Genomic DNA, 213,903 nt, shown 5'->3' on the forward strand with positions numbered 1-213,903 from the left:
GCAGGAACTTAAGCTGGGGTTTTCTCACACCAAGGCTAGTGATCTTTCTATCAAACCTTTCTCAGCCCTATTAGTCCTGACTCCTTTGACTATAGAGAGATTTACTACTAGCCTAATTCCAAGGGTTGGGTTGCAATGGAATCAATGAAGCAATAAGCATTATGAAGTACCTTCTGTGCACCAGGTACTGTGCTAGGTACTGGAGAAACAAAGTTAAAAATAAAATAACCCCCATCCTCCATATATTAGTTTACAGTCTAGTCTGGGGACACAACTTGTACATAGGTATATACAAAATTGATACGAGATTATTTGGGGGGAAGTCGCTGAAAACTGGAGGGATCAGGAAAGACTTTGTATGAAAGAATGTCAGACTGGAAGCCAGCCAGCAACAAATGGCCAAAATCATTCCAGACTTCAGCCTCAACCAGGTTAAAATGATATTGGGAAGTGTTTAACAAAATAAGTGAAAATACAACATAATGTTCATCTGTGGTTTTCTAAGTCCCTACGTGACCCACAGGGATCCCTTTCTATTTGAGTTGGACAACACTGATGTGGAAGATGGATCTTAAGCTGTTTCTGACAGGAAAATTAGGGATTCTAGGTGAGAGGGGTGAGGAAAGAGGACTTTCTAGGCATGAGAGACACAAGACAGGAGACCAAGCACCATGTATGAGACACGATAAGAAGACCACTCTTGCTAGGCCATACAGAGATAATGAGACTGGAGAGATAAATTGGGCCAGATTTGGCAGCTGATGAGAATATATGCCTGATGTCTTTCAAGCTTCTTCAGAAAAGGGCAAAGCTGAATGATCTTATTTTCAGATAGTGTCGTTTTTTTGAGGTAAGATTTGTCCTGTTGCCTTAAATAAAAAACAAAAACCATAAACCATAAAAAACTTAAGATCCTCAGCTTACTCCAGACAAGCCCAACATGACACATGAGATGTCTCAATGTTTCAGAACTAGGTTCAGACTGGGGAAAGTTTTGCAGGACTTGGTTGTCTTCTTCAGTCCACACCTCCTCTGCTCATCTAATTTTCCTTTACTTGGCTCTTCAGACTCACACCACATACCTCACCTAAACCTTGTTTTAAGCTTTCAATGTGTTGGCAAAACAAGGGATTTAATGGCTCTATTATCCTCCGAGCAAGGCAGATTAAAAACCCAGCATATTGGGTTCACTTTTGGGCACCACATTTTAAAAAGATAATGGCCACATTGAAGCATTCCAGAAGTGTGTTACCATGGACAGAAGGACTGGAGATCATAGTATACAAGGATTATTTGAAGGATCTTGGAATGGTCAGCCTGGAAATGAGAAGATAGTGGTGGACATGACAGCTATCTTCAAAGATTTAAAGAACTGTCATGTAGAATATGATTGAGACTTAAGATCCTAGGATATTAGAATATAGAGCTGAAGGGGAACTTTGAAATAATTTACAGCCAACTCCCAGAGAATAGAAAGGAAAGGAAAGACTTATATGAACTGATGCTGAGTGAAGTGAGCAGAGCCAGGAGAATACTATACACAGTAACAGCCACAGTGAGCGAGGACTTTTTCTGATAGACTTAGCCCTTCACAGCAATGCAAGGACCTAAAACATTCCCAATGGACTCTTAAGGCAAAATGCCATCCACATCCAGAGAAAGAACTATGGAATTGGAACACAGAATGAAGCAGAATATTTTCTCCTGGGTTATGTTTTGTTTTGTTTTGGTTTTTGTCATAGTTTCTCCCATTCATTTCAATGCTTTCTTGCAAAATGACTAATGTGAAAATGTGTTTAATAAGAATGTATGTGTAGAACACATATAAGATTGCAAGTCATCTTGGGGAGGGAGAAAAGAGGAAGAGGGAGAAAATTTAAGACTTAGGGAAGTGAATGTAGAAAACTGAAAAAAAATAAATTAATAATAACAATAGTAATAATGAAGGAAAAATAAAAAGAAAAATAGTAGTAATTTTAAAAAAGACTAGAGAGGAAATGCTAAAACAATAATCAAAAAATGAACGAAAATTCAATGTATTTCATAGCAAAAACAACTGACCTAGAAAACAGATCAAGAAGAAAACTTTAAGAATCATTGGACTATCTAAGTTCCATGACCTGAAAAAAGAGCCTAGACAACATATTTCAAGAAATTTTATAAGGGAAGTACCAAAGTCTTTTAGAACCAAAGAGCAGAAATAAAAAGAATCCACCCACCACCTCCTGAAAGGAATCCCAAAAATTAAAACCCCAGGAAAGTTATAGCCAAAATCCAGAGCTTCCACAGAAAAGAAAAGATAGTACAAGCAATTCAAGTACTGAGGAGATAGAGTCAGGATCACACAAGATTTAATAGCCATCACCATAAAGGAACAGAGAACTTGGAATATAATATTAGAGATATGAACTTGGAATGCAGATTGAGATTTTTTTTTTGGACATTACCAATGCAGGAATTCATTTTGCTGAACTACACATTTGTAATAGGAGTTTTATTTTTTCTTTCTATCTCAGTTGAGGGAGGGGGGGAAAGGGAAGGAAAATTTTAATTAAAAAAAATTCAGTGAGATAGTTATATGAAAAGGGCAATGAATATGTGATCAGAAGACTTGAGTCTGAATTCCCACTCTGGTACCTACTAACTGAGTGACACTGAGCAAGTCTCTCAAGCAATCAGGTCTTTAGTTTCCTTACTTGTAAAATGGGGATAATATTAACCCAAGCCCCAGAACCAGGCCAGGCCAGAAAAAGTATAAATAAATCTAAAACAATGGGCTTTATTGAATGGAAGGCTAGAGCTTTTAGTGGTCATTCAATAAAAGCATGCAATGATTTGGGTTAAAAGTTGTACTCAAGTAATTTTATAAAAAGAAAAGGAAGTCAAGTATATCTCAATGTTAGTTATTATTAAGGAAATGAGGAAACCAAGACTCGGAGAGGTCAAAGGATGCACCAAAGACCACAGAGCAAACTGGTCTCAGAACCAGGACCCAGGTCTGATCTCTTAATTTAGTGTGAATAAGGAAAACTTGGAAAAGTCTCACTGAAAGGCTGCCCAGGTCTGGCCTACATTAAATTGACATTAACCATGAACCCCAAAGGAAGGGGGTAAAGACTCCAGAATGAACTTTGGAAGCTGGTATGGCTCATTCTGACTCTGTTTACAAGGAAAGGTTCCAGAGTGGGCACTGAGGGTGTGCCTCAACTTTGGGCCTTAGCCTGAGGAAGAAGCTGGGCAATCTGTGATCCAGGAGAGCTCCTTGGAGCTGTCTCTGGAACCGTGAGCCTTTGCTATTCTTAAGACCAGACCCTGATTTCTGGATTTCAAAGGCATGTGGTGTCATCCTCAACTGTGGGGCAATGTGTTGGGAAAGGGCTTAATTTCCAAAAAGTTGCAGGCATGTGGCCTAATTGAATGTACTAATCAAGTCGGATGGGACCAACTCTTCCTTCTCTATCCTCATTCCACAACCTGAGATCAAAAGGGACTTGTATCAGAGGCAGGGACAGAGGCAGAGGCAGACAGACAGACAGAAAGAGAGACAGGGAGACAAACAGACAGAAAGAGAACATGAGAAACTCTCAGACTACACTAATTAGCAGTAATCCCACAGGTGGCTCCACCTGCAAGCTCTGTACTGAAACCTGGAAGGTGCCCTTCTGCCCCGAAATCCTCTGATAAGATGGGGCCTGAAATTTCAGCATTAGATCCTCATTCCTTTAGCATAAGGTTATTTCTCCTGTTAACACACTTCCCCATAAGGGGCTGCCCACCAAACCATGATCAACCATCAACGTCTCAATGTAATTATGTTTCTCAGGTCCTTTCCTGAAAGCAGAGCTTGATTGGGAGAAAAAACAGAAGATGACTGTGGAGATGAGGAGGTAGAGGGAGAAAGGGGTAGAAAAGGAGAGGAGTCCTACCCTTTACTTGGGGGAAAAGTCTTAGAGAAGGTAGGTTGAAATGACAAACTTTGCCAAATTCTTCTTTTAGCTGAAGCTAATGCAAGTGGGAACTGCGTGGCCCATTTCTGGTGCTTTACATAAATTATCTCATTGGATATTATTATCCCCATTTTACAGATGAGGAAACTGAGACCGAGATGGTGAGTGCCTTACCAGGGGACCCGCAGCTAACATCTGTGGACAGAACTGGAACTCGGGTCTCCCTGGTTCCAAGTGTGGTATTCTATCCATTTTGCCACCTAGTTGCCTGATGTGAGCCTTTCCTTTGCCATTTCCATGGCTGGGGTGGGGTTCCAGACTGAAATCTGTAGGCCTTAACAGGTGCCTGTTGATAAGAAGGGTTTGCCTAAAGGAGTCTTGAAGCACTACAACACTGTTGTGTTAGAGATTTAGCTTTGGCTGTGCCCTTTCAAATGTTCCCACACACCTGGGTGGCATCCTATAGAAGCTGGATAGCCTGGTTTGGATAACTGGCTCCAGGCACTCCTTTGTGCAGAGGAGCCTGGTCTCCAAGAGCCTGGTATACTCTATCCTTACAATAGCTTCAGTGGCCACAGCAAGGGGCCAGACTTCACTCAGCCTGTGCTGGAAACAGAGGTCAGGGCCCCAGTCCTAATCCCTGTCCCAAAAGATGAATCCACAAGAGCTTACCTAAGGATTACAGCTGGGGAGTGGTGAAGGGAGGAGAATCTCTGTCAGGGACCCAATGATCTGTTTTCCTAGAAGACTTAACATGGTCTTCAGACACAGAGGACTCTGAGGAAGAGGAAATTAAAGCAATGCTAAATTAAAAATATCTCAGAACATAAGGTGATTGGGTATCATGGTTTGGTGTCAAGAGTACCTGGGATGGAATCCATGTTTTCCCTTTTGCAAGAAAGTCGCCTGACCTCTCTGGGCCTCAGTTTCCTCATCTGTACAATTAGAGGTTTAAGCTAGAGAATCTTTCCAGCCTTAAATACTATGACCCTATGATGATTTCACAAAGGGCTCAGTGGCCCAGGATACATTAAAGGCAGCACAGCACAGAGAGGTACTAGGGCTCCAACCACTCTTTGGGAGTGATCCTAGCTGGTGCTTCCTGCTGCAGATAGGCACCGGCCTGATTACGCTCCATGGTTCTAACTGAGCTCATGGACTGTATCTTTGTCCTCATCCCTAGCACCAAACATAACTAGAAAGGAGATTCTTGGTTAACTAAAATTTACACCAGATTGTCCCTGAGGTCCCTTCCAATCCAGCTTCTCTGAAATCTCAGCTCACACCTTAGCAAAGTAAGGACATGGGCAAAGTCTCTCTTGAATGGCCCAGCCTCCCCTAAGTCCACTTCTCTTCCCCCTCATCCCTGATTTCTCCTTCTTTTTTTTCCTCCCCACCCTGCATCATTGCCTTGAGTTTTTGTTCCTATCCAATTACTCCAATTGAATTCCAGTTAGGAAACAAAATTCACTTACTGAGGCCTCAGTAGCTGATCACTTCATCTGGCACTCTTTTCAGGGAGATGAACATTAACAAGGGACAAAGCCTTAAGCCAGGGATCTTTAAAGTTGAGGGGTCTGGGAATAGATTTCAGGGAGCCTGTGAATTTGGATAGAAAAAAAATTCTTTATTTTCACTACCTGTTAATTGAAATTAAAATTTTCAATTATTTAAAAATATGATTCTGGAAAGGTTCCAAAGATTTCACCCAACTGTCAAAGGGGTCCATGACACAAGAGAAGTCAAGAACTCCTGCTGTAAGCTAAAAGCGTGAAGGTACAATGTTGGTATGTCAGGTACCAGTTTACAGTGACAGGAGATTGAGCCGTGGGCAAGAGGTAACTTTCCTCATCTCTCAGTGTCAGCTTTGTCAGGAATCACTGGCAGTGGGAGAAGCAGAATAGCCTAACGTAGCAGGACTTGGAGTCAGGAAGACTGGGTTCTGTCACTACTGTGTGAGCCTGGAAAAGTCAGAGGCTTAGCTTCCTCATCTACAAAATGGGTATAACGTCATCTCCAGTACCTATCTCACAGGGTTGTGACAAGGCTCAAATGAAATCACATATGCAAATTACTTCACAAAATTTAGAGTTCTATATCAACAGAATTCATCACCATTAACATAATTAGCAATATTATTACCGCAGCCACCTGCAGAAGTAAGACTGTTGGTCAGCCTCTCCCCTGACATCCTTTATCCTCCAGATGTGGAGAATAAGTGGATGGAGAAAGAAATGGCCACATCTGCCTGGATTGGGACATTAAGTTGAGTCATAGATATGTGCAATTCTTTAAGGAACCCACTCGGGAAATAAAGACATAGGCAAACACGTTGCCCCAGAATTTAGGCTGAGGTTATGTGCCCCAGGGGGCAGGAAATCAGCTCCACTCCCTGACATGAGGAAGATCCATAGGGTTAGAGTCAATCCTTAGGGATTCCACCTATTGATGGAGCCCAGTTCAGTCCAGGACTCATAGCTAAAGATCAGAAACAATTTCTAGAATCAGAGATTAAAGGTCTAGAAGGGAACCTAGAACTCCCCTGGTCCAGCCTCCTCATTTACAGAGTTGGAAACAGCCTCAATGAGGTTAATGATCTGCCTGATTCGCAAAGACAGAACCCAGAAACAACTTCAGCCTTGGTCTTCTCCCTTCAAATCCACTGATATTTCTACTATTACACCTTGGCCACCAAAATCAAGGGACTGGCAATTCTTCCATGTTTTCATTTACTTTTTCCTTTGCTGATATGGGGTGGTGTGTGTGTGTGTGTGTGTGTGTGTGTGTGTGTGTGTGTGTGTGTTCGTCCTTCGTTGCCAAAGAAGACCAAAGAGAAACGATGACATGACTTGCATTTGACTTTGTTTTGAGTGAGGGAGGGCTGTGCAGGTCACCAGCCTCACTTCTCCTCCAGAGCCATCTGAATCCAGTGACCAGATATTCATCAGGATGACTGGAGATGACTCAGGATGAGGCAATTGGGGTTAAGTGACTTGCCCAAGGTCACACAGCTAGTGAGTGTCAAGTGTCTGAGATGAGATTTGAACTCAGGTCCTCCTGACTTCTGCACTGGTGCTCTATCCACTGTACCACCTAGCTGCCCCTGATATGGGGTATTGTTAAGGGAGGCATATCATGAGGCAGAGACCTGAGTCTTAGCCCTGTGACCAGCTTACTGTATGACAACGGACAAGTCACTTAACCCACCTTGCCTATAATCTATTAGTCCTCCTAGTAAAATGTTAATAATGATTATTATAACAGATTGCAATTAATGCATAATAGTATATTATATATAATTATAATTAATAATATATCATAATATAATGTTATAGTATAAATAATATAATTAATGATTATTATAATAATTGTAATTCATATTTCTTAGAACAAGGATCAGAAAACTATATCCTGTGAGCCATATATAGCCAGTGTCCTATTTTGATATGGCCCTTGGGCTAAGAACAGTGTTTATAAACAAAGTTCTATTGTATTTGGAAATGTAAAACCCATTCTTAGGTTGAAGGCCATACAAAAACAGGCTGCAAGTATAGTTTGCTAACTTTGGCCATAAGAAGTTTATGGTCACAAAGTGCTTTCCATCTATCCTTTTATCTTCCCTCCAGCAGGGATTAGTTGATGGGCAGCTGAAAGTAAGAACTAGACACAGGAGAGGCAGTTGGCTTGAGGGAGCTCCCAGTGGGAGGGAGGGAAGACAGAGAGGCTAGTTGGGGAGGTAGTTGGGAAAATGGGAGTGTGCTCGTGACTAAGAGAGGTTTCGTTTACTTCAGAGTTTCCCCTGGTCTTGTCAATCAGAATCTTCTTAGGCACCATGTTGGTGCCTGATGTAAATGGTCAGCTCCAGGGGTAAGGCTGAGACACAGCAATGAACATCCAGCTTCAATGAAGAAACCTTTCTGAAACATCCTTCTCTGTCTAATGAACTCTACAGGCTCTCAGCATCTCCATTCCCCATTCTTCCTTTGGAATTAGGTCAACGGGAAATCTTTTTATAATCAGAGGCAGCCCCAATAATGGTTAGGCAACTGTAAGATGATTTTTAAAAAGTTTTAGAATCAGAATGAATGAGAAAGCATTTATTAAATGCTAACTCTATGCCAGGAGTTGTGCTAAACATGGAGAATACAAATTGAAGGGAGAGACCGTCTCTGCCCTCCAGGAGCTTCTGTTCTAATGGGAGAGATGACACACAGAGGAGCGCTGGCCATGGAATGATGAAGCTTCAGAAGAGGCTGGTGGGACTTTTCCAGAAGTAATGGTTGTATGGATTGGATTGCTGTTTTGGGAGCAAAAGGTGTGAAGAAGGGAGAGAAGAGGAAGCATGGTGGAGGGGAGCTGTCATGGTGGCTGACACGGCTGGCACTAGCTAGGTGTAGTGAGCTCTCACCAGTCAGCACAGTCCCAGGGAAGGAACTGGCAGTGTAATGGGGAGTGTGAATGGCAGAGAGCAGGAGTGTTATGGCAGTGTAGACATGAGTTCAGGACCAATCTGTGACACTCCTTAGCTATGTACAAGTTAATTGATTTCCCTGAATCTTAGTTTCTTCCTCTGTAAATAATAATAATAATAATAATATTTTCAACAACCAACAATTATTAGCTTCAGACGCTTAACAGCTAAGTGAGATCTGGAGTCAAAAGACCTGATTCCAAATTCTGTTTCTGCTGCTATGAGCTATATGAACTTGGGCAATCAACCGATCAATCAAAAAGTTTTTATTGAGCCAGATGGAGAAGCTATATGGCAGAGTGGATAGAGCATTGGTCCTGGATTCAGAAAGACTCCCCTTTGTGAGTTCAAATCCACCCTCAGACACCTGCTAGCTATGTAACCCCGAGGAAGTCACTTAACATAAGTCATTTGCTTCAGTTTCCTCAGCTGTAAAATGAACTGGAAAAGAAAAGAGGATCTTTGCCAAGTAAAATGTCAGATGGGGTCATGAAGGATAGGTCATGACTGAACAACAAAAATGTGTCAGACGTAGGGATGTTAAGATAAGATATTAAGATACAAAATGAAAACAGTCTCTACCATCAAGGAGCTTATATTCTAGCTGGAGAGATAACATGTGCATCTAAAACTGTATTCAGAAAAAATTCAAAAGGAATACAAGGGCACTAACAGTCAGAGGGATCAGGAACGGTTTGATGTAAAAGGTGGTTTGTGAACTGAGACTTGAAGGCAGTAAAGGATGGACAGAAACAGAAGATGGAACATTGTGCTTGAGTGAGGGAAGGGAAGTGATATATAATGAGGAGGAAAAAATGTAGAATGAGGTCAGGTTGTAAAGAACTTTAAAAGCTGAAACTAAGGAGTTTTTATTGTATCCTAGAGACGGTAGAGATCCAGTAGGACTTATTGGCTAAGGAGGTGACTTGGTTAGACCTGCACTTAAGGAAAATCACTTTGGCAGCTGTTTGAAGAACAGGTTGGAGTGGGGAAAGACTTGAGGCCCAGAAAACTTTACTCCTTACACTCAGCAAAGTGGCAATGATGACCAAAGATCAGAATAGTCAAATTTGAAGATGGGCACATTAATGCATTGTTAGTGGAACTGTGATTAGAATGATGTGACAAGGGGGACTTAAATGTCTATATCCTTTGACACAGAGATGATCCCATGGCTAGATAAGTGCTCCAAGGAGGAGACTGATAAAAAGAAATGTCTCATATATGCCAAAAATTTTTGCAGCAGAACTTTTTGTAGGAGCAAAGAATTAGGGGAGGAAGACAGTTGATCATCACTTGAGGGAATGACTAAACCAATTATGATACACAGATATAATGAAATATGCTACATATGAGGAATACAGCAGAGAAACATGGGAAGAATTATGTGAGCTGATGTAGAATGAAGCAAGTTAAACCAAGAAAACAACACATGCGATGACTACAACAATAATAAAAGAATTGAAACCAGATGCGATAAAATTATGACCAAGCCTGTCCCCAAAGAAGAAATATGTTAAAACCATCTCTTTGCTCTTTTTTCCAGACTTGGGAGTTTAAAGGTGTGGAACATTGCATGAAACATCAGAATTTTGATACCTTGCTTACTTCTGATGAGCTCCTCACACACACACTTCTAAATTATTATAAGTAGTGACCCTCTGGGGGAGATTCAAAGGGAATCATAGGGTACATAGAAATAAAAGATACCAATCCAATGTATCTCCAATAATATCAATAATAACATTGCTGAGGCTGTGAACCTAGGAGACAGGAAGTGTGCAGGTGCCTTCAACAGAAACAGGGAGGTTTGGAAGAGGGATGGATTTGGAGAAAAGATGATTTTATTTAACCACGTGAAGAAGTCACTTAACCACTCTGTCAATTTCCTCTTGTGTAGAATGAGAAGATTAGACTTGCTGATTTCTGATGTCTCTTCCATCTAAATCTGTGAGCCCATCTTAGGATCCTAAATCACTTAAACTCTCTGAGATGCAATTTCTTCATATGCAAAATGGAGATAACGATACCAGATGTGTGAGGATTAAATCAGATAAAATTTTATATAAATTTCTACTAACCTCCCAGAATTATTGTAAGGAAAGTACCGTGTAACTCTTAGAGTCCTATTAAAATGTGAATGAGTTTTCTCAACTCATCAATTAGCAAGCTTTTAGGGAATGACTACTCTGAAGTCATCTCTTAGACCAGTGGTTTCCATTTAGGATCTTGCAAAGGTAGTCTAGAGGTTTGTGCTCAAAATTCTTTAATGGTAAATAACTGCACTGTTATGTTACAAATATATTTTCCCTCTTTGACAAGTATGTGCATATTTGAAACACACTATAGGTCTGTTTCTTCAGCATTTCAAAACCTACATGCTCGCAATAATTTCAGTGTTCTTGCAACAGTTACAGCAAACTCTGACCACTCCTAATTAAGTGAAATGTGTTATCAAATTGTTTCCAAACTGTGATACATGTAACTTTACTTCAGGTACATTTTTTATTTAACACAGGAGGCAAGGAAAGAGGGGAAAGTTAGGAAAAGGGAACAAAGGATCTAGTAGAAAGCAGATTCCCAATGGATGATTAGTGTTTGATGATTTATGGTTTTTATACCACACTAGAGTAGCGCCTCCATTCTCCTTTGTGGTTCTCCTGTAATTATACGTCATCAGCTGGGCAATACGTTATCAAGATGTTATGAATGTTTTCATTCTTGTAACGTCAGGCTACCTAAAAACCATGCTCACTGAACATTACATTACTGTTGTTCAGTTGTGTCTGACTTTTCATGACCCCATTTGGGGTTTCGTAGGCAAAGATACTGGAGCGATTTTTCATTTCCTTCTCCAGCTTCTTTTACAGATGAAGAAACTGAGGCAAAAAGGGTTAAGTGACTTGCCCAGGATCACACAGCTAGTAAGTGTCTGAGGCCAGATTTGAATCCAGGAACAAGAGTCTTTCTAACTTCAAGACCAGCACCACCTAGCCGCCTGACGTGCATTATAAGTTATCTTAAAATCATCATGGACCATCACAAATGTTCCATAAAAGCAAACCTTACGTTGCCTCTCATTAAAGTATTAGGACTATTTTCCATTTAGACTTATCCTGCCCTTGTGTTACTATTCTCCTATCTAGCATGTTTTCAAATAAACTGGTTGCCAACACTGGTCATCCAATGAGTACAAAAACATTCTTTGAGAGTAGCCAGTGTGGCTGTGGTAGAAGAGAAGAAATTCACTTCTGGAGAGATTATTTTTTTTTTTACAAAGGTTAGCTTATTCATAAACATTGTTTAAAAAAACTAAAGCAATCTATGCAATTTAACTTTAGGTACACTTTTAATTTAACACAGTGATTGAATTAGCCAGTAGGGAAGGGAAGAGGGGGAAAGGGAGGAAAGGGAACAAGCTTTTGCATAGCATCTTCTGTGTGCTGGGCACTGTGCTGAACATTTTTACAAATGTGATTTCCTTTGATCTTCACAACAACCCAATGAGGTAGGTACTATTATTATCCCCATTTTACAGTTGAGGAAACTGAGACAAACAAGGGTTCAGTGAGCAAATGGTCAGGATCACATAGCTAGGAAGTATTTGAACTCAAGTTTTCCTGATTCCAGTCCCAACACCCTATCCACTGTGCCACCAGGTTCCTAGTAAAACTTTCAGTTAAACAACAAAATTTTAATTAAACAATAAAATATAAATATTTTATAGCATAAAAACTGTTCATTTTCATTATTTAATTAGGTAACTATATCTTCCAGAGTTCAAGTACATTGGCAACATCAATATTTATCTTCAGGAAAGGGTCCTAACGTCTGTCGGTTTTTAACAAAGTTGCTTAGGGAAAAACACATTTGCAATAATTGTATTGATACAGCATGGACACACCACAGCACACACGTACGACTTTGGGCATCACAACCATGCCACAACAATTTAAAGGCACATCATGTGATACTGTCAAAAGAGTTCATTTTTTTCAAAACAAAGGCCTTACTCTTGATTACTTACTATTTTATGCAGAAAGATGGGCAACAAGCATGCTTCCTTTAGTGGCTTTCCTGCGGCAACTATTACTATTAAGAGAAGAGTTCACTGTCTTCTTCCCTGACCTTTTCACCTAAGTGAATGTGCAAATGATATGATGTGGCTGCTAAGATTATTATGTTTAGCAGACATCTTTTCAAAAATTAAGACTCAACACATCATTACCAGGTACAAATGAAAACATATTGGCTGTTCAAGACAAAGCATAAAGTATGGTTAAGAAACTAAAATTTGGCACTGCAAAACTGAGAATAGTCCTGGAACGTTCCAAAATTTATTGGAGATTTTTCATAATTTCTTATTAGAAAATGAACTATATTTGCATCCAACTGTGAAGAAAGATGTAAATGATCATCTCAAAACCTTAGAACTGACTTTCAATGAATATTTTCTTGAAATTTCCAATAAACTAAATTGTATTCGTAAAACTACTTCATATGCCTTTTATATCTCTGGTTGATGAATTGACAAAGGATGAAAAGAGAAAACATAATTGACATATCGAAGGATTGTGGACATTCAAAAATGACAGATTTAACTTTTCTTACTTAAAAATGAAAAATGAATGTCCATCAAGAGAGTTTGTAAAATTCCCCTACCATTATCTACCATATATTTTGGGGTCCTGACTTGTGAGAGTGATTTTGTGCAGCTCTACCTCACTCAAATCCAATTCATCTGTAAGTCAAGACATCCCCCTCTTCATGTCACTGGTCTTCCTTAAAAAATGAAGGATGAACAATTGATAAGAGAAAGCATTTTCATTTTATTCTTGCTGGCAATCAAAATACAGACATCAAATTTAAAATTGTATTTGTCTGGGATAGAGCACACAGTGCAAACCGCCTCTGTTTAAATGAACCAGCCCAACATCAAAAGTAAATGTATATATCACTGCTACATTCTGTTAAATATCCTCCAACCTGTAATTCATTTCATTAAAACTGCTACTTATGTTTGACAAATGCTGCATGATAAAGAAATTCAGTATGAAATATTGCAAAAAACAGGAAGCATTTGAGATTTTGCTGGATTACTGTAAAATCTTACAGAATGATCCCTCTCAGATATTCAAAATTATTGTATAATTAGAGTTTTATAACTTTATGTTTAAAATTGTCATAAACATCAAAGAACAAAACTTCACATTTTATAAGTATACTTGTATAATATAAATTTTAATTTGGAGCTTTAAGGGGCAAAAGTTATTATTGCAATTATTAGAAGCACTTAATGGATAAATCTAAAAGAACATTATTAGTATACTAAATTACCCTGAAGGTTCACAACACATTGTTGTTGCTTTTGGAAGGTGTTCGAAGAACAAAAAATATTGGGTACCATGCTGTAGAGTATTATCTCTATTTGACCAGGAAAGGTGCCCAGAGAATGGGAGTGAATGTCAGATAGTCAGTGGCAGAACCAGGAAAACAACCCACAGGCGTTTCCTGACTTCAAGCTCCATGCTTTTGGTCCATATGATATGACCCTTGCCCCCCAATTATGTGGAGAGAGAAAAGTCAGTTTGTTGAACATCTTGGTGAGAAGAAGAGAAGCCAGAGATCTTCAAAATGACCTTCAAGGTGACATCCCACCGAGTACATTCACACGTACAAGTTGGATCCCCAGTGATCCTCCTGATTCTAGGATAACCTGTAGATTCTAAAACTATGGCAGACTTCATTGCTTGGGGACTCTCTGAAACATAGCATTATCTCCTCAGATTTCAAGTCTTTGCTCAGCTTCCAGCCAGAGAGGATAAATAAACTTTTCTGCCCCTTTCTCAACCTCTCTGCAGCCCCTGGGACTCCATGAAGGTGAGAGGGCTTGAGCCACTGAGATTTTCGCAAAACGTACCTCCTTCCTCTTGGCCAAGAGATTAGGCAATGTGTTATGGAGAAAGAAGTCACAGATTAAAACATCTAGCCTGCCCCCCTCTACTCTTCAGGGGCTTTAAAAGAACATCTTGGAGGGAGGGATAGATGTGGATCCCCAGCCAAGGCAAGAAAAGATGGGGACCCTGGGGAGAAGCCTTCTGCTGCTATGTGTGGCCATGACCATTGCAACACTTTCTGCTCATCGAACAAAGAGACTGAGCAACCAAGAGGCTTTATCCCTGTTACTAGCTACCTACAACAGAGAGTCCAACGATAATTTCATCTATGGGCTCCTTCAAGCCAAACCTTTCCCTCACCAGGTGAGTCCCCTCCCCATTTGTCTCCCTCTTCCCAAGCACAGAACTTTAGGTTATAGACTCCAAGCAAAGGTGCATGTTTTCATGAGGGGAGGATTAAGGTCCATCCCTAGGGTTTAACTTCATTACTAAGCCATGACTGAGCATCCTCTGGGTGTCTTTGAGGGAGGTTCACTTAGGAGTAGTTACGGTCATTGGAACAGCTGCAAGTCACACACACACACACACACACACACACACACACACACACACACACACGGCTGAGAACCTTAGGCAGATTAAGGTAGTTCTGGACTTCCCTAGAAAAGCCTCCTGAGAGAGGCAAATCCTAAGCTATGGTGGTTGTTGCTTGTTTGTTGATAGCTTTGGTTTTATATTAGACTAATTCCCCAAAATATTTCCCTCATCCCTCTCCACCCACTGACCCTTGCCTTAACAGTTAAGCAAAACCAATTGCTGGCAGCCCTGTCTGCTGCTGTATGCAGAACTCTGTGTCCATACCTCTGCAGCGAAAGGAGAGAAATGCATTTCCTCATGCCCTTTCCAAGGCCAGGATTGGCCATCACTGTTGTACTGTATCATGCTTCACTTTGTGACTATTTTCAATTCAAAATTATTATCATTGTGGATACTGTTCTCCTGGACCTGCTCATTTTATTCATCAAACAATTATCCTTATGTTTCCCTGAATTTCTTGGAGTTGTGCTTTGAAGGAGAGGAGAAACATGATTTCATTTAAGGTCACAGGACTGGGGAATAGGGTGAGGAATCTACTTTTCAAAGGGAATGGCGGGTGGCAAGGTGCGGAGTATGTGCAAAAGAGAGAGCAAGGATTACTGTGCAAGGTAAAGAGCTCATTCTAGCTTGGGAAAGCAAGATAGTCTAATTAATGCTGGGGAAATGGAGTATTCCTGGACTACCACTGCCCACAGGAATAGGTCCTCCCCAGAGGCAGAGCAAATGGCTGCTCATATGGGATATCAAAATTCCCTGCCCCCCAAATGTTCCCCACCAACTTCCTGTGATATCTGCAATTTCCATTTGAATCATTCTTCTTAGTGGAGATGGGGTCCCCAGAGGGCTCCTACTGAAACACACCTATGTCACATATTACCTCAATTGTACCTGTTGCCCCATTGGAGAGAAGGAATGGAAGGGTTTTCATCTTTTCTAGCAGGGGACTGTTAGAGGATGAATGGCTTTGATGGAGGAGCAGAGAAGCCTGAACAGTGGGTGCAACGACACACAAAAATTAAGTGGAAAAACTGGATTTGAAACCCAGCTCTTCTTACTCTAAAATCTCTTGCATCACACTACCTCTCAATAGGAGAATACTGGGTCCTGGAAGCTGGGGGAGGGCAAAAAAAAAAGGGCAAAAATCTGCATCCTAGGGGCGTCTTCAAAGACAGACTTTGTCTATGTCACATTGCCCAGGACAATCCTCCCTCCTCTCACCCCTGCCCTTCATGCTTCCTTCACTTGTTTCCTTCCCAGGGTGACAGACAGATCCGGAGTTTCACCATCCAGGAAACCAAGTGCCTGAAGTCAGAGAACCAGAACCCTGACCAGTGTGAATTCAAAGAAGGTGGGGTAAGTACTCCTTACTCAGCCTGGGATACCCCACCATATTACCCCCAGCCCACAAATAAAAACAATGTCAACACTCAAGGATTCAGGAGCAACTTTTTACCCAGCCTTGCAAATAGGCTGCTAACCTCAAGCCCAAAGATCTGTCTAGGCTTGAGCAGATAACAAGGTACTTTACTAATCCTTCTGCTTTGGGAAGGGAAGAGAATGCTGTCAGGCAGTCAGGCTGCTAACAATATGCTGCCCATGACAGGATCTGATACACACTGTCTTTTCACATCCTGTTTTCTAAAGTGAGTTGATTTTGAAGGCAATTTACCAAGGGAAACCTCCGCCTTGCCTTCCATCTCAGGGTTCTTGCTCTTATAACCTCAACAGAAACTCATGAAAATGTAATCTGACTGATGAGAATGCCAGGACTCAGGGCCAGAGGGCAGTTTACTATCAAGACCATGGTTATTGTCCATCATATGGTTAGAAACCAAGCAGGCTATTACTATAGTAGCAATAATTCACAATCATTTAGCAATTTCTTCCCAACAAGCCTATGAGGAAGGTGGCGCAAACATGATTGTCTCCATTAAAAAATTCTTTCCATTTTACAGATGAGGAAACTAAGGGCCACAGAGGAGAAATAACTTACCCAAAGTCACATAACTTATAAATATCACAGATAGGGTGTGAACTCTGCAGGGTCTTCTGACTCCAAGACTACATTTCCTACACTGCCCTCTTGTGCCCAACTACAGCACAAGCGTGACATTTGGTTTTTGGCTCAGCTTGTTGTGCAGGGAGAGATCAGTCACATGAGTTAAGATCTGATCAAGAGGATGAGAAAAACAGAATATAACTCCTAAATAGAATAACTCAGAATATAATGTAAAATGATAACTACGTATAATAAATAAAATAACTCAGGACATAATGGCTAAATAAATTATTACGGGGTACTCTGCTTCAATCACTCAATCAATCAACATTTGTTAGGCGCCTACTAAGTATAATGAGATGCTAATACTGTACTATCTATGTTCCAGGGTTGTGATGCTTTAAGCTTTACACAGTGCTATAAAATATTACATCACCGTATCCTTACAGAAACCCTGGAAGGTAGATGCTCTCATTATTCCCATTTTTCAGATGAAGAGACCTGAGGCTAAATGGCTAAGTGACTTGCCCAGGATCACACAGCTCATTAGTGTCTGAGGCACTTCTGATAAGTCTTCCTGGGTTTCACATCTGAGAAAATCTTACAACCCAAGCAGTGATTTGGCCTAAGGATATTCCCAAGCAGGCCAGGCAGCACAAGTCAAGAGCATCTGACTCCTGAGGGAACAGAGCCACTGATGCCTCAAGTATCACCTTTTTGTGCTCTGTCTTTATAGCTGGTGAGAGACTGCTCAGGAGAGATTTCCTCTGAGCGACATTCCCCGGTGGTTCTAATCTCTTGTGACACTGTGGTTGCACAGGTGAGTTTTTACAACCACATGCTTTGGGATAGAAAGGAAAAGTGTGGTCCTGACCTCTACCCTTTCACCTTCAGTCACCAAAGAGTCTTAGGGAAGAGTGTGCAGCTCTAACTTCCTAGGATATGTTACCACTACTCCCTACCAAGTCCTACCAAGCACCAAAGAGATCAAGCTCCTTGCCCTTGGCCTCAGGGGTCTAGAAATAGAAGCAATGGGTCAAAGATTCCAGGAATCAGCTTCCAACGCTGAGATTCTCTCTAATGAATTTTCACTACAGAAAAAAAAAAAAAGCAGGGGTGGAGGATGGGGGAGAATCATCTGACCTTGGTGAGCACAAGAGAAGAGATTCTGTAAGTTGATGGGACCTTTGGAAATTCTATCTCATAAGTGTCCACCTGTTCTGCCTGAGCTTAAGGCCAGGCCTTCCCACTCAAGGCAAGGCTAGGACAAAAAAAGACAGGCAAGTTAACCAAAAGACCCAGCCCCTAACTTATTCTCTTATTCTTCTGCCAGTTCCCATCCATTGTCATATGATCAAGTCCCTTTCTGGGGAGGAAAGAAAGCTATATTTTGGACCTTCTTGGCATATAACAGTCAGTGAAATTCATTGTTCACTTGAAGGTACTCAAGGTTTCTCCTCATCCTTAGGTGATCAGAGGGCTTCTTCCTGACAACTGGAAACTCCTCCCCTCTTCTTGACTGTCCTAGGTTGGTTCTGCCTCAGGTGGTCCCTAAGGTCCTTCCTGGCTATGGGCTACCACGCTGAGACTTTGCCTGAAGGACTTGGAGTACATACCCCAATCTACTCTTTCAGGGTCATTTTCACTACTTCCTAGGACCCCTCTCCCTTGACAGCAAGTCCCACAGTCTCACTCCTTCCCCTAACCCTATCATTCATTCAACAAGCATTTCAAAGCATATTACAACCCTACTCTCAGAAAAGAGTCTGTGGGCAGCCTTCATCAGTCTCCAAGCTGCTCATTTGGGGCTTTTGGCTTCCTCTCCTGGTCATTGGCCTTGCTAACCTGAGCTCCTGCTGGAGGGTGAAGAATGTGTCCCTGAAAGGATCCCAAGACCTCTCAGAGCAGAGGAATTTTTAAGGGGGGATTCTTTGGGGGAAAGCCTTCCTGAAATTATACCTCCTTGGTCTAGGTAGCTTACTTGTTCTGCCCATGAGTAAGGAGAGCCCTGGACACTCGGGATAGTAGGCCTAGCTCCAGTCATACACTGATACTCCTCAGGAATTCCAGCAAGGTCTCCAAGACATCCTAATAGTCCTGCATACTTGCCTACCTGGGAGGTCTCCCACCCTCATGAAGACACAGCCACTGACTGTGTACTTCTTTCTTCCACAGGAGGCTCAAGCCCAGGAAGTGTCAGATGCTGATCCATTACCGGTCCATCTCCGAGGCGGTCGCGGTGGTCGAGGTGGTGGCCGTGGTCCCCGTGGCCCCCGCGGCCCTCGAGGTCCTCCCAATGGAAGACGAAGGAGGGGGCGACGTGAGCTAGAGAGGGAACCAATAGATATCTTTCCAGTCAGACAAAGTCTTCCTTTAGAAGAGCCTACTAGGCGCTTCCCCTTCCCCGGTGGTCCGCCCGTCAGACCCTTCCCTCGTCCTGGCCCCTTCCCTCGTCCTGGACCCTTCTTCCCTCGTCCTAGACCCTTCCCCCGTCCACGTCCTCAGCCCTTCCCCCCCTTCCGCCGTCCTCAGCCTGGCCCCAATCAGCCTGGCCCCAATCAGCCTGGCCCCAATCAGCCTGGCCCCAATCTGCCTGGTCCCAATCTTCCAGGCCCCAATCTGCCTGGTCCCAATCTGCCTGGTCCCAATCTTCCAGGCCCCAATCAGCCTGGCCCCAATCTGCCTGGCCCCAATCAGCCTGGTCCCAATCTGCCTGGTCCCAATCTTCCAGGCCCCAATCAGCCTAGCCCCGATCAGCCTGACTTGGACATACCTTGACTCCCCTTGACCACAACCTGGCCCTGATTTTCCTGGGCTTGACTTTTAACCTAGGTTCCTCTTTGGCTAAGCTCCCCATTTAGATTTTGTCTCCTGCCTAGAGTTCCTTCCTTAGCCCACACCCATCAAACTCACTTCTTCAAAGAATTCTAAGATTTGAACCCACAGATCCCATGTATAAGTAGGGACCAAATGCAATGAGACGTCCAAGAATCCAAAGAAGAGACTAGACTGTGGACTGACAAAGGGCAGGGACTGTCAAACCTTTAATGCAGTGTCCCAAGCAGACAGCCATCAAATAAAGGCTTGGGGAGAGCAGTGATCCTTCCAATGCTCTCTAACCTTCTGATCTTCTTGTCTCCTGTCTCCTCCTGTGTCCAATCTATCCTAACTACCCACACAAAACAATTTCCCTAAAGTGGAAGGAGGGAAGGAGAGAGGGAAGAAATAAGCGTAGCACTTACTATATGTCAGGCACTTTACAAAAGTTAGCTGATTTCATCCTTCAACAATCCTGGGAGGTAAGTGCCGTTATTATCCCCATTTTACAGCTCGGGAAACTGAAGCAAACAGAGGTTAAGTGACTTGTCTAGGGTGGCACATCTAGTTACATCTCTGAAGCTGGATTTAAACACTTGCTTCCAGACTCCACGCCCAGCATTCAATCCACTGCTGCACCATAGAAACAATGGGATTGGACTTGAAATCAAAAGATCTGGATTCTAATCCTAACTCTGCCCTTCTATAACCTTAGGCAAGTCAATTAACCTTTGAGCCCTTAGTTTTCTAAAGCCTACGTTTTCTTCGAAAAATCAGAAAGTTTATCTCTAAATTCTCTTCCAGATAAAAACCTGTGAACATAAAGATCTGACGTGTCCTTTCCCTGCTCAAACACCTCTATTGACAAGGCTATGTAAACCCAAAGCCTTTGTCCTGGATTGAAGACCCTTCTCATTTTATCTCTCAGTATACTTTTCCATGTTTACACATGAATTATCTCCCTGAATGAAATGTAAGGTCCTTGAGGATAGAGCCTATCTAAGGTTTTGTCTTGCTCTCCCTAATGCCTAGCATTGTGCCTGGCATGTTGTAGACACTTAAAAGGACGATGGAGGATGGATTGGAGAGTCAGAAAAACTCATTCAGAGGTTATTCCAGAAGTCCAGGCTAGAACACATGACTTCGGAGAAAGATGTAGATATGAGAGATGCGATCGACAAGAGATGACAACTGACTGGTTACATAGCAGAAGGCAGAGGAAGAATCCAAGCTTTCAAATCAGAGTGACTAGAAAGATGGCAATACTCTTAAGAGAAATAATGAAGAACCCAGGACATAGCCTTGAGGGACATCCATATCTACAGGGCAGGATGTATGATGATCCAGCTCAGATGGAGCAGTTAGGCAGGCAGGAGAAGAAGCCAGAGAGATGCATGTCATGAAAATAGAGAGGAGAGAGTCTCTAAGAGGAGGGTTGTCACAATGTCAAATTCTGCAGAGAAGTCAAAAAGGAGGAGAATTGGGGAAAGATCACTAGGGAAGCAGTGTAGTGTATTGGAAAGAACGATGACTCTAGATTCAGGGAACTGGGGTTAAATCCAGTCCCTGACACTCACTTGTGTAACCTTAATCAAGTCACTTAATAGTCAAGGGCTTCAGTTTTCCCATATGTCAGAGGAGGGAATTGGACTAGGTGGCTTCTGAGGTCCCTTCCAGCCCTACATCTATGATCTTATGGTCAATTGTCATCTGATATATAGGGAATTGATAGAAATTTTTAAGACAAGGAGTCATTCCTCAGTGCATAAGTAATCAAAGTATATGAAGAAATAATTCTCAAAAGAAGAACTACAACTACTAATGGACATACAAAAGATTGCTGGATATCATTAATATAATAGAAATGCAAATCAAAAGCAACCCCATGGTTCACCCCAAGAAAACTGGAAAAATATGACATAAGACAGTAATAGTCAATGCTAGAGGGACTGTGGAAAGCCAGGTACGCTAATATGCTATTGGTGAAATTGTGAATTGGGCCAACCATTCTGAAACACAATTTGTAATTATGCTAATGAAGTGACTAAGATGTCCATGAACTTTGACCCAATGACCCCACTTCTGGGGTATATACCACAAAGGATGTCAATGTTAGAAAGAAAAGTCTCATATACATCAAAATATTCTTATCAGGTTATCAAAGAACAGCAAATCAAGTAGATGCCCATCCATTGGGGAATGGTGAAACAAACTTAGGCAGGTAGGTGGCACAGTGGCCTGAAGTCAGAAAGATTCATCTTCCTGAGTTCAAATATGATCTCAGATATGGACTAGCTGTGTGGCCCTGGGAAAGTCACTTAATCTTGTTTGCCTCAGTTCCTCATCTGTAAAAACGATCTGGAGAAGGAAAAGGCAAACTACTGCAGTATCTTTGCCAAGAAAACCTCGAATGCGGTCACAAAGAGTCTGAAACAACCAAACAACAACATCTAAAGATAATGGAATATTGTTGACCTGTAAAAAGCGATGAATATGAAGTATTCAAAAAAGCATGAAAAACTTACATGAATTGATGCAGAGTGAAGTAAGCAGAACCAAGAAAACAATATACATAATGACCACAATAGCGTAAATGGAAAGAACAAAAAGAAGAAGAAAAAGAAAGTGAACGCTACGTAATTATAATGAGCATGATTGGTCCTGGAGAAAAACTGGAAAACATATCTCCTCCCCTTCTTTGAAGAGGTGGGGGACTATGGAAAGGATGTGAAATGTTACATACACAGCAGGAATCTACTAACGTGTTTGTTGGCTTAGCTAAACTATCTCTTCTATTCATTATTGCAAGGGATAATTAAACTGATAGGGGAGGAAGAAGGAATATATTCAGAAATGAAAGTGATTTTTAGGGGCACTGACCGCCACACCATCTGGGACGCCACGCTGATGGACATCAGGTAAACTGAGTCCGGTGCAGGGAAGGGTGAACAAGATGGCACTAGAAGGGACCGCCCCACCCCTGGTTTGTTGTTGTCACTATAGTTCCAGCTTGTGTTCATTTCTATAGTTTCGGGTTTGTTTAGGTGTGTTACCATGGTTCACTGGGCTAGCTGGCAAAGACTATATATTCAGAGTGCTTGCTTGAATAAATCGGAGTTGCTTCACTGACCCGCTCTCCCGCCTCATTCTCTTACTCGCGAGTTCCACAGGAGGACGAGCAGCCTGCTGGCCAGGCATAAGACTTGCTCCTCTCAGTAAGCTATGCCGTAACCATAGCAAGTGATGATCTCAGTAGATATATGGTCAAAGGTTAGGAAAAGACAATTTTCAAAGTAAGACTTCCAAATGATCAATGGTCATATAAAAAAATATTGCAAGTCACTAATAATTAGAAAACTGCACATTAAAACAACTCTGAGGTTCCACTTTATAACTATCAAATTGGCAAAGTTGTCTAAAATAGAAAGTGACAAATGTTGGAGTGGTTGTGGGAAGATGGGCACATTAGTATATTATAGGCAGAGTTGTAGCATGCTCCAGACATTCATTCTGGAAAGAAATTTGGAACTATGCCTCTAAAGTCATTAAACAGTATATATCCTCTGAGCCAGGCAGCTAGATGGCACAATGGATAAAGTACTCGTCCTGGAAGTAGGAAGACTCATCTTTTTTAGTGCAAATGTGGCCTCAGGCACTTACTAGCTGTGTTACTTAACCACCTTTGCCTCAGTGATGGCTAGTGAAAACTTCTCAAGAACTTAAATCTGAAGTAGATCAGACTCTAGACGTGAGTTTCAATTTCTCAGAAATCATATGATATGGGGAAACTTGAAGTTGTGAAACCACCTGTCGCCCCTCTCCCCAGATTTGTTTAACCCATTTCCTACCTTTTGCCAAATAGGGGAGATGTTTATTCAGGTTCTTCCTCAATTCTTTGTGTCTGGGGCAAATTTCTGAAAATAAAGTGCTTGCTCAGGCTCTTGACTAAATTGGTAAGAGGGGTGGGTTTGTGGTTTTTAGCTGTATAACCATGTTCTGCTTCTGTACTGTGCCTCCCTTCTCTAGACTGACTAGTGAAGGTGATGCCCACTTCTCACCAGAACTGAAAAGAGAACTTTCTGTTTTTTATCTTGAGATGACTCCAAGTAGTCCATTTCAGTAGGGGTCTCACCATCCCACACAGTTCCTCATCAGTAAAATGAACTGAAGAAGGAAATAGCAAACTAGTATCCTTGCCAAGAAAACCCCAGATGGGGTCACAAAGTGCTGGACATGACTGAAAAACGACTGAACAATAATTCTTTGACCCAGTGATGCCACTTGTAGGCCTATTCCCCAAGGAGATTAAAGAAAGAGAGAAAGGGGCCAAATATACCAAAGTATTTAAATAAATCTTTTTGTTGTAGCTAAGAACTAGAAACAAATGAGTTGGGGAAAGGCTGGACACATTATGGCATATGAGCAGAAAGGAACTGCTTCTACTCATATACCATAGTACACAAAACATATATACTGTATCATATGATATGCATGTACCATAGCACATACACTACAGTATTCCGTTACAACCATGTGGTATATGAATGTGATGGAAAACTATGGGACCATAAGGAATAATAGAAAGAATCATTTCAGAGAAACCTAAGAAGAAGTACATGAAGTAATGCATTGTGAAATGACCCAAACCAGGAAAACAATCTATATAAGAACAATTTAAAGAGAAAAAGAACTTTGAACTTTGAATATATTGAATAATATAATAATATTTTGAATCCTCTCATGTTCTTCTGTGCACTTGACATGGTTTTTTAATTTTATATTTTTTAAAATTTAAGTTTATAATATTTTTTTGCATTATATATTTAAGTTTTAGTATTTAGGCCTAAAATTTTAAAAACCTAAGGAAAGAAATAAACTTTAATTAGACCCTCACTTATATTTCATTTGAAAGAATGAGATGATTGGAGTCATGATGCTGCTGAGGGTGTAGATCCCAAAGTTTTAAATCTGCTCTTTTTAACCAAAAAGCATAAGGAGAACTGGAGAGATTACAAGGGAAAGTCTCTCCTACAAGAAGACCCAGTTGTCTATGGGTCTCAGTAATCTATGAGAGTTTCAGCTCCATCCCTGATTTGGTTGAGAGGGAAAAGTATAGTTCCCCTTGTTCTCTACAGTGACATCTGGTATCATACCTACATTCTTATGTGCATTTTACAAAGGAGAAAACTGAGTTTCAGATGGGTTACATAATTTAATCATATCACATATGTATCTACTAAGGATCAGGCAGGATGTGGATCCAGATTTCCCTTATTCTTTTCTGTTTCTTCCTGTCCTCCTATGGTTTCTCTGCAGAGATCCTTGCCTCATACTTCACTGGAAAAAATGGAAACCATTTTCCAAGGCCCTTCTCCCCTTCCTCATTTTACATCTTTCAGACATCTTAATCCACTGACTCTATCTCTATCTGGTCTCAGATGAAGAAGTAGCCTTTCTCTTGACCAGGTCAAAGTCCTTCACTTGAAGCTAAGATCTCATCCTCTCCTGTTACTCTAAGGAATAACAAAAATTACAATTTAAATCTTGAGTGTGGCTTGATAGGTGAATCTCCCGATATTTTATATATGTGCAGTTATTTTCAATGTAATTTCTATTTCTTCCTGCTGGGTGTTTTGGTAACATACTGAAAGGCTAATAACTTTGGGGGTTTTGTGATTTTATATTTTGTAGCTTATCCATTGGTTCAATTAATTTTAATCAATTCTCTAAGTAAACCATCGAAGTATATACAAATAGTGAAAATGTTTCTTTTTCTCAACATATATTTTTTCAGTTTCTTATTGTTGCCTTACTGAATAGCTAACTTTTAGGGAGCTATATAAAACAATAATGGTGATGATGGATATACTTGCTTTACCCCGATCTCACTGGAAAGGCTTCTGAAGTTTCTCCATATCAGGTAGTTTTACTTAGCTACTTTACTTTGTCTCAAAGGAGAATGTGCTGGGAGAGAGGGAGAGGGAGAAAGAGAGAGAGAGAGAGAGAGAGAGAGAGAGAGAGACAGAGAGAGAGAGAGACAGAGAGAGAGACAGAGAGAGAGAGAGACAGAGAGACAGAGAGAGAGAGAGAGAGAGAGAGAGAGAGAGACATATATCCAGACAACAACACTGTAAAAACAAGAGGTATCAATAAAACTTAACATACCTTAGATCCCGGGAACCCCCAAATCCTCAGTCAGACATACTGGATCGATCTCAGGGACTGACTGAAATGATTATTATTTTCTTTGGTTCATATACTCCATCATTACCCAGAGTTTATTCTGGAAAATCTGCAAATACATTTGCAACTAATTTTCATAAATGTGAATGTTCAGTCCTCAGCGCTGTATGAATACTGAAGGTAACACATGAAGATTGCTTTTATTTCACTCCACAAAAAAATGCAGAAGATTCAAAGAACTCCCAGGTACCCGTAAAGAGACACTAGATTCCCATCAATCATTCAGAGAAATTCATAATCCCTCCTGCAGCTTCCCTCCCAGCTACACTCTGACATTCTGGTAAGACATCTCTCTGCCATCAGGTTTTACACAGTCAAGGCTTATGGTGCCACCCTGTGGTTTGTCTTCCTCCTCAGAAGAGACAAACATCCTTTGCATTTCCCTGAAAATCAACTGTCTTCCAACCAGACCCAGACTGTGGGGGGGGGGGGGGGGGAGAGCAAAAGTCCCAATCTCTTTTTTAAGTGCTGTTTATTTTTAAATGACCAATAAAACTCATAAAGCAATAGCTAATGTGATTTTTAAAAGAAAAGAAAAATTTTTAAAGATAAAATTAAGTGTAATGTAAAAGGAAGGAAGGAAACAAGAATTGATTGAATGCCTATTATATAGCAGGTACCATGCTAAGCACTTTATAATAATTATTTCATTTGATCTTCACAATAGCCCTGGGAGGTGGGTACTATTATTCTTTTTTTCTTAAATGCCAAGAATTTTTTATTTGATGTTACTCTAAAACACACATTTATAGCATTCAAAAGGGGCTGCTTTATAAAATCCTAAAGTTTATTTAGACAAAAAGATAAACCCTAGTCTTACAATACAGCCCTTAAGATAATTTTAATGTTAAGCACAGTTCTATTAAGAATTATTTATAGATTCTGAATGCATAGCTTTGCTTAAGAGGAAATGCAATGAAATTATACATTCTAATGAACATGAATGTCAAAGCAGAATGTCATCTGGGTCCTAAGTAACCTTGAAGGAATTCCCACTCAGTGGAAGAGCTCCAGTTTTTGCACAATAATAAAAATGAGGACAACCATATTGAGAGCCTGATCACCAAGTCCCCAGAGTGGGAGGTTATGTTGTGACATGACCACAAACCTCACACTAATGTTTGTGATAGCATGGCAACAGGACACAAAGGAATGTCTCTTATTTCAGAAACAATGGTGAGTCTTGAGGAGCAGCCCTTTCTATGCGGTTTAGAGAGGCTGCTCACTGGTGCTCCAGAAGAATTCCGCACCTTCCAACTTGGGCAGTATTACAGGACTCACAGCTCTTACACTTCATTCCTAATACGTAGAACTGGACCGTGGAGCGGGCACTGCGATCGCTGCAGGGAATTTCCACAGTCATATTCTGATATTCTCTTGCCATTGGAGTTCGTGCTACTTCATCATCCAACGGGCGCCAGTAAGGAGTCAGATCTAGAGCAGAGCGCATACCTAATGGACACCTGGAGCCTCCTTTTAACATTTCTTCATAACATGCTCTGTGTAGAAGATGGCCACAGGGCAAGACATGGACAACTACAGGGGACGTATGAATGTCCTCTAAACATATGGGACAATTCTGCCTGGAGACCTTCTCAATGCACTTGTGATGACCTTGGAGACTCAAGGATAAGCAGAGGTTACATTCCAAACAGTGAAAACGTTCTTCCTTCGGACCAATCCTACAAACTCCACACTTCTCCCCATGGCACTGCTTCTAGTGTTTGGCATATGTCGCAATAATACCCTCCAGACCCAGCGCTACGTTCTTCACAAGTGTGTTGAGCGCTCCGAACTTGCCCCACACTGCACACAATACACTTTCACTTTAAACCGATCCAGAGGACGACCTTTGTCATCTTGGCATAAGTGGCAGATGTAAAGTTTACCTGTGCCGGTAGTGTTGGCAGCCCCGGCGCGCTCGTCCCCCTCTGCCGCCGCCTCTTCGCTGTCCACGGCCACCTCTGCCAACGCCATCCCCTACTCCTCCTCCAGCCCAGCCGCAGATCCGAGTCCGCGCTGGAGCCGGAGCTGGAGCCACAGATCGCCCGGGCTGTAGAAGCTCGATCGCACCTGGCCGAGGGGCCGCTGGGCACTGATCCCTCCCCGAACAGCCGGACTTCCCCTTCTTATCCCCATTTTACAGTTGAGGAAATTGAGATAGCAGAGGTTAAGTGACTTGGCCAGGGTCACACAGGCAGTAAGCAGTCTGTCTGAGATCACACTTGAATTCGGGTCTTCCTGACTCCAAATTGAGTTCTCAATCCACTGTACCACTTAGCTGGCTCTAAGGGAAATAGATAAAATGATAAGAAATTTACTGTAGCTGATTTTAAGGCAATAAAACTAAACTTTTAAAGGAAATACATGACCCTAAAAAAATAAACTCCCCAAAAGAACAAAATAGGAAAGAGATAAACTAATGATAATTTAATCTCAGGAAGCAAAATTAAGTAAATCATAAAAGAATTCACATGATTTAAAAAAAAAAAAGCCTTCCAGATCCAAATAAATGTGCAAATGAATTTATCTAACATGTAAAAAACAAGAATTTTTTTAAAAATACCAAACTCTTTGTTTTAGATAAACATGATTCTGCTTTCCAAACCAGAGAGGAATATAATAGAAAAAAAAGAACTAGACACCAATATCACTAACATATACAGATTTTTTAAATATTGAATCACATGCTAGTCAAAAGAATATAATATCAATAAATTATTCATTATAACTAGTTATAACCCAAGAGGTGGCTGAGAAGGACTTTCTCCCACTCCCTTGGGTGAAACGGCTTCTCTCCAGCACCACTAAATGGGGCTGACTCACAGCATGATCTTCCTTGGAAGTCTTCACCTCTACACCCCCTCCCAACCTCTTTTGTAGAGAGGGGAGAAAAACAAAAGGTTACTTGTGCAGAGTGACTTGTCTACTTGGAGATAACAAAATTAATTCATAAGAGTATTAGCTCATGAGGGGGTTAGCCTATGACAAAGACACTGGTTCTATGTTGCTTCTTATGTCTGTAAAGATAGAAAGGTTAAAAATACAGATCATTAATAGAATTTATAAATACCATCATTCCCAGGCTATCCAAAGAGCTCCGAGCTAGAAATGAAGCAACACAGTTCAACTGTGTATAGTCAACTATCTACTTGCTTTCCCTCTTACTCATGATCTCTATACAGCAAAGATCTTAATTCATGATACATTTCTAATTGCCTAACTTTCATCTTGAAAAGAATTACAAAAAGAACGAGTAAACAAATTTAGAAAAGCAGAGAAATGCTTGAACAAGAACGACTACATCTAGGCAATAATAAAACAAATGAGTTGTCCTAAATGGATTCCTTCTACAGAGAAAGGAGTAAATTAACCATTGTTCTGGCAGCAGCACAGGGTAGGTATAGTTCAGTAGCTTTATTTGAAATATCATCCTAATAAGCACATCAGTGAGGAAGGAAGAAAGGCTCTAGTCACTTCAATGCTTAGAGTCTTAATTGCTACTGTGTAGCTGCTGCCATTCTCCCTCTGCCCTCTTCATAGTATTAGTTTAACAACTTCCTAGGATGGCATAAGTTTTACCTTCTACAAAATAGACTGCACAACAATTCCATCTTTTCCTGGGCTAAGAAAAGATTATAAATCTAAGGGTATTTATACTCTCCCTTGCAAAGAAAGCAGTCTACACAAGTAATGAAATGATGGTTCAACATTAGGAAAATAACTGCCATAGCCAATAACATTTTATAACAAAACAACATTATTATATCAATAAACACTGGAAAAAAGGCTTTGTTAAAAATAAAACACTCATTTGTATTTTTTTAAAAAGCCATTAAAAAGCATAGGAATGAAATACCATTCCTTAATATGCTGACAATCACTCATCTAAAATCAAGAGGTAACATTCTTTGTAAAGGAAAAATGCTGGAAGCTTCCCCAGTAAGCTCAAAAGTAAAGCAATGATGCCCATTGTCACTTTCTTATTTTAAATGTTACTAGAACATATAGCTAATATGGCAATAACAAAAGGAACAGGAACTTGCCATATGACTTAATTTGGTATAGAGAATTCCCACACTCCCCTTGCCAATGCAGGTCACTACTTTCTCTTCAAGATTTAAACCTAAGTCTTCCTGGCTCCAAAGCCAGTTTTCCACCCTCTATGCCAAGCTAACATTTAATTCAATAGCAATTAGATAAGCTCTAATAAACAATTAGACATGAAAAAAGAAATTAAGGAAATAAACACTGGCCAAAAAGGAGGCAAAAGTGTTTCCATTTTAATATGATTTGATGGTTTGCTTCAAAATAATCAACAAAAAAGAAATCAAGGCAATTAATTATTTAAGCAAGTAACAAGATACAAACCAGCCCTCAAATCATCATCATTTCTGCACATTATTAATAAAAGCAGGAAGATAGAAATAAGAGACCAATAACATCCACAGACACACCTACCAAAACAGACAAGAGGAATAATATAATTAAAATGAAAAAATAATTTTCATAGAAATAAAGGAAGACCTAGACAAATGAAGAAATGAAATCTGAACCATGACAATATCATAACTAAACCATGACAATAAGTTATGAAAAATACTACCTATATTAATACCAAATTGATCTACATATTAATGTTTTGTGAATTAAATTAGCAAAGAAATACTTTATAGAATTAAAGTAATCAGAAAATTAACCTGAAGGAATAAAAGATCAACAATACCTTGGCAAATAGCAGGAAAAATAGAAATGAAGAGTGGTTGGTATTGCTAAATCCTAAATTATATTATAAAGAAAAACTACCAGAATTCTTTGGGTTAGATGAAAAATAGAAAAGTAGACCAATGGAATTGATTAGGCAAATGATACTCCTAAAGAAAAACATGTAATGAACAATACTCTTAAATAAATCTAAAGGCTCAAATTACTGGGTAAAGAATTCCTTATTCAACAAGAGGTGCTAGAAAAACTGGAAAACTTTGTCAGAGAGTAGGTTTAAGCCAGTACTTTACACTATATATGTAGCAAAAACAGAATATGCGTAAATGTGTGTGGTTTCCCTCATAAAAATTGGTTTAGAACAGGTTGTAGTTATCTCCTTTTTTAAATTTATTCTATCAAGTAAACACAATGCTTTCATTATATAAAAAATTTTTTAAATTAAAAGCTTTTGCGTAAATAAAGCAAATGCAGAGGGACTAAGAAAAATAGATATAGACTGGGTAGAAATCATTGCATTAAACATCTTTGATAAAAGTCATATACCTCTAATGAACTGACACAGGTCTTTTTGATTAAGAGTCATTCCCTAGCATGTAAGTTGTCAAATGATATAAACCAAAGAGAAATGCAAATGATCAAAAAAGCATTTTAAAAGAACTTGAAATTGATCATCATCAGAGAAATACAAATGAAAACAACTCAGAGGTGTCAACTCATCCTGATCAAATGGGCCATCGTAGAAAAATTCATTGTTGGCAGAGATGTGGAAAAAGCAGGCACACTAAACCACTGATGGTGCACTTGGAATTAATCCAACAGTGGTGGGAAAATATATAAAATTGTGGAAGGTAAAAAATTGCTACTGGCCTTTGATTCAATGATCCTACCATTGAGTGTATTCTGCAGGGAAGATTTTGATAATAAGAAAAGAACTTTATGAAAAATACTCATAGAAACACAATTTTTAATAGCAAAAGGTTAGAAAAAAATCATGTGTGAAATGAGTGAGTGACTGTTAAACAAACTGTGGTATAGGGAAGCAATGGAATGTTACCATGCCACAAGGAATTATGATTATTAAAAATTCAAATAAATGTAGGAAGACACATGACCTGGATAACAAAACAGGATCAAAACAACAACATACAGAATTGCTACAAAAATACAAAGAAGGAAATGAAAATGTAGAGAAACATGAAATATGAAGAGAAAAACAAAACCTTTCATCCAATTTCAGTAAATTAGACTTTTCCAAGATTCCTCATAAGATAAAGGGTTTTGAAAATGATTGCAGCTTAATTATCTATTATTGCATGGTGTTAAAATGATGGTAATTAAGGAGAGAGATAGATAATTAGAATTAAGTTGGAATAAAATACCATTTAAAATACTAGCAACAGTTATAGATGACAATAGGTTTCCCCACACCATGGAGTATAATATTACAACACAGTGGAATTAGACTTTCTAATCTCAAATCAACAAGCATGTATTAAATACTTACATTGTGCCTGTCACTAAGCTAAACTCTGGGGATATAATGGGACAGTTAAATTAAAATCTAACTGAAACCTTGCAACATTGAAAAGTATCTTAAGTGGAGAAAAGAGGGTGATTTTTTAGAAAATATTGAAGGGAAAACTGTAACAAGGGTCTGGCAGATGCACAAAATATCTCTAATACTCACCACATGGAATGAACAGACTGGGGAGTCTGCTTCTGCTAGGGCTGTGATGACATTTGTGATGACATATAATGCAAGTGCCTTGGAGACACATGTTTTGATATTATACCAATCTTCTGGGCAGCCAGAATAGCTAGTACCTAGAAATGGCACTAACAGCTAGATACCCAGTTATGTTCTTTGCCTGCTTTCTTGGTTTAACTCCTTTGAACTCTAACAGGTAGGAAATACACTCTGGTTCAATATTCCAGAGCCAGGCCTGCTACATCTCCCCCTCAAGGTTCTTAGGGTATCATTGCTCCAATGTGTGTTTTCATCCTTTGTTGCAGAAGAAGACCATGCCAGCAGAGAAATAATGACATGACTTGCACTTGACTTTGTTTTGAGTGAGGAAGGGCTGTGCAGGTCACCAGCCTCACTTCTCCTCCAGATCCATCTGAATCCAGTGACCAGATATTCATTAGGATGACTAGAGATGACCCAGGATGAGGCAATTGGGGTTAAGTGACTTGCCCAAGGTCACACAGCTAGTGAGTGTCAAGTGTGTAAGGTAAGATTTGAACTCAGGTCCTTCTGACTCCTGCACTGGTGCTCTATCCACTGTAACACTTCACTGCTCCCGTTGCTCTAATGCCATCAGCTTGAACTACCACAAATTGTGTTCCCCTCTCTGTTAGCTAATAGTCTCTCCTAGTTCCATTTAATGACTTAACATCAATTAGTTTCTAGAAAGGACCATAAATTAGAAGATATGACAAAAAGAACTCCTACATTCAAAGCCCCCAAGAAAAATGTGGAAGAGCTCAAAAATGATTTTAAAAATCAAGTAAGAGAGATAGACGAGGAAAAACTGGAAAGAGAAATGAGAGTCATGCAAGAAAATCATGAAAAAAGAGTCAACAGTTTGGTAAAGAAGACACAAAAAATACTGAAGAAAATAATACCTTAAAAAAGAGACTAGACCAAATGGCAAAAGAGATTCAAAAAACCAATGAAGAGAAGAATGCCTTAAAAATCAGAATTGGCCAAATGGAGAAGGAGGTCCAAAATCTCTCTGACAAAAATAATTCCTTTAAAATGAGAATAGAGCAAATGGAAGCTAATGACTTTATGATAAATCAAGACATTATAAAACAGAACCAAAAGATTGAAAAAATAGAAGACAATGTGAAATATCTCACTGGAAAAACCATTGACCTGGAAAATAGATCCAGGAGAGATAATTTAAAAATTATTGGACTACCTGAATGCCATGATGAAAAAAATAGCCTAGACATCATCTTTCAAGAAATTATCAAGGAAAACTGCCTTGCTATTCTAGAACTAGAGGGTAAAATAGAAATTGAAAGAATCCATTGATCACCCCTTGAAAGAGATGCCAAAATGAAAACCCCCAGGAGTACTGTAGTCAAATTCCAGAGCTCCTAGGTCAAGGAAAAAATATTGCAAACAGCTAGAAAGAAACACTTCAAGTACTGTGGTGCCAGAGTCAGGACAACACAAGACTTAGTAGTTTCTATATTAAAGGATCAAAGGGCTGAGAATATGATTTTCTGGAGGGCAAAGGAGCTAGGATTAAAAACCAGTCCAGCAAAACTGAGTATAATCTCCTTCATGAGAAGCAATAGAAATTTAATGAAATAGAGAATTTTCAAGCATTCATGATGAAATGATCAGAGCAAATGGAAAATTTGACTGTCAAATACAAGATTCAAGAGAAGTATAAAAAGGTAAACAAGAAAGGGAAATCATAAAGGACTTAATAAGGTTAAACTTTTTACATTCCTAAGATGATGATACTTGTAGCTCTTAAGAACTTTCTCATTATTTAGGCAGTTAGAAGGAGCTTATCTAGACAGAGGGCACATGTACAAGTTGAATATGAAGGGATGAGGTCTAAAAAATAAAATTAAGTGATGAGAGAGAGGAATGTACTGGGAAAAAGGGAAAAGGAGAGATAGAATGGGGTAAATGATCTCACATAAAAGGGACAAGAAAAAGCTTTTACAGTGGAAGGGAAAAGGAGAAGTAAATGAACCTAATTATCATCAGAATTGGCTCAATTGGGTATAGAAATCCATCTTACTCTACAGGAAAGTAGGAGGTGAAGGGAATGAGAGAGAGGGACAGTGATAGAAGAGAGGGAAGACTGGGGAAGCTGGTATTCATAAACAAAGCACTTTTGAGGAGGGACGGGGTGAAAGGAGAGAGAGAAGAGAACAGAGTGGGGGGAAATGAGATAGAGGGAAATACAATTAGAAGTAGTAACTGTGAAAAAAATTTTGAGGCATGTTTCTCTGATAAAGGCTTCATTTCTCAAACATATGGAGAACTGAGTCAAATTTATAAAAGAGCCATGCCCTACCTGGTAAATGATCAAAAGATATTAGGCTTTCAAGATGAAGTAATCAGAGCTATCTATAGTCATATGAAAAAAATGTTCTAACTCTACTGGTTGGAGAAATGCAAATTAAAACAATTCTGAGGTACTGACAAATACTTATTAGATTGCCTAATAGGATAGAAAAGAAAAATGACCAGTGTTGGAGGGGATGTAGGAAAAATGAGATATTAATGCATTGTTGGTGGAGTTGTGAACTCATTCAACCATTCTGTAGAGCAATTTAGAAATATACGCAAGGGGCTATAAAACCATGCATACCCTTTGCCCTAGCAATACCACTGTTAGTTCTGTATCCCCAAAGAGATTAAAAAAAACACAATTCTTTAATAGTAATTACTTAATTTGTACCAAATGCAACTAACATTTTACTCTATATACTAAAACATTTGTTATTATTGAAAAGTATTCTTTTATTGTTTATAAAATGTTGGTATAGATATGATTCTATATAATGTTCTTCATAAACTGAATACACATACATATAGAAGTGATGTGCACTGTTATGCTTGCATATATAAGATTTTAATTAGGCATCTGGTTTCCTTTATGCTACAGAATTGTGTGTATAGTCATGAACAACACTGGTTATTGTTGCTGATATAATTGTGTGTATATGATTGTTATGAAGAAGAGTGTTTGCCTGTATGATGATATGTATTGATTATATTGAATGGGAAAATAGTTTATAGTGACAAAGAAGCTGGCAGAGAAGTGGGTTTAGATTGTACAGACTGCTCCTGAAGGAACCAAGGACTTCAAGGTCTGCAAGATCTGCAGTTGTGATTTGCCCCAAATGTGGTTGTAAGCTGACCTAGATGAGGATCTGAGTCAAACAAGGTTAAGTGACTTGCCCAAGGTCACACTGCTAGTAAGAGTCTGAAGCCATTTTTGAACTCAAAAAAAAATGAATCTTCCTGACTCCAGGCCTGGCCCTGTATCTACTGCACCATCTCGCTGCTCATGCATATAAGCTTGTTTCTAATGGTTTGCTCACTATTTCCCACATTAGATTGTGAGGTCCTTAAGGACAGGGATGCTGCTTCGCCTTTCCTTATATCCTCAGCAGCTAGGATGGTGCCTGGTACATAGTAGGTGCTCAATAAATCCTTATTGACTGACTGTTGAATAAAATGCTAGCAATGCTTGTCTCCTTAGCTCAAAATGTCAGTCCGAGGATCCTTGATGGTCACTGAATGAAAGAAATGTCAATATATTCTTTTTGCTAAAAGAATATAAACACATCTTCAACCACCTATTAAGGGTAGATATGATCTAAACAAGTTTGTCTCTGTTTCAGCAACTTGAGAACAGAGGAAGAGTGATTCTGCTTAGCAGGACCACTAGTGAGGACCAAAAGGAGAGCAGCTAGCTGAGAAGGCAGCTAGGTTGCACAGTGGATAGAGCATCTTCCTGAGTTCAAATCTGGCTTCAGACACTTACTAGACAAGTCACCTAACCCTCTTCGCTTCAGTTCCTCATCTGTAAAATGAGTCAGAGAAGCAAATGACAAATCACTCCAGTATCTTTGCCAAGGAAACCCAAAAGAGGGGTCACAAAGAGTCAGGCACAACTGAAACAACCGAACAAACAAGCTGGCAGAAAAGTGGGCTTAGGTGGTACAGATTGTTCCTGGAGGGACCAAGGATTTTAAGATCTGCATTTGAAAGGTGCCCCAGGAACATGACTTTTCCCATATTTGTGAGAGTATGGGACCATCCTCTCACAGTTTATAGGTGGACTATGACAATTAGAATATTCTCTTTTTTTTTTTTTTGCTTTCTTTTGAGTTAACTGACATTTGATAATAACGACTTTTACCTTTTTTGGATAAATGTTATGACTATTATTGTTTTGCTTCATCATTTAGTAAATGTTTTCTATTTAAGAGTATATGAGCAGGAAGAGGTAGTAAGTACCTATAAGCTGCCTGAATCCCTGTTACTGGGGAAGGTCAAGCTGGTAGATCATTTATCTGGGCTTATGAATTCTGAGCTTCACTAAGGCTAAAGCCAATCAGGTTTCTATACTAAATCTGACACTAATAAGGTAAGGGAGAGGAAGGTTATCAGGCTATGTAAAGAGCACAAACTGGTCCAGCCTGAAAAAATGAAACAAGTTAGAGCTTCCATGCTGATCAGTTTTGGAATCAGGTCCATGATTGACTACTGCACTTATAGTGTGGGACAGATTAGGAAGACCCAGGCTCAGAAATAGAAACAACAACAAGTCAATGATGTCACAATGACTATTTTGTACAAATGGAGAGCACTCTGGTAGGGGCTCAGGAGCTATAGTAGTGTATTTACTTGCACACCACAGTTAACTCTAGGAGACAGGGTCGGAGGGGGTGAAGGAGGAAAGAGGCAGGTGGGGAGAGAGAAAGGGAGGGAAGGGGGGAAAGAAAGAGAGAGAATGAGAGAGAGAGAGAGAGAGAGAGAGAGAGAGAGAAGGGAGGGGTACAGCACATTAGAGTAAGGTAGGTATACTTGTGTTCAAAATACAGCCTCAGATACTTTGCAAGCTTTCTGACTTCTAATTGTCTCAGTCTCCTTGATTGTAAAATGGGAATAAAAACAGCACCTACACCTTAAGGTTGTTGTGAAGATCAAATGCCTGGCATATAGTAGGTACCATATAATCACTAGCTATTGTTATTATTGTTATGGGCATAAATGTATCATGCCCACGGTCTACATAAAGTTGCAGTAACAGCTGTTCTTTCATACTGATAAAATATATGGTAGGAGATTTGATAATGAATATTATGGGGTACTTGAGGTAATGAAACAAAATTTATCCATAAAATTAAATAAAATCGGCATGACATTTTAATTAAATTTAATTAACAAATTAAATAAAATGGGCATAACAAAGCTTGTTAGGAGGTTCAAATGAGATAATGTGTATAGTACCTACAGCAGCCCACTAAAAGCTCAGGGTACTCTGTAGATCCTTATCCCCATAAAACCAAAGTTCATGAACCTCCACCAACGTGTTTACTATTACTAGTCAGTCTTCAATATCAGTAAAATGACTGAAAGAAAAGCATTTATTAAGCTCCTAGTATATTATAAACACTGTGTTAAGTGCTAGGATTACAAATACAAAAGTGATAGAGTCCTTGGCCTCAAGAAGTTTATATTCTAGTAGAGGGAGACAAAGTAAATGGAGGAGCTGTGATTAGGGAAAGGTTTTGGATCTGGGTAATCTTAGGCATGTTGAGTGGATCTACAGGGGAGCTGATTGCTTCGCTTTTGCCAGAAGTAATTGCAACATTTATCTGATTATGGTTCCCAGAGCAAGCGATAAAAATTGGCTTGGAAGGGGGACTTTGGGGAGGGAGGTACACGTGTAGTCTAGGGCAAATGACCAGTATTTGAACAAGGAGAAGGGATAGTGGGACTGGATGGAAAGTGAAACATGTTTTGCTTGGATCTGGAGCTGCCTAAATATGGTAGGTTATGTGATTTTGTTTTTACTCACCAATCAAGACACAGCTTCAGGACAAGAGTTCCAAAGTTGAATGAAATCCTTAGGCTACGAACTTTGGAGGTTAGGTGGTTGGGAGGGTGGGAAGGCGTAGATAGAAAACAGATAGAGCAGACAGAAAGGCGATGGCTAAAGAGGACAACTGAATGGAATGCGAAACTTATTTACCTCTCAATATTTTTTCACCTTTCCTTCTTTCCTTCTTACTCTTTCATTCATTACTTGAGTGCTTACTATGAGGAAGGCACTTTGAGAGGGACTATGAGAAATGCCATGAAGAACAAGTCAATGTCATTTAAATAAATTCAATAAATATTCATTAACAGTCTCCTGGGTGCAGAGGGTAGAAGCTGGTGGGAATGGGGTTTAAAAAAGTTCATATAAGGCATGGTCCTTCTGCCATAGAGCTTAAAGTCTAACAAATACATATTATCTAATAAGAAGTTGAAAATTAAATAATATGGGTGATCTTATCCAAGCTATCCTTCTCTTTAGGTGTCTGTTTCTTCATCAATAAAATAATAGGGCTGGAGGCAACTAGGTGGTACAGTGGATAGAGCACTGGCCTTGGAGTCAAGAGGACCTGAGTTCAAATTTGACCTTATTAGCTGACCCTGTGTGACTCTAGGCAAGTCACTTAACCTTGAGTGCCTCTTAAAAAATAAACATATAAACAAAAGAGTGAATGAGTAAATCAATTAAATAATATGGTTGGTTCGCATAATCTCTAAGGTCCTTGCCAGTTCTATTTCTTAAGATTCCTGTGATTTCACCTGAATAAGATATTGGAATATGAAAGAAGGGAGCCACATAGTTCAATTTACCCTGGCCCTATATAAAAAGGTGTCCAGCAGTGGATACGTGGAGAAAGGCAAGTCGAGGATCACATCCATTGCTTAGACAAGAAAAGGTTAATTCAATTCACCCAACAGTTTTTAAGTGTATATGGCCCTGTTTTAGGAATTAGGTATACAAAGAGGCAACACTGTGATGTAACAAGATTACTAGCAGTGTGACTCAGGGCAAATCACTTCACTCAACTTCTCTCCATGGATTTATCTATAAAATAAAATAATTAGATTAGATGAACTCTAAAATTCCTTCTATCTCTGATAGTCTCTTAGGCTATAAAAAATGACAAAGTCCCTGCTCTATAGGAGTTCAAAATGATGAGGAGGAGGAGGATTATAATGAGGATGATGATGAAGATGTATTCACATAATGCCTTAAAGTTTACAGAACATTTCACATACACCTGAGCCTCACATAACCACTGTGAGAAAGGTACACCATTCCATTTCCCATTTTCATGCCTTTGCATGAGTGAATCTCCATTGTTTAGGAGAATGGGGTTTAGTGCATACCCAGATCTCCTAAGATGGCATCACTCACACAGAAGATACATAAAGAGATCTGATTCTGGGAGACTGGAGGACTGGCACATTTGTGGACATTCTATTTTGGCTTCCTGATGAGGGCTGGAGAGATAAAGGTACAGAAACTCCAAGATTGGAGTTCCCTGTGTGTGGGTGGTCTGGAAAGAATTCACAGACTCACACACTGTTGAGGTTCAAGGTAAAGATTTATTACACTTTTCAGTGGGCAAGAGTTCTTAGGGAACCTGTGATTTGAATAGGGTACAGGTAAAGTTTATAAAGGATATTCTGTAGTAAAACATGTGCCAAATATGCTAACTAGGTGATTCAGGGTGGGATTAGGGAGTGGTTAGTTCTTAAAGAAACATGCACTTTTAGTGTCTACTGCGCAGGTATTTTACCCAGACTTCATTGAGAAATAACCCAAGGTGGGGCTCCCTGGAGGTGTGGTTTTAGTCCTGAAATATCACTAAGTCAACTAGTGGTCAGGACTGACTAAGGAATACCAGGCTGCTCTCATCAGCGTCTTGTTAGACAAGATAAACGTGAGGGCGTATGTGTATGTCTAAGTAGAGGACGTATATGATTGGTCAGTGAATACTAAACGTGATGACCCAGTACATAGCCAGTTCATCCAGCACACAGCTGGTTCAGACTAATAAATTCTATGGGTGCAGCTGGCTACTATATCAAGAAGGGAGATAATGGTTGTTGCGGTGGCAGGCTGTGTCCTTGGGCTGGGGAGAAACTGCCTGAGACAGTGTTTTGAGGCTAGAGAGAAATGTGATTATAGAATTGGGGATCAAGCACATGCACCCAAGCACCCCATCACTACCACCTGGTTAATTGTAGCCCTTTCCCACTGGCTGTGTAGCTGGAATTGGCCCAAGGTGCCTGATAGTCTCATTTTCCCCACCTGCACTGATGAGCTCAAATGCTCTTTTATTCAAAGTGAGAGCATATAGTTAAAGGGAAAGGTTCTAAAGCTTCTCTTCTTTCTCCAGCTTTTCCCCGCTTTTAGTGGTGTGGTCTCAGGAAATAGGCTTATGGCATTGGTCTTTTCCATTCTAAGTATGGGGAGTGTAGTCTCTAACCAGCTGGATCAAGCCACAGGAACCTGGGAGTCCAGGAAGCCAGACAGGTGTTTGAGCAGCCCGGCAGGGAACTCATGAGGGACAAAGGTCTGGGGATGCTAATCCAGGACCCACATCTGGTGGCACAGGAAGTAAACTTATCCCCAGGGACCTAGGTGGTGCGATGGGCAGTTATGCTTTTGAAATGCTGGGGGGCAACACCTTTAGGTTTGCCTCTGCTATAAGTCTGGAGCCAATAACTCTTTGTAAAGCGGCTCCCAAGTTAAGTGCCTAAAAATGGAAATGAGGTTTTGGTCCTTGGCCCTAAAACTGGGCAGATGCAGTCCCTGGGGGTTCAGACCAATAGCAGAGAAAGGAGACTCTCCACATCCCCTGGAGGATGGGGGGGTACACATGTGGCACACCTGGCCTGAGACACGGGGGCCCTCCAGACCAGGCCACGCTGAAGCGCACCCCCTCCGCACCGTTGGCGCCCGCACTGCCCCCCTCACCCGGATCAGAGCCACCCTCCTGGAGAGGAAGGACAAACAGACACTCGGAGCACCTCCAGTTTCCTCCCGGAGCGCAGCTCGGGGTCACCTTCTCGCTGACCCTCCTACTGTGAGGGGAGGACAACCCTCTCGGCGCTCTCCTCCGTCAGGCCATGCCCAGTGCCCGGCGCCCCGCACCCCAGTTCTGGGTCACCGCTCACACTGCCCACCGGGCACTCTGACGGGCATCCAGGGCAGGGCCACCAGGCGCGTGAAGGGCACGAGGCGCCCAGGTCCGATGAAGGCTGTTCAGTGGGCATTCCAGTGAAATCAATTCAACCTATTTATAAAAATGACGCGGCAAGTTAAGACTGGCACCTTCGGGCGCTGTCGGGCACGGCGCGGGCACAAAGCGAGGCCTCGAAGCGGACGCACCCAAAGCCAGCCACATGTTCCGGATAAACAGGGCACGGTTACAGAAGGGAAGCCCCGGACTTACGGGGGGCTGGGGAAGGCTTCCCGGAGGAGGCGGAAGTTTTGTTCGGAAGCCAGGGAAGTCAGTGGTCAGGCGCGAAGGAGGGAGGACACGCGAGCGTGAGGGCGCGGCCGGCGGCCAGGCCGGAGCATGCGCTCTGCGAAGGCACCGGCGGAAGCCGGCGGGGACTACATGTCCCAGCGGGCACCGCGAGCGCTCCTTCCTCTCCTTTTCCGCGTGACTTCCGGCGTGGCGTGGAGGGGTGGGGAGTGGTGCGGCTGGCTTCGGCTGGGCTGAGCGCCTAGGGGCTGGCCTCGAGGCTGAGGCGGGCGGTGGGCTCTGCGGGTCCGTGACTGGTACCTCCCGGTCCGCTCCCCGGTCCGCACCCCGCCCCCGACATGGAGGCCGTGCCTCGCATGCCCATGATCTGGCTGGACCTGAAGGAGGCCGGAGACTTCAACTTCCAGCCGGCCGTGAGGAAGGTGAGAGGCCGAGGCCGCGCCCCCTCCCCCTCTCCCGCCCGTGGGTCGCCACGAGCCCGGAAGGCCCGCTTCCTGCCCCGCGCGGGGCACCGGGGGGGTCGGGCTCTCCGGGGGGCCGCCGACCTCCCCTTGGCAGCCCGAGAGGCGCCAGAGGCCGACCCGCCCCTTTGACAGTCGGGGAAACCGAGGCTCGGAAGTGGAGCGGCCTGGGCAGCGCCGGCCTCAGCAGGGTGCCGCCTTTGGGGGTCCGGCGTCGGAACCCCCGCCCTCCCTGGGGGTCCTGGGCCGGAGCCCCTCCGCCCAGGCACCGGCGCCCCCCAGCTGTGCCAGGGTTCTGGGCGCTCCTCGAACTTCCCCCGTGGAAGTGGGCGCCGCTGCCCTCCTCGGGGACCCCCCCGACCCCCCACTTAGGACCTCTCCTGCCTCCTTTCCTGGGGGGCCGAAAGAGACCAGGGTCCTAGCTGAGGATTAATAACGTAGCGCTTTACCTGTACCTGGTTGTGCGGGGCTCGGAGGGGCTGTCCGCACCCCCAAGGTTGGAGGGGAGCCCTCGAGGCCAGCCAGGGTCCGGGGCAGAATCCGGACTCCCGTCTCTGACTCCACCGTCTGTCTGATTTTTGTGCGATCAGCACTTAGTAAGCGCCTACGGTTTGCCAGGCACTGGGAACACCGAGAGAAGCCTCCAGGAGCTGGCAGCCTGATGGAAACATGGAAATAAATCCGTAAAAAGCAAGTTGTCAACACGATCCGTGGGAGGTCATTAACGGTGCTGAGGCCCTGGGATTAAGGGGGATGGGGGAAGGCTTCCTGTAGAAGGGGGGATGTTGGCTGGGACTTAAAGGGAGCCAGGGAAGTAAAGGAGGGGAAGGGTTCCAGCATGGGGGACAGCCCTAGAGAAGGAAGGGTCTCCTTGGAACAGCCAGGATCCAAGTGTGGGGGAGAGTCAGGTGTGAGAAGATTGGAAAGGTTGGAACTTTGAATGACATTGATTCTGATAGGAAACCCCTGGAGTTTATGGAATAGAGAGGAGTCACATGATCAGATGTGTACTTGAGAAAACTCCCTAGAGGCTGAACGAAGGATGGATTGGAGTGGGGAGACAGTGGAAGCAGGCAGATCCGTCGGAGGCTTATTACAGTCCCCTTTGACAGAGGGATATGGACCTCTTAGAATGATGTTTTTACATGTGTAAAGTAAAGTAGAATTGCAGAGGAAACCAATCCTATTGAAATAGTTATCAGAATAATTTTTTAAAATGTTCTTAGGCTAAGAACTCCTGGTGCTTCCATTTTACAGCTAAAACTGAGCCTGGACAGGTAGAGTTAACTTCCTCCACCTTTCATAGGGAGCCATTAGGAGAGTTATAATTTGAATGTAGGCCTCTTTCCAAATCCACTCTTCTTTCTGCTGTAACATGCTACTTTTAGTACTGAGTGAGAGAGAGAAATCATTGTGGTCTACATTTTTTAATGTAAAACAAAAACTTGCCCTAACACAGTACTTTAAGGTATGCAAGGAAGATGTGCATTTATTGTATTAATTTTTTTTGAAAGCAAAGAAATCCATTTATCTAAATCATAGTAAAACAGAAATCAGAGAAGGATACATAGGGGAATATATACCAGATAATACTGGGTGAGGGAGCTTTCCCCTTGGGAGTGAGATAACTCAGCTTAACCAAGAGAGAGTCCTGAGTCTTACTCAAGGGAAAGAAAGTTCCCCTAACTCTCTAGTGTAGCTGTCTGGGAATAGGGACATGACAGGAACTGGTCATTCCACTCATGTCTTCCCAGAGTCTGCCGGTAAATTTTTAGATAGTGTATTATTACCATTCTATAAGGGAGAAAGCAGTCTCAGAGTGGTGGGATGCCTCCTGAGATCTATCAGATGGCAGGTAGCAGGACCAGCATTCTAATCCAGGCCTTTTCTCCTATATCTAGCGTAGTCTCCTTTACATCAGTCACTTCCTCCTTCTGTAGGAAATGGGTTGGCTGTGATGCTCTATGTGGAATGAGATGCATCGCCATCTACAAGTGTGTGGGGGAGGTGGCGGTGGATCACGTGATCTCTGGAGAACTTTACGGAGCTGCTTGATATCAGTGTTTTGAGTGCTTTACAGCTGGGGAGTGGGAAGGGGGTAAGGCGATATCAGCCATTCCCCAAAACAGCTCCTTCCGTATTTAGAGAGTGCTTATTAGTAGGAAGTTTTTCCTTATACATTTATATTTGCAGCTCCTGTTTCTCTTTTATGGTGCCCTTCAGGTGCTTAAATAACAGCTATCACGTCTCTCCTGTTCTTTTCTCCAGGATAGAGAAATCCCAACTAATCCTCGTGTGACATAAATATTTATAACACATTAAAAGAATATGTCAAGAATCTGTGATTTCAGTGGTGTGAATGCTTTCTCCACAGATTGCAATCTCTCCAAAAAAGATGGTCTTTTTTTTTTCCCCAGTTGCTATGGTCAAAAATTCACCAATCTTCTAACAGTATGCCTTTCTGAATAGACCGTAGGGGAACACACAATATCACTGGGTCTGCCTTTCTCTCCTAGGCGGACTTGCCAGAGCTTGTTTCTACTGGTAGCTTTGTAGATCTCAGGATGACCCGTACACCCTGGAGTATTAGAGAAGGGTTTCAGTGGAGGAAAGTTAGTTGTATTTCATTCAAATTGTTGAGCCTGCCAATGCTCCTAGCCCTGTCACTTTACAAGTGCTCAAGGGATCTAACATAGACATGTTTGGGTCTTGAAGATTCCTTTACCTGCTTCCTTCACAAACTGAGAATCAAAGAGAAACAAGTCTTTGTTTAGCAGTACCTTTTGAAATATCATTATTTAAAGAAAAAAATTATTTTATTTTCAGTTCCAGATTCTCTTCCTCCTGCCTCTTCCCGAAGTGATGCAAAACATTTCCACAAGAGCTACGTTCTGAAAAAAATTTTTTAAAAATAATACTTGTCTGTACTCCAAGACCATCAGTTTTCTGTATGGAGAGGGAGAACATTTTTTATCATGAGTTCTTTGGAATTTTAGTGAATCACTGTATTGATTAGAATTACTAAGTCTTTCACAGTTGATTTATTCTTTCTAATAGGAGATGCCATGACATAATATAAAGAACACTGGATTTGGAGCTAAGAGACCTGGGTTTGAATTTGTGACCTTGGACAAGTCACTTAACCTTTCTGGGTCTCAGATCATTTACCTTGCAAAGTTGTTGTATCAGATGAAATCATGTATCTAGAGTCTCGTTCAGACCTTAAAGCACTATACAGATGTGAGTTGTTGTTTTAATAAACATTGAGTGAACTGCAGTGACGGCGCAACTATCCCACAGTCCCACTTCTGAGTCTGATAGGTTTGCAACAACACCCCACAGAAAGGCGGGTTAGATGCTGTAAGGAGGAGAGTGCCTTCCACGTTGCACAGATGTCAGTGATATGAGGGATGGTGAATTCGGGTTTTGTCCCTCTCGGAGAGGTTAGGGTGCCCAGGAGCAGCGGAAGGAACTAAAGAACCAATGAGGAGAGGTTGTTATGGGTGGAAAAACCCGTAATATTGACCTGCAGTGACTCCCAGCTTTGTACTCACTTTAAAAGGCTCTTAGGAAAAAAGAAATTTTAGTATGAAAGAGTATTGAAAGTTGATCAGTCACAGTTCTGGTGAGGTGTGTAGCGTTAACATAGAGATGTCAAATCCAGTCACTGTGACAGAGACCTGTGAAATTGTAGAGCGTAACACGGCCCCCTGCGGAAACCACAAAAGGATAAACTTTAAACTTTTGTCATTTTCTGGTATACAAGTGAAGTATGATTTTTCTAACTCTGGCTCAGCTGGAAACTCCTGGGGCAGAGACTGAGCCTTGATAAAAAACAAATTACTTATTAATTGTTTAAATTGATGGTATATGAGGCTTTATAAGGATCAGAGGCTATTTTTTCTGGCTAACCTTTTTCTTTGTTTCAGTTATTTATTGTTTCAGTATTTATTAAGTACTCACTAGTTGCAAGACTTTGTGTTGGATATTGGGTTTCTAAAGTCCCTGCCTTCACTGACCTCCTGTTTTCTTTTATGTGGGAACCCTGAGGGTCTTCCCACTCCCAGTTTGATTTTTTTTTTTTATTAAAGGGGCCATCCCTTGAGTAACTTAAAGAAGCCTACTCATTGAATGGGCGTGTCTCACTCAAATTAAGATTGTGATGAGACCTTAGCCTGAAAGAGTCAGGGTCTCACATTGTATCCTGGGGCATCTCCAGCCATCCTGAGGAATATCAGGCCACTGGACCTAGATAGCTCAGGAGAAGAAAGTGAAGGTGGTGGCCTTGCATAGTCCTCCCTCACTCAAATCAGTCAGCTGCAAGTCATGTCATCACCTTGATGTCATGGTCCTCTTTGAGAAGGAAGGACAAACACAATTGTACTGGGAAAGACACAGTCTGTGCACAAATGGGTAAATACAAAGTGTATGCAAAGTAATCTCAAGAGAAGAAAGGGCTGGTTGTGTGGGAGGTAAGGCCTAAGTGGTGCTTTTAAAGGAAAATAGAATTCTTTCCTAAGAGGTGAAGAAGGGAGTGGACATCAGACCAGACTAGTGGACCGCTTGTGGAAAGACATGTAGGCAGAAGATGGAATACCTTGTAAGAGAAACAGGCTGGTTTGTCTGGAATGAGAATGGGTACAGGAGAGCAATATGAATTAACACCAGAAAGATAGTAAGGGACCAGATGGGAGGACTTTAAATGCCAGGCTGAGAAATTTCCTTCTTATTCTCGAGTAGGGCTTCTTAATCTTTTCCCACTTGTGACCCATTCAGCCCTTCTTAAACTATGGGTAATAGGGTTGCCATCCCAGTTAAAGAATTTCTGTGATGTTGTTGGTAGCCAGGAAAAGATTGATACTTTAGGATTCAAATTTTCATGATTTAAGTTTTTGTTTTATATGGAGATGGAAAAGTTAACTGCTGTAGAGTTTGAAATGTGCTATTTATAAAATTCATTCAAAATAAGCAGCAGTGTGTAGATTGACATTTCCCAAGTTCAGTTTGCCTAATTTACCTACTTATTTTATGTATGAAGAACCAGTACAGCCAGTTGCAAGTGCTTTCAGAATTTCTTTTTCTTTCCTTTAACCTTTGTAACTGAAGAATGGAGGAATTGAGGGGATTAGGACAACCAGTGGTTAATTGTGTGAATTGAGTGAACCATACTGACTCCATCTTGTGACTCAGTTCTAGTTCCCTTTCTGTTCAGTTATAGGTCTAGGTCACTTTCTGTCTTGTGAGAAAACTTTATTCAATTGTGGGAATTGGGAGAAAACCATATTGTATTGTTTGAACCTAGGCCTGTGTGTCTGGGAGGCTGGATCACCTCTGCTTGTAGCTTAGCACCTAGGTTATGCTAACCAGAAACCTGGTCAGATTGAAAAACTGATGCAAAGAGTTTTCTCACAGTTGTATGTCTCAGGTAACCCATATGTCTTATCTTAAAACTGGCCCCATACTGATCCATCAGTTTTGGTTTCATGTTCCTCTGATTGTTTACAGACACTTGGGGGGGAGTGGGATGCCCCTTTTTTTCTGAATTCAGGGAATTTCACCTGTTCTCTTGCCCCTTCCCAACTTGGAAAGTCCCAGATCTTTCATCCAGTTAAATATCAGATTACCTAATGTATTGCTTCCCTTTTAATTAATTGGCCTTATTTGATTAATTATTTTTAATGTATAAAAGTCTGTATCCCCCTATATTCCAGACCTGAGCTGAGGAGGTCTGGTCATAGTTTGTTGGGCATGCATTGCTTAATAAATTGATATCTTCAGAAGATCAAACGTTCATTTCCTCAGCCATTTCATCTTTCACCAGCCCCAAGAGCTCTGTTGACAAAGATGCTTTCTGTACCCTTCACACCCCAACCTTGATTTCTCCTGTTTTCTTCATCTCCCTAGCCTATATCTCTCCCTTGAGCCTAAGATCTTTTCTTTATGTATAATGGAAGGAATACTGTATTTAGAGTAAAAAACATCTGAATTCTCCTCCTGTCTCCGATGTTTTCTGTATGTGATCTGAGACAAGGTGCCTTTTGTACTCTATGCCTCAGTTTCCTCATCTGTAAAATAAAGCTGTTGCTCACTAGGACTGTTATAAGGAAAAGCCTTTGTAAATGTTAAAGCACCATATAAGTGAATTTTTGTTATCTCTTCCTCCACCTCAACTCATGGAACCTTGTTTCTGTCCCTTATTTCTCTCCTTTCCTCTTGGACTTTGAAGTTACCACTTGTAGTTCGGTGCTCAGGGAGCCCCTTTTCTTTTTTGCTGGGTGGATGCATCAGGAAAATATTTGTTCTTTGCATTCCAAGTTGCAGTTCTTAGCGCATTCCCCTTAGAAATGATGTTACAGTTCATCTCACCAAATATTTATTCATGTCTTCTGGGTACAGGGAACTGTTAGGAAAGGAAAGAAGAATAAAAATGTAGCTCCTGACTTCAAGAATCAGAGTTCAGCAGACGTCTAGTCCGACCCGTTCCTGAAGCAGAAAGAAGGGAATGGAAGAAAGCGTTTACTGAGTGCCTGTTCTGTGCCGGCGCTGGGCTAAGCATTGTACCGGTGTCTCCTTTGATAGTATTACCCAGTTTAACAGTTGGTGCAGTCACCTTCCAGGAGAAGGCCCAGAGCACTTTTCTACTGAAAGAGAAGCCAAATGATTGGCTGTGATTTTATGTTGAGTCCTTATGGAACTGCCCCCAAAAGATAAATGCTCTTATCAGTGGTGCTCAACTCATGATGACACAGTTTTGTTTTTCCCCTCTTGTCCTACTTGGTATTCCAAAGAAGTTAGAACTGAAGGAGTTACCAAAGGATAGTAAATAGTAGAGAGGTGAAGAACAGTTATATACCTTTTTAAACCTTGCAATAAGTCTAACATGTTTTTGTTACTCAGTTGTGTCCAACTCTCTGTGACCTCTTTTGGGGTTTCCTTGGCAAAGATACTGGAGCAGTTTGCCATTTCCTTCTCCAACACATTTTCCAGATGCCCAGGGTTACATAGTTAGTAAGTATCTGAAGCACTCAGGAAAATATGTCTTCCCGACTCCAGGCCTGGCACTACCCATTGAGCCATCTAGCTGCCCCAACTATAAAATGTATCCAGGTACTAATTAATTTTTCCATTTTCCTTTTCTGTAACTCTCTTTCTCTCAAGGATATCATGAAAAAAAGTAGAATCCAAAAATCACAATCATCTGGTTGTACCTCTTGGGTAAGGAGGTAAATGGGTTAAGTGACTTTCCCAGGTTATACAGCCTAGATGAGTCTGGGTTTGGATTTTAACTCATGTCTTTAAAAAATTTTTTAACATATTTTGTAGCACTTAAAAAATTTTGTGTTCCAACTTCTGTCCCTCCACCCCCTTCCCAGTCATCGAGGAGGCAGGTATATGGTATCATATTTGTGAAATCATGCAAAACGTATTTCTACCATAGCCATGTCACACACAAAAAGGAAGAAAGATACAGGGAAAAAAATTAAGCTTCAATTTTCACTTAGTTCGTCAGTTCTCTCTCCGCAGGTGGATTTTATTGTGAGTCCTTAGTAATCACCTTGAATGGTTGTATTGTCAGAGCAGCTGTGTCTCTCACAATTGAACATCTTTGCAATGTTGCTGTTCACTTTATGCACTGATCTCTTCTGCTCACGTCACTCTGTTTCAGTTCATATAGGTCTTCGCAGATTTTCCTGAAATTATCTGCTCATCATTTCTTATAAAGCAAAATAGTATTCCACCTCAGTCAAACATCACAGCTTGTTCAGCCATTCCACAACTGATGAGCATCCTCTCAATTTCCAGTTTTTTGTCACCACAAAAAGAGCTGCTATAAATATATTTGTATGCATAGGTCTGATTCCTTTTTCTCTGATCCCTTTGGGCACGCACAGTGTTATAGCTCTTTCGGTATCGTTTCAAATCGTGCTCCAGAATTCTTGGACCAGTTCACGACTTCATCAGCAGTGCATTAGTGTCCCCGTTTTGCCACACTCCCCACCATCACTTTTCTTTTTCCTTTTTTCTCATGTTAGCCAGTCTGATGGGTGTGAGCGAAGTAATACTTCAGAGTTGTTTTAATTTTCGTTTCTCTAATCAGAAGTCAGAGAGTTTTTTCATGTGACCATTGGCTATTTTTCATGTGATTGTCAGGAGCTCTGATTTCTTCTTCTGAAAACTGTCTGTTCGTACTCTTTGACCATTTGTCATTTGGGGAATGATCTTTTTTAATATATATGTATATATATATATAAATTTGACTCAACTGAGTGTGGATCAAAGCACACTGTTTTCATTTTTTTATTTTTTTCTTCTTGTGGTTTTTCCTTTTTGCTCTGATTCTTCTTTCCTAACAGGACTAATGTGGAAATATTAACCTGTATCAGATTGCTTGCTCTCTTGGGGAGGGAGGGAGAAAAATTTGGAACTCAAAATCTTACAAAAATCAATGTTGAAAATCATCTTGACACGTAATTAGAAAAAAAGCAAAATATTAAGTGTGAAAAAAATTCACTAAGGCAAAAAAATTTTTGACTCAATTTCCCTATATATTTGAGAAATGAGGCCTTTATCAGAAAAACTTGCTGAAAGAGTTTTTGACATTATTTCATTGCCTATGGTACCATTTAGCAAAATGTAATTTCTCTAATTATCTCTTTTAATTCTTTTTTTAAAAAAAAATTACTTTGTTTTTAATTTCTGGAATAAAACAAGCACTTCTGTAACTTAGTATAATAAAAAAAGATAATTGCACACAAAACTGCAAATCTGTTATGTATAACTTGCTATTCCTTTTGAATATATAATAAAGTTATTGTGTAAATTTCTTTTTTTTCTCCCCTCCATGTCCTAGAGATGGCTACCATAAACACAGATATGTATATATGTGTAGAATCATTCTATACATACTTCACTTTGTCACTTCTTTCTCTGAGTCCCAATAGCATCTTCCTTCATATGTTCTTTGTAGTTAATTTGGGTATTTATAATAGTCCAGATGACTTATTCACTCAAAGTTATTCTGAACTAAGTCTTAATTTTGCTTTTGTTCTGTCTGAATTCGTGGTTACTACCCCTACTTTATTTTTAACCTCAGGTAAATCATAATAGATTCTGCTCCAGCACCCCTGCCCTTTTTTTAAACCTCTGGGTATATCTTTCTATTTCAAGTTATGTTTTTTGTAAATAATATATTGTTGGATTTTGGTTTCTAATTCATTCTGCTATTTGCGCCTATTTTATGAGTGAGTTCATCCTATTTACATTTATAATTATGATTACTGTAAATTTTCCTCCAACCTATTTTCTCCTGTTTATCCTTCTCTTTTTTTACCCTGTCCCTCTTCAAAAGGCTGTTCTTCTGATCACTATCTCCTTTAATCTGTCCTCCCTTCTCTTTCTCTTTTCTCCTTCCTTTTGTTACAAACACTCTTGACACTAAAAAGGTATCAGGGAAAATTTATTACGGCAGAGTTCAGAGGAATTGAACACTTTGACCAAAGCAGAGCCCCACCTCTTTTCAGGAGGAAGGAGCACTGAATACAGAAGCAAGATGAGCTATGTACTCTTAGTTCAAGACAGGTCTTCCCACCAGAGATGGATTGGCCCATTCATCATAGGTCACCATCTTCTCTACATACCCATTACATAACCACCTTTATTGTGATTCCCCCCTCTCAAACATGCTCCAACATAGGGACCCATGATCAGAAAATAGAGAGATACTTTTATGTGGGGTGTGTCTGCTTACATGCATGAGGTTCATTAAGCAAGCGCAGTGAAGAAAAGCCTTCCCCAGGTAACTCTAGGTCATTTTCCCTGGCTAATTCCAGCTACCTGTAGATTTGGTTCCTTTATCAAAAACTTTGTAATTTTCTGAAGGCCACTGTCTGTCTCCTGATTGGTTGAGTTCACCTGCAGTCTGCTGGCCTTCTTATTTATTATCTGACTTATTCTCAATGACTTCATCAATTAACAGTAACTTACTGTGGAAACTTAACTTTTGCTGTCTCACACTTTCCTCCTTTCCTTTTGGGTAAGATAGATTTCTGTATCCACCTGAGTGTGTTGTATACATATATATTCTTCCCTCTGTTATCCAGTTCTGATAAGGGTGAGGTTCAAGACTTGCCCACAAACCTCCCCCCCCCATTTTTCCCTTCACTGTAAAAACTCTACCTTGCGCACCTCTTTATGTAAGATAGTTTCCCCCCATTCTTCCTCTCCCTTCCCCCAGTGCATTCCTTTTTCCTTTTTTTTGAGATCTTCCCAATATAATTGACTCACACCTGTTCCCTTTGTCAGTGTAGGTTCCTTCCAACTTCCATAATAATGCTAAAGTTCTTAGGAGTTATGTGCATCATCTTCCATGTAGAGATGTAAACAGTTTAACCTTATTGTGTCCCTTATTATTTCTCTTTGATGTTTACGTTTTTATGCATCTGTTGAGTCTTGTGTTTTTGAATATGAAATTTTCTGTTCAGCTCTGGTCTTTTCATGAGGAATACTTGAAAATCCTCTAATTCATTAAATGTCCATCTTTTCCTTGGAAGAATTACACTGTTTTTCTGGGTAGATTATTCTTGATTGTTATCCTTTGCCTTCCAGAATATCATATTCCTAGCTGCTGTGCCCCCTCCCCTTTAATGTGGAATCTGCTAAATCTTGTGTGACCCTGATTGTGGCTACATGAAATTTCAGTTGTTTCTTTCTGGATATTTTTCATATTTTCTCCTTGACCTGGAAGCTCTGAAATTTGGCTAAAACAAAACTGGAAGTTTTCATTCTGGAATCTCTTTCAGGAAGGGAATGGTGAATTCTTTCAGTTTCTGTTTTACCTGCTGTATCTAAGATATTGAGGCAGTTTTCCTTTATAATTTCTTGAAATATGTCTAGGCTCATTTTTTCAGGTAGTCCAGTAATTCTTAAATTATCTCTTCTTGATCTCTTTTCCAGGTCAGTCATTTGTCAGATAGGATATTTCTCATTTTCCTCTAGTTTTTCTTTCTTTTGACTTTGTTTTTATCATTTCTTGATGTCTGATGGAGTCATTAGCTTTCACTTGTCTAATTCTAATTTTTGAGAAATTCTTTTCTTGAGTAAGCTTTTGTACTTCTTTCCATTTGGCCAATTCTGGTTTTTAAGGTGTTATTTTCTTCAATATTTTTTGCATCTCTTTCACCAAGCTGTTAATTTTCTTTTCATAGTTTTCTTGCATTATACTTTTCTTTTCCCAGTTTTTCCTCTACCACTCTTATCTCTTTCTTTAGTTCTTCCAGGAATTCTTGTTGGGCTTGTGTTCAATTTGTATTTTTTCCTTTGAGGCTTTGACTGTAGCTATTTTCATATCGTTGTCTTCTAAGTTTGTATCTTGGTCTTCTCTGCTACCATAGCAGCTTTTTATGGCCAGGTCCTTTTTTTTGTTGCTTGCTCATTGTTTCAGCCTGTTTCTTGACTTTGAACTTTATGTTAAAGATGGGCTTTGCTCATTTGGGAGTGAGAAGGTGCTTTGCCAAGCTTCAGGCTTTTTCACTCTACTGTTTTCAGACTAGTTCTGGGGGTATATAAGTTTTCAGTGCTTCCAAGGTGGTGTGATCCAGAGAGAGGCAGGATCACCTTGCTCTGGTCTTTACCTTTACTCCCCTGTAGCCACAAGCCATGGTACTCCTCTTGGCCCTGGAACTGTGGCCAGGTCCCCCTGCTCCCTTGTAGGAATAAGCAGTAGTGTTCCTCTCTGCCTTGGAGAGGCCCTCTACCAGGGCCCCTGATCCCACATGACTAACCATAAGCGCTCCTCTCTGCCTTGAATTGCAACACAGAACTGCTTATGAGCAAGACTTGCCAATCCATGGCAGCTACATCCAGTGCCAGCAGAGGGTCCCCTGAAACATCTTTCTGACCAGTTGTCCAATTCCTTTACTGCCTCTGGGTTGAGAGTTCCCAAAGCTGCTACTGCTGCTGCTGCTCAAGGTGCCTTCAAGATGCCTTCAAGGTCCACTGCTCGTGTGGCCTCCACATGCACTCCAGGCTCACTCCCACACAGACCTCTCTTGCCAACCTCCTAAGTTATCTTAGGTGGGAAAAATATCTCACCTTGACCTTTTATTGGCTCTGCCACTTCAGAATTCAGTTTTATATGCTGTTTTGAAAGTGGTTTGGAGAGGAATGTTGAGACAGTTCATCAGTGTTGCTGCCTCCACTCTGCCAGCTTTTAGCCTCAGACCCAGTACTCTATCCACTGTGCCACTGGGCTGCCCAGGTGGAAAAAAAAAGACTCACCACTACAACACACCCAGTAAGAGGCCACATAGGCTTTGCTTAAAGACCTCCAATAAGAAAGGGACCTGTCATCTTCCTTTTTATATAGCATTGATTGTTAGGAAGTTCTTCCTCAAAGCAAGCCTCATTTTGCCTCTGCCACTTTCAGCTTTAGCTCCTAGTTAGGCTTTCTGGAGCTAAACAGAACATGTTTAATTCCTCTTCCACCTGAAAGCCCCTTAAGTCCTTGAAAATTATCTGTTTGAAAGAGTTGAGACCAAACAAATGCACAAACGAGCCAGGTATGAGGCAAAATGTGATAAGTGAGGGAGGCGGTACCAAGAGCTCTGTGGATTCAGGGAGTGTAACCATGAAGGGCAGAAGACATGATTTGGGAAGACCATGCTCCTGAGGTGGGCTTTTACAGGGAAAGCTGGGGAAATCCATTGGGAAACGTTTGCTGGTACTCAGGTTGTTGTGTCACTGGACAGAAATGAAGAGAGAGATGAGTAATGGAGTGACTTCACTAGTGATTAAGCGGGCTGGACGTCTTAAGGGTTAGTGTTCACTTTTCTTCATGCCTCCTTTTCCCATTACCAGCAATATCCATTCAATCTGAAGGTGACCTCAATTTTCACCTCCATCCTCAACTGAAAATTGTCATTTTGGGGGTCTGGAACAAATTTAGGCATGTTTCAGCCCTATGTCCCAGGCTCTAGTCTGCCTATGTCAGTCTATCAGGCACAGTGCTGCCTGATTCTTTAATCTCTCTGGGCTTCAGGACACTTATCTGTAATATGAGAATACTGGACTGTATCGTCTCTAAAATCCCTTCTAGCTCTGACATTCTGTGATTTTAACCTAACAACTGTCATTGTTATCCAGTGGTTCCCGTGGTCTTCAAGATAAAAGTCCAAAATATCTTAGTCTGACAATTGCCTCAACTTACCTTTCTGGCCTTTCCTCCTCCTCCTCCTCTCTTACTTAACCTTTGCTTTAGCCAGACTTTCCATCGTGTACGCCTTGTATGTTTTTGGCTCCATGCTTTTTCTCACATTATTCCTTTTTCCTTTCCTCTCATCTGTGGTTATCCAGATCCTATCTGGTCCTTTTAGATGCAGTTCAAATCCCATTTCTGTATGATGTATTTTTGGCCCCCAGCCCACAGAAATCTCTTTCCTTCCAGTGAATTCTTGTAGGTATTTGTTATCTGAACTGTTCATTTGGTGCTTGTACCTTGCCCTATAAAGTTATCTTTTTATTTATGTTTTATCCCCATTTAGATCATATGGTTCCTTTAAGGACCATAGTTCTTTGTACTCTTTCCAATGAAATCTGCCCTTTCCCTTCTCTTCTTTTTTATCTCTTTGGGTTCAGACTCTGGATCATCTCTGAGTAAACCCACTTTAGATTATAATTAGTTATATTAACTGTGACTGACAGTATACAAAATATTCCATAGTCCACCACTTTTGCAAAAAGGGGAGAGAGAGATTGCACGATAAGTTAGTGGTAAAGTCAAAACTTAAACCCATGTGTCTTGACTCTCAGGTCAGGTCAGTCCTTGTCTCCATCTTTCTATGATAAAGAGATGCTTTACCTTTCATCTCACTCTGGGGCAGGGAAGGGTGTGATCAGTGCTAATAACAGGTAGATCTGTAATGGTGAAGAGAGCCAGATTCACTAGGAATTCAGCTCTGAGTCTTATGAATTTATGAATGCTAAAAGCCCCCAGAGAAGGGATTGTAGACACTCTGGTGGCCCCATGGTTAGTCACATTGGAATGCTTGTCACTATTAACAGCTATTTGAGTGCCTGTTACGTACAGGACGCAGTGTTAAATACTGGAGATACAAAGATGTGTAAGAAGCCTTTGTTCCATGGTAAACATGCCTTTGCGCCTTAGCTCATGTGTTTCCTCTTGCCTGGAATGCCCTTGCCCCTAACTTCCACTTGTCTTACTAGTTTGACTGGAGCAAAAAGTATACATCAGGAAAGAGTTGAAGGTAAAGTTAAAGAGATACGTAAGGCCCTGATTTTACAATGAATTGGAACAGAGAGAGACTGGAAGCTGGCAGACAAAGGAAAAAACTATTGGAATACAGTAGTGTTGCTCATATTGATATGATTAGGTTCTAAAGTCAGCATTCTTAGATGATGATCATTTTAGTTAAGATTATCCTTGAAAATCTCTTATCTGTAAGTAGTTATAACTGGAAAAGAGTTTCTTTAAAAGAAGGCAGTCTGTGTCCTGACACTGATGTTTCTTAGATGGTTGCTATGGAATTCATTGAATATTTTATTTTTATTTATACCCAACTAAGCTATTCATTAAAAGAGAGTTGGAATCTACATCTACTCAAATAGAAGGGAATAAAAGCAGGTAAAGTTTATCTAAAAGGAAAACTCTTTATTCAGGGAATTTTTTTTTTTTTTTGCCCAACCAAACCCAGATACCATTTATTACTCTGTGCAGGAAGGATTGGGAAGGCAAGAAAATGTGGTTGGTCATTTAGTCTTTGAGCTGGGCAGTACTCAGTACTGTAGTGGTGAGGTTTGAAGGGGCCCTCTCTGAGGAGGCCCAGATACTGGGACTTTTTCCATCAGCTTGGTTAGCTTCACATTCAGTTTGCCAAGGTGGGCCTCAGCCACAGCTTCATCTAGCTTCTTGGGAAGGAAGTGTACTCCCACAGGGTCCTTGTCCGAGTGGGTCCACAGCTCAATCTGGGCCAGTACCTGGTTGCTGAAGGAATTGCTTATCATAAAGCTGGGATGGCCCATAGCACAGTCCAGGTTGACTAGGTAGCCTTCTGCCAGCAGGATGATCCACCACCCATTCTTCAGCTTATAAAAGTCCACCTGAGGCTTCACATTCACCTTCTCCACAGAATTTTGATTCAGCCACTTTACATCTATTTCCTCATCAAAGTGGCCATTGTTACATACTACGGCATCATCCTTCATCTGTTCAAAGTGCCTGCCCAAGATGATGTCCATGCATCCTGTGGTGGTGACAAAGATGTTTCCCTCTTTGCAGGCCTCATCCATGGTAGTCACCTCATAGCCCTCCATAGAGGCCTGCAGTGCATTGATGGGGTCTATCTCTGTGATGATTGGGCACCAAAGCCCCGAAGGGCTTGAGCACAGCCCTTACCAGCATCACCATAGCCTGCCGCCACAGCCACCTTGTCTGCAGTCATCACATCTGTGGCTCATTTGATGCTCTCAATGAGGGACTCACGGCAGCCATACAGGTTGTCAGACTTGCTCTTGGTAACAGAATCGTTCACATTGATGGCTGGCACTTTCAGAACTCCGTTGAGTTTCATCTTGTATAGATTATGGATATACCTGTGGTGGTTTCCTCTGAGATGCCTCTGATACCCTTTAGGGGCTCAGGGTATTTGGTGTGAATGAGGTTGGTGAGGTCCCCACCATCCTCCAGGATCATGTTGAGGGGCTGCCCATCCTTGAAATCGAGGGTCTCCTCGATGCACAAGAGATATTCCTCATCAGTCTCCCCCTTCCAGGCGTACACAGGAATATCAGTTTTGGCAGTGGCAGCTACTGCCTGGGCCTGGGTGGAGAAAATATTGCAGCTGGACAGCTGGACCACTGGACCACTGGACCTCATTTCCCAGGGCCACCAGTGTCTCAATAAGAACAGCTGTTTCCATGACCATGTGAAGGCAGCCAGCAGTCCAGGCACTCTTCAGTGGCTTGGAGGCTGAGTACATCTCTCAAAGTTTCATCAGGCCAGGCATCTCATTCTCTATTATGTCCAGGGCCTTGCGTCCCCAGGCAGCAGGTTGATGTCAGCGACTTTGTAGGACAATTTGTCAAACATGTTGTGGCCTCATTTGCAGTTACTTAATGACTTAGCAAAGACCACTATGCAGAGACTTCAGGGATGGGGGTGATGGGGCCTCAAAAAGGCTGAGGCAGGGCAGCACCAGGAGGGCAAAAAATAATTTTTAAAGGACTTCATACAAGTCTGATTATGTTAGAAGAGATTCCTAACTATCAGCATGTGAACTTTTGAAATAAATACTTTTTGATAACTGCATTTCAACATAATCGGTTTCCTTTGTAATCCTATTTATTTAAACACATTCTGAGAAAGGATTCATGGGCTTTATCCAGCTGCCACAGGGCTGCACAACACATCATCACATTTCTCTTCAGTATTTCACCGTGACACAAGAGAGGAAGCAGAAAAGTTAAAAGTAACACAGCAGGAGCCTTCTAGTAGACAAGGAATCCTAGAAACAGCTAGTGAGGCTGGTGCTTTTATTAGCTTTACTGTCCTAAGCAGGATGACTAGACTGTGGTTATGATGAAGAGGGAAATCTAGAAATGCAGTCAGTGAGGCAAGATGTTCAAACTGAGAGGTATACAGGAAATGAGATTAAGGGAACATCTCTCATCTTATGCTTCCACCAGAAATTCATTGAGTGAATTAATAGAGTGGAATCCCAAAACTACTTAAAGTATTCATTGTCTCAGTTTCTCTGTCTCTTCTGTAGCTGAATGTGGTAAGTTAAAAGCACATACAACTCCAGTTCATTATAGTTCGATCTGGCTGTAAACTAATGATGGCCTAGCCAAGGGTGATAGCAGAAGGAATGGAAAAATCAAAATGGCTGTGAGAGTTAATATAAGGGAGAAACCAGGATTTGATAACTGACTAGATATGAGAGGTGAGGGTTGAGTATGATCCGTGTTTTGGGAGGGAGTGTTTGGGAGAAGAGGAATTGACAGAGTAGGAAAGACCTAAGGGAGGCTTTGGTGGGAAAAGTGATGGGTACAGTTTTAGGTGTTTGGAGAGCTGATGGGTATATCCAGATTGAAATGGCAACTAAGTGTATGTTTACCTTTGTGTATGGAAGTGTATCTCTGAGGCTTGAGATCTGTCTGGGATGACATTCACCAGGCAGAAAATGGAAAGTGAAAAGAGGAAAGGTAGAGGACAAGTATGCTTAAGAGTCTCAGAATTGAAAAGGAACTCAGATACCTTCTAGGCCAACCCAGTTACAACCTAGGATCCCTTCTGCAGCATGCTTGATAATTGACCACCCAGCTTTTGCATGAAGACTTGAAATGTCCACTTCCCAGGGCAGGCTGTTTTACTTTTGGACAGCTCTAATTGTTGGGAAGTTCCGTCTTAAGTTAAAGTTATTTCTTTGTGCCTTCTCCCCATTGTTCTTAGTTCTCTGCTTTGCAGCCAGGCAGAACAAGTCTAATCCCTCATCTGCGAGCCAGCCTTTCAAATACTGAAAGCTGTTATATCCCTCCAGTCTTCTCCAGGTTAAACAGCCCAAATTTCTTCACCTGATTCTCACATGGCATGAACAGGAGGTCCTTTCCCATTCTAGTTGTCCTGCTCTGGATGCCCTTCAGCTTATCAATAGCATTCCTTAAAATGTGGCTTATAGAATTGAACTTTGGTGTGTTGTGTAGCAGAGTGTGGGAGGACTGTTATGTCCTTGTTCTTGGACACCTCTCTTAACAACACCTTAGTTTGCATTAGCTTTTGTGGCTGCTACACCACGTTGTTGACTCATTGAGCTTATAGTCTGCTAAATTCCTCAAGTTTTTTTTTTCAGCTAAATTGCCACCTAGCTATGTCTTCTCCATTTTATATGGTGCTTATGAAATGGAGTTTTTCAGCTTGACTTTTGTCTTTGTTCCATTTCATCTTAATTGATTCAACCAAGAATTCTAGACTGTCAAGGTCTTTTTGAATCCTACCTATCATCCAGTGTGTTAATTATCCCTTACAGTTTTGTGCCATCTGAAAATTTAATAAGTATAAATTACTGATAAATGTTAAATAGCTAAAATTAAAAACCTAAATTATATCCCATTGTTGATTGCCTTCCAGACTGACATGGAACCATTACTGACTACTTTTGGGTTTTGCCATTGAATCAATTCCAAATCACCAAGATGTCCTGCCTTCTAGTCTTTACCTCACTATCTTTTATGCTTTGCTAAAGTCCAGGAAAACTGCTATATAACATTCCTGAGATTTACCCTTTCAAAAAGTAAATTAAATTACTCTGGCACAGTCTATTCTTGGTGAAGTCTGTTAGCCTCATATTCTGGAAGACTAGGCCACTCCTTTTTCTAGATGTTCACTAACCATCTCTTCTAGTAATATGTTCTAGAATTTTGCCAGGCATTGAAGTTAAGCTCACTTGCCTGTAGTGCATAGGATCCATTCTCTTCCTTTTTATGAAAATGAGGACATTGCCATCCTGAAGTCCTGTGATACCTCTCCTTTTCTCCAGAATCTTTTCAGGTATCACTGACAGTAATTCTTTAGTCACATATGCCAGTTCTTCACCAGTGCTCAAGGATGTAGGTCATGTGAATTCCTCTGAGGCAGCCAAATATTCTCTTTTCAGATTAATAGGGAGGTAGTATTTGGTCCAGGGTACATACCAGATTTTGTCAAATCTTCCAGGATTTTTGACACTATCTTACCTAATTTCTTGCTAGTGGGGACTTTGACACAGTAACTTTTATTAAGATAGTGTCTTCAAAAAAAAATGTCGGAGATCGTTCTAAACTGGCAACTATTGAGTTCTCTTGCCCTGGGTGGGGGTCTCTGGGCTTCTCAGCAAATATCCCCTGAAATCTGGGCCCAGAGTGAACAGAAGGCAGTGCTTAGTATACTGACAGCTTAAGAAGAAATTGTCCTCTCTAATCGACTGATACTCCTTGAGTACCTTTTATGTTATAAGCTCTGTGCCAGGTTCTGTGGTAGTAGTATCAGATCGGGCCTTCAAGAAATTTATAAGCTAATTGGGAAAAAATAGGTTAATAATCTCAAAAGTTAAAGAGCAGTAAGTAGGAACTGAGCATTAGATGAGTAGTACAAAAGTACAGAGAAGGAAAATATTATTATGAGCTAGAAAAGTCTGGAAATCCCAGCTTCACAGAGAAGGTAGAAATTGTAGATTATATAAGGGGACTTTAATTCAGTTCTCAAATATTTTTTCCATATTTGCCATGTTCCTAAAGAAAATGCAGATTAAAACAAACAAATGAGAAGAATAAAGTTTAAAAATTTCTTCTTAAATCTGTAGTTAGAATGGGTCTGTTTTCTCTGAAATTGGATAATATTTTAATTGTGGGTCCTTTGGAATTGTCTTGGATCGTGATCTTGATGAGAGTAGCTAAGTCTTTCACTATTGATTATCATTATAATATTGCCATTTCTGTGTGTATGTTTTCCTGGCTTTTCTCATTTGACTTTTCATGACTTCATGTAAGTCTTCCAGGTTTTTCTGAAATTATCTCTGTTGTCCTTTCTTACAGCACAATAGTATTCCATTCCAGTCATATACCGCAGTTTGTTTAGCCATTCCACAACTGATGCACTTCCCCTTGATTTCCAATTCTTTGCTACCACAAAAAAAGCTGCTATAAATCTTCTTGTTCAAATAGGTCCTTTTCCCTTTTGTTTCATCTCTTTGGGATATAAACCTAGTATGGTATTTCTGAGTCAAAGGGTATGCATAACTTTATAGCCCTTTGGGTAGAGTTCCAAATTGTTCTCCAGAATGGTTGAATCAGTTTGCGATTCCACTGACCAGTGCCTTAGTATCCAATTTTCCCACACTCTGTGTCACTTTCCTTTTCTGCCATGTTAGCCAGTCTCATAGGTGTGAAGTGGTATCACAAGAGTTTTAATTTACATTTTTCTAATCAGTAGTGATTTAGAGCATTTTTTTCATGTGACTATTAATTGATAGCTTTGCTTTCTTCTAAAAACTGCCTGTTCATATACTTTTGTCAGTGAGGGAATAGCTGTCATTTTTATGAATTTGGCTCAGTTCCCTACATGTTTTCCAATCCTCAAATTTTACCGGAGACAGGAAACAACTGAGACCTGCTTAGAGAGCTATCAGATAAGTGGAACCTGTTTAGATTTCACTCTATACTACTGGAGTAACAAGTTTCACAAATTTCTATCCACTGTGTAAGTAAAGGCTTCTCCTCCCTTCCTCTCCCTCCCCAGTTTCTCTTTCAAATATGTCAACCTCTCATCCCAATATACTGGAATTTGCTGAGCAAATCATTATTTATTCTTTTACTTCCTTTGGTGTGCCACCTAAAGCCCCTGAGATTATCTCATCGATAAAAGGCCAGATTTTGGACTCGGTGGTGCCAAAGAACTGTGATTCCTGCCTTAATGCCTCATTATGGTATGGAGGTGACCTTAGCTTCTTGAAGGCTGTGCTAGTGTAGCACAAACTGTCTAGTTGGGTCAACCATAATAGAAAGGTTCTGTGAATAGTGCTAACTACAGGCTATTTCTTAACTGGTCTTGTTTAATATGGAATGATCCATCATCATTAGACTGACCATCTGGTATTGAATTCTTTGCCCATGGCAACCCGTGAAAAAAGAAAAATACAAAATGAACCTCAGTCTTCTGCAGTTAGTCTCCTTCTTGTGGTGGCATAGGGTAAAAAGAATCAGTTTTTAGGCAGTCTGCAAACATATGGACCTCTAAATGTGACATATTTATCCAGTGACCCAATGAGTAGTCCTAATACTTGGAGAGACCTGGAAAGACTAAATAATTTTTCCCATTCTTGTCATAAAACCAAAGTAGAATAGGAAATTGCTGCCCAAATGTAATAGCTCAGAGGCTCATCCTAGAATTGCAAATAAATAACAGACAATATTTTGGTTTAAAACTGATTTTATCCTTCATCTAAAGATAAAAAGAAATTTCATATCATGGGTCATTTAATTATCTCATTCTCCTAACAAGCATTCCCAAAGAATCACTATTAAAATAATCGCATGCAATTGTGAGTTCCAAATTGATCACAAAACAAATGAAATTACTTATATTTTGGTAGACCAGAAACAAATTTCTATGGCAGGACTGTGAAGGAAATGGTCCCGGAGGGTGCTGAGGAAAACCAGATTAGGAAGGGCAAGTGAAGGACAATCAAAAGTCTGGACGGGAGACTTGTGCTAGTAGAGGCACAATTTTGAAGATATCAGTTTGTTTTTAAGCCTTTTACCAAAGTCTGGGGGGAGGGGAGAGAAACAATGTTTAACCTTAATACCCCCCCCAAAAAAAAGAATCCCTAAGAAATTGACAATTACCAGCTATACATCTTTTTTTGAATCTCTGTAAAATTGCTATGAAAATAATATACATAAAACTGAGGATGTAGAAATGACACCAAAGAAGACCAGATACATAGAGGACACTCATGCTGGAAGGGACGCTGTTTTAAGGACAATGAGTCCTTTTTTTTAACCTACGAGCACTTTAATATTTTATTATATCCACGTAAAAACATTTTTAAAAAAAAGTTTGAGTTCTAAATTCTCTCCCTTCTTCCCTTCCCCCGCCTTGAAAAGGCAGTTTTTTATGTTATACATGTGCAGTCATGCAAAATATACTTCCATATTAGCCCTGTTGTAAAGAGAAAACAGACCAAAAAACCCAAAACAAAACCAAGAAAAGTAAAGAAAATTTAAAACAAAAAGTATGCTTCAGTCTGTGTTTAGATTACATCAGTTCTTTCTCTGGAGGTGGATAGCATCTTTTGTCAGAAGTCATCATATTGCTGGGAGTAGCTAAGTCATGTACAGTCGATAATCATATGGTATTGCTGTCACTGTACGTGTAATGTTAAGGGGATGTGAAGATCTTCCCTGCCCTTTAATTGGCCCATGTGACCTACTTTGAGCTTTGACCCAGTCCATAGCCTGAGTCACAGGAAGTTCATGGTGGAGGAGCTTGCAGAATGGAGCAGGAAGGGTGAAGTAGGAAGAGAGAAGGAGGTGGAGCTGAGAGGGGCAGCAGGCATCACAAAAAGAGCTGCTATAAATAGGTCCTTTCATTTTTGTTTTGGGATACAGACCTAGTAGTGGTATTTCTGGAACAAAGTCTATGTACAGTTTTATAGCCTTTTGGTCGTAGTTCCAAATTGCTCTCCAGAATGGTTGGATTAGTTCAGAACTCACCAATAGTGCATTAGTGTCCAATTTTCCCACCTCCCCTCCAGTATTTGTCATTTTTCTTTTTTGTCATGTTAGCCAGTCAGATAGGTGTGAAGTGATATCCCAGAGTTGTTTTAATTTGCATTTCTCTAATCAGTAGTGATTTGGAGCACTTTTTCATATGACTGTAGAGAGCTTTGATTTCTTCATCTAAAAACTTCCTGTTCCTATCCTTTGACCATTTGTCTATTGAGGGGTTATAAATTTGACTCCGTTTTCTGTATGTTTGAGAAATGAAGCCTTTAGCAGAGAAACTTGTGTTAGTGTTTTCCTTCCAGTTTTCTGCTTTCCTTCTAATCTTGGCTGCATTGGTTTAGTTTGTAAAAAAAAAAAAAAAAGCCTTTTAAACTTCAAAATGATCCATTTCACATCCCATGGTGTTCTCTATCTCTTCTTGGTCATACATTCCTCAAGTAAACCATTCCATGTTCCCCTAATTAGCTTATAAGTATCATAGTGGATTTTGATTTCTAAGGTACCTGTAAAAGGGTAGGATACCAGAGTCTTGGGAGAAAAAAAGTTGTAGACTTTAGTATTGTTCCAAATGCAGCTGATGGCCAGGGAAGGGAATGTTTGGGAGCCACACTGGTGGTGAGTTGATTCATAGGGTAATAACTTGGCCTCGTCTTTCTAGGAACAGGATGACAATATTGATTTTAATACTAAGCCCAGAGGAAGAGGTGGAGAATATAGGGAGCATATAAGGGCAGCAGGATGAAAGGCAAGATACCTGGGGTAGACAGCTAGATGAATTGTGAAAACATGATCTGATCTGGGCCTGAGGCTGCCTTAATATAGTGAACTAGTTGAAGTTTTGCTCACCAATCAAGGCAGCCCACGGCAGGAGTTCTAAAACTGAATGGATTAGCTCCTCTGGGGATTCTGTTTGTAGAGAATGAAAGGAGGCACAGAGAGGCCGACGCAGCTTAGTAAGTACAAGCAGACTTTTTTGTTGTCCTTCACTTAATTGTGCTTCACAGCTATTAAGTTTTTTAAAGGTTTGTGGCAGCCTTGTGTTGAGCAAGTCTCTTGGTGCCATTTTCCTACAGCATGTGCTCACATCATGTCTCTGTCACATTTTGGTGATTCTTGCGATATTTCAGACTTTCTAATTATCACCATACCTGTTCTGGTGATCTGTGATCAGTGATCTTTGATACTGCCATTATTATTTTTTGAAGTGCCACAAATTACATCCATAGGATCATGAACTTAACAAATGTTGTGTGTTCTGATTACTTCACCTGCCTGCCAATCCCATTTCTCTCTCTGTCTTCAGGCCTCCCAGTTTTCCTGAGAATACAACAATATTGCTATCAGGTCAGTTAATAACTCTTAACATGGCCTCTTCCATTTGGTGAACTTCATCATTGTCTTATTTTTAAGAAATTGCCACAACCGCACCACAGCCTTCAGTGGCCACCACTCATCACTTTGTTGAAACTGTACTTTCCAAAGGCATTAATGACCTTTGTTATCATCAAGTCACGTGGCCTTTGTTTAGTCCTCATCCTTGCTAACTTTTCCTGCTGCAGTATCTGATGCAGTTGAGCCATTATCAGTCTTTGCAATAATTGGTCTTGGCTTCTATGACCCTGTGATCTCCTGCTTTGAAGGAATTAATTTAAAAGCATTAAGTGAGGAAACAAGCATTTATTAAGCACCCACTATATAGCAGGCACTCTATACTATGCACTTTTAAATGATCTGACTTGCCCTTCACCATAACCCTGTGAGGTAGGTGCTATGATTCCCATTTTGTAGTTGAGGAAACAGAGGCAGAGTTTAGGTGATTTTTACCTTGGTCTCACAGCTAGCGTCTCAGCCTGGATTTGAATTCAGTGTGTGTATGTATGTGTGTGTGTCCAAATCTCGTGCACTGTGGTGCCACCAAGTGGCCTCAGTACATAGTGCTTACTATGCACCAAGTTCTGGGGATACAAATAGAAAAGCAAGACATGTTCTACTCTCAAAGAACTCCCTTCCAGTGGTGGGAGATAATGCATATAGGAGGGTTTAATTGCAGGGCAAAACGAAGGGCTTGTTGGGCCTAAGGGGTTATCTGTTGGGTGTCTGCACCAGAGTAAGCAATTAATAGATGCTTGTTGACTTCACTTGAGCTTTGATGATAAGGCCCCAGAGTCAGTTCCTAAGTGTTTGGGAATTTATGGAGTGATAGAGCAGAAGGAAAAGTCCAGTGCCTCCTGCAGTGGGCTGTAGTTGGTGACTCCTTGCTCAATCAAGGGCCATGAATGGAGGAAGTGAGGTAAAGAGGGTTGGAGATGAGCAGGGACTCAGGATTCCCTCCAGCAACATAGGGAATGGGACCTATGTTTTCTCTCCAGTCCTCAGTCTCCTTTTCTCAACCTCTTATAGTAGGCATCTTCCAAGTTTTGGGCCTGATTTCTTCTCTTATTTTCCCCTTAGCAATCTAATTCACTCCCACAACTTTAGTTTTGTGAAGCTCTATGTGAATGGGTTCCCCATCACCTGTCCTCTCTACGAAGCTCCAGATTGGCCAGCTGGGTAACTGAATGTTCCACCAGTACCACAAATCCAACATATCATAACCCAAGCTATCCTCCCCACCCTCAAATCACCTCATTTTACTTACTGTCATCTGATTACAGGTTCTTGAAACTGCAGTGTTATCTTTGGCTCTTCCTCATTTGTCCAATCTGATCATTTGCCAATTTATTGCTGTCATTAGGATTATTACAGTAGGCACCTAACTGCTGGTCTTCCTGGCTTTAATTTCCCCATCCCCATCCATTCTTCATACTGCTGCCAGATTAACCTTGTTATACTCACATCTGATAATGTTACTTCACACGTAGTTTTCCCTTCTTTCCCCTACCAACTTCCATGGCCTATGGAAGCAGCATAATGTATTGGAAAGAACTGAATGTAAAAGTCCGGGATCTAGATCTGAGTTCCAGTTCTGATACTTAGGTTTGTGTGGCCATGAACAAGTCATTCTCAGGCCATTTCCTTATGTGTATAATGGGGGTGTTGATGCCTTGACTTCTGTGATAGGGTCAGTGTGAATAAATATAAAGGTGAATTGTGTTCTCACTTTTGTACGTTCTACTTGTCACTATTCCTCATTTTCATCTGACCCTTTCAAAGTCCATTTTAGGTGGCACCTCATGTGTGAAGTCTTCTGTGATCCTTCACCCCACATCCCAGCTGAAAGTCATCTTTCTTCAGGTTTCTGAGAGCATATCAACATTTTAATTCAGCAGACATTTGACATATGTGTGTGAAACTGAGAGAAGGAACTTTTTCAAATTTATTTTTATACCCTTATATGTAGCACAATGCCTGGCACACAATAAGTAGGTGTTTAATAAATGCTTGTTGACTTAGTGTGTGTGTGTGTGTGTGTGTGTGTGTGTGTGTGTGTGTGTAGCATAGATAATCAGATGGGAATAACTAGATGAAAGGTGGAGGCCATTAACTAAGAAGGAAAAGGAATAAATATTTTTGAGGAAAGTTAAGCTTGGTTTAGAACGTGCTGGATTTGAGGTACTGGATGGACAGTCCAGATGGAAATAGTTAGTAGGCTGGTTGGAATCATCTAAATATGGTCATAAATGTTTGTTGAATTGAGTGTCACTTTGTTTGGACCTCTCCTTTGTGTAGGTGTCATGTTCTGTTTTATATCAAAGTTATTTGTGTACATGTTTATTCCACCTATTAGAGTTGATATCCCTGAGAGCAAGGGCTGTGTCACATATTTTTTAAGTTCCTGTGCCTTAAATACATGCTAAAGGGGGTTTAACGCGAGGCCTTCCACAATCTGGGCCCAATCTGTTTCCAGCTTTTTGGTTAAAACCTATGAGTTAATTGATCTAGGGAACTCACCATGAGGAAATTTTCTTTTTCAGTGCAAATTAGCATCTGTCTTGTCACTTAACAGTCTTCACTGATGGGTGAAGTGACTTGACATGGGCTGCAGGTATTATGTGTCATGGACAGGGCTGGAACCCATATATTCCTCCGTCCAAGGCTGGTTCTCTTATCTACTGTTCTGTGCTGCTGTTCTAGCTTTATCTCTTACTGCTCATCCTCAGGTCTCTATTTTCCATTCAGACTTGACTGCTGGCCATCTCCCAGATGTTGCCTGAGGTTTCCTGCCTCCATACTTTTGTTCACATCAGCTTCTAACCTGGAGTGCCCTCCCTGTCATTGCCTGTTGAAATCTTATTTATCTTCAAAACCCAGACAGTTTCTCCTGATAATTATCTACCCCACTCCTTTCCTCTAGAAGAAGATGATGATGATGGTAACATTGTTTATATAGCACTTACCATGTGCCAGGTACTGTGCTAAGTGCTTTACAAATATCTCATTTGATCCTCACAGCAACCCTGGGAGGGTTATCATCCCTGTTTTACAGATGAGGAGACCGAGACAGACAGAGATTAAGTGACTTGCCTAGGTTCAAACAGCTGGTTAGTATCTGGAGCTGGATTTGATCTCAGACCTTCCTGACTCAGAGCCCAATACTTTGTGTTCCCTTGCCCCCATGGAGTTCATACTCTAGTGCACATAGAGTACAGAAGTGGATAGGAGTAAGTACGTAGGAAGAGTGCAAAGTACTGTGCAAAGTCCAAGGAAGAAGCTTCCTGGAGGAGTTTGCATTTGAGCTGTGTCTCAAAGGATAGACAGGATCTTGTCTTTGAGTATACAGAAATTTCCTTTAGTGTTCTGCTTTTATTTTCTCTGATTTTCCTCACACACACATCACTGTTGTATTTGAAGAGAACACTAGAGTGATGAGTTGTTTTTCTAGCAAAGATTTATTTTTCAGATTCTGTTTACACACAAACACACATCATAGTCATCATTAAATAGCAAGTGAGCTGCTGGACCAAAGACCTGAGGACCAGTCACATCCACTGGCCCCATAGTGGCCCCTTCTGCCCACCCCATCCCAATGAGGGGCAGCAGAAAAACAGACCAGCAACACCTGTTGCCGCTTTCCCAACCAGCTCTTATTGCCCAAATGCAAGTTCCCATTTGTCACAGGATATCCACTGTCAGCTGGCTGTTGAACCCTAATACCGACCTTTGTTGAAGATATCCCAGAGCCCCCCTCGAATCTAGTCCCAAAATCTTGGCCTTGCCACTACTCTGCTACTCTCTCTGCCTAAGGACTACCTGGCTTTTCCATGTGTTGTGAACTGAACATAAACATGAACGTCCTTTAAGTGTTCACTGCCCTATAGAGCATGAGCTCCTTGAACAAGGACTTGGTAGTCCTTGCACTTAGCACAGTGCTGGGCATGTAGTAAATACTTAAGGAATGTTTCTTCCATTTCATTCTATTGGAACTTGACAAAAACTAATTGGCACATACAGAGATTGAACCTCTGATCCTGGCTTCATTAGCACCTCATTATAGCCCGTTGAGCTCTATGACTGCAGACGTTGCTGCGTCCAGTCCTCCCATCGCAGGAAGCTTTAGCTGATGCAGTAGTATTTCCAGAGAGCCAGAGTAGTGTTACCCAACCTTCTCTTTTACTCTGGACACTAAAAGGATGATCTTCCTTCTTGTTAACTCTGGGGATTCCTGCCAATTTCCAGGTTTTCTGAATTACCCTGATACTTCGCTAATCTTGGACTAATCTTTTGAATTATCTGGGAATATGGGATTGTAGAATATTATATCTGGGAACACAGGTTTGCTTGTTATATCAAATGTGGACCTTTCCTGGTGGTATTCAACTTACTTGTACATTTATATCCCTTTTTACTGTTACCCTGTTGAACAGGTAATGCTTTTTTCTCCATTCTTTCTTCAGCACTGGAGAGTATTTAAGATACAGTCCTCTAGTAAAGGAGAAAACAGTGTTCTTTTTCAGATGATGCAAGGATTGAGAGAATGGGGATGAATTATTTGAACCTCAAGCCAAGTGCTAGAGGGAATGGTTGGGGACTGGGCAGGGGAAGAGTTCAGCAGGCAGAAACTGGGGACTTAAGGACTTCACTCACTCCCTGCCTTTCCTTTTTAGTTCGTCCTAAAGAATTACGGTGAGAACCCAGAGACCTACAATGAGGAACTGAAGAAGCTGGAGCTGCTTAGACAGGTAGGGGCATCAGCATCACCAGAGAGTACATGTGAGTGAGTGATGCTCTGACAGTGCAGGAAAGGGGCAGGGAACCGGGATAGTCTTCAGCTGTATTCTTTGACGCATTGTAAGGTTTGGGGTGCCCTTAACCCATTGACTGTACTTAATGCAAGTTTGAATTTTCTGTGCTATACCCTGTGGCAAATTTGGAGAATCTTGAGAGGAGGCACTGCAGATTATGGCAGCTAAATGAATTCTCTGTCTGGAGGTTTATAACTATAGAGCACACCTGCATGAAGTCCTGGAGAAAAAGATCCTTGCTTTATTAGAGTCACTATTACAGGCCCCTTTGGGGGGTGAGAGTGGGATTTACATGCATGTTCCAGTTTTCTGAGAGAGAACTGCCTCAGAATGAAGCCTTTGTGGAAACAGGATGTCTGGCTTTGCATTTTCCGGTGAGGACGGTGGGTTAGGGTTGAGAAGGAATCAGTGACTGAACTCCTAAGTCTGGAGGAAGGAGGAGGCAGGAAGGAGTTATTTTCCCTTTCAGACTTGTCACTACTGGTCATGTAAGACAAGACAAGGGAGGGAAATTATTTAGAGTTTTTGTCGAATGAATGTCATATATTGAACTGGAACCATGAGTAAAGTGAATGTATTCAGTCCCCTCTGGACCATCATTAAAAAAACAATTCTTCAACTTGCTAGTCGAAGCACTTGCACACTCTCATTTTGATTCTTATCCCAGACTTAAGGGTAGACAGACAGACCACATTTTACTGATGAGGAAACTGAGGAATAAACTGGAGAAATGATTTGCCCAAGCCTCACATGACACGTTAGTGACAACCAGGATTCTAATCCATATCTTTTAGGTAATAACCCATCGTATCTTCCAGAATTCCCAAACAGGTTGAGAACTTTTTCTGTCCATATGCTGTCCTTATGGTGTGTAGGAATTTAGGGTTTGGAAGGCTGTTCACTGATTTGTAGTGGTATAGGGATATTTGGAGGAAGGCACATGGTTTGAGGACACGATGAGGAGAATAATCCAAGGTTTCCCTTACCTATGTGCTGAGGCAAGATTCTCCTACCTTGGTAGAATCCCAGGTTGTGAATTTTTAAAATTTAATTTTTTTTAGATTAACAAAATTCTATTTTCTTTTCTCAACTCTTTCCTTATTAAAAAAAAAAAAAAGCTAGAAGAAAACCTGTAACAAATATGCAGTCAAACACGACTGATTCCTGCATTGCCCATGTCAAAAAAAAAATCTGTCTCTTGAGTCTTTCATCAGGTTGTGAATTCTGATTCTATTTCTACAAAGAAGGGTGCTCTGTAGCAGAGGTTCAGGTCAATTTGTAGCTATTGGAGAAGACAGTGGGCAAGCAAGCTTGGTCCAGAGAAACTGCCTCCAGTGACGAAAAAAGGTGGTATCTTAAAGCAGATGGAACCTCTTCACGTCCTCAGATATCAGCATCTAAGAGAAATAAACTTCTTCCATATTACTGTTTTGTTTTTGTTTAGTTATTAGCACTGTCTTCTTTTTGTTTACCTATAGAACCTTGGGCTAGTCGCTTAACTGTTCTGGGTCTCATTGTCCTCTAGCTTACAGTGCACTGGACTGGATTGACCTGGTCTTTGCCATCTCCTGGTCTGTGACCCAGAATTAAGGGGGCCAGAGGTTTGGGTTGGAATTGAAAGAGCTCTGAAGGTAGAATCAGAAGAGACTGATTTGGCCTCAGTCCTTATGAGTGATGGGACCCTGAACAAGCCACTTCATCTCTGAATGTCCTCTGTACTGTCTCTCACAGGACTGTGGGGAAGTGGACTGCAACTTTTGGGACATATTGTAGGCTGACTGTACCTGCCTATTCTGCCCTCCAGTATTCCTAAAATCAGAGGATCATAGATTTAGAGTTGGAAGGGTCCTCCAACCAGTCCAACCCCTTCATTGTATGGAGGAAGAAAAGGAACCCAAGGAGGGCTTGCTCAAGGTCACCACAGGTAGTATCAGAAGCAGAATTAAGAGCAGAGTCATTGACAATCACTCTTCCTCTCTCCCCTCCCCCTGGCTCCCAGAATGCAATCAGGGTTCCTCGGGACTTTGAGGGCTGTAGCATCCTACGGAAGTACCTGGGCCAGCTCCATTACCTGCAGAGCCGAATCCCTATGGGTTTGGAGAATGAGGCAGCTGTCCCCATCACCTGGTAAGAACAACAGGAGAGGGAGGTGGGTATGGTGGGGCTGTTTGCTCTGTCATCTTTTCCTTTCTAAGCCCAGGTCAGAATCCTTACTTCTCTGATAGGCCAGCTCAAAGTAAGGACTCTTTAGATAAAAGGAAGTATTAGCTCAGCTATCAGGACATGTGTATTTGGTGTGAACACAATAAGCCCCTCCCTGGCCTCTTCCTTTTTCTGTAAAATGGGAGTATCTTCTGTTTCACTTTACTCTGGGTATTTTTTTTTGCCTGCTGTTCAGAACAGAGTGCCCTGGCTTTATGGCCTAGAGCTTTCCTTCCCTAATAACATGGGGCTGATGTGTTTGTAGGACAGAGATCTTTTCTGGAAAGTCGGTGACCCACGAGGACATCAAGTATGAGCAGGCCTGCATCCTCTACAACCTAGGTGAGCGGCCCCTTCTCCATGCCATCCCCAGGCGCTGTAGGATTTGTCTGCTCCCTTCCCTTTTGAAGCCTTTTGTTGCCTTGGCAGCCCAGGGGAGGAAAAACACTGGCTTTTTTCAGGAATCCCAAAGTATTGTGTACCCCAGTTTAGGTCTAGTCCATTTTTCTCTGCCAGGCCTCAGTTTTCTTATGATGCACCTGGAACGCTAACTCCAGTCCCCTTAAAATGTAAAGTTGGGTGGCTTGGTGCCGACCAGGGAATCCCTTCCACAGGCATCCTGCAAGGGTGCTGACGTCTTTTTTCCTCTGTTTTCTAAAGGGGCTCTTCACTCCATGTTGGGCGCTATGGACAAGAGGGTGTCTGAGGAGGTGAGAAACGGCCTGCCTGCTTTGGAGCCCAGGTGGCAGGGGACGGGTGGACAAGGACCAGGGGCTTTGGCCTCCTCTGCCATGAACCAGCTCTTTGTTGATCCTATCCCTCAGGGCATGAAGGTTTCTTGCACTCATTTCCAGTGTGCAGCAGGTGCTTTCACTTACCTGCAGGAGCACTTCCCTCACTCATACAGTGTGGACATGAGCCATCAGATCCTCAACCTCAACATCAACCTCATGCTGGTAGGCCCTGTCTCTTTGTCCTGTGCTGTCTGAGAGAGCTCAGGGGACTGCTCCTTTGGCACTATGTGGGAGTCGACTCTGGCCTCATCTGCCCTGAGGAGCTTGTTGACAGGCAGAAAACTGAAGCAGTCATAGCACGCAGATGTTAAAAGAGTTCAGAGGGAAGGTCAGGTCACAGGTTACTGGCCATGTTTGGGGATTTCAGGAATCTTGAAAGCAACAGAGAAGGCTTTCCAGATGTAAAGGAGCATGATTGAATGCATGGAAACAAGAGATGGACAGTGTTTTGGGAGGACAGCAAAGAGACCAGTCTGGCTGGCTGGAACAGAGAAGGTTCCTTCAGAGGGAATAGTGGGAAGTTAGATGGAAAGGTAGGGAGTGACCAAATTGGTCAGGGCCCAGAATGCCAGGATATGTTTGCATTGGCACTAGGGAGCCACTAAAGGTTTGAGGGAAGACATAAAAGCAGGGGTTTAGGAAGCATGGGCTGGTGTGGTATACATCGGACCAGAGGCAAGCAGGTCAGATAGGAAGACTTGCAATAATCCAAGGGACGATAAAAGTGTTGAGGCTGGAGAAAACCTGGTCTTTTTTCTAGCAGACCCTTATATCAAGTAAGAGAAAGAGTTAGGCTTTTGTCCCCAGCTAATGTCAGGTGACCTTCCATGTGATGTTTGTGGACTGGAGCAGAGCAGAAGGGGTAGGAGGTACCTACAGGCCTGCTCTAAAGGTGTGCTTATTTCCATCCCACCCAGGGCCAGGCTCAGGAATGCCTCCTGGAGAAGTCAATGCTGGACAATCGCAAGAGCTTCCTGGTGGCTCGCATCAGTGCCCAGGCAAGTGCCCAAGGGTCACTCTTCAGCAAGCTGTTCTGATCCTGTGCTCTGTTTCTCTGGTCTGGGATTCCCCACAGATAGTAAGGGATCCTGAGCCAGCTCTGCTGCATTTGAGGTCAGTCTGGGAAGACGGGTTAGCCTCTACCTCTGCCCACTTGGCAACCATGTGACCTCAAACAAAGGGGATATTTATATTCTGTATCTCATAGGATTGTTAGGAGAAAAGTCCTTGGTTTTTTGTTGGGGTTTTTTTGTTTTTGGAGGAGGGAAGGCAAGGTAATTGTGGTTGAGTGATTTGCCCAAGGTCACACAGCTAGTAAGAGTCAAGTGTCCAGGCTGGATTTGAACTGAGGTCCTCCTGACCCCGGGGCTGATACCCTGTATTCGCTGCACCACCTAGCTGCCCCTGTGAAATGTCCTTGTTGAACCTCACATGCAAGACCCATGGGAGCTGCCGGTTACGAAGTGTCAGGAGGGTCATCACTCTGCTAGTGGAATTGATTGAGGCTTCCCTGAAGGCCTCTTCCTTTCTCTTCCCGTTCCCTGATCAAGGTTTTTTTCCCCTGCCAGGTGGTTGTTTACTACAAGGAGGCTTGCCGGGCCCTGGAAAACCCTGAGACTGCCTCGCTGCTGGGCAAGGTCCAGAAAGACTGGAAGAAGTTGGTACAGATGAAGACTTGTTATTTCGCTGCTGTGGCTCACGTAAGGAGCCCTGCCAGCGAGCAGCTCTAACCTTCCCTTCTGCTGTGTGTGTATGTGGCGGGGGGAAGAGGAGGCAGGATGGTGCCACTGATCTCACACATTCCCTCTTTTTCAGCTGCACATGGGAAAGCAAGCCGAGGAACAGCAGAAGTTTGGAGAGAGGGTGAGTGTGACTGACACGATGGAGGTCATGAGCTCTGGCTCAAAAATACCCCAGAGAGGGATTCAGCATCTTACCTCCCAAGGCAGGGGTAACATGCACCAAGAACCTGTACTGGTCCTTGGAGTCTCTCTTCCCTCTTCCCTCTTCCCCGTCCTCTTGTTTCCCTTTATTTTTATACCCCATTCTTTCCCACCTCCAATTCTCTGCCTTATTTGTGAGAAGGATGCTTTAACAGCCTTCTTTTTTCTCCTGAGTAGACAAGAGCATAGGACTAGGAGCTAAGAAATCTGAGTTCTAGGATTGGCTCTACCATTAACTTGCCATCTGTAAAATGGCTCCATTGCTCCCTGCCCAGTCTGCCTCACTGAGAAGCTCAAATAAAATGTTTTTTGGAAGTTCTTAGGAAACCAGTGCTATGCAGGTGCCATCTGGCACTAGCCATAGTGCTTGGAGATTCTGGGGGAGTAACCGAAGCACTAGTTTGTGAACCTGGTGTTTAGGGCCTTCCTCAACTCACCTGAGGAAGAGGTGAGTTTACTCACCTTAGTCACCTTATACTTCTTAACGTGTTCCTGCTGCCTTAGCCAGGCTGGACTCCCTAGCCCCTGCCAAGCCTCTCCGTATCCCTGCTGAGAGCACTTGTTTGGAGTTTTAAATTGTTTGCCCATGCCAGACTACCTGGCCTGCCTTCCTGCCTAGGGCAGTTTCTGTGCCATCACGTGGGGAATGATTTGGGCCCAGTTTATCCTGCTGGGCATTAGAAGAGGGGTCTCAGCCTGGGAACGGTATGTTGCCCTGGGTCTAGGCTTAAAGAAAGGGAGGCCTGGGGCTCCTGTGGCTAGCTTTGAATGCCATCTCCTAGGGAAGAGGTGAAGAGGGAAACATAGGATGGAGTGGCAGGAAGAGAGTCTTTACTCTTTGCCTTTCCATCCTTGTCTCCCAAACTGTGCTATAACGAAGCCAACTGTCTCTTTCCTTATAGGTAGTCTACTTCCAGAGTGCCCTGGACAAGCTTAATGAAGCCATTAAATTGGCAAAGGTAACATTGACTTGAGGTCCTGCCCTTCTGTTTTTCCCTTCCTTGTCTAATTAGAACTTTTGATTCTTTGGCTAATTTCAAATAATCGGTATACTTAGAGCTTTGGGGAGAGGGGACAAGGGACAGTGGAGGAGGGAGGCCTGCAGACATCTTAGTAGGGGCCAGATTTGGCAGAATAATGAAGAGCTCTCCCTCTCTTCTTCTCCCTTTGGTCCTTTCCCAAAAAAGGGACAGCCTGAGACTGTACAGGATGCTCTGCGCTTCACTATGGATGTCATTGGTGGAAAGTAAGTCAGGGTGGAACCACGTAAGATGAGAGTCACTGTCACGTGAGTGAAAGGTTAGGGCAGGGGAGGGAGCGTTTGGAATGGTGGAGCAGCTGGCTTCAGGTGAACCTTCCCCGAGATGAAACAGAGGAAGGTGCCAGCTGAGCCAAGCCCAGGATTATGGGATCCCCAAGTGGTTACAGCGGTAGGAATAATAGATGCATGGGTCAGAGCCAGACTCGCTGGTGACGGAAGGGAAGTGTAAAGGGACATGCTGCCTCTGAGGCCGGACACAATCACGCTCCTCACCCTCTTTTCTCTCTTCACAGGTTCAATTCAGCCAAGAAAGACAATGATTTCATCTACCATGAGGCTGTTCCTGTGCTGGATACCCTGCAGCCTGTAAAAGGTGTGAAATGCAGAAGACCCAGTGACACCATTTCGGGGAACAAAATTGGGTGCCTAGTGTCTGCCTCTTACAGTGAGAGAATAAAGAGCTCCGTGCCTCGAGTTACATTAACAAAAACACTGCTTCATGAGGGGAGTGACCATCCTAGTGTCCTCCAGTCTGTTCATACCGTGTTGAGTTTTGGGAGCTGAGTTTTAAGAAGAGCCTGGACAGTGAGGGGAGGAAAGGATAGTGGGAACTGGAGATTGCACATGAACAAAGACTGGGGATCCTCTTTAGGTATTTGAAAGACTGTCGTTAGACTTGTTTGGCTTCTGGACCCCAGAAGTGGGAGAAGTTGCAGAGGAATATTCAGGTTCTACATAAGGAAACGATCCTTACAAAGTTTGATTTGTACAAGAGTGGAATAAGGAATGAGTTGCCCAGCGTGAGAAAGCTGGATAATTGCTTGTTGGAAACTTTGTACAAGGCATTCCTATTAGGCAGGATCCTTCCAGGAGAAACCTGTCAGGATGCTTTTCATTTATTATTTTATGATCTCTTAAGTAGCTGAATTGTTCTTTGCCTCAGTTTCTGCCCCAGGGCTTCTTGGCTTTCCAACTATTTTCCTTCCCTCTCCCAGGAGCCCCCTTGGTAAAGCCCCTTCCTGTGAATCCTACTGACCCAGCTGTCACTGGCCCTGACATTTTTGCCAAGTTGGTGCCTATGGCTGCCCATGAGGCCTCCTCACTGTACAGGTAAGCGGAACGGGGAGGAGCTTGGCTTGAGGGGGTCTGGGGAATGAGCATCTCCGACAAAAGGGTGGGGGTCACCTCCAGAGCTAAGCCTCAGTGAGTTTGCAGTGGGAGGTTGATAGTATCCCAGACGGTCTCAGTTGACTTTTCCCCTCCCATTCTCCAGCGAGGAGAAGGCCAAGCTGCTTCGTGAGATGATGGCTAAGATTGATGCCAAGAACGAGGTCCTAGAGTAAGTTGTGGAGAAATGGCAGGACACCTTTGGGGTGAAGTTATTACCAGTCGGTCCTCTGGGGGAGGGCTGGGAGAGAGAGAAAATCAAGCCTTTCACCAACAACACCCCACCCTTATACTTAGCCATTACCTATGGAAGGTTTGCCCAGCCTTCTGAATTTAATACGTTTGATTTGAAATGAACTGGGAAAAAGTAAATTAGAATATAGCTTGCTCTCTTCATTCAACAAGTATCTCAGAATTCAGGGTTGGCTGGAGATGAGTGTGGAAGTTCCAATAGGGCAGAGATCCTGGACTCTTCTGGGTGGTCCTTAGACCTTAGTGCTGACCTGAGGAACCTCACCTCTCTGCCACCAGCCCCTTCAAAGCTACTGTTTTTCCCTATAAAACCATTGGGTCAGTGATGGTCTCATCTGTGCCTAGTCGTACTTACCTTTGAGTCCTTGCTGCCTGAGGGCTGGGGACAGGTGTGCATCGTACACTGAGACGGTTCACAACAGTGACCTTTCCTGTCATCCCTTGGCACAGCCAGTTCATGGACTCCCTGCAGCTAGACCCAGAGACAGTGGATAATCTGGATGTATATAACCACATCCCACCCGTGCTCATGGAGAAGTGTGCGGCCCTCAGTGTTCGGCCTGACACGGTGAAGAATCTTGTCCAGTCCATGCAGGGTGAGCATATGTAGGGAAATGGTGTTTGGGGGGTGGCTAGGGGAGAGCAGCTGGGTCTGGAGTTGCATTTCCAGTATGGTTACTTCCCAAAGGCAGCTGACGTAGTCCGGAGAGTAACAAAGGGCCGTTATTACTGGGGCAGAAGTGAAATATGTGAGGCTTTTCGTAGGTGTTCGCCCCAGAGGCAGTCTTAGAGATCATTTAGCTCATCCCTCCCTTCTTCCCCTCTCTCATTTTACACAGGAGGAAACTGAGGTTTCCTTTCTAGTTAAGTGATTTATCCAAGTCATCTGCCTCGATAGTATTGGAGTTGGAATTCGAACAGTCTTAGCATTCTAAATCTTTCTCCTCAACTAAACAGGGAATAGGATCAAGGTCAACAATCTAATAAAGGCCAGATTTTGGGACTGTGGGGAATGCCTCAGGACAACAGGTTTAATGTTACCTTCCCCCACTCCACAGTGTTGTCAGGAGTCTACACAGATGTAGAGGCTTCCCTGAAGGAGATCAAGGGGCTGCTAGAGGAGGATGAGCTTCTAGAGCAGAAGGTTCAGGAAGTATCTGGGCAGCCAGGAGCAGTTCCAGCTGGGGGGCTGGCCGAGGTAAGCCGAGAGTGGGCCAAGTACATGGAAGTGCACGAGAAGGCCTCCTTCACCAACAGCGAGCTGCATCGGGCCATGAACCTGCACATCAGCAACTTACGGCTGCTGAGTGGGCCGCTGGACCAAGTGCGCGCTGCCCTGCCCACTCCGGCCCTCACCCCTGGTAAGCAGAAGGCTGGCATCACTGTAGGGCTGAAGGTGAGAGGAGGTGACAGCTTGTGATTCTTTTTGCAATGAAGGAACTTTGCCCTTTGCCCCTTCCCAGATGACAAGGCTGTGCTGCAGAACCTGAAGCGTATCCTGGCCAAGGTGCAGGAGATGAGGGACCAGCGCCTGTCCTTGGAGCACCAGCTCAGAGAGTTGATCCAGAAGGATGACATCACCACCTCTCTGGTCACCACAGATCGTTCAGAGATGAAGGTGGCACCTGGGGGCTTCTCACTCCCTTAGATGAGAAAGTGGGAAAGCTGTGTATGGGGACAGAGGAGGCCTGTGGGCAGCCCTGCTGCTTGGAGAGCTCTCTCTCCTGGCTCTCACACCTCCTCCTCTTCTCCCTCAGAAGCTCTTTGAACAACAACTCAAGAAGTATGACCAGCTCCGAGTGTACCTGGACCAGAACCTGACTGCCCAGGAGAATGTCCTCAAGGCGCTGACAGAAGCCAATGTGCAATACGCAGCTGTTCGTCGGGTGCTCACAGAGCTGGAGCACAAGTCAGTGCCCTGCATTACTGCCCTCCTTTTCCCTGATCACTCCCCATGAGGGCCCCTCACACCTCTTTAGCCCCTGTGTTTAGCAGTTACACTGGGGTGATGCAAGATGGGCTCAACTTTTATCTCTGCCCCAGGTGGAACTCCACACTGCAGACCTTGGTGGCATCCTATGAGGCCTATGAGGACTTGATGAAGAAGTCCCAGGAGGGAAAGGATTTCTATGCTGATCTGGAGAGCAAGGTGACTGCTCTGCTGGAACGGGCTAAGGCTGCCTGCCAGGCCCGGGAAGCTGCCTTCCAGCAGCTCCTCAGCAGGTAAAGCTGGGTGGCAGGACTGTCTCAGAGATAAAATGGAATGGGGGGTGGGGAGAGTACTCAGGGCACTGATGAGGACTCTGGACCGACTTCTTAGGGAACTCAAAAAGAAACCTCCACCCCGGCCTACCGCCCCAAAGCCACTACTACCCAGAAAGGAAGAGGGCGAAGCTATAGAGCCCGGGGATCTGCCCGAGGAGCTCCGAAGCTTGCCTCCTGACATGCTGGCTACCCACCTGACTGCCTTTCCCACTGCAGCCCTCCCCAGTGATGCCTTTTTGGGAGCTGGGGCTGTTATACCTTTTCCCCCTGGCCATTTTACTGTCCCTGGGTCCCACTACATTCCCAGCCAGGGTCCCAGTCCCTTCCCCCCAGGTACCTACTCTGGGCCTCCACCTCTACTACAACCTTCAGCTCCTCAGCCTACAGGATTGCCCCTGGCAGGCATGTCTCCAGGACCCCGCCTCTATCCAGCTCCTACTTACACCCCAGATCCTAGCCTAATTCCTGGCTCCTCTCCCCAACGAAGGGTAGTAAGCAGCCACTATGCGCTAGGGCCTCCTGGCTCCAGTGGGGGCCTCCCCACAGCTCCCCCTCCTCGATTCATCAGTCCTGAGCTGACTCCAGGGATCCGTCCTGCCACTACCACGGTGGACAGCATCCAGGCCCCCATCTCTAGCTACACGGCTCCCAGGCCTGGGCCTAGCCCAAGCCCAGCCCCCTCCAGGCCCTGCTACTCTGCCTCCCAGCAAGGACTCCCAGCAGTACCCTATCCTTACCCTGTAGGGGTTTGCCAACCTTTCACCCCTTCCTCCGCCCAACTTCCTTTTCCCCCAGCTTCTCGTGGTGAGTTGCAGCCTCGACCCCAACCCTATGCCTCCCAAGTGCCCTTTGTACCTCAGCCTCGACCCCCAGCCCCAATCCAGCACCCACAAGTCTTTCCTCCCCAGACCAGGGTCCCTGCTCCCACTGCCCAGCAGCCACCTTTTCCTTTTGTCACCCAGCCTGCTGTCTTGGGGCAGCTCCCACCACCTTTGGGTACCCATCTTTACCCACTTCCTTCTCAGGACCCCTTACCCCCCCATTCAGGAGCCTTGCCTTTCCCCACTCCAGCCCCACCTCAGCCTCCCCATACTCCACTCCCTGGAATTCAGCCCCTTCCCCCAGGCACTTCAGCCATACCCTATTGCCCAGCCCCAGCTTCTAGGCCCCAGGTTCCCCAGGCCCCTTCACTCCCCAGTCAGTTGCCCCCTGGCACCCCATTACCCCTGCGGGGCCCTCCACCCTCCAGCCAGCCATCTCCAAGCTCTCACCCTGTGCCTTCACCAGCCCCATCCCCAGGGCCTGGCCCTACCACACCACACCCTTCCCAGGCAGAACCACCGCCATTCCAACGCTGTAACTCGTCTACGGCCGATCTGCTCTCATCCAGTCCTGAGAGCCAGCACGGCGGGTCTCAGCCCCCTGGTGGAGGCCACCCTTTGCTCCAGCCCACTAAGGCAGATGCCACAGAGGGCCAGCGGCCCCAAGCCCTGCGGCTGATCGAATGTGATCCTTATGAGCAGCCACAGAGGCTCCAGCAGCTGCAGGAGGAGCTGGAGGCGTTCCGAGGGCTGCTGAGTGGTGGGGCAGGGGCCCTGGATGGAGTCTGGCGGGAGCTGCAGGAAGCCCAGGAACGGGACGCCCGCGGCCGCTCCATTGCCATCGCACGCTGCTATTCTCTCAAGAACCGGCACCAGGACATCATGCCCTACGATAGTAATCGGGTGGTGCTTCGTTCAGGCAAGGACGATTACATCAACGCCAGCCGAGTGGAAGGGCTCTCGTCCTACTGTCCTCCATTGATAGCCACCCAGGCTCCTCTGCCTGGCACTGCAGCCGACTTCTGGCTCATGGTGCATGAACAGAAGGTGTCTGTCATCGTTATGTTGGTTTCAGAGGCAGAGATGGAAAAGGTGAGGAAAGGGGTGGACAGTCACTTGGGAAGTTTTCCCTTTGCAGAGGGAACAACAGAACCGAGTTGTGCCTATGACCTCTAGAACAGGTCTTACTAAGACTCTGTCCTAGCACCTCTCACTGGTCCAGGCTGATTATTCTTGACATGGAGATTCAATGCCTTTTGCTCCAGGATTAACTTTTTTTGTCATCTCTCCCCAACAATTTTTAGTAGTATAAAATAGATTGCCAAAGAGACCAAGTAATATTGAAATATATTTAATCAAAATACTTTTAAAAAACATTCACAGGTGCTAGGTTGAGAACCCTCGACCTTTCTGCTGTGGCCCCAGGTCAGCTTCTTTGACAACTCCTCTGTTTTTCTGTCCTGTAGCAGAAAGTGGCTAAGTACTTCCCCACGGAGAGGGGCCAGCCTCTGGTCCAGGGCCCTCTAAGCCTGGTGCTGAGCAGTGTCCGGACCACAGACACCCATGTGGAACGTGTGCTGAGCCTGCAGTTCAGAGACCAAAGCCTCAAACGCTCTCTCGTACACCTGCACTTCCCCACTTGGCCGGAGCTGTGCGTTTAACCCGGGGGGGGGTGGGGGGGAGTGTTAATAAGAGCCCGAGAAGAGACTGAACAAGTCAGGTCCTCATAGCCACTACTACCCACCCTTGCACTGGTCCTAGGGGCCCTCCTCCTCATTCCTCTTCTCCCCTTTGCAGGGGCCTCCCAGACAGCCCAGGGAACCTGCTACGTTTCATCCAGGAGGTGCACACCCACTACCTGCATCAGCGACCTCTGCACACACCCATTGTGGTTCACTGCAGGTACTAGCCAGAGTGACTACAGGGAGGTCTGGGCATTCTCTTAAGGGCCTTGTTCACCACCAGCACCCCCTTTCCTTTTCCTGCTCTCACAGTTCTGGGGTAGGCCGCACTGGAGCCTTTGCACTGCTGTACGCTGCTGTGCAGGAAGTGGAGGCTGGCAACGGGATTCCTGCCCTGACGCAGCTGGTGCGGCAGATGCGGCAACAACGGAAGCACATGTTACAGGAGAAGGTAGGGGCTAAAGAGGAAAGGGCAGGTGGGCCGGGCTGCTGCGTTTTAAGGTGATCCTTTGAGCTGAAGTCACCACTATTCCCTTGTCAGCTACACCTCCGATTTTGTCACGAAGCAGTGTTAAGACACGTAGAGCAGGTGCTCCAGCGGCATGGGGTGGCACCCCCTTCTGCCTGCAGACCCCTTGCTAACTCCAGCGTGGCCCAGAAGGTAGAAGGAGGCTGGGGTATAATAGGGAGGATGGGAATGTAGGGGAAGGATAGGATGGGCAGACTTCCTGAGTTCTCTCCTCTCCCCCCTCAGGCATATCTGCCACAGGACCCCCAGGACCTGGTGCTGGGTGCAGACATGCCCATCAGCTCCATCCAAGCCACCATTGCCAAGCTTAGCATCCGGCCCCAAGTAGGCGGGCAGGAGCCCCCTCCTGTGGCCCTTCCTAGCCCTGCTGAGCCTCTCAGTCCTACCACACCTAACCTCCAGGAGCTTACCAGGCCCCCGTCACCTTCTCCTCCTTCCTCCCCCAAGCCCGAAGTCCCTGAACCTAAGGAGGAGAGCCAGGTACCTGCAATACCTAGCCCTGGGCCTCCCACTTCTTCTCTAGAGCTCTTGGCCTCCCTGACTCCCGAGGCCTTCTCCCTGGACAGTTCCCTTCGGGGGAAGCAACGCATGAACAAGCAGAGCTTCCTGCAGGCTCATAACGGGCAAGGACTTCGGGGTGCTGGCCCAAGTGACGACCCTCTCAGCCTTTTGGACCCACTCTGGACCCTAAATAAGACATGAATTGGACCTAGAGGCACAGATGTCCAATGGCTTCTAACTCCCTACACTACATATTTTCCTTTAAATCTGCTAAAAGTCCCTAATCAAAAATCTGAGCTGCCTCTCTTCTGGAATAGGGAATATTCCTACCCCTCCCTGGGGAGAAAAGAGCTAGAGGTTGCCAGGGGACCAGGGTAGAGGAGGAGCTGTGGAGGAACACCTCAGGGGAGAAATCAAACCCCACCCCTCCCCCACAATTCTTGTTGCCTTTAGCCCTGGTCTAGTGGAAGTCCTCCTAGGGTGGTCGTTTCTCTTGACTGCATGGAGCTGCTGAACTGACTTCAGCACTTGCCTTTTGCCCTTCACTAACTGGACCTGACTCTTAGGGGCAGACCATGAACAAAGTAGCCATTCTCTTACTTGGGACCTGAATTGTTTTTTTCAGCTCTTTGCTACTAAAATAAACCAACCTATATGCAGCTGTTTCTTGTGCTTTGATAATCTGCGTTCTTGGATCCTCACAGCAACCTTGAAGTACTACAGGCATCCTCATTTTATGAAGAAAGTAGCTTAGAAAGTGCCCAAGGCCACCGACTTAGTTAAGTGGTAGAGGTACGGTTAGTTAGCTAGCCTAGCCCTGTCCTCTGACTTTAAATTGTTTTTCCATCACGCTCAGCTCAGTCCAGTGCATTAAGGGTGGGATGTTGAAAGTAACTGTTAGCGTGGACAGAAGACAGACCTTGTCAAGTCACTGTTATGTAACCAGAAGATGCAATCTGATGGATATTCTTCCTTATAACTGTCTAGTCCTACACCCCTGGTACAGAGCCAAGCCCTCAGTTCTGGTCTGCAGTTCTGCTAGGGAATTTGCAGGACTAGATGGTCTTGAGGGATTACAGATGGCAACTAAAGTAAAGGAGCACTCTAGAATAGGCGAGGGCCCCACAGAAACGTTCACAACTGCCTCACAAAAGCTAACAGTTATTATAGTGAGGCCACAGAAGGTCACTGTCTTCACAGCACTTGTGGTAATACTCGGCTACCCTCCAGTAAGATAACCTGAGCTCCATTAAGACTCCCATGATTCCTCCCTTTAGGACTTCACTTTCCTTGCCCCCATTTTCCCTCCAGCACGACCACTCTAATCAAACTAGCCTCCCTGCAGAAGGCAGAGTTTTATGGTTGGATAAAAGCAAGATAGCTTTTTCTCCCTCTTCGGGACTGAACAGCTCTCGTGTTAGCTAGGCCTGCTGGCCATACTTAACAGGTCTAGACCTGGTATTTTCTTCAGAGTAGTAACAGAAACATAATTATGTACCTTATAGGGCATAGATGGAGGTAGCTCATAGTGGTTATATATTACATGATTTAAAAAAGTTTATTTAAGAGAGGGAAGTGGCAAGATGGGAAGACACTGAAAAGGCCCCAGGGCAAACCCCAGCAACCCTATTCTCTCCTTCACCCTCAGGTACTACAGCTTTGGTCCCACTGATGGGGAAAGGTTTGAGAACCAGAGATACCAGGCAGAAGGAACAGTCCCTACGCCTAGCACAGGGTCCACCAGTTAACAGGACACACAGTGCCCTTAGTGGGATAGGAGCTTACCAACAGCTGTCCTCCCCAACCACCAGAAAGGTGGACAATTCCCCTCCTGCTCCAAGCCTGGTCACCACTGTTGGGTTACCTCCAGTCCAGGCCTGCTATGAAGACTCTGGAGAGGGTGCTCAGGCCCAGTATTATTAACCCTGGTTTAGTCCAGCTTCTCCAACACAGAGGGCACGTAGACCAGACTCAGCTCACTGCCAAAATTGCAGACAATGGCCGCGTTGTCTAGCACAAGAATCTGGCGGGCTGGCTGTGCCTCACTGCTTTTACCCAGGTAGACAGTTTGCAGCAGGTCCCCATAGTTTAGGTCCCAGAAGGAGACACAACCCTGGCCTCCAGTCACCAGCAAGTTGTCTGAGATGACCCCCAGGCTGGCCCCACAGCCCATGTCCTAGGGAAGTTAGGGGAACAAGTGTTACACATAGTATGATTAATAGGATACAGGTACTACTCTCCTGTCCCACCCAATCTAGGGCCTTGAATTTTCCCATTATAATGACAAAGGAACAAGATAAAAACACAAACCCATCCCCTCCCTTTCCTCTCTTCTCACCTGCTGAATTGAGTACAGCTTGATGCCGGTGCTTCGGTCCCAGATGCTAATGAGGTCATCTAGGCCACTGCTGATGATGCAGGAAGTGGTACAGGTGAGAGAGGTTACATCCCCTCGATGTGCAAACATATGGCTTACTCGACTACCTGTCAGAACATCCCAAAGGCAGATGGCTCCATCCTGCCCCCCACTGGCCAGCACCATTGTCTGAGAGAATGGAGAGGGGGAAAATGGACTTACTGTAGGGTCTGTCTCAGAGCTTGATAAGAAACTCATCTCTTGAAATTTGAATCATGATCAGGGAAGACTCTTGGAAACTTCAAGAACAGGGTTAGTGCAACCTTAATGTAGGGGCCCACAGAGGCAGCCTCACCCAGGGATGGAATCCCATGCAGTCAGCCAAATGTGGCTCAAGTCTATTCCATCCTTCCCCCTAAGGCTCTTGGCCCCCTCTTAGCTCCTTCCCAGGAGCTCATATTGGATCTCACCTGGTCGATGTACACGGCTGTAATGGCCCCTGAATGGCCCTGCAGGGTGAAGAGGCAGCACGAGTCCTCCAGCCTATATACCTGGGACATGAGGCAGCATCACAGCTCTGACTCCCATTCTGATTTTTCAAAATTATGTGTGTGTGTGTGTGTGTGTGTGTGTGTGTCTGTGTCTGTGTCTGTGTGTCTGTGTGTGTCTGTGTGTGTATATATTCCCTCCCCACTCATTCATATCTGAAAAGATCCTCTGAAGGTCAATTCTAACTCTTTGTTCAGTGGCTCCAATAGAAATTCCACCACCTTCTGCCAAGAAATCCTTGTTAACAGCTCTTCATTCTCTGCCCAAGCTTCCAAGGATACTCACTTTCAGAGTGTGGTCCTGGCTCCCAGTCACAACACGACCAGCAGCAGCCTTTAAGGCAGTTATAGGTTTCTGGTGGGCACAGGACACTGTGTGGGTGAGGTGGCATAAGATGGTATCACTGTTGCTGTACACGGGGGATGAAGGGGTACTGCTCCGGCCTGGAGCCCCTGGGGAAAACCAGCTCCAAGTGAGCAGAAGAAACCCAAAGTAGAAAGCAAGTCATCTTTTCCCATACCCACTAATGCCAGCAGGAGAGTTAACCCAGTTCCCATCCCTCCCCCTTCTCACTCACCCCCACCCAGGGAGCTCAGTCTGGAAAAGTTGCGATAAATCTGTCTTCCCTTGACCCACCCCATCCCCTCTTTACCTCGAAACTGCAAATGGCTGAGGACTGTGTGAGTCTCTAAAGAGAAGAAATCAAGGGACCCATTGAGCCGGGCAGCCACAATCCTGGAATAGAATACGGCAGACTTTAGGAGGGAAAGGTGGGGTGAGGTATATAAGGCCCAGGGGGACCTGACAATAGTAATTAGGGAAGAGAGCTGCAAAGAACCCTCAATAGAGTTCAACCCAGCTGGTAAGGGTATGAGGCAGGTCACATAGATATAAACTCTCTCCTGGGTTAAGACCATAGTGCTATCTGTTGCACCTTTGAGCCAGATGCCCCTTCTGCAGAGGGGTCCAAGAACCATCATGGCCCAGGAAATACATCCTCACCTCTTGTTCAGGAACACAAGGGCAGTGATGCCTGAGGAGACCTCCTCGTTGCTGCAGCGAAGGGTGCCCTCGATGGCGTCCCACACCTGTAACCCCAGAGGCTGTGAGGGCCCTGCCCCCACCCGACTTCCTGCCCTAAAAGGACAGACTAAGGTCCTCCCTCCCACCCACCATGGGAAAGAGCAGCACTTGTCTTCCTTTAATGGAAGTGAGTGGATTTAAATTGAGTTTGTCTAGAGCCTGTGATTCTCTGCCTAGTGCTACTGATTGGGGACCCAGGGTCCTGGCTCCTATCCCTCCCATTAGAGAAATGAGATGGAAATCTCTGGCCCCCACCCAGCCAATCCCACTTGAGAATGAGTCACGAAAGCCAAAGCCAGGCCCTTTGTCCTCAGGGCTCGCTCTTCACAACACTGTCCCTACCCTCTGTCCTCAACTCCCCACCTCCAGCCTGCCACTGCTGCGCCCGGCCACGATGAGGTTCCCCTGCAGGTCCAGGCTCCAGACGGAGCTCTCTGTGTCAGGAGTCCAAGTAGGGATGGGGGACCCCTTCTCGAGGTGTGAGCAGGCTTCATCCTCAGGGCCATGGAATGAAGGAACTGGGGAAGGGGGTCCTAGGGCTGGTAAGGGGATAGGGCCCAGCCCCTCCTCCTGGTATACTCGCTGCACCAGTCGGCTGAAATCATAGCCAGGGGTGTCATGGGGTCGTCTACAGCCAGTCCGGTGCCTTGGCTCAGGCTGAGAAGGCTCTAAAGGTGGGGGTTGGGGCTGCTCAGAAAAGTTGGTGTCAATGAGGCAGGTCAGGTCAGGCTGGTCACCAAAGAGTGGAGGCTGCGGGGGACCCAGGAGGCGCCGCAGCTGGGGGTTGTCTCCAAGCTCCTCAGGGCTTCCTTTTCCCCCATCTGATAGCTGCTCCCAGCTCTCTTGGGAATCAAACATACCACCACTGTCCCTTCGAAGCCTAGTGAGCAGAGAAAGAAAGGTGCCAGGATAGGAATGTGTTTGGGGATGGAGAAGGGTTAGAAGGAAAAGGATCTCATGCCAATGTTGAGCTGAGCAGCTGGTGAAGAAAGCCAGGAAGAAGGGATAAGAGAAGGAATCATACCCTTGCTTGGGGATCAGGGTAAGGCAGTCCCCAGTCTGTGCATCCCACACCCGGATCTGTCCCACTAGGCAGCAGCTCACCAAGAGCATCCCATCACTTGCAAGGCACTCAATGTCCTGAAAGGCCAAGAGAATCCACCTTAACAAGGGCAGGCACGCATGGCATCTGACATCAAGTGACCAGTGATGGGGTCTCTCCTTGTTCAACCTAAAGATCAACAAGGGGAAATGGGGGCAACAAGAGACACAAGAAAACCAGGAAGGAATCTCTGCAGGGAACAAAAGCAGCTCGTTCCCAATTCTTACCATGAGATGCCCTCGAAGGACAAGAGGAATGATCTCTGTCTCAGGTGGGGAGTATCCATAGTCATCACAGGGGAGGTCCCCACGCTTTCGACGGCCGTGGGAGGACCCATGCTGTCCATAGTTCTTGGGGCAGAGCACTCGATAGAGGCAGAAGAGCAGAAGCACCAACAAGATACCAGAAGCCAGACCTAACGCAGCGACCCTGTGGGGATGGCACGAAGATGGTGCTCGGTGGGATCAACTCCATTCAAGCCCAGTATCCACCCTTAGAAATCACACAAGCCCCACATAGCAGAGAAACCCAAATGAGGCAGAAATAGGACAGGAAACTAGTGGTTAGGAGCTGCCTACACCCAAGGCCAGAGGTGGGGAACCTGCAGCCTCGAGGCCCTCTAGGTCCTGAAGTGCAGCCCTTTGTCTGAATGCACACTTCACAGAACAAATCCTTTTGGCTGCATTTGAGGACCTGCAGGCTCACATGGGGCTCGAGGCTGCAGGTTCCTCACCCCTGCTAGACAATGTATGATCACATAAGCCATATCTCACACTTCCCAATCCTCTTACTACTTCTGGTCCAGTCAACACAGTGGGGGGGAGGAGAGAGAGGGGAGGGTAGTGGCCCTTACTTGTAGAGAGTGACATCTCCATGGACCTGGGTCCTACTGGGACCTTCAAATGCCTTCCCCTGGCCCTCCCCCTGGGCAGTTCCAGAGCTTGAGGGATTGAGGGGCCAGTAATGCTGTGCCTCCTGTTGGTGCTGAACCTCTTGTGGGTTCAAGTAGAGTGTGACAGGAATCACTGGAAGTAGGCTGATGTACCTGGGACCAAACAGAGCAAAAAGCTGATGATGCAACATGAAAGGCCTTCTTTGGCTACCAAATCTCCACCAAGAACAGCCAGGTGCCCTGACATCAAAAGAAGACATAACGTGCCTAACCAACCCTCATGAAGGAGGCAATAAGAAAGCCAGCTCCCTAACGTTTTTCCCCCATGTCTTTTCCAAGCGCCCGTCGTCCATTTGCCTCTCTTGGGAAATTAAGTAATACTTATAAAAGAAGATGCCCACCTACCATGAATCCCATCCCAAGGACAGCGACCGGAGGCCGACCCTGGGCTCACTAGAGCAAAGCCTCTTCTCCGCTCCTTAGCTGCTTCGCTTACCTCTTGGCCAGAGTGATGTTATAGTAACTGAAAAGGGACGGCCAATGGCGGAAGGACAGTTTCCTCCAGAGCTCTTCATCTTCTGGTCCCCATGTCACCTCTGGGACAGGGCCTACGTCCAGCAGGCTGCTGTGAGGAGCCCCCTCCAGATGGTCCTGGGGCTCCTGAACATCAGAGGATTCCCAAGGCAGTGTCTGATTCTCTGCTAGCTTAGAAGCATCCGGTGGGAAGATGGAGAAGGTACTCTTGGGGTCACCTGCGGGCAGCACCCCACCTGGCACAGGCATTGGAGGCAGTCCCGCCTCCCCCAAGGGGCTCTGCTCTGTCACCTGGGCTGTTAAGTAAGTGCGTAGCCCAGCAGGGTCTGTATACACCAGGATGCCAATCCAGATCACTGTGCCAACCTGCAAGAAACAGGGATGGGATCAATTAATTCACATTAATGCCTCCAAACACTTACATCCTCTGAATTTTGCTGACGGATTGATGGGGAGGGGGCACCTCTCAGATAATATGCTAAGTGAACTGACACGAGATCTCCTAGGAACCTGAAGAGAGTGGGACAAGACATCTTGGACCAGGATAAGAAAACAAAAACTCCACTGTTGCTCTTTCCCAAATCTTCCCTTGGTCTTTTCCTGGATCATGGAGTCAGCCTTAAAGGGGCACACTTCACTGACAGCATAGCATGGTGAATAGCAGCCCATTACCTATCTTGCCCCCCTCAAAGGGTGAGCTACATCAGAAGGACTTTGGTACTTTAGCAGGTGGGGATGAAGCTTCTATAGCTTAAGACATAGGGGAGAGTTACCAGGGGATCAGGCAGGGATACCATGATTAGTCTCTGGGCCAACCGGGTGCGGGCCAAGAAATAGATGACACGGAGTCTCTTGGGTAGGCGTAGATTTCTAAAAGATGATGGCTGTAGGGTGATTGTGTGTGGTGTCGAGGGTCGCATGGCCAACTGCCGCTCATATCGCTGGCCCCGTCCTGTAGGCTTTGCCGGGTGCAGGCAGACTTCTGGGGGCAACCGTTTATTTAGATCAGCTAGCTGCAGGTAAAGATGAGACCTGAATTCAAGATCTTACTCCTTCCTTTTTGAGGTAGAGCCCTTGATCCTTACCACCCTAGGCAAATATCAACACCCAAGCATACACACATTTTCCATTGTCAATACAGGCCTATATGTCTTCTAAGACTGCAAAATCTAGGCAATGAGCTGTATGGATCCCATGGACCCTAATCCCACCATGAAAATTAAGGGGATTGGGGAAGGAAGGGGGTAGAAATTAGTGCCACTTCCTACCTCCATGCGGCGAATGTCAATAGACAGAACGGTGGTGAAGAAGAGCATCTGCAGGAAGAAGTCAGAGACAAGGCCCACCACGGCGAAGAGGCAGAACTCCTGGGGACGAAGCACCAGGTGATAAGCATCACAGTGGCCCTTCCCTAGGGCCACCCTGTGCTCACAGCTTCTTCTCAAACCCCCTGTCCTACCCTGCAGTTCCTAGTTCAGATCTTCAGTCCAATAAATCAGTAAACGTTTATTAAGTGCCGATTATGTGCCAGATACTCTGCTAAGCTATGGGGATACAGAAAGAGTTCAAAGGGCAATCATCTTTAAATGAGGTCATTCTGCCACTCTCCATGGGCTCAGAAGGCAGGCCAGGGTAAGACAGGCCTGAGTCGGCCTAATTCCAAACAAGACATATCTTGACTGGGTTCCAGCTCCTTTGGAAGTCACCTCCCGTGGAACAGGAAAGAGAGTGGGAGCTCTTCCAAAAGGCTCAATGTTGAGGGTACAGATGACAAATGGATACATTCCAGGAGCCAGGGTGCTAGGGCAAACACAAGCCCCTACCTGAATGGCAGGAACCAGAGTGAAATATCCAATGAGGATGATGCCCAGTTCTGTGGCCATGTTCTTCATGATAGACCAACTCTCGTTGCTTAAGCCTAGAGACAATATAAATAAAGCAGTGAAATAGAATGGGGGGTGGAGAGGCAACAAAGTCTAGCTGTAACTATGCCTAGGTCACATCATTACCTCTATGTACCTTAGTTTCCACCCTTAAATCCTGGCATTTCTATAACTACTATTTCATGTGTTTTGTTCAAAGCACTTCAATATAAAATCTATCATTTGGTTCTCACAACAATCCGGAAAACAACTGAAGTAATACTATCCCCCCATCTCACAGCTGAGGAAACTGAGGCTCAGGTGAAAGAATTTGCCCCAAATCTTACAGCTCTACAAATGTAAAAGTCCTATTACAAATACTGCCCCATTCCCATGACTTGATGTTTCCATACTTCTCCAACTAATTCCTGGCAAAAAAAGAGGACAGAAAGGTTGTCAGAGAATAGAGAAGAATGCTTTCTACTTATGGGTGAGAAGTTCTTAGGAAAGGGCAAGAAATGCAGTTTATGATGTCCCAGTGCTTCCCCCAGAATACCATACCAATGTGTGCTATGGTAAACCACCACTACTTTTTCCCTTCCCCATTTTGGCACTTCGTAATCAAGTTGCAGGTTCTTTCCCACAGTTCAAATACAGAACATTTCTCCTCAACTCTGTTACCTTGGGCAATTCGCAGCTTCACTTCGAGGTCTACTGGAGTAGATACAACTGACTTTGTGAGAACCAGCACATTCTCCAATCCAATTACCACAACCAGATAGGGGAAAATCTCTCTGGGGAAAGAGAAAGATACCAAGCCAAAGAGTGGATCCCTACTGCCTTGAAATAAAGTGAACAACTACTGTGAATCCCACTGAATACATTCCTATCACTCAAACCTGAGGTACTAACAATAGCCATCTACTACTCTAAATCTCACATTGTCTCTGATAGAATGCAGTCTAGATTTCCAACCCTTTGCAGAGTCTAGTAGGTCATTTTTTTCATGGGTGACAGATCTGAAACAAAGGCTTCTACATCCCACTGTTGGAATCAACAACCCTTATTTTACACAGACCTCTCAAAGCTGGTAACTTAAGCGTTGTGCCATAGGTCAAATGATCAAAAGTCTCTCTTTAACAAAGCAGGGTAGAAGAAACACAAAATGAGCTGGCATGATCAGCAAACTCCTTTACACAACACCTATTCCCCATTACTAGCCCTTAGATTTTGTAATAGGAGCTTTGGTTCAAATCTACCTAATGGACAGTGGTCTGATGAAATTACTTTAAGTAATGATGAAATTTTTATTGACATTTGCTGTTCAAAGTGTTTGACCTGAGTAAGGGATCCTGGCTCTATAAGAAAAAAAATCTGTGAGAAGTCTTTTGGGTTACCTTAAACCACTATCAGGAGTAACAGAATTCTAGAAAAGTAAATAAGTACAAGAGACTTTCATTATCTAAGGATAACTGAAACCAGAAAATGATTTTTTAAAAGGGAGACCAACATTTTTAGAGTAAATAGTGGGGAAAACGATTTTATTGGGACTTTTATCTTGCTGAATAGCAAAACTAAAACTCATGAAAATTAGCTTCTTTGATTTTATATTTAACAACATTTTGGCTATAACTGTAACAATATAATAATTCCTAGAATGAACAGAGAATGAATCAAGTGCTATATTTTATATCCTTCACTTCCCTCTCAACTTTCTCAGCATGATTATACAAAGAGTCACTGACAAAAACATCAAGAAGATTTGAGGACCTCATCATTTTTCACCAGGAACTTGCTTAATCCTTTGCTATTCAAATAATTCTACTGAAATCAAGGCAGAGGGAACCGAATAAGACTATGCGAGACTGAGTAGGACATTGGCTTATCAGGATAGACACCATTGTTAAATGGGTAGGAATGTTTGAGTGGGAACTATTCATAGAAACAGTCAATTCATTAGTTAATATTTTCTAATTCATATTATTTTCTGCTTGCCTTATCAGTCTCTTGGAGAGTGTGGCACAGCGACCATGAAGTCAGAAAGACAGACCTATCTTCAAATCCAGCCCCTTGATACACACTGGCTGAACAGGCACTCAATTTGATCTGCATTGGTATAGAGAATGTTCCCTACACTAATGGAATCACAGGTCCAGACCAAAACAAAACTGAAACCTTGGAGACTTCGATAATGAGGATCTCTGTATTTTATGAAAAATCAAATTATAGCTAAATAGAGGCTCTGGATGAGTCACAGTTCTAATACAACCACCTGGCATTTATAAAGCTTAAAAAAATTTGCAACATTTTATGCACTGTCCGGTTTGATCCTTAAAATAATGCTGAAAATAGCAGGAAGAAACTAAGGCTTTCCTACATTAAGTTTATCAGAGCAGAATTCAAACCCAGCACTCTCCATCAGGACACACTGCCTTTCCAAGCAAGGCAAAGAGAAAGGAGAGACTAAGAATAATGATATTAAAAAGGAAATTCTTTGTGATTAGTAAAATGTGTATATTTGAGTGGCTGGAGTTTAGATCTCACTCCTCGGCTCTCTGTCACTGTATCTTTACAGTTCTCTTTTCAGCTACACTTGGAGAAAGGAAACACAAGATGAGAAGAGGGGACTGGAAAACACAAACAACCCAGAAATTTTCCAGAGGACTCTGAATAGCTGAGACACAGAATGAAAAGATTAATACTGAATTCTAACTAAGAGGCATCAGCCTGGGATTTCTGATGTTTTAGGACAAACCCACTGTGGGAAGGGCTTTGATTACACACTGAGATTTCAAGGTAAGTTGCTAAAAGGAAAGTTAAAGATTAATGAGAAAAAATTATTATATTGTAACTAGGCAGTTATTTTCTTTAAAAAAGATTTGCTCTTAAAAAATTATTTGATTTGTAGGTTAGAACTTTTAAATGGTTTTAAAATTAAGAGTGAAAGTACAGTGCTATATCAAATGGGTAATTTTATCTTTGAGAAAAAATTCAGCCTCATTCTATGAAATTAAACATGAAGAGACCACAAAAGCTTCAAAAGAAGCAGGGCAGACAGTGTAGGGAGGTGATAACTGCACCATTTCAGCTTAAGCTGGCCAACTGAGGCCAGGGAACTTACCCGCCATTGAGAGTTGGAGTCAGGCCAAAGAGGGTACAAAGCCCCACAGACATTAGCAGAGAGCTGAGGACAGTCACCACTGCTGCCAGCGCCAATCCCCATTTTGATTTCACCATGTCTATCTTCCCTAAAAAGGAGAGGATACAGGGAGAGATATCCCCTCATCAAAATCCTATCTCTTTCCCATTCCCTCTATGGTTTCCCCTTTGACTTGACTAGCTAAGACTATCCCAGTGCAAGGCCCTTTTGCTTTAACATAAGAGAAAGAACCCAAAAAGGCAGAGGTGAAATAAATTTGCCCATCAAGTGAATGGAAAGGGTAAGTAATTTTTACATATGGACTCAGAAGGCTATACTATGGACGGTATTTCTCTAAAGAGGCAATTCTGCCTTAGACAAGTCCCAGAATACAGTGCTCAGAAGGACACCTCTGTTCCACTGAACCATCAGACTCATAAAATTACAAAAATGACAAGGACACTATGACCCTGGTATAGCCCCCTCCCTCTATGAGAGAGAAAACCTAAGTTCTAGAGAGGCGATGAGAGGCGATGACTTACCCAAAGATGGGCATACATAATTTTTTCTATCACCACCTGGGTACAGCAAGATGCCCTGCCCATAAAAACACTCAGAACTGAGAAGTGAGTTGAGAAATATTCCCAATTAATTAATAGCTTAGCCCCTATACCCATCTTGGACCTACTTGTAGAGAAGTAAATGTAGGCAAAAAGGATGATGTAGGTGGTGACGAGGGGAATGAGCTCAGCAATGCCAATTTCTTCCTTGAAATGTACGTGCACCAGACTCTCCTCCCGAAGACTGCAGTTGGGGCTAGGGTGCAACAGCTTTAGTCGGGCCCGAAGGCTATTCAGATACCTAGTCATGGAGAGGAGAGGACAGGACACAGTTGTTCCCTTCTGCCCAAAGGCAGCCTCTGGCAGGAGAGGTGCAACAAGGGCCTCTTTCATGTATTAGGAAAGAGACCCACTAAGTCTGAATTCTGTCCCCTCTTAAAAATTGTGCAGTAGGCCAGATTTGTGTGTCAGATGCCTGCCTCCTCCCCTCTTAGGGCCCCCTTTCCTCACCCCTCCAACCCCATATAATTCTCTAGGCCTCGCTTATAACTAATTCTTTAGCTAACCCCCACTAAACTGTTAGCAGATAAGACCTTAGTATTACCCTTCCCATGAGCACCTGGTGTTATATAGGGGGCACTGTAAGATGGAAAAACATTCAAAACAAAAGAATAAACCACCTGTACCATCTATAAAATTTCAGGCACAGTGACAGAAAAGGAGGAGGACATGGCAGCCTACACACATGCCTAACTTGAAAAAATGGCCCTGCTACTCCCTGATGACCTCTGATTCCAAACACTGGCAGGCTTACCTGGAATGGTAACTCTGGAAGACCAGGGTAATGGTGTAAGACACCATCCTCTTCCTAGTGTATAGGTTCACCCCACTATATTTTCCCGGCACTCCGAACAACAAGTCTAGAAACATACAGAAAAGTAAACACATCACCAAGGAGCAACAAAAGGCTGGTGGAGCCCAAGGAGCCACCTAACAAGGGAACTAAAGCAGGGCAAGACAAAAGTGCACGTACCTTTGAGGGTTGCAGAAGTCTGGAGGGTCTTTGGCTCATGCTGATAGATGGTTCTGATAATATCAGGGTCATCATTGAAGCGCTCCTGATCATTCTGCCAGAAGTTTCCAGGTGACAACAGGAGGCAGCCGTGCTCAGGAAGCAAATTCCTAAGTTTCTTTAGGCCTGGTAGGAGGTCAGTCACTTGCAGGCACACTTCCTCCAGGCTCTTGGTCCCAGAGCTGCCCAGGGAGAAAGGACAAGACAAGTCATTGTCCTCTATCATTATGGAGCAGAGATGTCATGTCTTATCAGATCTCACTGGGTCCAAAGGGCAGAATCTAGTAATTCGCTATAGTGTTCTCTCCAATTCCAAAACAGTCAAAGAATGGTCAAACCAGTTACTAGCACATGAAACTGTAGCTAGTATTTCCCACAATACTTTATACTAGAGTATTTCTTTAGGCCCATCCACAGTGAAAGGAGAGATAGGAAATTAAGAAAGAACACAGAATAAACCTCTGTCTTGAATTCCATCTACACAGGATGCGAGAATGTTTACCCAGGCACTGACCCTGAACAATGCTTCAAAGGTCCAATAGCCTTTTATTGCTAACTCAACTCTCGGGACTACTTTCCTTTCTCACTGGGTGAGGGGAAAAGAGGTAACTCCAGGAAAAAAAAAACCTAATTCAATAAATACCTATTAAAAGTGTGCTACATACGAGACATTATGTAAGATACAAAAAAGGCAGCAGAGACTGTATCTTGTTCAAGGTACTTATATTCTAAACTGGACTGTCATGGAATTAATGAAATGGTGCAACTAGTTTAATAAACTGAAAACAAAGGCAAAAATTAGAGAGAACTGACCCCAGGACAGAGGCAGTGTGAGGAAGTGGAAAGAGGTAGATGTAAAATAAAACAACTTGTTCAGCTCTTGGTTCTACTGTTCTGTGGGACCTTGGGCATTAGTTTCTTTCTCTGTAAAATGGGGCTAAACTAGATGACCTCAAAGGTCCTTCCCAGATGAAGATGCCATAATCTTGTGAACCCTGTTTGTGCTTACGAGACTTCTAGCAAATCACTGCCCTTGGCTGAACCTATAAAAATGGGGAGACAGATTAAATAAGCTCTTAGGTCTTAGTTCTAATACTTATGATCCTGTGACTGAAGATGGGAAACTCTAAATACACTGTCAAAAAAATCTGCATGATTAGTGGGTCTTTCCCCATCTTATTTGAATTAAATAACATATTAAGAAACTAACTGCCTTTTCTTTCATACAAAAGTAATGCTATATGTCCTCTGGAGCTACAAGAGTTTATGGGTCCAGGACAATAGCAATTTAGGTTAGCAAGTGAAACAATCTAATAGGAGGTTGTAGTGAGAAATTTAGCCAGTTTTGATCCCTGAAATTTCCAGTTAAGAACTGGATGGTAAAAAATCAAACAAATAATTAAGAAATGAAAAACTTCCATACTTAAGAGAATCACTATTTGGCTTAGGAGATGAGAAAGTTGGTCTATGAAAAGAATATTTACTGTAACTGACGGACAAGGTTCCTGAGAGTAGCGTAGTACCATGGTTATGACATGCTTAATCCATTTTCAAGTTTCTAATGATTCACAAATACTACACAGAACCTTAAAGGGGGATACTATCTGCAAATCACAACAGAAAAAATACAAGTTCTGAACAACTTAGTCCTCAGCAGAGGCGTCAAACTCAAGGCCATTGGAGCAAGAGCCAGAATAAAGGGAGCTGGGAAATGTCTAACAAAATCAATAAAAATACAATACAACACAGATAATGTTAAAATGTAGTTCATTTCTACTTGAGTTTGACACCACTGTTATGGAAGGATTTTACGGATTGTTCCTAAGACTGTATGTCCCCCAAAGAGAAGCACAAACTACTTGAGAGTTGTCTACATCAAAGTCTGAGTGGGCAGACATGAGACTGAGATGCAGCTGACACCACATGCCATTAACAACTATAAGAATTCAAGGGAAAACTGATTCTATGAATAGGCAAGCAATTCAATAAGGCTACTGTTCTGTTTCTATGAATTGATTGGCTTACCTAATTATATTTGGAGAAGAAACTCAAGTTTAATCATAACATTCATGGGCAAGGAACAATGTTAGAAAATCTACTGCTAAAAGGACCCAGATCCTCAATTATTTCACAATACCTGTCTCTCAGTACATGGTTTCGGATCTCTTCTACCAGCTGAAATACCCGGGACAGAGGTGAACGGAATACATCTACTGCCAGCAAGTTCTTGTGCCAGGGGGAAATGGTGGATTTCACAAATACCTGTTGGATATAGGCCACTGGAGCTCCCACATACTGTAAAGGAAATGGAGAAGGGAAAAAGAAATTAACTCAGCGTATTAAGGAGCTGCATAGGTCTAAATAAAATCTGACAAATTTTACTGAGAGGCTACTCTACAAAAAACACTGTTTTAAGTTCTATGGAATATAGAAGAGACAGTTTTGTTTTGTTATTTAATGCTCCTTTCTTTTAAGAGCTTCTAAGTTAGCTGAGGGGAAAAGGAAGACATACACGGTGACATCAGATAACAAAACAAGGTGATGTAATTATTAAATACACAAATGAATAGTCCAGACAATAAGTGCTAAAGGAAATTCAGACACCTCACAGATGATTTAAGTGGAAAGAGCCAAAGGAGGCTTCATCATAGCAATCATCAAACTATTTGGTAGGGCTAAGAAACAGAAAAATACACGAACACAACCTGTATGTGTTTGTCCTTCGTTGCCAAAGAAGACCATGCCATCAGAGAAATAATGACATGACTTGCACTTGACTTTGTTTTGAATGAGTAAGGACCGTGCAGGTCCACCAGCCTCACTTCTCCTCCAGAGCCGTCTGAGTCCAGCGACCAGATATTCATCAGGATGACTGGAGATGACCCAGGATGAGGTAATTGGGGTTAAGTGACTTGCCCAAGGTCACACAGCTAGTAAGTGTCAAGTGTCTGAGGTGAGATTTGAACTCAGGTCCTCCTGCCTCCTGCACTGGTGCTCTATCCACTGTACCACCTAGCTGCCCTATAAACAGAACCTATCAGATACACAAATGCAAAACCAATTAAACTCAGTATTACCAAGTGTTCTGTAAACCTATAAAAATAAACTAATGCCTTATAGAAAGCTAGAAGACTAGAAGGCCCAATCCCAATCAACACTGATGCTTTAACCTGTTCCATTCTTTCAACCCAAACTGGTCTGCCTCCTCCTTATGCAGCCTAGTGGCAGTCCACTCCCAGGATTCACCAGATGTGTACCAGACTTTTGGTGACTTTAGCCTTACTGCAGCACCTCAGATGATCCACCAGCCTCAGCCTCCCTTGGGAGCCAGGATTATAGGAGTGCGCCACTCCATTTTATAGGGTATTTTAGTGCTGAACTTTATCAAAGGCTTTTTCAACACCTGGTGACATGCTTTGGGAGGAGAGGGGTGTTTCTGTTTTTAATGACTAATTATGTTTATTATTTTCCCAATGCTAAACTATATTTATATCTCTGGTTTAAATCCAAATTACTCACACTGAATAATTTTTGGATTTATTACTGTAAGCTTTATGTTAGAATTTTATTTTAAATTTGTACACCATGAAACTATAGTCCTAAAAGTTACTAAATTGTGCATATCCTTTAACCCAAGTACTAAGTCTATACCCCAAAAGAGATAAAAGTAAGAGGGGATGGACTTTTATATACAAATACATTTATAGCAGCTTTTTCCAAAGTATCCAAAAGCTAAAAATGAGGGGAATGCCCTGTTACTGAGGAATGGCTAAACAAATTATGGCCTATGAAACTTATGGAATATCACTGCATATTAAGAAATGAAAAAAATGTTTCAGAGCAAATTGTGAAGATCTCTATAAACTGATGCAGAGTAAAGTGAGCAGAGTTAGGACTGGTACAATGACAAACCTATAAATAAAAACATCTCTGAAAGACCTTAGAACTCTGATTAATGGCATGATGAACCTTGAGTCTAAAGGACTGAAGAAGAAACATGCCACGCGTCCTGCCAGAGAAATGATTACCACATAAGACACACACCTGGGCGTGACCAATGTGGGGATTCATTTTTCTGGACGCATACTTGCTATGAGATTTTTCTCTTTTATTGTTCAACTAAGTGGAAAGGAAAGATCACAAATGTTTACAAAACTAAAAATAAAATTTGTGTGTTACCAAAAAAAATTAGAAGAAAAGCAGATCATATATTTTTCATAGCTATGGGCAGGGGGTGAGTTTTTAATCAAACAATGGATAAAGGTGATTAGAAAACATAAAAGATAATTTTGATTATGGGGAATTTAAAAGCTTTCATATGAACAAAATCAATGCAACAAGGATAAAAAGTAAAGCAGTAAACTGGGGAAAAATACTTCTATGAACTATCTCCAATAAGGGGCCAATAGCCAAAATATGTAAACAACACAAATACGTGATTAAAAGCTATTCCCAATTAAGTAAATGATCGGGGGGGGGGGGGGGGGGGGGGCAGCTAGGTGGTGCGGTGGATAGAGCACCAGTGCAGGAGGCAGGAGGACCTGAGTTCAAATCTCACCTCAGACACTTGACACTCACTAGCTGTGTGACCCTGGGCAAGTCACTTAACCCCAACTGCCTCCTCCTGGGTCATCTCCAGTCATCCTGATAAATATCCAGACACTGGATTCAGATGGCTTTGGAGGACAAGTGAGACTGGTGACCTGCACAGCCCTCCCTCACTCAAAACAAAGTCAAGTGCAAGTCATGTCATTACTTCTCTGATGGCATGGTCTTCTTCAGCAACGAAGGACAAACACACACAGAGAATACAGACAGTTTTCAAAAGAATTGCAAATTATTAACAACCATATAAAAGAATGTTTCAAATCACTCATAACAATAGAAATACAAACTACAACAACCCTAAGGTTATATTCTACTCCCAGAAAACTGGCCAAAATGATAAAAGATTTGAAAAGTCAATACTGGAAGGGTTGTAGAAAGATGGCCACACTAATGCACTACTGGTAGAACTCTCAACTAGTCCAACCACTCAGGAAATGCATTTGCAATTAAAATTTAGGTAAAAAGAGTAAAGAAAATACCAATAACCTCTGATCCAGTGATTTCATTGCTAAGTATGTAACCCAAGAAGGTCAAAGATAGAAAGAGCCCAGATAGCATCACTTTTTTGTGACAGCAAAGAACTGGAAACTAAGATGCCAAATGACTGGATAACAACTATAGACACTGTAGCACAAAAATGTAATGGAATATTATCCTGACAAATACAAGCAAGCACAAACAGACTTTAGGCAGTGATACAAAATGAAATAACCAAAACCAGGAAAACAGACAATTCTGTAAATGTCAAGGACAATAATAAAATCAAAACTAAATGATATATTTTGTAAAGGTGCTATATATGAAATGTATACTTTTTTAACACATTTAAAATATACCATAAGTCTTTCAATTCTGTTCTGTTCCCTATTTTCCTTATTTATCTTTGTTGGATCTGCCCAACTATTAGAGAGGCACAATTAGGTCTTCATAATATATGTAAGGGGCAGCTAGGTGGAGCAGCTGATACAGGGAATCAGGGAAATAGAGAACTTGGAATCAGGATTCTCATCTCCCCAAGTTCAAATCCTGCCTCAAACATTTACTACATGTGTGACCCTGGGCAAGTCACTTCACCTTGTTTGCTTCAATTTCCTTATCCATAAAATGATCTGGAGAAGGAAATGACAAACCATTCCAGTATCTTTGCCAAGAAAACCTCACAGGGAGTAACCGAGAGTCAGACATGGCTGAAAAATGACTTAACAACAACAAAAAGTGAAGCCATGACATACTAAGTAATTTGCCTCAAGTCCTGTACTAGGTTATCATAAAAGTGAAACTAAAACCAAGGTCTGCTAATGAATTAACTTTATACCAAAATGCCTCCCATAATTATATAAAGCAGTATAAAATGAATATGTGTATACTAAACATTAATTTTTTCTTAACTAAGGGCCCCAGAGTATTATAAAGTACAGAATTTAGAAAAATCTTGACAGTCTAGAACATTAAGCTGACTATTAAGATAAAATCAATAGGGGTAAAGGTAAAGGCTTATATTTGGATACCACAAGAATTCATTAACACAGATAAGATGGAGAAAGATGCACTTGTTAGGCAGAAGTTAATCTGAAGAATATTGGAGGGGTTTAGTGGACATAAGATCAATGTATGTCACTAACGTCACGTGACTGTCAAAAAATTAATGTCATTTTGGTTTACAATGACAAGCAGATCTTCCAGGAATGGGGTCATTTTTCCACTTTGCCATCAAAAGAACTTATCTCAAGTATCTCAATTCTGGACACCAAAGTTTAAGAATGACATTGATAAGCCAGAGAACGTCCAGAGAAAAACAACCAGATGGTGTCTTGGTCATACAAGAAGTACTTAAAAGAAGTAAGTATGTCTGACCTGGAGAAGGAAAGAATCAGGGGAGACATGACAGCTTTCGTCAGGTATCTTAAGGGCTATCATGGAGAAAAGACATTAGATTTATTCTGTCTGGTACCAGAAAGCAACTGGTAGAAATTACCAAGAGGGCAATTTCGGTTTGACATCGGGAAATACTTCCTAACACACAGCTATCCCAAAGGAGAATCAGCTACTCAAGAATGGGTGAGTTCTCCCTTCCAGGACAGGCAGGTAGAATGCCATTTGTCCTCTACATGATAGGAAAGAGTCCTGGATTACATTAACCACCGCCTGTCATGAGGCATATGCCGTCAGAGTCGGGTTCAAGTTTCATCTCTAACACATAATGGCTGTGTGACTTTAGGGCAAGTGATTTAATCTCTTAATACTTCAAGCAACTCTCAGAGAATAAAATTACAGGCAGATCAACACCTGCAAATTGCCTATGCCAATGAAATTACAGACAAGCCAAAAAGAAAGAAATAATACAAAATATATATATTCAACTTGACAATTATAAATTTGACATCAAATTAACGTTAACTTTATTAAACATACAATTGACAATTTTGCTTGCTTTCTCAGAATTTAGAAGGGCTTTTGGAAAACGATTCAGATGGCCAATTTTTTTTTAAACAAAAAGTACCCAAGAAGTTTGAAATAAACCATTTTCTCTCAACAAATTTTCCTATAGCATACAGAGAAATTCTAATTAATTCATTTCAAAACAGTCATTTTTATATTTTGGGGCATCACTGAAGATTTTAGTAGCAAAGATCAAATATGAGATAGCCACTTTCCCCCACCTACCCAATCTGGCTGTTCACCATGATCCCTTCGTTCATGATCTGGGTCTGACGGAGGTGGTGAGTAATCCTTCACAGGGGTAGTGTATTCCACAGGTCCTGTTCCAGGCAAGGGAAGCTTCAATAGTGGATAGCTGGAGTATACAAACAGGCAAAAAAGTTAGGCGTTTTAGAAAATGGGTCTTTTCTCAGGCTGTTTTAGTTTCAACTAAATTCCTCTCCAGCACAGCTGAAAGAAAAGCTTCAACAGTATTAAAATCACGGAATTTACGAGTTGAAAGAGATCTTAAAAATAATCTAAATCTAACTTCATTTTAGAGCAAAATGAAGTTCAATGCATGTAACCACATGCAAATCCAGGACTAGAATCCAGCTCTAGGTTCTCTTTTCCCTACAGAGGACTGCAACTGTGGGCTGCAATAAAGTCAGTCCACACCCTCAACCACTACTAGAAAGGCCAAGAGGGCGCACTACGGGTTTCCAGTGGAAGCTGTCCTTGAACTCTACGGGGAGTCAAAGAAATGAAGAGGGTTGGGGGATAGGGGTTCCAAAATGCCTCTGTCTTTACAGGGCCTAATGTATAAGGACAGCTCTTCCTATTTAACTAAGATAATTTTATGTTCATCTCAAGAAATTTTCTTAACCAGTTTTTGTTTAAATAAAAAAGTGGTTACTTGGAGCCTACTTCAAAAATTGCAATATCAAGCGTTCCGTGTGCTTAGCTACACAATAGTGGAATGGTCAAGGTTTCTATCCTAAAAAGAGGCAGACAGAAATAGCATAGACCCTGACATCAATCAAGACTGGCCAAAAACCACTGACAATGCACTTTTAATTCAAGATGAAACAACAGATTTAAATAACGAGATAATAGATTTAATACTGAATAATAAGATGAGACAATAGATTTAAAGTTGAAAGAAACTTCAGATATCATTTAATACAACTTTCCCATTTTACAAATTAGAAAGCTGACATATGACATATCAAGATTTCATTGAAAATATAAATTTCATTCTCCAAGGCTTGTGCTGCTCCACAACAAGGATATTGGAAGTTTCAGCAAAGGTATATTTCTAAGAATATAAAAAGAACTGGAGGTAAATGAACCAATCTAAAGGTAACTATTCTAGATACCGTAAGGGTTTCCCCTATTACTTACACAGAGTTCTATTAGATCACCTTTTAAAAAAAAAAAATCACATTTTTTCCAACTGGCAAAAAATCTGCCTTCTCTCCCTTCCATCATCCCATCTACCCACTCCCAATGGAGAATGAAAGAAAAACAAAACTTTTGTTACAACACAGTCTACCAAACCAAATTTCTGCATGGGTCCAGTTCTGTCCCTGCCTCCCATCTCTGGCCACCTATCAAGATATGTGTGTATACCTTCTTCCTTCCTTTAAGCAGATGACAGCGAGGTTAAAGAGCGAGCCACTCACCACCTCAATCTCTTCCCTCTTAGTGTTGATGTTTATTTGCACGCCGATTATGGGAGAGAATGTTCCCCATACTTCCTCTCCCTGACCCCCTTCTCTTTCCATTCTTTTTAAGACCATCATATTTCATCATCATTAGTTCTCTCTAGAATCGTGGCTGGTCATGACACAAATCAGAGTTTTTATGTCTTTTACAATGACATGTCTTTACCTCACTGTTGTCATGGTATAAACTGTTCTGGTTTAGCTCATTTCACTTTGCTTCAGTTCCCAGGTTTCTCTGAAACCATCCTCTCCATCCTTCTTATACCACAGTACGTTACATTTACGTGAATATTTTGTGATAATTTCCGCAACGGTTCCGCTTCCTTAGTGTATCCCTCTCTCTGCAGGACATAACAGATTCACTCCCAGGAGTTATCTAATCAGACTCACTCTGTGCCTCCTGAGGAGTTCTGAGGGGATGCATCATTTCCCCTATTAGCATATAAAGATTATTCTTGTTTATTAGTTCCTGGTGATTGTTCACTCATGTTTACCTTCTTCTGTTTCTCTTGATTTAAATCTTCAAAGTTTCTACCTAGCCTCCAATCTGTTCATTAAGAGTGCTGTCAATCCTCTATTTCACTGAAGTCTAAAGTCCATTCCCCCTGCTCCCATAAAATTACACTCAATTTTGCTAATTAATTTATTTTTGGCTGTAAGCCTATGCCTTTGCCTTCTGGTATATCATATTCCTTGCTCTCTACTTTTCACGGTAGTGGCTGCTTAATCATATGTGTTTCTGAGTGTGGTTCCTTGATACCTGAATTCTTTCCTTCTGGCTTCTGGCAGTATTTTCTTTGACCTGGAAGCTCTGGATTTTGTCTATGATGAATTAGGAGTGTGCATTTTAAAGTTTCTGTCAGGACATGACAAGCAGATTCTTTCTATTTCTACTTTACCTACTTGTTCTAAGAGAAAGGAAGGAATAGGGAAAGGGAGGCAGCAAGAAATGTAGGTGATTTTTTTTTTGTAAAGTCAATAAATATTTTTTAAAAGGGCTTTGCATGTAAAAGGTGCTGATGCAAGGATGCAGCTAAATGGTAACAAGCAATGCTGGAGATGCACCCTGAGAGCCAGAATTATCCTTGGTAAGAAATTTATTAAGTAAATATTTGGGCAAGGAACACACAGACTCTCTACTTCCAATACCCATGTACACTGTCAATTTTAGTATAGCCCAAAATGGCTGAGAAGTAGTCAAACCCACAAACTGGTACATCACAGTTTTGAGCCAGGGCATCTTTCAAGAAGAATCTTCTAAGTGGTCAGTCTGAGAGATGATGCACAAAAGCACAATGTTCTAATTGAATTACTTTTAAAAGCTAGGACCTTTTCTTAGAGCTTTGTACAACTGTACTTAACTTGATCTTATAAATGAATTTCCCCAAAATTCTTCTCTAATGCCTTCTACTGGTGTCGAGATGACACTGGGCTATCAAAGGCCATTCTAATGAAACACAACAAAAGTAAGTACTAAATGCTGTATAGGCACCAGGCACTGTACCAGAATCTGTATATACAAAGCAAAACACAGCCCTTGCCCGACAGGAGCTGATATTCCACTGCAGGGAAGCAACGTATACAATGAAAATTAAGTACAAAGTAGATACAAGCATCTAGGAAGAGAGCACTAGGAACTCAGAGAATATAAACTCCAGAAAATTATAAACTAGTGGAAAAATCTGTAAGTATGGACATGATAACAGAACGCATTGTCTGTCATCTGACGAGCAAGTCAGCAGCTACCTTCCCAATCACGTAGAAATGAGAAGTTGTCCTCACTGTTCCTCTGTATGAATGTTCTTCTCCCATTAAAAATGTCGGCTCCTTGAAGTCAGGGGCTGACTTCTTTGCCTGTATTTGTATCCACAGTATCTAGTATGTATTAAGTGCTTAGGAAATGTTTTCTCTAAGTTCAGAAAAATTCATCAAAAGGTTGGCATGAGGGCAATACATATATTCAGTCTCAACAATTCAAAAAGACCATCGACCAAAGGAGCAGGAAAATCAAAGTCTGAGTCTGAGCCAAAGGGGCTGATATGTGTCTGAAGGCCTAAGCCCAGCCACATCCCAGATCCCTGCAGTAAAATCACCATCTTCAGAACTGTGCACATGACGTTTTCTTACAAACAGAACTATATTCTATTTATTACTTTAAGGCAGTGGTGTCAAACACAAACAGAAAGAGGGACCACTAAACAATACATATGAATACCTGTAGGCCACAAACTGCCTCAGAAAACCATACATTAACATTCTCTACGTTCTATTGTATTTTTATTTCTTTTGCTAAATATTTTACAATTATATTTTAATCTAATTCAGGCAGCACTTAAAAGTGTTGCCCAGCAGCATATCTGGCAACCCTGCTATAAGGTACCCTTAAGTTATCCTCAGACTCAATATATAGAAACTGAGACCCAAGGGGAAAATGTAGTTATAAAATGATAAATGGGTAGGTTGAGGGCAGTATCAAAGACTATCAGCTCTCTATTGTTATTACAAAAATTCCTACTGTGTTACCAAGTTTATAAATTTATTATAGAATCACAGAATGTGAGAACTGGAATGGGAAGGAGAGGAAACCTAGCCCAACCTTCATTCTACAGGTATGAAAAGACAAAGGCTCAAAGGAGTCAAGCTGACTTGCTCATGGTCATAGAGCCAGAGAGTTTCTGAACATACAAAAAATTGATAATTTATAATCCTGTTCTGCTGCCTGATCAAGAAGAACAGACTAAAACAGATGAAAATAAGCTGCTGCTATCCTTTCATTGCTATGTCTACGCCTTAAGGAACAAGGAGCACTCTTTCCTGTCACTTAGGACATGAAAAAAATTCCACGACAGAAGTTGAGGACAGGGTAGCAAATATAAGGAGAAAAACACATCAGAAAATCTTACATCCCTTTAAACCATTCATGACCCAACTAAAGAAAATCCGGCTTAGTTGCCAATCTGCCTTTCTCATTTCAGAACATCCAAGGCCTTTGTAATTTTCCTGTTCTTCATACTCCAGGCCAATCTGACTACACAAACAGAGTGAACGGAACAGCAGGGCCCCACAAACCAAACGTGTATTTCAGTACAGCCCTCACAGTTATCATTAAACCAGGGAAACCACAAGTTCAGTTTTAAACCTATAAAGAGAAAACTCCTGAGGGCAATAGGCAATGATACTCTAATTACTGGAATAAAATGCACAGTTCAAATATTATTCAATTCATGTCTGTAGGGTTCATAGAAGTGATACCTTATACTCAGATATAAAGGCTATAAAACATATAGACAAGCTTTGCCTTCACAGAATCCAGTCTAGACACTGATAAATGTAGAAAAAAGATAAAGGATAAAGTTAAATAGTAAAACTCATGTATAGATAATGAATAAGGGAAAAGCCAATGCCTATTGTGACCTCACTTTTATCTCTTTTCTACCCTTCGTACTCAGAGATGACACTTCTGTGTCACATGCTAGATATTATCAAATCTTATCAGTTTTCTGTCAGCTAGCATTTTTAAAAGCAATTGTGCCAAGCACTGTGCTAAACATTGGGATACAAAGAGACAATTTTTTAAAAAGTCTGCTCTTGCTCTCAAGGAGCTCACAGCCTAATAGGGGAGAAACACAAAAACAACCCTGTACAAATAAGATCTACATAGGATAAATTGGTGACAATCTCAGAGAAAAGGTACAAGCATTAAAGGGGGAATTGGGACCTGAAGGAATGCAGGCATCTATAGGAAAGCTGTAACACAGGTACAATGATGAGATTAGAGGAGAGGTTACTTTGTGTGAAGTGAGAGTGATAAACAGAGGATGACACAAAGGCTGCAAAACTGGAAGGGAGGAGATTGGTGCCCTGGATAGTAACGGGCAAGTTCTGAGGAGGGCAAGATTTGCGTCAGTCCGAGTTGTCTAAACACAGGCCATTGGTAAGAGCCAAAAACTCAGGAGAGAAACTAGAGCGACGAGCTGGCAGAGGAAGTGATGAGATCAGGGGACAGTGCCCAGAGAGAAACCTAGAGCTAGTGGGTGTGACTTGTGTAAAGAGCCAGAAAAAGATGTGGAAGAGTTGCCAAACAGGTAGGAGACAAAACAAAATAGGGGAGTGTACTTGGGAGGAAACCAATAGACTGAAGAGAAATCAGGAAGGAGAAGGTCTGGAAAAAGACCATTAGATTTGCCAATTAAAAAAAATCCCTGGGAACTACAGAGAGAGAAGTTTCAGTTGAACATCAAAAGCCAGTTTACAGAGGGTTTTGAAGATAGAAAGGAGAAAGAAGAGACACCCAGTAAAGAGAGCTTTTTCAAAGAGTTTAGCTATGAAGGGGACAACAGACATAAGGAGGATTTTTGAAAGCTAGGGGAGACGTGGTCAGGAGAAGAGAGTGAGGACAATAGCAGAGACAATCTGCTGGAGAAGACAGAAGGTGCTGGAATCAAGAATGCATGAAGAAGGACTGGCCTTGGCAATAAGATTACCAGTATCAAAAATATTTAAAAGGTGAATTCACAATCACATAAAAAGAAATGGAACTATTTCACCCATTTATGTCCCAATAAAACCAACAATCTAAAGGAAACAGATACTTAAATGTAAAATACACAGATTTTAAAAAAAACAATAGGACTAAACCTAATCTTAGAAAAAGAAACTGAATAAGCCATACATTTAACTCCCAAAAGGAAAAATTCCAGACCCAGATGGATTTAAAAATGCATTATATAAGAACAATTAATTTTAATATTATATAAAAGTTTGAAATAAATAGGAAAAGAGTCCTACCAAAATCCTTCTACAACATAAATATAATCTTAATACCAACACAGGGAAGAATCAAAACAAAACTATAAACCAATAAACCTAATGAATATTGATACAGCAACATGTCACAAAGATGCTACACTATGACAAGGTTGGATTCATGTCAGGAATGCAGAGTTGGTTTAATATTAGTGTAACTATAAACTTAATTAACCATTTAAATAGAAAAATCAATAAAATAATGGTTATATCAGCAGATGCCAAAAAATTTCCCAACTTTTGACAAAATCCATTTATGTTAAATCCTTTTATGCTAAAAACAACACCACCACTAGAAAACACAAAGGAACATATGGAACTTCCCTTGAAACAATGAATACCATATATCTAAAACTAAAAGATAACATTCACTATATGTAAAAGATAAACTAGGATTCTTTCCAATAAATCCAAGGAGGGGCAGGTCAAAGATATCCACTGTCACCACTTCTATTTGATATAGTATTAGAAATGCTAGCTATAGCGATAAAAAAAAAAGGAAATTAAGGCAATAAACACAGGTAAAGAGGAAACAAAATTATAACTTTTCGAAAGAGGAAATAAAATCTTCACTTTTTGAAGACAATATGATAGTTTCCATAGAGAACTACAGAAAGTCAACTCAAAAGCCAAATGAGATTAACTTCAGTTGAGTTGCAATATATAAAATAAACCTCCCTAAATTATTAACATCTCTGCACACTGCCAACAAAACCTAGAGGGAAGAGGCAGGAATCCAATTTAGAAGAATTCTAGAAAAAATAAAAGGCTTGGGAGTCTATCTGCTGACACAGAGAAACTATGGATACGACTATAAAGCATTTTTACATAGAGACAAGTCTGAATTACTGGAGAAACAGTAATCATTCCTAGGAAGTATAAGCCAATATAATATCAATATTACCTAATTTCAGTTCAGTGAAATACCAAACTACCAAAAAGCCATTTTAGACAGCTAGAAAAAAATAATACAATTCACATGGAGAAAAAGGCCAAGAACATCAAGAGAACTAACAACAGAAAGTGGGAAAGCAGGCGGAGCAGCGTCCAGCCTCAAACTACACTAAAAAGCCATGATCACCAAGACAATCACTGGTAAGAAACAGAGGCGGATCAAGGGGAACAGATTAGACACTCAACATACAGAAGCAAACAATCGTAGCAGCCTCGTGTCTGATAGACCCAAAGATCCCAAGAGCTCATTCAACCAAAACTGTTGGATAAGCTGAGAAGCAGTCAAGTAGAACTCGATACAAATGTCTCACGACTCGCATAAAGTTAAGCTCCAAATGCACAGGCTTAGACATCACCATAACCAACAAAGAAAGTATCTGTTAGAGCTAAAGGCAGAGAAAGTTCATGACCAAGAGACAGAAGACCACAGAAGGTAAAATGGACAATTTTTAAATTTAATTTAAAAGGTTTGGTACAAACAAAACCAATGAAGAGAAAATTAGAAGAAAAGCAAGGAAATTGGGAGGGTGGGGGTGGGGGGAGACTTTGCGCCAAGTATCTCTGAAAAAAAATCATCTCATTTCTAGGCTCATCTAGGGTACTAATTCAGATTTATAAGAATGTGAGCCATTCTCCAACTGATGAATTGCCAATGGATTAAATGGGCAATTTTCAGAGAAAGAAATTCAAGTTATCTACGGCAAGAAGGAAAAAAAATGCTAATAGAGAAGTATAAATCAAAACAATTCTGAGTTTCCAGCTTCACAACCTCAGATTAACAAAACTGACCAAAAATGAAAAATGTTAAAATTAGCAGGACTGTGTGAAAATAGGCATATTATAGTTTTTTAAAAAAATGCTAAAACAAAACAAAACATGGCTTATGATCCAATCACTTAAAAATCCCAACCTAGGAATACTTCCACTTTGGTACTACTTACACACACTTGGTAGGTCTGTGTGTATATGTATACACTGCTGAAGGGAGCAGGAGAAAATTCTTAAAACTGCTGAATGGATCCACTATAAACTTATATACATAATTTCAAATGGGTCATCACTGCAGCAAAGCAAACCTTTTATACATTTCCTTTGCAAATCACTATCCCAGTCATCACAGATACTGTTCCAAACCTTTTACTCCCTCCTCAAACCTCCCCTCCACTTCCCAATTGATCCTCTGAAATGAGGACCTTCTCTCACACTTCACATTCCTCCCTCCTAGTTTCACATCATTCTGACAGCTTCCTCCATCATCTCCTCCTCTGAACCATTTTCACATGAAGAGGTAGTCCTTTTTCTTGCCAAGGCAGATTCTTCTACATATACCATCTATCCCATCTTTTCCAAGCAGTTGTTCCCTTTATCATTTCTAATATCTCAATAATCTTCACTCTCTCCCTATCTACTGTTTCCCTAATTCCTCACCTTTAAAAAATATATAATTGATCTCATCATCCCCACTCTGGATATCTCCTCAGCTAAACCTGAAAAAAGATACCTAGACTAGGTGCCTCCACTTCCTCTCCAGATGTTCTCCTACACCTTTTGCAGTCTGGCTTCCAGCTTTGTCATTCAGCTGAAAATGCTCTCTCCAAAGTTACTGGCGAGGTTTTAATTGCTCAATCTAATGGTCTTTCCTCGGTCCTACAGTTTTTTGCTCTTGGTCATGTGACACTATCAACGATTCTCTCCTTGTGGACAGTCTCTGCTCTAGGCTTCCATGATGCTTCTCTCACCTGGTTCTGCCACCTGTTTAGCCATTCATTTTCTTTCTTCTTCCATGAAGCTTTTTCCAAGTCCTCCCCACTAACCCTGAGATTTCCCGAAGTCTCGGTCCTGGGTCCTCTGCTCTTCACCCTCACTCTTCTTGCTTTGTGATTACATCATCTCCCATGGAAATCAATTATCACATCTCTGTAGATTCTCAGACCTATTTTTCCTAAATAATTAATTTATTTTTAGTTTTTAACATTCACTTCCATAAGATTTTGAATTTTCTCCCCTACCTTCTACCCCCCTCCCCAAGTCAGTGTGCAATCTAATATAGGCTCTACTTAACAGATTCATATTAAACATATTTTCACATTAGTCATGAGATAAAGAAGAATTAGAACTAATGGGAGGAATCATGAGAAAGAAGCAGCAAAAGAAAAGAAAAGGAGAACCAACAGTCTGCTTCCATCTGCATTCAGACTCCAGAGTTCTTTCTCTGAATGTGGGGGGCATTTTCCATCCTGAGTCATTTGGAGCTGTCTTAGATCCTTGCACTGAGAAGGGCTAAGTCTGCCAAGGCCAGTCATCACATAATGTGGCTGTTGCTGTACAATGTTCTCCTGGTTCCATTCATTTTACGCTGTATCAGTTCATATAAGTCTTTCCAGGTTTTTCTGAAGTCCGCCTGCTCATCAGCATTCCATAACTTGTTCAACCATTCTCTAACTGATGAACATTCCCTCAGTTTCCAATTCTTTGTCACCCCAAAAAGAGGTGCTTTAAATATTTTTGTACATGTAGGTCCTTTTCCCATTTTTATGATCTCTTTGGGATACAGACCTAGAAGCAGTATTGCTGGGTCAATGGGTATGCATAATTTTATAGTCCTTTGGGCACAGTTCCAAAACTGCTCTCCAGAATGGTTGGATCAATTTACCAGACCTATTTTTCCACCATCAAATCTCTCTCATACCTCAAGTCTCACATCAACTGCCTATTAGGCATCTATCCCAGACATCTCAAACTCAGTGTGTCCAAAACTGACCTCATCTTTCCTCTCAAACCTTCCCTGCTCCCTAACTTCTCTATTACTGTCAAGGGTAGTGCTATCTTTCCCAATAACCCAGATAACCCTCGTGACTGAGGGGTCATCCTCAACTCCTCATTCTTATACCCTATATGCAATCAGCTACCAAGTTCTGACTTACCATTTCTCACATACATGCCCCCTTTTATCTTCTGACACTGCCAGCACCCTGATGTACACCTTCTTCGCTTAAATACTTGGACTACTACAAGAGTATGCTACGTGGTCTCCCTGCCACAAGTCTCTTCCCACTGCATTCCACTCTCAACTCATCTGTCAAAGTGATTTTCCTAAATCACAGTTTAACTATGTCATGTTCACTCCCCACCCTCCCACTCAGTAGAGAGCAGTGGTTCCTGATTTATCAAGTACTAAGATACTTAGAAAAAATAGAGCAGGGATTTAAGAGCAAAGGAGTGAAAAATCTGGAGTGGTATGCATGTATGCTATGTGTATAAATACACATGTGTAATCTGCATGTATGCATAATCATGCATATATGTGCGTTATCCATGAGCATTTGTGTTTGCATGTGCACATATGCCTTGTGTGTGTATAACACACAGCTATACCAACAGCAGAGTGAAGCCCAGATCTGGGGAGAATAACAGCCAGTTTTCAGAAGTTCCCTGATACTTGTTTTTCTCAGAGTAAAAACATCACAGGGAACAAGCTGGCAAATCTTTGGGGTTTATAGGCTAAAAAGCTATGGAAGTGGCAAGAGAGAAGAGGAACTTACGTTTAGCACGTTTACCTACATGTACACCATAAAAGCAATTAGGAACCAATATCTGGAACATGATCAAGATCATAATGAAAATCTGGTTTAAAAACGTCCTTCTTTATGTATGGCTTGATGAAAGCCAACACCAGAGACGCTACCATGCTCCTTAATGGAACATGACATATATGTTACTATTGTGCTCAGCAGCTGAACACGCAATTTTCAGGACAAAACGAATATCTGAACCGATCCCCTATGCTTACGAATGGTGTACACTAACTCTTCTAATTCTTGGTTTGCTCTCCATTTCACTCAAGATTATGAACCAATTATCTCTTAAAAGTTCAGTCTCCTTTATAAAGTAAAAATAACTTTTAAATAATCTACTTGAGTGCTTTATGGAGGGCAATAACTGATGGCAAAGCATACTGGTTAACAGACAAAACGTATTCACTACAACTCTGGGGAAGATTCCAGCAGTCCCTACATATTTCAGCACTGACGGTTACAGTCCCATGAGTCTTAAGAAGGTTCTTTGTCCTGTAACGGCAGATTCAGACACATCAATCCCCTTCTTGGCCCGGTAGCAGTCTAAAAACTGTATAAAGTACTTCTCTGTAGGAATGTTTTTATACATCCGAGTCACCCTAGTTCAGGTTTGAGCTTGCCATTCAGTTGAGATAATCTGTTAAAATCCACACACTCTCGAAGCCAGCAGGGGAAAGGAAACAACACTGAAAGTGGTTTGGATTTTCCTTCATACCATACAGGCAGGGATGACATCTACATGGTTAGCATAGTGCAATATAATTGGTCAAAACCCCTTTGGAAGTATAAATAGGCACCACAAAGCATAAAGGAAAAAGGCATGGCTTTACTCAGTTCTCTCCTTGTATGTGACAACCAGTGTCCTTGAAAAAAAAAAGGAGTACCCTTTCATCAAACAATTTGAGGAATTGAGGGGGTTTAGAGTTGGGGGTGGGACAACACATAAGACTGAAGGGCAGCAAGCACACTGTTCTAACTTCAGTCTTACCACTGATCAGCTATAAAACTTTAGAACTAATTAGGCACTCATCACATTGTGCCTCAGTTTCTCCTCTGGTAAATTAGAGAAGAAAAAAAGACTATAAAGAACTTAAAACATAAAAAAAAGCCATTACAGAAAGACAAAATACCATTATCACTATCCAAGGATGATAATTAGAAAAACATAAGGTGATCCCTCAGCAGGAGGGGGGAGAAATCTCTGAAAAAACCCAAGGTCAAAAAAAGGCTAGAATGAAGGACAATCTGCTATAACTAACTACCTCAGAAAGTCCATCAATAAACCACAATGAGAACATCTCTTGGAAATGTTTTCAGAATCAGCTTATTCCTAAGGTTATGCAGGCGTAATAAAGAGAAATGTGGCCACAAATTTTAGCATATATATACCAGGAGGCTGAAAATGTGAACAGACCTAGCAGTAGTTTACATTAATAGAAACTAACAAATGAATCTACTTAAAATAGTTACATGCTCCCACGTCTAGAAAGAATGGAACTTTCTTACAAAGAGGGAGAAAGTTATGAAAGTGGAGAGAGTGAAAACTCCCCTTTTGTACCTGAGAAAGTTTTCTTTATCTTCTGTAGAAAATTTCCCACCAAAATGACGTACCATTTTATTAGCCCCAATCATCCTTTGTCAATGCATTCTACAGACAATGTAAAATCCTAACAAAGGCTACCTTTAACTCTAGCAAAGGTATCAAAGACTTCATAGGTATGCTTACTCAATCCTACAGGAAAAAATAGAGGGAGAAGAGGTAGTATAACAAATTCCTGACACTTATAAAACTACCTGAAGTTTAGAGAGAGAGAAAAATTGAATCATGAAGGAAAAATAAACCAACCAAGATTATGGGAGAACAGTGCTTTAAAGACTATAAAAAACTTTCCCAGTAACAGCCTTAAAAGTTAGGTAGTCTTGAGTGTAATTTGCTCCATTTTAAGTGTGAAGCAGATTTAGATTGAACCTAAAGGGAAACTTCTCAAATAAGAACTCCCCATGGATCTGGGTTTCTTTGGGAGGTGATGGGGGGGGGGGGCACCCCCGCACTAGAGAGTCTCAAGTAAGGACCATTTGTTGGGTATGTTTTGTGGGAGGATTCCCTCTCAAGGGCTCAACCAGAGGCCTTTTACTGCCTCATTTTCTATGATTCTGGCACAGAATGAATCCTAGAAAAGCTGAGGCCAACTACCTGAGCTTTCTTCTACAGACAGAAGAAGCACTACAGCATCTGTGAAAAACCTATAAAACTTTCTCTTTCCCACATTCGGTTATTTCCAGTCCTGGAAGAAGAATACTTTTCTCTTAGACCTTGGGGGCTCTCTAACTTGAAGTATTTAAAACTTTTCTATTTGTACTTTCCATACAGTCTTCAAAGTTTTTTGGTTTTTCCTAAATCTACTTGACAAGTTAGCTCTGCTGCTCAACGCCTTCACATTTTTGTGCTCATCACAAAAAGCCAGAAGACTTCTCACTCCAGCTAGACACTTAGTCTGGAAATGTCCAAAGTGAAATTTAAGAGAGTCCCAACCCAAATCCAAATCTTGTCTAAAAGTAAGAGGTCACTGATCAAGCACCTACAGACATGTGCTTTCTTCTCAGGAAATGAAAAGCTCTGGCTCTCCACTCCTCCAAGTCCAAATGTCACAAAGAGCAAGGAGCACCCATCTCTTAGACCACTCTCCAATGGTAAGGGAATATGAGAATTTGGAGTACATGCTTTCATTACACATTAATAGAAAGAGAAAAAAAAAACAGAAACAGAGAAAACAATAAACTAACATTTATATAATGTTTTAAAGTTTACAAACTATTTTTGTCACCAGGTAAAAAGAAAGTAATACTAGTATCCCTATTTTACAGATCAGCAAACCGAGTCTCAAAGTAGTTAAGTGACTTGACCCTGGTCACAAAGCTAAGGAAGAAGGAAAGGAGTAGGAACAGGGGAGAAGAAATAAAAGGGAAAATTAGAATGAGGATAAAGCCTGCTCAAGCAGTGGACCAAAGAGTAGAACTGAAAGGGAGATGAGATTTTTAGAGACATTCTTCGGCAATAACAACACCATCATATGATCTAGACTTTTTGCCAGGGTAATAAAAATACAGCCTTAAGATGTGGGAGAATATCAAACTCAACACTACAAGGAAAAAGATGAGCACAGAAATTTCCCTTTTAATCTCTATTAGGCCTGCCACCAAGAAAGGAAGGTGGAGAGAACTCTTAAATTGATGGAGGAAAGGAAGAAATTAAATGCTTTCCATGGGATCATTAAAATGGAAACCGAAACCTGAAAGAGCTGAAGGAAAAGGGCTCGAGAAATGTGAGATGACAGCTTATTTCAGAAATTCTTCACTTACAAGTTTATCTATCAAATGAGGAAAGCTGGACTAGACGACCTGTAATGTCCATTATAGTCTGAACTTAGGATCCTATGATCTGGAGGGTGTGGTGAAGGAGCTGAGTCCTCCAATCCTGGCTGGCACAAGTCTTTTTTAAACTCAAACCTGCTCTTTTGGTTAATAATTCAGAACTATTTTCCTTAACTTGGAAAGAGGCTATGAAAAAACAAATTAAATGCATTAATTGTAATGATTCTTTGTCTTATGTAGCTGACAGTTAAGGCTAAGCTTGAGAGCCGAGAAAGTTTCAGAATTACACAGCATGCATTACACACTTCCTAGTGCACCACAGTAAATCATGCTATGCAACTGTCACATATATTAACATGGCATATATATCAACAGCAGAAGCCTGTGCTGACTAATTATTAGAAACTGTACAGAGAGCTTTATTCATGCCACGGGCATATTTGCTACGAGTTTCATCAGACTTTCCCAAAGGAGGCAGTCGCTGGAAGGTTAGAAGAATGGAAGAATGACTGAATGAGCTCACCCCCTAAGTGATGGCCAGCTTAACCAGCTCTCCTCGCCTTGAGCACAACCATTGCTTTGGAGCGATGAGATGAAATGCAAAATGAAAGCAACAAGGCACATGTCTCAAAGGCCCCAGATGCTGTGGTTCTGTCAGAAGAGAAAGCGTCCTAGCTTTGTACGCTCACCTGACATGCTAGATCACGTTTCAATACCGTATACGTTGTCAGATACAGTCACAGAACAGGATGTCACATCAGATCTTTCTACTGGATACTCCAAAAAGCTAGCTGGCCTCTGCCGTATCTTATCTTTAATGAGTCAGTCCAGGAAGGCAACGAGGCAAAAAAAAAAAAAAAAGTCATAACTAGGTTGGGTAACAGATCTTTTTGGTAAAAGAAAGCAAGCATTTGGCCTTTGGGCAAGGCAAATATGTACTTCTCTTTTCAGGAACCACATTAATGTTAACAACAGCAATGAAGACTGTGACAGAGTAGACAGAGACCTGGGCTGAGAGCCAGGAGACCGAGGCTTCAATCTTACCTGACCCCATAAGCTGTGTGCTCCTGGGTGAATCACTTCACTTGACCACAGCCATTCTGCAGCTATAATATGGAGATGACAATAACTGCACTAACTATACAAGGTGGCTGTCATGAAAATATTTTGCAAATCTTACAGCACTACGCAGATGCCTTTCAGTCACAAAGTCATTTTATACAGTATCCAAACCAACCCTTGCAATGACTGTGAGATGGGCTCCCATTTCACAGATGAAGAGGTAGAAATAAGTCAAGTAATTTCCCACAAGGCTGAAAGTTGTGAAGTGCTAGAGTTAGGCTACGAACCCAAGTATTCTGAATACAAGTACAACATTCTTTCCACTATATGGTGCTGTGGTGGACCTAATGCTAATTATTGCCTCATAGCACCAGTCATTCAATGGCTCAATCAACAAATATTTCCTACTTGAATACCATGTGCCAGGAACTGTGCTAGGTCCCAAAGTAGCTTACATGCTACTGGAGAGACAACATGTAAGGGAAGAAAAATGAAATAAGAATGAACTAAATATAAAAATACAAGGTAAGGGGGAGGGGCATTGGGTAGGAAGATTAGGAAAGGACTCTGACTGAAGGTGATACCTGAGTTGAGGTGTGAAGCAAATTGATTCCTAAGGATTCTAGGAGTCAGAGGTGAGAAAGGAGTGAATCCAGGAAAGGAATATCTGTATAAAAGCAAAGGGATGGGAAATGGAATATTACATGTGAGCAAAGAGCAAGAAAATCACTCTGGCTAAACTGTAGAATAAAAAAGAGTAAGGCATAATAAGGCTGGAAAGTTAGTTTGGAGAGAAGGAAATAAGCATTTAATAAGCACTTGCTATGTGCCAAGCACTGTGCTAAACACTGGGGATATAAATATGAACAAAAAGACAGTCCCTGACCTTAAGCAACTTACCTTCTAATGGAGGAAGACACCACCCCATAAGGGAGCTGAAAAGGCAGGGGGATTCAGGAGGAAGGTGCCCAGTGCAAGGAGCACGGTTCTGAAATCCAGAGAGTCAAAGACAGGGCCTGGAAGAAAATAATGGCAGGCTGACAATGCCAACTGGAGACTCCAAGAGGGCTGGGGATGGGGGTGGCCTTCTGGAGAAATATTCCAGGATGGGCAGGCAGCAGGAATGCCCCCAGTACTCCTGTTCCAGGGCAAGAATGCTTCAGGTACTGAGAAAAGTAAACCAGAAAGAGCTGGACATAGAGAAGGTATGCTTTGAAGTCAGAGACCAGGCCAGAAGAGTGTAAGTCTTCCTACTGTGAAACCATCCCTTCCATCACTTTTCATAGCACAGTGGCACACGATTATATGCATATACCACAACTGGTTCAGCCATTCCACAACTGATGATATCCTCTTAGTTTCCCGGGCTGCCAGAAGTATTTTTGTGCATATGGGTCTTCTGCCTCTTTCTGTTATCTCTCTGGAGAAGAGGTTTAGTACTCAAGTCATATACACCTTTAGTCAAGAAAAGCAAGCACCATTCTGGGGCATAGTTCCAAACTACTTGCCAGAATGGCTGCAACAATTCACAGCTCCACCAACAGCACATAACGTGCATGGTTTTCCACAACACTCCCCCCTAACATTTGCAGTTTTCCCTTTTTGTCATTTTTATCAATCTGATGAGCATGAGGTGGAATCTTGGAATTGCTTCAATTTGAATAAGCACTTATCAAGTTACTAATATATGCCAAGTATTATTCTAAGCACTCAGGACACAAATCAAAAAGAAAGACCCTGCTCTCAGGGACGTCACATTTTAGTAAAGGGAGACAATGCATACAGAGGGTCCCAGAAATCTTAGAGCAGTGAAAAGATACACCTTAAAAATACACCTTTTAGGTCACACATCTACCAGAGGTATCAGTAGCAGTTCTGATAGAATGGCTATAGCCTGCTTATGCCCACCATGCATCTTTCTATGACTAGTTGTATTTCTCTTAACTATGTATCTTAAACCTACATTTCCTGAGACGGTGCTACTCAATGATTCACACCCCAAGCCAAGAGTTATTAGTGCCACTAGCCTTCTAACTGGTCTCCCTACAACAAATCTTCTACCTCTCCAATCTAGCTTCCACTCAACTACCTCCAGGATCAAAAATAAAGTCCTTGGTATTTAAAGCTCTTCATAACCTTCCTAAACAGCCAGGTGGCACTGTGGTTGGAACAGTGGGCCTAGAGTCAGAAAGGTCTAAATTCAAATTTGGTCTCAGCACCTTAGTAGTTGTGTGACCTGGGGGCAAATCTGCTTCAGTTTCCTCAACTGTAAAACAGGAATTGCATCTATCTCCCAGGGATGTTGTAAGGATCAAATAAGATTACTACAGTGCCTGGCATAGCAACTACTTAATAAATACTTGCTCACCAACTTAGCTAAATTTTTTTCATTGAGGTATTATCAGTATTAAAGAAATGGACTTATATAGGAGTGAAAAGTATGGATCACTGGAAACACCATGTAGTTCTCAAACTGTAACCCACCCATATCTCCCCTTCTTACTTAACTCTGTGCCCAGTTCACTATTTGTCCCTAGCATCTAAGGAATATACAATGAAGTACCAATTCAATAGACCATCAAGTGTGGCAGCATGAATAAAGTGTACATTCCATTTGCTTTATTTTTGCAATAAAACTGGTTAGATCAATCAACAAACACTAAGTACAAATGCTAGATGGATGTTGGGGAAACAACAAAACAGTCCATAAATTCTGGAAGTCAACGCATACACATGCACGCGTTTCAAATTAATACAAAAGAGAGAAAAGATCATTAAAAAAGGAAGGAGTTGATGCCTGGGAAGACAAAAAGAGCCTCATGTAGAAGGCAGCACCTGAGCTAAGCTGTGCAACACAAGGCTTAGAGGAGGTAGGGGAGACAAGCATGTACTAGAGCCATGAGCGACCCCTTGTTTAAAGGTACAGGGATGGGAATGCTACGTAGAAAACAGAGAGGTGGTCTGGCTCTATTACATAATTTTGGAAGGTAACCCAAGAGAATAAAGTTGGGAGAAACTTCAAGGTTGGTTAATCTGGGTAACTGGAATGACAATGGTATCCTAAAAAAAACAAACAGGCAATCAAGTAACAAGTATTTATAAAGATTTATAAAGTGCAAAGGACTGTACTAGGAGCTGGGGACACACCTACACAGAATTAAACAATCGCTATTTACAAGGCCCTTACATTCCAATTGCAGAAGCAACACGTACATATTAAAACATGCAACATATACAAATACATACAAGAAAGTTCAGAGGTGCTCTATAATTCCAGAAATTAGTGTGCTGTCATCTGCCAGCAGATGGCAGCTGGGTGGCACAGTAAATAGAGTGCCAAGCCAGGAGTTAGGAAGACTCATCTTCCTGAGTTCAAATCTGGCCTCAGACACCTACTAGCTGCGTGACCCTGGGTTAAGTCACTTCACCTGTTTGCTTCAGTTTCCTCCTCTGGAAAATGAGCTGGAGAAGGAAATAGCCAACCACTCCAGTATCTTTGCCAAGAAAACCCTAAATGGGGTCTCAAAGAGTCAGACACAACTGAAGTGATTGAACAAAAAAAATCTGCCAACAAGAATATCTGGAGAACTTCCCAACATGGATTCCTGCTTTTGCTGGACTATATGAAGGACATCTTTCATCACCTTAGGATAAAATATGTCTCCCAGTCTAAACACTTCTCTTGATGCCAACATTCAGTACGTTGCTAAATAAAGTCATCTACAGTCTCATCTCTAGCAGTCCTGTGTGACTTAGCCTAATGAGAGATGATGCATTCTTGGTTTCCTTAGTAAATATAGCTTGATCTTATATTCTCTATACTTCCCAGTGAGTCACATAACTATAAAGATGTGACTTGGTATAGAAAATGATGTGCACAATCTAAACTTCTTTCTCATGTTTTTAATCAGATACCCTTTAATGTATAGATACAAAACTCAAAAATCTTACAGTAATAAGAAAGCAGAAATATTAGCAGTCTTTTTTAAAAAAAAACACCAGTAATCTTTTGCACTCTTTTAGGATTCTTTCCTCTTTGAGATATCTTAAGGATTTATTCTTGAATGCCTTTAAATCTGTATGATGGCTAAAATAGATGGTCAGTATTTATAAAAACCACTAAGTTCAAAGAGAAAATAAGCTCAAATTCTAGTTTGCTATTTGCTGCAAAGTGTGATTGTGCTCAAGTTTTAGCTAGATCTTGGAGGACAGGTTCGACTTTTTAGTTCAGCTTCCCTGCATACTAATTACTTTGCAAATGAGCTTGTACTTTAACCCAGTGTTGCTCTCTCTAACAGGCAAGAGTAGGCTTGCTGGCTGAGGTAGTTTCTGGGCTACTTCCACCTACCAATGTAACAAAGGTTTTGCATTGTTCACGCTTGTCTAGGAAAAAGTAATAGTTAAAATCTTTATTTCTGTTAATTTTTTCAGAGTCAAAAGCTTGTTTTAAAAAGTTGTTTTGGAGCTGCTCTAATTACAGAACACTGTTCTCTGTAATGTCACTTTCTGTCCATCCATTACGACAGTCAAATTCTTTTTTCCCTCCCATTTCGTGCATCCAATGTCCAGCATCTCTAAAGGTTTCTGAGTTGTCTGTAAGGTTTTGTATTCTTATCTGTTGATGTCAAACTATATTTTTCACTCAATTTTCTTTGTCCTCCCATAGGACTACTTTCCCAAGTATCAGCGTATATGCTGACTTAATTTGGAGGATCCTGTCAAATCCTATGGGAGATGTAAAAGAATTCTTTCCCTCAAGGAATATACCATCTGTGGGGAAGATAATTTATGTATACAAAATAAGGTAGTATAAGGTAAGTGTCATAAACTTAGCATAAACATCCTTGAGTTCAGAGATGGAAAAGATAATTTCTCAGGGCAACAAGGGAGGGGTCAGTGAAAGTTTAATAGAGGAAATAACATTCTGAGCTAGTCTTTGAAGAATAATTTCTGTTGGCAAAGATGAGTTGGTTTGACTACCCAGAAGTGAAAAACAAAGTTGAGGGCTAGGGTTATTAATTCACATGACACGACCTTTTGAAAAGAATCTTATCTTGTTTATTCCCCAACTGATAAATGGTCAAAGGATATGAACAGGCAGTTTTCTGAGGAAGAAATTAAAGCTATCTATAGTCATACGAAAAAATGCTCTAAATCACTATTGATTAGAGAGATGCAAATCAAAACAACTCTGAGGTACCACATCGCACCTATCAGATTGGCTAAGATGACAAAACAGGAAGATGATAAAAGTTGGAGAAGATGTGGGAGAATTGAAATGCTAATTCATTGTTGGTGAAGCTGTGAGCTGATCCAATGATTTTGGAGAGCAATTTGGAACTATGCCCAAAGGGCTACAAAAATGTGTATCCTTTTTGACCTAGCAATATTGCTTTTAGGACTGTATTCGAAAGAGATCATAAAAATTGGAAAGGGTCCCACATATACAAAAATATTTATAGCAGCTTTCTTTGTGGTGGCCAAAAACTGGAAATCAAGGAGATTGGGAAATGGTTGAACAAGTTGTGGTATATGAATGTAATGGAATACTATTGAGCTATAAGAAATGATGAACAGGATGATTTCAGAGAGGCCTGGAAGGACTTATACGAACTGATGCTGAGTGAAAGGAGTAGAACCAGAACTGGTACACAGCACCAACCACAGTGTATGAGGAATTTTTCTGGTAGACTTAGTCCTTCACAGCAATGCAAGAACCTAAAAAATTCCCAAAGGACTCTTGAGGCAAAATGCCACCCACATCCAGAGAAAGAACTATGGAATTGGATTGCAGAATGAAGCAGACTATTTTCTCTTGAGTTATGTTTTATTTTATGATTTGTCCCGTTCATTTTAATTTGTCTATGCAACATGACTAAGGTGAAAATGTATTTAATAATAATGTATGTGTAGAACCTATAAAAGATTGCATGCCGCCTAGAGGAGGGAAAGGGGGGGGGGGGGGAGAGGAGGAGGGAGGGGGAAAAAATCTAAGATATACGGAAGTGATAGTAACAGTAGAAAACTGAAATCAAAATAATTACAGAAAAAAATCTTATCTTCTGCAGCATGAAATTTCTGATGCTTAAACGCTGACCACCCAAATACACAGTTACGACACAAATCTGTTCAATATCTAGATGTGCACAAGAATTCAATTTCATTTATAGTTTAGCCAAAGATATATTTAAAAGAAAATAGCCTAAAAAAAATGAAAAATTAGGTAAACAACTAAGATGCGGAAATATTCTCAGTAATGTTCAAATAATTATCATGAACAGAGAAAGAAAAGCCATTTCTGAATGACAGTAACAGTGACATCCTCCAACAGTAAAGTTCTCAGACTTTTTGGGGGTTTTCAAGATAGCAGATAAAGGTCATTTGACAGTTTACAAGAACACTGGAAAAGTCAACACATGTGGAGGCATCAAAGAAGATACCAACTTAAGAAAAAGGAAATTAGAAAAAGGCAGCTAGGTGGTGCAGTGGATAGAGTGCCAGGCCTGGAGTGTGAAGGACCTGAGTTCAAATCCAGTCTCAGACACTCACCAACTGCGTGACCTTGGGCAAGGCCCTTATCCCTGTTTGCCTCAGTTCCTCATCTGAAAAATGAACTGAAGAAGGAAATGGCAAACTGCTCTAGTATCTCTGCCAAGAAAACCCCAAATGGGGTCACAAAGAATTGGATACATGTCAACAACAACAACAACACTGGAAGGCATCTATCTTCGACCAGGTTGTTAAGACATCTGCCGCTGCTGAAAATACTGTCCCTCCTTCCTCCAAGAGAAGCACCCTATACAAAGAACTTCTAAAAATATTTTATTTCTATATTTTGATGTTTTATATCAGCTAAATTTCCTCCATATCACTTTTTCTCCTCCTGCTTTGCTCCCCACCAAGCCATCCTCATATAACAAAGATTTTTTTTAAGGGGGTAAGTGAATCAGCAAAACCAGTCAATACACCAAAAGAGAAAACATCACATCCCAGACCTCCCACCTCTGTAAACGAGTGGGAGGGAAAGTGCCTTTTCACATTTTTTCTTTGGGGTTATGCTTACACTTGTGATTCTGCCGTATTTGCTACATTACTGCTACTTGTACAGAGATTTGCTACATGAACTGATGAGGGCTTTGTGGATATTTGTCCACTTATATTCAGTTATGTATACTGGTTAATCTAAGTCTTTCTACACCTCTCAGTACTGATAATCATCATTCCTTACAATGCAGTAATATTCCGTCGCGTTCATGTACTATGACTTATGTTAGCCATTCCCCAATCAATGGGCACCATTTTGTTTCCAGGTCTCTGCTGCCACAAGAAGTCCTGCTATAAAGACTTCAGCATACCGGAGGATTTTCTTTGTATCACTACTTCTTTGGAGGATATGCCTGGAGCAAAGGATGCAGACGTCTCCTTTCCCATGTTAGCTGCACAGTTCCAAAATCACCGTACTGATTCACAGCACCACCAACGACACATTAGTTCTTAGCTGCTCCTCCAACATCAATTACTCCCACCATTTTCATCGGCGTCAATTTACTGAGTATGAGCATTTCAGTTGTTTACAATTTCTATTATTATTAGTGATCTGGAGCAGTCTCTCATGTTTGCTAACAGTTTGTAATTCTTTTTTTTTTGAGAACAGTTTGTTCATATTTTTTGTTCATTTATCTGGGGGAACAGCTTTTGGTCTTCTATATTTCTGTTAGTTGTCTATATATTTTGGATACTTTCAAAATCACATCCAAGATATTTAATTTAAAAAAAAAAAACAAAACATTTCCCAACTGAACACTTCCTTTCTTTTTATCCTAATTGCATTAAATCTGAATAGAAGCTTTTCGGTTTCATGAATGTGATAGATTTTATATTTTGCAATTACCTCTATTCTTTGTTTAGTCAAGAATGCATCTCCTAATCATAACTAAGAAACTTCTATTACCTCCTCTTTAGTTTTTTTATGGTATGATCATTAATAGTCAGGATGAACATATACTGTGAATTTGTTGTGAAATATGGGCTTAAGACATTGGTCTATGCTAGTTTTTGCGAGATAGTAGAGAAAATAGTTTATTAATGACTAGATTCCCCAAGATGGTCTTTAAAATCTTCTAAGGATGAAAAGACACACTCTCTTTCCTGCTTGTGGACCACTGTGGAATACTGAATAGACTGTCAGATACAGTTCATATACTGTTTAATTTTTCTGAACTGCATTCCCCTCCTCACTTCTGTTTTACTCACTGCAAGAGATAATTCACTGGGTAGGGAGGGGTGAAGGCTGTATTTGGAAATCAAGGGGAGCATGAAGGCCTGTAGCATCAAGGCATGTAGCACAGAAGTGGGAGATGGAGTATTATATATGAGAAATAATGAGGCCAGTTTGGTTGAACTACAATGTTCCCAGAAGGAAATAATGTGTAATAGGGATGGAGAGATACACAGGTATCTAAATTATCTGAGACAAAGTAAAATAACTAAAATTATCAATTTATACAATATAATAAAACATACCATTTCCTGCACTTTTAAAAAAACCTAATATGCTACAATCAGTTGTTTTTTGGAATTAGGCATTGAGTTCACAAGATTTTGGCACACTCTTTAATTCTTCATTATGAAACCACACTTTTATAACACTGTCAAAGCATACCTTTGACAAACAATTTTTCCAAGTCTATTCTAGTCTTAATTTCAGTACACAAATTTTCAATGGGGCTTACATAAAGTAACCTTCCTGACTACTGAAACGTAAGTATCTCCAACTCTTGGATAAATTCCTTAACCTGTCGTGACATGTGGCACATTCATGTTGCAATATTCCATATAATTTTGGAATTTCGGTATTCCAATATGAATCTAATTCTTTAACCTATAAATATAGTTATCAGAATTCATCCTTCCTTAAATGGGGAGAGGGCTTGCAGGTCCACTAGAAGTAAGAAGTTCCCAAAGTATTTTTTTGTGGGTGGATGTTTTACAGTATGATGGTGATACCTAGATTCCACAGGCTCACTTGAATATCTGACAATTGTTTGGTGTAGCTTTAAATAAAAAAGTGAATCTTTTCCATTTCTAATATTCCAGTCTTTGTATTGTTCCATTCATGATAGTATTTTTTCTTCACTACAATTTTTAAAAAATTGGTCTTCTCAATGTTAACTTACCTCAAAAAGCCTCATACAGGAGAGAAAGGGCTCTTAATCTGAAATCCATGAACTTGTTTTCTTAATATTCTGATAATTGTATTTCAATAGAATTGATTTCTTTTGTAATCCTATGCATTTAAAAACATCATTCTGAGAAAGGGCTAATAAGAAGCCTCACCAGACCATCAAATGGGTTCAGAACACACATACAGACAGTTAAAAACCCTTTGAGCTGCCACATCTCTGGAGGTCTTTGCTTACTTTCTGGGGATTCATTACACTGCTTCACAGCAATACTTTATCATTTCTCAGCATTACCATTTTAAATACAACTTTCTTCTACCAAAACTTTTTTCACTGTAGACTTAAAATACTTGACTTCCCCACACCAAAAAGCACTGCAATATCTCCCGTGTGCTCTCTAAGTTATTTTTGCACATTTCCTTGGAATAATACCCATTTTTTGAAACCACAGAAATAAAAACACAACGAAAGAGAGCAATGAGATGCGCGTGTCGACTGAAAGCGCTAACTTAAGGTGAGGAGACCAGCTCGATCAGTTTCATCTGGTCAGGGTCAGACGCTCTGAGTCAGCCCTCTGGGAGAAGCAGCAAACACGCGTGACCCTCGCTACAACTAAATGAGACCACATCAACAGTACTCGTCACAAGTCATCTGCACCTCAACCCCCTCCATACACACACGCACACAGACACAGGCTGGAGACAGATTAAGAAAGGCTTTCAATATTTAAACAGAAAAATGCATACTTGGCTCTAGAGGTGAGACAGAACAAATTTAATCTTCTCAAAGAGTTTCCTTATGTATAAACCACACAGCAGCACGAATGGGGGAAGACAAATCTCTAAATTCAAAGCCTTTAGAGGCAATCAAGATCAAAAAAAAATTTGCACCCCCCCCCCCCCAACTAATAAATATCCAGGTGGTAACGATGAATTGTTTAATTGTTTTCACACTGAGACTTACCAACAGGCTAAGATACAGAAGCCAGTGAAGAGAATGATAGGAATAGGGTAGGATGCACAAAAAAGCCCATGGCTATAAAATGCCCGCGATATCTTGTCACGCAGCCTTTCAGTCAGGGTCATCCTCAGCTCATGTCACCTTGTTGCCATCACGGAATTCAACAGGTGGTTAGCCAGGTACACTGTAGGTGGCACCAACATTAAATACCATCTGCGGGAAAGGAATCTGGAGGAGACAAGGAGAGAGAGAAACAATTAGCATAGAATGGTCCTTAAGTAGCTACTTGGCTGGAGATGAAAGGGCCAAGTACAAATCAGAATATTAAATAAGCTGACAGTTATGTGTCACCACTGAAATTGGTCTCATGATTTAGTGTTTTAAGACAATTGAGTGGCTACACCACGGTTTTAGAGATAATTACTTTATAAAGTTCCTGGTCACTCTTTAATTGTATGCCTACTTTTCCAGTTTATTCAAAGAAATTAGAGATTTAATCCTCCAATTTAATTACCCAATCTGCTTCTTTAGGTCCTTCTACACTTCACAGGCACTACTGCTGGGCATACATCCCTTGCTCATGCCACAAAAAAAAACCAACACAAAAAAAAACTGGGCCATTTCCTTTTTCTGATGATGCACTTCTTCTATAATATCCTACCACACAACCCATGAAACAAAGAGGTAAGGTAGTACAAAAATTATCCTCACTTTAAAGATGGAGAACACTAAGGATCAAATGAAGTAATTTGTTTATAATAACAATTAAGAGGTAGAGGCAGAACTTGAACCTAGGTCTTTAGACACCAACACTTAGTGCCCTTTTTATCACATCACGTTGCCCCATTAGCAAGTAATGTTGGAAATAAGCAGATATCTGTAGCTGAAGTAATTCAATGAACCACAGTGTAATATAAGCTTAACAAAGGAGCTTAGAGTTTACTGGGGGTGTGTGTGTGTATGTGCGCGTGTGACAGAGAAAACGGTTGAGCACTTGGCAGAAGATAGATTAAGAAACACTTCTGAGAGCAAGAAGCTCTTGTTTGTTTAGTATTTTTTACAAGTTACATATTACATACATTTTATACTAGTTACATGTAAAAACCATTTTTTACATTCATTTTGCAAACTTTCAGTTCCAAATTCTCTCCCTCCCTCCCCAACCCTCTTACTGAGAAGGGAACCAATTCAATGTAGGTCACACGTGCTCATGTGAAACATATTTCCATATTAGTGAAAGAAAATATATACCAGAAAACTCAAGAAAAAAAGTTTAAAAAGTATGTTTCAATGCATATTCAGACACTATCACTTCTATCTATGGGGATGGAGAACATGTTACACTGTAAGTCCTTCAGTGTTTTCCTGGATCAATGTACAGCTAAGTCATTCAAAGCTGATCACCTTACAATATTGCTACTACTTTGTACACAGTACCTGTCACATTGCAACAGCTCACACAAGCCTTTCTAAGTTTTTCTGGGAACATCCTGCTCATCATTTCTTACAGCACAATAATATTCCATTCCAGTCACATACCACAATTTGTTCAGTCAACCCCCAATTGATGGGCATCCCCTCAATGTCCAGTCTCTTGCCACCAGAAAATAGCTGCTATAAATCTTTGTACACATAGGTCCTTGTTCTTTTTATTGTTTCTCTCTTTGGGGATACAGACCTAGTAGTGGTATTGCTAGGTCAAAGGGTATAGATGGTTTTATAGCTCTTTGGGCATAGTTCCAAATTGCTCTACACCATGGTTGAACCAAGTCACAACTTCACCAACAACGCATTAATGTCTCATTTTTCCCACATCCCTCCAACATTTGTCATTTTTCTTTTCTGTCCTACTAGTTAATCCAATAGGTATGAGGTAGTACCTCAGAATTGTTTTAATTTGCATTTCTCCAATCAATATTGATTTATTGTATTTTCTTCTTCATATGGCTATAGATAGCTTTGACGACTTCATCTGAAAACTCTTCATCTTTTGGTCATTTATCAATTAGAAAATAAATCTGACTTAGTTCTTTGTTTGAGAAATGAGGCCTTCATCAGAGAAACTTGTTTCAAAATTTTTTTTCAAATACTAACTCTATTTTCCTCCATTCTACTTCCCCCTCCCCTTATTCTACTATATCTCCTTTCAACTTGTCCCTCAAGTGTATTACTTCTGACTATCCCCTCCCCCAACCTGCCTTCCCTTCTATCACTCCTCCCCACACCTTCTCTTATCCCTTTCCCTTCCTCCTTCCTGTAGGGTAAGACAAATTTCCATACCCAACTGGGTGTGTATGTTATTCCCTCTTTCAGGCAATTCTGATAAGAGTAAGGTTCACTCACTCCCCCTCCTCACCTTTCCCCCTGTCAGAGACATGCTTGACATTAATAAGGTATCAAAGAAAATGTATTGCAGCAGAGTTCAGAGGAACTGAACACTTTGGCCACAGCAGACCCCCCACCCTCTTTTCAGGTGGGAGCATCAGATACAGAAGTGAGATTGGCTTTACGCTGTTAGTTCAGGACAGATCCTTCCATCAGGAGATGGACTGGTCCGTTCTCCATTAGGTCACCATCTTCTCTACATGCCCATTATGTAACCACCCTTAGTGTGATTCCCTCTCCCAAACATGTTCTAACATTGGATCCACGATCAGAAAATGGAGGGATAACTTTATGCAGGGTGTGTCTGCTTACATACATGAGATTCACTGAGCAAGTGCAGTGAAGAAAGGCCTTCTCCAAGTCACTCTAGATCATTTTCCCTGGCTAATTCCAGCCAGCTGTGGACTTGGTTCCTTTATCAGAAGGCCACTGTCTGTCTCCTGATTGGTTGAATCCACCTGCAGGCTGCCGGCTTCTTCTCTGACTCTATGACTTCATCAACTAACAGTAACTTACTGTGGACACTTGACTTTTACTGCTTCTCGCACCTCTCCTCCCCTCCAAAGCAAAAGCTTTTTCTTCTCTTTTATGTGAGACAGTCTGTCCCATTCTTCCTTTCCTTTTTCCGTTCTCCCAGTGCATTCCTCTCTCACCCCTTAATTTTATGTTTTTAGCTATCACCCTCACACCCGTGCCCTCTGTCTATGTATAACCTTCTACCTGCCCTAACAATGGGAAAGTTCCCATGACTTACGAGAATCATCCTCCCCAGTCGGAATGTGAAGTCCCTCATGATGTGGCTTTTCTGTTTACCTTTCCACGCTTCTCTCGAGTCCTATATCTGAAAGTCAGATTTTCTATTGAGCTCTGGTCTTTCCATCAAGAATGCTTGGAAGTCCTCTATTTCATCAAATGCCCACTTTCTTCCCTGAAGGATTACACTCAGTTTTGCTGGGTAGGTGATTTTGGCTGTAATCCTAGCTCCTTTGTCCTCTGAAATGTCATATTCCAACCAATATTTTAATGTAGAAATGACTAAATCTTGTGCTATCCTGTCTGAATAGCAGCATGGCATGTGAACTGTTTCTTTCTGGATGCTTGCAATATTTTCTCCTTGACCTGGGAGCTCTGGAATTTGGCTACAATATTCCTCGGAGTTTCACTTTGGAATCTCTTTCAGGAGATAATTGGTGGATTCTTTCGATTTCTATTTTACCCTCTCGTTCTAGAATATCAGGGCAGTTTTTCTTGATAATTTCTTGAAAGCTGCTATGTAGGATCTTTTTTTGATCATGGTTTTCAGGTAGCAGTTCACTACTTTTTCTATTATCTGTCCTGGATCTATTTTTCAGGTCAGTTATTTTTTTCAGTGAGATATTTCACATTGCCTTCTACTTTTGTCATTCTTTTGGTTTTGTTTTCTTGTTCCTGATTTGTCATAGTCATTAGCTTCCATTTGCTTAATTCTCGTTTTTAAGGAATTGTTACCTTCAGTGAGCTTTTATTCCTCCTTTTTAATTTGGTCAACTCTGCTTTTCAATGCATCTTCCCCTCAATGGCTTTTTGTGCCTCTTTTACCATTTTGGCCTAGTCTGTTTTCTTAGGTTATTTTCCTCAGTATTTTGTATGTGTATGTGTATCTCCTTTACTATTGGAAATACGCTTGACACTCTGAAAGGTATCAAGGAAAATTTATTATAGCAGAGTTTACAGATATTGAACGCCTTGGCCAAAAGCGGGCTGAATCCCTCCTTATGAAGGGATAGAGTACTGAATACAGAAGCAAGATGTTAGTTCAGGACATCCTCCCATCAGGAAACAGATTGGTCCGCTCTCCAATAGGTAACCACCTTATCTGCATGCCTAATACATAGCTCCTTGATATGTTTCCCCTCTCATCATATGAACTGTACCTAATTTTGTGCTATCTCTCCCCCCACAGCAGAGAACTTAATATACATGAGGTTCATTAAGTAAGCACAGGGAAGAAAAGCCTTCTCCACGTTATTCTCGGTCACTTTTCTCAATCAGTTCAGGCCAGTCCCAAACCTGCACCCCTTTATCAAGAATTCTGTGATTTTCCGAAGGCCACTGCCTCCTGATTGGTTGAGCCCACCTGCAGCCTGCTAGCTTTCTTATTATCCAACTTATTCTCAATGACTTCAGCAACTAGCAATTCTGTGGAAACTTAAGTCTTTGCTATCTCTCACATTTACCAATATGGTGACTCATTTTTCATGATTTTCTTGGATCACTCTCATTGACTTCTCTTGCCAATTTTTCCTCTACCTCTCTTGATTTTCAAAATCCTTTCTGAGTCCTTCATCTCTTTCTTGGAGGCTTTGGATGTAGGAAATCTGACTTTGCTATCTTCTCCTGGGTGTGATTTTGATCTTACTTGTCACCACAGTAGCTTTCTATGGTCAGAATCTTTCTTTTATTTACTCACATTTCCAGTCTTTTTCTTGAGTTTAACTTTTTAAAGTGGGGTTCTGCTTCCAGGGTGGAGGGTATACTGCCCCAAGTTTTGTGCAGCTGTTTTCAGAGATACTTCTAGTGACTTCTAAGTTTTCAGTTGTTTCAAGGTGATATGACCTAGACCTAAAGAGAGGTGTTTACTACTCCCCTGGACCTGTGCTCTGGTCTGTGAGTGACCACAATAACTCTTTTCTGCCCTGGACTGTGACAAGTTTCACTGCTTCACTACAGCCTGCAAGGTCTCTCCGTTGCCCTAGGATTGCCAGACAAGACTGTGACCTAGATCTGGGTCAAGCAACAGAGTCCTGCCCCCAGTGCTAGCAAAGAGATCCCTGTAATCTTCCTAAGAAAATAAATTATACAGGTCAATCCTCCACAACAGAATTTTACACACCCTAATTACTGTGGAAAGGAAGTATTTAGTCAATATTCTGTTTATTAGTGATCACACCTCAAACAACGTCAAGAAAATTTCATATCATTTAATCCCATGCTGAAGGAATATTTCATATCCCTTGAATAAAGTAAGTTCACTCTGTCCTTTTGGTGACCTCTCAAGGAACATAACATGCGCGAGTTGGCCATGCATTAATGTTCCGGGAACTAGCCATTCCCAGAACACATAGATAATACTTGGAGGATCTGGCTAGTCCTCCCAGTATATGATTAATTAACTTATGTCTTGTGGCCCCCGTATGATATGTCCTTGACGAACAAACATCCGTACTCCCATGGCCGTGTACCCGACCACCTTGGAACGGTACACGGGGCCGTTGGCAAAAAGCCTTCTTTGTCTAGATCCCTATAAAGTCCCCCCACCTAGTGTAAGTCCTCGGAGTCTCACCCATGGAGAGGACGCTCTGCCTGGGACTACTTGCTCCCAATTCAGACCCTGAAAGCTATATCCCGGGATTCCCCAGCTGAGAAAATTCAGGTGTTGGTGCTTCCCTGAATTGGTGATGCTTTTCTATTTCCTCTTATATCTATATTAATATTGCTATAATTATATTAGTATTAGGCTATATTAATTATTTCTGCTGTAGCTCTAAACTGTTCATCCATTTGCCTTTTCTGTAAATCAATAAAATATCCAGCTTCTTCTTCTCAAATGTGTCTTATTGTAGGTGCAAATCTGAACCATAAATTTCCTTAATCACACACATGCCAAGTCAAAGAAATGAGCAAAATAAGAAGGCATCTTGAGTCATTATGTTCTACATAATAGACTGGGAAGAAAGGTTATTTGTTCAGTGAGTATGGGGACATCTACTTTTTCTATACTATAAAAAAAATTTTTTGCCATTACCTCCTGAGAAAATAAGATCAGACAGAATAAGTGCAGGTATCTAGTATGAATGAACATTTACTGACTACTGAACAAAGTGAACAGTAGATGTGAATTCTCTAATGCTCATTTAATAACAACCACTCTTTTTGGAAGCCAATATCAGAAGAAAGCGAAGAACTACTCAAGTGTACAAGTTTCAGGAAAGACCAGCTCTTTGCCCTTTCCCAAGATCAGCCCCTAGAACAGCTTCTAAACTTCTAAATAATAGGTCTCTTCCTCCCAGCCTGAAAGGGATACTCTGATGGCAGCACAAATAGCACGCTCATTTGGGGCCAGATCAAGCACACTCTCTTTCTTGCGAAACCTCCATTTGCATTATTCTTCCTCTCACTACACCCTGGAGTCACGATCTAAAAAAAAGAAAATTAAGAAGGGACATTACCCCAAAGTTACAAGAAAATGAAGAATGTGCTTGGGGCAGTAATCTGTCTTCAGTCGGGGCTCTGTATCACCAATTCAGAAGCATTGTTCCCAGCTGGCATTCACACAGAGAGAACAGTGGGCTTTGTCCGACCCAAAAAGAAAGAGAAATTTGCTCTGGGAAAGTTCACCATGGTGCACTACTTCCTAGTGATGTAGCAGCACCTTTCTAAGTGAATTAAGACCCTGCTAATGCTTGCCCTGCAAATCCCGGAGCACTATTTCCTCTAGGAGATGGGGCAATATGGCCTTATAGACCCTGCCTTTCCATTCTCAGACAAAGAAGATGACTGAAATTTTACCCACTTAGCCCAACCTATTTCCAAGTATCTGCCTGCACAAAATTTCCTAATATATAGAGGAAGAGCAATAAACCAGGATCTGAATCAGAATAATACGTGGATATGGATAGCAGATGATCTTACTAATCATTTCTTTTGCTATTCAGGAGCTACACAGAGACTATACTATTAATCCCTGATAAAATCCCACAATAGGTCTCTAAATACATGGTTTACAAATACTTTAAAAAGGAGGAGATGATCAGTAGACAGAACCTAGATCTTGAAATCAAGAAAACCTGAGTTCAGATCCCATCTCAGACACTTACTTGTTCTATCAAAGAACCTCCCCACAACTTAGTTTCTTCATCTGTGAAACGGCCTCTAACATCTATGATCCTGTAAGCTACGTCATAATCTAATTCATCACAGCATATGACGAAGTACATCCTAACAACCTGATCTGCAAGATGGAAAACTGCGGCCTCAGCAACAACACAGGAAAGTAGTCTGGGCACTGATCTGAAGGGCTGCCTTCCAAGCTGACATAAATGCTCCGAATACAGCCTCTATCTAATGATGGGATAGGCTCTACCGTGGCAGTCTGTTTTAATATTTTTGTTAACATAAATATAAGTCAAGCCACAAGCTCTTATTAAATGCTTACCAGGAACCATGCTAAGTACTGGGGACATAAAGAAAGGTGAAAACAAAGACACAAAAACCAGTCCCTGCCCTCAAGGAGCTTACATTCTAAGAGGGGAGACTACATGTAAATAACCAGACACACAAGACAATCTGAAAGGGAGAGCCATTACCAGCTAGAGGGATCAGCAAAAATTTTTTACAGAAAATGACCCCTGATATCAATCTTGAAGAAAGCCAGGCAAACTAAGTGGAGGTAAAGGCACAGAGATGGGAGATGGAATGTGCTATGCAAAAAAAAAGACCAGAAATCCATGTCACTGGATTACAGAGTACATGAAGGGAACGACTGGAAATGTAGGAACAAGCCAGTTTGTGAAGAGTTTTAAATATCAAACTTTAGCAGAGGCACCACAGGGCTCTGAGGTCTTAGCTCTCTGTGCTGAGAAGGCAGGTAGCCCAGAAGATCCAGTACTCTGAACAGAAACTGTTCAGGAGTACCTAACCCAAAGAGACAGAGGTCAGCACAGAGAAAAACCAAGCATGACTGACTCACCACCCCACCCAAAAGCATAGGAGAAGTTGATCTCTGGCCTTGGCACAATAACGCAACTCAAGAACTAATGCTGGGTAGAAGAATAAAACAAAGAAAACTGACCAGCATAAAAAAAAAATTTAGAGCTAGTGATCCCCAAAGGAAACAATTCCAGAATTGCAAGCAAAGATTCAAAGGAAAAAAATGAATTTTCCACAAGAACTATATGAACACTTAGAAGAAATTAAGCAGTAGAAAATATGATAAAGGCTCTGAAAGAAATAGAAAGAAGAAATAGCTTAGAAAAGAAAATGGTGAATCATATTAAAAAAAAAATGAAATCCTTGAAAATTAGAATTAACCAAATAGAAATCAAACTCCATAAGGCAGCAAAAATTATTAGAACAAAATTAAGAGACTGAGGGGAAAAAATGGAAGGAAATGTCAACCACCTGATATCAAAAACAACTATCTTGGAAAACAGGTCAAGAAAATATATAAAAATCATTAGACTCCCTAAAAATCACAAAGAAAAAGAATGGATGCTATCTTTCAAAAAAGTCCTAAATTTAAAACTGCTCAGATCTTCTAAGAGAAGACCAGAGGTCACAGCAAAAATAACTAAGAATCCATCAATCAGCTTCTGAAAGAAACCCAAAAGAGAAAAGTCCCAGGGGTGTCATAGCTAAAATCCAGGGCACCAAAGAAAAATACTCTAGAGAGAAGCAGATCAAACACCAACGAATTACACAGCTAGAATCAGACAGGACTTGGCAGCTTCTACCATAAATGAGAGATACTGGAACATAGTACTCCAAAAAGCAAGATAAATAAATTACAATCAAAAATAACTTGCTCTTCAAAGTTAAGTACAATCCTTCAAAGAAAACAATTGACCTTTTATGGATTGGGCTTTCAAGCATTTCTGATGAAAAGAGCAGAGCTGAGTAGTAACTCTGAAATGCAAACACAAGAGTCAAGAGAAATCTAGAAAAGTACATTTTTTTTGAGTAATTGGAAGGGGTTGTATGATAACGAAGTGATAGCATTCATATGGTGGAAAAATACAGGTGTCCTTCCAGAACTTTAATGTCTACTAAAGACACTGATAATTATTTTATTAAAAAATAAAAAACAGATTCTAGATTGGTTTTATTCAGAGGGACTTAAAAAGAGGAACATAAAGGGGGAAAATAAAAAAAAAAAAGATGTAGAAAAGAGGAAGAAGGGGGTGGAAACAGCAATTTCTCATCATTAGGTTCCTAAAAAGAATATACAAACATGAAAAAAGGGGTAACAGGAGCAGATAAGAACAATCTTACTGTCATCTGAAACAAAGGAGAATATTACAAACACACACTGGCAGTTTGGGATAGAATTACATTAAACTCAATTAAGAAACAAACAAGTATATGGCAAGGGGGAATAAAGTTATAAAGGAAAATAAAACCAGTGGAGGAACAGACAAGTCAGTCACCATGATTTCAGGAAATTCTCTCATTATCCTGGAAGACTGTGCATCCTCTGGTACTCATGGCCTCTTCATTAGCCTTAGAGTACTCTCTGCTTCTCTGACTGGAGGACTGGAAAGCAGAGAGGAAAAAACAGAAACAAACAAAAAACCCACTGCCCAACGCTTCCTTTTAAAGAGGGCTCAGAGACTGACCAATTCTTCACTTTCTACCAGATGAACTCCGTGGGTCTGACTCCACCATGTTCCTAAACCGAAGACTTTCTCCCCTCTCTATCTTTTAGTTTCCTTTGTGTGTTATCTTCCCCCCTTAAACTGTAAGCTACTGTGTAACTCCAGCACTTAATGTCACACAGCAGGCACTCAATGTTTACTGACTGACGGAAATTTATTGTATACTTTTTTAATTGGCAGGAAATAGAGATTCATGTTTTCATACAGAATCCTCCTTTGGGACTCCACTGTATATGGGCAAATGCTAGGTTTCTTGGGGATTACGCTCAGAATAAAAAAATCTAATTGATACGGACGACAGCAAAAATATCTGAATGCATCAAAGTAAATAAAGAACATGCCCAAACTTTGTAGAGTTTCACTGAATAATACTGAAATATAAAAAACTAGGAAAGTACAAAAGACTTCAGGATCAGAGGACCCCAACAGATGAAGGCTTAAGGCAAGCTCACATACTGACATATCCATATCAACTTCAATCATGTCTTTCAAAGAGAAAGAAATGTCCTCTTCCTACAAATGATATTTTAAGATCATTTTCATTCTATTTCAACATAATTTCATCTTGCAGACTCAAGGGTGAAGAGCGGCATTTCCTTTTATTTCTTTCTTCTACAGAACAAGATTTACCTACCATTCAACGGTAGCACGCCCCAGAGTGAGTAATTTTTCTGGTTCACATAGACTTTTGCCAAGATAAAACTCAAAAGGGTGCATATCATAGGCAAATTAGTGGAGCAGGAAAGAAATTACCGACCAAATCCAGAGATAGGGAAAGAGTTTATGCCTAAGAGACAGAAAGGTTTGTAGGAGGTAAAATGGATAATTTTGATTACATAAAATTAAAGTTTATGCACAAAACAAAATCAATACATTTAAAATTAGAAGAAAAGTAGTGAACTGGAAAAAATCTTCACAGCAAATTTCTCTGATAAAATCTCATTTTTAATACAAACACACATACACACATACACAGGAATTAAGTCAAATTTATAAAAACAGGAACCATTTCCCAATTGATAAATGATCAAAGGATATTTTCAGTTGTGTCTGACCTCTTTGTGACCCTATTTGGGTTTTCTTGGCAAAGTACTGGAGTTTGCCATTTCCTTTTCCAGCTCATTTTACAGATGAGGAAACTTAGGCAAACAGAGCTAAGCGACTTGCCCAGGGACATAAAGCTATGTGTGGGACAATGCACGAACCCCCCCCCCTCAAACTGACTACTCAGAGTTGTGGTTCTCGGGACAAGCAGGTGGTCCCTTCACCAGTAAAAGCTGGAGTCCAGAGGCGTTACAAAAGCAGAATGGCAACTTGGACCCTGATGCCAAAGTTCCCCTCCCTCCACTCACCATTATTCTCATTGGCTGAGCAGCAAGGTCTTACACTCTAGGCGCCAAATCTAACCAATCCCTTTTGGAACTCGGTTCAAATTTCCCGCTCAACCTGTTACAAAGCTCACAAAATACGTCATCATATGCAAATTAGGCATTGAAAACATATGCAAATGAAGCATTGTAGACTCATGCAAACTGGACATTGAGAACTTATGCAAATCAGGCAGACACAAGTGTGAACTGCAGACTGCCTGCACATAAGCAAATTAGGTATTGAGGAGTTAGTGAGCCATAGCCAATCATTAATCCTAATGCACTGTATAGCCTTATAAGGTCTCCTCCACTCTAGGAAAGAGTCTCCACACCATGGAGAAGTCTTCACTAAATCTGTTCCCACTCAGCTAGGAGGGGTCTGAGGCTGGATTTAACTCATGAAGATGAGTCTTCCTGACTCTAGGCCTGGCACTCTATCCACTGCACCACCTAGCTATCTTGAAGACATCAACAGCCATATTAAAAAATATGCATAATAACATTATTTTATTTATATATGTTCCACATCATAAGTCTGTGGTAGCACCTCATACCCATCAGATTGGTAAGATGACAAAAAATGAAAAATTACTAATGCTAGTAGGGACGTAGGAGAATAGGTACGCTAATGTACTATTAGACAAGTTATGAATGACTCCCACTATTCTAGAGAGCAATTTGGAAGTATACCCCAAAAGATAGTAAACTACGCATACCTTCGACCCAGAGATAAGTTTATACTCCAATGAGATCAAAGAAAGAGGAAAAGGGCTCATATGTTCAAAAATTTTTACAGCAACTCCTTCTGTAATGGAAAAGAATTGAAAACAGGCAATGCCTATCAATTGAACAAGTTATGGCATATAAATGTGACAGAATACTATTGTGCTGTAAGAAATGAGGCAGTGAATGGTTTTAGAGAAACCTGAGAAGATCTCTGTGAACTGATGAACAGGGAAGTGAGTAGAACAATATACATAGTGATAGCAGTATTGTAAGGATAATCAACTTCGAAAGACTTAGTAACTCTAGGAGGGGTGGAACCTGGTGGAATAAGCAGAGTGAATTATGCTTTTCCACTGAGCTCTCCCAACCCAATCCTCTGAATGATTTTTTTAAAAAGGCATGAAAGTTTTTAAAAGGCACCAAATAAAATTCTGAATGGAGTAACAAAAAAAGAAAAAGTGACTCATTTTTTCAGCCCAAGTCAGCTCAGAACGACAGAAAGGGAAGTCTGCAGCCACTGGGGAGTTGTGGTAGATCACTGTATTGATCAGTTAAGTTTTACACAGCTGGTTACCTTTATAATATTGCCATTAGTATGCAAACTGTTACCACCTTCAAAAGAGGAACTGATGGGCTCAGAATACAGAAGGGAGAGTATTTTTCTTGCTTTTTGCCCCTGCTAATGCAGAATATGTTTTGCATGACTGTATGTATAAAGGGTAACATACTTCTTGTTCTCATTGGGTTGGGGAGGGTGTGGAGAAAAGGAGAGAATTTGGAACTGAAAATATTTTTTTTTAATTTAAGAATATTATTAAAGAATGAGAGACAATTTGAGGTACAGAATAGAGAACTGGCCTCTGCCCCACACTGCCTATTTGATCCGGATGTTTGGGTATTTGGCCTTTCTTTGTATCCTCAGTGCTAGGCACAGTGCCCACCACAAAGTAGGAACTTAATAATACCCTTTTAAACCCATATTTAAAAAAACTAGAAAAAGGAATCATTATTTTTAAAAACTGCTGGATAAACTAGATAGCTACAGGCAAAAACTATCACTTAACCACAAACACCTAATTTTAAAGCAATTTAATTTTTTCCTTAAACTAGAAGACAAATGTTCACAGTGACAATGGAGAAAGGGGATACTTTTATCAAAGCAAAAATAACTAAGACAAAATTATTGTTTGATTACAGAATTAGAAAATAAACAGACTTTGTACAGCAAAAAGCAATCTTTCCAGAGTTAAAGGAAAAAAACAAATTGAGAGGGAAAAATTTATTGTACTATATCAGATGTAAGACCTGACATCCAGAATCTATAACAAGACTAAAAATACACATTCCCTAATAGAAAAAGATGCTCCAATTTTCTAATCAGAACACATCCCCTATGGACATTAAGACAAATAGAATGTATTTTGGCCAATATATATGAGGCTGGAGTGAAGAAGGAGTTAATGTATTATTGTAGAACTGTGGATTGGTAAATGTCTTATAAATTTTTTTAACCATTAATGTCACTTCCCAATGACCACCTTTCCCACACCCCCACCCATAATCACCCTGTGAAGAAAGTATAGTTGAACAACCAACACATTTACCATGTCTAGCAACATATGCCTCATTCCACACCTATAGCTTACTGTCTCTGTACTAAAAAGAGGAAGACATGTTTCCCTACCAGTACTCTAGCCAAGTGAGTCTAGAGTACAATTCTGATCATTGCATTGGTAAACACTCTGATATCTTTTTAACACTGATTTACTGGACAGTGTCATGATGATTGCGTCAATTTTCTCTTAGTTCTACTTACCACACTGGGTACAAGATCGTATAAATCTTCCCAACTACACTTCAGAGAACAATACGAAACGTGTCCAAAATGACCACATTCTTTCTACCTAGCAAATCCAATGCAACTTTTTTATTCAAAAAACTTAAACAAAAAACAAAGAAGCAAATTTAATCCAGATGAAATATTCTCAGTAAAGCTTTCCTCTTGGGGATATACATTCTGTTGCTGATGAAGATTAGGCACAGAGCTGTAAAATGCACTCAAATGGGTTGTAGTTTTAATGTACTTGTATTTTGGAACTTACTATTGCATTCTCTTCTGCAAACTCTCATGAGTGCAGAATAAGCCTCAATGCTTAGAAGGGATAGTTCTTTCCTTTATATTTAAAGGTGGGGTTTTTTTCCTACCTGCTTGGAACATTTGTTATTGAAACTGTTACATTTAACCATTGTATGTCTTGTAGTTTGAATTATGCGTGGATTTTTTGGGTATTTTTTGTTTTTATCAGATAGCAACATGTGACTTTTCTCAACCAATACATTGTTTTCTGAATTTAGAAGTTCTGGACAATTTTCTTACATTATTTCCTCTATTGTGATTTTAAAGTTTTTCTGGATGTGTCAAACTCTGGAAAACCTATAATCCTTAGACTATCACTCTTCACACTGTCATCAAGGCCAGTGGATTTAGTTACTACAGAATTCTTGTGTTATATTTACGTTGTTGCCTTTTCTCCACGGCCAAACTCTGGTTCCAAATCTATTCTTTTCTCTTTGAACTTCTACCACTTTCCTTACTATGTTCTTTAGTTCTGTATTGAGAGATCTAATCTGACATAAATTTATTCAAGAGTATTATTTACCTTTTGAACCACAGTGAAGTTTCTTGCTGTTCCATGATATCTAGGGAATCCGCAGGTTCCTTCCTATCCTTGGATAATGTTCATTTTCCTAAGTAATACGACATTGGTCAAAGTGCTTTAGTTTCTCTTTAAGGTTTCACATGTTCTTCCTTCTGATTTTTATGACCCTTCTTTCTATCTTTCCCTCCAAAATTCCACAACCCTCCTGCACTTTCACAACCAACCTTGTATGTAAGTAATTTATGTACATGTCTTACATCATCGTCTATGTTCCATGAGGACAAGGAACAGTGTTGCCTTTATATTCCCCCACAATGTGTTGCACTGTTGAGTATTCAATCAATATTTGTTGAATGAGTAAAGGGTGAGAGAAATTTTGAGGTTGAGAGATGAGAAACTCCCCACCAAGAGCACTGTTAATAGAGATGAGGGCATCTGCTGAGAAAGTGGGGTGAGTGAGATTGGGGCTCACTGTGGAAAAAAAGTTTTGAATAGCTATGGTAGGGAATGCTCTTTAGCCCACCAGGTGAATAAAAAGATTACTGACCAACAATGAAAGTCTCATTAAAATTTTAAAAAAACGAATTGTTAATGGATGCAATCACATCTTTTTTCTGTAGCCATACACAGCATCGCGTACGGCTGAAACAGGCAGGGAAAACAAGCTACAGTCTGTTATACTTCTGTTAAATGTATATATTTTATACAATTACATAGTGTTGAGAAATACTATTATTTAGTTTTGTCAAATAATTTATCTTAGCAATTGAAAGTCTGAGAGATAGACTGCACAGAAAAATCACAGGCAGGCAAATTGTTCTATTACTTGGTTTACTTTATGATCTTTGGACCCTAGTAATTAGTAATTAATACTGGATTAGTATCATCTCTTTCCTTATTAAATAGTCTCTGGGAATTAGGACATCTTCATTTTAAGGCTTGCCTACATAACAGTGTATCAAGTTTGGGGAGGGGGGGTTGAAACACACAAAAAAAGTAAATGGTCTTTTGCCCTTGAAATCTTTATCTTTTGGGGAAAATGAACATACATGCAACATAATTAATAATTACAAAGCCATAGACGAAAAAAGTGCTATATAATATAAATGGTGTACATAGGAGATGAAGTAAAAAGAAAGCTGGGGGGGAGAATCACCAGCTTAAACAATTGACATTTCAATAGTCCTTCCATCTTACAATTGCCCGGTGAGACAGTGTGTCAATTCCCTTTTTCTAGAAGAGGATTCTGAAGTTCAGAGTGGTGAAGAGCACTCTTAGAAGCCTCCCTCAAACAGTATCCTTGGACTCTACATTTACTAAGGTCATTATGGTTTAAAGTGAATGTGAAAATAAGACATTTACTCATCATTAGAATTCAATAAACTGAAAACTGTCTTTAAGGTAGCCAAATATTAATCCCTTGTAACTAGGAATGCCCCACCCCTGCCTTCCGGATCACTATCTTGTCATGACAGAGGGGCTAATGGAGCTCAATGAAACCATGAGTTTATGTAGTGCAAAGTCACCAAGACAGGTCACAGAGGAGAGTTCAAACAAAAGGCCAAGGAAATGGCAAACCATTTCATGTACTGGCAAAGAAAACCCAATGGACAGTACTAAAATGATAAAGAGGTGACGTTAGACCATCTAGGTAAGACCTAAGTAATATTCCTTATGAATATGAAGTGGTACTGATCAAAAGATTTAAAGGATGAGATTTAGAAGACAGTACATGAAGAACTAGGGACAGAAGTACTGTAAGGGAGGCAACAAAAACGTCCTCCCAAAAAAGCAAGAACGCAAAATCACTATCTGATGAGGCTTTACAAACTGGGGGGTGGGGAAAGAAGAAAAGTGAAAGGCAAATTAGAAAAGGAAAGATACACGCAACTGGACGCAGATTCCAAAGAATAACAAGAAGAGATAAGGTTCAAGTGAGCAATGCAAAGAAACAGAAGAAAACATGGAATCGAAAAGATAAGAAATCTACATCAAGAGAATCAGAGACATCTTGGGAACATTTCATGCAAAAATGGGCATAGTAGAAGAGATTAAGAACAGGTGGTAAGAATGTACAGAAAAACTACACAAGTAAGATCTTAACATCCCTGGTTACTAATCTCGAGCCAGACATCTTGGAGAATGAAGTCAAGTAGACCTCTGAAACCACTGCTAACAAAAAGGCTAGTGGAGATGATGGAATTCTAGCTGAGCTATTTTAAAATCGCAAAAGATGATGCTGTTAATTGCTGCACTCATGCCAGCAAATTTGGAAAACAACAGTGGTCACAGGATTGGAAAAAAATTGATTATAAATCAATTTACATCCCAGTCCTAAAGAAGGGTAAATTTCTGAAGAACTGCACTCATTTCACATGACAGCAAGATTATGCTTAAGATTCTACAAGCTAGGATTCAGCAATATGTGAACCAAGAACTACCAGAAGAGTAGGCTGGTTTTCAAAGAGGCAGAGGAACTAAAGACCAAATTGTCAACATTTGCTGAACTGTGAAGAAAGCAAGGGAGTTCCAGAAAAACATCTACTTCCAGTTCATTGACCCCACCAAAGTCTCTGACTAATTGAATCAGAACAAAATGTGGCAAGTCCTTAAAGAGACAGGAGTTACCAGATCATCTTACTTGTCTCCTGACAAACCTGTATGCAGGCCAAGAAGCAACAGAAATGAACGTGAAACAACTGATCTGTTTAAGACTGAAAAAGGAGTATGACAAAGCTGTATATTGTAACCTTATTTGTTTGACTTCTATTCAGAGTACATGATGCAAAATGAAAGACTGGATAAATCAAAAGGCCGAATCTCCAATGTGCAGATGATATCACTGATGGCAGAAAGTGAGGAGGAATTAAGAAAGAGGCCTCTTGATGAGGGTGAAAGAAGAGAATGTAAAAGCTGGCTTGAAGCTCAACATCAAAAAAACTAAGATTTTAGCAACTGGTCCCATCACTCCCTGGCAAACAGAGGAAGAAGAAATGGAAGCAGTGTCAGATTTCATATTCTTGAGCTCTAAGATCACTGCAGACAGTGACTGAAAGCCATGAAATAAGACCCTTGCTCCTTGAAAGGAAAGTTGTGGCAAATCTGGACAGCACACTGAAAAGCAGAGGCGTTATCGTGCCAACAAAGGTCTGTATAGTCTAAGCTATGGTTTTTCCAGTAGCAAATGTATGGCTGTGAGAACTGGACTACAAGGAAAGCTGAGCACTGCAGAATCAACACTTTCAAACTGTGGTGCTGCAGAAAACTTCTGAGAGTCTCTTGGGTCTCAAAGAGATCAAATCAGTCAATACTTAAAGAAATTACTTCAAGCTATTCACTGAAAGGTTAAATGTTGAAGCTAAACCTTAAATACTTTGGCCACATAATAAGAAGATAAGACTCATTAGGAATGAAAAGAATAAAAGTTCAAACATACAGATAATCTCATCTGAGGCAATAGCAACAACAAAACTATTTGATTAATTCATTTAATAGCCAGCTTGGTCCTGAATCCATGGATCCAGGTAAACATACGTTTGTTACTTGAATTCAAACATCTATGTAGGCTGTAGTCACCCAGAGCTCTAGTTCTTCTGAAAGTGGGTTATGACTTGAACAGCTAAAGCTATTTTGGGGAAGAGTACAATTTAAATAATCTTTCTGTCTTCACCTTCTGAGGAAAAATATTCTTCCTTGTTTACAGATTAACTGCTACACTGCAATCTGAAAGCTTTTCAGAGCTGTGAAAACAGAAGGATGCAAGAGAAAAGCAGCTCAGCCCAGACACTATTCCTAGAAATGCGTGGAGCCCAGCATTAACAAAGTCCAAAGTTAAGAAGTAGGCTGGAAGAATGAGCAAACAAACAAAAAATAAACCAACCTGATCCTAAAGAACCATATGGCAACAAGGAAGCTCAAGACACAAACCCAAAGGAAAATGACTCAAAATTATCTACAAGAAAAACTTCAAAGACAATTACACCTTGGACATGAGTACCAGCGGAATTACTGAAAGGGAGAGGGATAAAGCAAAAGCAAAAAAACAAAATATTTCCTGAAAGTTAGAATTAACCAAGTAGAAGCTACTAACTTCATGGGACTACAAGAAATATTTTTTTAAAAATTTTCAAAGTTCTATTAAAAAATAGAAGAAATATGAAGTTACTTCACAGCAAAAACAACAGATACACCCAACTTCTCTCTTGGACTTCATGATCGCCAAAAACTCATCATCCTGCAAGATGACTTCACCTCTGAAATTCACTCCTCCTCAAGTCCCCCTGTTTCTGGAGTCACAGGAGGCTACCATTGAAGGAGGGTGCCCAAGGCATTCACCCCAACATTTCCATCCCCGGTGCAGGACGTCATCATGCTGCTGTGGGGGCATCCTGACCCACCTCCTTTTATGTGCTGCCTTCCCCCCATTGAATTATAAGCTCCTTCAGCACCATCTTATTCCACTCTTTGTATCCTCAGTGCTTAGCAGTGCCTGACAGACAGTAGGTGCTTAATAAATGTTTATTGACTCTGAAAACTAAATCTAGATAACAAATCTAGGATCTTTAAGGATGACTGCTACAGCTGTTGAGTTGTTTCAGTAATGTCTGGTTGTTCACTAACCCATTTGGGGTTTCCGTGGCAAAGATACTGGACTGGTCGGCCATCTCCTTCTCTAGTTCATTTTACAGATGAGGAAACTGAGGTAAAAAAGGTTAAGAAACTTGCCCAGGGTGACACAGTTAAGTAAGTGTGTGAGGCAGGATCAGAACTCATCTCTTCTGGTACTCTATCCCATGCTGCTCTTTAAAGATCACTGGACTATCTGAAAGCCATGAACAAAAAAAGGAACCTAGACACATTTCAAGAAATCATAAAAGAAAACTACTCTGATCTCTCTGAACCAGAGGGCAAAGTAAAAAGTCACCTCCTGGAACCCCAAAACAAAAATTCTCAGGAGCATGGCAACCAAAATCCAAAGCTCCCATGTCAAAAAATACTGCAATTAGTCAGAAATAAAGAATTTAAGGAGCTGAGGAGCCACAGTCAGGACCTCACAAGATTCAGTAGTTAAATAAAAGAGCAGAGTGCTTGGAAAATGGTATTTCAGAAGGCAAGAAGCCTACAGGGGAAAATATGTATGTATCTGTGTGTGTATACAAACATACACACATATTCTATATATTCCTATATGTATGTAAAAGTATATACGTACATGTATATATATACACATCTTTTATATATATATACATATATATATATATATATACCTTTAATAAAACAGAAGACTTCCAAGCATTCCTAATAAAAAAGATCAGAGATGAACAGAAAATTCAGCACAATAATCCCATAGAATTCTTCAAATACAGGAAATCAAGAGAAAAATAAAAAGGTAAACATGAGAAGCAACCATGAGAGACTAAACAAGGTTAATCAGTTTACATTCTTATATGGGGAGATGATACATGTATGCCCTCAGACCTCTACCATCATCAGGAATCATAAAGGGAATCTAATCACACAGAGTGCTTGGGGGTGATTCTGCTATGTTCTGATAATCTCTTTTTAAAAAACTGAAAGGAAGGGGAAGAAGTATATACTGAGAGAGAGTGAAGGGAGAGAAAGAATGCGGAAAATTAACTCACATAATTGGGGAGCACAAGCAGACATCTGTACAACAAGGACGAGGAATGCGAGAGAGCTAGTAATATCTGAACCTCATTCTCATTTGAAGTAGTGAAAGGAGGGAACAACAGCCACACCCTCCTAACTGGATCAGTCAGGAGGGAAACAACCTCTTCTGAAATAAAGAAAAGGAAAAGCCTAAGAGAATGGGGCAAAGGGGAACATACAATTAACAATCATGAACATGAATGGGAAGACTCACCCAGAAAACAGAAGATATGGATTAGAAACCCAAATCAAACAATATGCTATTTACAAGAAACACATTTGAAACATAAAGATATACAAGGAGGTATAACAAAGGTCGGGAGCAGACTCTATTATGTGTTAGCCAAAATAAAAAAGGCAGCCATAGTGCCAACAGGAAAAACTGACCAAAGCAAAAGAAACAAACAAGTAAACTACAGTTTACTGAGAGGTGCCACAGATAATGAACAAAGACTGATACTAAATATATATTCATATACACATATACACATTTTTATACACACAGACACAGACACACAGAGACACAAAGACAGACAGACAGACACACACACATACGCAAATGCCTTAGCATTTAAATTCGTTACAGGAAGAAAGAGATAATAAAACTCTAATACTAGGGGACCTAAATTTATCCTCTTTCAGACCTACATAAATCTAACCAAAAAAATGAAGCAAAAAGAAATGAAGAACCTGAAAAGAATTTTTAAAAGTTACATATGATAGCCCTGTGGAAAACACAGAATGGAAATAGAAGACCTATTTTTCAGCTGTGCATGGTACTTTCACAAAACATGACCATGATTTATGGCACGAACAAGAGCAGAAAAATTTAATTAATCTTTTACTGAACATAATGCAATTTTTAAAAATTCCATAAAGAGCCTCTGAAACAAAAATTAAAAAGTGCAAAATAAATACCTTAATCCCAAAGAATGGGTGGGTCAAAAAACAAACCATACACTCAATAATTTTATTAAAGAATGACAATGAGGCAATATACCCAAAATTGAGGGATGCAGCTAAAGCACTACTTTGGGGAAAATTTAAATCTCTAAATGCTTTCTTCAATATGAGAAAGAAAAGCTCAATAAATTGGGCATGCAACTGAAAAAACTAGAAAACCAATAAAATATCCTAAATTAAACATTAAAATAGAAATTCTGAAAATCAAAGAGAGATCAACTAAATTGTGATTATCATAATAATAATGACGGTGATATGTAAAGCAAGGAGCATGGCTTTTTAAATCAATAAAATACATAAGCCATTCACTAACTTTATGAACACAATTACAAAAAAAATTTTTTACACAGATTTAGATAGAGAATTGTAAATTGTTCACAGGTAGAACTGAGCCAATGTGATGTTAATATTACCTAAATTATTTAATTATTCAGTGCCATTCCAATCAAACTTCCAAAGAATTACTTTATAGAGCTAGAAAAAAATAACAAAATTCACAAGGAAAAATATCAAAGAAAATAATGAGGAAAAAATAGGAAAGAAGAGGGAATTCCAAACTGAGCACAACATAAGCTTACCCCAGTGGGGTCAAATTCAAGTACAAATGGATTCCTTCAGACCACTTAAAAAAAAAATCCACAAATTAACACTGTCCATGTTGTGCTATTTGTATTTATTTTCTGAAATATATCCCAAATACATTTCAATCTGATTAGAGTAGAACTAGGGAGTTTTGCCAGCTGCCAGAACTAGGAGTTTGACAGCTCTGGGTTGTACTTTCTTAGACAACATTTCCTATATACCACAAACTGGTAGCTAATTTAAAAGCAAAATAACTCACCTAATTTCTTATCTCTTTTTGACCAAAAGCAGCATCAGCTAAGAAAAGGGAGGGAACCAGGCATTACCTTTAAGAGTCATCCTCTTCACTGAAAAAATAAAGGAATTACAAGTTCAGAGATACTATGATTTGCTCAGTCATAAAAGTCAAAAAGAGCAGGCTCTAGAACTCAACTCAGATGAATGTATTGTCTCATGCCTCCTGGGAAGCCAGAATCAAGAGCATTCCCTATCCATATAGTCTTCTGTTTTCTCTGCAGAAGTACCAATTATATTAAGAAATTAAGAAAGCAGAAATACTCTGGCATCTATTGCCAGCTACTAAGTTTCATGGTTTCTATGTCCCCAAAACTGGGGATTATAGGATTATCTATTATATTATTACCTAATAAAATATCAATTATAAGTGATATTTTGAATAAGCTCTTTTTCAAGCACAAGAGACTTGAAGAGCTTTAAGAACATTATCTTAAGTTCTTAAGGAAAGATATAGGTACATAAAGATGAAGTGACTTTCTAAGAGAAACTTCAAAGAATAGAATGGAGGAATCCAATTTTTTGAAGATTTACCAAAGAGAATATACTGCAGTTTTTCCTCAATCCTTGATGGTTATTTTGGAGATGTGTATTTTTTATTAATTAATTTTTAGTTTTCAACATTCATTTCCACAAGATTTCGAGTCCCAAATTTTCTCCCCATCTCTCCCCTCCCCCACCCCCAGCCAGCATTCTGATTATCCCTTCCCCCAATCTGCTTTCCCTTCTATCACCCCCCCCAACCTTCTATTTTCCTCTACAGCAAGAGAGACTTCTATATCCCATTGTCTGTATATCTTTATTTCTCAGTTGCATGTAAAAATAATTTTTAACATTCATTTTTAAAACCTCTCTCTCTTCCTTCCTCCCCACCCATCCTCACCGAGAAGGCAAGCAATGTAACATAGGTTACATGTGTAGTCACACAAAACACTTCTACAACAGCTATGTTTTTCCCCCAATCCTATCCCGTTCCCCATATAGTCTATTCTCTCCTTTGACAAGGTCCCTCCTCCTCAAAAAGGTTTGCTTCTGATCCCTCCTCCCTTCCATCATCCTCCTCTCAATTTACCCCCTCCCCTCCCCACTTTCCTACAGGGTAAGATAGATTTTGATACCCCATTGAGTACGCATGATGTTCCCTCCTTAAGACAAATCTGGAGAGAGCAAGCTTGATTCATTCTCTCTCACCTCCCTCTTCTTCCCCTCCTTTGAAAAAGTTTTTCTTGTCTCTTTCATGTGAGATAATTTACCCTGTTCTACCTCTCCCTTTCTCTTTCTCCCAATACATTCCTCTCTCTTCCCCCTTTATTTTTTAAAAATCCTCTATGTACAAACACATATTCCCTCCAACTACTCTAACAGAAGAAAAAGGTCTCATGAGTTACAAATATCATCTTTCCATGTAAGAATGTAAACTGTTCAACTTTAATAAGTCCCTTATGAGCTCTTTCCTGTTTACCTTTTCATGCTTCTCTTGATTCTTGTATTTGAAAGTGAAATTGGGGGGCTTAGTTCTTGGAAGGTTGTGCGCCAGATGAGACTCTAGGAAGCCACTAAGCTGCCCTCCGACTTTGAAAATGTTGGTGCTTCCCTCTGTGGTAACTGTGTATGTAAATAATGGTCAGACAGTTGAATCTGTCTGTTGAACTATGATGTATGTATTGTTCATGTCAGACAGTTTGGAAGCGCTGTCTGTTGATTTAGATTTCTCTGTATTTTTTCTAAAGTTCAGGGTGCTGACTTTTCCCCCTGAACTAAGTAAATGATACATGTGCTTGATTAAAAGAGATTGTTAACCCCTCAAAAAAAAAAAAAGTCAAATTTTCTATTCAGCTCTAGTCTTTTCATCAAGAATGCTTGAAAGTCCTCTATTTCACTAAAGTTCCCTTGAAGGATAATTCTCAGTTTGGCTGAGTAAGTAATTCTTGGTTTTAATCTTAGCTCCTTTGACTTCTTTAATATATTCCATGCCCTTCGATCCCTTAATGTGGAAGCTGTTAAATCTTGTGTTACCCTGATTGAGTTTCCACAATACTTGAATTGTTTCTGGCTGCTTGATCTGGGAACTCTGGAAGTTGGTTACAATATTCCTATGAATTCTCCTTTGGTGATCTATTTCAGGAGGTGATCAGTGGATTCTTTCCATTTCTATTTTACCCTCTGGCTTTAGAATCTCAGGGCAGTTTTCCTTGGTAATTTCTTGAAAGATGATGTCTACGCTCTTTTTCTGATCATGGCTTTTAGGTAGTCAAGTAATTTTTAAACTCTCTCTCCTGGATCTATTTTCCAGGCCAGTTGTTTTTCCAATAAGATATTTCACACTGTCATCTACTTTTTCATTCTTTTGGATTTGTTTTTTATAATTCCTTGATCTCTCATAAAGTCAGTTGCTCCGTTCTAATTTTTAAGGAATTATTTTCTTCACTGAGCTTTTGGACCTCCTCTTCCATTTGGCCAATTCTGCTTTTTAAGACATTCTTCTTCTTGTTGGCTTTTTAGACCTCTTTTGCCATTTGGGTTATTTTTTCAGTATTTTGGGGGTCTCCTTTAGCAAGCTATAAATTCATTTTTTCATAATTTTCTTGCATCACTCTCATTTCTCTTCCTAATCATTCCTCTGCATCTCTTGATTTTCAAAATCCTTTTTGAGTTCTTCTACAGCCTCAGACCAATTCATATTTTTTTTGGAGGATCTGAATGTAAGACCTTTGACTGTGTTGTTTTCTTCTGGTTGTATGTTTTGATCTTATCACCAAAGTAAGATTTTATAGTCTAATTTTTTTCCCCACTGTTTGCTCATTTCCCTAGCCAATTACTTGATTTTTTTCTAGCTCTGTTTTGTTTTTTTCATTTTTAAAATTTTTTTTCATTTTTTCAATTTATTTTCAGTTTTCAACATTCACCTCCACAAAATTCTGAATTTCCCCATCTCCCCCCTACACCCACCCCAGGACAGCATGTATTCTGACTGCCCTTTCCTCCAATCTACCTTCCCTTCTATCACCCCACCCCCATTCCTACCCCTTCTATTTTCCTGTAGGGTAAGACAGATTTCTACACCCCATTGTTTATATATCTTGCTTCCTAGTTGCATGTAAAAACAACCTCTAACATTCATTTTTAAAGCTTTGAGTTCCACATTCTCTCCCTTCCCCACCCACCCTCATTGAGAAGACAAGCAATTCAATAAAGATTATACATGTATTGTCATGCAAAACACCTCCATAACAGTGACATTGTGAAAGACTAACTATATTTCCCTCTATCCTGTCCTACCCTCCATTTATTCACTTCTCTCCTTTGACTTTCCCTCTACAAAAGTATTTGCTTCTAATTACCCCTTCCTCAATCTGCTGTCACTTCTATTGTCATCGTCTCCCCTTCCCCCAATTTCCTGTAGGGTAAAATACTTCCATACCCAATTGAGTGTGTATGTTATTCCCTCCTGACGCCAAATTTGATGAAAGGAAGGCTCACAATTTTCTCTCACCTTCCCCTTCTTCCTCTCCATTGTAAAAGGTTTTTCTAGCCATGTCTATGTGAAATTATTTACTACATTCTACCTCTCCCTTTCTCTTTCTCCTAGTACATTCCTCTCAACATTTAATTTTCTCTTTTAGATATCATTCCCTCATATTCAGCTCACCCTATGTCCTCTGTCTCTTCATATATATACACACACATATACATATATACATACACACATACATACAAACATACATATATACATTCCTTCCAACTATTCAAATATTGAGAAAAGTCTCTTGAGTTACAAATATCATCTTTCCATGTAGGAATGTAAACCATCAAACTTTAGTAAGTCCTTTATGGTTTCTCTTTCCTGCTTACCTTTTCATACTTCTCTTGATTCTTGTATTTGAATGTCAAATTTTCTATTCAGTACTGGTCTTTTCAATAAAAATGTTGGGATGTCCTCTATTTCATTAAAGCTCCACTTTTCCCCCTAAAGTATTGTACTCCATTTTGCCGGGTAGGTGATTTTTGGTTTTAATCCTATCTCCTTTGACCTATCATATTCCAAGATCTCTGATCCCTTAGTATAGAAGCTGCTAAGTCCTATGTTATCCTGATTGTGTTTCCACAATACTTGAATTGCTTCTTTCTGGCTGCTTGCAATATTTTCTCCTCGCCCTGGAAGTCAGCAACAATATTCCTAAGGAGTTTTCCTTTGGGGATCTCTTTCAGGAGATCAGTGGATTTTTTCCATTTCTATTTTACCCTCTGGTTTTAGAATATCAGGGCAGTCTTTCTTGAAAATTTCTTGAAAGATGATTTCTAGGCTCTTTTTTTGATCGTGGCTTTCAGGTAATCAAATAATTTTTAAATTATCTCTCCTGGGTCCATTTTCCAGGTCACTGTTTTTCCAACGAGATACTTTTCTTCTATTTTTTCACTCTTTTAGTTTTGTTTTATAATCTCTTGACTTCTCATTAAGTCATTTGCTTCCATTTGCAGGCAGTTTTCAGAAGAAGAAATAGAAAGCTACCTAGAGTCATATGAAAAAATGCTCTAAATCACTACTGATTTGAGAAAGGCAAATTAAAACAACTCTAAGGTACCAACTTTACCCCTATTAGAAATGATAAATGCTGGAGGGGATGAGGAAAAACAGCTACATCAATGAACTGTTGGCAGAGTAGTGAACTGATCCAACCACTCAGGAGAACAATTTGGAACTATGTCCAAATGACTATAAAACTGTGCATAACCTTTGTATCCAGCAATGCTACTACTAGGTCTGTGCTCCAAAGAGGTCAAAGAAAAAGATCTACATGTACAGAAAAATATAGCAGCTCTTTTTGTGCTGGCAAAGAATAAAAAATCAAGGGGATGTTCAATTGGGGAATGACTGAAAAAATTCATATATATATTGATTGTGATGGAGAACTCTTGTGCAGTAAGAAATGAAAAGCAGGATGGTTTCAGAAGGAACACGTCAAGACCTATACGAACTGATGAAAAGTGAAGTGAGAAGAACTGAGAGATCACTGAGCAAAGTAACAGCAATGTTGTAATGATGATGAACCATGAAAGACTTGGCTACTCTGATCAATATAGTGGTCCAATACAATTCCAAAGGACTCATGATGAAGAAATGCTTATCTCCAGAGAGAAAGAACTGAAGAACTCTATGCGCAAACTGAAGCATAACTTTCTTGCTTTATTTTTTTAATGATCTGGATAATATGTAAATGTTTTGTATGATTTAACATACAGAATTGATTTCATATTGTTTGCTTTCTCTCAGTGGATAGGGGAAGGGAGAGAGGGAGAGAATGTGGAACCCAGATTTAAAAAAAAAAAATTTTTTAAGTAATGTTTTAGAAGTAAAATAAAATTAATGGAACAGAAAAGTCACTAATATGCCAGAGTCTCTTGTGACAGTATGACAAATACTCTACTGAAATTAAATATATTTTCCTAAAGAGCTCCAAAATGCTTCTCAGAATGGATCTCATTTATCTTTGAAAAGGACAGGAGTCAAGGCACAAGTGGAAAAGCCAGAACCAAAACTCAGGTTCTTTCTAGCAAATTGGCTGACAGGGGATCAATAAATTTGTATTTTAAAAAATGCATTTAGTACTTACTCATGCATGTGCTGAGTAAAATAACTATACTCATAAAGTACTGTACCCATTCTTTTAAAATAAAACAATTACTGGAAAATCTAATTTTAAAAACTTTTCTTTGCCATTTAAAATATTCAATTAGCAGCTTACAGTCTCCTTAGTTTTCCAGAAATCTCAGACACCTGCCATCACTATAATCCAGAGAAAATACAGTCTTGAGTGAAGGATCATGGCTGTAAAACTTCTCTTACTTAAAAAATTTGACTCATTATCAGTATGATTTAAGGACCATAATGTCATATGGACCTTTCCATATTACTTGATCAAGCATCCTAAATTCCTGAAAAGGAAAAAAATCCAAGAGTTTGGATGTTAAAGTCTTAATACTAGTCTAATAACTAATGTAACACTAATCTAATAATTCGAATCACTACATAGTTCAGGTTTTGAGGAGCAGCATGTTATACTGGAAAGAGGGCTGCCTCTGCAGTCAGAAAAACTTGATCACACACCAACACTAGCACAAACTTGGGACGTGATTCATGGCAAGTAATGTAACCTGTCAGTGCCCAGCCAACTGTCTCAAAGTTGCTGACTTATAGTTAGGAATTTTTTCAATGGAAGTTCTCTACATCTATAAAAGGTATAGAGATTCAGAGAAAAAGAAACCAAACCAAAATATATTGATGGTAAGACTAAACTCCAACTTAAAAAATATGGATTCTACCAAATAGAAATCGAACTGAATCAGCACAAGGTTCAGCATATCCCTTTTCTACCAAATCCATTGTCCAGTCATGGTATACAGTTGTGAAGTAATCCCTAGTCAGAATAAAATAATGATACAATGCTTACTATGTGCAAAACCCTGTGCTATGCACTGGAAATACAAATAGAAAAGACAGGCCCTGCTCCCAAAGAGCTCACATTCTAATGGGGTAGACAACACACATTGAAAGCTTCACCTGCAAATAAGATGCAATGTTCTTGTTATCCTTAGGGTGCCTGACAAATCATATCCATCTCTGAGGCTGAACCCTTTGACAGGGCCAAGGCCTTTAGTGGCTGCTGCTCCTTCAAGAGCAGTTACCAGGTGGCAACCTACACAGGGATGCTTCCCAGGAGAACAGTTCAAATGGGGAGCTTCAAGCACTACCATTCCCTAGGCTCTTGGGTTCAGGGTCTTGATTTGTCTCCATCCAGGATCTGAGAGGAGAGGGAGGTCTAAATGGTGGTGGTGGAAGCCTGCCCTGCCTGAAACATGCTGCCCCCTATCACTTCCCCAGGGCACTCTGCTTACTGCTTCAGCTGGGCTGGCCAGCCTGCCCTATGGGAGTAGTTGGTTGGCAGGTGGTAGGGATAGCTGGCCCCCTTTCCACAGGAACTGCTTCCTAAGATGATGGCTGTGAGGGCTGGACTGAAAGCAGGACCAGTAGCACGGAGAGTGATGTGATCATCTGCCTACTGGTGGCAATTAGCTGGCAACTGTTGCTGGTGTGGATAAGGAAGATGAGCTCTTTCTTCACAATGGTTTCTCCCCTCAATGATGACTGTAGGGGCTGGGCTGGAACAGAAGCAGTTTAGTAGCCTGGGAGACCCTACTGTTGCCAAAGCTCTTGAGTTCAAGGTCCTGGAGATCCTATCAGGATCTGAGAGAAACTGTTGATCAATGGCTTCGCCTGGCCTGCACTCTGTGTAGCAACTGGTTTGTTCAAGTTTGTTACTTTTAGGTCTGAATTGTGTTATAAGGTCTTTCTTAAAAAGGAGAGTTTATGTTCTTTAATTCCATCACAGAAGTATGTACTTACCAGTAGAAGTAAGAGAGGGGCTGGGATCTGGGACCTGAACCATGGATTAATTTTAAAGTCACCAAATGTAAATGTCCTGTCTCACTACATCCTAGGCTATATATCTTCCCTCTTCCTGTGCTCATCACTTCTAACAAATTAACTTGCTTCAGAGCCCTATATGCTGGTCAAGTCTCCTTTTAAGCTGTACCCAATGCTAATACTGTCTTCCTCCTAGCCTAGCAAATTTCTCTTCATTCACCTCAGCAACTCCAGAAATGCCATCATCTCCCTTGGCCCTTCCCCTTCACACCCCCAAAATGCTATTTAAAACTTTAAATGTATGTAATTAATTACTTAATTCCATCCACTTCTGCAGGTACTCAGTACTTCCTTCTGTTACTTATCATGGCATGCTGGTATTCTTTGTTCATTAGTGTTTCCTGTCTTATATTAGAAAGACAGAGAAGAGAATGAAAATTAATATGGATTATCGTATCAGCCTGTCATAAATCAGTAGAAACTTAAATGAATTCTTTTAGGAGGAGTCTTTGGGAAGGACAAGCTTCCCGGTAGTCACCCAATCTAAAGAATCATGTCTACTTTTAAGTACAAATTTTAAGGCCAGTAGGTTCGGAAAATGGCAACCAGAATGGTCGGGGAATTGGAAAGCACCTCATATGAGGGGTTTAAGGAACTAGGCGTACCTTAACCAGCAGAAAAGACCACTTAGGTGGCAGAAGAATTGGGCTTACTTGGCACTAGCAGGCAGAAATGGAAGCAATGTGTGGAAGTTGCAAAGGATGATTTTAACTCTACAAAAAAGGAAATGGAAGTGATTGTTGAAAACTGAAAACAAATTAACAAATTTTGGGGGAAAAAAAGGAAATGTATGGCACAGAGTAAGCTCTTAATAAATGTTCCATCTAAAAATTAGAATTGTACAGAAGTGAAATTGGTTGCCTCCTTTGAGAAACAGCAAATTCTCCACTGTAAGTCCTAAAACAGCCTACATGCCTACTCCTAAGGCTCATCTAAAGAAGCTTCTCATTCATTCATCGGTTGTGTTCTATATGACATCCGAGGTTCCCTCTAACTCAGGTTCTGTAAATTATCAACATCTGTTAAAATTTTTCTTTATTTCTTGTCTCTTCTCTCATTTCACTTTTTAAACCTTTGCAATCTGGCTTCCTATCTCATTACCCAACCAAAACTTCTATCTCCAAAGTTATCAGTCTTCTCTTCCTTGACAAATCTGATGGCCTTTCCTCAATCCTCATCCTTCTTGATTCACCTGGAGCGCTTAAAACCACCAATCATCCTCTGTACCTCAAACTGGAACACTAATGCATTGCTGATGGAGTTGTGAACTGATTCAATCATTCAGGGGAGGAATCTGAAACTGTTCCCAAAGGACTATAAAACTGTGCATACCCTTTGATCTGGTAATATCATTGCTAGGTCTGTACCCTAAAGAAATCAGAAAAAAAAAAAAAAGGAAAAGTACCCACATATACAAAAATATTTATAATAGCTCTTTTCGAGGTGGCAAAAAATTGGAAATTGAGGGGTGCCCATCAACTGGGGAATGGCTGTTGTGGTATACAAATGTAACGGAATGCTATTATTCCATAAGGAATAATGAGCAGGCAACTTCAGAAAAACCTGCAAAGACTTACATGAACTAATGCTGAGTGAAATGAGCAAAACCATGAGAATATCATACACAGCAATGCTGTGCCATGACCAACTTTGACAGACTTAGCTCTTTCTCAGCAAAACAACGATCTAAGACAATTCCAAGACTCATGATGGAAAATGTTATCCACTTCCACAAAGAACTATGAATGAAATCGGAATGTATAAATCAAAGCATACTCTTTTCTTTGTCTTTTCTTTCTCTTGGTTTTTTCTTTTTGCTCTGATTCTTCTTTCACAACTTGACTAATATGGAAATATATTTAATATGATTATACGTGTATAGTCCATATAAGATTACTCGCCCTTTTGGGGAAGGGAAAAATACGGAACTCAAAATCTTACAAAAGTGAATGTTGAAAACTAAAACAAAAAAATAAAAAGAGAAGGGAACCTCTTTACACAAAAATTTTTTTAATAAAATAAAAAGTAAATAAATTCTCTTTCTTTGAGTTTTCATGTCATTGGTTATCTCCTGGTTGTCTGACTCCCCCTTCTGAGTCTCTTTGGTTCATTATCTGGATCAATTCCCTAACTGTGGATGTCTACAAAGGATCTACACTCACCCTGCTCTCTCATTTGGTGACCTCTTAAGTTCCCAAGGTTTAATTATCAGACATATGCAGATATCTCACAGATTTATATGTTCAGTCTTAGTCTCTTTCTTGAGTTCTAATCCCATCTCAAAGTCAACAAGTCCAAACCTGAACTTCCTATCTCCCCTAGGAGCCCTTCAGAATTTTCCTGTTCCTGTAGAGGGCACCACCATCCTTCCAATAAAAACATTCATCTGCCATATCTTGTCATTTTTACCTCCACAATATCTCTCACACCCAAATCCTCTCTATGCACACGGCCACCACCCTTGTTCAGGCCATCGTCATCTCAGCCACTCCCACAGCCTCTTAGTTGTCTCTCTAAGTCTCTCCCCTCTCCAATGAATGCTACACAGATCTGCCTAGGGAGACTTTTCCAAAGGGCAGCTTTTACTTGGTCATTCCCTTACTCAATAAACTCCAACTCCAGAGGCCCCCTATTGCTGCTAGGATAAAACTCTTCCTTTAGCATTTCAAGCTGGCCAACTTTACTACATTATTACACGTTATTCCCCTTTCCACATTCTAAAACCAGGCCAAACGGGCCTTCACGCTGTTCTCTCACTCCTCTCACTCCTTCCACCACATCTAAATCCCACGTTTCATTCAAAACTCAGCTCAAGCGCCACTGTCTACATGAAGCTTTTCCTAATTCCCCAAGCCCATCGTATCCTCGCTCCCCAAATTGTCTTGCAATTCTTTAGTCTCTCTTTTGCATGTTCTCAGGTATGCACCGTGCCTCAACGGAGTACTGGCTCCCTTTCTGATGCGCACCTGACGAGTGCCGGCCAGGTACTTAATGCGCCTGTGCATTAAATGACAAAACACCCTCCTTGTCCTCAGGGGGCTACCTACCTGCTGAGCCTGAACATGGAAAACTCACAGTACAAGCCACAGGGCCGGACAAGCGGCCCACGGACAGACGCCCAGGTTTAGAGCAGCGAGGATCCACAGCCCCCAAACACACGCGTGTAAAGCGTCCTCACGGCAGGGCAGGTCGGACGGCCGCCCTGCCTCCTGGTCCCCCCGCTGCTGACTTGCCTTCTCTGGGCACCGTCTCCTGTCCTACCAACCTGCGGCTTCCACAAGCACCTCCTCGGACAAAGGAACAACTAAGGCGCGCACCAGGATTGGGTCGTTCTGGGTTCTGTTCTCCAGGGCCCTGAAGCGGTAAGGCCCGGAGGGCTCGGTCCCTGGTCCCTGCGCGGCGGTCCCTCCGGACCTCAGTCTCCTCCTCTGACCCTTCTAAGCCCCTCCCCCGGCTCCAACCATGACCGAGGGGCAGAGCAGCAGACAAGCGGGCGATGCCCGTCAGCAAGGGCACGCTGCAGCGGTCACCCCGTAGACAGGGCACCAATCCTAGACCTCCCGCTGCCGCCAACGACTGCTACAAATGCGCTTGTTCAAAGACGAAGCACAGAGGGATGGCCACCTAGAGCTTTACCAAGCACTGAAAACCCTGGCTTATCAATGCCTCAAGCATGCCGGGTGTGGTTCAAGTCCCATCCCCACAACTTATCGATAACCTCAGGCACGCCACAGTCTGCGCCTCTGGGTCCCCACTCGCCACACCAAGGCTCCTTTCTCGTTTACTTAGTCACAAAGCGGCGCGGTGCAAGTACCGTGGAACCCCCACGCAATTAAAAGGGTGACAGAAGACAGGCTGTTCTGAGGGTCCTGAGACCCGGCCGGACCGGCCCGGACTCCGCGACTCAGGCCTCGGTTCACCCTCTGCACCCCAGGGGTCCAACCTTAAAGCCCCGCACCCCTTCCTGCGCTAACGCTGACCCGCAACGTACCCGTGAACACGGCGCCCCCCGCGACAACAACGACAAACAGAACCTCGGCGGGATGTTCTCGGAGGAGCCCAGCCCCGAGCCCATGCCCACGCCCCCGCCGGCCTGCCGCCGCTGGCACCGGGCAGCCTCCTCCGGTGACCGGGCACAGGGCAGGAGCTCCGGGGGGGCGGGGGCGGGCCGGGCTCCCGCTGCTCTGGGGGGCATCCCCCGCGAGGTCAGGGCCCGCGCCCAGGGCTTCTCGGTGAGTGCCGCGGTGGCTGCGGGCGCGGTGCGGGAGGCCCCATGACGGCCAGGGCCAGCCCGTCACTCTGGGGGTGCCACAGAGGACCAGACGCCTGAACACCAGGGGGCAGAGAGGGCCGAAGCCCCCCGGAAGAGGCCCGTCGGACCCCCTGCGGCTTCGGGGGCCCGGGAAGCGCTCCCCCCGCGCGTGCACACGCACAGAAGCGCGCGCAAACACGCATCCGAACGCGCGCGTGCGCACTCACGCACACGACTCAAGTTTGGCTCCGGCATTCCCACGGAGACAAGAAGATGCCGCGTCCCCCGCCTCGGTGCCCGGGAAGCGGGGGGGGCGGGGAGGAAGCTGCCGCAGAGCAGTCGGGAAGCCGCTCGCCGCCGCCCTTTCCCGCTCCCCGGAGCCCGGCCGGGGCCAGCCGCGGGGGAGCGCGGCCGCCCGGGCGGGCCCTCGGAGGGCAGGCAGGTGGGGGGCGAAGGGCCGGCACCACAGGTGGGCCGCGGCGCGGGGCGGAGGGAGGCGGGGGGCCACGCGCGGCCTAGAGCCCGGCGGAGGCAGCCACGTTACCTGCGGCGGCGGCGGCTCGCGGGCCGCGGGAGGGCCTGGGCTCGGCCCCGGGCGCGGAGGGAGGGACGCGAGGGACGCCCTCCGCTCGGACCGCGGCTCCCAGGCTCCACTCCGCTCTCCTCCCACTTCACCTCTCACCTCCTACCTTTCCCCTCCTCCCGTCCCGCCCACTCTCCCTCGACCCCGCCCCAGTCTCCTCTCTCCTCCGCTTCCCAGCCCACGCACGTGCTTCCGCACGCTTCCGCAGCGCCTCTAGCCCCGCCCTCTCCCCAGCCCCGCCCTCTCCCCGGCCCCGCGGTCGCTCGCTCGTGCGCACGCGCGGGCCCACGAGTCGGGAGGCGGAGGGCTTCGGGAGGGCCTGGGAGGTGGGCGGGGCTGGAAGTGTGGTCCCGGCGGCTCGCGCGCGCCCCCTGGCGCGTTGGTGCGTACCTGCAGCTCCCGCCCAGAATCCCGGCTAAGACGTGGGGCGGGCGGGGAAGACCTGCAGCGGTCAGAGCGGTGAGTGACCCTGGGCAAGTCACTCAAGTGACCCAGCGGCCTCGTTGTTCTCAGCGTGGAGGGGAGACGCTCACAGCCCCCAGCTCCGGGTGTCTGTAACGTGCGTAGCGCAGGCGGGCTCTGGATAAATCGGTGTGTGTCCCCTCGATGTGGATCGTGCGTGTGTCCTGACAGGTAAGTGTGTGTGTGCAGTGTAGACCGGCGGCTCCGTGGGACTGATGCACCTGATGAGGCCGGTCTGCGGAGCCGAGGCGGGGAGCTCACCTGCTGCATTGGAGGCGGAGAGCGCACCTGCGGGAGCCGAGGGGGAGAGCTCACCTGCTGCATTGGAGGCGGAGAGCTCACCTGCGGGAGCCGAGGGGGAGAGCGCACCTGCTGCATTGGAGGCGGAGAGCTCACCTGCGGGAGCCGAGGGGGAGAGCGCACCTGCTGCATTGGAGGCGGAGAGCTCACCTGCGGGAGCCGAGGGGGAGAGCGCACCTGCGGGAGCCGAGGGGGAGAGCTCACCTGCTGCATTGGAGGCGGAGAGCTCACCTGCGGGAGCCGAGGGGGAGAGCTCACCTGCTGCATTGGAGGCGGAGAGCTCACCTGCGGGAGCCGAGGGGGAGAGCGCACCTGCTGCATTGGAGGCGGAGAGCTCACCTGCGGGAGCCGAGGGGGAGAGCGCACCTGCGGGAGCCGAGGGGGAGAGCGCACCTGCTGCATTGGAGGCGGAGAGCGCACCTGCGGGAGCCGAGGGTGGAGAGCGCACCTGCGGGAGCCGAGGGGGAGAGCGCACCTGCAGGGAAGCTCCACGCACCCACCTGCTTCTTGGTATGGTGCGGTGCATAGACTGTATTTGCACCCGCATAGGCCTCTTCCGGGCTGATTATTAAGAGGGTCTGATGAGATCATCGTCCGAAAACCCTTAGCGCAGTGCCTGGCACAGAGGAAGCACTCTCTCAAGGGTCCTTATTTTAATTAGTTTAACTTTAATATGATTTCATAATATGGTAGGCATTATTTCTCCCCCCCCACACACACACCATTCACCACTCTCTGATATCTGCCCTCAGGAAGCTTACCATCTAGTGGGGGAGACGACATGCAAACCAATGCATACAAAGCAGATTATATGCAGGATGAGGGAAGGAATTAGAATTAAGAGAAGCTGGAGAAGGCTTCCTACAAGAGATGGGATTTTAGTTGGGACTTCAAGGAAGTCAGAGAGGTCTGTAGTCAGAGTAGAGGAAGAGGAGCGTTCCAGGCCCAGGGGACTATTAGAGGGGGTGCCCAGAGCCAAGGATGAAAGGTCTTGTTCCAGGAGGCCAGTGTCACTGGACTGAAGAGTTGTTGTTGGTTGTTGTGTTAGGGAGTGCAGTATAAAAAGACTGGGAAGGGAAACGAGAGCTGGGTTATAAAGGGCTCTGAATGCCAAACAAAGCATTTTGTATTTGCTCCTGCAGACAATAGAGAGCCATGGGGGAAGGAGGGGAGCACTGTTTGGACCTGTGTTATAGGAAAAATCACTTTCATGACTGAATGGAGAATAGATGGAGTGGGGAGAGTCTTGAGGCAGGTAGACACACACCCAACAGGCTACTACAACAGTCCAGGCCTCATGGCCTACAACAGGGTCCGTCTCAGTATCAGAGAAGAGAAGGAGGCATATTGGAGAGATGTTGCAAAGGTGAAATCTACAGGTTTTGGCAACAGCTTGAACATGGGGGCTAAGAGAAAGGACCCTAGGATGACTCTTGGGTTGTGAGCCCAAGGGAGGATGGTGTTGCCCTCTAAGGGCAGGTATTGGGGGGAAGGATAAGGAGTTCTGTTTTGGACATAGTAAATTTAAGATGTCTACTGGACATCTGGTTCTAGATGTCTGAAAGGCAGGTGGAGATTAGGAGAGAGATTCAGTCAAGAAACGCAGATTTGGGAAGCATCAGCATAGAAATGGCAGTGAAATCCATGGGAGCTGAGGAGATCACCAAGTGAAGTAGCATAGAGGGAGAAGAGAAGGGAGTCCAGGACAGAACCTTGAGGGACATCTCCTATTAGAGGGTGTAACCCAGAGGAGGATCAGTCAAACAGGTAGGAGAACCAGGAGAGAGTGACGGCCTGAAAACCAAGGAGGAGAGGGGGATCAACAGTGTCAAAGGCTGCAGAGAGGTCAAGGAGAATGAGGACTGAGAAAGGGCCACTGGAGTTGGCAACTAAGAGATCATTTTTGGAGAGAGTAGCTTCTGCAGAATGGCCAGATTGTAAGGGGTTAAGAAGAGTGTGAGGAGAGAAAGTGAAGGCACCTACTGTAGGCTTGAGGCATTTAAGGGCAGAAGAGGATGATGGAAGGGATGGAAAAGTCAAGGGAGGTTTTTTTCAGGCTCAGTGGGAAACATGAGCATGTGTATGGGCAGTGGGAAATGAGCCAGGAGAGAAGGAAAGGTTGAAAATAAGTGCAAGAGTGAGGATGACAGAGGGGGCAGTCTGTTGGAGGAGATGGAATGGAATGGGATCACTTGAACTGGTTAGCCTTGGTAAGGAAGGAGCAAGGTCCCTTCATCATGTGAGACATGGATGAAGGAGCAGACATGTTTGTTAATTAATCCTACAAGCGTAGAGGATGAAATATCAAGTAAGACCGATGAAAGCTGCTAAAGGTCAGACAGTTTTTCTATAACAAACCCTTTCCTCCAACAAAAACAGTGGAGCTACAACATTTAGACTCACTGAATAATGTGAGACAGGATCTCTAAAGAAAAGAAAGAGAGAAAAAATGCTGAGCTAGACTAAGCGTACAAAGATGTCAGGATCATATGTGGCCCTGAAGCGACACCACAGGGGAAAGAACTGTTCAACAGTCCTCTGATTTTTAAAATCATGTGAAATAAGCAGGAAAATGTTTTCTTGTCCAAAGTTTTGTCTTGTTTTGTTTTGTTTTTTTGTTTTTTTTAACCAGTAGCACAGGGTGTTGAGGGCTAGGATGGAGTGCTGTTGGCAAGGTCAGGATAGAACTTCGGGAAACCTGTTCTTTGAGACTGTGCTCATGACCATCCAGAATGACTCTCCAGGGCCGCTTCCCCCCACCCCCCCACCCCCAGTTGCTATCTCCAAGAGATAAACAAGAGAACTACAAAATACTACAGAATACAAGGGATATGTAAAATAGATGCCCTTTAAGCTAACATTCTTTAAGACAATAAGACTGGCCAAATTACTAGGACAGGACAGGAGAGGAGTAAATTGTCGTAGACTTGCAGTTTCTGTCTCTGAATACCCTGACCCTCCTATCAATAAATGGAGTTGTCCTGTCCTCTCCTGCCTGCCTATGTGTCTTTCTTTTTCCCTGCTGTCACTGAGCCACATGGGGATGCCGGCTGTCCATCACAGCAGGGGGTATCCAGTACGGAGTCCAAATTGAAGAGGAATTTTCCTGTAAGGGAACTCTTGTTTATGCAAGTAATTACACTGATTACATCAGGGCCTGAAAGACTGCAGAAGTTCTCCAGTGAAACTCATAATCACCCAAAAGAACATGGACTAACAATTTACTCGGGAAAAACCAAGTGGATGATAGTATATTATCTAAATTACAATAGAAATTGGAAGGACAGCCCTTAGAGTAGGTCCATTTCTTGGACAGATATGTCAGCCAGGCAAAGCCCCCCCTCAAAGTACAGAGGAGTCCAAGCTGAGCTGAAGACACAAACATTTTATTAGGAGGAAAATCAGACACTAGTGTTGAGGAACCCCAGTACAAAGTACAAAGGAACCCATGCCTAGGACAGGCAGGAGCAGTTTCTACTTGAAAACCACAAAAGGGAGATTCAGGGAGGGATTACATAAAGAATGGACAGTCTTTCCCAGCAACAGATAGGACACAGAAGCAGGATGTTTTGTAGGTACTTTCACAAATATGGCAGATGGAAAATGAACCGGGTCCATAATTAAACTGGAGGAAGAGAGTGGACTAGATTGTATTTGGAAGATTGTGCAGTGTTTTAAACAACTAGAAGTTTTTCCATAAAACAAACTCATCTTTTTAACACCAGTATTCTTTAGTAAAGATTACAAATCATGACCTATCATGATTTCCAAAGACTAAAAATTAAAGGTCACCCAAGAAGAAAGACATTGGGCTTGTATGCAGCTGCTGCTATGTGTAACCAATAAAGAGTCATGCTTAGGAGGCAGTGTAGGAGAGATCCTCACAGAGATAGACCAGAAAAAAAGGTGTATTTAGAGGAAAGGGTAACAGGTGGATAGTCCAGAAACCCAGGGAAATAGCTAAATATGAAAAAGTCAACAAATGTATGGTTGAGTCATGGGATTCAGAGAGAAAAAAGATAAGATTCTTACAAGTTCAAAAGGGAAAGGTCACAGGTTTTAGTGGGACTCAAATAATATTAAGACCTAGAGAAAGGGTCCCAGAACACTCGGTGTATTCACTGTGGAGAATTCGCTGGAGAGTATGAACAAGAGTCACACAAGAAAAGAAGGCCAGATGTGTTGCAATTTGCATTAGTGGAGGGATTTTCCCTATTGATAAGATCACTGAACCATTTACAAAATCAATCAACAAGCATTTTTGAGCAGTTCCTATGTGCCAGGCACTGTGGTAGGTGCTGAAGATAGAAACACAAAGACTGAAACAATCCCTACTCTCGATATGATACTCTCTTATCAATAAAAGGCAGTTGAGCACAATGGAGGAAGTGAATAAGGGTAGTAGCAGTTGGGCTTCGTAGAGAAGGTAGTACTTGAATTATATCTTTTTTTTTTCTTTTTTTGAGGCAATTGGGGATAAGTGACTTCCTCAGAGTCACACAGAGCTAATAAGTGTCTGAGGTCAGATTTGAACCAGGTCCTCCTCACTCCAGGGCCAGTGCTGTATCTTTGTGTCACTTAGCTGCCCCTCCTTGAACTGCATCTTGAAGGAAATGAGGGATTCTGTGAATCAGAGGTGAGGGAGCAAGCCCAAGAGGTCAGCCAGTGCAAAGGCACGAAGAGGGAAGATGAAGTAGGTGTGTATGAGGAAAAAGGCTCTCCAGTGTGAGGAGGAGAGTGATGCAGAATGATGCTGGAAAGACAAATTAGGAACAGCTTGTGACCACCTTTAAAAGCCAGAAGAGTTAATATTTTATCTGGGGACAGTAGGGAATTTATTGAGTAGGAAGATCACACAGTCAGAGCTGCTCTGTGGAGAATGGGTCCAAGTGGAGATAGAATGGAGGCCAGCCTGAACTAGAATGGTGGATGTATGTATGAAGAGAAGAGGTCAAATGAAGAGAGGTGGTGTAGGTAGAAATGGTTGTACTCGGTGATGGATTTGGATATTTGGTTGTGAGGGAGAATAAACAGTCAAAGAGGACTAGGAGGTTATAGGAGACTTAGAGACTGGAAGAATGATGGTGCCTCACCAGAAACAGGGGTAAGTTTTGGAGAGAAGATGTTGAATTCTGTTTGGGGCTTGTCTAGTTTGAGATGTCCCTGGGACATTCAGTTAGAAATGTCCCAAAGGCAAGAGGTGATGCAGTACTGGAACTCGGGAAAGAGAGTAGGACTGGAGATTGGTAGATAGATCGATCAAATGATCGATCAGTCAAGATCTGTGATTCGCCTACATAAAGAATGACAATTAAATCTCTGGGAGATGATGAAGAGAGGGAGGGAGGGTGAAACAGACAGACAAGAAAATTCAAGACATAGCCACAGTTGGGTGTGGTTGTGGATGATGAATCAGCAAAAAAGTCTGAGGTGGAGCAGTCTGACAGACAGAAGGAAGATTGAGAGAGCAGTGTCCTGAAAACCCAAAGAGGAGAGACCATTGGGGAAGAAAAAGTGGGGAGGGCTGAGAAAAGACATTTGGCAAGTAAGAGATGACTGGAAATTCTGAGGAAAGCCATTTCAGATGAGTGATGAGGTAGATGATAGAGAAAGGGTTGAAGAGGGTGTGACTGCGGAGAAGGTAGAAGCAATGACTAGACACAACCTTTTCTAAGCACTGAAACAAGTCTGTGTCTGTGTATGTACGTAGGCACACACAAATGTATGTCCGTATACATTTATTATGTGCCAAGCACTGCGCTAAGTGCTAAGGCTACAGATATAAATAAAAGGAAGATGGTCCCTGTCCTCCAGGAGCTTCCAGTCCAATAGGAATGACAACACAGAAAAGGTAGGGAAGAAGGAAAGGGGAAGGGAGGAAAGCATTCTGGAGAAGTCCAGAAGCAGTGCAGCCAGTGGGAAATTGGGAGATGCCTCCTTAAACCGAGACTTTGGAGCTCATCATGTGAGGGGAAGAGCATACTGATGAGATGTGAGGACCAAGGCCGACTTGATCCTGCAAGATGACAAGATTTCCCAGGATTGACCCTGGGACATGATGGAGAAGTTCCAAAGCAGTTACAGAGGAGGAAACTGAGGGCCAGAAGGGGTAACCTATAGTTTGTGGCAAAGCTGGGATTCAAACTGAGCCCTTCTTTCCATAGCAACAAGTCTGTTTCCCCTTCCTTCTCCTCCCTCCTCCTGTATGTATAAATGTACATGTATAGAGAGAAGGGGAGGGAGGATCATAAATGAGCAGAGCTGGAAGGGACCTTGTTATTGATCAGTCATTTCAGTCATGTCTGACTCTTCATGGCCCCATTGGGGGGTTTTCCTGGCAAAGATGTTGGAGTGAGTCACCATTCCTTCTCCAGCTCATTTTACAGATGAAGAAACTAAGTGTCTGAGGCCAGAATTGAACCCAGGAAGATCTTCCTGACTCCAGGCCCAGGACTCTATCCACTGTGCCACCTAGAGACCACCAAATTTAATCCACACATTTCACAGGTGAGAAAACTGAGGCACTAAGCGATATAAGTGAATGTGACCATCCTCCCAGATTCCCAGCCTCAGAGCCATCCTTGACCCTTGCCTCACCTGCTCACCATAATCTAATTAGTTACTAACTCTTCCCAAAATAGTTCCTCCACAATATTGCTCTCATCTGTCCCTTTATTTCTACTCCAGTAGCTACGTTTTGTTCTGACCCCAATAGCTTTCTACCTGCATGTCTGTAATAGCCTCCAGACTGGTCACCTGTCATTTCCCTACTCTCTCCGCAGCTGCCAAAATTCTCCTAGGATAAAGATCTTACCATGACCCTCCTTCCTTAACAGACTTCTGTAGCTCCTTGCTCCCAGCACAAAACAGATGCCTTGGCGTGCCATTCCACACTCTTGTCTCCTGCCTGCCTTTCCAGCCTCACTTCGTCGTGTTCCCTGTATGGTCTACGTGTGGCCTTGAGAACAGGTTCCCTGCCCCTGGTCTACATTTTAACCAAACCACACCACTGGCTGTTTGGGGGACTCAAACTTCAGCCGCCACAGAGTTTTTTAGAGGTTCATCTGTTGTTTTTTTAGTTGTTTTTCCCTTCACACATTTCCCTTCACACAAGCAGCCGTCACACATGCCTGAAACTCCACCCCTCAGAATCCTTGCCTTGCTTCAAGGCTTAACCCAGATGCTCCTTGTCTTATGAAACTGATCCCTCCAAAGGTCAGTGCTCTCTCCTTCCCCAGATTATCATGTACTTACGTGTTATATTCTCCTAGACGATGAATGGGAGGTCTTGGAGCTCAGGAATGGGTCTTTTGTGTGTGTATTTGTATCCCCAGAACCAAGCACGATACTTTGGACTCAGAAGATGCTTAGTAAGTGCTTATTGAATTGAGTTGGATTCACTAAAATCTAAGGGTCCTACCCAGTGCTCCATTTTACAAATGGAGAAACTGAGTTGTCAAGGTAACACTCATAAATACTTGGCAGTACAGAGAACAGGGCTCTTCTCCTACCACTATACCATGTTACTTGCCTAATATTTAAGGATATGATTTAAACTGGAATAACTGTCTGAACATCTATAAAAACCCAGGTCCTGTGATTTATTAGAAGAAAACTGGCATAAGGTTTTAAAAAGAAAACCAGTAGACCTACAATCTAAATTAATATGAGTCAGGTTAAGATCTTTCCCTTTAAAGACAGGTAACCCACACTTTATATTCAATGCATGTTGGGGGTGTAAGCTCAGTTCCATGTGGACAGTCTCAGGCAGGTAAAGGTGAGGACTTCTAAACCTTAGAGTTCTCATGAGGCCCCCCAGGGAACAGCTGGGAATTGAGGTGTGAGACCCGGGCTATCTCGTGCATTTCCGCCTCTTCCCCGTGGGAAACTTGCTGGGGAAGAGCATCCCCGCCCTTGAGATTAATCCATGGTCTGAGCACACCTATTGTTGTCTAACAGGCACGGTATTCACGTGCAAACTATGCAGCGGGAGAGCTTAAGTAGGGTCAGGAAAGCCTGAAGGCGCTCTTAGCGCTGAGGGGCCCTTAGAGGACAGAAGGCCCCTCTTCCCTCTCTCTTCTCTTCCCTCTCCCCTCTCCCTCTCCCGCTTCCATTCTCTTACTGTAAGATCTTTGCCTCCTTGGGAGATTTCTCTCTCCTCAGGAAGAATTCCCCCTGCACATGTAACCAAGACCCTGAATAAAGCCTAACCCTTGTTCGACTCTGGAAAGTCTCTTCTCTCATACGTTTATCCGGTTTGGCCAGCCGAAGACCTGGGATAGGTAAGGTAAGACTCGGGTAGCCCTTAGGCCTCTAGGCCTGACAAATGCAGTTTCCAGAGTTAACAAGTTCATAGTTAATATTTCAACAAGCTCCCATGCTCACCACTCAGAACAAAGTCTAAACAATACTAATGCCAAGAAATCTCCTGGCCCTTTTTTCAATGTTTTAATTGACCAGATTAGATTTTAGGTTGGATGCATTATGTACCCAGCTGAGAATTCCTAAAATCTATGGGAGGCCCATCTCCAGATTGCATTGTTTAGCAAAGTAGATTGTCCAGTCGGTGAGTATTTTAGCTTTGCAATTCCTCTTTCAAAAGCCGCACCATGAATGATAATATCCCCAAAGATCAATTTACTTGTGGCCTTCACAGCTGAGTTTAAGATCTCCAATTATCATCCAGCGTTTCTGAGAAGACCCGTTAATAAACATATCTGACCTTGGTAAGTCTCTCTGCTGGCTTGAGTATTCCATTTGTGGCTGTTTGCATGACTTTGCCCGAGCTTTGTGGTTTCTGGCATTCATTATCTCATCAAGAGGTAGGACAGTCAGTTCTCTGTTTTCCTATGCAAAGAGCAGTGGAGACAGGCCTCCAGTTCAAACCAAAGCATCTCCAAAATAACAGCATGAACAGCGTGCTCGTGAAAAGTAATGGGTTGCCCCTTATTGGAAGTCTTCAAGCAAAGACTTTATTTTCCAAATATGCATTGGTAACCCCTTAGGAATCTTCAAACTCTGAAATTCTATGATTCCATAGGCCACAAGATGTTAATTGAGGAAATTGAAGATAACCTCATTCCATCTTAACTCTCAGTATTCAAGTTATGTTTGTATTCTGGTTAAATAATCAGACCTATTGTCTAAAGATACAGACTAATTCCAGAAATTCCTCTTAACATAAGGTTGTAATGATAAAGTTGTTTGACCATTTTCTTTGATTTGATTTGAGGTTAGTTGTTCCAGAATAGGTGGAGAGTCTCACCTCTCTATCCAGATTTCACATACAGGAAACCTCATCAAACCGCTGTCAATCTGGCATTCAGGTCTATTAAATCTACTCCTCAGTTCCCTGAATTCCCATATGTCAGTGGATGGTTATTTAGAGATTAAAGCATTCAGAAGACTATCACGTTGGTTCCATGATAGACAGTTTGGTGTAAGAGAAAATCTTAGTTTCAGGATAGCCAGCTTGGTGTAGGGAAGCCCCATTTGAACTTGCTCTGCATGCAAATCTAGATTAGACACATCCTTCCTAAACCTCACTTTTTACCTTTAAGAATAATACTTATACCACCTAATCACAAGAACATTGTGAGGAAAGTGAATTGTTTCCAGTAGTAGTAACATTGATTACATATTAGATGAGAGGCAGCACAGAATGGTGTAGTGGATAGACAGGAGTCTTAAACCCAGAAAGACTTGGGACTAGGTATATGACCTAGTCTCCTTGTTTCTGTTCAGTCGTGTCCAACTCTTCATGACCCCATGGACTATAGCAGCCCAATATGGCCCATGGGGTTTTCTTACCAAAGACACTGAAGTCATTTGCCATTTCCTTCTCCAGTGGATTAAGATTAGGTGAGTTGCCCAGGGTCACACAGCTAGTAAGCATCTGAGGCTGGATTGGAACTCTGGTCTTCCTGACTCCACCTGCTGAATCACCTGGCTGCCTGATCTAATCTCTGTAGCCAGTGCCAACACACCTTCTTTGGAGCATCACTCTACTTCATACAAAGACACATAGCCTAACATCCTTGATTGATGCAATAGAATTGTTGTTAGCTGGTTAAGTGTGGGGAGGGGAGGAAAGAGAGTGGACCGAGGGTGGACCAATTTATTGACTCAACTGACCCTCCCCTCCCCCTTAGCATATATAATTCCACACCTAAAATATTGCCAGCACTGCCAGGATTGGTCAAGAAAAGTTTATCTGGGCTAGAAGAAAAACAGTAATCTAGTTTTTGTTAGTGAAAGAATTTAAGGCCTTTCTATTCCATTCCATCTAAGAAGCAGACTAGATTGACAGTTATACCCAGCCTATAACGAGAAGAGCGCACACTTAAATAAGGCTTTGCAGTTTGCAAAGTGTTTTCCTGTTGCCAGTAGTACTCATCTCATTTTATAGAAGAGAAAACTGAGGTTCTGAGAGGATAGATGACTTGCCTGTGGCCAAACAGCCAGTGAGTATCAGAGGTGGAATTTCAACCCATGTCTCCTGACTCCAAATCTAATACTCTTCCCAGTACACCACCTATGTCCATGGTTGGAATAGTGAGGTGAAAAGAGGGAAAGCCCAAGGAGTAAAGCAATTAACTTGGAAGAAGCTTAGAAAGGAGTGTTATACCAAAGGACAGTATCAGGGTTCATTGATAATAACAGTGTTATTGGTCTAGAATCCACAAACAGGCAAATGAACCACCTAAAACTGCACATGATATCCATATAAAGGGTCAGTGCCTTTGTTTTTAAAAGGGGAGAGGGGGTGGGAGAATCCTTTTAAAGCTGTGTCTCAAAAAAAGGTCTATTCTGGAGGCAGGCACATGCACATGTATTTACACATATGTGCAGATGTATATATAGATGTACATCTGTGTGTGTATGAAATAACCCAATATAAAGAGCCTAGGAAATGAAGTCCAAGAACTTGGGGCTCAAATTCCAGTTCTCCCACTTATTATCTCTATGACCTTAGGCAAGCACCTAACATCTCTAGGCCAATTTCCTCTGTAAAAGGTGAGAATCACATGAGATTGGCAGAGATGACAAAAAATGAAAATCACAAATGTTGGGACTTTCAGAAAACAAGCACATTGATTTGTTGTTGAAGAAACTGAATGCAGCCATTCTGGCAAGCAATTTGGAATTGTATCCAAAAGTACTAAACGTGTGTGTGTGTGTGTGTGTGTGCATAAAAGAGATCAAAGAAAGAGGAAAAGGACCCATCTGAACAAAAAGTTTTATAGCAGTTTTTTTTTGTAGTGGCAAAGAGCTGGAAACTGTGGGCATCCATCAGTTGGTGAATGACTGAGCAAGTTATGGGACATGAATGTGGAATGCTATTGTGTCTTAAGAAATGATAATAAAAATCATAGCTATCACTTATAAAACACTTTAAAGCGTGCAAAGTTCTAGATTTGATATTCATAACTCTGGGAGGCAGGTACTATGATCATTCCCATTTTGCAGATGAGGAAACAGGATGAAGGAGGGTAAATGACTTACCCAGGACCACTCAGGTAATATAGGTCCAGGGTGACATTTGAATTCAGGTTCAGCATTCTATCTACATATATGTGTGTTTATGTATATATACACACGTATAATGTGTATGTGTGTATATTTGTGTGTATGTATGCATTGTGTATGTATATATCTGTATTACACACACATACAGACACACAGACACACACACACACATTTACATGAAGTAAAGCTTAACTGTTTTATCGCAGTAGCCTTAGAGAGATATAGGTCCATCTGATTTTATGCTGAAAAGGGGCTTGGAAAGCAAAGACGCAGGGCATAGTTTCTCATGTCTAGATTTGTCCACTACAACTCAGGCTCTTTCCAACTTTGGAGCTCAGTGTCTGTGCTTATGAATGGATAGGTGGCTCCAGACTGATCAGAAGTTTCTGGGGAGGATGCACTGCCTAAAAGTCTCTTCTTTCAGACCAGTGGTAGTCTCAAATACTAAGTACAGGATTCCTCCTAAGGCGTCATCAGGATTACTTGATCAGCTCAAAGCATGGCTTTTGCTTTCCAAAAGGAGACACAAGGGAGGAGATAATGGAAGAGGTTTGGAGGTTTGGGGTTTGTTTTTTTTTTGCAAGTCTTCCAATGGGGCTCTTACCTAAAAACAAAACAAAACCTCACCTGGCACATTTGCTAGCTCATCCTAGTACCCTGTTTTCTTTTATAGGAGAACCCTCCTCTTCTCCCCTCTCTTACCAAGGATACACTAAAATTTGAGCTGGACCAGGCTCCAGATTTTTCCTAAAATTAAGTCTCCTTTAGTTGAAAGGTAGAAGCCAGGTCCCTGGGGACCTTGCAACTTAGCTTCCAAAGGAAGGATAATGTTGGTCTCATACTATTCTTATGGAAAAGATGAAAATATGTGGTCTAGATAATAATACAATTGGGTAGATTGATTCAGAACTAGTTAAATGACTAGACCCAAGGAGTAGTTGTTAATGATTCAGCTTAGAAAGGAGATCCTCAGTGGCCAGAGATCTGCCCTTAGCCCTGCGCTGTTTAACATTCATCAGTGGTTTGGATAAAGGCAAAGAAGAGTATGCCTGTAGAATATACAAATGACACAAATCTGGGAAGAATAGCCATCATGTCGGAGGATATATTCAAGGTATGAAAAGTTCTTAACAGGCCTGAATAAAATGAAATTTAGTAGGCATAAATGCCTTCTTACACTTGGGTTAAAAAGCCAACTTGACAAATACAAGATATGAGTAGTGTGGCTAGATAGCAATTTCTGTTAAAGATCTGGGGACTTTAGTAGGCAGAAAGCTCAACATAGGTTAACAGTATAGTGTGATATGACAGCTAGAAGATACGACAATCTAAAGATGCATTATGAAAGGTACAGCATCCAGGAGGAGGGAAGTATGGACTTTAACCCTGTTCAAACCCCATCATGTTCATAAAGTTCTGGGTATCATGATCTAGCAAGGGCATTGATAAGCTACAAAGTCAGACAGAGAAGGGCCTTGAGTTCATACCATATAGACCAGTTGAAGGCAGTATGGAATTTTAGCCTAAAGAAGATGTAGGTGGAATACGATAACTCTTTCTAAATATTTATTTGGAGGGCTACCCCGTGGAAAGATTAGGCTTGTTTAGCTTGGCCCTGAAAGCAGAGCTAGGAACAATGGGTAGAAAGGACAGAAAGGTAAATTTAGTCTTGACTTAAGGAAAAGCTTCCCAGCAATCAGAGCCATCCAGAAGTAGAATGGCCAGCTTGGGAGATAAACCAGACTGAAGGTCTTCAAGCAAAGGTTGGGCGATCACACGTCAAACGTTTTGTAAAGGGGATTCTTGTTCATGTATGGGCTGGGCTAGATTGTGTCTGTGGTCCTTTCCACCTCAGAAACCTGAAAGACATGTTCTCCAAGGTGAGAATACACATTTAGCCAGTCTGGATTTAGAATCAGGGGACTTGAATTCAAATCTTCTTTCTTACTGACTACCTTTATGACCTTGGGCAAGTCACCTTCCCACTTTGGGCCTGTTTCCTCATGTGTAAAATGAGAGGACCGGATTACATGACCTCTAAGTTTCCTTTTAACTCGCAATCTATGATTCTAAGATCTAAGAGAAAATACTTGGTGGACGCCAAGTACTCTCATAGTGAGTTCTCCCTGACTTCACTATGCTAACTCTTCTGTAAAATGAAGGTTTGGAAGTTCCCCTCCACCTCTGACACTGCAGTTTTGTGGTCTTGGGAGCATTCCAGGATGTGAAAAATAAAAATCCCTCATTTCTCTACAACTCTAAAATTCTGTAGCACTTCCTGTCAACGTCCTTCATGTAGATACAATACTAGTTGAAATTCTTAATTATTCTGCTTATCTCTCCCAACTAGAACGTAACCTTAGGTGTTGGAATCATGTTTTACGCTTATTTAGCACTACCCATGACAGCTGACATTTACATGTCACTTTAATAAGTGTTTCAAACACATTATCTCATTTGATCCTTTCCATAACACTGAATGGCTATTAAGCTGTTAACTTTTTATCCGTTATGTCTAATTCCTCATGACCCCATTTGGGGTTTTCTTGGCAAAGATATTGAAGTGGTTTACCATTTCCTTCTACAGCTCATTTTACAGATGAGGAAACTGAGGCAAACAAGGTTCAGTGATTTGTCAAGGGTCACCCAACTAGTAAGTATTGGAGGCCAGATTTGAACTCAGGAAGATGAATCTTCCTGACTCCAGGCCCAGAGCTCTATCCACTGTGATACCTAGCTGACCATAGTAGGAGACTTATAAAAGGCTTTTAAATTAAGCAGAACAAGGAAGCAGAATTTTAGCCTCAACATGACAAAACAGGAAGATGATAAATGTTGGGGAAGATGTGGGAGACTTGGAACACTAATTCATTGTTGGTGGAGCTGTGAGCTGATCCAGCCATTCCGGATAGCAATTTGGAACTACGCCCAAAGGATTACAAAAATGTGCATACCCTTTGACCCAGCAATATCACTTCTAGGTCTGTATCCCCAAGAGATCATAAAAATGGGAAAGGGTCCCACACGTACAAAAATATCTATAGCAGCTCTCTTTGTGGTGGCCAAGAACTGGAAATCAAAGGGATGCCCATCCATTGGGGAATGGCTGAATAAATTGTGGTATATGAATGTAACGGAATATTATTGTGCTATAAGAAATGATGAACAGGAAGACTTCAGGGAGGCCTGGAAAGACTTATATGAACTGATGCTGAGTGAAAGGAGCAGAACCAGGAGAACTCTGTACACAACAACCAGTATGTGAGGATGTTTTTCTGGTAGACATAGAACTTCATGGCAATGCATGGACTTAAAAAATTCCCAATGGTCTTTTAAGGCTAAATGCCTCCACATCCAGAGAAGAACTACGGAATTCAATCACAGAACGTAGCAGTTCGTCTTTTGTATTATGTTTTGGTTTGTTATATGATTTTTCCCACTCATTTTAATTCTTCTATACAACATGACAAAGGTGAGAATGTATTTAATAGGAATGTATGTGTAGAACCCATATAAAATTGTATGCCATCTCGGGGAGGGAGGGGGAGTGAAAGGAAGGGAGGGGGAGGGAGGGAAAAAAAATCTAAGCTATATGGTAGTGACTGTAGAACACTGAAAATAAATAAAATGATAATGACAATTTAAAAAAGGATGAGCCACGGTGAGACTTTTTAAAGACCAATAAAAAAAAAGAATTTTAGTCTCCAGAGAGAGAACAGTATTAGCTAACATTTATGCAATGCTTTTAAGGTTTGAAAAGTGATTTACACATATTACCTCATTTGAGAATGAGAGGTTACAGTTGAGTTCAAAAGCTCTAAGTAAGAGAAGGAAGAAACGAGCTACCCTATGCTGTGTTTGTGCTGCTTACTGAAGCCAAAGGTCAGTGGCCTGGGAAGAAGGGGAGAGGATTTGAGGTGGGAATGGGAGGATAATCTCAAATGAGCAGGAGGTGCGTAGGAAGGGTCAGTGCAGGCTGTGGTGGGTAGAGTTCCTAAAATCCCATTAAGGCTTGAGAGGGGACAGAAGTTCTATGGGGAGCCTACTTCCAGGTTCTATTTTTACCATTCTGAAAACCATCATTCTTTGTTAATAACATCATTACATAAATTTTAATTATATAAATATTACATATGAAGTAAGGGCTCAGCAATTTCAAAGTCACAAAAACTTTGGTCCAAGTTCTCTGTCTCTCACACAGAATGGCTGTATGACTTTGGGCAAGTTAACCTAAGTTCAACGCCATTTCCTAAGTCTTTAAGCTGCCAATCTACACCTACAGCAGATGAAACCCAGGGAAACCCTCACTGGAAGCTCATAGCTATGAAATAAAAAGTTTGGTCCAAAAATAATACCTCATTTGCATAGAGCATTAAAGTTTGCAAACTCCTTTTCCTCTCAGCAACCTTGAGCTACCATTTACCTTAGTTCTGAAATGACATATATGCATATATACACACATATACATACACACACATGCACGTATATATATATATATATATACACACACAAATATACCCCAAAACATGTACAGCAGTGTTCTGTGGCAGCCAAGAACTGGTAACAAAGTAGGTACCCAACAACTGGCAAGTGATTGAACTAGGACATGTGAATGTGGTGGAGGCTTAGGGTACAGTGAGGAACTCAGAGAAATGGGGGAAGCTCAGTGTGAGCTGAGCCAGAACCAAAAGGCCAGTGTGCATGAATACAACAATAGCACTGAAAAGGTCCTGAAGAAGTTCTAATGAAACATAACTTCTCCCTCATAGCAGGAGGTGGGAGACTCCTAGGAGAGAACGCTGTATATGCTGTCGGATGCTGTTACTCTGGGACACTTTGGCTTAATCATTCTTGTCACAAAGGAGAAGTTAGTCCAGGTGGGGGAAGGATCCTATTATCAACCAAATCGATATAAAGTTTTATTAAATAAATTACACATATATACCAACAAGATCAGCCCACTGGGCAATATGTTTACATCCAAAGCCCGAGATTGGAATCTGGGTTCAGTTTCCCCCAGACAATAGGCGGGGTGCCCATTTCTTGAGGGTTTCCAAATTCGCTCTTCATCTGCTTACTAAGAACACTGGTGAATCAGAGAAGCAGGAAATATACACAGCACTCCTGCCCTGGGCTTCGACCAAAGGAGCCACATCTGAAGTAGCCGTGTTTGTCTGATTACCTTGAGACAATGCTGGGGAAGGGCCATGTATGGCATGGCCTTTTCTCTTAAGTCTGAGAGTAGCCAGCAAGTCCAAAGATCAAGTCACAGTACAGCAGGAGATAGTCCTTTAGCAAAGAAGGTCACACTCTTGTCCTGTATTTTATATTGATAAACAAGACTCCGCGTCTGCCCAACCTTTGGCTGCTGCAATCCCCTCCACAGGATTTTCAACTGCAGAAACAAGAAGGAATGAAGTCACTTAGCTTGTTCCCCCATCCTTGCTCCTCCATTCCTCTAATAACTTTTCCCACACAGCTTCAACCAAAGGTAGTAACTTCTCTAAACAAGCATGTTCAGACTTTGATACGCTTATTCCAGCAATGCCACCATGAAGGAAGCAGTGTGATGCAGTAGAAAGAGTGCTGGGTTTGAATCCCAGTTCTCCAATGTAGTGCCAGGGGGGCCCTTCATTCTCCTCTGGCCTAGATGGCCTCTGAGGTCCCTTCTCTCTATCTGTGCTCCTAGGAGCCACATAATAAAACCAATCTCACTACATTACAGTCACACCATGGAATTACCAGCTTGATCATCCACATGATTCACCAGACTTGACTACATATGACTTGGCCTTTTCTAAAAGTGAAATCCATACCCTCAAAGAAAGGAGATCATCCATCACTGAGGTTCTTCAAAAGAATGGTCTGAATTCCAGTGACTGAATTTTTGAAATTCAGGAAAATAACTGAAATTAAATACATTCTAAATTATAACAAGTATAGTCTCTCAAGGGGACTACTTTGAAGCCAACCCTCACATCATCAGTTCAGTGTCTTGGCATGGTGATTCAACTATATTTGGTATATGTACCATTATTTCATGCAACTGTAATCTATGGTCCTCTGAAGGAATGGGCCTAATGCCACCACACAAACAACCTAGAAAATAGACCTTTATTAAAAGCCCTTAACTACCCACCATTTCCAAAGTGATGCCCACATTACCTGCCCATGAACATCCTTGCAGAATCCAGTTACCAATCCCTCAGCCCGGAGGATCAAGCTGCTTTGGTGACCGAGAGCATTCATCAGTACTGCATTCTCCTCATCCTCTGTCCTGTCACTGTCATGCACCAAAGCTACCACATTTCCCTAGATCAAAGGGATGGATTCAAGTATTATTAAACCACCCAAAGAAAAACAGTTTTATAAGAGAAAAGGCTGATTTGGCTTGACTGCAGAGTATAGGAAGAGGAGTACTATCCATGAAGCTGGAAAGAGAGGCTGGGGACAGGTTGTATAGGGCTTTAAAAGAGAACTAGAGGGGTTAACCTTTTACCCTTACTATAACAGGAAGCCACTGGAGCTGGCAGAGGAGGGAAGTCACATGATCATATCTGTGCTTACTTTGGTGGCTATGTGTTGGACGGATTGGAGAGGTGAGAGACCTGAGGCAGGAAGACCAATTAGAAGACTGTTGTTGCTTCATCTGCTTTACCACCAACTCCTTCAAAATATCTTCTGCACTCACTCCTTCTTTTCCATTCTTCCCACTGATACATAATTCTGATCCTCATTAGCTGAAGCCATGACTGTTTCTGTTGTAGACTCCAATTTGGTTTCCCTGCCTCAGATCTCTTCCCTCTTCAATTCATCCTGCTTCCAACCACCAGGTAAATCCTTCTAAAATACCATTCCGACTGTCTCATTTACCTAACCAAATCTCTCCCTTTGAACCCCACATCTTAGCCTGACTTAGGGGTCTCCCAGGGCCTGATCTTACTCTCTTCCCCAGTCCTGTTTTCCATCACCTGCCTCCTCCACAAAACTCCCATTCCAGGCAACCTGCTTTACTGACTGTCCCCTGAATACACTTTGAACTTTCCTGCTTCTAGGGTTTTGCCCGTGTGATTACCTCCATCCAGACTGCCCTTCCTTTTGTTTTTTCCTCTTAAAATTCGACTGATCCTTTAAAATCCAGCTCAAATTATACTCTAATGTAGAGCCTTCTCCAATTCCCACAGCCTGAAATGATCCTTCTCTTCTACTCTCAGAGCACTTACTGACTTTATCAATTAATCATCTATTAGCTTGTGATACCTCTTCTATCCTTAGCTTGAGGAGTTACTGAAGCATTATGTTATTTGTTATTATATTTCACATTTACGTCTTGTCTTTCCTACTTTACTGAAAGCTCCTAGGAAGGAAGGGCTACCAATATATGTGTCTTTGTACTGCCAAAACTTTTTTGTACATCGTATGAAGAGACTCAATACATTTTTACTGATTTGAATCTATTATTTTTCAAGTTCTCCTCAAAAAGAGCAACAAACAAGAAACAGACCTTAAAGTTTCTTTTGCTTTTTTCTGACCTTGATTTGAGTTTTACGGAATTCTAGACTCTCCCCACTGGAAGTACTCTTTGATGACATCTATTCTAAACTCAGCATCAACAGAGGCATCCTTCTTACAATATCCTTACGGACAGTCACCATCTCTGCTTGAAAACTTCCAGGGGCAAAGGACTCCCTGCTTTGTCACTTACAGCCTGTCATCATGTTCTCTCTTACCCTCTCCAAACCTAACACAGTGAGGTATAAAAATAAGCAGCTTTGTGGCTCTCAGTGTTAACGTAAACTTACAGAGGAGAGCAATTTTATTCCATGTGGCACAGCAGACACTGCACTTAGCCTCTCCCCCTTCTTTCCACCACTGGACTCTTCAGAAAGTATTCAGGGGACATCTAACTCTAGGTGAGCTGCCAGTTGGTCAGTCTATTCTTAGTATCACTTTAATATGCCAAGCACCTGTGGTTTCATTAAAGTGGGTTTTCCACTGACTAATGTAGATCAAAATTGCCTCCACACCCGAGTAGAAAATAGTTTTCATGAGTGACTTTGGCAGGAAAAAATGCACCATCTGACAGCCCACCTTCTGACGACATCTCTTCATACGGAGCTAGGCTAGTCCTCAGATGAGACCCACAGCCCATCACTGGACGCAGTGTGGTAGGGTCTATGAGAATGTGCATGCCATTAGCTTAGCCCCTGAAGACTGAGGGTCACTTCCCTGGCATCACGAAGGATCTAGAAAGGCCTTCAGTGGAGGTTTATAATTAAGTCTGTAATTCAGTTGATGGACAACCCATGATACAATCACCACAAAATACAATATGTCCCCAGGCTTGTGCTGCCTCTTCCTCTTCCAAATTGATGGTAACAGAAAAGCATAAAGGGGATCAGAGAGTACTAGAATTAAAGTTTTTAGACCGACTAAAAACCATGCATTTTGCTACTGTTACCTTAAATGTAAGATCTCTGTCCAATGTCCATTGAGAAGACCTTCCATTCCCCGAGGAATGGAATCATATTAATCTTGACATTCTTATAAAAATCTACCAAAAGAAGCTGAAGCTAAATGGAAAAATGGGTTCTCCCAGGTTCTCCTTGAAGAGACAAGTAAGGGAGTTGGCAGAGCGGACCCTAGGGATCTAAAGGCAACATCAAAAATTCCATGCGATATCTGGCAACCTTATAATGTAAAACTCACGATCAGTATGTGCAAAATGACTGCACTGAAAACAACCAGAGCGTACTCATGCGCTGACACCTGCTATAGAGGATGGAGAGAAAAACAATCCCAAGAACTCGGGAAAAGCCTTCAAATTAAATCAACATCTTTGATATTTGGTGACTTCAGGGCAAAAGTGGGTGATAATAAACAAGAAATGACAGCATGGTGGGAAATAAAATGGATAATTTAGATTACATTAAATTTAAAAGGTTTTCTGCAAATAAAACTAATGTAGCAAAGGTTAGAAGGAAAGCAGAAATCAGGGACAAAATTTTGTAGCCAATTTCTCAGATAAAGATCTCATATTTATATAGAAACCTCAGTCAAATATATAAGAATGAGTCATTCCCCAACTGATGAATGGTCAAAATATATGAACAGATGATTCTGGAAGAAATCAAAGCTATATATAGTTGTATAAAAATGCTCTAAATCATTACAGATTACAGAAATACAAATTAAAATAACTCTGAGGTCCCTCAGATGTCAGGTACCTCACACATATCAGACTGGTTAAAATGGCAGAAAAAGAAAATAACATGTTGGAGGGAGTGTAGAAAAACTGAAATCCTAACACACTGTGGAAGTGGTGACTAATACTGTGGTAGAACTGCCGACTGATCCGATCCCTTTCTGGAGCACTCTGGGATCATGCCCAAAGAGTTACAAAACTAGCCTTTGTCCCAGCAAAATCATTATTAGGTCTGTTTCCCAAGGTAGTTAGGGAAAAAAGAAAAGAACCTCCATGTTCTAAATGACTTACACAGCAGGTCAGTTTGTAGTGGCAAAGAAGTGAGAAGTGAGGGCATGCCCATCAACTAGGGGATGGCTGAGCACGTTGTGGTGTATGACTGTGATAGAAGACTACTGTGTTGTGAGAAATGATGAGCAGGCTGGTTTTAGAAAGACTTGGGAAGACTTGATTGAAATAACGCAGAGAGAAAACAAGTAGGACCAACGCTGCTTGGAGACTAGCTGTGAAAGACTATAGCTGTTCTCAGCAATTTTCAAATCAACTACAAAGAGCTTGCGAAGGAAAATGCGATCCACCCAGAAAAAGAACTGACATGTGGAAGCATATATTAGTTCCAGACATATATATGTATGTATGTATATACGTATATGCACACACTATATATACATATATATATGCACATACACACATATATACATACACACACATATAAATCTGGATCAAATGCTGCCCTTCTCTAATGCAGGGTTGGGAGGGAGGGAGGCAGAAAACAAAATGTAACAAAAATTAATTAAATTTTTTTAAGTCATCAATAAGCCTATGTAAAGGCATGGAGAAAGGAGATGGGATGCCAAGTTTGGTCAACAAAAAAACAGGTCAGTTTGGCTAGACCATGGAATATGTGAAGGGGAATATTGTGAAATAAGGCAGGAAAGTTCCAGAGAGCAAAGAATGAAGTGCACTTCCCCTATCATGGCAGAGGGAGGGGACAAGACCAGACTACTGCAGTTGCTCTTCTTTAATTGATTTTTTTTGCCCTTAATAAGGGGGGGGGGGGGGGCCAAGCCAAGATGGCGGAGTAGAAACACACAAATACGCTACCTCCGAACCCACAGCCCATAAGATATCTGTAAAAAAGAACTGCCAATAAATTCTGGAGCAGTAGAAGCCACAGAACAGCGGAGCGGACGAGATTTCTGTTCCAGAGGGCCTGAAAACCCCTCGCAAAAGGTTCTTTGCGCTGCAGACGCGGAGCAGAGCCCAGCCCTGCGTTGGCCGCCCAGCGCCGAGAGGAGCGGATCTGAGCAGGGAGCAGATCCAAGCAGGCTTCAGGGACAGAATCTCCAGCAGCCACGTGGGTCCCTCCACCCACAGGTGACAAGGGTCGGTGAAAGGGTCTCTTCGGCGGATCGAGAGGGGAGCGGGGTGCCCTCATAACTCAGGCCCCCTTGGGAGGCAGCAGCGGAGGTGGGAACAGACCAGGGCTCCCCAAGCAGGCAGGAGCCTGGATCCATTGTTGAAGGTCTCTGCATAAACCCCCTGAGGGAACTGAGCCCGGGAGGTGGCCCTGCCCCCACCTGAGCACCTGAACTTAATCTCACACTGAATAGCAGCCCCGCCCCTGCGGAAGCCCTAAGGCTGGGGAGCAGTATTTGAATCTCAGACCCCAAGTGCTGGCTGGGAGGATCTGGAAGCGAGGTGGGTGTGGAAAGAAAACTCAGAAGTCAAGTCACTGGCTGGGAAAATGCCCAGAAAAGGGGAAAAAAACCAAGAAGGTTACTTTCTTGGTGAACAGGTTTCTCCTCCCTTCCTCTCTGATGAGGAAGAACAATGCTCACCATCAGGGAAAGACACAGAAGTCAAGGCTTCTGTATCCCAGCCCACTCAATGGGCTCAGGCCATAGAAGAGCTCAAAAAGAGCTCAGAAAATTTTGAAAATTATGTTAGAGGACTGGAGGAAAAACTGGGAAGAGCAATGAAAGACATGCAAGCAAAGTATGAACAGCAGGTCAGCACCCTGCTAAAGAAGACCCCAAAAAAATGCTGAAGAAAATAAAACCCTGAAAAATAGGCTAACTCAATTGGCAAAAGAGGTTCAAAAAGCCAATGAGGAGAAGAATGCTTTCAAGCAAATGGAAAAGGAGATACAAAAGCTCACTGAAGAAAATAGTTCTTTCAAAATTAGAATGGAACAGATGGAGGCTAATGACTTTATGAGAAACCAAGAAATCACAAAACAAAACCAAAAGAATGAAAAAATGGAAGATAATGTGAAATATCTCATTGGAAAAACAACTGACCTGGAAAATAGATCCAGGAGAGACAACTTAAAAATTATGGGACTACCTGAAAGCCATGATCAAAAAAAGAGCCTAGACATCATCTTTCATGAAATTATCAAGGAAAACTGCCCTAATATTCTAGAACCAAAGGGCAAAATAAATATTGAAAGAATCCACCGATCACCACCTGAAAAAGATCCAAAAAGAGAAACTCCTAGGAACATTGTGGCCAAATTCCAGAGTTCCCTGGTCAAGGAGAAAATATTGCAAGCAGCTAGAAAGAAACAATTCAAGTATTGTGGAAATACAATCAGCATAACACAAGGTCTAGCAGCTTCTACATTAAGGGATCGAAGGGTGTGGAATAGGATATTCCAGAAGTCAAAGGAACTAGGACTAAAACCAAGAATCACCTACCCAGCAAAACTGAGTATAATACTTCAGGGGAAAAATTGGTCTTTCAATGAAATAGAGGATTTTCAAGCATTCTTGATGAAAAGAAAATTTGACTTTCAAACACAAGAATGAAGAGAAGCATGAAAAGGTGAACAGCAAAGAGAAGTCATAAGGGACTTACTAAAGTTGAACTGTTTACATTCCTACATGGAAAGGCAATATTTGTAACTCTTGAAACTATTCAGTATCTGGGTACTGGGTGGGATTACACACACACACATGCACACATGCACACACACATAGAGACAGAGTGTGCAGAGTGAATTGAAGAGGATGGGATCATATCTTAAAAAAAATGAAATCAAGCAGTGAGAGAGAACTATATGGGAGGAGAAAGGGAGAAATGGAATGGGGCAAATTATCTCTCATAAAAGAGGCAAGCAAAAGACTTTTTTAGTTTAGGGAAAAAGAGGGGAGGTGAAAGAAAAACATGAAGTTTACTCTCATCACATTCCACTAAAGGAAGGAATAAAATGCACACTCATTTTGGTATGAAAACCTATCTTACAATACAGGAAAGTGGGGGATAAGGGGATAAACAGGGTGGGGGGGACGATGGAAGGGAGGGCATAGGGAGGAGGGTGCAATTTGAGGTCGACACTCATGGGGAGGGACAGGATCAAAAGAGAGAATAGAAGCAATGGGGGGCAGGATAGGATGGAGGGAAATATAGTTAGTCTTATACAACACGACTATTATGGAAGTCATTTGCAAAACTACACAGATTTGGCCTATATTGAATTGCTTGCCTTCCAAAGGGAGGGGGTGGGGAGGGAGGGATGAAGAGAAGTTGGAACTCAAAGTATTAGGAACAACTGTCGAGTACTATTCTTGCTACTAGGAAATAAGAAATACAGGTAAAGGGGTATAGAAAGTTATCTGGCCCTACAGGACAGAGGAGAGGATGGAGACAAGGGCAGAGAGGAATGATAGAGGAGAGAGCAGAGTGGTGATGGGGGCAATTGGAATGCTCGGTGTTTTGGGGTGGGGGGAGGGGACAAGGGGGGAGAAAATTTGGAGCCCAAAAATTCTGTGAAAATGAATGTTAAAAGTTAAATAAATAAATTAATTAATAAAAAAATAAATAATAAGGGGTGGGGTGTGGGAAGAGCTGAGAGTTGGGCTGAAATAGAGACATTTAAAAGCACCAATAAAGCATTTCTTGAACAGAAGTGTTGATTCTGAAAGGTAAGCTGATACCAGACTGTAAAGGGCTTTCAGTGCCAGGCTGAAGAAATTTTTATATTATCTTGGAATCACTGGGAGCCACTGAAAGTTAAAGCAGAAGAGAGACTGTTCCAGGAGCTGCCCAGGGAGCCGAGCTTTTGAGTTAGTATGATTTAGAAACAGGTGGTCAGTTCCTGGAAGGGATAGTGCAGGACTTGAAGTAAGAGGGGATAAGGACCTGAACTCTTTGAGTGCAGCTCTAGGAGTGAAGAAAAGGAAACAGCAGTTACCTAGATGAGATCTTCTAGAGGCAAAATGGATAAGGTCTGGCAGCTGACTGACTCTGAGGGATGAGTGGGACGGCAGAGTAAAGGGTGCCTCTAAGGTTGTGAAGTGGGGAATTAGGTGATGAAACATTTCAACAGAAATTGGGAAACTTGGAGGAGGGGCAGGCTTAGGAGCAAAGATGGAACCCATATGAAGGGTCTTTGATCCTATCAGAGCAGGTCAAAGGCTGAAAAGGATGAGGAGTTATTGACCTAGAGAGGGGTCAGCTTCCTCCCCTACTTTCAGGTCTTAAAGATCACAGCTATGAATTAGGTAATTCAGGAAATAAAAGTATGAAGACTGAACAGTACCTTCAACTGGCAGCAGACAGTGACTCTACAGGACTGGATGAAGTCCAGAACAGCCACTGCTTGAACACCCAGACTGAGCAGGACACTCAGGTCATCCACCAAAAGCACCGGGAGCTTCCATGAAGCAGCATCACCATCACCTGAGGGAGTCAGAGCTTTCTGCACCAACTCATACAAGGACTTCAGGTCAGAGCCAGACTCTCTGGAAACAAAGAACCAAAAAACCCCCCACAAAACAAAACCCTGTAAATGAGTTCATTCATCCATTCAACCAGTGAACCTACTATTTGTTAGACATGATGGGGGAGACGGGGTGGAGGCCTAGAGCCTCTTCCTTCAGAAGTCTGCAGTTAGATCTGGTAGAGAACACCTTTGAAAAACTAAACAATAACACAAGAATAAACAACAGATGGTAATCAAGAGATGGCCTGAGGCAGAGTACGAATGAGTGTCGAGGAGGTTTGAGTGTAAGGCACAAGTACTCTGAGTTTCTAAAAGGTCTGGTTCCATGAGAGTTAAAGCGGTTGGGTGAGGCTTTCACAGGTGAGGGGTGGGCCTTAAATGACAACTTATTATCCCCAAGCTCAATTTAAACACAACCGAAATACCATCCAAAAGCTAGCCTAGGAGAGATCCATGTCATTCTACAAAAATACACACAGACCTAAACAAGCAGATGTGAGCTCAGGAACTTCTAATCCTAATTCACTGAGTGACTGTGAGCAAGAATCAGTGATTACTGGATTCAGAGCTGAAGAGGCCACAGAGACCATCTCATTCAATCTCTCTGTTTTACAGAGAAGGCAACTGAGACCCAAGAAGAGAAGGAGACTTGCCCAAGGCTACCTCCAAGATGGGGAGTCATGATTTAAACCCAAGTCCTACTCAAAGTCAATGTTCTTTCTACAGCCCTGTTCTACTTAGGGTATTTTCCCAAAATTACAAATGAGGACATGGGAGCCCAGAGAGGTGAAAAGACTTGCCCCTAGTGACACAGTTACTAAACTGCGCAGGTAAGGCTCAATCCGAAGCCACTTAACTCCAAGTCCGATGGTGCCTAAGTTATACCACAATGTCAGTGGCTATAACCCTCCTCCGTGGTCTTCCTTCAGCAAAATCAGAGTGCTGCCTACAAAGGCCAAATTGTTAGGAGTTTGCAAAATTAAAAATGCGAGAGAATTAGCCAGTAGAAACTTTCATTCATTCATTCAATAAAGATATTGGTTTCTAAAGAAAAAGTAAGTAACCATAACTCCTCTGATGCCCTCTTCCTTAAGACAGAAACATTTTGCAAAAATTCTTAGGAAAGAATATAATTAACTAACCCACAGACAAAAGAAACAACCGCCCAATTTTCTCACTGACTAAGATAATAATCTTCAGCCCAAGTGGGCCCAACAGTCAGTGGATGTCAAATGGATCCACTGGGTGTCTGAGCTCAAAGGATAATATTGTAATCAGTATATTCTAGATTTCAGAAAATCCAGTGACTTCACGTACCCCTGGGCATCCCCGCAGAGAGTTTGGGAGGAGTAGAAGAAACTACCCAAGGATAAGGAAATAGAAGTGGCCAGCAGGAATGCCTCGCCCAGCTCCTCCAGGATGCAAGAGATAATGTGGTCCCATTAGTACAAGGACCTGTTTCTGTTAACATAAGCTCACAACCTTGCCAAACTGAACCACTCACCATTCCCCAAACCAGTCCGGGATTCTTCCAGTCTTCCCTGTCATAAACTCTAGATAAAACAGTTTGATTGTTTCACTGCCCTACTCAATGACCTCCAGTGGCTCCCTATTACCCCTTAAGGGAACAGGTCTCCCATAATCAGGCTACAGCTAACCCTGCCAGCCTTCTCTGCTTCACCTGTTGATATTCATTTTTATGTGCCTATTTAGGACATGTTGCCTCTCCCATCAGAACGTAAGCTCCTTGAGGACAGATGCTACACAGCTTTCATTTTTAAACGGTTTGTGTTCTGAACTCAACACCAAATAAAACAAGCACTTCCATATTCATAGAGTCAATAAGCATCATCTGCAGATCTCTAGGATGCTCAGCTTGTTCTATTCGAGTAGGTGACAAGCTCAATCTGGGGCTTCTGAAGCTGCCCTGCTCGTCTGCACCTTTTTCTGATTTTCCTTTAGTTCCCTCGTCTTTCTCTTTTCTTTGTATCCTCTTCAGCAGCACAGAGTCTGGCCCAGACTAAGCACTTACTAAAAATTTGTTGATTTATTGTTTTTTTAAGTATTTTAAAGTCCAGTCAAACTGAATGACTAAAGGGTAGAAGTTTTCCCTAAAGGAAGTGACATGCCTAGGGCGCTGCTGAATAGGTCAAACCACAACAGGGTGCCCCCACTGCCCCCAATACAATTCTTATCAGGTTTCTCCAGGTGAAATCAGGTTTCATTGAACAATAAGGTGTCACTATCCTTGGGCAGAGAAGGAGGCAGAGTAGTAGTGACGGGAGAAGCAGAAGCCAGGAAGTCCACACCCCAAGCAAAGAAGAATTTAGCAACAATCCACCCCCATGCTAAGAATTTCCATGTGAGGGCTGGGTAGAAGATCACTAACCTGATAAACTTGAGAGTGTTTGGCTGTTCTTCTGACCCAAAGAGGACTTCAACAGTGGACTTCAGGCCTTCAAGAAATATCAGCTGTCCCCGATCTCGGGCAGCAATCAGATTGACTCCCTATTATAATAAAAAAGAATAGATGAGACAGATCCTGGTCCCTGCACCTAAGAAGTCCCCTCAAAGCCAGAATACTCACTCCATATATCTCACCCTATACCACTGATGACAATGAAATGATTTCCCATTGCCAAGGCACCATCATAGCAAGGATACTTGGGGATCATCCATACTAACAGTCCTGAAACTGATGGCTACTCAGAGTGACTTTCATCAAGTATTCTAAAGCACTTGGGGAATACAGTCTCAAGACAGCCTCTAAAGTAGGAGGGGAAGCTTACCCTGTAGCACAGCTGGGCCTATGTCTATCTTATGAATTGTTTTTCTGTTGGTTTGCGTATATAAATGGAGGAATAGAAGGTAATTTGGAAAGCAAAGATGTTGTGCAACAGAAAATTGTAGCTGAATTGTAGCCGAAACATGCCAATAAACAAATGTTCCTATCAGCCTATGACGCAATTTTACTTTGCATTTTATACCAAACTTTGCACAGGGACCTAATTTTTTTCATCATACACTTCCATTCCACAGTCCCTAAGCACTCTATCTGGCCCTCTCTCTGCTCATTAAGTGAATGTTCAAGGACTGAGAGATCATTGAGTCCAACTTCCTCCCATTTTGCTGAAGAGGAAAGTAAAACCCAGAGAGAGTCTTAGTCAAAGTCTTACAGGTAGGGAGAGGTGGCACCTCCCTTGGCACTCTTCCCTCTCACTCCTGCCCCAATTCAAGGCCCAGCTCACATGCAATATCCTCCAAGAGGTCCCTTCTACACGTGTGTGTATGTGTGTGTGTGTGTGTGTGTGTCTCCTATATATTCTTATCTGTAAGATGTATCTCCCTTGTCAAATGTAAGCTCTTGGAGGGTAGGAACTGTCTCACTCTTGAATTTGCATCCCCAGCATCTAGCACTGTACCTGGCACATAGTTGGCACTTAGCAAAAGTTTTATGGTTGAAATCAAGTTTTCCCATGCCCTAGGCCAAGTACTCTATTTCTCAACCAGCGAGGCAAGCTTTGGCTCCCCATACTATTCATGTTCAAAAAAGCAACATGTCTCACAAGGTCTTTCCACATCTCCTGATTCATTACCTCTCCCCTCTCACCCCTTCTCTTCCTCATTGTATGTTTACAATGTTTTAAAATTAGCAGTACTGGTTTAAATGAATTCCATGTATTATATTAGGGGTACTATGCCACAATTAAATAAAACGACACAAAAACCCTGTTTCCTTAGAATTCCTCTAAGGAAAGGACTGATATGTAACCCTTCTATAGCTCCCCACTGCCTACCAAAGAAAGTCCAAATTCTCTAGCCTAGCTGTTCAGCCAGCCAACATTTCCGGGTCTCCTCAACCTTCTCTCCCATTGCTCCCTTACATGAACAAACCCTTCATGCACATCTTACTTCTGGACCTTTGCTCAGGCCATCTGCCCAAAAATAATCCTGCCCCTTCTTCAACACTGTCTCAAATGAAACTTCTTTTCAAAGCTTGGCTTGAATCCCATCCCTCTGTGAAATCTCCTCCAATGGCCTCAAGCCCATGATGCTTCCAATCGACACCACTCATGTGGTTTTTAGCACAAGCTGCCATGTTTACGTCCATTCTTTCCCACAAATTAGGTAGAAGATGTGAAGAACAGGGACTAAAACCATATGGGATAAGGTTATGAACTGTACCTGTCAGAGAAAATAATGACATCAACGCAATTACATGTCCACTGAGGCATCTGAACATGCTGCCTGGTAGTATTAGGGTCTGGTTTATGTCGACATCCCCAGTAGATGACAGATTCCCAGAGGGCAATGTCTCCTTCCTCCTCCTCTGTAACCCCTTCCTCCTCTCCCTTTCCCCCCTCTCTCTCTGTCCCTGTCTTCCTCCCTCTCCCTCCCCTCATGCAGGTACACACACACACACACACACACACACACACACACACACACCCCAAAATACTTACCAGCTTTTGACCTACAATATTGTAGTGACTGAAGGACTGCAGAAGAGCCACAAAGCAAACCTTACAGTTCGCTGAAAAATAAGATAAGTTCATCATTAACGAAATTCTAGCTCCCATGCATCATTACAGATTTTGTTTACAACACTGGAAAGCAATAAAAATGACACACTGACCCAGAGGATTCACTAGCTGCACAAACCCTTTGAGACAGGAAGTCTAGCATTAAGAAGTGATTGCTAACAAGGAAGCCTGGATTTTATTCTGAACTCGACCAAAGACTCCAACCACCATTAACTCGTTCACCCCTCTGTCCGGCCACCCTAATTTCACTTGCTGAATAGAAAAACAAACATTCTCTCCCACTTACTTCTTTCACAAGGGAACTAAGAAGACTAGGATCTCTACAATATCTATACCCAAATACTATCACTATTAATTCTAACTGCAGGAGGTTGTGTGGGTTTGGGGAGATTAAAGCCTCCTAGCAATTCACCTGAGTTTACCCAATACTGCTCTTCTGGTGAGGCAGGATTCTGATTACAAGATCACAGTGAGAGACAGTTCTGAACTTGGGGCTGGGAAGATGGGGTTCAGATCCCATCTCAAGTTACGAGCTGCGTTACCTTGGGCAAGTCACTTAACCTCCACGTGCCTCAGTTTCCCCCATTTCTGTGAAATGAAAGGGTTGGCCTTAGTGGCCAGTAAGGTTCCTTCCAGCTCAAAAATCTATGATTCACACCTGGAAGTGATCTGAAAGGTTTTGTTCAATGTTTTATAGATGAAGGAAATGCAGCTCCAAAAAAGGAAATGACTTGTCCAGCACCTGGCAGCCAGGACTTCGGCCCTCTCCCAGTCTGGCTCTGTCACTGTGCAAGCCTCATTCTCAGAGAAGTGTGATGGCTCTACTCTCCCTTGTGGACTCCCAAGGGCTCACACCTGGTCTCAGTGCCCAGGCAGAAGCAGCTCTGATCAGTCCAGACCCCTGTGCTTCAGGGTGTCATGGCGGCCACCACTCCCTAAAAGACCTCATCCCCCACCTCGGAGGCAAAGTCAGAACGATAGTAATGCCTGCACTGGCCCCCAGTTTCTGTGAGCCTCAAGTCACATCACGGCTTCGAGGTACCTTCCTACACACTCCAGAACTGTATGCTACTGTTAAAGAAAGTCAAACCCCAAACATGACATCATAGGGATATGAGGATAAAGGAGAATGCGTGTCAAATTTATTTTCTCTATAGGAAAAGTATTAGTTAAACTCAAGGTGGTCTTTAAGACCACCCTAAATCAACACATCTTTCGAGGACAAAGGACTCTGTGTCTGTGAGTCTGTTCCCAGGCTGTATGCTACCATACCTTTGAGGTAAAAGGAGAGAAAGTGGTGCACAAGGAAGCTTCCATCTGTCTTGGCATCACAGAGTAGAGTAAATGTCCCCTTAAAAATACAAAAAGATTAACAATCTTTTCCTATGGAGGAAAAGGCAAACAAATGCTGAAGGTCAAGTAATAGGGTCAAGTAATAATTTCATCTTCTCCAAATTTCTATACTTAATGGTTATTTCAAAATATGTACATCATTCTCCAAATTATAAAAAGGGAGAGAAAATAAAACAGTAAAACAGAAAATCAAAATGGACTATGACTAGCCTTCCCCAAAACCCATCAACTGAACTGACTGCCCCTCTCTTTTTCCTTGTGTCTATGTTATTTCCTAATTCTACAATTCTTCCTCCACCCTCCCCCTTCTTTACTTGTTAAATTCCTACCCTTCCTTGAAAGCCAAGTTAAAGATATCAGAAATCAAGTCATCAAGCATCTGTTACATGCCTACTGTGTGCCAAGCAGGCACTGTGCTAGGCAATGGGTATGTCTGTGTATGTGTGTATATGCATATATGTATATGTGTGCATACATGCATACACATATACACACAATACACATATAATACACACATGTGTGTGCACACATGTGTACATATGTATACATGCATATATAAGGATACACACACATTTATGGGGAAGCTTGGTGGCTCAGTGGATAGAGTGCCAGGTCTGGAGTCAGAAAAATCTGAATTCAAAACCTGTCTCAGACACCCACCTATGACCCTGGGCAAGTAACTTAACCTCTGTCTGTCTTAGTTTCCTCCTGTTTAAGGCAGAGGTAAAAATAGCACCTACTCCCAGGGTTATTGTGAGGATCCAATGAGATAACACTTGTAAAGTGCTCAGCATCATGGCTGGCATACAGTAAGTGTTAATCATTATTATTATTACGTAAGTATGAATGAAATGAATATAGAGAATAAATGCAAAGAAAGGAGGGAAGGCACTAGCAGTTAGAAGTATCAGGACAGGCTTTATATAGAAGGAAGCATTTAAGCTATGTCTGGTAGAACAAGATTAGTCTCAGGAAAAGGTGAGGGGAGGTTGCATTCCAGTCAGGGGAACAGAAGTACCAAGGCGGAGGGATGGAAAACAGAGCGTCACATATGAAGTACAGAGAGAAAGCCAGTTAGGCCTCACTGGAGGGCAGAAGTGACAAGCAAGGTTCACAGAATCTCTTTCTTCCTTCAAGACACAGATCAAAGAGAAGGTGTGCAGCATGCTGGGACCCGTGGGGAGCTGCACTAGTGAATCATCATGGTGGGCTAGGACCTGTCAGTGCAGTAAGATGATGAAAAACTATGGAGGACTTGTTGCCAGAAGCCAAAACAGGATAAAACAAGTCTCTCTTGGGTTAAGTGTCATTTCAAACCAGGATTCAGGAAGCCTTCTCTGATCCCCCTATTTGGTGGCCACCTTTCCCTCTGAGCTCAGGCAGGCATCACTTTAACGCTGTGTTTCTACCTCTCTAAGGCACTTCTAATACATAATTTTGTAGTATAGTTATATGTATATATGTCATTCACCTCTACCTGACTATAAGTTCTATGAGGGAAGGGTCAGTATCAAAGCTAAACTTTGTACCTCCAAACGCCTAATACTAGTACACAGTACAATACACAATAACAGTACACAGATAATACATAATATTTCTTGACCAACAAAGTTATCGTGAGAAATCTGAAAAAGTGGGTTGGTACCATGTTTTAGCAGGCTCTGAATGAAAAGTAAGAAGTTTTTGTTTTATGTGGTATGTGATATGAAATCTAGGGCAGCAAGTGGCACAGTACATAGAGTGGTAGGCCTGGAGTCTGGAAGACCTTAGTTCAAATCTGGCCTTAGATACTTTCTAGCTGTGTGACCCTAAGCAAGTCACTTAACCCTGTTTGCCTCAGTTTCCTCATCTGTAAAAGGAAGGGGAGAAGGAAATGGCAAATCATCCCAGTATCTTTGTCAAGAAACCCCCAAATAGGGTCGAGAAGAATCAGACATGACTGAAACAACCAACACCTATACAACCATTAAAAGTTTTTGAGCAGGACAGTTCCATGGTCACACCTGGGAAAATCTTTACGATAGTTGTGGGAAGGAAAAACACTGAAGGCTGAAGAGACAAAGAGACCGAGATCAGGAGCCTGTTAAAACTGTCCTGATGAAGGGCCAGGAGGAATTAGAATTACTACTACCACTACGGCCACCACCTAGCACTTCTATGTCATTACGCAGCACGTAACTTGACTCCCGTAACAGCCTTGTCAGGTTGGAGCTATCGTTCTGTCCATCTGACAGATGAGGAAACTAAGGTCGGGAGAGTTTAAGTGACTTGCCCAGAAGTGTCAAAGACAGGACGACACTGGCGTCCTTCCCGTCGAACTTTAACGTTATCATTCCAAAGGCAGTATTCTTTTCACTACCTCAGAATTATCAAACAAGGTCTTAGTTCTTCCTGTCTTTTCACTCCTCTGAGGGATGTCCTATAACTGTAAGGGTAATCGCTATTCATTATAATAGCTAGCATTTATACAGTGCCTAGATTTTGTATCTAATATTGTGCAACATTGTATCCATGTAATATACGTAATTGACACATCACAAATATCCTGTGTGAAATGAACAATCATTCCCATTCAGCGCCTCGAGGTTTTGTAAAGCACAATCCAGAGGGGCAGGTTTTAGCCCCACGTGACGTTCCTGTGTGTACGTAAGGGGGGCTGGGGGGAAAGGGGGAGCTGGAAGTAGGATCGGGGATCGGAGCTCACATTCTACGAGGGGAAGCCAGCCCGATTTTACACCACCTCGGAACAAGCCTCGCCCAAGGCTGCAAAGCGTCTCCCGGCTCTTCGGCGAATTGTTTAAAAAGCAAAAAAAAAAACCCAAAACCCCAGGTCGGTAGCTTAGAAAACACTAAGCGGCATGACTCTTGCTCCACAGGGATCCTTCAAATGCAGTCCTGTTTTAAACAGAAAAATGTCTCCTCCCAAAAAGCACTCATAAAAGATCTTGCATTCTAAGCCAAAGTACCCAAGGTCTTTGCGTAACTTCCCTGGAAACTACAAATCCTGGCGTGCCCTGCCAACCGCCCTTCCCTTCGGCACTGGGCGCAAAGACTCCTGGGAGATGTAGTTCAGGAAGTTCGCAGCGACCGCGAGGGACGCCGGGATTTCTCCCTTTCCCCGCTGTGGATCTTCCTTACCTGCTCTGGCTTCTCAGGGCTGACATTCAGCAAGTTATTAAGCTCAGAGAACATCCCGAGTCTTGGCGTGGAACTGGTCAGGCCTTAAATGTGTAGGACAGAGAAGATGCAGAGGCCTCAAAAGACTCTCAGAAACGAGGCCTCAACACACGCCTTCATCCCCTTAGCAAACTGCGTGAGGGGAATGCGCATGCGTACGCACTTGCCTTCCCCGGAAGCGCATGCGCTGCTGACCTTTGTAAACTTAGCCTTTCCAGCACGCTTCGTTTATGAGATTAGTAGGGTCCTAATACCTAAACCAGGGAAGGATAAAGCAAAGAAAGAGATCTGCATGGACCGGTGTCGCTAGTGAATACTGATTACAAAACGTAAATTCTGACAAGATGTACATGGGCTACATAGGCTTTTTAAGGTTTGCGGCCTACGTTATCTTCTTGGCCCCTCCCCCACAGGGGGCAGGCGCTCTTGTTATCCCCGTTTTACCGATGAGAAAACTGGCTGCGGGGAAAGCGTGACTTGGGCTGTGCCCAGTCTGCGGCAGTCGGGGCGAGGCGCGCCCGCGCCACCTAGCGGCCCCATGAAAGCTAGCAGTTTGTTCAAAATGTTGATCAAGTTGGACTTCAATCTGGAATAAATGGATGGTTCAACATTAGGAAAATTACGATTCAAAACATATTTTTATTACCCCCTCCCTTCACCTCTCCTATTCACCGGCTGATGAAGGGAGCTGGAGACAACCTGGAAACCACGACGAGGGGCTCCCACGCAAGTTGTATGACGTCATCTTCCTTGGGTGCTCCTGGGATCCCACACAAGTTGTATGATGTCATCCTCCTTGGGCGCTCCTGGGATCCCATACAAGTTGTATGACGTCATCCTCCTTGGGCGCTCCTGGGATCCCATACAAGTTGTATGACGTCATCTTCCTTGGGCGCTCCCGGGACCCCTACAAGTTGCATGACATCATCCTCCTTGGGCCCTCTTGGGATCCCACACATGTATGACGTCATCCTCCTTGGGCCCTCTTGGGATCCCATACAAGTTGTATGACGTCATCCTCCTTGGGCGCTCCCGGGATCCAGGCAGCTTGACAGCTCCCAGTCTCTGTGCTGTCTGGCTGGCCATGTGACTGCTGGAAGCCGCCCCTCCTCAAGTCTATTGTGACTCTAACCTGGGGACCCCCCCTCCAAGGACCGCCCTTCTCCACCCGACATCCCTCAGGCTGGCTTCTCGGAGCAGAGACAGAACCTCCAGCTGCGCCTCTGGTCCCGTCCTGTCCCGTCTTCTCCCCACTCCGGCCCTCGTCTTTACCTGCTGGTCCTTCCCCGCTGCCTAAAAACGTGTTCATGATTCCGCTGCTTATCAAGAACACTTGACAAGCACCTCTATAAACAGCTCTGATCGATACAACGACAAACCACAAGTCCAGAGAACCGAAGGTCAAGCACATCACCCACTTCCCCCCGAGAAGGAGTGGACTTGGGATGCAGAACCCGGCCTACAGTTTGGGATAACTGGGGGGAGGGGGAGTCCTGGGAGAGAGAGGTAATAAAAGCTTTCAAACAATAACTTTAAAATCAACGGACTCCGCTGAACACATTTATCACCACCAGTTCCAGTCCTCAGTGGTCAATAACATCCCATCCGGTAACAATGACAAAAAAGAAAAAGCCTTCTCTTCCCTTTCTCTCCACTTTTATCTTCTCAGCCCTTTCCAATTTGACTTGTCCCATCACCCTCTTCAAACAGATCTTCCAAAGGTGACTTCCAAATGATCTTCTAAATGCCAAATTAAATGTCTTCCTCCCCCCAGTTCCTGTCTTCCTTGATCTCTCCATCATGTCTTAAATTTGTCATTTTCTCACTGTTTCCTTTGTCACCACCCTAGTATAAATTTGCTGCTTTCCTGAACAACAGCTTTCTAACACATTCTTCAGACTGATGCTAGATTAATCTTCCTTTCAAACAGATTTGGTCATGCCACGTCTGAAAATCTCTGGTGGTTTCCTAGTACCTATCAAGTAGAATTCCTGCTACTTTGTCTGGCATTCAAGGTTTGACGTAATCTGGCACTACCCTAGCTTTCTAGTCTTATCTCATATTAGACTTCTCCCCACACTTGACACTTAAGAAGACCAGACCACTCTCTGTTTCTCCAATATTCCCTGTGCTTTCTCACTTTGGACTACCCTCTCTCTTTTTCTTTCTCTGATGAATTTCTATCTATCTTTTAAAGTCCAAATTAAATGTAGCTTCCTCCTTGAAATTTTCCCTGATCAATCTCATCAATAATAACTATCACTCGTCTCACATGAAATTTTGTTTTGCTTCTTTCTGATACATTTGTTATACATTACTTTCTATATTATTGTATAGATAAAGATTGGTATTTATATATGTGAGAAGAGGAGAAAGATCTTTCCCTGAAGGAAGACAGCTAGAGGCCATGAGAGTAACTCTAAACTGTGCTAGCATAAGACAACTTCCATCATCTGCTACTAACTTGGTCTCCCAACCAGGACCTGGAGAACCTCCAGGGCAAAGAGAAGCAACCTTCCCTTTGGCCCTAAGTCTTCCCTCTCCTGCTGTGCTTGTCCCTTGAAGGAAGAGGAAGAGGAAAGTCAGTGGGAAATGAAACTTCTATTTCTTGCTCTGCAGTTTCCTGCCTAATCTGTAGCCTTTGGAGGGAAGAGGAACAGCAGAATGTGGTCCCTCATCCGACCATCTGCTTTCCATCTCTTTTTCCACTTGTCTACAGCCCAATCTCTACCCTTCCCTGGGAAAAGAAGTGACATCTTCCATTCATTGATGAATATCTTCCTACCTAGTCATACCCTACACATCCTATTGATTCTGAATTCCTGTAGGTCATTATCCAAACCACATTCCCCATACCCTACCATACAATTATTTATTCCTATCCTCCTCAACACTTTCACCCCAAAGTTTCGACCAGAAGCCTCTCACTGTGCCTTATGAAATGCCTGCTCTATAGACAACAAAATTCCCTTTATCTTAAGTCTTTTCCTCTCCCACTCCTTCCATCTTCTAGCTATTACCAAAATCTGGCTATCCCCAATGACACAGCCTTTCGTGACTATCCTTTCCAGTGCTGGCTGTACCTTTTCTCATTCACCTCAACTCACTGATCAGGGTAGAGGAATTAGAATATTCCATGCTCCCTATTGACACTTCCAGATTCTCTCCCTGCCTCCTTTGATGAAATTGTATCTCCCATACAATCAAAATCCAGGTAACTATACTCTACAGACCTCCAGGTCACTCCCATTCCTTCCCCAGTGAGTTTGATAACAGGCTCACAATTTTTCTCTCCTCCTCAGCTTCTGCCCTTCTATTAGGGGACTTCAACATATATAATGACTCTCCTTCAAACACCCTAACCACTTTGTTCCTCAGCCTACTGACTTCCTATGAGCTCCTTCATCCCACCTTAGCCACACAAAAGGATGGTCACACCACTGATCTTGCCATCACTAGTGAATGCACAACCTTCATGTTCAAAAATTCCAGAATCTCTTTATCTGACCATCATCTATTGGCTTTCTACCTCTTCCTCTGCTTTCACTTACCAGTTCATCCATATCATGACCTTCAATCCCTCCACCCCTCAGTTCTCTCCCAGCCTAGCTACTCTTTCCTCTTTTTTCCATCTTGACCCCCTTGGTGAACCAGTTCAACTCTACACTGTCCTCTTTTCTTGAATTCCTAACCCCCTTATCATAGTTCCTGTTGAGCTTTGATAAATCTCAACTTTGTATCACTCCTACCACCTGCCATCTTTGCTCCTACACATGTGCTGCTGAACAAAGGTGGAGAAATTCACAACTGTTCTGATTGGGCCAACTACGAATTTATTTTCCACAACCTCAACCGGGTCATCACTGCTGCTAGGCAATCCTACTATACCTACCTTAACAACTCCCTGTCCTACTCTTCATAGCAGGTCTTTCAAACCTTTTCAATTCCCCCAAGCTTCCCATGGCTCTCCTTCTCTCCACCCCCACTATTTCAGCTGAAAACCTTGCCTCATATTTTACAGAAAAAAAATCAAAGCCATTCACTGTAAGCTCTTCTTCATCTCATATTACTCAGATGTCATCTGCCACTATCTCCTCCTTCACCATGTCTCACATGAAGAGGTGGCCTTATTCCTTACCAAGGCTAGCCCCTCTACTTGTTCCAGTGATCCATTCCAGTCTGTCTCCAACAGATTGTTCCTTCTGCCATTCCCAATCATCACATATTTTCAGTCTCTCCTTGTCTGTTGGCTCTTTCCCTGCTGCCTACGATCATGTCTCCACCATCCTCAAAAAACCCTCATTTTGCCCTTCTGTCCCCAATAATAATCCACCTGCATCTCTTCTGCCCTTTGTTTCTAAATGTCTCAAAAATGCATCTATGATAGGCGTCTCCACTTTCTCTCCTGTCATTGTCTTCTCACAATATGGCTTCTGACCCTATCATTCCAATGAAACTGTACTCTCCAAAGTTATCAATGATCTCTTAACTGCCACATCAAATGGCCTCTTCTCAATCTTCATTCTCCTCAATCTTCCTGCAGCTTTTGACTCTTCTTAGTGATACTCTCTTGTCTCTTAAGTTTGCAGGACACCACTGTCTCCTCATTCTCCTCCTACCTAACACACCTTTCCTTCTCAGTCTTCTTGCCTGAATCCTCTTCCAGACCATACTCTAAATATAGTGTCCCACAGGTTTCTATCCTCAGTCCTCTTCTCTACCTTGCTTCACGTAGTGATCTCATCAGCTTTCATGGATTTAATTACCATCTCTATGATGGTGATTCTTAAATCTACTTCTCGTGCCCTAACCTCTCTGCTCATCTTCAATTTTGTATCCCCATCTATCTCTCAGACATCTCAACCTGAATTCCAATAGATATCTTAAATTCAACATATCCAAAAATACAACTCATTATCTTTCCCCCTGGATCCTCCCCACTCCTACCTTATCTATTATTTTCCTATTATTGAGGGCAATACCATCCTCCCAGGTCACTCAGGCTCCCAAACCAGGTGTCATCCTACACTTTTCATTGTCTCTCACCACCGTTCCCTCAATTGCCAACACCTATTGATTTCACCTTTGCAGAATCTCTCAGTGCATCATCTCTTACCTTGGCTCCTCTGACACTCTAGGTCAGTCTCGCATCACCTCACACCTGGACTATTGCAATAGCCTGCTGCTGGTTGTGTTTGCCTCAAGTCTCTCCCCACTTCAATCTACCCTCCATTCAGCTTTCTCTAGAAGAAAAGAATGCCTCTCCAGATAAAGGGGCACAGGAAGAATTGTTCATGACTGCTGTTCACTAAACAGCCACAATAATAATGGTCTGAAAAGTGCTTTTTGTATATGATCTTATTTGAACCTCACAGCAAGTAGCAAGGAATGCAAAAAGAAAAAAAAAAACGAAAATGTGGAAAGCTGGTTCAGAAGAGAATTTAGATATCTGGACCACAACTTAAAATATAAGAGATGTAGCAAACCTGACAAGTTCTGGTAAGGATGGATTTTCCCAGGGTCTTGCAAATCTAGCCAAAGGGCTTCAAACTGAAAAGGGAAAGGCTGGAAGAAAATTGCCTCTACTTTGCAGTGTCGGACAAACTGGTGTGAAGATGGGTATGCTTTATGGAAGCACAAAAGTACAATATCTGCACAAGCCACCGGGTGGTGCTCCAGACTTGGACTGTACCAGCTTACTTTCACTGGGTAGCTGCCAAGCACCTTTAATTTCCCAGTCCAGATTCTTATGGAGCCTAGGGATATAAATTAATTCCTCCAAAGACTGTAATTTATGAAATGGCTCCAACTTGCCTCCCCACCCCCTCTCATTCCCACAGTATCTTAATCCGTTTCCCACAGCAAGGAGATCCCAAAGGGTTTACTTACCTATAGATTCAATTGAATTTTGATTACAGTGAAAACAAAGGGAAAGGAAATACAGCTTTAAATGTGAAGCTGCAACCTCTTTAGATAAGATCTGAATTCTCAGCTTCCTGCTCATCCCTTTGCTCTTCTGTGCCTGGCTTTCAAAGGCATTCTGAAAGGCTATTTTTAGGGATGTGCTTTCAGTACCCTTGTTCAAGGTCACTGTGGGGGGGTGGTGGTGGGGAGTTTGTGTTAGTGGGAAATAAGGCGGAGGAAATTGAATCACTAAGTTAGAGCTTTCTCTTTTGTAACCAGGAGAAATTATCCTCCAAGCCACCAAGGTAGACAAACCATCTCCTCCTCCTGATCATCAACATAGAGGCCTGAATGCTTTCAATGGCTCTGTCAGCCATCATCTCCCTGAGAGTGATGGACAGGTCAAACCACCTCCGCCACTGCCCCTCAGATCCTGATATAGATAGCCCAAGAGCCCCAGGATAAGTTCTTAATAACTGCTTTTTCTTTCATTCATTAGTTACCTTGGGTAACTCCATTTATGTTAAATGCACAGAAGCTATGCAAACCCAGTATTTCATGTTCTTTTTGGCACCTAAAAGATTTAAGGAGGAAAAAAACCAAGATGCTCCCACCAAAGACTACTCTAGATATCATAGGTAGTTGCTAAAATATAAGAAAAAGGATAGTAATTTATATATTCATAAGGCTGCAGAGGACAAAACCCAAGGAAGGAGGTAGTAACAAAACCCAGGGCCTCATATATCTATGTAAAAATTCATGAAGTATATCTAAGAAGCAAGATCAGCTAAAGATCTTCAAGAACCAGAGAGGAGGCAAATCTGACTTTGTAGATTCTCTGAGGCTTGGAAGGAGTTAGACCTATATCTTCAATATAGCCCCAAAAAGGTATACGTTATTCAAAAAAAATAAGGTAAGCAAAGTGGGTGTGGCACTGTGTATTTATTAAGAATATATACTTATAAGGAAGATATAAGAAAATATGGGAACCAGAGGGAAGAAGCATTGTGGGGAGTATTTACATAAAGATAGTAAGGTAAATAGAAGCAGCATTCCAATAGTGTTTACTGCAGGCCACCTTCATAAAAAGAAGAAATAGATAAATTAAGGCATGATATAGAAATCAGTAAGGTCACAAGATTGGTACAAAGTTGCAATAATATAATGATGATGAGGGGTTTCAATTAACCAGACATCTACTCGAGTTTTCTCTCTGACCAAAGCTCAGCAGCTAATAATTTCTTGACTTGACATAATGATATTTTGCTCCTTCAAAGGATAAAAGAAAACAAAGAGTAATTGTACTCTGGATCTCACCAACAAAGAGAAACTGGTTGCTAAGGAGGAGAATGATGGGAACTTTCTGAAGAAGCGACCATTGATTCAAGTCTGTTGATAGAGCAGAGAAAAGTCAAGGCAGAGTATGACAGGCATTCCAAATTTTGAGAACTCAAATTTTGAAGAATGAGAGGTGGGATCCTGTGGTTTACAATTCAATAAAGTGAGTCCAAGATGGATGGGAAGCTCTCTAGAGAGAAATTCTGAAAACACAAAGAGAAAAAAATTCCAGTGAGAAAGAACAAAGGGAGATATCCAAAGAGGGTGATGTGGATATACAAGGAACTCATCAACCAACTTAGATTTTTAAAAGAGAGACAGCAGTTGAAGTCTGCACTTCACTCTGTCCTCTGCATGGGCAGACAGCAACCTCCTGAGCCACTTCCCGCAGTGGAGTCATGGGGGAGGGGAGGAGAAGCTAAGCCAGATCTTCAGCCATGATGCCAAAAAAAGAACATTATTTTTGCTGTTAGGGAAGAAAGAGAAGGGCCCAATGGGAGCCTAAGAAGAGGGCAGCAAAGTTGTCGGTCAGAATCCCACCCCTGTGGCCATTGAACTTAAGCCAAAATTTATAAGGAAAATAAAAGGCAGCAAAGAAGGATAAATGTGAGACTTCAGAAGTCTGGATAAAAGAGGAAGAAAAGGAAAACAAGCAGAACTGACTAACCAAGACACTGAAAGAAGCATAACAGATCACAGTTTGGAGTCATATTCATTATTTTTCTTTTTTTGAGGCTAAGTAACTTACCTAGAGTCAAACAGCTCGTGTCTAAAGCTAGATTTGAACTCAAAGCCTCCTGACTCCAGAGTCAGGTATGCTATCCACTGCACCACCTAGCTGACCCCATACTCATGAATTTTAAGTGTCAACATTTTCATTACCTATGTTCTGTATCTATCTTATCTTTTGATAGCATTATTCCCTAAATAAAACCATTCCCTGCTGTTGGATTTTCCTCCCAAAAAACATAAAGAGAAGGAAGGTCGGGTAACAAGCAAGATGAACACAAAAGCTTAGCATGGTTCTCTAAGAATAGGGTCAGAGATTGCTAAAGTTCAGAAAGAGCTGAGGCTCCTGAGAAAAGAAGAGAAGGGAGTATAGCAATCTACTGTTCCACAAACCCAAGGACCCCAGCTACTGGGACAAGAACTCATGTTTGACAAAAATTGCTGGGAAAACTGGATAACAGTGTGGTGGAAACTGGGCATAGACCCATGCCTGACACTGTACACAAGAATAAATCCAAATGGATATATGATCTAGCTATAAAAATCGATACTATGGACAAATTGGTGGAGCAAGGAATAGTGTATTTATCATATTTATGGAGAAGGGAAGAATTTTTGACTAAACAAGAGACAGAAAGCATTGTGAAGTGCAAAATGGATAATTTTGATTACATTAAACTGAAAAGTTTTTGCACAACCAAACCCAATGCAACCAAGATTAGGAGGGAAGCAGAAAACTGGGAAAGAATTTTTGCAACTAGTGTCTGTGATAAAGGCCTCATTTCTAAAATATATAGAGAACTGAGTCAAATGTACAAGAATACAAGTCATTCCCCAATTGACAAATGGTCAAAGGATATGAACAGGCAGTTTTCAGAGGAAGAAATTATATCTATCTATAGTCATATGAAAAAATGCTCTAAATCACTATTGATTAGAGAGATACAAATCAAAACAACTCTGAGATACCACACCACACCTATCAGATTGGCTAACATGACAAAACAGGAAGATGATAAATGTTGGGGAAGATGTGGGAGACTTGGAACACTAATTCATTGTGAGTGGTGCTATGAGCTGATCCAACCATTCTGGAGAGCAATTTGGAACTATGCCCAAAGGGCGACAAAATTGTGCATACCCTTTGACCCAGCAATAGCACTTCTAGGACTGCATCCCCAAACAGATCCTAAAAATGGGAAAGGGTCCCACATGTACAAAAATATTTATATCAGCTCTCTTTGTGGTAGCCAAAAACTGGAAATCAAGGGGATGCCCATCAATTGGGGAACGGCTGAATAAATTGTGGTATAGGAATGAAATGGAATACTATTGTGCTATGAGAAATGATGAACAGGAGGACTTTGGAGAGGCCTGGAAGGACTTATATGATCTGATGCGGAGTGAAAGGAGCAGAACCAGAACTTTGTACACAGCAACAACCACAGTGTGAGGAATTTTTCTGGTAGACTTAGAACTTCATTGCAATGCAAGGACTTAAATAATTCCCAGTGGTCTCTTAAGGCAAAATGCCTTCCATATCCAGGGAAAGAACTATGATATTCAATCGCAGGATGAAGCAGATAATTTTCTTTTGTATTAAATTTTGGTTTGTTAGATGATTTCTCCCATTCATTTTAATTCTTCTATGCAACATGACTAAGGTGAAAATGTATTTAATAGGAATGTATATGTAGAACTTATATAAAACTGTATGCTGTCTCAGAGCGAGGGGGGAGGTAGGGGGGAAGAGGAGGAGGGAGGGGAAAAGTCTAAGATGTATGGAAGTGATTGTAGAACACTGAAAACGAATGAAATAATAATAATAATAAAATAAACAAACAAAATCCTGAAAAAAAAGAAGAGAAGAGAAAAGAAGGGCTAAGATGACCCCTCCAAGGGAATGGGATAATAACTGACAATAAATAAAGAGCTGAACTGCTCAGTCTTTAATCCCGCTCCTGTTTTCTTCATCAAGGAGAAAAAGCTTTGGGCTCCCACAGACAGAACAAACAGGGAGCTGACACCCCAGACGAGTGAGAAGGCAGAGACCCTCACTGCCCTTGATGAGCTCGTCGCCTGGCCCAGCTAAGCCATTCTCAGGTTACGAAAGAACTGGTGAATATGAGTGATTTCTCCTTACCAGAAAGCCTCCAATAGCGTATACTACTTACGTAGTAGTGGGAAACCTTAGGTAGGGTAATAATGTAATTTAGTCTGTATAGGAAACCCAGGAAGGTGGGGCTTCTGAGGGGGGATTGCTGGCTCTGCTTTCCTTTGTCAGGGAGCCTCAATCGTAGGGTCACATAATTTCTGAAGAACTGTATAAGTCTCTAACAAAGAAAAGGCCCTCCAGATGGCGAAGGAGAGTAATTTTAACTATTTAGGACCTCAGGCAAAACCTTTGCATTTTTATGTCTGTTAATAAGCAAACCCTGTCCTGTGTTCAATATACTAATAGGCTGAATATGTGGGATCTGAAAATCTTTTTTCATTTGTCATGGAGAACTAGAAATGAGCCAAATTATAATGTTCTCTGAGGAAGCCTCGGCCACATGGCAAAGAATCATTTATGATCCAACATAGAACCAAGTTCAGGTAAACCCAAGACCTTCAGTTCTAAGGCTATGGTTATTCTCCTGCTTTCCTTACTTCCTCCTCCCTCTGTAGGGACATCAGCTTGGCATTTCATATACTTCAGATGGCATCCAAACCCTAGCCCTTGTTATCAAAGCTGAGTTGGAAGGAGGTACAGCTGAAGAACATTCCAGGCAGTGTGAGGACAGGGAATGTAAGCAGCCACTTTGTGAGTGATAGGGGATGGATAAAAGGTCAAGTCAGTGGAATGGTAAACTCCTGATCTATAGTGACCTCCTAGTCTGAATATCTGCTCCAGCCCTGGTTTCTTTAGGAATAACAAACAAACAAAAATGCTGCCACCCGTGTGGCCTGCTCTTGTAACTGAGCATCTGTATAACCTGATCTGGATCCTTCTGTTCTCCCCAAAAAGGGGAGTCTCCAGGGGTGTGCTTCTACTAGTTTGATAACCAGCTCTATTAAAGCACAATACACTTTTAAGCTTCATCCTCATTATTTCCATTCTCTCCATCACTTTCTTAAGTCTAGATAAGCAACAAAACAGCAAATCAAGTCCTGATTTGTGGCATTTGCCTCCTCTAGAGTAGTGGTTCTTGATGTTTTCTGTTCTGTGAACTCCTTTCTACCAAATACATGTGTCGTGAACCTCCAGATTCATTTAATTTGCTCCTCGTGATTTCTTGTATTCATTAAATGCTCATAGTAACTACAACGGCGGGCACCTAGCTCTAACCAATATTGGCTAAGAGGAAATGCAGAGAGCTCGAAGACAAAGGCAGCTGCTGCATGAAGGCAGCCATGGCATGAGGATTGTTGTAGCCAAGGTCTCATAATCTTCTGGTTGTGTCCTTTCTTTGATAGGCTTTGCTTGCTTGCTTCTGTTCCCAGGTCCTCCAGGTTAGGATGAAAGATGAAGGATTTTCTTACACCAAAATATAATGGAGTTGCAGACCCCATTAGTTTGCTAAGATGGCAGCATCCACATAGAAGACATCCATTACAACAACAATATTTCATTAGTTCACATACCACAATTTGTTCATCTTTTTTGAGAAATTGCATGGAGTTCTTACTGACCCCTGGCTTCTCCCTGAATCAATGTTCCATTTTTTTTTTTAACATTATTATTATTTTGGTGAGCTGCCAATCCTGGAATGCCGTAGTCTTGGGAGAATCAAAGCTCAGAGGGTAATGGGATGACATACAGTCGCCATCAATAAGTAAGCTTCAGCAGATCATTAATGGAAAAAAGTGCTGCAGAAAAAGCAGCATAAAGGACACCACTGAGATGTAGAACCAAAAATGTGTGTGGGATGATCATGAAGCAACTGTAAGGGATCACTGTTGGACAGTCATGCCTGTCTTGATCAATATTGACCCAACATCAAGAGATCTGTAGGAAAGATCATAGCATGCTGAGCATGCTGACCAGTGATGGGATGTTTCAACAATAAGAATTCTATTCCTAAAGTATTAATCACATTTGGCAGAACCCTGGGGAATTTTGACACCCTTCCACTGTCAGTAGCATCTCTGAATGCAAAAGTAGCAAGTTAAGTTTCCTGGCTTTCCATTCCAAATAAATACTCTCTGCAACTTCCTAATATCTATTAATAGCACCACAATTCTTTGAAAACCATGCACCCAAGCCAAAGGGAATCCAAGGATTTCTGGCCACAAAATGACTACCTACTACACAAATACATCATCTCTAAGCCACTACTTTGTGATTCATGCCCTCTCCTACACACCCAGCAGAGGGCGCCACAAGTACGGGCACCAGAATAGACCTGACCCTTAAAAAAACTAATCTGAGAACAATGCAATTAACATAATGCAATAGTTTTGTTAAATATTTATATGCACCTGAGTTGGTTCTAGGCACCAGGAGGTGAGATGCATCGACAGAGGAGGGCCCCCGTTTCAGTGAGCTGGCCATCCCAAGCTGGTCCTGTTGTATAGCACGGTGAGCAAAGAGTACAGTGTTAGAAGTCGAGAGACAGCTGCATGGCCTTGCCAGTGTGCCAAGTTCCTCTGGCCATCAGCTTCCTCATGTGTAAAACGAGGGGGATGGACTATATGGACCTCCAACATCCCTCCCAGTTTCCACATTCTGTGATTATCTCTGATTAGTATGGACAAACAGAAGTGCGCTTTGTGTGTGTATGTGTAAACACAGCGCAGAAACATGAAGAAACAACTCAACAGTCTGAAATACGCTCATTAGTTTAGGGGGTTAGGGGTGGGGGAGGCTGGGTAGCTGAGAACTAGGGTTTCAACCGTGGAAGTGAAGACCCACAGTTCATCTAAAATTTGTCATCTTTAAGAGTTGCCTTGAGGTTAAAAAGTAACCCGAGAGCTTAAATGACTTGAACCCGGATCTTCCTAACTCCCAGAGTGCCCCGTTAGCAATTGCACCATGCTATCTACCATCATTCTACCCTATGAATAAATAATTACGTTTAAGATAATTACCCAATCTATCAGTCAGCTTTCCTCTTTGAATCACAGAAGGCTTCCTAGAGGTGATGTGGCTTAAAGGCGCTGATGAAAAAGCAGGGGGGGGGCGGGTGTCTAAGCTGGAGAGAAGCACATTTCATGAAAGCTAAGTGAGACTAAGTTTAGAGACTAAGGAGTCAGGATTGAGTCAAAAGAACAGTGAGGCTGTGTGAAAGAATGGCTCTGTCTATTCCATAGGTGAAAATTCTCTGGGATCTCTAGGCTTTTTGGTGGCATCGTTCTCCTTTGGTTCTCCATCAGCAGGGCCATGCTATCTCCTGCTTGATGAATGCCTACCGTACCTAGCTAGCTTCCTCCTGCATGACCTTGCTGCACATTAGGGGCTCTGGAGCAAGACTTAATTTATATGGCCAAACTTGTCTTTGCCTTCTAAAGGCATCACCTTTCATCGGCAGCAGTACTGAAAATATCACCGTTCCAGTCTTTGAACTCTTGCTCCGGGACTTCATCATGACTAGCCAAGCTTTCAGGTTGTTCTGGGCAGTATCATTTGTCCCTCAGTGAATCATCTGAAGCAAGTGGTGATCGTGACGTTTGACAAGTCTCATAAAGCTCCCTCCCCTCTCCTCTGAAGACACCATACCATGTTACCATATTACCGTGTCTATTCATGTTAAGTAGACACATGGAAACTTCAGAACCTTCGACCTGGAGCCGCCAACTACCACTAGTTGTCTCCTCTACCTGTAACCCGGAGTGAATGGCTTGTTTCTCAGTGAACCTTAATGATCATTTCTTGTCACCTAAAGAATGACTTCCTCCTCGGAGGGTGCACTTCTACTCTCTGAAAATAGAAACCTACTAAAGGCGTCATGAGCGAAGGAATGATACTGTCAAACCTGAGGTGTAGGAAGATTGTTACACACAGCTAAGTGAAGCTGGATTAGATAGGGGAGAAACTGTAGGCCAAAAGATTGATCAAGAAGCTGTTACTATGGTCTAGGTGAAAGGTGATGAGGGCCTGGAATATGATGGGTGGCAGTAGTAGGAAAGATGAAAAAATGGATTCAAAGGATGTAGAGAATGGAAGTAGAGACAACGCAGTGTGGCAATTGATTGGATAAAAAGAGACAAGGGAGAGGGAAGAGTCAAAGAGGATGCTGAAATTTCAAGTTTGATAGACTAGGTCACAGGGGTGGGGAAACTGCTGCTTCAAGGCCACATGGGGCCCTCTAGGTCCTCAAGTGCCGAAGAGTCACATGTGGCCTCAAGGCCACAGGTTCCCCACTCCTGGGAGAACAG

At 42.1% G+C, this 213,903-nt stretch overlaps 4 protein-coding genes and 2 pseudogenes across 8 annotated transcripts; 2 read left to right on the plus strand and 4 right to left on the minus strand.

Annotated features, from left to right (window-relative positions):
- The first annotated feature begins 14,446 nt into the window (after positions 1-14,446).
- LOC140533672 (uncharacterized) lies at positions 14,447-20,038 on the plus strand. Its single transcript, XM_072653702.1, has 4 exons — positions 14,447-14,678; positions 16,170-16,265; positions 17,648-17,731; positions 19,087-20,038. The coding sequence occupies exons 1-4, from the start codon at positions 14,493-14,495 to the stop codon at positions 19,687-19,689; spliced, it is 969 nt and encodes a 322-aa protein (XP_072509803.1). The 5' UTR covers positions 14,447-14,492; the 3' UTR covers positions 19,690-20,038.
- Positions 20,039-27,099: 7,061 nt separating this feature from the next.
- LOC140533699 (RING finger and CHY zinc finger domain-containing protein 1 pseudogene) lies at positions 27,100-28,089 on the minus strand (annotated as a pseudogene).
- Positions 28,090-41,927: 13,838 nt separating this feature from the next.
- Positions 41,928-84,739, plus strand: PTPN23 (protein tyrosine phosphatase non-receptor type 23). Of its 3 annotated transcripts, none has more exons than XM_072653715.1 (25): positions 41,928-42,170; positions 70,526-70,600; positions 72,663-72,790; positions 73,131-73,207; positions 73,526-73,575; positions 73,690-73,821; positions 74,577-74,657; positions 75,228-75,359; positions 75,475-75,522; positions 76,505-76,561; positions 76,790-76,848; positions 77,157-77,236; positions 77,859-77,973; positions 78,137-78,202; positions 78,733-78,878; positions 79,341-79,643; positions 79,746-79,900; positions 80,040-80,191; positions 80,326-80,505; positions 80,603-82,460; positions 82,835-83,019; positions 83,166-83,270; positions 83,363-83,501; positions 83,592-83,711; positions 83,805-84,739. In XM_072653715.1, exons 1-25 carry the CDS (start codon positions 42,087-42,089, stop codon positions 84,279-84,281), a joined length of 5,004 nt encoding a protein of 1,667 aa, XP_072509816.1. In that variant the 5' UTR covers positions 41,928-42,086; the 3' UTR covers positions 84,282-84,739. The 3 variants fall into 3 exon arrangements, with proteins under 3 accessions (XP_072509816.1, XP_072509825.1, XP_072509833.1); XM_072653724.1 differs by having other exon boundaries at positions 82,838-83,019; XM_072653732.1 differs by lacking the exon at positions 41,928-42,170 and adding an exon at positions 42,785-42,899.
- On the minus strand, positions 56,879-58,311 carry LOC140533694 (adenosylhomocysteinase pseudogene; annotated as a pseudogene).
- Positions 84,740-85,619: 880 nt separating the features above from the next.
- SCAP (SREBF chaperone) lies at positions 85,620-164,377 on the minus strand. 3 transcript variants are annotated; one of them, XM_072653767.1, is made up of 23 exons: positions 164,235-164,377; positions 129,897-130,121; positions 104,502-104,631; positions 99,367-99,524; positions 97,191-97,411; positions 96,972-97,077; positions 96,286-96,458; positions 95,580-95,706; positions 93,140-93,252; positions 92,420-92,514; positions 91,865-91,963; positions 91,391-91,609; positions 90,559-90,962; positions 90,024-90,215; positions 89,398-89,599; positions 89,093-89,208; positions 88,432-88,948; positions 87,988-88,073; positions 87,638-87,720; positions 87,271-87,437; positions 86,907-86,987; positions 86,419-86,625; positions 85,620-86,256 (listed from the first exon to the last, which is right to left on the minus strand). In XM_072653767.1, the coding sequence occupies exons 2-23, from the start codon at positions 130,016-130,018 to the stop codon at positions 86,011-86,013; spliced, it is 3,864 nt and encodes a 1,287-aa protein (XP_072509868.1). In that variant the 5' UTR covers positions 130,019-130,121; positions 164,235-164,377; the 3' UTR covers positions 85,620-86,010. The 3 variants fall into 3 exon arrangements, with proteins under 3 accessions (XP_072509868.1, XP_072509848.1, XP_072509858.1); XM_072653747.1 differs by having other exon boundaries at positions 91,370-91,609; XM_072653757.1 differs by lacking the exon at positions 164,235-164,377 and adding an exon at positions 163,430-163,447 and having other exon boundaries at positions 91,370-91,609.
- Positions 164,378-181,470: 17,093 nt separating this feature from the next.
- ELP6 (elongator acetyltransferase complex subunit 6) lies at positions 181,471-199,913 on the minus strand. Its single transcript, XM_072653819.1, has 7 exons — positions 199,534-199,913; positions 196,315-196,393; positions 194,962-195,032; positions 192,888-193,006; positions 190,316-190,517; positions 182,730-182,876; positions 181,471-181,959 (listed from the first exon to the last, which is right to left on the minus strand). The coding sequence occupies exons 1-7, from the start codon at positions 199,585-199,587 to the stop codon at positions 181,831-181,833; spliced, it is 801 nt and encodes a 266-aa protein (XP_072509920.1). The 5' UTR covers positions 199,588-199,913; the 3' UTR covers positions 181,471-181,830.
- Between the last annotated feature and the right edge of the window lie 13,990 nt (positions 199,914-213,903).

The sequence above is a fragment of the Notamacropus eugenii genome, chromosome 1 (genome assembly GCF_028372415.1).
Source record: "Notamacropus eugenii isolate mMacEug1 chromosome 1, mMacEug1.pri_v2, whole genome shotgun sequence".
Taxonomy (NCBI): Eukaryota; Metazoa; Chordata; class Mammalia; order Diprotodontia; family Macropodidae; genus Notamacropus; species Notamacropus eugenii.

Coding starts and splice junctions, on each gene's coding strand:
- LOC140533672 (XM_072653702.1), top strand. CDS start 14,493: ATGGGGACCCTGGGGAGAAGCCTTCTGCTGCTATGTGTGGCCATGACC. Junction 16,266..17,647: donor GTGAATTCAAAGAAGGTGGG/GTAAGTACTCCT, acceptor CTGTCTTTATAG/CTGGTGAGAGACTGCTCAGG. Junction 17,732..19,086: donor GTGACACTGTGGTTGCACAG/GTGAGTTTTTAC, acceptor TTTCTTCCACAG/GAGGCTCAAGCCCAGGAAGT.
- PTPN23 (XM_072653715.1), top strand. CDS start 42,087: ATGGAGGCCGTGCCTCGCATGCCCATGATCTGGCTGGACCTGAAGGAG. Junction 73,576..73,689: donor ACAAGAGGGTGTCTGAGGAG/GTGAGAAACGGC, acceptor CCTATCCCTCAG/GGCATGAAGGTTTCTTGCAC. Junction 83,020..83,165: donor TTCCCCACTTGGCCGGAGCT/GTGCGTTTAACC, acceptor TCCCCTTTGCAG/GGGCCTCCCAGACAGCCCAG.
- SCAP (XM_072653747.1), bottom strand. CDS start 130,018: ATGACCCTGACTGAAAGGCTGCGTGACAAGATATCGCGGGCATTTTAT. Junction 89,600..90,023: donor GGAGATGTCACTCTCTACAA/GTAAGGGCCACT, acceptor CCATCCCCACAG/GGTCGCTGCGTTAGGTCTGG. Junction 87,721..87,987: donor CTTGTGTTCCTGAACAAGAG/GTGAGGATGTAT, acceptor ATTCTATTCCAG/GATTGTGGCTGCCCGGCTCA.
- ELP6 (XM_072653819.1), bottom strand. CDS start 199,587: ATGTTCTCTGAGCTTAATAACTTGCTGAATGTCAGCCCTGAGAAGCCA. Junction 195,033..196,314: donor TCTCTCCTTTTACCTCAAAG/GTATGGTAGCAT, acceptor CTTATTTTTCAG/CGAACTGTAAGGTTTGCTTT. Junction 182,877..190,315: donor CTGTCTGCTGCCAGTTGAAG/GTACTGTTCAGT, acceptor CCTTTGATCTAG/GGAAATGTGGTAGCTTTGGT.